This window comes from Myodes glareolus, chromosome 17 (assembly GCF_982192425.1).
Source record: "Myodes glareolus chromosome 17, mMyoGla1.1, whole genome shotgun sequence".
Classification (NCBI taxonomy): domain Eukaryota; kingdom Metazoa; phylum Chordata; class Mammalia; order Rodentia; family Cricetidae; genus Myodes; species Myodes glareolus.
Genome location: NC_142042.1, coordinates 34016672 through 34235547, shown reverse-complemented (window position 1 = coordinate 34235547; position 218876 = coordinate 34016672). Strand labels below are relative to the sequence as shown.

The 218876-nt window shown below is 40.5% G+C and overlaps 1 protein-coding gene and 1 long non-coding RNA gene across 4 annotated transcripts; both read right to left on the bottom strand.

Moving 5' to 3' along the window:
- Positions 1 to 4444: 4444 nt before the first annotated feature.
- LOC125414793 (bifunctional heparan sulfate N-deacetylase/N-sulfotransferase 3) lies at positions 4445 to 161788 on the bottom strand. 3 transcript variants are annotated; one of them, XM_085677752.2, is made up of 14 exons: positions 161679 to 161788; positions 146302 to 147441; positions 110048 to 110135; positions 104346 to 104500; positions 86562 to 86747; positions 74754 to 74882; positions 42509 to 42691; positions 40827 to 40923; positions 37299 to 37422; positions 33096 to 33270; positions 28920 to 29090; positions 26850 to 26959; positions 12007 to 12109; positions 4445 to 9487 (listed from the first exon to the last, which is right to left on the bottom strand). In XM_085677752.2, the coding sequence occupies exons 2-14, from the start codon at positions 147280 to 147282 to the stop codon at positions 9116 to 9118; spliced, it is 2874 nt and encodes a 957-aa protein (XP_085533878.2). In that variant the 5' UTR covers positions 147283 to 147441; positions 161679 to 161788; the 3' UTR covers positions 4445 to 9115. The 3 variants fall into 3 exon arrangements, with proteins under 3 accessions (XP_085533878.2, XP_085533879.2, XP_087753732.1); XM_085677753.2 differs by lacking the exon at positions 161679 to 161788 and adding an exon at positions 161009 to 161148; XM_087897606.1 differs by lacking the exon at positions 161679 to 161788 and adding an exon at positions 161009 to 161148 and having other exon boundaries at positions 9237 to 9492.
- A 31555-nt stretch (positions 161789 to 193343) lies between these two features.
- On the bottom strand, positions 193344 to 212928 carry LOC148119354 (uncharacterized). Its single transcript, XR_015735248.1, has 3 exons — positions 212817 to 212928; positions 202202 to 202247; positions 193344 to 193906 (listed from the first exon to the last, which is right to left on the bottom strand). It is a non-coding gene; the product is annotated as an uncharacterized LOC148119354 (long non-coding RNA).
- Positions 212929 to 218876: the final 5948 nt, after the last annotated feature.

The window sequence follows — 218876 nt, the reverse complement described above, 5'->3', positions numbered from 1 at the left end:
GATCTAAGATGACCCTAGAGACAAAGCTCTGGATATGCTTGCGAGGAACATCTTAGACTCGTTTGACTGAGGACAGAAGGTCCACCATTAACGCAGGTGGCACCATTCCATGGCTGGGATCTCACACTCAACAAGAAGCGAGGGGATGTTGGGGGGAGATCCACCACCAGCATTCAAGGCTATGCTTCCTGACTACGGGCACCATGTGCCCAGCTGCCTCATGGCTCTTGTCACCCTGCTCTCCCCACCTCGAGGGACTGTACCATGGGCCCAAATCAATTCTTTGCTCCTTAAGTTCATTTTGCTACAGCAAAGAAAAAAGTCTTGTCCCTGCGTTCAATGAAGTGACTAAGGGATTGATTGGCATTTGCTAGGCAAAGCTTGTAAGTCAGACTGGAAATCACTGTTACCCACACACTGTGGTGGGGTTCCCTGACTTAATTGAAGCGTTTCCAAGAGTGCAGTCAATGTCTCTCCAAAGACCACCCATGAAGGAACATACGCTGAAGTGTTAAAGAGTGCTTTCTGATTGAGGAAAGGTCCGTCCATTTTAAGGCAAAAAGTAACCGTGACTGCCCAGCAGGAGGAACACAAAAGCTTTCTGTATCAAGGACCATGAACCATTTTTACTGTGCTGCTAATTTGAAAAAGTGCAAGGCTTGGCATTGTGGGTGAGATAGTCCTGGGCAATTTTACTAAGAGCTTGTAGATATTGAATAAAATAATATTTCTTAGATTTCATACTTAAAAAAAAAACACTGGCAGACTAGGAACATTTTAAGGAGATAGGCATGACTGAATCAAGTTGTTTTCTAGAAAAGTGTGGAGCATGGTTTGGATTTGCTCGAGTGCCTCCAGCCTCCAAAAGTATTGCTTCGCTTAAGGGAGAGCTAATGCACCTTGTTTGAAAGGACTTTAACAGCTGTTTTAACTCTTTCTTGGAGTCCCCTGGCTCATACATACGGGGTGACAATTTGGAGGTTTCAAGGTTCATAGTTGCAGATGAAGGGTATGCTCAAGTGGTCCTTGTGGCTGCATACGCTGTTCTCAGGCAAGAATCGCCCTTAGCAAATCTCTCCCTAGTAATGGAACATTCAGTACAGACAAGCTGAGTTTCAGGTGGGCATGGCCCAGTGGCTGTTGGGAAACCAGCCTGGAGGCTTTCTTGATCTCCTCTAATAGGCACAGTTCATAGGAGGCTTTTATCATTAAAACTGACTTTGTAGCTCCAGGGTCAACAAGAACGCTTAAGGGCATGTTCCCCACTGTCTGGTATGAATGGCTCTTACGGGAAAAATAATGGTGGGAGATGAAAGGGTTATGGAGTCCCTGCGCATCCTTGGTCCTCGGCAGAGTCATCATTAACTGGGGCCATCTGGTGTCTTTGTTGTTTGTCAAGCTAGTTTTTTTTTTTTTAAATAAAGGTTTATTTGTTAATTGTATGTATATGTGCCACATCCTGTATGTCTTGGTCCTGGAAATCTGCCTGGGGTGATGAGGGAATGAACACACATACACACACACACACACACACACACACACACACACACACAAACGCGCGCGTGCGCGCACACACACACACACACACACACACACACACACACACACATACACAGTTGTGCCCACTCTGATGGAGCAGCACCAACCATATACTGACCCAGAACCAAGTTTCTTATATATAGCTTGGGAAGGAGTGGTTAGTCTTGGTAGGAGGTCTTTGTTAGATAAGTCTTAGGTTTTAGTCGTCTGGGAAGAGGAAGCTGCCATTGTTACTACTTTTTGCACACACTGGTTTTTCAGTCATAAATGTTTGTACTTAGGCCAGAGGAAGGCTTTTCCATATTCCCCATCTTCAACTGGAGGAAGATTTTGCAAATCCCCATGGATCTGTGCCATTCATTGGTCCCTGTCAATAATACACATTCTCTTAGAGTTTCCTTGGCTCCCCACAAATTTGTGTATGTGTACGTCTGTGTATGTATGTACATGTGAGTGCTGGTGCCCACAGAGGTCAGAGGAGTCAGCTGGAATTACAAGCTCCAACTCCAGTAATAACTGGCCCAAAATGGGTGCTAGGAACCACACGTGGGTCCTTTGCAAGAGCAGCAAGTGCTCTTAACTCTTGAGCTATCTTTCCGGCAGCATCAAGCTGGCTGTTTTCAGAGTTGGGGCCCAATCTTTTCCACACCTCGTTCTCAATACAGACAAGGGCATCCGCCCTGCAGACAGGGTCTGGATTCTGTATTTCCAATCTTGGGTATTTTGGATAAAGATAAAGGGTTGCTCAGTCTTCATTTGAGAAGGATTCATGCCTACAGCCTCAGTTCTCTGTGGTTCTCAATTAATGTCTGGTGAATATTACCCTCAGGACTCTCCTGAAGAAGCAGAAGGCAGTGATGAAGAAGGACCACACTTGGTCAGGACGGCTTATTTATGCTTATCTCTTGTCTCCACCTTACCTGTGCTCCATTTTTTCCTCTACTCAAGCCTAAGGCTCATGTTACTACCCTGAAGATGAACTGAGATGTCACCGGACACCTGTAACAGTCCTGCTTGCCAGTGTGGCCACCTTGAATAACTCTCTACCACTTAATGTTCCCGCAGTCGCTTTAATTGATATATTGGGATGGGTGGCAGAGTTGAGACCATGGGAGGCCATCTTTCACTCTGAAATCCCTAGTAACAGCTAAAACTTGAAAGTAGAATTTAGGGTCAGAATGTTGTTTACCAAGTAAAGAAACGATGACCCTTCCCTGGTCCAACTCTGTAAACCATGCATAAAGTGTAAGAGTGAAGTTGGCTTGCAGTTTTAGTTGTTGATTGAACAGGATATTTGGTCCAGAAATATAGATTAGCAGTCATTTCCTTTACTTAATGCATCCTGTCATAACCAAGAGGCTTAATGTTGAGAGTTTCATGTAAAAACTATCATGAAGTCGATGTGCTTTGAAAATCCCTCTAATTTCTCAATTTAGCCTTCTGTGCTATAAAATGTGGGGAACACATTCTTCCCATCAGTACCAGGGACTTGAAGCCACTGCAAGATTTTATTAGTGAAATCTGCTTTACTTCCTTGAAAGGGGTCGTTAGGTAAATTATGACTGGCCAGCTTGGTTGGGACACAGGATGCTCAGATGGCTGGCTGGCTATTGTTTTTGGGGGTGACTGGAAGGGTGAATGTTGATGACAGCATGAATATCAGTAAGCTGAAAAAGGTCAAGCCATGTGGAGGAAGACTGGATCACCTCCGCCTAGTTACCTAGGCTAGAAATAGATCTGCTCTGGATGCTCTACGGCCAACCAGACTGGACTCTACACCACTTCTGGGCTGCCTCTTAAGGCTTGAATGAATGTATTTTTTCAGAGCTCTTGTGTGCAGTGTATGGGTATATGTAGGTTTGTGTGTGTGTGTGTGTGTGTTTGTGTGTGTGTGTGTGCATGTGCAAGTGCACACACCTGTATTTGTATGTAGGAGTGTAAGTGTGTGGAGGCCAGAAGTAAATACTGGGTGTCTTCCTCAGTAGTTCTCTACATTACTTTTTGAGACAAGATCTCCCACTGAATTTGGAGCGCATCAGTTTTTCTAGACTGGTTGGCCAATGAGCTCCAAGGATCCTTGTGTCTCCGTCTCCTCTAGCACTGGGGTTCCAGATAACATTGCCATCCCTCCCTTTTCTGTGGGTGCCGGAGGTTCAATTCAGGATCTCATGTTTGAATGCCAGGGGCTTCACTGAGTAATTTTCTCACCCTTCCTTCTGTAGCTTTCTATATAAAATTAGAAAAGTAAGTTTATATGTGTAACTATTCTATATATCTCTATGTGGCTCTCTATTAAATATTATGAGTACAGACAACAAAACGAAACAAAACAAACACACATAATTCTCACCTAAAAGAGGGGTAAGAGATAGTTTATCCTCTTACTCCATATCAGCGAACACAGCCTGGGCAAACAGACTGACGTTACTCCAAATTCCATGCTCCATTGTGGTAACAGGACAAGAAAAGTCAGAAATCAAGACACTTTTCAAATTCACCGTTGGTAACATTAAGTAGGTGGTTACAGGAAAGGAGAAATCTCAGCTGTAGGCACTAAATCTTATTCAGTAACTCTTAACCTTTTGTTTGGTGGAAGCCAGGGTTTTGTTAATACATTCCAATTTTTTTTTTATTAGTTAAATCACAGGATGTGAGGTCAGGCCCAGTGGGCAAGGAATTCATATCAGGGGAGCAAGCACAGTTGAAGATAATTGTGTTTAGGCTCGGAATCAGCAGCACTTCAATGTTTTGTGACCAGTGAAGCTTCATTCATTTATCGACCTTGTAGGGATTCAGTGGATGGTGCAGTTTTTTTTTTTTCTGAGAACTCCCTCCCTTCCCATGCTATTTCTCTGGAGAACCCTAAGGTAACAGTAAACAAGATATTTGACAGGAATTTTGCAAGTGAATGCTTCTCCTTATTTATTGGCATTGTCCAGGATTTCTCCTTCTTTAAGAGGTCTAAGTAAGCTGTCGGCGTGTAGCCAATTCCGAATTTAGTAGCTAAGAGATCTTCGTCATTTCTCTTGGCAATCGACAGGGAAACGATAGAGACTCAAAGGTTAAGGTAGTCGTAGGATGAATGGAGAAAAGTGTCAGGAAAGGTTAGCAGTAACTTTCATATACGAGGGAATGAAGGCAGGAATTTGACTCCAACGTTGATGGAGAGCACTGAATATAGAGAGGATTCTCACGTACCAAGATTGGCGAGAACAAACGAAAGGAATCAGTGGCGCTACAAAATGGGGAGAGGCGGCTCTTGGTTGTCAGGTGCGCCACTTCACAAGGTCCTCCGTAGGTGTTTCCCGAGATAGAATTAGTGTTACACTGGATATATTACAGTTCTTCGGAGAAACAGAGATGATATGTAGCACATGCAAACACACATGCACACACACATACGCACACACTATAATATAGTGCATACTATGACTATATACTATATTGGTCACTTTTCTCTTGCTGTGATAAAACCCAAGACCAAAAGCCACTTACAGAAGAAGGAGTTTATTCGGGCTTGCAGAGCCAGAGGGAGAGTCAATGCGGTGGGTGAGGCACGGCGGCCGGCAGCCAGAGCAGGGAGTTGGGAATTCACAGCTCAGAGAACAGGCGGGAAGCAGAGCGCCAACTGGAAACAATCTATGAGCTGTCAAGTCTGGCCCCAGTGATGTGCTTCCTCCAGCAAGTCCTCATCTCCTAAAGGTCTCCTGACCTCCTCAAATGATATCAATGACTGGGGACCAAGTGCTCAGATATATGGAGCCTATGGGAGACATTTCTCATTCAAATCACCACGGTGCACAGTAAAGGATTTACGCGCATGTTTGTATCTGCCACAAAGTCCCTTTATCTGCTGCCTGAACACAGGAGACCGTTGTAACTCATTCTGTTGGTGGAGCCTAAAACCACGGGGAGCATTGGCACAAATCCCAGTCAGATGGAAAATAGGAGATGTTGCCAGGGAGGCAAGAGGAGCTCCCCATGTTTCCTTTTTTTGCATGTCATCCATACTGGGGAGGACAGTCTACTTTCCAAAACTCTCTAACTCACATACTAACCTCTCTCTCCCAGAAAGACCCAGAAATAATAGTTAATCTTGTTTAGCCAACTTCACATAAAATTGACCACACTTTTCCTTTATTGCCAAAGGACAAGTTCACGTTTTGGCGTCACATGACTGAGCAACCCTTGTCTGAAGTGAAAACACTGGACGTCCAAGTCAACACAGAAGTCACTTCCTGAGAATGGTCAGCCACAGAGGCTGTTTCCCCTACAAAAATTCCTGACTGTCGGAGTTAGTTAGCTACAGGGTGTTTTAGAGGTGTGATGCAGTCAGGAAGGATCTGTGAGTTTCTGTTAGTTTAACCCCTAGGAGTTAAAAATATAAAGATTGTTAAGTCACTAAAACTAGAAACAGCAACATTTCAACAACTTATTTAGAAAGATCTCTTAGGGAAGGAGGAATTATAAAAAGTGTCAAAAAAGGAAGAAGATAATTCCCTAGTTAGAATATATTCTAACCAAGTCTTTCAGTACTGTCTCAGTTAGGATTCTCAGAAGACTATAACACACACACACACACACACACACACACACACACACACAAACATATACATATAAATGCACAAACACATACAAATACACACACATACAAATAAACAAACACACACATACAAACACACACACACACAAACACATGTGCATAAAGATGGAGGAAACTATGGTGTTACCATCATTGACAGAATTCAGGTACAGAGTGTAATTTGAAATTAAGGAAACATTGGTATTGCTGGTTGAGTGCCCCTTCATTAATGAGTTGTTTCTTAAGTGCGTGCTTCCAAGCCGCAGGGCTGATATTCTTAAAGCACACTAATGTTGCTATTTTAAACTAGGAATACTCCGATGGGTGGGTTCATTACCAGTTCATTACCAGCTCACTGACTGGTCCTGAAGTGGACGTAACCTGTCATCCTGCCTTAGAAAGAAAAACACGAATCAGCTGTCGTCCAGGTATTAATAATGAAGGGGTGAGGCAGGTTGTAATGTGAGAAAACCTAGTGTCTTGAAGAGAAAGAGATGAAAGCAGAGAACGTTTGTGGGGAATGAGGATCCTGTCTAACTCCTCTCCTCAGTTTATGTTTTCCTTGCAGAGATCATTTTCTAGATATCTGTGAAAGGGACTCGCTCATATCTCTCGAAACGCCACAGAGAGAAGGCCCAGGAGGGTCTTGAAAGAGGCAGCGTTGTTCTATTTGGAGTCAAATAAAATCACAGCAGGCAAAATTGAAACAGAAATTCCTCATTGCCTACTAAGCTCTTCAATTATCTCTCCATTTGAAATCATAATGGTGTGCCTTTGAACCCCGGCAAAACAAGTCCCTGGTCATTATCTAAAATCACCAGGCCCAACACCCTCATTTTCTTATCAGTTTATTGTTATACATATGAGGGATCATGCCACTTTTAGAATTATAGTGAGGGCTTTTTTTTTTATTTAAAAAAAACCCAGAGGAAAAAAAAGTTCCCAATAATTTTCATTCAATGTGAATGACAAGAATATTATAGCTATACACATTGAAATTACCATTTCATTTCTTCCTGAGGAAGCCCCATATCATAAGCAATGAAAAAGGGAATTCTAGTTTCAAACAGCTAGTTTGAAATCATGTTCTCTCTCATTCTTTTCTCACAGATTTCTGTTACTTTTAGGATAGCATAACAGCCAGCTGGAGCTCACAGTGTGAAGTCTGTGTGTGTCCTGTAGAATTTGGAGCTGTCTCTTTGACATGCAGTGTGGTCAAAACCCTTTCAAAGGGTTGCTATTTGGCACTGCATTCAACACGGGCTAGTGAGTGAGCAGGTCTCCGTAACCCCACCCCCTCTTTTTTTTTTTTTATCTGATTCATTATATGTGGTATTTTTGCCATTTATTTTAAAGGCACTGTCTACCTAGACTAAAGGATGCCAGAAGCCAATTTATCTAGAGGTTCAAACGTGGAGACACATGTCAACGTATTTTCTCACTCCATTCATGAGCTGACATGCTGTCGCCAGTGAGACCGTAACAGCTGGAGCTACCGGGTCTCACAACCCCCTTGAGCCAATTTTCTTCAAATGAATGGACGTGGAAGTGAGGGATGATTGTCCTTCTGGCTTTGGCAGGTGATGCTCCTGAAGCTGCAGCTGTCAGAGGGAAGACTGATCTCACAGCCTTTTGCTTTGGCTTCTCCGTCAGGGTTCTTAAAATTTGGCTGTTTGTCCAATTCTTTCTAGTAACTGCTTAAAAACCCCTGTATTCTTTGAGTACATTAGAACATGGGAAAACCTTAAACAGACAAATTGATAACTGGCCTGTGTATGAGGAAATACACACTGAGAGAAAGTTTGCCCCTTCTGTTTTCTAACGGGCAAATGGCTGGACGAGTGCAGCTTTATGCACTAGAATGATAGCCAAATCTTCAGGCCATTGACTTTCTTGTATATCTTTTTTTTTTCCTCAATATATCTCATAAAATACTTTAAATGAGCTTCTGTAGTCACGGAAGGGGAGGTACTACTTAATATTTACATATATGTCAATTACAATACAAAATTAAGTAAATATTAACACAGGAAAGTATGCTCTACTGTACCCTTGTTTTGACTTCTTGGCTCGTCATATGTCTAATGTAAACTGAGTGTGTTTCAGGAGCCAGGCCTATCTTTGCACTTCTGCCCTTTTTTTTTTGTAGATGCTCATACGTTTGACTACGCCCGCTGTTGGGTAGGGGTGTGGAAGGTACGTGGGACGTTCTCAAACACTGGACTTGACTTGGTCTCCACCTTTTAGTAGTACAAGAAATGTCTCAAATAATTTGTATCTTAATTCATTTCTACATAAACCTGTACATAATATAATTTCCTGTGGGGCCACCTGGAGAAGGCAGCTGTTCAATAGTTTATGTCTGAGTACTTTAGTGAAGCGCCTCAAGAAACTGTCTTTAGTTTTCAGTCAGTGAGGTTTGTTCAGTAGCTTCTCTGCACATCTAAAGGTCCGTCTGTTTCAGATTGGACACTTCCTGCAGAACTGAAGGTGACCAGGATAGACCCGCCACTTAACCGCGGGAAAGGATAGCATGGCCATCTCTCTTTCTCTCAGAGGGTTTAGTCAGCACTCTTCCACTGTTATTCACTATTCTGATGTAAAAATGGTTTCTATTTACTGGCTAACAAGTCTGAAATACACAAACCCATAAGCACACTGGACTGTACACAAGCAGTCACCGCCCTGGCTCCAGCGCCATCTTTCGCTTCTGTTTAGTGGAGACAAAGTCCAGACATAACTTTCCAGTCTCTGGGTCTCACACAGTCATGGCCTATGCTGGGAACCTTTTTTTCCCCCACGCTTTTGGCATTTTACACTGCGACATTTATCATTGTAGAAGATATTTCACAGAATCACATAATTTTTCTTTTTTACAGTCAAACAGAGATCCAGAAATGTACAGAAATACAACTTTAGTTGATAGACAAAATAGTAAATATTAGTGTGAAATGGAACAGGTCAGTGCCAGTGTTTTTGTTTTTGTCTTTGAATTTACACTGGTTGCTGTGGGGCTTCCACACGGCTACACAGTGGAAGGCCATCAACTGCGAAGCTTCTTAAAGATCCTTTATATGCCCCCACCCCCACAATCATCCACATGCCAGCACATGGAAGGAGCCTCGCGCGTTTTTCTTGACGAAGAGGTATGTGTTTGACAGCTTTTTGGTAGCTTCTGTGAGCTCTGGAGAGGCGCATGCCGGTCCACGGACAGATTCCTTTTGCTTTTTGCCTCCACCGCTTTCTGCCCGCTACCTCACCTTCTGCAGCTCCTGTCTCAACCATGAGGGCAGAGGCTGCCCCAGCCGGTGCAGCAGCTTGGAGAGCTCCACGTTGTGGTCCCGGTAGTAACTGGACAGAAACGCTCTGCTCTGAGTGCGAAGGGGGAGAAACATATATTTTATTCTACTCAAAATACATTCCATGCCTGTTGGCTCTGCAGAAGTAGGTGCCTCAGGTACCCCAAGTACGGGTCAGGAGTGGCATGCAGCATGTGGACTGTGTTGGTAACACGTGTGATGCTTGACTCTCTGTCTGGAATCTGCACTAGGAGAGGCGGCCACTGCCCTGGTGACGTTTGCCACTCCAAACATGCTTGTTTCCACACCTTTCTGCACAACATCAAATACTTTACTCCTTTAGGCAAACTCAGTGTGTGTTTACAAAATACCCTCGTTGGCGTCTACAGTCAATATTCTGAAAAGCTGAGTTTCTCCTGTTAATCTTGACTAGCATCAAATTTGTAGAGTATCTCAGTTTTGTCTATGTTAGACCAGAGTGAAATAAAACACTAAGATACACTTCAGAGCCTTTTAATAATTACACATGGAAGTAGCTTTGATGTGAAAATTAATATATTTAAGGTTTTTTTTTTTATTGAAACAATGGGGGAAATTACCTTTCAACACGTTTTAGTGCGTTCTGAATGTTTCCACAGTGATCTGATGGTGTATTTTGATAGTCACTCAAACAGAATTAGAGTTCTTACAAAGTAATTGCTTTATGAAAACAATAGATCCCTCTCTCGCTCATGTCTTCTGTATAGACATGAATTGTGACCTGACCAAAGTCCTGTCTATCAGACTGGCACAAAGCATTGTGCCCCAAACCTTTAGAGATAAAAGTTTGTTAAACAAATACAGACTACTGAGAAATTTTGACCACCTCAGGATTGTCAGTTAACATAATGTATTTAATACTGTGAGGAAAATAAAAACCCAATATTTAAATTTCTGAGTTCCAAAAAATTATAGTAATCAAGTTATATTTTTATAGTCAAACTAGATGCTAAATATACTATGAACAAATCTTGGTGTATGCAAAATAAGCGTGAAGGGAAAATACAGGGCCCATGTACAAATATGGGACTGTGAAAATGGCAGCCTTAGTCATTCACCATGCCATTGTCCTAAGCAGAATAAACAAAGTATTGGGTAACAACCTGCATGTGTGCATTCCTCAAAGCCTAGATTATATGTTGGTGTGCTGAACAACTGAGAGAAATCTTGTCTCACTAGCATATCAACAGTTCAAAGTTTAGAGTGCCATATTATCTGTTAACATTATAATCTATGTTCCACAGGATCATTTGACATTGAAAACAGAAAATATTTTTTCAATTTCTGGTTGATATATCCCTCTTTTTGATTTTAGTTGACATTTTTAGTAGGCCAATTCTGTGAAGCTATCATTATGTAGTAAGATATTACCTGTTTTTCAGATTTAGAATCACAAATTCTATTTTTCCATTCTTGCAAGACAGACACCAATTATGTAAATGGAAAAAATCAAAACAACCAACCTTGATGTATTGAAACACAAATATCACTTTAAATTTAATTAAAATGTTATTTTACTGCATTTAATTTATTTTACTCTCTGTGTGTGTGTACATGCCATGGCACACGGAAGGATGCCAGAGGACAATTCTCAGCAGTTGGTTCTCCTTTTTCACTGAATATGTCCTAGGATCATCAGGTCTTCTGATTTGGTGGTGGGAACATTTATTCATTTAGTCCTTTCTTCCACCTAATTCTTTCTTTCTCTCTTTTGGTGTGGGAGAATTGTCTGTATTCTGTCAATCATATTTTAATAAAACGCTGATTGGCCAGGCAGGCAGTATAGGTGGGAAAGCCAGACAGGAAGTAGGGGTGGAGCAAAGAGACTGGGAGTATTCTGGAAGCAGAAGCTCCCTCGCCAGTTCTGCCCAGACCACCGAAGAGGCAGCAGGTAACTTGCCCAGCTGAGAAAGGTACTGAGTCATGTGGCTAACATAGATAAGGATAATGGGGTAACATAAGTTATAAGAGTTAATAAGTAGCCTGACCTAATGGGCCAATCAGCTTTATAACTTATAGAGATCTCTGTGATTGATTTTCTCTGGGACTTGCCGGTTGTGGGGTTCTGGGCGGGACAGAAACCCCAACAAGCTGGCCCCTCATGTTACACTCTTTCTCTCTCTCTCTCTCTCTGTCTTTCTAATTTATAATATTTTAATGCCATTGCCTTTCTTTGGAATACTATATTTCATAATTTTTGTTTCTCAGTTTTGCTTGACAGCTTTTATACATTTATATAATGAAATTTAATATTTTCCAACCCCATTTCCATCCCCATCCTCCTCCTTCTCCCTCCCTCCTCCAGAGGATAACTAGTGCTTGTTAGGGTAGAGATGCCATTTTCTTTGTGGTGTAGCCACCGGAAACCCTTGCTACTCTTGTGCAGGAGATAACCCTGTACCACAAAGAGGACATGGAAGCAGAAAGGGACGCACTTTTAGTTTGTACAAAGCCTGACTTTTGTTCTTAACCCCTTTCCTAAGTAGATAGGTGGCCTTGTTATTATTTATAATTTCTACATTTTATACCTTCAGGGTCTATACTTACATCAGAATCCATTGGTGGGTATTTTCTTCCTTTACTCTTTCCAAGGCACTTTGTTTTTCCTTCTTCCAAGAGCTGACACCAGAAGCCTTTGTGAGAATCGAACCTAAAAGCAGAGGGAATCGCCCAGATTAAAAGCAAGTGGTTTTCAAGCCATTTACAAGCTACCACGGCCAGTGCACAAAAGTTATCAGTTCACACCCAGGGAGACGGCAACGTTTTTCATTTGACCTTTTACATCAAGTCTTCTGGCACACTTCCCAATTTTCAGCCCATCTGTCATATTGGTGAGTTTGCCAGGCTCTTGATAGAGCAGTTTCCACAAGACTTCCTATTCAGAGAAATTTATATGCCAGCAATAGGGTCCACCCTCACCCTCTGAAAAGCAACCAGGCCTTTTGTCCTCTGGAGTGTTAGGATGTGAATTCTTTAACTCCACTACATTTCTGTTTAGTGATCTTTTTAAATTTCGGTATGAGGTTAGTACTAAAGAGAAAATGCCTATAAATTGATTTTTTTTGGCTGTAATTACAGAAACAATGGTAGTAATATGCTAAATTTACATTTCTGCTTGTAACGCTGCTTCGTACATTTCCTTCTCCTTTGGGCCTTTGTTATAGCTCTTTAGGAAGTAATAGCATGGTGTTTTGGTTTGTGAATTCTTACTAAGTATAAGATAGATAATGGGGCAGGGGGCAGGTGCACATGCCTTTAATCCCAGTACTCAGGAGGCAGCACCAGGCCAGCCTGGTCTATAAAGTAAGTTACACACACACACACACACACACACACACACACACACACACGATAGATAACAATGACATGAAGAAAATACTTGTCAAGGTCTAAGTTTCTGCAGACTGTTTTCTCAGTATTCAGCGGAGTTCAAGTCTAGGCCGACTGATTCTACATTCAAGGCCCAACCTTTCTATTTTATATTTATCTGTATCTACCATGATGGGTCTATTTGTTGTAAGCAAAGCAGTGATTTCTATGCTCAGATGTAAATGTGGAAGTAACAGCAATAGTATTTCCTCCACCTTTGCTATTTGGTGGTTTGACCGCCATAGTTTCTTCTTGACTAGGTAGAATTACTTTGGGTTAATTTCCTTTGGTGTTCAGTTTGCACTACTCAAATTTCTACTCTCAAGAGTTTGCTCAAAATCAGCCTGTGGACAATTTTGGAAATGCAAATGAAAGCACGTTTAAATTATAATAAAATTTAAATAAAAACATTTAAATTATGATCTCGAAATACCTAAGAATAAAATGAACAAAACCATGCCACCACTGAAAAATACAAAAACACAGAAGGCCTAACTAAATGGGTGCTGTGCCATTCACAGAGAAGATTAAATACTTGATTGGCTGGCTCCAACATTATATATGATTTGTATGATTCCAATTAGAACTTGACTAGACTCTGCCAATTTTTTTGAAGAAATGGAAAATGACTTTGAAATAAATTTGAAAATATGAAGGATCTAGATAAACTAGAACATTTTAAAAAGTTTGAAACAAAGAGCCACACTGAAGATTTTATACTTTCAGTGCTTCCTGAATTCTGAGTAATCAATGCTGCTCACAGTCACAGTGCTGGACCAATCAATGAAGCAGAATAAAGGATGCACAAACAGAACTCCACCATACCACAGTGCTGGACCAATAGAGCAAAATAAAGGATGCACAAGAGACCTACACATCTAAGATCATTGACTTTCAACACATAGAAAAAAGCTAATTCAATGATGGAACTAAAACAAATCATACTAGAAAAAATGAATATTAACATGGAAAATAAAGAGCACTGACAGTTGCATCACACTGATGGAGAATTTAACATGGAATAAATGACTGACCTAAACCTTTAAGTTAAAACTATAAAAATTCTGGAAGAAAAAAATGTAAAAAAAATTCTTTATAGAAAAGGTCTTATTTATCTCAAACTGGTCTCAATTAGTAAATTCCTGACCCTCCTGCTTTTACCTCTAGAATACATAGTGATTGGCTTATAGGTATGCACCACCTCGCCCTTGGTTAATGCAGGGCTAAGGATCATACCCAGGGCTTTGTGCATGCTAAGTGAGAACTCTACCAACTGACATATATCCCCACCCTACATAAAACATCTTCATGCCCTTAGGTTAGGTAAATATTTTTTAAGATAAATTATAGCATGAAAATTTTGAATGTATTAAAATTTTGTTCTTCTGAAGATTCTTCAGAAAAGAAATAAGAAATTATTTGTAAAATGTGTATCTGAAAAGGAACTTATACTTAGTGTGTGAAAAATGAACGACTGATGGGGGAACTTTAACTATGGATGGGGAGGAAAGGCAATATCATGAGAGAGGAAGGGGTAAATCACATCAATATGTACAAGAAAAATCATAGGGAAATATATTACTTTATATGCTTACTTAAAATACACATAACATATGTGTGTGTGTGTATATGTATATACATTTTTAATAGAGTTATGTCACATGAGGTGAGGATGCTCTCCCAAAACCATGCAGCATCTAACAAATCCCCAGTGCCTCACATAGGAAACATCTTGAGTTGGGGGAATGCAAAAGTTTCTCAACACATAAACAATATGTGTTATTGTCATTGTGCTTAATAAGGTAAGACCCTCTTACTGAAGAAACTGTGCACTGGAAGGAATCAAGCTGGAACTGAACTGGAAGCCTCCTCCCTAAGGACCATCACAACAATGGTGGGCCCAACAATACATCCGTGATGGGGGTACCAATAGCTGTCTAGCTGGACATAAGGCCCACTAAGTGGGAAGGAATTCATGTCTGGTTCTGTAAAACTCGCCATCAGTCCTTGGCTAGCAAGGTCACAGACCCTAGAGAACAATTCACGAATACCATTTACCTAAACGAATGCAATTTCTAAGTATATTCTAAGTAGCCTCCTATCCACATATATGTGGAGTGTTCATCCTTCATCACAGAAACTTCGCTGTGTTTTAGATGGAGACTATTACAGAAAGCACAGAGAATAATGCCCATGGGATGCTCAAGCCTAGAGGCTACATCTGCAGCACAACCCATGTACCCAAAGCTCAGGGAACACAATGGAAGGGGAGAAGAAAGGCAGTAAGACCACCTGGATGCCTGTCGCTTGATAGTGTTGCCTAGACAAGGACAATGAACTCTCAACACTATGGATGCCAGAAGACCTGATGATGACAATGTCGGCTGACACCCTAACACTGACGGGAAATTTCACAGTGTCCTATTCCCAGATGAAGAGCTACAGCTGGTCAATGACTTCTAAGACAAGAAGAATCAGTTTCTGTAGTATGAGGGCTGGCTTGTTGGGGTTTCTGTCCTTCCCAGTACCCCAACAGCCGGCAAGCAACAAAGAAAAATTACACACAGGACTCCATAAGGTTATAAACTGATTGGCCCATTAGGTCAGGCTTCTTGTTAACTCTTATAACATATATTACCCCATTATCCTTATCTATGTTAGCCACATGGGCTCAATACCTTTCTCAGTGTGACAGCTTACATGTTGCCTCTTCGGTGGTCTGCGCAGGAGTGAAGGAATGGCTTCCTGCTTTCCAGGATACTCCTGTTTTCATTGCATCACCTCTACTTCCTGTCTGGTTTTCCCACCTATACTGCCTGCCTGGCCAATCAGCGTTTTATTAAAATATGATTGACAGAATACAGACAATTCCCCCACATCAAGTTTCTTCTCGGGACAAGGTTCCTCGTAGGTTGTAGAATCCCAATGGATGCATGAATGTACAAGAAATGTTAAGTGGACTTGATAGGTGTATGTATATATGGAAGTATAGATATGTATATATGGGCAACAATAATACTTTATGAATAAGACTTTATGAATTTGGGAGATGGGAGAAGTTTGAGGAGGAGGGAGGAGAAGGAGTGTATAGATGCAATGCTTATGTATATAATTCTTAAAAAGTATATATAACTTTAAAAATTGAGGAAAATTTTGAAAATGATACAACCAGGGAATGAGTGTAAAATTTACTAAACTTCATGCATCGTCAGTAAAACACAAATTAACATTAAAAATGAAATAGCACTTATGAATTTAATGATGGAATTTAAAGTCCCAAATAAAGCAATGGTAAAGAGGTGAGGTAAACGGCACCACAGACACATTGCCTGTTTCTTTTACTTGTGACAATTTATTAGCATATGATTTGCTCGAAGGTGTTTACTGAATAAAAGTAAAACAAGTGACCCTGCAAAAATATTTGCATAAATGTTCATAGTGGCTTTCGTCCTAACAGCAAAACAAAAACAAAAATAGAGGAAAAAAATGGAAACAGCACTATGTCCGTGGATGGATGAAAGGAGCACTCTATGACGAAGGGAGACAGACGGCTTACAAGTACAAGAGCACGGAGCGTTCTCAATGCTGAACTCACGGAAGTTGCTGGTCTGACTCTCAGGGGCTGAGCACAAGGGAAATAGCTTGATTGCCCAAGAGCATCAAAAGCATAAAACACACCTCTGGAGGAAGGCACGTCCTGGAGGGAGGGGCTCCCTGGAAGGATGGGTGCCTTGGAGGAATGGGTGCCTTAGAGGGAGAGCTCCCTGTAACTAGACTGTCGTGGATATAATTTAGTCATAGTTGTTAAAATTCACTGAACCCATAACTGTTTTAATTGGGGAGTTTTATTTATGAAAAAAATCATATAGTAATAATACATCTTAAATAATAGTATTACTTAAACTATGTATATGTGAAGTCTATGTGTAGACAAGTAGTTTATAAGTATTGCCCTATGAAAATAATATAAATTAATATTTATGCATATGCCTGTCTTCAGCTATGAATCTCAATGACACGACGGCACCCCACTTCTTACACAAGCCCATTTCTTGCTGCTACTAAAGCAACCCTATGAGATCAGAACCCACGGCATGTCATTATGTTGTATATACTCTTGTTTCAGTCAGGTAGTTCAGAAATGAGTTTTCTATTCAGAGATCAAAGGCAGCATCAACCAGGCAGTCTTATTAACCTGCCTCTGCGTGGACGTCTCCAGAAGTTGTTTGCAGAGCTTCTCTAGAAGTCTGCTCGGCTGCAGTCGTTCTCACTAACATTTTCGGATCAGCACTTTCCACATTTGGGCTGATCTCATTTCAAGCCTTCACGTGATCAAGATTCAGAATCCAAAGCAGCTGCTATTATGTTGCTAATGTACCTTATTACACATATATGATTATGGCACATGGATGTTATGTGAAGAACTTTTCTGGGTTAGGTTACTACATTTGCATTTATTTACTTATTCATTTATTTATCTGTGTCTTTTTGAGACACTGTTTCTCTGTGTAGTCCCAACTGTCCTCCTGGAACTCACTCTGTAGACCAGGCTGGTCTTGAACTCACAAAGATCTGCCTGCCTCTGCCACCTCTGCCCAGCTGGTGTATTACATTTGCACTCAGGAGGCCAACACGAGAAGATGACAAGTTCAAGGCCAGCCTGGGCTATGATGAGAGTACTAGACTGGACTAGGCTACACTCTTGCAAATACAACAGATCAAGATGAACATCATCAACAAACAAACAAACAAACAGCAGCAGCAGCAACAGCAACAAAGAAGTCCTGGGAGAGAAATTAATTTTCCCCAGGCATACTGATGTTAAAATCAATCATCAAAAGCAAAATAAGGGAAGCTATATGGTTCGGCAGGTAAAGGCATGGTCACACAAGCCTGGATACTTGAGTTCAATGTTCAGAATCCATCTAAAGGTGGAGGAGAGAACAGACTTCTCAAGATGCATTCTGACAAGAGAACTCCCCACCCCATGACATGTGCTCTTACACATATATATTGTCACAATCACAAATTAGAAAAAAAAAGGGAAAATAGGTTTTCTTTCAGCTATAGGTTGAAAGAAATTTGGTCAGGTATCTTACAGAAGGCATCATTCAGGACTTTACTGAGGGAAAAATGGTGTGTGTGCGCGTGCGTGTATGTGTGTTGTGTGTGTGTGTGTGTGCACGCGTGCACATGTGTGTATGTGTGTTGGGAGTGTCCATAACTGGCACTTAAGGTAATATGTTGTATACATTCATGTTAGTTGTACAAATGTAGAAGATGAAGCGAGCCATTGTGTCTGTTCTCCACGTGGCCTGAGGAATCATCGGGTTTGATTATTGTTCACAAAGAAAAGATGAAGGGATTGCTGTGGATGAAGGTCCTTGGAAGGCTGAGGACATAATAGTATTTCAGAGCCTAAGTAAAAAGGTTTTACAGAAGACGGAGAAAGCTGTCTCCACATCTGTTTGAATAAAACAGTAATGATCTTTCCCGCAAGAATAATTCCAGACCACGTTCTGGGGGAACATGGAGGAAAAACAACCTTTTTAATGTATGCATTTGTAGCCATTTTAGAGCTGGGTCCCTCCTCCCAGGGCTTTCAGGAAACAAGCCTTTGGATGAAGTGTAATATACTGTTTACTGTCCGATTGTCCCACAGTGGAGTTAAAAATACTCCATCACTGTGTCCCCAGAGTCATGTATACAATAATTATTAATAAACTTGAACTAAAGAGAAAAGTTAGAGAGGATAAAATTGCTTGTGAGCTTGTGAAGTCAATCACCTGGGGATATGGGAATATGATAAAGGAGACGTGGGTCAGGGGAAGAAAGATTCTTCAAGGAGAATGACAGTTCTTAATATTCCGTATTGGTGAAAACACCATTCACCTTGGATAGATGAATGCCAGTGAACATTCAGAGAATACTTAGAAAGTGTGTCTGAAATACCTTCGGACTGCAGTGGCATTTTCAAGAGAAACTAGAGCAGATGGATTCTCAAATTCAAAGTGAAATAATTTATGCTATGAATACAGGACAATAACAAGACACACACACACACACTTCTTAACATCTTCAAGGTATAACTAAAATATAATATTTTCATGTTATATGTACAATCCAATGGCAGCAACATCATAGATTCAGAACATTTCTTTTGCCTCATAAAAACTCGAACCCAAAGCTAGCGTGGTGACACACCACCTTTAATCCCAGCACTCAGGAGGCAGAGGCAGGCGGATCTCTGTAAGTTCGAGGACAGCCTGGTCTACAAGAGCTAGTTCCAGGACAGGCTCCAAAGCTATAGTGAAACCTTGTCTCAAAAAAACCCAACCAAACCAAACTAAAAAAACAAAAAAACCCAAAAACCAACCTCCCCCCAAAACAAAACTAACTCCTTCCCAACAAAACAAACAAACAAAAAAATCCAAAATAAACCATGACTAGACATCCTTGATTTCAATGTATTCTATGCTCTTGAGACAAGGTAGATCTTACTATGTAGTTTAGGATAATCTGGTACACACAATACATACAAGGCTCATACAAGCCCTCCTACCTCAGTTTCCAAGTGCTTAAATTATGGGTATATATTACACACATGAGTCTAACTTCACCATTTACTGATATTTCCATTTTTTCCTACCATGAAAATGCCAAATCAATCCATTTACCAGGTGACAGGCATTTGGATTGTTTCTTGGTGTTATATATAATGAATAATGCTTCTATGAGTGTTTACTTATAAGTTTTTTAATTGACATAGGCTTTTATTTATCTCGAGAGAAGTTCCTTCAAGCAAAGTTAGGCTGTTGGTGAGGTGGTGCTTGATTTTTAAGAAACTACAAAACTACTTGCCAAAGGGGCTATGTACCATGCCAGTATACAAACTTTAGGAATCCCCTTATTGTTGCCCAAATTTGGTATTATCTTTTGGGTCTATACCCATTTGATATAGCCATTCTTTGGCATTGAGTGGTATCTCAATTTGATTTTAGTTTGTATCTTTCTGGCTACAAGTTGATGTGAAAAGTGACATTTAAAAATCTCTTGACCACATTCCAGAGCAGGCAACATTCCCTAGAGTAGCAGAGCAACACAAACCGGAACTAGTGGGGCACAGACCTCAACAGAGTATTCTCAGAACATGAAATAAATGGCCGAGAAACACATGAAGAAATACTCAACATCCTTAGTCATCAGGGAAATCCAAATCAAAACTATTTTGAGATTTTTATCTTACACCAGTCAGAATGGCCAAGATCAATAAAACAAATGACTGCTCATATTTGTGAAGATGTGGAGTAAGGGGACCACTCATCCATTGCTGGTGGGAGTGAAACTTGTACAACCACTATGAAATCAGTGTGGTGGTCCCTCAGGAAGGTGGGAATCAATCTACTTCATGGGCCAGCTATACCATTCTTGGGCATTTACCCAAAGGACTCCCACACCCTACTACAGAGACGTTTGTTTAACTATGTTCATTGCTGCTCTATTCATATTAGTCAGAAATTGGAAACAGCCTTGATGCACATCAATGAAAGAATGGATAAAGAAATTAAACATTTACACAACGGAATATTACTTAGTCATTGAAAATGAAATCATTAAATTTACAGGTAAATGGGTGGTGCTAGGAAAAATCATCCTGAGTGAGGTTACCCAGACCCCAGAAGATAAATATAAAATGTAGATGATAAGTCTTTGTGATGAAGGCTACAATCCGAATAATCACAGAGGTTAGGTATAGAGTAAAGGACTAGGTGTGGGGGGAAGACTCTCCCTACGGAAGGGAAATAGAATAGGTAATTATGGATAGAAAAGGAAGGGGCTGGAATGGGATAATCAAGCAGAAAGGGAAGGAGTGGTAAGGGAAAAAATATGGGGCAGGATAGTTAAGGAGTTGTATAGAAACCCACTACAATAGAAGCTTCTTAAAATATATACATATTTAAATGAGATCTAAATAGAATTACCAAATAATAGGTAAGACAGCCCCTAGACCTCTCTTGCCACCAAATGAAACCTCCAGTGCCAGAAATGTGCTGCATCTAATTGAATTGTTGGTCAAAGGGGCTTTATGGAAAACGCTAAACAACCCCAACAATTGCCAAAGCTATTGGATTCTCTTCAAAACTGATGGTAAGGTGCTATTACTAAAGAAAACACCTACACAACTCACTGAACTCAGAGAAGTTGAGCTGGTGCCTTTACCCCTACTGACTAGTTAGTATTCATGGTCCTGAAGTTACTCTGCATGCCACCAGAGAAGAAAGGTAAGCACCAAACCAGCTATGAACCCTTAGGTTTACAATAGGGACTTACCTGCAAGATACACCGGTGGAGTAGCGGCACAAAAGTTGTGAGGGTAACCAATCACTATCGGATTGGATTCAATGTTTACTTCATGCGATAGAACCCATAACTAACATTGCTTGGGTGGCCAAGAATCTGAGAGCAGATAAATCAAGTATGTAGGGGAAAAACCAAATATTACTGTTCTGCTAAAGGAATGTAGCAATAAAATATTTCCTAATAATATTCTTCTATACTTATATATCAAAGTCTTGGTCAGTTATCACCAGAGAAGCTTCTTTCTGTAGTCGATGAAGACAAACCCAGAGACTCACAATTGGACAAAATGCAGAGACTGAGAGACCTTGGGATACACAGCCCTAAAAGGGATGTCTCCATCAAATCTCTTCCCTCAGGGTTCAGGAAATTTTGATGAAGAGGAAGCAGAGAGACTGTAAGAGCCAATGAAGGTGAAAGACTCCAAGGAAAGAAAACCTTCTAGATACAACAGGACTGATGCTCACACAAACTCCCAGAGACCATGACAACAAACCCAAGTCAGGTGGCGCCCCAGTGTTGAGAGGGGATGTGGACACAAAATCCCCATCTATAACCCAAAGCTACCTCCAAATGATAACTGCACGCAAAGGAAACATTAGTTTTCTCAAATGGAGTCTCACTGGATATACAAATCATACTTGAGGGCAGACCCTATGCCCAGCAGTGGGTAATTAACACAAGAAGGAAGTCAATGGTACTTTTGGAGTTTTTTTTTTTTTTTTTTGGTTTTATATTGTTTTGTCTGGGCATTTAAAAAGAATTTTAACCTGCAGGTCTTTTGCTGTATAGGATGGTTTCTGATTTTGTACCTTTATGGGATTTCTTTGTGTGGGATGTGCGTCTCTATATGTTTCTTGTGCTTTTTTTCCTTTGGCTCTTTAAAAAAAAAATCTGTTCATTTGCTTATTTTGTCCTTTCAGGTTTGTTTAATTGTGTATTAGTATCATAATATTTACTTATTTATTTTTAGACACCTGCTTGTTTTCTAATAAGAAAGAAGAAGAAAGGGTGTGGATTTGGGTGGGTTGGAAGGCAGGGAGGATCTGGGAGGAGTTAGGAGAGGGGAAACCCTAATCAGAACATGTTATGTGAGAAAAGTCTATTTTCAGAAAGTAGAGCTAGGAACTAATAGTACCAATCACATAGTGTTTTTTGTGATATATACAAATGTGTATTTACATACAAGATACCCAGTAAACAACTGTGTGTTTGTCTACTATATAAATATTTATGAGTATGTCATAACCAACTGGAGTGGGCTTTCTGCTTTCTTGCCAGCCCTTAGCATTCTCTAGCTGCTTTCTTATAGACAGCCAGAAAACCAACAGATTGTAGTTCTTATCACAACTATTTTTTTTTCTGGCAGTTTTAACATGGCAGATTTTACTTGGAGTTATCAGCAGTGATGTGGGTGGTACTTCCTGGCCAATGTTAACTTGGCTGCAATTAAAGAGACATTAGAAGGTTTTTTTTCTGAATTATCAAGAGGGTTCAAAATTCCCTTCTGACTCAGCCAAGCCCCAACCAGAAAACACAACAAAACAAAAGAGAAACACAGACTATGTCATTCCCTCGCCTTCATGTTTTCATTGCCCACTATTGACATTTTCCAAGGGCATTAGTATTAAATATTCATACAACACAATCTGGTTTCATTAATCTGAACAAGTATGCCCCGACTGAGAAATGAGCTGCAAGGTGAACGTTTTGAAAGGGAAGAAATCTGCTGACCAGTGATAATTCTGAATGGATGGTGTCTTAGTTAGGGTTTCTGTTGCTGAGAAGAGACATTATGACCACAGCAACTCTTATAAGGAAAATATTTAATTGGGGTGGCTCTCTTACAGTTCAGAGGTTCAGTTATCAAAATGTCGGAGTGCATGGTGGCATGCAGGCAGCTGGGGTGCTGGAGTGGATGAGAGTCCTACATCTTGCAGGCAACAGGAAGTCGTCTGAGAAACTGGGTGGTATCCTGAGTATAAAAAAACCTCAAAACCCGCCCTCAGAGTGACACATTTCTTCCAACAAGATCATATCCCCTCCAACAAAGCCACACCTCCTCATTGTGCTTGAATTCTATGAGATTATGGGGACTAATTATGTTCAAACTACCACAGATATATAGCAAAATTAAAGGTTGATATTTCTGATTCTGGCTTATATGAATTATCATAATCTCTGTCAGGTATTGTTGCTCTTTTTTTCTCTTAAATGACTAGTCAGTTACCTACACTACATAACACAGCTTATGTAGCATTGCTACAGCAAACCCTTCAAAGGTTAGGATTGAGTTTATGTTAAACCAGATCTGTACAACTGTAATCTGATTAGGTAATTCCTATTCATATTGTTTTATTTATACTGTTTATTTCAAATCACAAACTCACAAAGTGAATATGATTAAAAACACATCAGAAACCCACTATGACAGCTAAAGCATCATGTGTTATTTGTTGGTTTTGTATGAAATTTAGAAATCTTGAAGACTTTCCTTAGCAATTGGAGAAAGAAATAATCTCGATTACTGAGGACTTTTTGGCCATTCTTGGAACGTACCTTTGACACTAGAGTTATCTCTACTGAAGATAATCAGCATAGGGCCCTTTTTGAATTTTCCTGCATGCCAAGATTGTAGAGTAAACCGTTTTCACAGACTGCCTCCCATTTCCCTCTTGTACTGTGTGTAAACACTGGATTAATCTGGTTTATAGTTAATACATCAATAGAGGACTTTAACGAAAATGCAATGGTGATAATAACTTCAATCTTTTGGAGATCAAGAGGGTACCTAGAAATGCTAAGTGTTGAAATGGTATAATTGCTTGTGGTACATTTCTTTTTGCTCCTTTTTAGTACCAAAAGAGAAAATCTTCTCTCTCGTTATTAGCACAATAATAATCAGTGCTAAAGTATACACTAGGAGTCTACTGGGAGTTGAGTCAATGCTATTTCTGAGATGGATTTCTCCTCCTAGTTAGGCCATGTTTTCAAAGCCCTGGAAAAACAGCTGTTGGGTCACAGTGACTCTGCTAGGAGGAGGGGATCATTAGGACAGGCTGCAGACAAATAGCTCAGAAGAGCACGGGGAGAGGAAAGAGCATTTCAATACGAGGACAACGAGATGTATTGTCCAAATACCTTACAGCAAGTGCACGGCTGGTTTTTACAAGGTGTGTTAGGCCAGTCAATGACTGACATGAAAATGTGGCAAGAAACAGCCTGGAAGTACATTATCTGTGTCAGCAAGGTGACAGCTCGGGCAGCCCTGATGGACCCTCAACTGCTTTCGCAGATTACACCTGCTACTTTCCCCCCCGCCAGGTAAGAGAATCACATAATGGGCAATTTTAGCTAGCTACATTCCAGGTGCACAGCGACCCGCGGTTCTTTGTACACGGTATGTTTCTTTGATATCCACTCTCCCAAGTTCACTTTGCTTTTTCCAGCAATGGAGATGAATAAAAAGGCTCTGTGCTGAGCAGGATGCAGAGAGGACAAACACGCCTCATGCAGGTCAAGGACCATTCTACGAGAAAAAGAAACGGTGTCTTTAGAGACGCCTTTATTTCTTTTCTCTGAAACAGAATGCTTTTCCAGAGACCCTATAAAAAGATACAAAGATAAGCCAACTTGAAATAGAAAATCGTTTGGAAAAAAAAAGCTTCCTTTTCAGAGAGACACCGAGAGCAGAAGGTGGACTTGAATTTCTAACTGCAAAGTAAAAGCACTCAGCTTTCTTTATGGTTAGGTTGAATGTTAAATACTTAAAGCTGTGTCTATCAGTGTTGGACTAAAACTCCACAAAACTGGCCATCCTGGGAGTATAGAAAACTAGCCCAGCGTGTGAATGGTAACGGCAAAGGAAGAGACTCCCGGGAAGAAAGCTCAAAACTGTGGAGTTACAGGATCCTTTGGCCTCTAAGCCAAAAGTCTCTACATACGGTTGGTACCTGGCGTCGGCAGTGTTTGATGTCTTTCTACCAACTCTTTGCTGCAAGGGAGGCTGAAAGGAAAAAGGAACCCTTTTCTCACTTTCTAAATTGTCATGAAATGAAGTGTATCAGCAGAAGCAAACCCAGATGGCTTAGGGAACCGAGTTTTATCTGGGAGGAGTTGGAGGAGGGGATGACTAAAGAAATTATGATGATGATATTAAATGTGGAGGAAAAGATAAAGGGATGAAGTTGGAAGGGGGAAGCTGGTGTGGGAGGATAGGGAAGGAGTTAGGAGGAGGAGTGCGGAGGCGAATATGGCTCACACATATTACATGGAATTAATAAAATTAATTCTCAAATTAATAAAATGCTGTATTTTAAGAAAATAACAGTAGAAATATTTCACAACGTATTTTTCAGTTTCTTTAAGACTCAATCCATAAATTCTAGAATTAAAGAATAGTGAGAATGTGGTTTGTAGCCAGTTCATCTTGGTACCTCTGCTGAGTTGCTCGGTTGAGACGGAAGCCAGCATCGTCCTCATGACTCACTGCAGAGGGAGGACCAGGGTGATGTAAGAAAGGCCCTGAGGGCATGAACTTCAAGGCATAGACACAGCAGAAGAGCAATCACTTCCTTAACATCATACTGCCTGTCTTTCCTCTCCCTAGTCCCTGTTTCCGGTCAGCTACTTGAGAAAAACAGAAAAACTAGCAATTCCCCAAACCAAAACAAACCAACAAACCAAACCCAAACCATCACTGCTGAAGGAGGATTGACAGGGACAGATTCACAGCAGGTAAAGACAAGCAAGAGAAGGAAGCACGCTTGGGTTCATCACAGTGCCCACCCCCATCCAGTCAGCCATGGAGCATTCCTTGCGATATGACATGGGTTCTGAAAGTCACATAAAGGTCAGTTCATAAACCATGCCAGTCATGTCTTCATGTCCCTAAGAAGTCTCAACATCGCCTGTTAAGTGGGCTCTGCTCTTACCCACTATCTTAGTTAAGGTTACTATTGCTGTGATGAAGCATCACGAACAAAGCAAGGACAGCTTTATTTGGCTTATGGGGGAGAAAAGGGTTTATTTGGTTTATTCTTCCACATCACAGTTCATCATCAAAGGAAGTCAGGACAGGAACTCGAACAGGACAGGAACCTGGAGGCAGGAGCTGATGCAGAGGCCATGGAGGAGTACTGTTCACTGGCTTCCTCATCATGGCTTGCTCAGCCTGCTTTCTTATAGAACCCAGGACCACCAGCCGTGGGATGGCAGTGCCCACAATGGGCTGGACCCTCCCCCACAATAAATACTTAAGAAAGTGCCTTACAGCTGGATCTTATTTAGACATTTTCTCAATTGAGGTTCCCTTCTTTAAGATGACTCTAGCTTGTGTCAGGTTGACATAAAACTAGGCAGGGCACCTATTTATTTCAAGTAGCGTTTTCTTCTTCTTAGGCTCCTGGTTAATTTAATGAGCCGCTGCTATTTGTTTCTCCATGTTCCTTCTAGGAAAAAATCTGCCTAGTTAAGCATTCAGAAGACTTAGGACATTTCTTTGTCACGCTGCCTGAGTTCTTCCTCAATTGGAGAATGTTAACCTAGACGAGAATCAACATCCAAAGAGCCACTAACCAGCCAATCACATCATCATCCAACAGCAGTTCCTTTACAATCAGTCCCTTCCTGACTTCAATAAGCTAATTAGAATATAAACTTACGTTAAAGCTTCAGAGTAGTTATAATGAGGCGAGACTCCTAGAAACTTCTGGACTTCATCCATCACTGCCGCAGGGTCACTTCTTAGCTGCTGCCCGTCGATAATTAGCAGCTGAATTACCGAAGTAGTAATAAGGAGAAAAAAAAGACATGGATGTTGAAAGAACTTGTGGATACTGTATAATGACAAATTCATGTCCTTATTCAGGCACTGTCCTTGGGGATATGCACACATTGTTTGGAGATGCAATCATTTTCATTCTTAACTTGTAAATAAGTCATAGTAATTAGGCATTCTGATACTATCTGAGAAGTCAGGGGAATGACAGGGAAGCCACAACAGTAAGGGAGCGACAGTGTGCTTAGGAAAGTGACTGAGGTCCCAATACAAGGGCTGTATCACTCATGGTCACACCCATGATTACAGTACAGATGAAGCCTTCAATTAAGTCAGAATGCTGGCTCATGCCTCCAATCCCAGCACTCAGAGACCAAGTCAGAGAGGCTGTGAGCTTAAGGCCAGGAGTAGTGTGAGATCCTGCGTCTTAAACAGGAACAACAGTTACCTCCTTGCTCTGGCCCCACCTCTTAAACAGAAAGGTTATAATAAGCTTAAGTCTAAGGAGATAAGGGCCCATCACCTCCCAGTTCCATTCGGGAGCAGCATTTGAGACATACTTAGAACACCCATGAGGAAAGAGGCAAGATTTCCAGAGACCTGAATGTGGGCAGAATGATGCTCAAGAAGCGAATGGGGCCAGTTGTGGTGGCGCATGCCTTGAATCCTAACACTCGGGAGGCAGAGGCAGGCGGATCTCTGTGTTTGAGGTTGGCCTGGTCTACAGTGTGAATGAGTTCCAGGATGGCCAGGGTTACACAGAGAAACCCTGTTTCACAAAACAACAGCAACGAAGAAATGAAGTGGAAGGGTAGGAAGGCTTGGTGTTTAAGAATGAGTAGCACTCCTGTGGAACAGCAGGGGTCAGTTCCCGGAACACCCATAAGGTGCTTCACAGCCCCTTGAAGCTCCAGCTCCATGTGATCTGATGCCATTTTTTGGCCTCTGTGAGAACCCACACACATGTGATACACAGACACATATACATGATAAAAATAATATATATGAAAATAATCTTACAGGGGCCACACCTATAATACTGTCATCTGGAAGACTGAAGCAGGAGGACCTTTGTGGACATGAGGTCAGTCTGTGCTGTAGACCGAGACCCTGCTTCAAGATAACAAGTGGATAGTAACAACCAAACCAAAAGAAACCCGGGGCAAGAATTTGTTTCTCTGGTGAGTGGTGAAAGATAACCCAGTCAGACAAAGTGGCATAGGCCATGATGGAAGCCAGAGACCTTGTCACACGACCTTGTCGAAGCCCCCCTTCCAGCATTTTTTGTTCTCTACACTGGATATTCAAGAGAACTCACCATGGTATGGACAGACTGCTACGTCTAAGTTACTCAGCTTGCATACATACCTAATGAAAATGAGCCGAGGTTTTGGTTTTATTTAACTGTGATGTTTAATTAGCTGTAAGTTGTTACAGTCATCAGAGTGGACACATGGCTTTAGATCCACAGGACTCAGGTCTGATGTCCCTGGGCTGCTTGAGCTATCCAGGGTAGGGACACTGGGTGATCGTGGGAGGTGACGCCAAGTTAAAGAGAAAAAGCAAGGCATGGGAGGAACGGAATCTATGATGACTTCGGCTAGTGTTTCAGAAGAGAAATCGTGGCACTTCGTTAACCAAAACGGTGTCTGTCTGGTTTGGGGATGGTGTCCCCTTTCACTAGGTTTTCTTCATGTCAGAACAGGATCTGGTGAGCGGAAGCTTTTCCAGTTCTGAAGCCAGAGATGGCATGCTAATGCCAAGAAACGAATACGAGTAGGGAGAATTAGCCTGTGATACTCTTAGAACATTAACCCATTTTTTGATTTCTGCCTATTATCTTCTCTACCAGTGTCGTTATTTGCAACTAAAGGATGAACCCTAGCAACGTTTTACCTGTGTCTCAGGTAAACAATGAGATGGCTACATGCCGTAGATCCTGGTTGCTTCATACCTGAAAGGGAGGGAAATAAACAAGCCATCTCTCGATGTGGTTGGCGTACCACCCAGGGACCAAGCATCTCTTCTGCAGAGTTCGAAGTTCCCAGGGTGCATGGGGGCCAGCAGAGATCACTTCATAGAAGCTAAACTTCAGAGCTGTGGGGTCTTCATGGGACCGCTGATGCTGCGGTGAGAAGGTGGATAATTCAATTAACTTGAACTATAGGCATAAATAATTAAAACTCACTCCACAAATTTCAAAGCTTAAGGAAAGAATGCTACCCTACTGGAGAGTTATTTGTTTTGAAATTAATGAAAGATGAAATTGTGCTTGGTTTAAACTTAGGACACTGGTGAGGTCGTACTTTTTGGGAATTTACATAGAATTATTATTGATAGTGTTTCTTGACCAATATTACCAAGTTTTCCCTCAACCTATACATTTTATTCTGGATGCAAACTTTCAAAACCTGTGTTCATGTTCCTTTGCCAGTCCATAATCGAACCAATCATCATGTTCAATAAATATCTCTATTAAGAAAGCACTCTGCTAATCCTACTCTTAAGGTAGGTTTTGATTAGAAAGCCCCTACTGGTTACTTTAAACGCAGGGACTAATACAAACTCTCGGATACATATTATGTGGGATCTACAGATTCTACCACACATTACCTAGCGTCTAAAAGTCAAGGTTATTTTATCTAATGGCAACCTCTGCGGTGAACCAGAATAAGAAAATGTAGAAAGCAGCAATTGAAATATGAAAATGTTTCCTAATGGCTCCATCTCAGGCCTATGGGCTCAGGAGATTCACGGTCTCCTTAAATTGATCAATAAGCACTCAGGCGCAGTGGCCAGTCTGTGGTTGTTCACCACATCCAGTTGAATAGCAAATTTGCTGCGACTGGAATATTGGTTACTGCACTGCAGGCTCCGGCAGCCTCTGTTCATCCACCGTGGAGTGATTTATTTGCAATATTTATGAAGTTTTGTTGGTTCAAGCCTTTTAGCCTTTGCCTGTGTGTGTATTCCCAATTTTCAGGGGCTAAGCGGTTGCCAATTCTCTGCTTTCTTTTTGGGCCACTCAAGCTGCATTGCTTTCTTTTGCCCAGATACTTTTTGGAAAAACTAGGTGGCAGAAAACGAAATTGCCAGCTTGCAAATTTACGTATAATTTGACTTGAGAGATGTCTCTGGATTTGTAATGAGAAATTGATGCGAGGCTGTGGATTTCTGTGATCCTGTCTTTCCAGGATGGCTCCACGCCCTCTTGTGTAGATGACCTCTATTGTTGCCTCTCTAAGGCTATCCCTTCCTGTGACTCTGCCCCCAGTTCCTGTCACTGAACCATCTCACAGTGTGCCCTTCCACGCGTGAGTCAGGAGTAACTGTTTCTGCTGACTAGAAAAGGGTGCAGTGCTTTGCTACACTTTCTTCTCCAATAGCACAGCTGTCAAGAAGTTAGCTACCAGGGCCAGTAGAGATGGCTCAGTGGTCAGGAGAGAGGACTTTTATGAGGGAGGACCCAAGTTCATTTCTCAGTGCCCATGCTGGCCAACTCACAGCCACTTGTAAATCCGGTTCCAAGGCATCCAATACCCTCTTTTGGCCTCTTTGGGCACCTGTACTTACATCATGCACACACACACACACACACACACACACACACACACACACACACACACAGAGTTTAAAATAAATCTTAAAAGTGAAGGAAATTAGGTATCTCAAATCACACCAATGACATGTTGTATAACACCTATTTATGCTGGAGGCTCTGGATTTTGTGGGCCACTTAGATCACAGGGAATTCAACCCACCTGCAGAAGCTCAGATAATAAGTTTTTGTAAACACAACTTCCTACATTTATCTTAACATTACAGCATCCTAGGAAATAGACCTCTGTTTCTGCCTCTGTTTCTGCCCTGCCCTGCTGATGCCCCCTTTACATATAGCGCCATTTGTACTATCAAAATACTCCATTGGAATTTTTACCTCTTTTGCTACTACAAATCCTAAACCAGCAGCCTATAATACACAACCCCAGAGGACCTAGACAACAATGAGGACCCTAAGAGAGACATACATGGATCTAATTTACATGGGAAGTAGAAAAAGACAAGATGTCCTGAGTAAACTGGAGCATGGGGACCATGGGAGAGGGTAGAAGGTGAGGGGAGAGGAAGGAGAGGAAGGGAAGGCAATGGAGAAAAATATGTAACTGAATAAAAACAATAACCCCCCCAATCCTTTCTTACTTTAAAGATTACCCAACGATACTTCTAATGCTCCAACTCTGCTAATAAATTTAACTTAGTTTTAAGCTGGGCTTTATCACTGCACGAGTCTATGCATTATTTCTGTCTTTCTAGTTTTTGTGTTCATTTACACATGCTGTTTCTCCAGTTGTCCAAAAGCAGTGTTAACATCTACTAAGTCAAATCACTTTTAAAACAATAATTTGCGAAGATCATTGCCATTCTTTGACGCCTAGATGAACATATAAACACTAGGAAAGCACTTAAAAATTATCACCTATGCATGATTAGTGCAAGCTTCTCATCCCAGCACTTGCGGGGAAGATGGGAGGAAGAGGAAGAGCTAACTCCTCCTCTGCTACCTAGCAAACTCCAGGCCAGCTGGGCAGCATGAGTCTCTGTCTTAAAAAATGAAACCAAACAAAATTACAGAACCAAGAAAGGTTAACTAAAAATTCATAGAGATTAAAAACATAAAAACCCCTCAATTTTGTCATATGTGTACGTTTAACTTTGTTCACTTTTTATTAGGTGATTAAAATATTGTTGGGCATTATAAAGACTCACCAAGAGTGCATTACATTACTTCAAAGTGACTCTTTGCTAAGTTCTAACAAACATCAGGGACAAAAGGACAATAAGCACCTAGAAGATGGCATGTGGCTGTTTAGAGAGGCTGGGCTCTCAGGGACCGAGGACTCTGAGGATGTTTTGTCACCCCTTTTCCAGTAGGAGTCACTTGAGAGTCTTTGGAGAGGGATCAGCAGTGTCCCTGAACACCGCCATGTTCACTCTCTGCACCCTGAACTGGGGACAGCAGCATCCCTGAACACTGCCATGTTCCGTCCTCTGCACCCTGAGCTGGGGTCAGCAGTGTCCCTGAACACCGCCATGTTCACTCTCTGCACCCTGAGCTGGGGTCAGCAGTGTCACTGAACACCGCCATGTTCCGTCCTCTGCACCCTGAGCTGGGGTCAGCAGTGTCCCTGAACACCGCCATGTTCACTCTCTGCACCCTGAGCTGGGGTCAGCAGTGTCCCTGAACACCGCCATGTTCACTCTCTACACCCTGAGCTGGGGACAGCAGCATCACTGAACAACGCCATGTTCACTCTCTGCACATCCTCTATTGTTGCTTTTGAAACACAATGGTAGAGTTGCCAAAGAGCCCTTACAACCTATAAAACCTGGATAAAAACATCATCTAGCACTTTTAAATTTAGGCACATGTCTGAAAAAAATGATTTTAAACTATGACATTTACTTTAAAATGCATATGTATAAACATGCACAAGTATACACAAAACATAATATTTTGTTATATTTTTTCAACTGCAATTCATTGCACTAATACATTTTATTAAGTAAAGTTATTATATTAAAGAAAATTGAAAAAAAAAATCTGAGAGTCCTTGTTTCTTCTGGAAAACCAAAAGTAAAGCATCAACTTGGCTGCATACATCAGTTAACTAGTAGGTCTTCTTGTCTATTCAAATCCGAGATGTTGGGGCTGGGGAAACAGATAAGCAGGCAAAAGGCCTGCTCTCCAGATGTGAGGATCTGCCTTTTATTTTCAGAACTCATACACAAAGCCAGATGTGATGGTATGTGCTTGGGAGCCACAGACAGGAAGAGTCCTGGCTCTCAATGGCCAGTCTATATGGCCTAACCAATGAGTTTCAGCTCTCATTAAAAGACCCCATCTCAAAAGTAAGGTGCAAAGTGGATAGCTCCTGAGAAATAACATCTGTGGCTGACCTCTGGCATGTATACATGCACAAACGCATGCACACACACACGCACGCACACACACAGCTGCATGGGTAACCACACGCACAGATGCCCCCATTCAAAGATCTGCCCTCCAAACGGAGGTAACAGTTTTCCACTGTGCATGCTCTTCTCTCAGTCGGGCACATCTTTTCCTTACCTGGTACCAGGAGTATGCTCGGTCCGATGGGTCAATGAGTATGGTGATGATCTTGGCTTTGGGGACTAGAGAAGCGACCCTTTTAGGAGCTTCCTCTGAATGGAAGTAATTGGCACTCTTCTCAAACAGAAAGTCACTGGTGACGTTAGACGGGACTGGGAAGAAATCCATGTACCTAGGAAGGAGTATCTTTCTTCAAAACAAGCCTCTCACGTTTATACGCTGCTGACTGAAGACGTTAAAGGCGGCCAACAAGTTCATCTCTCCCCTAAAACACTGACACCCACGCTTTGTAGCTGTCCCTCCAGGTGGCAAAGGAAACACATTCAAAGCACTAGCAATGTTCTCCTACACAATACTTTTTGTTTTGCTTAACTTCAGAAAAAAAAAATGTTATGGGGGAACAAAGATAGAGGAACAAAGCGATCAAACTGTAGCTCCTGGGCAACATGCATGGAAACAAACCAGCACAGAGACCCCGAGCCAAAGAGGGTGTGATAAAGCAGAGGGTGCATTTAGTTAAGACATTCAAAAGAATTCATACAAGACAGTCTTTGTTATCACAGTAAGCACATGTCACTCCACACCACTGAGTCTGGCTAATATGTTTAATCACGAGATATCAGAGCACAGATTATGGCTGCTGTAAATACCGCCCATTTCTCCCCTTTTAAAATATATTACCTTGTCTCTCTTTGGAAGTTAGTACAAAATCTTATCAATATTTCCTGCATATGAGAAGTGAAATGGTCAGGAGTGTGAACTCAGCAACGTCTGCTGGCCCAAGCATAGAGATATAGACATCTGCTTAATGTTCCGTTGGTGCAAGCATGGTCAGCATAATTACACCACCTCAGGGTAGTTCGTATTTCTACAGCAGTAAGGGCTTTTGTTTAAAATGGAATCTCTAGGACCTACATTTTACAATAATGGCCTCGCTCCGCCCTCTCCTCCCTTTAACTTGCAAGTCACCGCGCCTTCAGGATGCGGGTAGCTCAGTAATTACCGAGCAAGAGTCATCATCAACATTCACACGATGGCCTTAGTCTCCAGTGTGGTTCACGTCACCCCAAAGGCCACGTGACTCTTTCTCAGACCAGTGACACTGTCTTTTAACCTGGTTGCGATTCTGCTAGGATTCCAGCTGTTATCCCAAAGCAAAGTGTAACTGAGGTAACAGAAGTCTAGACACCTAGAGCAACAAAATCTTGCTGTGTGTTCCATGAACGACCCTTTCTGTGCCAGCCATTTGGCTCCCTTTCGAAGGAGAAGAGGTATGAAGACATTTGAGGAGCATGCGATCTGCTTTCTCTTGTGGTGTACAATGTATTTATAGAAGTGCCACATTTTGGCTTTCTTTTTTAGATGCTTACGCTGCTACTAAGGGCTGGGATTCTCATGGGTGTCTGACCCTATTTGCTACAAGCTTATCTCAAACCTGCTTCTTCTGAAAAAGCGTCCAAAAATAATGAATAAAATGGACAGAGGGGCTGACATTTGATGGCTTTTAACAATGAAAGACATCCTACTTTCTCATCTGTCTCTTATGCCTGTGACAATTCGGGCTTTGAAAAGCCCTGCAGGTCGTCCTGGCTGTTGGAGCTATGCTGTTGATCTTCCCTAGTCTCAGAGGTTCGCACAGAAACTGGATCCATTTTATATGCCCGCACTGTCTCATTCTCTAGGAGTTCAAAGGAGCAGACCCTTGAGAAACACTTGATTAGTGAACTAGCAAATACAAGACCTTCTGGTCCACATTTCCGGAGTGGGACCTGGAGTTTCTCTAGTAGGATCACTCTTGGAGACTAAATATTCAGGACACCCAAATGATTGGCAAACCAATTACAGTGACTTCATGGTTACATATAAATGCAGGGCCCGCAAGCTTTCAGACTTCTGAAAAGAGTAAGACTTCTGCATCAAAAAAAGAGAACTCAGAAGATGTACTTCTTGTAGCATTGTATATTTATTTGTGATTTACACTAACACTGAATGTCTTCTTAACTTTTTTGTGTCTGCATGTGATGCGTGTATACACACACACACATACGCGCATGTGTGTGTGTGCGTGTCTGTGCTTTTCTCTGCATGCATATGTTGGGTGCTTTCTCTGTTATTCTCCACCTTGATTTTTTTCGAGACAGGCTCCTTCACAGAAACTGTAGCAGGCTATTAAGCTAGACTACTGGCCAGCAAGCTTTTGGGATCTCTTCTCTTTCCATCCCTAGCAAATACTTTTCATATTGAGACATCTTTTCCTTGATCTGATCCTAAGAATTTTCAACTGATTGTACTCAAAGACAGGCTGTAGCTGGTTCCAAATGCTAACAGGGCTCTACGGCTGTCCACACACCCAATCTATCTTGTCACTAACCCTTATACATTAGAAATAATTTAAATAATAAGGCATAAAACTTACATGTATGAGTAAGTCAATATTTCCCTGAGACCTTCTCACTGCAGATTTTGGCAATTTCATCAAAGATGAAATTTTAAAATTTTCATTTGGCCCATTTGTTTATACCTTATTTTATATACTTTGTCTACCTGTCAATTAAGAAGTCCTAGCTTTACCCGGATCTTAGAACAAAAGCAGTTTTGCACTAGATTGATTGTGTATAAGCAAATTGTTAGAATGGTTCCAGAACGCCGAGGCACATAATTTTCAGCCCTGTGGAATCAACCCCCCCAGATCACAGTTGATGAGGTGATACCTCACAGGGAACCCAGGCGCTGTGCCTGGGAACACACCTGATACTGTTGGGAGCAAAGCTGTAATTATAGCTATAAAATGACACTTGCAGTTACCATTATCTATTATTTGCATAAATTGCCTTTTATAATCTGTAATTTGTCAATCAAAAGCATTTGGGGAACTTTTGGAGAGAGCTGTATTTAGATCGATGATGCCTTCTTCATTTATTTACTTATGTTTTGCAGTGTTGGGTATTGACTCCAGGTCCTGCATGTACCAGGCAACACTTACTACCGAGCTACACCCTTGCCCCTAGAGAGTTATATTTAGTTATTTGTGTCATTTTCTTGTAAAATGTTTGAAGAATTTTTAATTTTTATTACAGTTTGACACACATTATTAGCTTATGATCAAAAAGATTTTCTCTGAAATAATTTATGACAAAATTGATTATTCTAAAGTTCCAGTAACACCAAGGGTTTTACTAGTATTTACTCTTAAAGTTTTTTTTTTTTTTGCCCTAATTTTGTGCCAGTGCCAATGTTCCACTAGTCTGTTTGATAGAGTGGTTACAGAGGCTGAAGTAGTTGTTAGTTTATTTAACACTACAAATTAGTTAATATCCAACACAGTGTGGAAGAATGGGCCATGAACTACAGGACAATTAGGAAGCTGCTTCTGTAGATTCTCAAACGATACTCACCTCATTAGTTTTCTACAGATTATTCACAAGGACCTCTTGCAATAGCTGGTCCTTAGGAAACTGAGATCATGTACCAGACCATGCAATCATGACCACAGAGGCTCATGACTACTCTACAGTGAATGTGGGAAGGTTATGTCTATGCTCTGGGAGCATGCACTGCTTCCCATGATGCTCAGCATTTGACATCGGTAGAAAACACTTCAAACACGTCTTAGGATCAACATGCTATTTTGGTTCATCCATTTTTAACATTTTTATAGCTTGTCTATATTTAAGTTACTTCTAATTTTAATCATTTTCTTCAGATACTTAACACGTTTTAATTTTAACTTGAAGACAAAAAATTTTTTATTTATACCTTCAAAATTTAGTTTACAGCTTTCATTATTCATAAAATATACATACATTTCTACTTTTAGCTCCTTTTTTGCCCTTTTCCTTAAAACATTACAGGAAATGACATATTCTGATCACAGCATCACTTCATGAAAGGTGCACTAGGGTAGAGTGACATTCCTGGGATGTACCCTATTTCTGTGAATGCACATCTGCACTCCCCTTCAAAGACAGTTAACGCCAACTGATACATGGGTCTTCTGAGGCAAGCAGCCCTCCCATTAACTGGCAAGTCTTTCTGAGAATAACTTTTGTGCTTCTTTATGCTGGTCAACCAGTTTCTAAGAGGTGTAGCATGAATTTTATCTGTGGTCACAAACTTCTCTGAGGTTTCTAAATATTAGCACCAAGTTTATACTGTGCACGGTACATATACTTTTAGATTTATACTAGTAACCCATCTTACCAATCAATCCCCCTGTGGTAGTTATTTCTATTAAAGAACTGTACCTCCTCAAAGGATTTTGGGCTGGGGGAGTTACTAAGGATGGAAGGATGCATAATCAGGAACAGACACAAGGCAGTGGTACCTGAAATGACAGCAGGGGTTAGAAATCAGTGAGTGCAGAAGACAGTTTCTCACCTTTAGTATTCCAGTCACTAATAAACTGATTATTGTAACCATCCAGGCAGATTCTCTCAGTGGACTTCTCGGCAAACCGACAGACCACCAGCAGCTAATGGGAGGCACGTTCTTACCAATGGAGAAAAAAACTTATGGGTGGGGAGTCCCTGCGCCAACGCTGGGAAAATGGCTTTTAATGTCGGCTAAGTCACTGCTTTGATCTGCAAACTTCGGCTGTTAGCTTTTCTTTGTTGCTGTGTTTTCAAAGGGGAAAAAAAAATCATCTCTTCATCTATTCCACAGATTTTCTCGGATGCTAAATGTCACCCTATATGTTCTGCATGCATGCTGTGGTTGTTTAGCTTGGGGTGTCTGTGGGACTCCTAACTGCAGGAATGGGAGTGTCCCTGACTCCTTGATCTGCTTTTCGGACCCTTTTCTCCCACTGGGTTGCCTCATGCAGTCTTGATATGAGGGTTTGTGCCTAGACTTAGTGCATCTTGCTATGGCATGTTCGGTTGATACCGCTGGGAGGTCTGCTGTTTTCTGAAGGGAAATGGAGGATCAGGAGATCTGGGGGAGAGGAGAGGTAGGCGGGGGACTGGGTGGAGTGGAGGAGAGGAACTTGTGATTGGGATGTAGTATATGAGAGAAAAATAAACAAGAAGAGAAAAAAGGAAAAAGACATTCTATAACTCAAGATTTTTTTAAATTAAAAATGTAAGTGAACTGTATCATTATTTAATATATTTCATTGCTCAAACTGATACTTGTTTGATATAATGTTTGATATAATATAAACATTGATAGAATGTTTTCCCTGAGGTCTGTAAAAGCTAATTAAGAATTTAATCTTTTAACACGTGTACCTACACACAACAAATGCTCAAAAATCATTTGAATTGCTAAAATTTGAAAAGAAGTGGTGTTTTCTTTTGTGCCATTAAAACAAAATTTACATTTATTGGAAACAGAATGGCGCATCAGAGGTACTCACACAGTTTGGGAGTGACGGTGACACTTTTGAAGGTGTAAGGTTAGGGCTGTTTTCACTTACGTCAGGAGGTAAAGTATGTAGCTCAGGTTACTCAAGGAGGAAGGAAGGCAGTTTGGGATCAGTTCGCACAAGATTTAGAGTCACTAGCCACTATGACTGGGTTTGTGAGAGCACCATCTAAGTTATCTCTTGTCTATACATTCAGTACTCCTAGGATACAAAGGTCCCCTGTAGTTTTATCTCGTGTGATCTAACTGGTGTGATCTAATGGAACGTGCTCCATCAGGTCAAAAGACAGCATGAGAAATCTCACTTGTAGAAGTCACCATTCTAATTTTCCAGTAATAATGTCATGCCACCATTTGTACAAAATTGACATTTTCTTATTTCTTAAAGTTTTCTTTAAAATTGCACTTCAATATACAGTATCTTTACAGTATGAAAATAGCTAAAATATCTGTCAACTACAGGACTGTCTGAATAACGAATTAAAAGAGGCACTGTACCAGGGTTATATAACTAAGCTGAACAGTGAGCAGTTTGCCCACAGACAAGCAGACTGTGTGGGGTGAAATGCAGGGACCTGTGCTAGACAAGGCCAGTGGTCTTCAGCACCTCGACTCAGCACCGATCCTCAGACTCTGGCTGTAAGCCGAGTCTGGCTCACACAGGCATCTGTACCCATCTCAGGGTTTCTGACTCAGTAGGTCTAAGGTGTGGCTCAGGAATTTCTCTTCTGTGAAGCCCTGCGTTATCTATGCTGCTGCTCTGGTGACTGTCTTCTTCTTCTTCTTCTTTTTTATTTAAATTAAAGAACAAGGAGAAAAGTGACGCTAAGTGGTATGGGCGTATCCCAGCAGAAAGTCACAGTGAGAGAGGAGAGTCGGGAAAACTCTAGGACCAAGCATTTTATTGCATTTTCAGCATCACTAGCTATGTGAATGCTGGGACTTAACTTCCTAATCTGTCCATTAGGAGAGAAAAGGCTCACTGTCAGGGTCCCATCAAGCTTCTGATGTTATGCTATGTGGAAATAGTCCCCAAACAGAGCCGTGTAACATCTGCCTAATTCAGAATTTAGAATGGGTTAACTTTATTGGATGATGTAAATGACAACTCCCCCCAAAACTTGGAAAATTAATTTCCACAAAACTATCATTTTTCTATAACGATTTCATGCCAAAGGCAAAAGCCATATCTACATAGCAGCATAAACGTCCTTTTAAAACTCAGCAGGGTTTAGGGTACCGTGTGACACTTCTGCTGCCACTTGACATCAGTTAAAGTGTCTGCATCCAGTGTGGTAGGAGAAGCAATAGATCCTGCAGGGCTCTGATGCAAGCTGGCTCTGCCAAGATCCAGACAGAAGTGAGCAGTAATGACGGGGTTATGTGCCGACCGAGCGAGGCCACTGAGGTCATTTCCAATGTTTTCCCAAGCATCCTTAGACTTTGAGTAAATAAGGACAAGGGAACACACAAGAGGAGGGATGCCTGCCATTCTCACGCGCACTCTCTGACTATTTGCAAATGCCATTAAAAACAATGACGTGTCCAAGTCTGCTGATCTCGCACAGAATTCAAAGTCATCCTCAGAGACGGGGACAGGGACTGCCACACAAGGCGGTTTTCCTGGCTGTTTGCTATGAAGACAGAATCCCAGGGCCCCCGAGTCATTTATCACGCAGGATGCAGCTCAGATGTTTGGCATTAAAACTTCCACTGGGCTTCACCGGAATCGCCAGTTTCACAGAAACAAGAAGTTTATGGGGGAACAAACTGCATGCCAGTTTAAGAAGGTGTGCAGTCGATTCCTCCTGGGTTTGAATAAACAGCCTGGTAGCGGAAGGTTTTGTTTATGTCTAGTAATTCTGCTTGTCAAAGAGTTTTTTTTTTTTTTGGATCGTAAAAAAGAAGTTATCTCTGCCAGAATGTAAACTGTATCTGAAAAGTCGTGACCTTCCCCCCCCCCCCCCCAGAAAAGATTTCTTATAAAGATCCAGGTTACTTACATATGTCTCTCCCTTGGCATTTGAGCAAATCCTGTCACTCACTTTCAAAACCAAAATTAGTTTTAATTTTAGAAATGTTAACTACACTTCTGGAGTAAGAGCCTTGGGAAAAAAAAAAAAATAAGACGTGCCAGCACACAGAGTGCTGTCTTTCAGATGACATCCATGTCCCGCCCACCCCCAACCTTAAACAGCCTGACAAAGCCTTCGTATGGTACCCAGCTGAACAAGATGGCGTTGGAGTATGCTGGACTGTATGCTGTCGCTTCAGCACCTTACAGGAGGCTCAAGGTCTTGCTGCAACGAGGACTAATTGACTAGCTGTTTTACTTTCTTTGCTAGTAATATTAAAAGTTCTTACCAGTTTTCTGGGGTCCGATTACCAAGAATTTTGGTAAACGATCGCAGGTTTTTTCTTTAGACCAAATGTCTCTGTGGCGTTTGTCATCACAGGGGTTCTGTATGGGAGAGGAATATAGAGATGTTATGTGAGATGTTATGAGTGTGTGTGTGTGTGTGCACGCGCGCGCACCCATTTTTGAGCTAGAGTCTCCGATCTTCATTTTGAGATACCCAAGGAGGCAACATGATAGGCTAGAGGTCTCTTTCAGAAACTGAAAGCTAGGAGGTGGCCTCGGTGAAGCTCTTGATTTCTTTCAGTTCTTCGGTTGAGAGTGAGAGAGTGGGCCAGGGAGAGGTAGATAGGCAAGTGCCCAGTAGATCATGTTTTCCTGCTCCTGGCACTTCTACAGTTAACCCCTCCCCTTCAATACGTGAGCCTGTTGGGAATACACTATTCTTTCTGTTAGTCTACAGCATTTGGTTCTCAACCTGTGGGTCACAACCCCTTTGGCAAACCTCTATATTACACTTTGTAACAGTAGCAAAATTACAGTTAGGACACAATAACATAAATAATTTTATGGCTGGGGTCACCACACATGAGGAACTGAATTAAAGGTCACAGCATGAGGAAGGCTGAGAACCACAGCCTAAAGGGAGATACACTCTCAAGCATTCACTAAAGCGCGCTACTTAAGGTTCCCTTGGACCTTATTATTATTTTGTTCAAAGTAACTGAATCAGTCAATTCCTTCCAGCTACCTTCAAAATTTGGTAAACACACATCTAAAGATGGAACTTTACTGACTGTGATGCTGAAAGTCCCCAATTTTAGCACAAGTGTAAAATGAAGGTGAACTGTTATATTATACAGGTTACCTTTTGACAGACTGTGTATTTGTATCTAGAACATACTTTCTGCTAAGATACAGTATGCACATTAATGTAGGGGTAAAGACTACAGCATTCTTTAGTACTATCTCATGAATGAGCAGGCAAGGTCACTCTTTCCTTCTGGTCAGCTAACACTATAGATCTGTGAAGTTAAACAGACTTGTTTATAGGAAGCAAAGACAAGAGTGATGGATTTCCTTTAGTTACAGCTCTGTACAACAGTTGGCTTTAAACCACTCCCTCATAAGGTATGTGATTCCAGCTTAAAGATTAGGGTGAACCCACTGGGGAAGCTGGATGTGTTTCAACTAGCTAGCACTTGGTGATTTGTCATGGGTAAGAAGAAAGGATGCTTGTGACACCAACAAAAACGAATACAGCCTATCAGCACCGAGCTTCCTCCAGAGAACTGCTAATGTGGACGGGTATCTACAGACTGTGTGTGTGTGTGTGTGTGTGTGTATGTGTGTGTGTGTAAGGCTGACTAGATGGCCAACTGCTAACACACTACTTGTTTATCATTTTCTGTTTCCAACATATGGCAGTCTGAACATTGACTTCTCATTCATGCTTGAAAACATCGCTGCCTACAGAATCCTCCACTCAATAGTCTATACTTTCAGATGGGGAAAGGTTAGCAATAATATAGGCCTACCATTCAGCAGGAAGCAGTTTCTCAGGCCTCAGTGTTTCCCAAATGCACAGTTGTAACTCAGATACTCTGTGTTCTCACATTTGGATAACATCACACAACAACAAACAGTTTGTGGGAATAACTATTTATATCAATTATTGATTGGATTTTACCTGCCAGAGAGGGTCTTTCTGATCAGGAAAGAGCTCAAAATACTTGTGAGCCAGCTGAGCTGGAGGCAGGGTGTGAAGACGCAGGTTGGTCCAGGTCTGCACAAAGTTGGCTAGATTGACAAATGTATATAATCCCAGTCGATCATTTCCATAGTTTGACAAATGGGTCATGAAAATACTGATCTGAAAAAGGTAAATAAACTTTGGCATAAACATGGACTATTTTAACATTAGAGGGCAGTATGATCATACCAACACTAGATTTAGCTTTTTGAATTAAATGGTCTGTATAAGGATTTTCAATCAAGACCTAAGAAAAAGTCACCTTGATATCCAACATGATACACGGAAACGCAGTCCGCACAACATAAGATGAAGCATCAGTATCTTGTACTTCACAGGGCAGAGTCTCCAGGCTTTCACAAATAAAGTTCTGAACGTGATTATTCAGTTGTGTTCTCGCCCCTCTGCCTGAACAGATCTTAGAACTTTTGAAACACTTGGAGGGAGACTTTTAACTAGTGCCCAGCTTGTCAGCGCAGCCACAGCTCTCTTATGAGTGACACCATTTGTATTATTTTCACTCTTAAAACTGAAACCTTAAAAATTATCCTTCTGGCTCTCTCTCTTTCTTTCAAACAATCTTTTCTCATTTTATATACTATCCCAGTTCCCACTTCCTCCCCTCCTCTCCTCTCACTCCCCACCTTCCTCCCACCCATCCCACCCCCATCCATTCCTCAGATAGGGTGAGGCCTCCCATGGGGAGTCAACAGAGTCTGGCACATCACTTTGAGGCAGGACCAAGGCCCTCCCTGCTATATTTAGACTGAGCAAGGTATAGCAAGAACCTAGAAACAACCTAGATAGCCCTCAATTGAAGAATGGATAAAGAAAATGTGGTTTATTTACACAATGGAGTACTACTCAATGATTTTAAAAGAATGACATCTTGAAATTTGCAGGCAAATGGATGGAACTAGAAAAAACCATCCTGAGTGAGGTAACCCAGACCCAGAAAGACAAACACAATATGTACTCACTCATAAGTGGATATTAGATGTAAAGCAAAGGATAACCAGTGTATGACCCCAGAGAAGCTAGGTAACAAGGAGAACCCCAAGACAGACATACATGGATCCCCCAGGAAGGGGAAATAAGCAATTTTCTCTGAGAAAATTGGGAGCATGGGGTGGGGAGTAGAAAGGGAGTGGAAGGGGAGAAAGGGAGGGGGAAGAAGAACATAAGGAAATCAGATGGCTGAGGTGGGGGAAGGACAGAGAGGGAGAGTAAGGAAAGAAATATTTTAATTGAGAGAGCTATTACGGGGCTAGCAAGAAACCTGGCAACAGAGAAATTCCTAGGAATCCACAAGGATGACCCCAGCTAAGACCCTAAGCAATAGTGGAGAGGGTACCTGAACTGGCCTTACCCTGTGATCAGACTGATGACTACCTTAAATGTCATCATAGAACCTTCGTCTAGCAACTGATGGGAGCAGATGCAGAGATCTACAGCTAAGCACTAGGCCAAGTTCCCAAAGTTCAGTTGGAGAGAGGGAGGAACAATAATATGAGCAAAGGGGTCAAGACCATGATGGAGAAACCCACAGAAACATCTGACCTGAGCTAGTGGGAACTCAGACTGACGGCAGGGGAACTTGCACAGGACCAAACTACGCCCTCTGAATAGGGGTGACAATTGTATGGCTGGGGCAGACTGTGGGGCCAGTGGCAGTGGGACAAGGATTTATTCCTAGTGTATGAACTGGTTTTTGGAGCCTATTCTCTTTGGAGGAATACCCTGGTTACTTTTCTTAAAACAGCATCAGGTCTGTGGCAATTCTCCCTCTTGTTGAGTCAGGTCCCACTACATAGCCCAGACTGGCCCCAAACCAACAGTGTGCCTCAGGGTGTTAACATTAGAGTCATGTACTACTGGCCACCTATTATGATTCTGGTTATCCCTTCTATTATAATTCTGGTTGTCCTTACCCTATGCTTTGTGTGTGTGCACAGAGATTCATGTGTACAACTGGAGGTCAGAAGTCAACCTTATGTATTGTTCCTCAGATGCTGTCTGCCCCCCCCCTTCTTTTTTACTTGACTGGAATTTCCCCAATAGGAAAGTTAGTTAGCTAGTGAGCCTTGGGTCTCTATCTTCCCAACATTTGGAGTACAAGCATGTGCTAGGCTTCTTGTACGTGGATCTGGTTATTAAACTCAGGTCTGCATGTAAATACATGGATTAAAGATGTATATTAAACTGAGGTAGTTACTAGTTATAGTTTTTGCTTTATTTTTACAGAAGAGATAGTTACGAGTCATACCTCCCTGAGCAGTGTCTGCATCTTATAGAAAGTGAGGAACACAAATGCTGGAGTACGATGCTGTGATACTGACGCAAGCCTGTTCGCTATTCAGTCACTGAACAACAGTTTGTATGTGATGGTGCAGGGTATCTACCTGTTTACCTTTGCAACTATGGAAAGCAAAATGGCACAATATTGATAAAGTCAGCCTATCCAAAATAAGTTACAAGTTAGTTGTTGATGTTGCTTTGCTGAAAGTGAAGCACATTTGTAAGAAATGAGGCAATATTTATAAAGTATTTAACTTAGCTCCTGTCTTAGTTAAGGTTTTTTTATTTCTGTGAGAAAACACCATGACAAAAAGGAAGTTAGAGACAAAAGGGTTTCTTTCATCTCTTACAACTCTCAGGTCACACCCCATCGCTGAGAGAAGTCAGGGCAGGAGCTCAAGGCAAGAATGAAGCAGAAGGCCTGAGGGATGCTACTAATTTGTCTGCTTCCCTGGCTTTCTTGGCTTGCTTTCCTATATACCCTGGACCACCTTCCCAGAGGTGGCACCACCCACAGTGAACTTGGCTTTCTTTCCCACATCAATCACTGATCAAGAAAATGTTCCACAAAGCTGCCTACAGGCAATCTGATGGTCACATTTTTCCTCAATGGTTCTTCTCTCTAGCTTGTGTTAAGTCGACAGAACCAGAACAATCAAACCAAACCAAACCAAACCAAGCCACCACCAGGAAGGATATTCCGTAAGAGAAAAGCTCCTTAGTCTGTAAGTACAGCACAGCGCCTAGGGTTTCAGCTCCATTTTTGTGTGCCCCCCTAACATAATATAGAGGACAACACAAGCAAAGCGAGGCATGCCGCCTCTTGACCCTTTGAGATTTTGGACTCCAGCCTGGAATTTGTTTTGTGCTCTTAAAGAAATAGAAGGCAAAACGGGGAGAGGGGGATGCAATTCTTCAGGATATAAAACACTTCAATTTCTTTTAAAAGTATTTTTTAATGAATCATAATTTCCTCTCAGATATTGATATTGTGCATCTTTTGCTAAACAAGCTACCTATCCAAATTTTCTTTACAAAAAATTTGTATTTTAGTTACAAGGCATATGCAACAAGCAATAGGATTGGTGAGAGCAAATAGACAAAGAGAATATATTTGTTCAGAAAGTTAGCTGTTGCCCCTGGCTGCCTTTCAGAGGTGGAAGGTAAGCCCTTATTGCTGAAGATACCACTTTCTTCAGACATAGGACTTGGAGAATCCTAACAGGACCAGACCTGAAAGCCTCCTCCCTGAGGATTAGCTTTCATGGTTCATGTGCCATTCAAGCCTCCCAGGGAGTGAAGCAACCGGTAATCCTACCAAGCTATGGTGCTTATGAGCTTCAAAAACTATTAGTATGACACACTAACCCTAAAAGTGCAATAGAGGCACTCATGTCTTACTGGTAACTAGCAACTCTCTAACTGGACTTAAGGAAAACCCAGTAGGGGAGGAATCATGCCCAACACTGGAAATCATCAAACTGCCTCTGTCTAGTGAGGTAATGGATCTTTGAGGAGAACCGACAACCATCACTTTACTAAAGCAGAATAATCTTTAACTGCATTCTAAATATTTACCCTCATACCTACATGAAATTGTAGCTCTCACCCACCCCATCAAAAAAATTTCTCCTTGCAACACATGGAGATTATTACAGAAAACCACAACTGGCAAAAAAAAAAAAAAAAAAGCAGAGAACAAGTGATCATGTGTGCCCAGTTCCAAATGATACAACAAAAGTCTCAGGGATCATTGTGGAAGAGGGAGTAGAGTTTTGTAGGTACCAGAGGTTGTAGAAACCAGAGGAACAGGCTACCTGTTGTAAGACTATGTCTTCTAGAAATGTCAGGGAAGCTATGCCATGTAATCTCAACAATATGGCTACCTACCTAAGACCTAAACAAGGATGATATGCTAACAAATATGTTAACATGGAAGGAGGGAGTCTCATGGTTTCCACCTCTAGACAGAGAACTATAGTCAAAGGAGAAATGGGAAAGGTGGGTGAAATAGTCTTCTCCAGGCAAGAATCCTCTCAACAGGTTATCCAGTACCAATGGTCAGTCTTGAGATCATATGTAAGACCACCAAACGAAGATTTGCTAAAATATTACAGAACATAAAAACATCTGAAATAAAAATGCAAACCAAACAAAAACAAAATTGTTAGTCTCCTTGAGGATTTATTCTTGTTTCCTCTAACTTGACACCACCCATGTTCTCCTGGCACCCTGCTGTGGCATGTTCCTCTCCAGTAACTTCCTTCCTGGCCACTTCTCTGCTTCCTTTGCCGATAAACAAATCTATATGTCTTTAGCTCCGTCCTACACACTGTTTAAGAAAGTAGGTTCTCATACTTTCTGTCTCTGAGCTCTTTAAAGTTTTCAATTCTCAGGACTTCATCTAGAACAAATAACATGAGTTAACAGTAGAGTGACCCTTGGGTTGTCATTACAGTGATAAAGAAACCCAAAGCACAGCCTGTCGCGTAACAAACAATAGCTATTTATAGTATTATAGTCATTGATGCTCCTGCTAGTTTGAAGAAACATCATTTTTCTATTTTATAGCAGGGCTCCAGCAGCATACCAGCTCAGATCTGCCACCCTTTGTCACTTATTTTTCTGCATCCATCTTCTGATCTTTTCTACTAGGCAAGATTCTACTGCCAGCGACTTGGGACTTCACTCATAGCTTCTTTTTAAAAATAACTCACTTTTATTTTTGTGTGTTGGTGTTTTGCCAGCATGTATGTCTATTTGAGAGTATCAGATCTTGGAGCGATACAGAGTTGTGAACTGCCATGTGGATGCTGAGAATTGAACCTAGGTCCTTTGAAAGAGCGGTCTGTCCCTTAATCACTAAACCATCTCTCCAGCCGCCCCCCCCCCCCCATAGCTTCTTAAACCATCTTTTTCACTGACCTACCAGGGAGACTCGGAAGCAGATCTTCCATTGATTTCCCTCCCATCACAGAGATTTCAGGGAAAACACAATGAGAACTACTAACAACATCTCAGTGTATGGTCCCAATCTCTTCCTCCGCTTCTTCTTAAAGTTATCTAATTAACTGCATTGATCTCTGCTCCTCAGGCCTAGAACAAGCACTTTCACTTGCCGAGGCCTCTCTCTGGCAGCCCAGTCCCTTCTTGTATGTGTATCTGATGCATTCACAGGGACTTGAGTGGGTTTGCAGACCTAGGAGCATACGGAGACCAAAGGAGAAGATTAAGTTTTCTTTATAACTCTCCACTGCATTCCTTTGAGGTAGGATCTCTCTTTGGGAACAAAACCTTGCATTCTTTGGCTAGGCTGTTTCTCTGGGTTTTGTTCTTCACCTACTTGTCTCTAGGTGGGAGTCACCACATTGATTCACTAATTTCAAATGACTCCCACCTACATCCTTTCCCTAAATCTCACATGTGAACATCTAAGTATTTACTTAGAAAGTCTTTCATCATTAATTCATTTTTATCTCAATTAATCTTAGCTTTCACAATCCTCTTAGGCTGAGGGTTGACTTTCAGGACACTGTAGTGGGGAGTCACTCTTCTACATTCTCAGCCCAGACCCAGACCCAGACCCAGGTTGATTGGGTGGTTTACCAGCAGATTCCATATAAACATGTCACATGAAGGGTTGTAAGACAATGTCCCCCTTTGTGAGTTTTCCCAGGACCGAGTTTTCTGATCAAGATCTGGCCCTGATGTGCCCATTGTGGAGGGGCGTGGGAAGACAATTATGACACAATCATCAGTCTTCTTTGGCTGAGTGCAACTGAGAGCCCTTCAGTAATGAGGGAGTTTAGTGCTTGGGCAGGATTCTGACTTTGAGGCATTCAGTCACAATCCCTGATGGTGGCTTTGCTCCTTGGCTAAGCACATACACCAGGTGTCTGAACCTGCAGTGTTCTGCACCCTTAAGACTAGGTCTACCTAATCTGATGTGCTCTATGAGAGTCACAGTACATCTCAGGGTAGAGTGGCCACATGGTCACCACACCGTATGCCACAGTCCTACCGCCACACCCGTTGTACTTCAAGAGTCCATCAAACATCTTCCTATCTCACGTTTTCCCTTATCGTCTTCTGCTTCCCATCCTAGGGAACGCATCCCTGCGTTTGTGCATGTAACTTGCTCTTGGTGTATCCACGCAGGCTTCTTTCCACTTCATTGTACCTTGTGCTCTCTTTCACCAACTACTGCAGGATATTGCCTTTAAGTGTTATAGAGTCCTGTCGCTAAATATGATTCATCGAGATCAATGACTATATTATTGCCTTCACTGACCAATTAAGGAAATACTTAAAAACTGAATTGAATAGGCTGCTAGTGTTTGTAGAATAGAGCTGAGGTTTACTCATTAAATGTAGTCTTTCTCCTTTTAATAGTGCTGGAAGGTGCAAGCTACTATGGATAAAAAGTAATCTCCAATCAGTGATGATTTGACTTTTTCTCCTGCTCACTGAAGTTTCTGGTGACTCTCTACTGGGGTTATGCAGGTAAGAGAGTGTCTAGGACACAGCTGGCATATGAGATGCGAATTTTGAGAACTTGACATATCTTCCATAGTTTGTGCTATCCTGTTTCCCGTTGACAACTTCGCATTCACGTTATTGCTCCAATGGCAGCAAACAGATGTGACTTTGCTTTCAAAGGTTTACATTCACCGAGTTCTAATACTTGCCTTGCGCCATACTCATCATTTAATCATCTCAGAGGAAACTCAGTTGCAGAATGATCTGCAGAAAGGCCTTAACATTTTGAATTTGAGATCTGGCAAGCTTTAAAAGAAAGCTGCGAGGGCGAATCAATTGCTCTCAATTAGGGACAGGTTTCAAAGGTACAGGGATGGGGTCAATTCAATTTAAAGCAATTTAGCTTGGCGTGTTTTGTCTTCTTGGCCATTACTTGCTTAGTTTTTCTGATGCTACAGTCAGAACTACAACTTCAGGGCTTTGGTTAGAAGCTAGTGATTGACGAATGAATGTCTCTGCTAGATATCAGAAGTAATGCTGCTGGAACGCATTGTTAATGCTTCAGCTCGGGAACACATGTTTGCATTTCACGCAGTCATTCCATCCCTGACACCAGCGATTTTCAATTAAGTCTGCATTGTGTCCGTGCCCTGTGCTGTTCCGATGTTGTTTCTCATTATTCTGGAAGACCCTACTTCAGCAGTTTAGGGAACAGACACAGTTGGTCTTGTAGTGCCAGACTTTCAGGAAGAGAATAAAGAACACAGTCACTGCAGAAGATGGCTTCAGAAGCGATTAATTAGAAGAAAACCTTTTTTACGCAGACAGGAGCATACCACAAAGGTGTTGCCTGGTCTTGTAATGCAGACATCTTCGTTCTCCTGCAGGACCCATTTTCCATCTTAGTTTTAAAGCACTGCCCCTCCAGCATAATGAAAATGTAGAGAGGAAATTGAAATACATGTTTGAGAATGTGTCTAATTTAACTTCAAACACTTGGTAGATGAAAAAGAAATGGTAAGAAAACGGACCATGTGAAAATCTGAGTTTGGTTCATATATGAATGACCCGAATTTTGGCAGCTACAAGGACTGAACTCACTGGCAGGGGGCCTCAGTTAGCACGCTAGCTCACAGGGCTGGACCATGCCTGGAAGGGGAAACAACACATCAGACTTGTCCATTCATTTGTGAATGAAAAAGGATTACACTTTCAACAGGTGGGACACCCCCTAAGTTTCTACTTCATTTGTTTACTATTCTTTTTTAACGAGCATACAAATAAGACATTTAACCATGAATGCCGCGGTTGGATCCCATTTCCAGTTTCCTGCGGAACCTCCACACTAGTTCTATAGTGGCTGGTTTGTAGTCCCACTAGGTAGCACCTTTTGCCAGTTACCTTGACGATAGCCCTTTCGACTAGGGCGAGAGACTCACAATGTAGGGTTTTACTAGCATTTCCCTGATATCTAAGGATATTCAACATTTTTTCAAGTATCTATTGACCACTAGAATTTCTACTGTTGAAAGCTGTCTATTCATTGGCCTATTTACTGATGGGATGAGTTTAGAATTTGGCTGTTTAATGTATCGAGTTTTTTAATTTTAGACATTAATTCAAATATACGTTGGCAAAGGTTGTCTTCCATCTGGAAGCTGTTCTTTTACTGTTTCCTTTGCTGTGCTCATGATGTTTCTGATTATTTAAAACTTAACATTTTTATTTAATTAATTAAATTTTACAGCCTGATCACAGCCTCTGCTTCCTCCTCTCCTCCCATCCCTTTCTGAACCTCCCCTTTGCTTCCCCTCCTCAATCCATTTCTCCTCCACTCAGAGAGGGAAGGCCTCCCATGGGCATCAGTAAGGCATGGCATATCAAGCTACCTTAAGACCAAGCACCTCCCCCTATATTCAGGCAAGGCAATGCTGCATGGGTAATAGGTTCCCAAGAGCAGCCATAGCACCAGGGATAGCCTCTGCTCCACTGCCAGAATTTCCACAATAAACTACATAATAGAATAAACTACATAATTGTCACATATATGCAGAAGGCCTAGGTCTGTCCCATGTGGGCTCTTTGGTTGTTGGTTCAGACTTTGAGTTTCCATCAGCCAGGGTAGCTGTTTCTGTGGGTTTTTCTGCACTATTCCTGACCCCCTGGCTCCTACAATCCCCCCCTTCCTCTCCTCAGCAGGAGTCTCCGAGCTCAGTTTAATGTTGGCCCTGGGTCTCTGAATCTGCCTCCATAAGGTTCTCTGCTGACACCTGGGGTAGTAACCAATCAGATCGCAGGGGATGGCCAGTTCAGGCTATGCATCTACTGTGTCTTAGTTGGGGCTATCCTTCTAGACTCTGGGGAGTTTCCCTTGCATCAGGCTTCTCCCTGACCCTATGAAGTTCCCCTTTTCAGTAATCTCTCTCAACACTCTCCCCCATTTCCCCCCATTTGATCCCTCAAGTTCCCATGCCCACCCGCACCCACTCCACTCAGGAGATCTATACTTCCCCTTTCCAGGGAGGTCTATGTGTATCCACTTGGACCCTTCTTATTACTTAAACTTAATATTTTTTAATATATATATATATATATTTTCTTATTTTAAGATAGTTCCTTTAATCCAGTGTTTTATGAGGAGTAATGGGAGTTCCAAGTTAGTTCAGAATTTCATTTCTTCATGTAGAGGGCAAATACTCAAACGACAAGGAAGAAGAGAATGAAGAAAATCCACCTGCTAGACATTGATGAAAGAACCCAAGATGTCCCACCTTTATGAGAAAGAATTGGTGTTTGGTTGCCATACCAACTGCGTGTAAGTGTTTCAACTGAAACATGGTATTTTAATCAATGATATTTGGCATAAAAATTTGCCAGGGCCTAACAAGGCAAGACAATCTTAACTGTACGAGTAAGGCATAGAGCTGTGTAAAGATGTAGAAGAAACAAAAATATATAGAAAAGCTTAAGCTTTAAGAGTCAAAACAGCAATGACCACAAACTGCAAAGTCTTCAGGTAAAACAGGCTGTTATTCATCAGCGCTGGGAAAATGACATTGTAGGTGTGGTGGTTGAAAAAGAATGGCCCCTATAGACTCATATATTTGAATGCTTAGTCATCAGGGGAAACACAAATTGAGAAGGATTAGGAGGTGTGGCCTTGTTGGATGGAGTGTGTCACTAGGGGTGGGTTTTTAGGTTTAAAAAACCCAAGCCAGGCCCAGTGCCTGTCTCACCCTGCTGCCCGCGGATCTGAATGTAAAACTGTCAGTTCCTTCTTCAGCACCATGTCTGCCTGTGTGCCACCATGTGCTAATGAACTAACCCTTTGAAATGGTAAGCAAGCCTCAATTAAAGGCTTTTATTTAATGGGTTGCTGTGGTCATGGTGTCTCTTCATATTGATCATTCAATAGAAGAATGATCAAGACAATAAGGGTCTCTAACTCAGGGCAAGAGTTTAATTCAAAGAAGAATCTAAGCAGGATAGCTATCTATTTAAAAATAATTCGTAGTAGGGAATCTACATTTGACTCATATCTTGCTATTTAAATTCTAAATCGCTTAGAAAAAGTTATTTATAAAGAAGCCATTCTATGGGCGGGACGATTCTGTATTACTTACTTCCAATTTCTTAGGAACTACGTAAACCACCTTGTGAAGAGGAATCAGCGGTTACTGTTCTCATGCTAAGGTCATCAGCCCTTCCACACGGCGCAAGCTGCTGAGAAAAGATCCAAGGGGCTCGATAATGCTATGAAACTGAACGGTATATTTGTCCTGATTAAGGTGCAAAAAAATCTGACTTATAGAAAAATCTCAAAAATGTTTTGCTTTGACATTTATTATTATTATTATTATTATTATTATTATTATTATTATTATTATTATTCACAATCAAGTGACCTTAGACACAATTGAAACTGAAAGCGATATGCAGCTTTCAGTAAAGGGTTTCATTAAATATTGATGACTAGGGAATGCTACCTGTTGAAACAGAAAATTTGCCTTATTAATGGAAGTAGGGAAGGAAATAGGGCAGGGGAAGGCAGGAGTCTTCTGTCCCTTCCAGCTCCTTTCGCAGTCTGACATTTTCTTTGTTTTTCCGTTCACTATTATATCACACGTAGGATTTTGGGTTGGGCACAGACCTTCATATGAGCACCTCAGCTGTAACACTGGATGACAATGCTCCCCAGACACACGATGTCTTCAATTCTCATTCTCTGTGAAGCACAGCAACCTGCTGGCTCCTGCATCATCCTTTATCATGGCACAGTACTGGTCACTATGTGGTTTCCCATGAATCAATTCCGCTTGCAAACCTGCATAACAATTTTCCCTACTCTATGTCATGTATGGCATTCTAGAAACATTTTAAGCTAAAGTAAATATATACAGCTATTTTCCCTCTTTAAGCTATAACCACAAGTACAGACATATAAAAATAGGTACATATAATTCTATATTCTGCCTTTTATTTTAATAGTTTTATGATTTCCTGTATATTCATATATATACACCTTCATGTTTCAATGCAGGTTTTCACTAATTATGACAGCATACACTGTCATATATATTGCTTACTGAACCTATGAATCTCTCTCTTAACATATATCGCTACATGATTACTCATGTAATTACTACATGATTACTGAGCTCATTTATCTTTAATTCTGAAGGATGCCAGGATACGAAATCAAACAGAGCAGGAACCTAGAGACAGGAGCTGATACAGAGGATATGGTGGGGAGCGTTTACTGGCATGTTTCTCATGGTTTGCTCAACCTGCATTCTTATAAAACCCAGGAATACCAGCCTAAGGATGACACCACCCACAATGGGCTGGGCTCTCCCATATCAATCATTAATTAAGAAAATATCTCACGGGCTTGCTTATAGTATCATCTTATAGAGGCAATCTCTCAGTAGAGGCTCCCTTCTCTTTAATGGCATGACATGTCAAATTAGCTCCTGCATCACTAATTCTGACATATACTGCTGGGTATGCCATAGACTGGAATTGTAGAATGAGGTTAGGCCAAAGTTTTAATCTCATATGCTAAAAATTGCTAAAAGTTTTAACCCTCTGGTTCACATGGGAACCCAGTGGCCATACCAGCTGGGAATCAGGGAGGGGACCTTTATTCGCTTTCTTGTTCTCCATTACAATTTTCCAGTCTCATTCTCAGCCATGTAGCAGCCTGCTTGCAGAGGCCTGTCTTTCCATTCTTTCTCTATTCCCGGGGACTCTGCCAAGCCTTGGAGTTGGACTCATCGTCCTTCCTTCCTGTGGACCTACTCAGCCCTCCATCCCCTAATGCATACCCATCGTTTCGTCAGTCTCCAGTACCAAGAAACGCTTTTTACCTAGGAATCAAATTGAGCACCCAGACATAAGTTCACACACCTACTGACAGCTGATTTTTGACAAAGAATCCAGAAATACATACTGAAAAAAATAAACAACAGTATCTTCAACAAATGGTGCTGGACAAACTTATGGCTGCATGCAGAAGAATGCAATTAGATCCATGCCTATCAACTCCAGACAGATCAAGGACCTAAATATAATACTGGTTACACTGAACCCGATAGAAAAAGTGGGGGATGGCCTTGAACTTACTGACACAGGAAAGGAGTCTGTGAATGGGACATCAATTGCACGGCCACTAAAAATAATAATAAGTGTGACCTCATGAAACTGAAAAGCTTCTGTATGGCAAAGAACACTATCATTCAGGAAAAAGTGACAGGCTACAGAACTGAAAAGGATTTTTTACCAACTACACCTCCAATAGTAGGCTAACATCCCAAACTAGACTAGAATAGGAGATCAAAGAGGGAGGAAGGGAGGGGAGAGGTTGGCGAGGGAATATGGAGAGGGATAGTTAGCAAGAGGGCCCCTTGGGGCCTCATTGGAAACTGGCTACAGTAGAAACTTTTTTAAATATATACCGAAATGAAAGAACTCTAAATGGAATCATCAAATAACAAGGGAGACAAAAAACCCACCCAGATTTCTCATACCACTGAGTGAAATCTCCAGTGTCAGGAATGGGCCACATCTAATAGGGACCCCAGGAAAACCCCTAAATAACTCAGGCTATTAGCTGCTCTCCACAAACCGAGGGTAAGGCCTTGATGCTGAAGAAACACACATCTCATTGAACACAGAGGTAGAGCTGGTGTCTAACTAGAACTCTAACTCCTATTGACCAGTGTTCATGGTACTGAGCGGTAGCCTGCATGCTACCAAAGAAAGGTAAATACCAACCCAGATACAGACTCTTTGATTTACATTGGTGGCCTGTCTGCATGATATGTTGGTGCAATATTGGCACAAAGGTTGTGGGAGTAACCAACCACTATCCGAATGGATTTAAAGCCCATTGTGTGGTTTGAATAGGAATACCCCCCCCCCCATAGGTTGACATATTTAAATGCTTGGTCATTAGGAAGTGACACTATTTGACAAGGATTAAAAAGTGTAGCCTTGTTGGAGGAAGTGTGCCACTGGAGGTGGGCTTTTGGGTTTCAAATTCTTAAGCCAGGTCCAGGGTCTCTCTCTCTCTCTTCCTGCTTCCTGTGGATTGGGATGCCAAACTCTAAGCTCCTTCTCCAGCAGGATGTCTACCTGAGTGCTCTGTGTGTGTGTGTGTGTGTGTGTGTGCGCGCACGCGCGCGCGTGCACGCATGCGTGTGTGTTTTCATGTGTATGCTTCTCATGTTTTTTTTTCTTTTCTGCTTATATGTGGCTTTTTGCCTGTTTGTTTTCTAAAAAGAAAGAGAAAGGAGGTGTGGAGTTGGATGAATGGGGAAGACCTGGGAGGAGATAAAGGAGGGAAAACTATGGTCAGAATATACTGAATGAAAAAAATTTATTTCCCCCCAAAAGAAAATGTTTGAACTTTCTTTTCTTTTCTCCCTCCCTCTTTACTTTTCTTCCCTCCTTCCCTCCCTTCCTTCTTTCCTTTTCTTGAGATAGGCTACCTTGGACCAGGCTAGCCTTGAATTCACAGAGATCCTCTTATCTTTGCCTTTATAGTTCTAGGATTAAAGGAATAAACCATGTCCACCTTAGTTTGAACCTTCTCGATGACATTTTGCTAGAGTTAATAAAACATAAAGATGCACATTTGTATTTTCTCAAGGCTGAAAAGAATGCATTTATAGCAAGTCTTTCTTTTCTCCAGAGGACATCTAATTCAGTATAGAATTGCTTGTTCTAATAGATGTCAAGTCCTTTTTCTATGCATGCCAGGCTGAGAGAATACTTTGACTATGCCTCTCCCCATGAGAAGGAAGCGACATGCCACACGTTGCGTGTTAGCCATGCCATATGAACAGGTACAGCTTTCGTTTCAGTTCTGTTAAGGGGGGCAGAGAGTTTTTGTCTCTGGTTTCTGAGGGAAAAGAAAATGGGCACATTTTTTTTTTTAATATCTGAGAGAGCCATTTTAATGCTTCTGAGATTGGAGGGAGGAGTAGATAGTGTCTTTCTAAAGAATTTTTCTAAAGAAAGAAACATCAAGGCATAGCAACTTCTGAAGTACAGAAGGTTGTGAATGAAGAGACTACTGGTGATGGATGACCAAGAATCATGAATATGTAATATTAACACGACTGGAGAGACAGAAACAAGTGACTGAGAACAAGAAGAGGCTCAGTTTACTAAATAAGAAAAATGAATGAAAGGAGAAAGAGAGCAAACCAGAATGGTTTTGCAGTTAGAGGACTTCAGTTGGAAGCATCGCAGAAACAGCTACTGCATGAAATAGGCCAAGAGTCTGCCAGAGGAAGTCTTAGTGATGTCTGTGGTGCTAGAAAACAACCAATGGAAGGAAGGACAAACATCATATTGATGACAAGAGTTTGTAGTCAAGAGAGCAAGTGCTGCTGACGCGGAAACAGGGGCTGTGAACAGACGGTGTGAAGGCCTCACAGACTGACGATTGACAGCATTCTGGCTGTGTGTATCTGTTCATCTCATGAGAGCCACGAGGTACTCACTGGCTTTCAGGATAGAAAGCCAGTTCCCTGTAAAAGACGTTGTAAAACGATGTGTCTCATTGGGGAAGTGGGCCACGAGACATCTCAGAAGTATTCTTAAAAGTGCTACTAACAGCCAGATGTGGAGGCTTTAATCCCAGCACAGGCGGCAGAGACAGCTGTTCTCTGTGAATTCAAGACTGGCTTGGTCTATATATGGAGTTCCAGACCAGTCAGGGCTATACAGTAGAATCATGTCTCAACAAACAAACGACCACCCTCACTAAGTGTTACTGATAATTAAGTGAAGGGCACTTGTGTCTGGGTGACTGACCCTAGGGACATTCTTTACATGCTTAGAAGGTCAGTAAGACATAAGGCATTATGGTGAAACTGCCAACCATTTCATGGATGCTCTTGAGGCTTCTTGAGTTGAAAATGGGGGTGGGAGCATTTAAACGCAAACATTGTATCTCACAGGAAGGTGTAACTTGGAAACATGAATGCTTCAGGACCACACTGGACAGCGCTGCTGAGATCTCTGTACCAGGGTAGCCCACCAGCCAGCCATGTGCAACTTCAGATAGCTACTGCCAATGCTAAACAAAACGGCACATCATTTCCTGCATGGTTCATCAGATCTGATTTCTCTTGTACATATAAGTAGGAATCATTTGCGAAATGACAGAGCAGGGTTTCCTGTGCAGACAGATGCTTTTTATATTTATAAGCCGGAGCTTCTCTCTCTCTCTTTTTTTTCCCTCCTTCTGAATGTTCTGGGAAACTGGAAGCTGATAGGATTTTGCATATCAAGTTTAGTGGAACATATGGCAAAGCGCTCACTCTCAGTGTCTCCAAACTTTGCTGGTAACACTTTCCAGCCTGCGCAGGAAGCGAAGCTGTTCCTCTGACGCATTCCCGTTCCCGGGGAGGACCACAGAACACAGCCTAAAGTTAAACCACAGCAACCATGTTTCTACAAAGAGCAGCCTTCGATGTAAACCACAGTGGCACGGAGAGCTTCAGCTGACGCTTCACTTTCAGTTGTAACGTTGCGAGCAAAATATTCCACAGCATCCCGATAACGGAGTTGCTGTGAAGTCCATGTGCCAGCGTCTAGGTAGGCAGAGAAGCCAAATAGTGCATCTGGGATTGAATTTTCTGCGGGGCAGCGGCTTAGAAATCAGCTTGTAAATCTTGGGCTGGATTTTTAGTTTTGTGAAGGCAAATCAAGAGAAACGCACATCCATTGAGAACCGGAAGGGGGTAGCTAGGGAGGTGCCCTTTGCATAAAATAATTGTGTTATGTTCCTCCCATGCTAGGAGTAGAGGATACTGCCTACAAATGTGCCAACCTAGCATTGCCCAGGGCTGTGTGTTTGGGGCAGAACAGCTCTGAGCTGCCACAGTACTTTGCTTTCTCAGTTCTTCGGGCACTTTTTATGTCTTTTCCTTCTGTCAGCTTTCATTTCCCACTGCTGCTGTTGCTGCGATTTTTCACTCATGTACAAATTCTTTTCTAGAATGTACTCTCCCTTCCAGATGAGTAGACCCACTGAGAAATGTGGATGAACTCTGTTTTTAAAAGAGTGAAGGTCACAAGTGGGGACCAGGGTCATTCTGCTGTCTGAGCCCAGTGAAAGTAGAATGTAGGGAGTTTACTATTTGTTTCCCTTTCATGAAGCAATGAAATCGTTTTAAACTTCAGTTTCTTCATTTGTAAAATATCCACCAAGGTCAGATAAGACCTATAACACACACACGCACGCACACACACACACACACACACATACACACACACACACACACACACAGACTAGTAATCACCAACTTCAGCGAGGACTTGTATGACTGCACAGAGCTCATGTTGGATGAATTAGTACTTAGCTTCTCTATTTCCCCTTTTCAAGGTCTGCTATTCCTTGCTTAGTTCTTTGTTCAGGGCTTCAGCTATTGGAGGGAGGAAGTGAATTAAAGATAGTTAAGCTATCATGACTGTGTTTGCCTCTTCTCTCCCAAACTTTTAGATGGTGTTAATGTTTTGAAGTTTGGAGAAAAGGATTTGTTTCTATTTCCCAAAAAGTGCTGCAATTATTCTGTCTTAAAAATATCTGTGCATGTGTACTAATTAATAATTTGACAGTTCAGATATTTTATAACATGTTGTTACCACAGTGTTCATAAGCATGGTTTTAAATAGACACAGTTTTGAAGCATTTTCTGTCAGTGGGACATTGACCTTGTTTCTATTTTTCTTTTTATCATAATTAACATTATTTTCTGTACTTTGCGCTGTTGCCTTAGAAAGTCATTTAATAGTGAAACCATAGCATGGCAGAGGACAAAGACAGAAAGCAGAGACCTCATGGCAAAGACTATTGGCTGTTCTGCCAGGCTTCTCCATGCTTGTCCTTTCCCTTCATATGAACATCTGAACCCTGAGTTTTCTGTGGTTAAAGACTCTTACCTGGCGTGTGTTCCCACCACTGATGCAATGCACACTATGATGTCCTGGGAATACTTTTTGATTCCTAACATCTAGTAGGCATCCAGCTTCCCATCAGAGAGCAGTCTCAGAAGATGATGATGAGGTCAGTGCCACAGAGGAAACAGCAGCAGGGTTTGTCTTCCCCTTGTTGACCCAGGTCTGCACTGCTCATGGGCCACAGAACTGGCCGTGCATTCTCCAGAAACAGGTTCACTTAACAGAAAGATCACTGGTTTAGAAAGGCACGGTCTGATAAACTAATCTTGAAGATCACGAGGCTCAATCCCAGTCATCCAACTCCTTGGATGCAGTTGGTGCAGTTGGATTAGCGCCTCTCTGCAGAGCACTATCATGTGACCTCTAGAGACACCTGTAGTTCTGCTGAGAACCAAGACCAAACTGTCAGGAGCAAATATCACAGCAGCTTCCAGCTATGCAGCCACCTGTCTTAGTACTTGTCAGGAAAAACCCCAGTGCACACCTTCCTTCACCCACTGAACTTCCTTAACCCACTTCACACCTTTCTTAGTCCACTGCACACCTCTCTCAGGTCAGTGCATACTTCCTCAGTCCAGTTCACACCTTCCTTATCCAGTGCACACCTGCATGCCTTCCTTAGCTCACTGCACACTTTCCTCAGTTCAGTTCACACCTTCCTTATCCAGTGCACACCGTCCTTAACCTAATATTCATGATTAGATTATTATTAAAAATATACCTTCAAGAGTTAAGAAAGATATTTGGCTAAAAACACAGAATCTGGTTGTTGGACTGACCCTCTGTTTACCTGGCTGCCAGTTTCCCCACTCCTGACATTTACATCATGCACACCTTCCTCATCACCGTCCTGTGGAGCTGCAAGTGCTTATAATACAATGATTTCTTTTTTAAAAGCCACTGTTGGGGAGATATTTTGTTATTCAGAAGTAGTAACTAGAAAAAAAAATAACCCAATGTTTTTTTTTTAAAATAAATTCTTGGTTCTAGGAAGTCTTAGATTTGCAAATTACATTAGGTTACAATACCTTTTCTTTAAACTCCAAGACTCCTTTAAAAGATTTATTTTTAAATATTTATGTGTATGTGTATGTATGGGACCTGTGGAGAAGAGCATGTTGGATCTCCTGGAGTTGGAGTTCATGTGGTTATGAAGTGCTTACTGTGTGTTCTGGGAACTGAACCTGGGGCCTCTGGAGGAACAGTGAGCTCTCAGAACAACTGACCCATCTCTCCTACCCCTAGAACGTGTTTCTAAAAATAAGACAGTATATATTTTGTTACAAATTGAGGACATTTGCTTTGTTGAATATATTCATGTTTAAGTTTGTTTTTATTTTTGTGATTAGATTAATATGAAAAATATATTATCAAAAGTAAAGAAAGAGGAAAGATGGTTCAGCAGTTAAGAGCACTGACTACTCTTCCAGAGGACCAGGGTTCAAACCCCAGCACCCACATGGCAGTTTATACCTGTCAGTAACTCCAGTTTCAGGGAACGCAACATCCATGGCAAAATACCAATGCACATAAAATAAAAATACAATAAAATATCTTTAAAAAGAGTAAAGAAATGTATTTTTAGTTGTTTCTTCTTTTAAAAATGTGGTTAAAACAGTTTCTCTGCTTATTACCTTGTCTGACATGGACCTACACCTGTGGAGTTTGTCCAGAACTGCCCTGAGATAAGACCACTTTAGACATTCCATTTGCATACCAAAATATAGTGGCCCCAAGATTGAATATCAATCAACTTTCAAATGACATGATGGCAGGCTGGGATAAGACCAAAAAAGATCTAAACAACCACTTGACAAAAGAGGGAACAGAAAGTCACCAAGAACTACCACCAAAGACCTAATTCTAGATGTCTAGGTCCAATTACAAAAACAATATGAATAAAGAAGATAACATGTCTCTTCCTCAAATTAGCATCCATATTATACTGATTTTTGAGAAAAGCACCTTTGATAATACATAGGAAAATGATTTAAAAATAGCAATTATAAGTATGTTCAATAATCTCAAAGAGGATATGAATGAGAAACACAAAAACACAGTTGAATGAAATAATGAAAGCAGTTCAAGATAAGAAAATGGAATTAATAAAGACAAAGACTCTCTGAAGAAAAGTCCAAACAAAATAAAACTCAAAAAACTTGGGAAATCAAACAAAGAGCAGACAGGAAAGTACAACCAACATAAAATCCTGTGGAAGAGAGAATGGCAGGTTTTGAAGACGAGGGAGAGGAAGTGGATCACTTAGCCAAAGAAAAGAATAAATGTCAAAAGTCCCAAGAGAAGAACATACAGGAAAACTGAGACACTAAAATATACCAAACCTGCAAATAGTAGATATACAAGAATGAGCAGAAACACAGCTCAAAGGCACAGAAAATATTTTCAACAAAATCATAGAAAAAATTTCCCAAATATAAAGAAAGGGATGCTTGCTAAGGTGCAAGAAGCATTCAGAGTACAAAGCAGCCAGAACCGAAAAGAAACTCTCCACAGTACACACAAATCAAATAGGAAATACACAGGACAAAGAAAGGCTGTCAAGAGCAGCAAGAGAGGAAGACCACGCCACATATAGAGGCAGGCCCATCAGACTAATAGCTGATTTCAGTGGAGACTTTGGAAGGCAGAAGTGGTGTGGAAGAATTGTCTATATTCTGTCAATCATGTTTTAAATAAACGCTGATTGGCCAGGCAGGAAGTATAGGTGGGACAACCAGACAGGAAGTAAAGGTGGACAATGAGAGCAAGAGAATGCTGGGAAGGAGGAAGCCCATTCCTCCACAGTCCTGCCCAGATCACCAAAGAAGCAGGATGTGACCTGCCCCACTGAAAAAGGTACCAAGCCACGTGGCTAACATAGATAAGAATAATGGGTTACTATAAGTGATAAGAGCTAATACAAAGCCTGAGCTAATGAGCCAATCAGTTTATATCTAATGTAGACTTTCTGTGTATTTTCTTTGGGGGCTTACCGGCTGTGGGAACTGGGCAGGACATAAACCCCAACAAACAGGCCCTCATGTTACACAGAAGGGCCTGGGCAGAAGTCCTGCAAGTTCTAAATGACCACATATGCCAGCCCAAACTTCCAAACCGAACAAAACTGTCAGCTGTAATTGAAGGAGAAAGAAAAAATTTCCACAATAAGAACAGATTTAAGGAATTTTATGTTCACAAATTTTCCTCTACTAAGGAATATTAGAAGGAGTACTTTGGACTGAAGAGATGATTAAAACATACTAAAGTGGGCACAGTGAGTACATCCCAGAACAGTTAACCACCAAGAAAACAACTTCACTAAACATCATTTATTACTAACCCCCAATTTTAACAGACTAAGGTCTGCCCATAAAAGACAGATTGGATTAGAAGTCAGAATCCATCTTTCTGTATCCAAGAAACACAAGTTACCACCAAGGCACCGTCATAGGATGGAAGACAGTATTTCAGATAAATGGAGTAGAGGCAGGTGTCGCTATTTTAGTATCCGGTAAAGTAGTTTTCAAACCAAAACTAATCAGAAGAGGTAAGGAAGAACATTTCATACTCATCCAAAGAAAAATTCACAGAGAAGATATTATAATTATAAACATTTCTATACCAAACACAAAGATATCCAACTTCATAAAACCAAACATTAGATATAAAAAGCACAGATTGACCCCAATACAGTCCCAGTGAGAAGCTTTATCAGCTATACGTCCAAGAGCCACTAAATTTCTAGAATATACACAGAATAGAAAAATCTGAACAGCAAGAAAACAAAGCAGTTAAAAACTGGAGCATGTATTTAAATAGTTCTCAAAAGATGAAATACAAATGGTTTAGATTTTGCTTTTCAAATTTCTTTGTATTGATTTTTGTTTTGAGACATGATCCCCTTTTAGGAAGCTCTGGTTCTCTTGGAACACATAGACCAGGCTGGCTTTGAATTTACATTGGGATAAGATGAAATCTCAAAGTAGTTTTAAGTTGAATTTCCTTGATAGTTAAATACATCAAACAATTAAAAAACCTAGGTGGTTGTGGTGGCTCAAGTCTTTAATCCCAGCACTTGTGAGACAAAATGCCCAAGATCAAAGATCAAAAATCAAAGATCAAAGAAACAAACCACAGCAGATGCTGGTGCTGGGTGTGCAGACAGGGACCACTTACTTATTCATTGCTGGAGGGAAGGGAAATCAGCAAAACCACTGTGGAAATTGCTGTCGATTTTGAGGTTCCTCAAAAAGCTGAAACCAGATCTACCACACGATCCAGCTCTACCACACACCACTCTTGGATATAGACCTGAAGGACTTTATTTTGCTAGCCCACGTATGCCAGTAAATCTAAAGTGTGTGTCCTGTAAACAACGGTGAAATTTTAGATTTTGTCTTTATGTAGTTACTCTACGTCTTTTGATTGGGAATTTAATTCGTTTGCATTTAATACTACTAACTGCCAATAGGAAGCACTGTCACCATTAGTGCGTATTTTAACCTGTCTTTGTAGCTATGAGACCCTTTGTCTTATCCTGCTGACTTCCTTTGGATTTCTAGTTTTTACTGTGATACAATTTGGTTCATTCTCATTTTGTATCTTATGTAAGTATTTCCCTTGATTCTCAAGGCATTAAAATCTAAGCATCAGCAAGTCCAAGCTGACATTCCCGGCTCAAAACAATTTTACCTTCAACTTCAATAAAATGGACTCTTTGCTTGTTCGTTTCTCCATTGTTACGGCCGAATACATCTTTTTAAGCTGTGTGATTTTAAAAGCATTCTCTAGTTACACATTTTCCACACTCTAACTTCTACATCACGGCCCAGTGATGCGCGTGCTCCTTCCCCAGGGTCACAGTGCTCTCTCGGTGTTCTCACTGGAGGGTGCCCTGCTTTCTTACTGCTGACAAGATCTCAACGGGAAGAACCCCTTTCACACTTTCTGTGAGGCCAATAAAGCTTATTGTGTTTAATTGAGAATATCTTTATTTGTTTTTGATAGTTTGAAATATACTTCATTTTTAAAGGGCAGCTTTGCTGGAGGTGGTATTCTTGCTTGCCAGCTTCTTTTCTCCACTAAGCACTTTGACTTGACATCCCCCCTCCCCAATGCTTCTGCCCTTGAAGGTTTCTGTGGAGAAATACGCTGGGAGCTTTTTAAATGAAGGCTGTCTTTAGGAAGGCTCTCTTTCTTCTGCTACTTTCAAAATCCTTCTTCATTTCTTGACATTTTGATCCTAACGTGTGCTGCTGGGAAACTCCAGTACTTTCTGGGGTTTGTAGTCGCCTTGTGTCTTGGTGTCTATTCTCTTTCCTGAGTCAGGAAGATTTTAGCCATTATTTCTTCAAATGAGTTTTCTCCGCCCGCCCCCTTCCGCTATCCAGTAATGTTTGATGTCTTGCCCTTTGGCTGTCTTTCCTTATTTACCACTTTTTTCTTTCTGCCTGAATACAGTGCTCCGTTTTGATTATGGTAGTGCTTTTTGCAGTTTCAGTGATTTGAAGCAGGAGTGGTTTGTAAATGTTAAGTGGGTAATTTCAGAACCAGACAATCCCGAAGCTTTAAGTTGTAGTCTAAGGAGCACAGTGGCCTCTCCTGCTCCACCCTGGCTGTGTGTCTTCGCCTGGGCACCCATCTATGTAATCTATCCGTCTGTTTCATAAGAACCTGGCAATCCATCATAGCAGACACTGTATGTTAAGAGCTGTGTTCAGCAACCTTTATTTTACACAATAATGAGCCCAGAGAAACAGGTAATGATGCCAGTAATTTTGGTATGTTAATGAGTGGCCACAGACTCTTCATTTAAGCGAAAAGAGAAAGCTCTCAATTAGAAAGGCCAAATATCATGTATTAAAATTGGTGAGAAATACAAGCTTCAGTCTTACATCCATGACATTTTGAGGAAGAAATAATAAACTTATGCTGTTTTTATGGACTTTAAACTTCATAATTTAGAAGTTCTGTGCAGGATAAATTATTAATAAAGAGGGAAAAGGCACTGGGTTTGTATATCATAAATAGGGAAAGCACCACATTTACAGGTAACATGAATCTTCAGTTTCAGGTTTGCGAAGGAGTTTTGGAATGTGTCTCCATGGGAAAGAGGTAATGGGATGCTCCAGTTTCAAACAGCACAAGCCTAGTCCTCCATCTGCTTGATCATCTATAGTGAATTATTCAGTTTAGTTTTTACGTTCTGTAGCTCCAATATTTTATTTGGTTCTTTTTTTTTTTAGTTTTTTGATTCTTTTTAAAAACACTTTTCAACTTTTTGAAACTTTGATACTGTTGAAGGCCCTTTGCTCTTGAGTTTGGTTACTATCTCTAGGATATTGTGCATTTTCTGCAGGTATTATTCTATTGACATTTTTTTAGGGTATGTTTCTGGATATTTCGATTTGACCCTGTTTTCTTGCTTCTTCAAGCACATTATTAATGTGTGTTAAGATTCATATTTTTTCATACAAAAGCTCCCTGTATTTTTGGATATCAGCGGGGTTAGATTCTGAAAGTCCTCTCAAACTGTGGTGTGGCCATTTCTCCCTCTTCAGCTTGTTTGGTTTATGTGTGTGTGTTTGTGGATATGCACGTGTGTGGAGGGCAGAGGTTTGTCACTGGTGTCCTCTCAATTACTCCCCACTTTGGCTGTTTAGAGACAGGCCTCTCACTGAAACTAGAGCTACCAACTGCTAGACAAGTAGGTCAGTGTCATGGTTAGAATTTCCATTGCTGTGATGAAACACCATGACCAAAAGTAAGCTGGGGAGAAAAGGGTTTATTTGGCTTACACTTCCACATCACTGTTCATTACTGAAGGAAGTCAGGTCAGGAACTCAAACAGTACAGGAACCTGGAGGCAGGAGCTGATGCCGACACATGGAGGGGTGCTGCTTACTGGCTTGCTCCTTGTGGTTTGCTTTGCCTGCTTTCTTATAGAACCCAGGACCACCAGCCCAGGGATGGTACCACGCATAATAGGCTGGGCCTTCGCTGAATGATCACTAATTAAGAAAATGCACAACAGACTTGCCTACAGCTGGATCTTATGGAGGCATTGTCTTAATTGAGGATCCCTCCTCTCTGATGACTTTAGTGTGGGTCAGTTGACATAAAGCTAGTCAGCGCAGTGAGATTCAGAGAATCTCCTGTTTCTATTCCTCAAGTGTTGAGGTCATGAGCACATCTCCCTGTATCTAGATTTTTATGTAGTCACTAGGATATGAACTCAAATCCTGATGCTTGCAAAACAGACACTTTGCTGATTGAGCCACCACCCAGGCCAGATTCCTTAAAAAAAAAAAGACAACTGAATTTTAAGTAGCTTTCCAATTGCAAGAAGTTGCTGATTTCAGGGTTTATGACCCCTTGCTCAGTTTAACATCCTTCTGCCACACTGTATGACTGAGTCCATAGCAGACTGAGGGCTATGAGGAATCTTTCTTATTCTCAGTAGGCTCAAGGTTTAGATATGTAAAGTCCAGCTAGTGTTCTAAAACAGGCAATATAGAAAATGTCTTAACCAACTCCAGAAAGCCAAACTGTTGTGTACAAGCTACCTCTTTTCTTCTTCACTCCTTGCTATGATTTTTCCCCCCAGTTAGATTTAGGGAAGACAGAAATCAGAGCAGCAGGTGGCCGGCCTCCCAAAGTCTGATTGTTGAATGCGTATTCCATCTTCTCTTCCCTCTCCAAGGAGAAGCTAGGAGCTTGGGGTTTTCTCCCACTTGTAGACAGAAGATGAAGGCCAAATGGGTTTTGTGGTGTCTCCTGCTGACTTCATGTTACCTGGGGTCCAGCAATTTCTTCACTTGTTCCTGGATTTCTCACAAAGGGAACTGATCTATAAAGTGGGAGCTGATGTCCTCACAGGAGGCAGGAGGGTTCAGCAACTTCTGCTCTAGCCCCTTTCTCCCTCTGCAGCCTTAGGTTGCATCTCATTAGAGGGTGGGTGTTGTCATGTTGCATTGCTGAACTGGTCCTCCATTGCTGATGCTGTCTGATTAGTCTGTTAATAAAAACGGCCAGCTTTACCCAGTATGAGGGGTCACTTTTCTTTCTGTACTTAACATGCAATCTCTGGGATGAAGCTTCGTGACTATAAACACACTATGCCTCAATCACATTTCTTCTGATGATTCTAGCAATTATTAACTCTTATTTAAATCAACTGTCCTTTTTCTTTTTTTTTGTTTTTTTTAAATATTTATTTATTTATTTATTTATTTATTATGTGTACAATATTCTGTCTGTGTGCATGCCTGCAGGCCAGAAGAGGGCACCAGACTCCTTTACAGATGGTTTGAGCCACCACATGGTTGCTGGGAATTGAACTCAGGACCTCTGGAAGAACAGGCAATGCTCTTAACCTCTGAGCCATCTCTCCAGCCCCAACTGTCCTTTTTCATGGTGGTAGTTTTCATATTTTCTATATGTCTGCGATATTACTAATTGATGTTGGAATAAATCAATTCTGGCCATTAAGAGCCTCTTATAGCTGACTTTTATATTAATTTACAAACACTATTTTGTGAGTGCTCACTGCATCTTCATCATCATTACTGATGCAAGATATTCCAGACTGAATTTCTATTTTCCAGGAATCTAACTTGGAGTAAGTCTTTACTCCAGAAAGCTTAGTTACTTTTGGGGAGAAATGACATTGATTTTAACATGTGGGTACTTGCCCTTGTCACCGGATGCCATTGATGTCATGTGACTCTGGTTCCCTGGATGCCATCAATGTCATGTGACTCTGGTTGCCTGGGTACCACTGATGTCAGTTGACTCTGGTACCAAAGTCTGGACCCTTTGTTCCTATTGATCTCCTCATATCAGATGTCAGTACCCCGAGTCTCCTTTCTCTCTCTCTCCTCAGTTCCCCAGGGCACTGCTTTAGTCATTTAGTGTCCCAGACAATACACGGAAACTGTTCTGTAATTCTAGTAAAAGGAGACAACACAAAAATGTTTTACAAATTGAAAATTTCCATTCAGATTCTTATCCTTTTATTTTACTGAATATATGCAGTCCAAACACTGTACTCAGAATCATTTAAACTATTTTCTTATAGTATATGAAAAAAACTAACATTTTAAGTAGGTTACTTACTCATTGCTTCCCCCCCCCACTTTTTCAGTTTTTAAGCCAGAATCAAAGTTGTGTGCACTAAAACACTTCTCCCATCTGCCTCCTTCACCTCAGCTCCTGCAGGTACCTTGGCAGTTCTCTGATGTGCTCTTCCTGTATCTCCCTTCATCTAACTTGATGAACATTTAGGAACTTTCTGTGTACCTTTTAAAGTATATTATGGAAATCAGGATGCACTGAGAACTCTTTCTCTCCTCTTTATCTCTCTTTGTGTGTGCACGTGTACACAGAACTGAACACAATCTCTATTTTTAAGTAGTTTCCGTAGCTGTAACAAAGATGATTTAACTAGTCTCTAACAGATGGATATTCAAGTTGTTTCCACTACATAACTTTGATAGTTACTATATATTTCAGTTAGGAGTAAAAAGTAGATCCTAAAATATGTTTCTGTGAACTATGACCTCTAAAGTCCAAACTGCTGAACCAGAGTATTTGAGTACAGTGTTTTCTGTGTCTGTATCTTTTACCATGTCTCACAGCCACCAGGGCACATATGGGCCAACTTTCCAAGTCTTGTTAACAGAATTGTTTGCCATTCCTATTTTTTTAAAATCTGTAAAGAAATGGTGTTTCAAAATAACTTAATTTTATGTCTTACTATTTTGAGAAGAACTTAGCATCTTTTCATAGATTTGAAGGTTTTCCCGAAGGTCTCCTTACACACTTTGTTGGGAGAGAATGCAAGTTCAATTTGCACACCTTCCTGGAGTTAATGCAAATTCTATGGTTAGGTTTTTAAGACAGATTTTAACTTAAAACAGAACATCCGCTGGCAGGAGAAGATAATGAATTGCTATCCACTGAGAAAATACCATGTGCCAGAAGTTTTTAGGCCGTTTGTGAATTTAAGACATAAGAAAGCACTACCTTTTAAATCAAAGAGCTCACAAACTATGATAAAATAAGGAAAATTAGTTACAGCATCAAGGCAAAGTTGTGTTTAAGCCAACTTTGATAATAGAGGAGATAGTAGAGGAGAAATCTAAACAAAAACGGAGTGTGAGGAAACTCCATAGAAAGGTGATTCATGAGCTGGGACTTCACTAAAGCATCCAGACTTGAAGCTATCATTAGTTATGACGTCACAAAATAGCACCTGTGTTCAGAGTGTTGGATATGTACAGGAGATTAGCTTCTAAAAAGAGTCTAGAAAAGTGGGAAGATACCCAACATGACTGGGGAGAGACCCAATGTGACTTTGGGGAGACACCCAATGTGACTTTGGGAGACACCCAATGTGACTTTGGGAGACACCCAATGTGACTTTGGGAGACACCCAATGTGACTTTGGGAGACACCCAATGTGACTTTGGGGAAGACACCCAATATGACTTTGAGGAAGACATCCAATGTGATTTTTCTCCCCAAGTGAAAGATGTTTCTGTTTGTGCTGAAGGTTATGGGACACTTCCAAGGATTACCTAAGACATAACAACATTCATTTCTTTGATCAACTGAACTTGATTCCCAGAAAGCGAGCTGTGGGTTTTTGGTATTATAGATCATGCCTACCAACCAGCTGCTGATTTATCTAGATATTGCTGCCATCAATTCCAATAACAACTTGTTTTGCAAAGCACAGTAACCCATTTCACCATTCGCTGGTGATGCACAATAACATTTTTGTTCTCCCCAGCATTCCTAATGTGCTCAGGTTAAGCCAAAGAAGGCCACCTCCTGTCTCATGCTCCCTCTTGGAATGCATACCCCATACCGCTGGTGCAAACACAAAGCAAAGTCCAGGACCATGAAGAAATACACCGAGACTCACAGCTGGTTGAGTTGGTGGATGATTGATTTGGAAAAGCTACCTTAAATTCTGCTTCACTGAGAATTCATGACGATTTCCTGTTAACTAATATTTTGTCCTTTCGTTTTAGTGTGTTTAAGTGCGAATATACAGGGAAGTGTATGTTGAACAAATTGTTCAATTGAACAAATATGAGAGACTGATTGTCCAGTGAATTCTCTTTCTTTAACCTATTTGCTGCCATTTTCTTAGATTTCCTTTCTTTTTCTTACTTTTCTTGTTCTCTCTCTCTCTCTCTCTCTCTCTCTCTCTCTCTCTCTCTCTCTCCCTTGTTTTTCTGTGACAGGGTTTCTCTGTGTGGCTGTCCTGGAACTCACACCATAGAACAGGATGGCCTTGAACTCACAGAGCGCCTGTCTCTGCCTCCTTAGTGCTGGGATTAAAGGTGTGTACCATCAGTACCCAGACCTGAATTTTTAAAAGAACAATACCTAACCTAATGGTTTCTGCTGTTCTTAAGTGTGGAAGTTGAAAGAGTAGACTATGCTTCCTTTGGTTTTCTTAATTTCACCATGGCAATAGATTATAGAAAAGCACAATCAGTCAGTAGTGAAAACATTAATGACAGCAAAACCAGAAATTCTTTGGAGGACAGGGAATTTGTGAAATATGAAGTTCAGATTTTACCAGTACATGTATCTTATCAATTTATAAGTAAGGCCAATCAGACTTATTATTCAAAAAGGTACAACATAGTTGTTTGTTCATAGTTCCTACAAAGCCCATGAGGCACCTTCCACCCATCATCACTTGTAACAGACTTTCTCTAAAGCACTGAAAAAAGTCAGTGAAGTGATAGTTACTTTTCCTCAGATCATGACCTGAAATTTTCAACCATTTATACACTTTCCCACTACCAGGTACCCAAGGCACACTACGAACTGCCGGTCATTTCAGCTGTGCGTAGAAACAGCATACTACCTTGGTAGATACCCTGAACTGGCACCAGGAAGGATGAAATCCTCATCAGATTACTAACAGAATGACCTTGAGCAGCTCAGGTCATCTTACTGAAATTCCACTTAAAATCAAGAAGTGGCTTGGCATCTGGGGTAGTTTCTGACAGCACACACATAGTGTGTGTCTTTCCGTATCTGCATCCCGCAGGACCAGTGACTACCATCTTTTTGCCCGTTATCCATTCTTTGTCCCTTTCAACTTGATGTACTCATCCTTTCACCGTGTCCTCTCTCTCTGCAGCACTCTTTCACCATGTCCCCAACACCTTTCTACCAAAAGTCCCCTCCCCGCACTCCTTCTCCATCTCCATTCAGAAAGGAGCAGACCTCCCATGGGCATGAACAAAGCATGGCACATCAAGTTGAGACAGGGCTGAGCTCCTCCCCTTGTGTCAAGGCAGGGCAAGGAAATCCAGCATGGGGAACAGGTTCTTTCTATAACAGAATCTATACAGAACCTGTATTTAAATCCCAGCTATCAGAACACCTGCATTCATCTCATGTCAGAGGTTTCTGACCCGTGTTACTGGAAATCGAAAGACAGCCAAGGTTTTCTCTCCTCTGTCACGCCTGTTCCTCATTGTGCTTTTCGAATTGTGTTACATTCATTTGATTGACACTTCTTTTCAGCCAAGAAGAATACATTGATAGCAGAGTCACAGAAGGCTATTCATTTTAAGGAGTTTCGTCTTTACTGTTTTCTTTTCAAAGCTTAACTCTGAAGTGCACTTAATTGTAGCCACCTCTCACCCAACATTGATTTCTTGCACCTTCAAGAGTTAATGCATGGAGAAAAACTTTAAAAGCTCTTTAATCGCAGCCATGACTGTATTTTCCTTTCCCATCAAGTGTATCTGAACGTACTTAGTTCCATGTTTCCAATACTCATCTACCTTTCCTTAGAAAACAACATCACTTAATATTTTCGGAAAATATCATCTTTAATTAAGGCCTATGTTATGTGATTGTCTAGTGGCCATCTTTCAAGTCCACTGTAATTAAAATGATCATCTTTCTTACAACAAACACACACTATAATCTGATAAGGACTTTTTCCTTCCCATTCTGACCTAATAAAACACTTCACCTGCTAGATTCATACATGCGTCACTGAAGCTGGAGTTTTTGAAGGTTGAACATAGCTTTCTTTGACCATTTAATTTTGGTCTGAGAATTCCTGGGAAGCAAGCCCTATTCCTCACGTTGGTCATCCAGGCAGTCGTCACTAATGATAGCACATGTCCTCACTGCCAGAGTCTAACTGTCAACATCACTGGCATCTGTCTCCACCAGGTAAAGAGAATTCCTATCCTAGATTGTGTCTTGTGAACCAAATGAGTCATCTCGGATCACTGTCTATCTCATGGGACATGTCAAAAGATCCTAGTTAGTTTGAACCAGTTCTTGTTTACCAAAAATCTTTGGGAAGTTTTCCAATCTAGAAAGAAAAGTTTACATGTTTGTCTAAATTGGCACTAAGGTCAACATAATCTTTGCTGTTAGAATTTTTAGGTTGAAATGTATAGATTTTTATTAATGAAAATATTACTTATCAGATAATAGGTAAAAATTGATATAATCCCACTATATATGAGTGACTGATTTTAAAATTTCTTCTGGGTTGAGTGGAGATCATTTGGTTCACAAAGTTCAGACACAATTATACCAGGAGTTTCTCAAATATTACATCACCAATGGGTAGATAATCACACAGACTGGCTCCCAGTGAACTGCTCCACCAGACTCTTGTAGAATACATGTTCAAGGGTCTGAAAACCATTGGTGAAGTCATTTCACAAGTATTTAACCGAGTCTTTGGTTCATAACTACACACTGGTGAACTTCCTTTACCAGCACAATACTGAGCAAAAGAGAGAAAGAATCCATATAGAGTAATTAAAAATAAAGGTAATCTAGAAGAAGGGCAGTATTTTTGGAGCGTAAATCAGAAATGTCTACTTGCGGAGGGTTTAGAAGCATGATAACCTTCCTAAAAGATGGAAGTCACAACGGCTCCTGGATGTGAAGTCACGCAGAGGTTACTAAAGACTGAGTTCCCTTTTCATCCGTCTCATTTTCTAGCTGCTAAAATTTAGACTTGCTTTTGAATAGAGTAGATGAGGAAGAATACTTGCCATTTTATTTATAGAGTCTGTAAGATTAAAGTCCAGCTAAGGCTCTTTCAAATATTATTGCTTATTTCTGTCTAATCCAAATTTTATCCTGATAAGAAAAAAATCGTTGTTTTTGGAGATAATTGCAACTTTCCATCTTGAATTTTTTACAGTCAGGGTCAAATCCAAATACTTGAAAATAGATTTGATCTCTGTTTTTTTTTTTTTTCTGTTCTCGTTCATGGAAGAAAATCACTAAGAGCTTTTCCCTTCTGCAGCTCGTTTTAATAGTTTTCCTTTCAGCACACGATTTTATGACACTCACCTCCAGGAAAATTAATTCACCAGTGGCTCGCTGCATTGCTGATGAACTAGTATAAAGATACGAAGGAGAAAGAGCAGCCCACCATTAGTCGGGGATGCTCCATGACTCAGCAGGGCAGAACTGAGCATGGACGGAGAAAAGAGAGGCAGTCGGTTAACCAACTCCTTTGTACTTACAAAATCTGTGCTTTCTTCTATCAGAGAGGAGAGATGAGAAGACAGCATGGGACAGCGAGGAGAATGGGAGAGAGAGAGAGAGGAAGGGGGCAAATAGGGAAAGAGGGAGTGAGAACAGCAAGAGAAGAGGGGATGGGCCAGAGCACAGAGAGAGAGGAGAGGGGAGAAAGGAGCAAGAGGGAGATGAGGGAAAGAAGGGAGAGAGGGGAAGGAGGAGAGGAGGGAGAGGGTGAGGAGGAGCAAGGGGGATTTTCATCTCCATAGCAGCAAGCTTCGTATTATTTGGTGGGCTACTACCCAATCCCCTATTTCTTCCTCAATGTCATTGTTTATGCACCTTGTCATTTTAAACAGCGTTTGTTTGAAGAACGACTCCATGTACTTACTGGATTGAGAACCACAGTGAAAAAGAGCTCCCCTCCATGAATACTCTTGTCCAGCTCCTGGGGACCTCCTGGGTACTCCTTGTAGAAAATGGTGTGTGTGAAGAGTCCACAGGTTTGCCTTGGAAGAACCTGAAGGAAAGACGGCCACATTAGGAGAAAGCTCCAGTTACCTTTATTGAATCTTAGCTTGTTTCTCCTCATGGGAGAGGGTATGAAGGTGATATTTACTGAACTCTAACTAGGACCTGGAAGAACCCTTCAATGTTGGAGCATAAGGTCATAAACCTTAATAATCACAATGGAAGTTAAATAATTAAAACTGAAATAGACTTTGAATTATTTTAGCCATTTTTAATTTTAGTTCTCAAAATTAATGTTTTTATTACTGAGCCTAATATATTTTAGTATCTTAAGAAATGAAACTAAGTAAGATTTTAAAATACTGGAATTGCATATAACCTTCCATCACACATTTGGAAATGAAGTCAGTTATTAACAAGGTGCTTCTTAGAAAGAGGAATTTTAAATAAAATACACATTTGGAAACAGATCGGTTCTGCTCTAGTGGGAAAATGCTGCAGCCAGGGGCCCCGATTTCCAAGTGCGAAGGCTACCAGATCCCAGAGTGTGTCTGTTTAGTTGCTAGCATTAGAAAGTGTCACAAACAAAATGGCAAACGGTCACTTAGCAGAAGGTCTTTTCACCCTTTGCTTCCAATGTCCGCATCTGTGATGAGGTCTTTTCCCCCAGGTCCAGATTTTCTGATTCCACGAGAGGGCAATTATAAAAGAAGTCATGTAAGCCTTGCCGTTTCCAGCTAAGTCACAGAGTGAGACCCGCAATGGCCTGTGCTTGCCACAGTGGAAGACACAGAAAACCAGTGAGTATATCTGGAAAGTAGAGAGCTTTTAAGCACCATGTAGCCACGCATTCATCTCATTGCCTTAAGGAAGCAAATCGTCCTATTTATTGCCTTAGCTCAAAACATTTAGTTCAGTAACTGCTTTGTAAACATCACCTGCTCAAGACTCACACGTTTTCAGCCTTAGATGTATGCATGACTTCTTTTCCAGTGGTATGAACAACACTGTGAAGGAATTCACGCTAGCTCTTAGCAGAATTCCCAGGAAATATAACTCTCAGCTCAATTAATGAACCCGGTATTTCTGAGCCAATCAAGCCTCTATACACCTCACTCATTTTGTCGAAACATATATAATGAGATACTTTACCTTTGAACAGTTAAAGTATTTCAGTTTAAATCTAGCATTTATTATCTCAGGGTTGTTCATGCCTGGAAACACCATAAACTGTTATATTCCACAAAACTCCAACCACAAAATTCCAACTGTTTTGGATATGTTTACCATCAATAACTGGACATGTAATTTCATGTAAATTAAAGTTAAAATAATCTTGACTCATGAACTTGGCAAATGTTTGTTCTAAATTCTCTGCTAGTTCCTTTAGAACTGAAGGGCATATGCATGTGTGTATATGTGTTCTATTCTGAGAGGGCATGAAATTTATCAGGCATATGATCAAAATAAATTCTATAAGATTCTTAAAAATTAATAAAAATATTAACAACATATCAGGGTAAGGAGAAATATTCAAGCTAAATAAGAAAATGCCTACATGTGATTAAATTTCAGGCTCTTGGCTATGTTTTAAAAATGTATGACATCAAATAAATTATTCTTAGGATTTTGTTTGTCTTACACAGAAAACCACAGCATCCATGCTGGGCTGTCCAGGAAGCTGGCTTGCCCAGGCCATTTGGGTAAGGGGAGACAACTGAGAAGAAACTTGAACATTGTCTTTTTCTTAAATTCTGTGAGTTTGAAAAGAGTAAAGGGGGAGGTCTTTGTGAGTCTTTGGGTCTCAGTGGGCCACCATGGGAGGCTAGGCAGACACACAAGAGGACCAAATCAGAGTCCTGTTCCGTGGTCTTGATTCGAGATGCAGCAATTAGGGTGATAGGCACATTTCTTGAAACAGCTCTTATTGTATAGAAGGAATGAGAAACTTTCCCAAGGTATTTTAATAGGAACTTCCCCCAGAGAAGGGTGGTAAGTAACACTGTGAAGTTCAAACCTGGAAACTGTAATCTTTGTAATTGCTGGCAGTTCCTGGGAAATGATAAAACCTCAGCCAATGCGTTAGTGATATTTTATTTGTATTTTAATAAATAAAGCTTGCCTGAAGATCATCATGCAATGCTGAGCCACTAGAGGCCAGGGAGTGGTGGCACACACCTTTAATTCCAGGTCTTGGGAGACAGAGGCAGATGGAACTCTGTGAGTTCAAGGTCATCCTGGGCTACACAAGACCACGCAGAAACAGATCCAGATGGTGGTGTCTTACACCTTTACTCCCAGTGTCTGGGAGTCACACACCTTTAATGCCAGCCCTAGGGAGGTGGAGACAGAAGGAATATGGCTGGGTGAAGAGAGGGATATACATGGCAAGAGACGAACTCACTGGAGTGTGGAGTCTGAGAATTCGTGGAGACAGGATCTTGCCCATTGGGTCTGAAGATTTGGTAGAGGTAAAAGATCTCTCTAGTGGTTGGCTGCTCTGCTTTTCTGATCTCCAGCGTAATCCCCCTATCTGTCTCTGGGTTCTTACTATTCGTGTTACAAACTCGTCTTAAGGCACACCGATATAATAATGCCTCCAAAGGCTTCACACAGGCATCTCTGTCAATAGTGGAGTAAGCAGTGAAGACCGCTGGCCATTGTGTGTATGGGGTACAATTAACTAGGGAGAGGCCTTACCGCTGGGCCTCCCTTTGTATGCAGTGTGTAGATGGAGTGTGAGTCTTGTTGCCCTATCCAGAGAGTCTCATTTAACAACCAGGGTTCAGAGCTCAGGACTTAGTTTTCTATTCATTCCTTACGTGTGAGAATAATAAGTCCCCAATCAAGATGCTTTGTGTCCCCATGGAACACATGAATTCAGAGGAGAGAAGAAAAGTGTAAGTCTATTTGAGAACCACAGTGCTTCACAGTTACTATGTTAAAATGGAAGTTAGATGGGCTAGGAATAGGTGGAGTGTGGCTGGGAAGTTATTGACAGCAAACAGAGTGTTCCATGCCGGGCAGTGGAAGACAGAAATGCAGGTGTGGCACTGAGCATTTTTCATTCAAAAAGGATGCATTACTATTTGTAATAGCCAGAACCTGGAAACAACCTAGGTGCCCCTCAATAGAAGAATGGTTAAAAAAGGTGTGGAACATATACACATTAGAGTTTTACTCAGCGGTAAAAAACAACGACATCTTGAATTTTGCATGCAAATGGATGGACATAGAAAACGCTTTACTGAGTGAGGTAACCCAGACCCAAAAAGAGGAATATGGTATGGACTCACTCATAAGTGGATTCTAGCCATAGTTAAAGGTCTTTGAGTCTATAATTCGTGATCCTAGAGAAGCTAAATAAGAAGGTGAACCTGAAGAAAATCATATAGTTATCCTCCTGAATATTAGAAGTAGACAAGATTGCCAGGCAAACTTGGGTGCACGGGGGGGGGGTGGGGGGAGTGGAAGTAAGGGGAGATGGTTAGGGAGAGGGGAGAGGGGAGACGGGGAGGACTGGGGATGGCTTGGGGGAATGGGAGGGGGGGAGGGAGGAAGGATGGCTATGGGAGCAGGGAAGTTTATACCTCAACTAAGGGAGCCATTTTAGGGTTTGCAAGATACTTGATTCTGGAAGGGTTCCCAGGCCCAAGGAGAGGTCCCCAGATTGTTCCCTGGGCAGCAGAGGAGAGGGTACCTGAACTGGCCTGGGTCCATAACCATACTGATGAATATTTTGCATGTCACCACAGAACCTTCATATGGCGAAGGATGGAGATAGAGACAGAGACACATATTGGAACACTGGACTTAACTCCCTAGGTCCAAATGAGAAACAGAGGAAGGGAGATCGTGAGCAAGGAAAGCAGAACCAGAGGGAACCTTCATTTGACGATGGATGAAGATAGAGACGGAGACCCCCATTGGAGCACTGGACTGAGCCCCTAAGGTCCAAATGAAGAGCAGAAGGAAGGAGAACATGAAAAAGGAAGTCAGGACCGCGAAGGGTGCGTTCACCCACTGATACAAGGGGACTGATCGAATGAGAGCGCACCAAGGCCAGCTGGACTGGGACTGAACGAGCATGTGATCAAACCGGATTCTCTGAATGTGGCTGACATGGGGTCTGACTGAGAAGCCATTGACAATAATGGTACTGGATCTTGATTCGTTTGCATGGAATGGCTTTTCAGGATCCTGGTTTGTTTGGATGCTCACCTTCCTGGACCTGGAGGGAGGGGGGAGGAACCTGGATTTCCCACAGGGCAGGAAACCCTGACTGCTCTTGGGAATGGGGAGGGAGGAGGAGAGGGAGTTGGGGGAACGGGAGTGGGAGGGTATTGGGAGGAGGGGAGGAAGTGGAAATTCTTTAAATCAATAAATAAGGAAAAAAATAAAAAAAAATTAAAAAAGGATGCATTAAAGAGTGTGGGAGCAGCTGAGATTCACAAGGTTGGGAAGGTCGGAGGAGTCAAAGGCTGGCAGTGCCTACTGGCTAGCTCTGACTAAACGGTGGGCAGAAGGTGAAAATTGGCCAACTGGGAGCTTGTACCACAGACAACATGAAAACCTAGCAGTGAGTCACGATGGTGGCTGCCACAGAGCAAGGGAAAAGATAACTCTAAAGGAATTATTGTGGGAACTAGAGAAGGTTTAGAAGTCCTAGTGGGAAGTTTGAAGTATCTAACTGAATTAGTGCTAGCAAGATCAGTGATGGCTTGGAAGGAAAAACACCTTTAAGTCTTTTGATTTTAATTCATGGGTGATTTCACTTTAGTTAGAAAATATGGGCATGGTTTAAGATCTAGGGATCACACCTCATTCACTAGCTCTTTCCTTGCGTCTCCATCAGGAGGGAGTCTGGCTCTCTGGTTCTCATCTTGTGTGTCTATTTTGACGGCTCCTGGCGATAGCCCATCTTTCTTCCTGTACAACCGATCGCCTGCTGGCACTTTTCATCTGCAAACTCTCATGCAGGAGTCCACGAATTGAGGTCATGTAGAAGCAGAACGACAGGAGCAACTGTGTCAAAGCAGGAAACCTGCCTGAGTTTTGGTTATCTGCAACGCCCACGCATTTGCCACACAGGCAAAATGCAGTTTAGGAGGTACGGGAAATGAAGCCCTTTGGGCAGAAGCAGAAACGGGGCAGAACCGTGATGAATGCAGTCTCCAGACACTGAAGTTTGCTACTGTAGGGATGCCTACAACCTCACAAAGGCAAAAGAGCACCAAATGCTTTTAAGTTATGACCTTGGACAGGCTTTTAAAACTCTTTCTCATCAGAAAGCTGGCTGAATGAGGCATGATAAATTCACCTTGAGCACCAAAGAAGGGCAAGCTGAGAGAAGAATGTGTCCCTGATACCCTCATCTTGCATTTACAGCATTTTTTGTTGTTGTTGTCATTGAGGGATACATTGAGATAGGGGTTGGTCCACATTTAACACCATCATCCGCTTGACTTTCTGCAAGCGTTAGAAAATTGCGTGGAAAGAGATCAGCTGTACCTGCTGTAGATGGCAGATATCTGTTCACACGTATTGGTTTGACCCAGCACTCTGGGGCTTGTCAGCTTCCTGTCTATTTCTTCACAGTGTGGATGTATAAATCAGAGGTCATTCCTACCTACCTTCACTAATACTTTCCTTAAGACCTCTGACTTGGGAAGAAATAGGGTTCAGTGGCTATGAAGTGTTGTGGGAGTATCTTCCGCTGCCTCAGCCAATAGTCGCTGAAGCATGAGCCCACAGTGCAGCGGGGAGCGACTTCCGCTCCGTCAGCCAATAGCCCCTGAAATACCAGCCCACTGGGGCGTGGTATATTTCTCTTTTAAAAAGAGACACAGATCCGATCAGGCTCTCTTGGTTCCGGCGCTTGGTCCCGGCTCCTGCTCCCTGCTACAGTCCTGCTACAGCGACTAGGCTCCCTTCCTGACGGTTTATGGTGTATGTAAGTTTTACCCCCCAAAATAAATAACCCCTTAAAACATAACTGGTGTGGGATTGATTCGCCGATAATTGGCGCCCAGCGTTTGGTTTAAGAACCACTCCACCCCCCCCCCCCCGCCCCCATCTCGGCCTCCCAGGATACACAGGTCCGGAGAGTCTCTACCGGCTTACTTTGCCCTGTTCGGCACGGATTTTTAAATTTTTCCTTGCAACGTGAGTCAAAGAGCAAGCTCCCTTTGAAGTTCCAGCAAGCTGTTTGAAACCCCTGCCATCCGCCATAACTGATTAGGAGTGCTGCAAGCAGCTTGACCCTTAATCCCAGCACAGGGACACGGAGCCCAAAGCACTAGGCCTCTTTAGCAACAGCGCAGTGGCTGTGTCAAGACCCTCTGCATCGGGTTGAACAGAGCAGCAGGGCCTTGTTTATTGCCTTGTTTATTGGCCACTAGAAGCTCTCTGACCTTTTGTGATCTGTGGATTTAACCTCTGGATTTGAGTGTATATATTCTAGAGTTTACTTCCTGAATCAACACCACTACCACGTGGATTCAGGTGCGCCCCACCTCCTACTGGCAGGCAACGGTCATTACAGGTAAGATTTCTCTTTTCGGTTGAAAATAAATACATACATACATACATACAAGTACAATTTCCTTTGATTGAAAATGTCAGAAAATATTACTATCCAAAAGTTCAATGGTTTTTTTAATTGCGCTATGGAGAATATTCTGAAGAATGTCTCAGATATTCCTCTTACTTTGTTATTCCTGGGATCTGTTGCTTTTCTGGTGTTTGGCTATTTTATAAGAAAGATACAGTCCTTACAGACTGAATCTACAATGCTGATGGCAGAGATTAAAACCTTAAGAACAATTCAGACTGATACCAACCTCCTCAAAAAAGAGTTTGGAGATTTCAAGGAAGAAACTAGATCAGAGTTTGGAGATTTCAAGGAGGAGACTAGATCAGAGTTTGGAGTTCTCAAGGAGGAGACTAGATCTTTGTTTGATATGACTCGGTCGACTGACCAAAATATCAAGAAGGTACAGTCTGATATTGCTTCTTTAGAAGGGAGCTTCACTGCTCTGGAGGAGGGGACAACCAAAATGACTCATAACCTCCAGTCCATGACTGTAAGTGCTGAAACATTAGCTGAGAGGATTATAACCATTGAATGTGAAAATCGGACTTTATCAAAAGGGTATGATAGATTAATTGACAGGATTTCCATACAAGAAGGCACAGTACATGCCATGAGGATTATGTCCAAGGAGGAGATCGTATCTCTAACGGACAAGCTCCACGCCTTGGAATTATCAATGAAGGCGATTGTGTTCAAGGAGGAAATAGTGTCTCTGACGGACAAGCTCCATGCCTTAGAATCATTAATGAAGGCTTTGGAGCATAATACTGGACAGGAGATTCAGGACTTACAGAAGGCAATGGTGAGCAGATTTAATAAGATTGAGGAAATCATAGACTCTGATGAACAGGAGCAAAAGGTAGAAAGGCAACCTTCACCTCAAAAAACTCTCAGTCTACATAGAGTTATACCTGCCTTTCCAGTAATAACATCAGAAAAGATAACCGGCTCCAAAAACCCTAAGGTCATTAAAGAACATACATGGGAGCCTATACGTATGAATGATCTGAAAGGATTTAAACAAGCAATTGTGAATTATGGACTACATTCATCCTTTGTTAGGGAGATGTTAAAATCCTGGGCTCTGAGCAACAGGGCCACCCCTCAAGATTGGAACCAGCTCACATCAGCTGTCCTCGAGAAAGGACCTTTATGGCATTTCAAATGCCTATTCAAACAAGAGGCCAGACTTTTACAACAACAAGAATCAGCGAAAGGAACTGAGGTTTCTCTAGATCAAATTCTAGGGGAAGGACCTTACTCTGATCCTCAGGAACAAGCTCTTTATGATGAAAACATTTTATCCATATGTGCTACAGGAGCTCTAAGGGCCTGGGACAGGGTTCAAGACTCAGGTCAGAGAGTAGAATCGTATGTCAGGGTCAAACAGGGTCAGAGAGAACCCTTTAGTGACTTTTTGCAATGACTAACTAAGGCTGTACAAATAGGGATACCTGATCCAGAAGCAAGAAATACAGTAATTGAGTCTTTGGCATATGAGAATGCCAATGTAGAATGCAAAAGGATCCTGGGGCCTTTAAAGCTCAGATCAGCGCCTTTGGATGAATGGGTTTTACATACAATGAATGTTGATACATTTGATTATGGCAATGAAACATGGGTACAAGAAGCAATTTCCAAAGGTAAAAGGAGACATCAAATTACAAAATGCTTTCATTGTGGCAAAATGGGACACATGAAAAGGGACTGCAGACAATGGAATTCCAGGAATAATGCCTCTTCTAGGAATAACAGGAATAGGAGGACTCAGCCTTCAGGTTTATGTAGGAGATGTGGAAAGTGCAGGCATTGGACGAATGAGTGTAGGTCAACAAGAGATAAACAGGGCAACCCGTTGCCATCGGGAAACTCAAACCTGTTTATTTCAAAGACGTGCTGACCTCTCAATGGAGGCCAGGAGATGTGCTACGTTGGGGAAGGGGTTTTGCTCTTGTTTCCACAGGAGAAGAAAAATTGTGGATACCATCAAAATTAATAAAGGTTCGATTTGAAGAGGAGAAACCTCTTGGAAAGGAGAAATGACAGCTCATCCATAATGATGATATTCATACAGTTGGTAAGAAAAACATATAGAATGGGGGCAGGGTTCTGTTCTTATCTCCACAGGAAAACACTGATTTTTGAAAAGTTCAAGAGACCCTGGATATTTGAATACTGACAGATGGGAAATAATGGCCCAATAGGGACTATCAAGAAAACTGAATAGGTTCTGTAAGTAAAATATACTAAATCATATTTCTAAATTTATAGAGCTGGTTTTAGAGTTGGACTCTGGCTCAGTCCCTCTCTAATTCCAAGCCTGTTGTTAAAAGAAAAACCCAGAGTTTCTGGAGTTTCTGTCTCATGTCAAGATATGGGACAGAAAGGAATATGAGTTTAGAAAACATCTTTACTTTTCTTCATATCTATCATACCTTTCATTAAATATATCTATCATGTCTTTCATTGAATATATGTATGTCTGTATATGTCTATATGATTAATATATGCTTATATATTATTATAATAATATAATATATGATATTAATATATGATTAATATATGATTAATATATATGATTAATGTTTAAGTTTTCCACAATGAACAATAAGTTTTTCCTGCAGTGACATTTGAAGTTTCCAGGAAGAAGATGGGGCCCCATAACAACAACTCCACCTGGTTGAGATGACATCATGATACTGATAGCGCTACTACAAGACCTGTTTTGGGTACCAGCTGCACAAGACGATTCCAACGTGGTTAGCTGAAATGATGCACATCTTGTACAACATTCTGGCCAGACCTCCACAAAATACTCAGAGACTATTTGCAATTTTAAAAGACATTGATCTTGAAATTTAACCATCATTTTACTTTCACAGGATCCCCCAGAAAGAACGTCGCCCCCATGACAGCTGGAAGTAATTCTAGAGAACGACATCCCCTCTCCCAGTAAAGTTTGTCCTTGGGTTTAGGGACATCATTTAGGGGTTGGTTATAATTAGTATAGGGTTGAGGGTTGGGGGAGGAATTTTATAAGCACAGAAATCTTTAAAAAAAAAGGGGGATAATTGGATTATGGGATAATAGCTTTGTACTTGTGAGTTATTGTTTTTAGACAAATATATTGGTATTGATTCTTATATATTGATACAAAGTTAAATTATGTTGACTATTTTATGCATGCATGCTTCTACCTCTGTTTAAAACATTTTTATATATTGACATATATATATATATATATATTGTATTGATATATGTATATTTTACCATATTGCATTGTACACTTCTACCTCTGATCAAGTTGCTTATATATTGTTTATGTATTGATATATATATATATTTACCATATTGCAATGTATACTTGCACATTGTTTATATTTGGAGGTCACATTGTCCTCATTTATTGCACAGTTGTTTATTATCTCAGTCTTTAAGTTAAATAGATATTGAGAATTATATAGAACAATAGTCATCTAAATTTGACATTTATAATTAGACTAATCAGGTTCTTTAGATATATAGAGATTATATTCAGTATAGATAGATAATCTCCAACCTCTTCAAAGAGCTGTAGAAAATGGCCTTTAATCTAACTCAGAGTTCTGTGGTAGTGAGACACAAATACTCCTGGCAACACTGACCTATTCCCGAGAGAATGTTGAGCACCAAAGACACTCCACCTGGAGCCTTTCTTCTTGGCAGAACTGGCCTTTGGGTAAAGAAATGCCCATGTCTCAACTACTGACAGAGTTTCAGAATATCCGTAAATGGATAAAACAGGACTGTCATATCCTGCCAAGACAGGGTAAGATAGTTTTGAAAAGTTCCTTGCCTTTGAAAATGGTATGTCAGTTACGTTAGGCCTTAGCCAAAGTTGGTTGCTTCAATGCTGCAAACGTGACTTTGGGTGTTTGCCCAGGTAGCCAGTTGTCTCTGTGATTTGTTACATGTTCTGGAAGTTTGATTGCACTTCCTAATTACTCAGGTAACATTATTTCCCTTCTCAGATCTTTGATGAGATTGAAGATTATATAAACGTAGTTACTTTCCTTTCATGACTTGGCCAAGTTATTTATTATACAAGACTTTAGCTAGTTAGAATAGGATATTTGTACTTATTGTATATAATTGTGTAGGTTTGTACTTACTGTATATAATTTCGTAGTAGGCTTAGAACTCTCTTACTTAAACAAAAGGGGGAGGTGTTGTGGGAGTATCTTCTGCTGCCTCAGCCAATAGTCGCTGAAGCAAGCCAACAGTCGCTGAAGCATGAGCCCACAGTGCAGTGGGAAGCGACTTGCGCTCTGTCAGCCAATAGCCGCTGAAATACCAGCCCACTGGGGCGTGGTATATTTCTCTTTTAAAAAGAGACACAGATCCGGATCAGGCTCTCTTGGTTCTGGCTCTTGGTCCCGGCTCCTGCTCCAGGCTCCTGCTACAGCGACTAGGCTCCCTTCCTGACAGTTTATGGTGTATGTAAGTTTTACCCCCCAAAATAAATAACCCCTTAAAACATAACTGGTGTGGGATTGATTCACCGATAATGAAGGGGCTCACGCTGTCTCAGAGAGCCACATATTCTGGTACCCTAGATGGTTTTGCTACTAGCGCAGGAGACAAAACAAGGTGGAGACACTCTGGAACGATGACTTAGCTAATGTCACCTGCCATGTGTTCTCTGGCACCTGGCAACAAGTCACGACCTCATACTGCAGTGTTGTGGTGGACTTGGCATGGTAAAGAGGTACAATTTGAGCAGTTTATAAAAGCTCAGGATGGTGACTACAGAGAGGTTCCATGACTTTGATCTACTACCTGACTTTCTTAAGAAGTGATAGTCTCAGACGATTTATAACTTTGATATAATGTTTTCTTAGTATTTTTACACCAGTGATTGCTTGCCAGCCAGAGTGACAGGAAAGAAGCTTTTGATTTTATTTTTCAGAGTTATGCTGAACAGGAAGACACAGCTGTCATTTGAACACCTTCCGTAGGGATAACAGCACTCTTCACACAGCCCGCCCTCTCCTGAGCCACACCCTTGACCCTCGGCTCTCCTGTTTTCTCTGTCTGTGCCTTGTGCTGTCATCTGGAAGAACTAGCCAGACCCGACACATGCAGGAAGCTCACCATGATGTTTTTGTGGATGAAGCCCCTCCGATACCTAGCTGGTTTAAGATGAGGATATTCTTCAGTGCTGGTGATTTTAATGTTCCAAACCTTCTTCCAGGCCTCATAAAGCTGAACATGTACAGGGTAGACTCCGGAGTGGTGAGGGGACACCGCGTAGCCCATGTCGGTAGGAATGCCGTGCTCCTAAGACCAAGCAAACTGTCGTTAGAATATGGGAAGAAGGCTGGTCCTTTTGCTCTTCCTCCTCTCTAGAGTCTCACTGCACAGCCCAACCCTGAGCTTACTGTGAACTCACAAAGATCCTCCTGTCTCAGCTTCTCAAGTGCTAGGATTACAGGCATGCACTGGCACGCTCTGGCTTTGAAGATTTGTCTTGATTATAGTTTTATTTTAGGGTTTTGAAATGTACTATAAATGCACATATTTAAATCCATCATTAGTTATCGTTTGGTGGAATTAAAAATGATCTCTATTAAAACCGTTAAAATTCTTAATGTTGGATAGCCATCAGCCAACCTTCTTATTGTGTTGCAGGTGGTAGGGTGGGCAAAATATTGCATTCCACTTTTAACACACTCTTGGACACCTGTTCTTTCCACTGATCAAATTTGAAAACATTAAATAACAAGCACCTTATATTCAGCCTACTCCACTGGCCACAAAGAATGATGAACCTTCCAAGTTTAATGGGTCCAGCCAAAGAATCTTATTGCATCTGCTGTACTTCTTACCAAGTTTGATACATTTCTATTGGGGCTTCAGCATGTACAACAGTAACACAACTAAATCTCAGTAGAAGCATGTAGGTTTGATTGTAAACTATAGAATTATTATTATTATTATTATTATTACTCATCATCATTTAAACAAATGGTACCCAAAGAGATAAAAAGTCTGGGGATTTACATGACTTTTAAATTAAACTTTCATCCATAAAAGGATACCAACTAAAAACAAACACCTTCCAAACTACACATGCACAATGCATACTGAGGAAGTTGACTAATGATGGGTCAAGGTGTTCCTCATCTATTGGTCCTGCCCAGATCCTGCCAAATCCCAGTGAATGTTAGCTTATTTGGGGGAAGATGTGGGCTAACTCAGAATCACTGTAATTGTTCTCAGCTTCAGATGGCCCATGAATCCTCATCTATCGCTCTCGACATAGAGAAGGTTTCCCAGACACAAGGTGTGAAATCAGTCTTTTAGAAGAACACCCAAGGTTTTAATATTGACGGATATTTTTTTGAATGATTTGTTTTGCTTTCTGTTTGTAGTTTTCAATTGCTTGACAACTTTCAAAGACTGCACCGAAATAATCTTTCTTTGAATTAGTCATGGTTTCCTTCACACCATAGAGCAATTTCACAGAGAGAATCATAGTATCAGGCTGTCTAACAGACTGCTTTGAAGAAGTGTGCTACAAATGGATGTGGAAGGCAAAGAGATACAGCCAGCTTTGTTTCTCAACCCAAGAAGTATCAAAAAAAGGAAAGACGCACATGTAGTATCTATCTACATGCAAAAGAGCTGGATGTTAGGCATTGCCACCTCTCAGTAGGGACTCAATATGTCCCTAATTGGTGTGGAATTCCCCCTCTGTATTCTTGATTACCATTAATGAATAAAGAAAACTGTCTTGAGCCCATGATAGGGAAGAATTTAGGTAGGTGGGGAAAACTAAACTGAATGCTGGGAGAAAGAAGGGCAGAATGAGAGAGCAGCCATGGAGTTGCTGCAGGAGACAGATTGCTGATTGGCCATGACCTTGTGGCGATGCACAGATTAATGGAGATGGGTTAAACTAAGATGTAAGAGTTAGCCAATAAGAAGCTAGAGCTAATGGGCCAAGCAGTGATTTTAATAATATGGTTTCTATGTGATTATTTTAGGGCTGAGCAGCCAGGAACTAACAAACGGCTCCTTACAATATCTAATTTCACTTCCTTTTAGGAACTTTACTCACTATTCTAAACGTCTGTGGGTCCTCTCTGGAAAGGATGCTATAGAGCTGAGAGCTACACAGTGCTGCTGAGTGACAGAGATCAGATTGCGGGCCACACAAGAGACAGACTGAAGGATGACTGGGAAGGCCTGACACCTATCCTTTTATCTTTGACCTCTGTAGACATTTCAGTGCCTATGCAAGCATTATCATATAATTGAGGACTTCACTAAAACAGAAATGAAATACTTCCTTGCCTTCCTCCCTAGTTTTAAACAATTCACACTCAGGCAATTTCTTCCACTAAGAATTGTGTAACAACATATAATTTTGTTAGAAAAGGTTGCTGAAGTATCAGTCTCAAATGGCTGAAGAACAGGGGTACAACTCAAAAGGCCAGACAAAAGAAAATGGATTTCCATCAAAAAGATTTTTTTTAAAAAAATAAGAAACAATTACATGTTAAGAACTTCTCAAAGAAATTCATGAAGAAGCAATCCACAACAGTCAGAGCTATATTACAAACTCCTAACATCCAGAGATTCACAAACAATGATGTTGACCAAGGGTCAAGGCGGCTTTTCAGTGCTTGCTAAGTACTCTTATGATTCCAAGAAACTGGATGCTTAACAAAAAGAAGATGTAACATATAAAGAACATTTCCTTCCTTTGAATTCTTGGAGAATGTTGGACCACCATGATGGTATATACAGATTCTTCTTCTTCTTATTCTCTTTTATTATTATTCTCTTTCTTTCTTTCTTGCATTCTTTCTTTTTACAAAGTTAACTCTCAATGTTCACTCTCTTACAATGTTCACTCTCTTTTATCCTGCCAACCTTCCCTGAAATTTATCAAATCCTTTCCTTCTCTGGTATCATCCTAGTCTGAATCTTCTTTTTTTTTCTTTTCCTTTTTCTGAGACAAGGTCTCTCTCTATATCATTGGCTGCCTTGAATCTCACTATGTAGACCATAAACTCATAGATCTGCCTGCCTCTGCCTTCTGGTGCTGGGACTGAAGGCAGGTGCTACTATGCCCAACTTCCGACACTCCCTTCTAGGTAAATTTGTATAATAGACTTGTCTACAAGAAATATTGGTACAACAGTGGCACAAATGTTATGAGATAAATCAACCATTTCGTAATTATATTTAAGGTCCATTCCATAAGGTTGAACCCATTCACAATATTGCTAAAATAGCCATGAATTTGAGACTAGACAAATTATGGACCTGGGGGGAAAACCTACTAGTATTATTCTGTCAAAGAAACTTAGTAGAATAATAGTAGTAGGTCGGTGGTACATGCCTTTAATCCAAGCAGAGACAGGTGGATCTCTGGTCTACAGAGCGAGTTCCAGGACAGACATAGACAACCAAGGCTATACAGAGAAACCCTGTCTTGAAAGACCAAAAAGAAAGAAAGAAAAAACTTAGCAATAAGATGACTCTTAATGACTAGCCTTTGTTTTTCAAGGTGATACAGAATCATTTTGTAATTGTTTCTTTGTGCCTCTTCTACACTAAGCAATGACTCTGTGAAGTCTAATTTCTGTTGTATTCACCACTGCGGGCTCATTGTCTTACTAACTGCACACAAGAGATGCACATCTGTGCACAAGTGCGGATGCGATGCTGACACTAACCACCCTCTTCTCTTTGGAATTTTTTACTTTCTCAATTGTCTCAGCAAAATAGTCAGTTTATTTGAAGTTTAGACATATGGTAACTCACTGAGGAATTTTAATAGCTGCACAAATAATACTTGCAAACAGATTTGAAACTGTAGTTGAGATTATTTTATGAGTCAAAATTTAAATATGTAATTTCAAAATAATAAAGTTTTATGATATAAAATGTGACATTATAAAATTTTTCTTATGTTATCATTCAAGATTTTCCAAACAGATAATACAAAGATAACTTCAAAGGCAAGTCCTTAGGAAATTCCCCTCAAAGACTAAAGAAGAAAAGAAAAAAAAATCAGTATTTAAGTATTCAGACAACACAACCACTTCATTGCCAAAGTACTAACTCCGACAGCACTTACTTATTTAAACTCTTGCTGGTAATTAAGAATAGTGTTTTACTTTTAGCGTTTATCTCAATTTCAATCTTTCTGAACAGAAGAAACTTAACATTTCCCATCCAAGGCTAGATAGGCCACTGCTTTTTCCCCACACCAGATATAAGCAAGTCTGCAGGCCATTGTCATTTCTACACCCACCGTGGCAGTCTACAATCTGTTAGCTATCCTGTCGTCTCCAGAGAAAACAGCCGGAAACTGCAGCGACGCACTTTGGAATCCTTCTAGATGCGTTTCGGCTCTCTCTTTCGGTTAGTATGCCCCATTTTTTCAGAATATAGAAGTTCATGCTTTGGTTAACTACCTCACAACACTGAGATTCAAATTTGCAATTTGCATGAATGTTAGATAAAGTCTCCTATTTACACTTGACATTGTAGTGCTGTTTCTAGGAAAAAAATGGGCTCATTTTCTTTGATTTTTTAAAAATGGTTTCCTTTTAGGACTGTGGCTGTTGGAGATACTATTTCACAGAGTACACAGAGCATATTTGGATAATAAGATTAGAATTAAGGTTTGAGTATATTCTATATATATGGGACATTTAAAAGACAGTTGTTTTCCTAAGGTAAAACTGAAAGCCCAAACACACATCTCAGGTCCATAGCAGCAGGGATGACTGAGGGTAAGTGTATAACGGCAGTGATGTGGTCAGAATGGACCAATGTACATGAAGACTGTTCAAAGGGAACTGAACAAATCACAGTATAAACTAGGGAACTCAGGATCCAGTTGGAGAGTTAGGGTTTGGTCAGTGTTCCAAGGCTCTTAAATACTGGGATCCTTTCTATAATTAATGATGGTATTTTTGATATGGTTTAAAATTAAAATTCTTGGAAGATGATTAACAAAGAACCCTTATTTTTTTCACAACCAAATGTGAAATAAACGAGTTGGACAAACAATCACTAAGTTTCAGATTAAAAACATCATTTCCAAAAGGACACCATAATGCTCGCCCACCATCGGAACACTCTAAAGACTCATGAGGAGGACTGTAAGTTCAAGATCAACCTGTTTTAAAAAGCTTCATTAAATGAAATATTATATTGCTTTCACTTTATCTTTGTGGTTTTATAAATGATTTTTATGTTCAGATGCTGGAAATAAACGCATTATTTTTAATTTATGGCTTAATCTTATACAAGCCAACTTTCCCATTCACATTTTACAGGAGTTATGACACATTTATAAACAGTTGGTCAGCAATTTGTAGGTTTGGCTCCCACACACCTCTGGTTTTTTATATACGCTCTTCAGTCTGTAGTATAAATGGCTGTCTACTCTGGCTATTATGTCCAAACCCTACTGGGATAACAATGCTGTTTAGAATGAATTTGCCTTAAGGATTTTAGAGTCTGCTGGCAGCCAGTGTCTAAACAATTCGCTTGCTCTTCCTCATTCTAGGCTCCTGGGAGGCAATCCCTAAATCCTTGTCGCAATTTTGCAAAGTCCCAACTAGGGACTTGGTTGTTCATGACATGACAAACCTGAGATAACATTTGAGTTTGTGCTTAGGATGGAACCCATCAGGCCAGAAGGACCAACCATGTAATTAGAGGATGGGGCACTGAGGCGGGAAATAGAGTTGACCTCTGGGCAGGAGGGGAGAGTTGGAGAGTGAGTTCGGTCACAAGGACAGTGAGTCAATCCATCATGCTGATATAGCAAAATCTTAATAAAAACTGGGATTTGAGGCTTATTCCCCGGCTGGTAATACTCACACGGACCCAGAAACCTGCATAAGTAAATGTCTTTGTCTTGCAGCCCGGAGAACAAAAACGTGCTACAGTAGTGAAATTGACGAAAATCCTTGGATAAAGGTGTTAACGGCATTAATAATGAGATCTTGTGAGATAGGATGGCATTAGAGTAGCTCATAAAACAGAAGTGTGACCCTACCGTCCTGAAGTGACACCTCTGAGAAACACTGTACAGTCTTTAATTAACTCAGTGATTAGGAAGGACTCCTATTCCCAGAATGCAAATACAAGAGAATGAGATTCTCAGCACCATAGGGACCCTAAGATACACAGCTGGGGATGAGGAGACAGCCAGTGCAGTCAGTCCTGGGCCTCGAGGCCATGTGTTTTTAACCACCCAGTGCCATGGGTGGACTGTTTACCCATACCGTACCCCACACTCTCATCTTACCAATGTTAGGGGCAATGACAGCGACTATTTCTTCTTCTCCAGCCAAGCAAGATGCTCAGAGGCAAGAGGCTGACCCAGTCCCTGTTGTCCTAAAGAAGCCCAGGACGGAAAGGCAGTGTATCCTGATTAAGAAAAGGCCCAAGAACGTTGGCATTGGATGGGCCATCCAGTCCAAGAGCGAGCTCACCAGTCACCATCAACTGCAGTGATAAAGGGCTGCTACCTGCGTTGCCTGTAGTGTTGGCAAGAGCTTCCTGACATTAGCCAGCTTCCTCAGGAACCTGACCAGAGCAGAAAGCAGCTGATTGAGCTTCCCCGCAACCACAGGCCAGAGCTAAGGAGGAGAAGAAGCAGAGGTTGTTGGCCAGCGCTGAGAAGTAGGCTGCTGGCAAAGAGGACGTCTCCACCATACATGCCACGTACATGGCACATGTTAGTGGTGGGAGGGAAGAAAGGGGGAAATGATGTAGCTATATATTTCAACTTAAAAATTAAAAACTATATGAGTGAAAGGAATCCTTCCAGTGTTACTTCTGTGCCCCACCCACTCAGAATTCTTATGTAAGTGCACGCGTGCTTAAAGGACACGAGCATGATCAACAGTATTTAATACAGGTTTAAGTTAGCTATGATCTGCTTCATAGAAAGCTGAACAAATGAAGATATCAACCATAAACGCATTTTGGCAGAGATAACTGATGATTGTTTCCATGTGACTCGCGGATCAGCTCGGGTAAACACGATAGGATTGTAGCCAAGCCCTTAGCCATAACTTTCTCAACAGCACACACTTCCCTTCCAGTCCCAGAACAACTGAATCGCTTTGCTATTTTGATGAGCTTGAATGGCATTTAATAAGACAAATGCCTAAGTAAGTGCCAATAACAAAAGCTAAGCTATGACTTCAGTCCAAGTATCTTTTAGGTGCCACAATGTGTGTATACTATGGTTCAGACTCAATCGTTTGCAATCTCTGAAAGTTATTAGGGTCAGGTGGCTGAGCGGCTCCATCCTCCCTAATAACCAAGTAGTTTATTAGTACATTTTCATTTAAAGAAAGACAGAGAGATATTTTCCCAACTCTCGGAGCTCCTTTCAGAATGCTGGAAGTGTCACATCTGTGTTGAGTGGCTCATAAGCACACATGCCACTAGAGGATGTGCTTTTCTGAGAACACTCAGAAGGCTCATGCGAGCGCTTGTTCTCTGTATATGCCAGGTTGAGGCTTGTTTTAAATTGCTTAGATTTACTCAAGTGAAACACAAGATGGGGGCTTTCAGAAATATAAAAGAAATACGACTGGGGGAAGCTTTACTTTTATATTTAAATAGCTGGAAAGATAGTTGGCTGGGGATGTAGTGAGTGTGTTGTAGGGTTTGGGCTACACTAGTTTTCTCTGAGTGTGAAGCAGTGAGTTTGACTGGGACACTGGAGGTTTTTAAGACACAGTAAAGCTGTAGACAATTCAATGACAGTTGTAGATCCCTAGACTACTTTCAAGTACATTTGATCTTTCTGAAAACACACACGGTTGACTAGCTGGAGATGTTTAAGTCTGCATAACACTAATTTTAATTGTATAACACTAAGTTCAATATTCTGAAAAGGAAGTCAGTGAAGACGTTGGTCTGCCATGGTTATTGCACACCCTCTGGTGTTTATGGTAGTTAAACATACATAAACAGTGATGCTGGCGGTACTTCACGGACACCAGAGATGACACGCCATATAAACAGCTATGCAAGAGAAAAGCATCATAAAAAGCCATACCGGGTTGCGCTCAATTTGCTCCAAAAACATCACGGTCACTAGTGTCAAAGGCGCTGGGGCTCGCTTCTAGACAAACTGTGGCGCTCACATAGGCTCTTAAGTTTGACAAATCAGGATGAAATCCTCTTCTCCAGCCTTCACCAGCTGTGCGATCTTAGTAAAATTATGCAAATTCTCTGATCTTTGTAAATCAGGAATAATCAGCCACACAGGCGGCTGTGGGAATTCATGAAATAAGTATAACATATGATTCACAGTTGGAACCCAGCAATTTCCCTTTCTTCATTTCCTTACGAATCAAGACTGAAATGTACATTTCTGTTACATTTATAGAGAAGAGAATAAAGCATTTTTTTTTTACAAAAAAATCAATATTCCCCAGTCTGAGCATAAATTAAATGAAAAGAATGGGGGGTTTGGGAAATTAGATACGTTACTACAATGATCCAAAAATAGGCATAAAATTTAGAGGCAGTTGGAGAAGAAAACGATTGAAAAGGAAGAGAAATGACACAATGGGGAAATGACATCCTGGAGGGACAGGAATGGTGGCTACGAGACATGGGAAACCTAGAGCTGTGGCTGAGGAGATGGCTCAGTGGGTAAGTCACTCGCTTCAAGTGTGACAGACAGAGTTTGCAGTCCAAAACCCACGTAAATGTGTAGTGGCTGTACCTTCCACTCTCAGAAAACTGTGGTGGGGTGGCTGGGGTAAGGTTGCCAGAACAATCGCTGCTGGCAAAAGACTGGGCATGAGAGATCATACATCAGAGAGTAAGGTGGGGAGGGCTCCAAGAAGATTCCTGATGATGCCATTCTCAGGCCTCCACACAGACACTGCCAGAAGTGCACATGCACCACACACATGTACACACACACACACACACACACACACACACACACACACACACACTTTAAAGAATACCGAAGGTGAGCTGAGCTGCAGAATTGGCCCCTCCTTATTGCACAGCCATTTCCTCTGATTTGAAACATTCCTAAGGAAGTAGACTTACAAGGCCCAGGAAACTACCAAAGTGTACAGCCTCACAAGGTCCCCTTCAGGAAGTGATACAAGCAGTGACAAGTCTGGAGAGAGGGGACTCTTCCACGGGCTGAACTGTATGTCCTGCAGGGAGCTCCAGGGATACACTGTGTCTGAGCTGTCACTCTGCTGGGGTGGGCTTTCCAGTGAGGCTGCTTCTGAGTCACCCGTGATCCTGCAAGTTACTCCAAAACACTCCCGGTTCACTCATACAGATTTGGGTGAGACTGTTCCTGTTTCTTTCCTCTGTCATCACTGCCCTATGTGGGGTGAACAGATGTTTCCCCAAAGAATCACATGACATTTGTCTTCCTGCCGTCCCTTCTGTCTCTGCCCCATTTCTAGCCACATCTCAGTTATCATGTGCTCTCCGGTCTAGGAAGACAGAAGAACGAAAAGACAGAATTTAGGAGCAGCATTTGTGGATCTGGAAGCCGAACTCGTCCCTCTCCACATCCTGCTCAGCCCAGCAGGGAGAATTTATAGACAGATTCATAAAGGCTTTTAGTTTGCCTCATGCCCGCATGACTGTGGGCAGAGGGACTATTCAAACGGTACATGCACTAAATTTATAACTTGCTTTTACAAAACCAGTTTGTCAATGGTATGCACGCTGGCAAGGAAGTCTAGCATTTGTGCTGGAGGAAAAGGGGGAAAGGAACGGAGGGATGCATTTTCTACATTCTCTTATTATAAAGCATGAAAGCTTCCCATAGGCTGAAAGAGTGTAATCTGAAGAGGAAGTTACAAAGTAACCCTTCAGCTCCTGAGGCAATCAAAACCACTTTCCAGAGTTTAAAGAAATAGGCTTCTATTTTTTTTTTTCATACATCTTTGGTTTTGGTTACCTCTCCCTTCTTATCCCTGCTCAGGATCACCTCCCGCCCTACTTCAGCCTTTCCGTCCACAGCCTCGCCTTTGCCTCCTTTCAGGCCGTGTAAGTGTTCTGCTAATCCCTCTCACTTGAGGCCTTTTTATTGCCCTCTCCCAGCTCATTCCTTATCTTCCTGGCCTCTAGAGGCACTCCAAATCCAACAGGCTGTTGGAGAACTCATATCTAGGAGTCAGGTAAAAAGAGAACATACGGTTTTGTCTTTGTGGTCCTGGCTTACATCACCCAGTATGATTTCTTTTTCATTTCCTTATAAATTTACATTTTCTTTACAACTGAATGAAATTTCATTGGGTATTTTTACCACATCCTTGTAAGCCATTCATCAGTTAAAGGATATTAGTCTTCCCCAGCTGTGAACATGTACAGTATAACACCAACTGATTCAGAAAGTTGTGTCCACCAGTACAATAATCAACAAGATTTAGAAGGAGATAAGCAAATGCTTTCTGGTTAGCTTTGGGGCCCTCTCCAAGGAAAGGAACCTGTGTCCATGCCTGTGAACCTGATCAACAGATTGTAACCTTTAGAGGAGAACTCATTACTATTGTTTTGATAAATGGACATATAGTTAAATTCCTTTCTGCTTATGTCCCTAAATTGGTGCTGATCTTGTCCTTCATTGGAAGTGCTCTGCATAGCTGGGAGGGGCTGTTAACACTCAGTCATAACTGATCAAAACCTCAAGAATAAATGAGGGTGGAGTGTCCAATCTAAAATGGACACAGTCTCCTAAGGTTAAGGGAACATCATGGGATGGGGAAATGGAAGAGACGGAAGAGGAGGAGGTGTGAACAAAAAGGTGTCTTCTAGACATGACAGAGACACTGCACGGATGAACTCACTTCAGCTGCGGTTGTCCACAGAAGTCCTGGACAGGATTGTGCCCACTGACATTTCATCATGGATGGGGGAGGTATTCCTGAGGTTCTACCCACATTGAGGGCCTATTGGCAGCTAATGTTTGTTGGGGGAGGGAAGTCTTCTTTTTCAGTGGCTTGGCCACTGGTAAGCTGTCTAGGCGCCAGTAAAATAACCTGAACCTATGTTAATGCAGGCAATGCAAATTAAATTCAACAACAACAACAACAACAACAACACACACAGAGACACACAGACACACACACAGACACACACACACACACACACACACACAGAGAGAGAGAGAGAGAGAGAGAGAGAGAGAGAGAGAGAGAGGTAGTCCAGAATGGGGGAATTCTTGGAATGAATTCGGGATGAGAAAAGAAATGGGAGTAAAACCAGCTGAAATTCACTACACAAATATATAAAATTGTCAAAGAATTAAAAACAAAGCCCTAAACAATAAAGCAACAGCAGCAAATAAAAGTAAATTAAGGTGGTATTTTCACCCGATAAGATAAATGTCATTTAATAACAGCAGGATGATTATTTTCAAATAAGATGTTTTGTGCCGTTGTAGATGAAAAGGTGAGTCTTCTTGCATCAATGAACTACGGAGCTTTAAAGGAAGATCAGCAGTTTGTGTTTTCAAAAATGCAAAGAAGTATATGAAGAGAGAAAAGTAGGTGGCTTGACCAGTGATGTATGTTTTGATCTGTTGTTTGAATTTACCTATTTGTCCGTCCAATAAAGGCTGGATTGTTTCTGCACCCGAAACAGTTCCCACAGCTCTATTTTTACAGTCCTGTTTCCATTGACTTAGTCAGCCTGGCTTCTACTTTGTCTTCTTGATTCTCTCAACAGTACTCCAATTTGTCTGTTCACCCCCAGTCCTTCCCTGCCTGTCTGTCCTCAACACTCCCACACTAATGTTCTATGATTTTGTCATCGCTATGGAGATGCGAGAAGTCTGGAGGCGAAAATGACAATGTCATCTTCCAAGTTCAAAATACATACAATACATAATTCTGAAAACAAGTTGGTGGATTTTTCAATTTAGGAAAGTAGAAGTCAGGGTATTTTTGGATGAGCAAATAGTTGTGAACAGTTGCTGGGAATAGACCGCTGGGGCAGAACTAAAGGATAAGGCACTCAAAACAATCGCATTTCCTCCCAAGAGTGTATCTGGAAAAAAAAAAAACTGGGAGGAAACATTTGGGTAACAGTGGTGAACAGTCAGAACACTTTAGGTTCATGTGTCAGATCTCTGACTTAGCTGTGCATCTGTCTGAGGGAAGAACTCAACCTTCCCAAACCGGCCTTGTCATACAGAAGACAGAGATGGCAGCAGCGGCTCTGAAGGGGAGAGAACATGTTTATGGAGTCGATCCACACTCCAGTTTCACAATAACTGCCCACTATGGACCTCTTCTCTTAACAAGAGTTTTAAAATCGCAAGAGAACAGATGAGAAGACAAAACCCACTAAGTATACAAGTAAGAGGTATACAACTGACGCCAAGGAAGTCATTAAAGCAGAACATTTACTTCCCAGAAACAACAAATTGAAAATGACTTTTATCAGTCAAGAGATCAATTTTCCTGGGTCACCCAAACTGGAGAGGGAGCATTTAAAATGCTTTAGCTAATGATAGAGTGAAATGGTGTGCGTATCTCCCACCTCTACTTTACCAAAGAGAAGCATTTTGTAGGACACTTATGATGAGGAAGATACAAAAGTTGATGAAGAGATAATTTATATGAGTTATCAAGTATCAAAATCACCATATAAAGTGTTGTCAAAGCTTCCTGTCCGAGGCTTGTTAGACATAGGTGAGGCACAATGGTTCATCAAAGTTCAGTGTGATATTTGGCTCTATTACGAAGAATAAAACACTCAAGAAAAAATAATCTTTTCTGCTTTCTAATGTAGGGAGACCACATCAGTGGACCATCTTGCTACATTTAGGATGAAAACAAAAAGTTAGAAATGTCACAGATATTGCACTTGGTGTGAGGAGGGGTTTTTTAACCTCATTGAATGACCCAAGTCTAGTGAGAAGCATATGCAAATGTTTTAATCATGCCTATTTACTTTCTCTATTTGTGATGCTTTGTTGTCTCTTGGTCTTGCTGACCCTGAAGGGACTGTTACAGACTGTTAGCCAGTTCCTTCCAGAGGTGATGAACTCATGCCCGAGAGTACACTTCAGATGTGACATGCTATTCCAGGGGTTGAGCATCCACATCTCCAGGGTTCATGACTCTGGTGATGAGCAAAGGATTCCGCCCTAATCACACAGGGCCAAAGTCCAAGAAATCAATGCCTATACTTTGGAACCCACTGGCCTGCTTTGCCTTGTCTCACCCATAGAAATCACAGAGAACACCCTCCTCCACGTCCTAACCACTCTTTGCAGCCCCACAGGCCCCTGAATAGTGTGACATGCCTCTTCCTCTTAGTTGAGTAACAACCTGTCCTTTCGGCATCACTTGTCTCCTGATGATAAAAACATACATTTTGAAATCATGGTTAATAGACTCTTAGGATCTTAAAGAAGCATCTAATTGTATTTTAACAATGATTTATTGAACACCTACATGCAAACGTCACTCTGTTTCTATGCTTACTCAAATTGCTAGAAAAACACCAATTCTTGTTCCATTCTATAATTTCAGTGGTATTTAAGTTTTAAGATTGACTCATTGTATTCAAGGGACATATTCATTATTCTCAACATAATTACCATCATACATAACATTCTTTTGACTACCCAGAACTGCAGCAAGCTATGAAGTCAGAGATGGATGATGGGGACATTTTCTAGGCCAGGACCCTTGAGGAGCTGAGTAGTGGCAAGGTTTTGTCTTTGGGAAAGGTATGAGGTGAGAGTGGAGTTAAAAAGCATATTCTTGTCATATTTCATATTGTAGGAACTGACATAGGATCCCAGTACTCTGAAGCAGGACATGAGCCCTATCACTTGTCCCTCGGTTTTCTATCTCTATGCTTACATTCATTTCATGAAGTAAATTACATGCTTCAGTCAGTCTATTCTAATTTATGACGAGTGACCTTCATGCACCACGCTGCTTAGATTACTCCAGAGTGTGGCCTATCAGTTCAGATTAGATTCTGCATCCTGATTGGAATTCTCGACTTTTACCAAGACTACTGAGATTATACTTTGCATTAAATATTAATATAAGATGAAGACATGATGTGCCTTTTTAGCTAAAAGCCATACTGAAAGAAAAATGATAGATTCTTCTCCCTTCTCTAGCTGTAAGCAAATGAATTGAAAGATGATCATGTATTTCTTAAACTGGCAAGTTTTTAATATACTTAAAATTGCATTTTGATGCTATAATCTTTATTTCCATATGGGAAAAGTGATATACTCACTAACCTAAAACATATGTCTTGACAATAGACAGTCCAGCTAAGGTGAATGGATGTATTTTGCTGGTCTGAAAAAAGGCTGTTATTTCAAAGAATAATAATAATAATAATAATAATAATAATAATAATAATAATACAATCAAGAGTACAGCCTACAGGAAGATTTTCAGTCCCCAGGAACATTGTTTCACTGCTACTAATTCTAAAAAGATTGTCTATAACAATGTTAATATACCATCTGTTGGGTATGGTGACACATACCTTTAATCCCAGAACTCGAGAGGCAGAGGCAGGTGAATCTCCGAGAACTCTCAGTCTTGCCTACAGAGTGAGTTTAAAAACCAACTCATACACAATGAGACACTATCACAAATTTCACGACAGCAACAAAAACCAACAACCTCCCCAATAACATCCCCAGAATGTGAGTACTATATGACAGAGGGTGGCAGTTGTATGACAAAAGTCTCCACTAATTACGTCATTATGAAAAATTAAACTATTAAACCACTTGCAAAAATTTAGGTTCAGCCTTTGAAATGAGACAACGTATTAGTGATGATTTTTTTGAGGCTCAAATATAATGCTATTTTAGTTTTCAAGTGATTTTTTTTTGGTTTTTAAGACTGTACAATAGACACTTCAAACTGCATGGTAGGCCAATCATTAACATTATAATTGATCGTGAATGGAAGGTTGATAATTTCGAAATAAAATTTCTTTTTAATCTTTAAAACTTTGAATTAAGTCTACATTTGTTCACTAAAAATTTTTCCCCCTGATTCACCTGTAAGGCTGTATTTACTTTGATGGCTGCAGCTACCAAATCTAAGTCTGCCTAAAGGATCTGTCTGATCTTCCATAAGAAGCCACTGAAGTGAACATTAGTGCCTTTGTGAGAGAGACGGGTCCACACCATGCAGAAACCTTACAATTCAGACTGACTTGATAATTAAATGATAACAGCTGTGTCTAGCTGACGGCAAGAGTAGGGCCTGGCGTACTGGATCACAGTCTCAGACTCTTAGTCGGAAGGGCATTTTAAATATCTTTTAACTCAGTCACTCATTTAAACATCGCCTTTCCGCATCTCCATTCTTGGCTGAATACCCTTTGGCTTCCAAGGCAGCCCACTGCTTTTTGCAATTTCCCTATCTATCCTATTGGAAAACATTCGCGTTCGTGTTAAGCTCCTTCAAGCTGAAAGAGAAAAACAGGGTACCACCCATTAGAGATGCAGCGTTCACACAGGTCAAGCATATGTTGATTGCCTCTAATGAGAGGATGGTCCGGATGGCATTCCCTACAGCGTGGCTTGCACTGACTTCAAGCAGCTTTGAGTGGGATAAATAATATCCAGCCACATGGAATGCTGCTTGGTCTCAAGTTGTCTTTTGGACCACGTAGAGAATTGCCTGTATTGGGAACTGTGGGACTCGAGGGAGAAAGTTTCCCTGGGAGTCCTCCTTCAAGTTTTCCAGATGACCATACATACCCATAATTAATTACTAAACAGAAGAGACTAGATTGACACTCGTGAATTGGATGAGGAAGTTTGGGGAACAAGTTATGCAGTATTAGAGGGCTTGGATTTCTTTCTTTAATTCTACCAGTGAGCTTTATAACCCTAGAGTGCATTCTGTGATTCTCACCTATAAAGGGAGACTACATATGTTTTGAATTCAGGGTTGTTACAAAGATCAGAAGAAACAATGAATAGTAGGACTGGAAAATGAAACCTATGCCCCTTTCCTCTTTGGATTTAGCAAGAACGTAACTTTGGAGGCCTAATATCTTAATGGCAGTTGAATGAACTAATATGTACTTACAAACTCTGGACCTCACATTAAGCAATTGCCATATCAATACAAAATTTAAATCATTTAAAGACTTTATTTCCATTTTCCGTAATGTTGAACATTTCAGGAGTCGAGGCAAAAACTGAAATGACAGTTTTAAGATACTAAATATAAAGATGAAAACAGCAGTTGGAGCCCATCGTCTGCTACTTCTTATCACTGCTTCGTGCAGTTCATATACACATGCAATAGATAGTGCGTATATATTATATAATAATATACAATATAGTCTATTTTGTGTTTTGGGGTTATTTCCATGTTTCTTAGTTCAGCCTTTCTCATATATCCTGCTTTGACCACATTAAAAGTTCACTTATTTAGGTTCAATCAAATACTAAAGATAAACTGGCTTTCAGTTTTGTTTTTTAAGATAAATTTTGGGTTTCTTTTCTTAAGATCCTTCACAATTATTGTCTATGGCCTTAAGAGACAGACTTTGGGTTGTCAATGTATAATTAGCAATGATATTCATAAATCTTTGCCTGGATCTAGAGTCAGATGAAGAATGATAAGATTTCAATTTTGAATCATTCTAACAATTGAGGATGAAATTGTAAAAAATGCACAGGTCTGATTTTACCATTTACTTTCAAGTATTTAATTGTCAGCATTGCTGTGTTCGGCAACCTCAGTCTTCTGGATAGAGCATTGGGAGCTTTCAGTTCTATGGCAGTGTGTGACTGTGTTTACTCAGTTTTACATGTTCGGGACCATTCACAGCCTCAGGGAGAAAGGCAACGCTTGTGTCATGAAAGTTTGCAAATACTGTCAAAATCCTGTTCTTCTGTTGGTTTCGAGAAGCCCTACATTTTCCTTCTCGTCAAAACGTCAATATACGAGAATGGTACCCTTGAGATTCTGTTTCGATAACAGGATTAAAGTTAGAGAAATCTGAGTCCCAATGTGCCCTGCAAAGAGTTAGATTTTGCATATCTTTAGGGAAAAAAATACACTCTGCTAATTTTAACTGACTTGTGTGTAAGTTTGAGTAAGCAACCATAATATTGATAGTGAAAATTCCTTGGCTCCTGCAGCTGGTGTAGAATACCATTCCATGAAAAGGGATTTGGGTCCTCTCTGACCAAGGGAGCATTTCCCTTCATATAATACTTATTAGAAATTTTACCACAAATTTCTCTGCCTCCAAATCACAGCACCTTCAGTATAAACCAGCATGCTTTCCTTCTGATGAGCAAAGGCTCCATCCTAACTTATACAGTATCACTTCTTTGACTTGTGTCTACTTTATGGCCTCCCATTCGGTTTGTTATGCCAACCTCATTTCAATCCACCATGACACCTTAGTTTTATTTGCATTTCTGGATATACTGAGTCCCATTTTCACCATAATGTATTCTTGCCCACCTTGATGACAGTTATTCTCTGAACTGGGGGGAGGGGGCTTGTGTTCTTATAATACCACGTGACATGAAGTCACAGAATATTTCATTCTGCTATAGACTTATTTTATTTTTGTCTCTCAGTGCACTGCAGCAGGAAGCTCCTGTATAGGAGATGTGTATTAGGAATGCTGACCATAAATTAAAGCTGTCAAAGCACCAAACCCAGGGATAAGTGCACAGTACAAACTCAAGAGCCATACATGGAAAGGACAGAATACCAAGATTTTAATGGCTACTGTGAGAGCTGCTTAAGGAAAGCCAGCACAACACAACCTTGAGGCGATTTCCCCGCCCCCCCCCCCCCTTTGCTCCTTCCCTTGCCACTGTAAACGAGTTCAGGGCAGTAGTCAGCGTGGGTTACTTACTAAGGCAAATTTTTTGTTGAGAATCATCTGCTCTACTAAAGAGGACTCGTTGTGGAAGAGGTGGGGCTGCATGTGACTCCACATGTGAGGAAACCACCAGAACTCATCCACAGACCCCAGCAGGAGGTCATCCCCTTCATCTTCCTCTTCGGTCCCTGTAGGGGCAGAAGAAATGATTATTCATTTAATTACAAATGCATTTTCATCTTATTTGCCTATCTGTCTGTCTGTTTGTCTATCATTTATCTATCTCTCATCTATCTCTATCATTTATCTATTATATTTATTATATATCATTTATGTAATATCTATCTACTATACATCTATCATCTATATTAGTACTTATCTATCAATCAGTTATCATGTAATTTATTTAGAAGACACAATTATCTCACATGCACACAAGTCATTGAACCTAAAATTTAGTGAAGGAAACTCTGTTAAGGAATAATTAGAGGCTGTGACAAAACTTTTTAAAAACGTAATTTTAAATTATGTACACGTGTATTTCTGTATGTGGGCATCTGTATGCATGCGTGGTGCCAGCAGAGGCCAGAAGAAGTGTCAGAGCGCCTGGAGCTGTGTTACAGCTGGTTGTGAAACACCTGACAGAGGTCAATGTTGCAGAATATTTCATTACACTGTGTGAAGATGTGTCACTGTGATTGGTTAAATAAAGAGCTGAGTGGTCAACAGCTAGGAAGGAAGAGGTTAGGCAGGACTTCTGGGGACAGAGAAGACTCTGAGAAGAAGAAAGGTGGAGACACCAGCAGATTCAGAGCAAGTTGGACATGCTGTACTGAGAAAAGGTAAAAACCACGTGACTGAAAATAGATTAATAGAATCAGATTAATTTAAGGTATAAGAGCTAGTCGGGGGCAAGACTAAGCTTTCATAATTAATAAGTCTCTGTGTCATTATTTGGGAGCTGGTGAGCCTAAAGACAGTCTGACAAGAAAGCTTGCTAGAGGTCGTAGCAATATCTCTCGCTCTCTGAAAGACCAATACACACTCTTAACCGCTGAGCCACCTCTCCAGCTCCAAAACTTTAAAAAAGTTATTAAACATTAGATATGAATATCAAAATATTTTAATTTCATCCTTAAAATTAATATTTAAATATAATGTTTATAATAAGTATAATCACTCACAAAGTTATCAGACTCTTTCATTATCAGAGTCTTTGTACATCTTGTAGTATAGAGAGAATGAATAAAACAGACTAACCAATACTTTACAAATAGTCAGACTGCAGAAGAGGATGTAGATTATTTTGACATGGCTTGTACATTCAGATGCAAGCAAATAGCTTCCTGGTTTGTGATGGCGTTGGCACACAGTGGTATCTGTCTGTGGCACACAGTGGTGTCCGTGGCACACAGTGGTGTCTATGGTAGTCCCTTGCCTCACCTTTCACGGTGGAAACAGAGAAGTCTCTTGAGGTCTCTCAGTTAACATCTCATCTTGGGCTCTACCTCCTCAGCCAGGACACTGTGATGGAGTTAGCTGGAGCCCCCTAGTGTGTGATCCATTTCCTAGGCTGCCTCTTCTGCTCCTCCTTCCTTGTCACACGCAGCATCTGTCTTTCCCTGCATCTGTCTGTCAGCATTGCTTCATTTTCCAACTAGCTTTGCTCAGAGTTTGTTTAAGGGGGAGAGAGCAATGGATCTCAGGGTTCTTTAGAGAGATGCTTCAGCATGTTCGTTACCCCTCTCTGAACATCATGGTAGAACTGCAATGACAACTTTTATACATTGGAAGCATACTGGATTTAGAGAAAATATTTCTACCGTCTGACAGATTTATCTTCATTCATAGGAAATGTAATTTTATGTCTTTCATTTTTCTTAATAGCTTTATTTATCTGTCTCCCTTGAATCCCACTTCGGGTATATTTTAGATCAGAATCAATTTTATTGAGTGAAAGTATCTATTTACTACTTTCAAGATTATGTTAAGACAAATGAAATCAATGTAGCTGCCTGAGCTTGGATTACTCTGGCCTCCTCTGTAGGAAACAGAGGACAGAAATGAGTAGTCAAATCCCTTACGTTATTAAAAATGATGCTTGAGCCCAATAAAGCCACTGTCAAGAGGAGCTTGTAAGTCTACTTACAAGACTTACCCTGCAGCATGTCTGTCTTTGCTTCTATGTTGTGCACTGCCACGGACTGAGACCGCAGCAAAGGTAAGGCAATGGTGAACAGTTTTATGGCGCGGTGCTGGCTCTGCTGTTCTATTCTCACAATGCCCTGTGGCTGGCTAGGGTCACAGGGAACCTGACTTTCTCACATAAGGAGGCTGATCTTTACAGAGGCCAAGCAGCAGGCCCTGAGTTCTAATTTAATTGAGCAACTCTACGTTTAGGGCCCTTAGTTATTCTTCACTGGCTGAATGCAGACTCCAGAAATGGCAGAGTTTCCTAATTAAATACCACAGAGTTTTCCCCATTCAGGGAACTCTGTGAGGCAATCAGAATGCACAGATGTTCTTACTAAAGCTACTTCTCAGGGTTTGCCTGATATGGTCTAGCCTCACTAACCCGTAGGAAACAGAACTCTTTCTGCTGCCTAACTTCCCTAATGAATGACTGTCAATTAACTAATAAGCTCTGTAGGAAAACTGCAGTCTGGTTAACTGAGTTTTATAACATCTAATTTGAGAGGCTGAGACTTAAATTTCACATTTGTTCTCAAGAAGACTCATGCCTCAGATCTTAGAGGCCCTGGCTGTCACCGTGCAGGGTCTTTTATCGTCTACACAGACAAGGAGGTCTCGTCAACTTTGCCTCTGCTTTCCTCCCATGTGGGCAGCTCTTCTGTCGGTTTAGAGAGAACACTCTCACCATGAGCTGTGAGAAGTGCTTTCATTAGAGAGAAAGAAAAAAACCAAATAACAAAACACAACCCTTTCAGAGCTTAGAACGAAGGAGTTGGATGAATGGCACCATTTCTAGCGTCTAGGGTTGAAGGGAGTTGCCAGGAGATGTTTGTGTGTTTCCTGAGTTTGGACTGTCCTGGTTTTCACTCTATAGTTCTTTCTCTCACCACCTTCCATTTGGTTTGAACATGGAATGAATGTCCCATTGGCTCATGTGTTGAAGGCTTGGTCCTCAGCTGCAGGTGCTATTTTGGGAGGGTGGCAAGTACTCAAGGGGCCTAGTTACAGGAGGGAGGTTATTGGAGATGAGTCTCTAAGAGCATACTTTCTCCCTAACCCCTTTTTCTTCTGTTTTGTGATTGTTAGGTGCTGTGGGAATGCGTTCAGCCAAGATCCTTTTGGATCCCAGCTCACTGGGGCGTGGTCTGAGGTACAATAAGCACAGCCAGGAAGTGCGCTCGCCCCTTTTTCCTTTTCACTTGGTTGGTGGTCAGAGTTCCCTTTGCAGCTCCTGGCAGCCGCAAAGCAGAGGAGCGCAGCGGTTTCCTTATCGCGAGCATTCCCCAATAAACATTTGTTATCCTTTATTACGGGCTCTCCTGGACCTCCTTAATTATGTGACACTTATGAGGTTAATGACTATTCTACCGCACACAGCCACCTTGACACTCTGCCCCACCACAAGCCCAGCCATGATGGGCAAAGCAGACGGTGGGTGAAACTTCAGAAAACAAAATTCACACTGTTTTCTATTAAACCCTCCCTCAGGCACTTACTGCAGTAACAGCGTGAATAACACCACTTCTTTCAAAGATATACATTCAGTATGTTTTCTGATTCCTTCCCTGCATCTTGAGTTCCCTCTCCTTACAGATGTCAAAGCAACTAACACGTGATATTAGGGAGGTGGCTACGGACATGGAGTTTCTTCTCAATGTTATGAAAGGCAGCAGCATGAAGTGGGGCTAGCACTGTCAGAACCAGGACCAGAGCTTCTGCACCCTGGAGAGCCTTCTGTAGGGGGCACACCCTCATTTCTAGTTTAAGAAATCTTTAGATATCACAAGACTGTGAATCTGTGATCAATCTGGAACTTATTTTGTATTTTTTCTCAACTTGGGTCAAGCAAGCTAACTTCTTTCCACAGTAAAGTTGTGTAAGCAGCACTAATTATCGGAAAGCCCATGCCCATCAGAGACGAGATTAGCGTGTTTCTAGGAACTGTGTTTCTTTCTCCCTTTTTAACTTGCTGGATCTGCGTGCTTCCATCACACACCTTACAGGAAGTAACTTTGTGATTACTACTAGCGTTTGCTAATGCAACCATTGCAGTTTGCTTCATCTTCCTTAGAACTGCTTTGGCTCTTCTTGGCTACTTGAATTTTCAAGTAAATTTTAGAATCATGTCACCAATACCCACAAAGAAACGCGTCAGAACTGTGTCTGAGACTGAAATATAATTAATTGTGTTAATTATAGATCAATTTAAGAAGGACTGAATTCTTAAATATCTAGTCTTCCAATCCTTGGATATGTTTCAGCTTCTTAAAGTTACATTTGAATACAACGGAATAATTCCAATATTTACTCCTAAAACTTTGTGGATGGAATGGTAAATGAAACTTGGTTTTATTTATCTGACTTTGATGTTGGTGTGCAAAAACATATCTGATTTCGTATATTACACAAGACCCAAAAAAAAGCTATTAGAAAAGATAAAATTGACATTAAAATGAACTACTTTTATTACCCACAAACACACACAGAGAAAAGACAACCCAGACTGTGAGAGGAAAGAACTTACAATGCATGTGACTGAGAAATCGACACAGAATAGAACAAGGATCTACAAATCAGTAACAAGAAAAAACTTAGAAATAAGCATGCCTCAGGAAAGGGCCTCACATAACCAGTAATCATGTGTATAGGTTCACTTTCTATTCGTAAGAGAAATACGTATGAAAACCATCATATGAATTTCTACATTCCCAGAGCACAGCTGAAATTTAAAAGGGAAATAACATGAAATATGAGGCACGGTCCTCAGACAGCTAGAAATTCACACTGGAAAAATTCGTCTGTGAAATAGGTTGGCCTTTCCTCTTCAGGTTTTCATCTATGTGTCATGTGAGCAGCTCCACTCTGGGCTGGGGTCCAACAGAAAAGAACTTACATTCTCTGAGGGACAGGGATGAACGCCTAACAGGATGATCTAAGAAATGCCAAAGGCTAGAAATAACCTTCTACACTGCAGTAGGATGAACAAAGTGTTGGGATGCTCCACGAAACACTACCAAGAAAACGGAGAGAATGATAATCTAAGCACCATATCTGTGTGACTAACACAAGGTATTATGACAACAACAGCAGAGGCTGGATGTGGTGAGTTTTACACTTACGTAAGACACAGGTGTATCTAACGAGGTACTGGAAGCCAGGGAGCAGTTTAGAAGTGTTAGAAGCAGGAGGCTAGAGACTACAAGAAGGGAATAAGATGGGGGTACGATGATACTTTCCTTGCTCTGCTTGAGAGCTAAACCACTGTGTACGGTTTGTGAAAATTCACAAAAGATCATGTTTGCTATTTATGGATTTTCTGTATGTAAATTACAGGTCAACAAAAAGGAGAGACATTAGAAAAATATCATGAGCTTTAGAAACATTAACATTCTCTCTCTCTCTCTCTCTAAAAGACAGGGTTTCTCTCTGTCACCCTAGCTGTTCTGGAACTTCCGCTGTAGATCAGGCCGGCCTTGAACTTAGAGTCCAGCCTGCAGGAAAGTGGGAACAGGAGGGAAGTGAGATTCCAAACAGCGCCTTACCTGTGTGATAGAATTTCCCTGAAAATCCAAGGTTGAATGTGAAGTTTGTGATTTGAGCACGCAAGAGATTCTGAGTGTCAAGCAGGGCCTGAAATGCAGAATGAACAAAAGGTGTTTCAGAGTGACAAGGTACCAAAAGGCTTCATCCACATTCAGAGAATAAAACCACTCTATTTAAAACGAAGGGTGGAGTCTGGATGTTGAGATCACACAGAACATACATGCATACATGTACTAACATATTAGCCCATAAGAAACCAGTAGAACAAATGTTGCCTGTAGAAGACAAGTAAAAGGAAAAGTTTAATCCATATGTATAAAGGAAGTAGAGTATAATATATCTCTTTTTACCCATCAGGGACATAGAGAACCGATTTCAAAAGGACATTCAATTTAAATGAAACTTGGCAAGAACATATGTGGGAAAAAAAACACACTGGCATTTCTCAGCGATATCTTTGTTCTTCAAAACACAAAATTCTTAACTTTTAAGTCTGAGCTTCCCACAGATAATGATTGCTATTCAAAAGAAGATATCAAATCTATTATTTGCCCATTAAAACAGCTATCCATGGTGGTTTATTTTGACTGACAGCTGGCGTGGAAGGGATAATTCTGTGGGATTAATAACACACACCTCTGATTGTGTCTATGAAAGGATATGCTAGTGGGACTAGCTGAGAGAAAGATGGTCTCCTGAGTACGTACAGTGTCACTCAGGAGATTGGGACTAAGTTGGAAGAGACGAGAAAAAAAATGGAGCAAGTCAGCTGGTGTAGGCCGTCTCTCCTTTGTGCTTTTGCCCTTTCTGGCTGTCATAAACTCTGTTCTCATGCATGCACCGTGAAGAACTGGAGCCATAAGCCAAAATCAATAGCCCCTCTATCTAAGCTATGGCAAGCATTTTGTCAGAGGAGAGAGTATGCACAATGCACTTCTCATCAGGAGTGGCCCGGGAAGCATGGTTTGGTTTTATGTGTAAATTCCACTGTCTCTGAATATTTAGTGGACTCTCATTGTTTCTTTTCCTTTACTGTCTGATTCTTATGTAAATCCCAATGACTCCAATTACTCAGTCCCTCCCTCGCTCCCCCACTCTCTCTCCTGCTTGTGTCCTTAGAACTTAGTGTTCATCTCAATCAGACACAAACAGCGCGATTGGTTTTCAAAAAGATCTCGATTAACACTTCACTTTAGGTTAACACTTCACTTTACCCATGAAGAGACTGAGGCAAAGAGATCCTAAATGAAAAGCACAGACATAGCGTGGCTCTCACATTGGCCTTCTATCCAGATGCTTTTTCCTCTAGGACATCCAGGCCCTCAACTAACCGGATGCTCTCAACAGCAGAACTGATGCTCTGAAGCACCTGAGATGCCTTTGTGCAGAGTCTCCGTCTTCATTCGGTAACCACCCGATGGTCGCCTGCCTCATCAGAATGCAACCTATGTTCCTCTGTGCGCAGGCAGAGGACGAAATGCTTTCTTCCCAAAATTAAACTCGTCTAATCAATCACTGATTACTGAAATGTAAGTACGTAATTGTTTCCCTAACATTTCTTTGTTTGCAAGAACCAACTCTCTCGTATGCCTGACTGAATGATACACTATGTGGGTCTACATGACGCTGATGGATGGAGGGTCTGCCAGTGGATTTCTACACTGAGCTATGACGGTACAAACCTTAATTGATGCCAGTGTCCCTGGACACAGAGAGAGCTTGTTCTTATAAGGGCTGGGCGTAGGATGGGCACAGGAAGAAAAACGGGATGGGTGAGTGTGCAGCAGTGAGGAAGGGGATTTCTGACTTCTCCCAGGAGCTGACGAGCTAGACTCTGTTGCAAGGAGGGTGCTGAACGGGTATAAGGTCTGCGCCTTTTCCTTTCAACATCTGGGGAAGTTACGGTGCAGTCTTTGATAGGACAGTCTTGGAGGTCAGCCAGTATTAACTGGAATTCTGGACCTCGCCCTTTTCCACTTTTAGGCATGTTATTAAACTTTCAAAGCCCGAGTCTCATCATTGTTAAAGCCGGGTAATAACACTCACTTCAGAGCTCTATCTGAAGATTAAACGAGACAATTCGTTTATGCTGTTGGTGCAGTGACTGGAACAGAATCCGTGGGCAGCACTGAGCATTGCTGTTCTTCCGTCTCGGGTGCTGCATGCATCACTACAGCTGACACAGTTGTTACCTTTGACTTCTAGAAGAAAAGCTGTGGTACTTGCTTTAGCTTTGTCTTCATTTGTAAAGTTAAGACAGTCTTCTAACGCAGAGTATAATGAGGGTGAATCACACATGCAGGAGTGGTTAGAACAGTTTACTATAAAGCCATTAAAATATCTCTATCTCTATCTATCTATCTATCTATCTATCTATCTATCTATCTATCTATCTATCTATCATCCATCCATCATCTCCTTCCATTTATCTAACATCTATTTTTCTATCTTCTACCTATGTCATCTATCTATCTATCTATCTATCTATCTATCTATCTATCTATCTATCCCTTCTTTATATAACATTTATCTATCACCTGACTACCTCTCATCTACCTATCAATCATGTCTACCTACCTACCTATCTATGTATCTATCTATGTATCTATCTATCTATCCCTTCTTTATATAACATTTATCTATCACCTGACTACCTCTCATCTACCTATCAATCATGTCTGTCTGTCTGTCTATCTATCTATCTATCTATCTATCTATCTATCTATCTATCTATCTATCTATCTATCATCCACCCATCATCTCCTTCCATTTATCTAACATCTATTTTTCTATCTTCTACCTATGTCATCTATCTATCTATCTATCTATCTATCTATCTATCTATCTATCCCTTCTTTATATAACATTTATCTATCATCTGACTACCTCTCATCTACCTATCAATCATGTCTACCTACCTACCTATCTATGTATCTATCTATCTATGTATCTATGTATCTATCTATCTATCTATCTATCTATCTATCTATCTATCTATCTATCTATCATCTTCCATCCATCCACTGCTTAGTTTGTTGTCCTTACTTGATTTATATTGTTCCTCTGCTTCTTTTCTGCCTGTCCTTTTCTTCTTGTCATTGTTTCTCTCCAGCTGAACATTCTAGCTTTTTCTGTGTGGACTTGTCTTATCTCGCTTCTTTTTTCCACTTTACTCCAATTTATCTTTTCTTATTTACTTAGGGGCTACACATTCAAAATCTATTATAAAATTATTTCTTGCATATCCAATTACCCCACTAAAACTGGGAATCCACCATTCATTCTTTCCTTTTGCCCTTTTTGTTGGAACCAGCCCTCAGTGAACTCTGTTTTGTGGCCATAGACTGAAGTTTTAAAATGTATAGTTGTGATCACTGTTCTTTAGGAGAAAACAAACAAACCTCTTATCCCTGGGGTTTAGAAGCTAAATTAAGTTCTTGCATGATAATATCTTTTACAGCTAGAATGTATGAATCCCAATGACTCAACTCCCCCTGAGTTTTGCCAGTTTGAATATTTCACACATTTATAACATATTTTAAAAACAAACACTCAAGCCCTTAGAAGATATATGAACATATGGCCATACTAATTATGTATGGTGAGACAGTACATCCTACTTGTCAAGTCAATCAGACTGAGGAGTGTGGAAAAAAATTAGCAAAGCACACCTGGGGTTGCCAGCAAGGACATTCCAGAGGTGGTTGGATCCTGAGGGCTCTGACTCACTGCTTGGACCAGCTCTTGATGGATTCAAAACATGATGGCATTATTGGGAAAAGATCAAAGGGAGGGGGTAGAGCCTGACTGAGGAAGTAGGACACAGGCCTTATCCTTGGGGATTGTATGGTACCCCAATTCCTCTGCGGATTCCCCTTTCCTACTTGTAGGCCTTTACAATGTGCACTTCTGTTTCCCCATACCCTCTGTGCTCTGAAGATGCTTCTGAAATCAGAAGCCAAAATCAATCCTTCTTCACTTAAGTCCACCCAGATATTTAGTCATAGGGATAAAAACTGAGTAGTCAACACATGGTAAAGAGGAAATTTGTGTCCAGATGGTATTTATGTACTTAGGGTAAACAGCAACACGTCTCGTACTTAAATTGATTTTACAAACCAGATTTTGGGAATGCGCATGAGAAAAAAACATCTTATTTTTATGCATTTTTTCATTGTTTTAAAACATATTTTGTGTAAGAAGTTTAAGTACCTGGGAATGTTTTGAGACAACATCCTTTTCGCTAACCTTGCTATTGCTGGAATGAAATGATTATCTGGAGCAAGGTGCTCGCCACTATGAACAAATATCAGAAATCATTTCCTTGTTTTCAGTCTTCATTTGTGATATGTCTAAAATGATGTGACAGTATAAGTAACTAGCAATAAATGAAATCATTGTTACAACATTAACATGGAAAAATGCACAGAATTTGGGCAAACAGACCCCCTTCGGGGAGTGGAGTCTCTGACACAAAAGGCAAATAGTCACATTATTTCAAACACTAGTGTAGGAGTCTTGGAAGCATGGCTCTTAGTTTCAAGTGCGCTCATTACTGAAAAGTGGTATTTTTATTTTTAGGAATCCCGAAGCATAGCATGTATTTAACAGTATGACATATTTTTGCAATTCCATATATCACTGATTATTTTTAAAACAAGACATTTTAAAGTCATCTATTAAGATAGTATTGATACCACTCTTTATTTCCTCAATAACTAGGTCAATCTGTATACATGCAGATATAAGGGGATATAGGCAAATTAGAGTCATAGAAAGAGCCATTATGCTGTGAAAGAGGAATTATGGTATGCTAAAATCAGAATTAAAAGTACAGGCTTGATTTTTTATTTAATAGTATATTGTGGTTGGACATTATCCTTTCACCCCAAATCATGCCTTCTAATTAAAGTAGAATACTGGTAACATCAATTGGCTGTACTATAATTGATTTGATCATTTCTGCTTATTGTATATTTAAATTTCTTTTGTTTTGGCAAACATAAATCCTGTTTGTTGTGTAAGTCTGTATTTATATAGTAAGAACCCCTCCCAAGAGTCAAGCAATTCTATTTACTTTTGAATAAACAAACAAACTTTGCAGAAAATTTGAAAATGTTTACTAGAGTATTAAAAGGGAACATAATGGCCAAGAAAACTGTAAGACATTTGCATTCAAACATAACTCACAAAAATTTAAAAATCACTTTTTAAAACTGAATCTATACGCTGTTCTTTCTTAGCTTTTCAAGTTCTCATTATGTAAAGTCAAGAACATTTTCAAGATCTGGTTAAAGGCAAGAACAGATCTAATTTAAAGAAATTGAGCTCTGAGGATTGAGTAAAATGGAAGCTTTTATGTGGCTTTGGATTTCACTCAATTTTCCTTAACAGAATGAATACACTAAAGAGGGAAAATGAGAGGCAAAAATTAAAATTAAACATAATTGAAAAACATTTTTGCATGAATTGTTTCGGTATCCAGCAAATATGTGGCATTCTCCAGGAGAACACTGGCTAATTTTCATTTCTTATTTATACCACCTAGACAATATTCTGAGCCGCTCCACCATTTGTGAGTGAATAGACTAGGCTGATAAGCCAATCAAAGATGAAGAAGATATTTAATGCTGAGCATTGTGCTGGTTCATTTGTTAACTTGACAACAACCAGAAATACCTGGGAAGAGGTGGGCTAACTGCAGAGTTGTGGCCTGTGACCATATCTGTGGGCATTTCCTTGGTTACTGAGTGATGTGTGTGGGGCCACCCTAGGCTGGTGGACCTGGGCCGTATAAGAAAGCAGGCTCGGCAACCTAAGGGGAGCAAGCAAATAAGCGGTATTGCTCCATGGCCTCTGCTTTGGTTCCTGCCTCCAGGTTCCTGCCTTGCGCTCCCATGATGATGGACCATGACATAATTGTGTACACTGAATAATCCCTTTCTTCTCAAGCTTGTGCTGGTCAGTGGTTATCACACCAACAGAAACCAAGCTAGGACAAGTGTGCTTTTGAGCAGGAGGGAAAGCATGTATTACCCAAAATGTTAAGTATCTATATTGACTTAATTAAATAAAAGCAATTGGGTAGCTATTTGTAGAGACTATACTGTGTCTCTGTGCCACACACTTCTGAATTGGAGCATCAGAGCCACTTAGTATAATAGTGTAAGCCATTTCAGATGAAATGGGGAAACGGCCTCAAGTCCCTAAAACCCTAAAGCAGAAATGGGGCTGTGGTTCTAGGAGGACCCGGTGCCGCCCCCACCCTTTTTTTAGCCACGCTTGAAAACTTCTTTTTGCCTTGCCACAAAATTTCATCTCTGTTTCCTCTTGACACCCTGTAAAAAACAAAAATCATGTGCCCACAGTTTCCAGCTGTATTCCAAACATCTCTTAGCACTTAACGGGAGGTTCACCAACCAGCTGTGTGACAATCAGCATCACAGGGCTCAGAGTCTGTCTAAACGATGCTATTGAATCTTTCATTCCCCACAGGAATATTCATGTTTGTCATGTTTGTTCTGTATTAGCAGAGTAAAAACATACAGTTTGTGTGGAAGGTAAAGAGTCATATAACAGTATTAAATTGTTACATCTTTTAACTCATCTAGAACACACTTAATGCATATACTTTAAATTACATGCTAAGGGTTACTTTTCTTTAAACCGATTTAGGACTGAAATTGGCAAAAAATGATTTGTAACTAGGAAACAGAAAATTATTAAGTGTTATTGTTCACCGAGTAAGTGTTTTTATACACATTTTATTTAGTGTTTGGCTGATGCACATCAATAAGCAAAATACTGATGTACTTTTAAAAGAAAAATATACAAAGTAGTTCACAAATCTTTACATTACAGTATGTTTAGGAACTATTAGGTACGTTTTATCATTTAACTACTTAGAAAAACAGTTTTATATATCATAAAAATACTATAATACATGGAAATAATGTTATTTATTCTTCATAAGAAGTAAAAATGCTAAGTACCTATAAAAACATGGAAAGGGCCCTCAGCATTCCTTCCCCTTCCATTTGAAAGCAAAATGGGGCTGAGGCTTGCCTATCTACTCCACGAGACAATAGTTACATTTCTTGTAGCTCAAAAAGATGTTAGGAGCCACCATGCAAACATGTTTGTTTAGTGGGATAGGAGTAAATTTTTGACTGATCAGTCATGAAATCAAAAGGCTTGTGCAGTAGCTGTATGTTCATTTATTTGAGTATTTTTTAACCTTTGATAAAAATGTTGATATAACTCAAGTTGAAAACTAAAATTAGAGAACATTTTACTTTCTTTGTTTTTTTTTTTGTTTTTGTTTTTGTTTTTGTTTTTTTGAGAAAGTATGTCCTGGGTCAGTGCTTCTCAGGACTGATTTAAAAGAAATAAAGGAAAAAATAGTTCACAATCACAGTGTGACGCCCTTCAGAAACTGTCAACTACATCTCACACATCTACTACTTACAAAATAATTATATTATCACAATGATTTCAAAAATTTAAAATATTTTCTTTTAAGCAGCAGCAAATCACAAAAATAGTTTCCCAGAAAGTAGACTTCTGGGTTCTAGCCCAGACACTGAGTGGTGCTCCTGAAGCAAGACCTGAGGTGCTTTTGTGTACGTGGCCTCACACCACACTCTAAGCACCAGCCGTGTGTTTGCTGATTTGAAATGCTGATAGTTCAAGGTCGCGCGAGTTCATTTATAGACCTGTTCTTTCCTTCAGCATCTGAAAAGGTGCTGAAGACTATGAGCTTAGTAGGTCCCTGGCGCACAGTAGGCAGGAGGTAGTCAACAGCTCCACGGACAACTTAAGTAGTAGACATTGTGTATTTGCAAATAAGAAGTGTTCTAAAATATAATGTCTGAGGATTAGGTGAACCGAGCAGCAGCTCTAGGAGCTGTCCAGGTACTGAAGTGCTCTGTGCTTAGCTTTTTGTCTCACTTTGAATGGGATATGAGTTACCCAGGTAGCTGGTATCGGAGAGGCGTTTTTGGAGGTTAACATCAGAAGCAGGAGAGTCATGCTGACTGCCTTCTTTGTTTTCAGAGGGTTTTCCCAGATCAGTTGAAGATTTGAACAGAACAAACAGGCGAGAAGGGACTTTTCTCACATGACTGTCTCAAACTGGGACACTGGTCTTTTTTTTTTTTATTTTCTGCCCTAAAAATCAAATTCAGTTTTTCTCCCTCTAAAACTTTTCCCCATAGTTTAAAATATAAAAGTCCACTTCCGCCAGGCTAGGAGAAACAGCTACTCAGAATGCCTGGTCAGGCAAAGCACAAAACCTAGGCTAGGCAGCCCCAGCCTCGGGAGGGCAGGTTTGGGGAGCAGGTGCTTATGGGTCCAGAGGTGGCTGGAGCATCATCATTTCATAATGGAAAATGATCCAGTCTCTGAGGACAATGGCTTGGTGGTTGCTTACAAAGTCAAATAGAATCACTTTATAATTCAGTAGTTTCACCTCTGGGTGGGTACTCCAAAAACTGAAAAGTTTTTAGACAAATGTTTGTACACCAGTTCAGAGTAGCAAGGGTCAAAATCACCAAACCATGAAAATAACTCCAAATGCCCATTGATGGATAAATGGAAAAACAAATTGTGGTAGACATATTCAGTGTGATAGTATTCCCCCATGACATCTGGTGTAGGAGGGTCTTCTTTCTATGTGTTGCTTTCATTGGTCAAATAAAGAAACTGCCTTGGCTTTTTGATAGGGCAGAATTTAGATAGATGGAGAAGACCGAACAGAAGGCTGGGAGAAAGAAAGCAGAGTCAGGCAGATGCCATGGCTCTCCTCTCTGAGACGGACACTGGTTAGATTCATGCTGGTAAGCCACAGTCAAGTGGCAACACGGATTATTAGAAATGGGTTGAATCAAGATGTGAGAGTTAGCCAATAAGAGGCTAGAACTAATGGGCCAAGCAGTGTTTATGTATACAGTGTTTTGCCGACATTTATGCCTGCAGGCCAGAAGAGGGCACCAGATCTCATTACAGATGGTTGTGAGCCACCGTGTGGTTGCTGGGAATTGAACTCAGGACCTCTGGAAGAGCAGCCAGTGCTTTTTACCTCTGAGCCATCTCTCCAGTCCCTCCAAGCAGTGTTTAAATGAATACAGTTTCCGTGTAATTATTTCAGGTAAAGCTAGTTGGGAGCTGGGCAGGACGAAAAGCAGCCTGTTCACCATTTACACCACCACCAATGTACCAATATATGTCATGGCACAGCTATATCTTACATGCAAGCGGAGTGAACACTCTGGCAGGGATGTCAAATATTGTATGAACTTTTCATGTGCAGTATATGAATTCACAGAGATGGAGGCAGGCTGCTTCCCAGGACCTGGGAGTGAGCTGAAGTGAGACAGGAGTGTGGGGTCGATAAGATGGAAGGACAGGGTCTGCTAGGCAGAGATAGTAGTTGTGCCTAGGTATAAATACGCTAACAGCTCCTATTCTACTCTTAACTAGGTGGTTAATTAGATGACAGTGAGTTTCACCTCTGTAAACGAGAGTTTACAATCCTGAGCCCCGATGTCTGTGTGAGTTGATCTGAAATACTAATGGGTGTTTATGTGCCCTTTCCTACAATAGTGAACACCCAGCAGATGCCTTCTGTCTTTCAGGCTGGCATCAAGAGAGTTCTCCACAGTGTGCGTTGGAAGCACTGACAACTGCTTTCCCACCGCTTCCTAAAGACAAGCTTTCCCCATGTACAAGGTTTAGCCAATTTTCCAAGCCTCTGACTACATAATCTTGGTGTGGTTTTCTTTATCTTCTATACTTACATAGAGAAAAAAAACCCTCAGTTTTATTACGGTATAATTGATAAGTAAAAATTATATATATTTACAGTATAAAGTGTCATATTTTGAAACATATATGCATTGCAAAATAGTTAACTCAAGCAGGTGGATAAATCATTACTACTGGATAAGAGCCCTCACTGGGGGCAGTGGGACTCTCAGAAATCTGTAACCTATGAATGGTTCATACAGACACGGGATAAGCCTTTGAAGAATTCCTTTACACAGCTTCACACCGGACTGCAGAACTTGTTTTAGGAGTTTTAAAACGGTTTGTAGTTTCCTTTGATACAAGTTGGGGAAAAAAGAACACAAATGTCTACTTTACCTAACAGCTTTCTTCATCAAGAACCTAAGAAGCCTATGAGATTGGAATGCTAACGCTACTAGGAAGAAAATAAAAAAGTTGAGTTTTGTTATGATCTGAATGTGCCACCAAAGTTTATATACTGAAATGTAATCACCCATGTATTACAGCTGGAGGGGCTTTAGGATGACGGAGTCAAGAGCATGGATGAAGTAGGGTCCCTACACAGAGCTAGATATGGTGCCTGCCTTTCCTGTCCCTTCCACTAGTGAGGGTGTGATATCAGCATCTGCTTCCTAGTATTGTGACAACACAAATCCATCTGGAAAGAGAGGCCTGGGTCTTTATGTACGTGGAAGCCGCCATCTTCCAGCCTCAGACTGACAGAAAGAGTCTCTTGTGTATAAGTTACCAGTGTGGGATGTTTTATGACAGCACCCTAACTCACCGAGGCAGATTTAATTGTTAGGAAAGGTAAATTGTCACTTGGAGTCACTCCCCTTTTCACACTATTCTGGTAGGATTTATGATTTAATTTCTGAGGGCAGAAAAAATTAAATTCTATAAACTGCAGAGAAAGATGCCGAAGAAACTAATGAAAGAATTAGGCAGGGGAAGAGTAAATCATCAAAGAGAAATTACACAGCTATGCAAATTAGGGCGTGGGGAGAAGAGGACACATCTCTCTCTCTCCCTCTCCCTCTGTCTGTTCACTGTGCTTTAGTGAGAGAGAGCTAATGTCGCACCATAGAATTCTCAGTCACGTTGCTAATTCAAGTCACATTGAGTGAATGTCTACTATGTGTCATATCTTTTGTTAGTTGCCGGGATAATCAAATTAAATCTGTCATTCAGTGACAGGATGTTTTGAGGAGAAAATGAGATTTTTAAAAAAGATCTCTTCATGCTTTAACTGAACAAGTATATAAAGTTATCCCAATCATTTAAAGTAAAATTTTGGAAAAATTGTTCACATTGGCAGATGGCATCCTCGAATGAATTAGAGACGTCCTTTTTTCCTCCCTTAGCTTCAGCAGCAGGCCTTCTCATCTCCAGGGAGTCAGGACAAGGACACTCTGGTTTCTAGGCCTTCCCTTCTTCTGTTTGTTCTCTGTCACTGAAACCCTTATATTGTTACGGATGAACATTTTATGTCTTCCTTTACACAGGACAGTACCTGTCTGAAATGAAGAAAACAGCCTTTGAGGCTTTGCATAGGCACTTCTGTCGCTCCAAGGACCAGACATCCTTGTGTCACATTGGTTTCTTCACGAGACTGGCCAGGCCCCAAGGTGATATGATGCTCACTTACTGTTCCTCGCTCTCTGCTTCCACTGCACATAAGAGGCTCCAGAGTAGGAGCCCGACTCTTTCCTCATTTGCGTGTTGTCTGGAGTAATGGAGTAGGTACCCAGAAACATTTGTTAAGTAAATCCACAAATGCTTGTAATTTGTAGTCTGAGCATTTTAGGCCTGACACTGAAGTATAGCCCTGGGTTAAAAAATCAATGAGGCTGCAATGCAGTTTGGGGGTTAAAATCAAAACAGACACAAACCCAAGAGGCTATTCAGAAAGATAATGAACGTGGACCCTGGAAGGAAGTTTTCTGGCCTGATCCCAGCTCCCAGGACTCTGAGTAACTTCTCCCTTTGGCCAAGTATCTTTGCCAAATCTGCTTTTCTGTTGTAGAAAATTAATAAAGGTGAAGTGTGACTGGTTCATTGATTTGTAAGTTTACAATATTGTGGCACTCCAGTCCTGGAGCAACAGAGATAATGGACACACACCAATTACTGTACAGATCACAATGGACACAGCGCTCTCAACGCTGACCACAGCTGGGCATGGCTGTCCGGCAGCAGGCACTGTCCCGAGTGTGCAGGGCACCTGTTACCCCTGAAAGGGAAAGACTGAGGAGTGATTTCCTAAAGATGGCCTCTGTCTTTCCTCACTGGGTATGAATAGCCAGAACCTGACTAGCGAGTGTTTTGCTTGTCTGAGAAAAGATCAGATTAACGACAATCACACAGCAGCGCATCAGAACTGAAGATCTCACCAATGGTTGAACTCAATGTTGTCCATGTTGTCAGGGTTACGTGGAGGAAGCAGAGACGCTGGAAATGGTGTGAGTCTTTTGAAACCTCAGAGTCACCCCTACTGAGACACCTCTTCCAACAAGTCCACACCTCCTTACCCTTCCCAAACAGGTCCCTGAGGACCATGTATTTAAATATCTGAGTTTATGAGAGTCATCCTCATTGGAACCACCACAATGGCTATCACCTCAGCTTCTACCTTGATATCAAAGATCATGTATTCTTCCTACTCAGGATCAACAGTGTGTTCTCTCACTGGAAGACCCTCTTACTTTCTGTGTGAGTATGGGTGCCAGCTTATGTGGGTGCGCCTGCATGCAGACAGAAGTCCACCTTGGACACTCCTCAGGAGTTTTCCACCTTTAAAATGTTTTGTGTTTATTTATTACTATTTCTCTCTCTCTCTCTCTCTCTCTCTCTCTCTCTCTCTCTCTCTGTGTGTGTGTGTGTGTGTGTGTGTATGTGTGTGAAAGAGAGAAAAACGCAATGCACACACACATTCATGTGCACTCTATGTACAATATGTTTGTGTGAGTACAGGCAAGTGTATGTAAGGAAACACATGGAGCTCAGAAGGCAACCTCTGGGAGCTGGTTCTATCCTTTCCTGTGGATTCCAGGGTGTTCAGTTTGCCTAACATGAACTTTTACCTGCTGACCCAACTCACTGGCCCTCCCTCTTTTTGTTGAAATCTGGCTTCTCACTGGGACTTGGGGCTCACTGATGATCTCAGGACCAGCCTCTCCCTGACTCTCTAGGCTCCAAGCACCACCACCCTACCTAGATTCTGCATGATGCTGCTTGAACTCATGTCTCCAGGCTTGCCCAGAGATTTACTGACTGCGTCCCCTCACCAGCCCAGCTTTGCATCCCGAGAGTACCACTCTGTAAAATACTTCATCTTATGCCTCTTTGAGAAGAAGTTAATATATCAAAATAGAAATCCACACCAGACATTATGGGTAGCTGATATGGAAGTTTCATATAAACATAGTGAAGCACACAGCATCAACCTAAACGTTAATCTCTAAAATCACTGAGTGGAATACTGGAGAATACATCCACTTTGCGACCTCCGGCAAGTGTCTCTTCTAAGAAGTCACAGGTTTGATTTATATTTCTGGTTATGATTGGTCAGGTGACTCTAAAACTGGGAAAGATGCCACTGTTTTATGCCACCAAATAGTCGTCTGCTCTCAGTGACCCTGTTCAGATGGAAATTAATGACATTTGGGCATCTCTAGAGAGAGCCTTCCTCAGGTCCCTAACAACAAAATTATTTTTCCTTTATAAAGATAACTTCAAGTAAGACTGAAATTAAAATGTAGTCAACAGTACAGTGGTCCATGTCTCCTAAGTTTTAGATAATTATCTTGGAAACAGTGAAAAGGTGCAGATTTTATTACTCAGGAAGAAGAGCACTGAATATCAACACAATTCACTTCCAAAAGTTAATCTTTCCCGTTCACTTTACCACTTCAATGCTGAGTGCAGAATGATTCAGGGAAAGATAGCATTGGTTAAGAGGCATTCAAAAGCCTTTAGAATGTTCTTTTCACAATGTCTTCCAAATTGCCAATTTTAAGTAGGAGTAAGCCAAGTTTTGGATGTATTTGAATATGCAAAGGTTTGCCTGCAGAAAGCTTCATTCTCAATGTGGCGCGGGTACTCTGGAACCCTTAGGAGGGCTTGGTGGGGATCCTTAGGCTAAGTGGAGAAAACTTGGAAGGGCATTATGGGACCCACGCTTTCCGGCTTTCTTCTTGGTGATGTGGTTTTGTCATTCCACACGTGCCTCTGCAGATGATGCAGCCACAGTGGGGTGTGGTGGGTTGCAGTGGGAGTGGCCCTTGACAGAGCTGATGCCGTGGCTTAAACATCCCACCTCCCCAAACTTGAGGGCTAACTAAAACTCTTTTTCATAAAGCTAGCTTGCCTTAGGTATTTTGTTAGAGTTAGGAAAATGGGCTAATATAGAAAATTGATACAGAGTAGAGCTGTTACAACAGCCATACCTGAAAACGTGGCAGCTCTGTACTAGCTAACAAGTGGAGGTGAGAGGAGATGGCAGGTACAGACCAGAAAACATGTAGCATACTAAACCTGGAGCATTGTGGCTTATCCTGATAAGAATCCAAAAAGTAGGGAATTAGAGAGATGGGCCAGGATGCCTTAGTGATTGCTGAGTGCTCACAGCCAGACCACTGATATAAGTGAAGGTTCCATTGAGGCTAAAGAAGAGGCAGTTCCTGTAACATTCCTTCCAAGGACCTGGCAACATTGTGCCTTTGCCCCAAGGGTTAGTGAGAGATAACCACAGAACCACAGTCTATAATGTATTAGGCGGAGAGGATTCAAAGTAACAAGGCAGTCAGCTGAGGCACATCAACTGCTGGCTGCTCTTGGATTTACAGTCAGCCTCAGAAACAAAAGAAAGCGGAGTATAAGGATGTGGAAAAATTGCAATCTAACTTAGGAAGGGTGTGTGTGTGCCTGCCCTGAAGAAGAAGCTAGAGAGCATCCACATGCTAAATAGATGCACTGGATTGCCAGTCTTTAGGTTACTAAAAAAAAGGCCCAACCCCCTTGGACAACTTGAGCGCTCACTCTCGCCATTAAGTAAAGATTTGTTTCAGGGGTTGAATTCACGGCTCAGAACCACTCAGGATGCCACTGTTTATTTGCCGGAGCACTGTTCTCTTACTGAGGCTGGCTTCAAGTAGGCGCAGGCACGGCTTGTGCAAATGGTGGTCCTGGATGATGTCAATCTGGTGCTGGTTTATATGGAACATAATGTAAGGGCGAAGGACCATGAAAGAATCCCCTTGAGATTTCCAAGAACAGGCTGGGAGGGCAGCAGAAATGAACCTCTGTCTGGAGTCCAGGCAGTGTTTTAATTAATACAGTATCTATGTGGTTATTTCGGGGCTAACTGGCCAGGAACTAACTAGTGACCTCCTTACTACAATGGAACACCGATATTACCTTATTGCTAGTCTTATATCAATTTGACACGTGTTTTTTTTTTCTACCCATTTTTAAGCCACCCCATTTTCATATGTTAGATTAATGAAATTATATCACTGCTCCCTCACTTTCTTGCCTCAAGTCCACCCTAAGTTGCCTTTCCTCCAATCCTCCCCGCAAGCCTACTTTAAAATTGATAGCGTCTTTTTTCTTTGATATATATTGCTGATTGATGTGAGGCGATCCAGTTCAGTGTGGGTAGGGTCTATAAGAAAGAAGGCTGAGCAAACCGGTAAGTAACACCCCTCTGTCTCTGTATCAATGCCTGCCACCAGGTTCCTGTCCTGCTTGAGTTCTTGCCCTAACTTCACTCATATTTTGAGCAGTTGATATGATAAGAAAATTTTCCTGGAACTAGGTGAAAAATAAGAACATTTTTCATCTCTGCTTAGTGTAACTGCAGAATATATCTCCTTAAGGGAAAAGAAATGATTTCTTATTGTTTATCTGATTAAGGCTTTTGTTATAATTACAAGCTTATGTCATATTATATTTTTATATTATATAATATATAGTATAATTATATATATTATATTTTCTGCTTAATTAAATGCCTCTTATAAAAGCCACACCACAAAACAAAAATTAGGTTTGCATTTTTAGACAATGAGAGAGAAGTTTAAAGCGTGCTAAACTAGTAATCATATACTTGAAGATAGTGGAAAAATACATTGATTGAGCCTACTGGTCTTTAGAGGTTGCAGTACAAAAGTAGCTTTGGACCACTAAGTACTTCTAAAATGGAGCATACTGTGTATATCCTTTTATCATGGAGTCCAGGGGTTTGTGCATTTTATGTACATATTCTACTGAGCCCAGGCAAATAAATGGCTCAAACATTTGCATATAACTTTATCATACATAATTAAGGTATGCAACATGAAGTTGGTGTATGACATGTTCCTCCTAATCTCAATAGTCTCTACGAACTGAAACATTTGTTGTAGGAGGGAAGGGATGGCTCACGTGACTCAGGTAACAACGCAGGGCAGGGTGGGGTAAACAAAAGGTTATATATCCCAGGGAACAGGCACAAGATTCTCGGGAGCCCCTCCCCTACAGTCTTGCGAGTGAACAGTTTCTGAGGGTAGAGACTCTGACCAAACCAGAGAGAAAAAGGTGTTTAGAACTCGGAGATATATGAACACCGCATAAGGATTCTGGGTTCTCAGGAGTGGTGACCCATGTTCGGGTGGCTTTCTGGTGAAGCAACTGCTTTTGAGTTACACCTGATCCTTTCAACTGACCCCTCACAATACTGTTAGGAACTGAAAGGACTTCAAAGTTGGCACAAGACACCCAGAGACTAAGTTCTCAGCACAAAGGAGATTTATTTGCCCCAGAGGGACAAAGGGAAGGAAGTAAGAGACAAAATCAGTAAATGGACCACTAGGGAGAAGGAGAAAGGAACAATGGGGAGGGGGAAGGGATATTTGCTCAGAAGGGACACAGGACTGCCTCATCACAGGGAGGAGACAAAAGTTGCCCGCAGGCAAATGGCAGTTTATAAAGGGAAGGGGGAAACTGTGGTGTTAGGATGAAGTGGATAATTTTAAATGGGCACGTTAATTAGGTGGACCAAAGGGGACTTTTAATTGTTGGACTTCAATATTAGGATAGCTGGAGCTTGGTAGTCAGCCTCAAGGGGAGGAAGTGGCCAAACAAGGGAATATACTCGGTGGCTAGCTCTAGGAAAATGACATGAGGGAGTGGGGTAAGGGCAAGGCCTGTCGGAGCCATGTTTGCCATGTTTAGACCTGCTAGTGCCCCTTCAGAAACCCCAATAAAAACTCATTGCTTCCCCAAACTGGACATTGGCACAATCCTTTGATCTCCCGTGGGGTCTCTTTTTGGGGTGAGGAGATGTGGGCATGCTACTGTCTCCCCAGGAAAGTCTGACAAATGACAGAAGCTACGGAACATACATGGGGAATAAAGAAAGTTTGTACAATGAAACAAATTACCACCCTGCATAGCTAGCCTTTGAGAAAATGGGCAAGGGAGACTAAGGCCGAGTTTCAGCCGCAGATTCCGGTACAGAACAGTTTAATTAGCTATAGTCCTATTCTGTGCATTAGCTTTCTGTTCTAATTCCATCTCTGTCACTGTATTAAAATACCTTGACCAAAAACAACATAGGTGGTGTTGGGGAGCCTCCTTCAGCCAATGGCCTTTGAGATGTTGGACCCGGCTGGGAGTGGCCTTGGGTACCAAAAAGCCTGCAGTCTGCTGCTCATTCTCTCTCTCCCCACTCACCACACCTGCATGTTGGATTCCATTCCTGTGCCCCGCTGTGATCTGTGAGTTCCCCTTTAATAAAGAACCTCTTATTATACCCTATTTGGAGCTAGTGTGGGATTTCTTTATTCATGCTCCCCCCCCCCCATCTGATGTGTTCCCCTTTGTAGGGGAGGAAAGGATTTATTTTGGCCCATAAATCCACATTGCATGCACACTGTCATTATAGGAAAGTCACACTGGAGAGAGCATGAGAGAGCTGGTCAAGTCATTTCCACTGTCAAAAGTGGAGCAAGAGGAATGTCCCTACATCCTTTGCTTCCAGCTAGCTCTTTCCCATCTTACACAGTTTATGGTCTCTTGTGTTTTCCACAGTGGGATGGGTTAGATCAATTAGTAATAAAGACAGTCACCTGAAGACATGCATACAGACCAACCCCAGAAAACAAAAACTGCATTGAGACTCTCATCCCAGTGATTCTGAGTTGTGGGAGTTCCCATTCAAAATCAGCCATCAGTCTCTGTGCTTACAACCCGCATGTACGCTACTTTGTATTCTCTGACCTTTTTCTCATACTGTCCTCTAAAGGAAATAAAGTCAAAGGTACAGAGACATGCATGATTTTTAGAAGAACGCTGAGCCATGTTCCTACCGCGATCCTATCATCCCCATCAACAACAAAATCTGGAGCCGGGAGGACTTTCCCTTCCAATCCCACAGGCAGTGCCAAAAGGTGAGAGTAGGCTGAGCAAAAGCCGAAAAGGCAGAGACTGACTCTGTCACTCACCGCTGTGGCCTTCGGCCATGTCTGAATCTGTTCATCTCTAAAGCAGTTATTTGTGAAAAGCTGCTCTCAGGGCTGGAGAATGACTCTGTGGGTAGAGGGCTTGCTGAGTTCAGATCTCCAGCACGCACTGAAGAAGCCTGGTGTTACGACTCTCAGAACCCCACTACTGGGTGATCAGAGACAGAAAAACTGCTAGGGACTCACTGGCTAGCTCAGGATTCTGTGAAGGCTCCTGACTCAAATAAGATGGTGGAGAGCTGCAGAGGCAGACACCTGACACCGAACTCTGGCCACCATGCAAACAGGCACATGTGTCTGCACACCACACACATGTGCACATGCCCACGTGCACACACTCACACAAAAAATTGGTATTGATAATCAGTAAAATAGTATACAGGACACTAGATCAAATAATCAATGTAAAAGTTCACAAACAATTTCCAGAAAATACCATTTCCTTTCTCTCTGTCTTTTCTTGAAAAGGCTTCCCCTAAGGGGCTAGCCAGAGCTCCCAGGGTTTTGTCTGGAAATGGGTCCACTGGAGGTGAGTTAATGAAGGAGGTATTGAGTGCCAGTCATCAAAGTGCCCTCACGGCTCAATTTAATTAAAATTATGATTTTATTTGTAATGGATACAATATATGTCAGGTTCCATGAGGAGTTCTCTACATGGATTATCTAATTTAGTAGACTCAGAATTCCTCAAATAAAATATTATTATTTCATATCCAAGGAGACTGAGGCACACAAAGGCTGACTAAATACACAAAGGGAAACCTGAATTTTCATTTATTTATTTTAATGTGCGTTGGTGTTTTGTCAGCATGTATGTGTGTATGAGGGTGTCAGACCTTGCAGTTATAGTCAGTTGTGAACCGCCATGTGGGTGCTTTGAATTGAACCTGGATTGTCCCTGTCCTCTGGAAGAGCAGCCAGTGCTCTCTACTGAGCAGTCTCTCCAGCCCCTCTGAATTTTCATTAGTTTAGAAGAAGGAGCTGGGGATGTTTTATAAGAGACTTGGGGATTCCATATTTATAGTACTCATTCATGTCAACTGTAAAACCCACACTGAAAACATTCTTCAAAAACCCTGCTACATTCATTTATCTTCTCTCTCTCTCTCTCTCTCTCTCTCTCTCTCTCTCTCTCTCGCTCTGTGTGTTCTGTGTGTGTGTGTGCGTGTGTGTGTGTATGGTGTACATTCACATGTGTGCAAGTGTGGAGATCTGAGGACAACTTGGTCTCTCCTTCCACCACATGGAACCCAGGAATTGAACTCAGGTCATAACGCTTGGCAGCAAGTGTCTTTACCTGCCGTTGAACTATCTTGCTCTTGACAGCACTAAATAGCTAAGCACATCCAAGACGAAAAGCCTCCAGTGTTCCTGAAAGACATCCCCTGTGCTCTTGTGATTCTGCTTGCCTTGGAAGCAGCACGAACCCCTTTCACTTTGTAATGTCCTTTCAAGGATCCTTCAGGCTTATTGCTCGTTGTAAGAGGCTTGAGTTCTCAGAGTTCAGAGGTTCACTTTTTCCCTAAAATGCAGCCCTCTGTGTGGCACTGTATTGCAGCTAAGGGTATTGCTGTTCTCTCTGACCCCTGCCAGGACCTGTGAAACTGTGCTGTACTGACTGCTAGCTTGCAGAGGGATTCTCAGACTTCACACCTTGTCATAGCTGATGAAAGGCAGCTCATTAACAACACTGGACAAGGAAAGAGCCTGTTTATTTAAGGGACCGTCTGAAATAATAGCTCAGGGGTGTCTGTGGGAAAAAGCATCGCCCTCAAGACCAAGTGATGGGAACTCATGTTATGTTCAAGCGAAGAAAACATATTGCTTGAAACCACAAAAAAACCCCAATGGTTTTCTGAAGACGGGTGTCCTGTGCGCAGTGTGTGCAGTGTGGTCTATATGTGTGCCTCTGGCTTGAAAATCAGCACTGATATTAGATTCACAAAACACAGTAAAGTCTTTTGAGTAAAGTCAATGCTAATTTCACATCAGTATCTTCAGAAAGCCAGCTGGTTGGTTTGTAACTTACCAGCCTTTACCTGGAAAACTGAGTAGAGAAAGGAGGGTTAAACTGATGTGAGGTGTACGTCACAGTTAATAAATTGTAACAAGTACCAGTAGGCAGGAACTGGAGCTTACGGATGTAGCAAAGAGGCACTGTCCCCTTTAAAAGCACTTATCAGTTAGTCCCGGGGTGGGGGCAGGAAATGAGGCCAAAACAGCCCGTTTAAATATGTCTAAGACTATTTTAAAGCAGCAAAGTGTCACTATGTAACAAATCCTGACAGGTATCTGTGATATATTGACACTTGAATAAAAGTAAAACCATTTATGTAAAATTCAGCTGTTGATAAGGATACTGCGGTATCCTTTCGTGTCCACGGACCACACTCACAATATCAAAGTCCACACTTGCACTGTGTAGACCACTTTAGTAAGGAGAATTCTGGATGCGTCACATGGCATCACATGATGATGCCTTGGTAAGCAATAGACTTTCTACATGATGGTGCTTTCATATTGCAGAGGAGCTGAAGTGTTCAAAAACTGCCTGGTGAAGTGGCAGCCACTGCACCACTGCAGCAAGGCACAGTCACCTGTGCTTGTGGCGATGCCAGTGTGAACGCACCCATGGGCTGCACTGCATGTAAGTTATGGCACTAAACAATGCTTGATAACAAGACGACGTGACTGTAACCAGCTTGTATGTCCACTACCCTGTCACTTACCATTCTTCTCCAGCGCAGTCCTCCTTCGGATCCTTATTGTAAGAAAGCAGGCCTGTAGCCTCATACATCTCATCTCTCCATCCCATCGAGAAGCCAGGACAAGGGACTGACCTAGGCCATTTGGTGTGCATGACTGTGACCTCCATTATTCACACAATGATGGAACTGCGCAAGTGCACATTTCTCAGGATGTAGGCTCATAATCAACCCACATATTTCTAGATGCAATTGTGGTCTCTGTAACAGGATTAACCGATCAACACAGAAAAACCTTACCATAGGAGAAATAGGGAGACCACCACGTGAGAGTTCTATTTATGCCACAAAGACCTTGTCAAACTTTGTGAGGTGAGAAGTGTTGTCAACTGTTTGAAAGATAAAGCACGCATTCAAATGAGGCGAGCTCATGAGCATGGACCACAACTAATGCAGATATGGGATTGAAGCACAGTTAACCAAGTCTGAGGACCTAGTCCTTGTGCAGCACACAAGCATGGGTTTTAGGGAGGCAAGCTGCTTTATGAGCCTAGATTCGCCCCCACAAAGGATAACATATATTCCCCAATAAAATGAGTTTAATTAATTAAAAAATATTCCCTATGGAAGGTAATCTATAACTCTAGTTGCTAGAATTTATGGTACCACGTAAAAGACAGGACTTCTCTTATTTTTAAGTGACTGTCCCAACAGTCATTTTTATAGAGAGACTATAAAACTGTGATAGGGGAAAAAGCATGACAGTCTTTACCGTGAGCAGCCTAAAGTGGATGGGATAGCGTATCTGTGAAATTCAAAATGGATAGTTGCTGTGACCCAGAACCTCAAAAGAGACATCCATGAAGGAATTCAGGAATAGGATGTTTCCTGAACATAACAAATTTGACTCAGACTCTGCAGCCACTTCTCTGACTACAGATCTGGGCCATGTCTTCAGTGTTGAATGCCTGGTCCTCCCTTCCTTTTCTGCATTCCCTTTTCATACTAGATCTCATCCAACGCCAGGACTTTGGATGATATCCAAATTCTGTTTTTGTTTTTGTTTCTTTGTAGCTTGGGTACCTGTCCTGTAACTAGCTCTTGTAGACCAGGCTAGCCTCGAAATCACAGACATCTACCTGCCTCTGCCTTCTGAGTGCTGGGATTAAAGGTGTGCACCACCACCTGCTGCTATCCAAATTCTAATAAGTTCCCAGTTTATACCTTTACCTGCAACTTCTCTTTGCTTTCAAGACTTGAACATTTTCCTGCCTATGTATCTCTATATGGACATCTATATACAGCACTAACCTACCAAATAGAAGAGAGAACTTCTGGTCTGCTTCCCTCACTTAATAATTAATATTAATAGGTGTCTTAGTTAAGGTTTCTACTGCTGTGAGGGGACACTATGACCATGGAAACTCTTATAAAGGAAAACATTTATTTGTGGTGGTGGCTTATAGTTCAGAGTTTCAATCTATTATCATCATGACAGGGAGCATGGCAGTGTGCAAGCAGACATTGTGCTTCATCTTGATCAGAAGGCAAGAAGAAGTGATCTGTCTCACTGGGCACAGTTTGAGCATATATGATCCCCCCAAAGCCCACCTACACAGTGACACATTTCCTCCAATAAGACCACACCTCTTCCAAAGAAGTCACACCTCCTAATAATACCATTCCCTTTGGGTACCATTTTCTTTGAAACCATCACACTAGGCATTAATTAACTTTTAGTATCAAAAGATATGTATTCTGAACATTTCATGCACATTTAAATATTTGATCTCTAAGGTATATTGCTGAGATAGATGCTTCTCTGATTTTGATTTTACACAAAAAGAAGCTGATGTAAGCGAGCTAAGACATTGGCCAAGATGCGAGAACAAGCGGAGAGATGGAAACTCATCTGCTCCTATGATTTACAGCCACTACAGGATCGGCACACAGAGTACTTGGTTGCCTGGCTCAGTCTTGGGCACTGTCCTTGATTCTATTTTGTTTCTGATGCTCACATGCCACTGTCAGCAAAACTTTAGCTATGTGCTGTCTAAAATGTGGAAGTCAAGAGGAGAATGGTTAAGTGCTCTAAGATTGGGGGCACAACAGAATGATCACAGACTTGGCTAAGAGCAAGAGTCTAGGAAAGCTGTCTTAGAACAAAAATAATTCTGTGAAACATTAGAGTGAAAATGGCAGGGATACACACACAGATAAGTGGCATTATATTATAGATAGATATAATGCCAATTATATAGACAATAGAATGTTTTGGAATTCTACACCTTGTAGGGCAACACTGGGCAGACCAAGCACATCTGAGCATACTTATCTTTAGCGCAATCAGGCAAAGCTCAACACAGAGAGGGGTATGGGAACCCCAATTCTCAAAAGAGGGTTTCTGCTCATTCTCGTTCACTAGATAGCCATTTTGCTCAGGTCTATTAGTGCTGGGCCCTCTTAGTAATATTTAAAGAGTCTCATGGTCTGAACTGAGTCCTCATTAATGAATATCACAGTATCCAGACCTCCATTCTTAGAATAGGGTAGCAACGACTAATTAGTGAAGTCCGTAGGTTTGAAGGTTCATTCATACTCTTACAGCATCTTTGAAATGAAGGTGATGTTGTTCTTTTTGTTGCCACTGTTTCAAGGGTCGGGGTCGGACTCTTGGGGTTTCCTGTCAGTCAACTGACCACACCCCAACTCCTGGAGTTGGCTTTCCCCCTTACATTAGTGAGGTTCTTAAATTTAATTTACAAGAATTTCCATGAAGTTTTCTGAGAATATAAACACAAAAAGATTATAACTGAATTAAGAATATACATTTTTACCTTACAGACTGCGAAATAACAGGAAAATGATTGGAAAGTCGGGGAACTAAATTTTCCCTTTTGAGAAATGAATGAAAATAACTTCTGATATGGTGACCCAAGGGAAGAACCTTCTTTTGTTCAAGGACCTTCATCTTATCCTTGTGAAGAGCTACTTCATATACAGCAATACAAAGATGGATGCACAATGTCAATACCCACACACAGATGAGAAGGGAAGGCTTTATCACTTCCCTCTGCCAAGCCCATGTCAAAAATACACATTCACTTGGGACAGAAAGTACACATTCACCCACTTAGCACTTCCTCAGCTCTGCAGTTTTTAATATTGCTTATATGACTATTTTTATTAAAAATTTCAAGCATTATTTTTGTAGAGGGAGGAGGAAGCCCTGAGTGGGTGTGTATTATTGTCATAGGCTTCTGTAGCTGAGAACAGGGTCCACCTTCACTTTTCTGTGTGTCTGTCTGACATGGACTTTTCTTCATTCCCTCACTGCTCCAGTGAGATCCAAGTCTCTGGAGCCCTGCCAATGATTCAGTAAAGTGCCAACAGACCAGAAACAGGAACAGGGATGCTGAGCTGGAGACAGGAACAGGGATGCTGAGCTGGAGACAGGAACAGGGATGCTAAGAACCGCAGATAGTATTGGCTTTGCCAGAGGCTGTGGGTATATATGGCAGGTGACAGCTAGTATCCAAAGGTCGACCTACCAGATAAACAACTTTCTAATGGGAAGACCCACTTGGCTTCCAGAAACCATGGGGGTCACTGACTGTAAATGACTGGTTGTTTCTGTCTGCAGTTTTTCACAGGTGTCAGATATGGGAATATTTTCCACTGCTTGTATGCCTATCTCATGAAACTATTCCATCTACTGGGCATACAAAAATCTGTGGATGATCAGGAAGATGATTTCTATTAATCTGTATATTCTGATGAATAGAATAGTTTTCATTATTCAGACTGACATAGGAAAGTAATGGTCGTCTCAGTCACACAGACAGCTTATTTTAGACTTCAGAATAAATTTGTAGCAAACTGGTTGCCCTGGAGACAAATATACTGAACAATTTCTGAGGTATTTGTTGCTGATTCAAGGTCAGGCATGAAGCAACGTTAGTAGACAACTTCCTCAGCAATAGACTTTCTGCATGTACTCCAAACCTCAAAGTTCAGTCAACTAACTGCTTATTGTTTAAGTCCTGAATCTCAATGTCACTTTCTGTCTGGGATCCCTGACCACCCAGAGCTCTTTGCTTACTTTACTTACCATGCCCAGCCAGTGATACCTCTCCAGCCTGAGAGAACTGTATGATCAGTTTGGCTCTGTTTCTTACTGTTTACTCAAGAAGTGTTGGGTGACCCTGAAAACGTGATTCGTATTTGTCCAGAGGCTTTGCTGTAGGAGAAGGAGAGCTGGGAGAGAAATGTGCAAGGAGTGTGCATATGCTGAAAGGGAGATGTAGCTGAACTGGCTGAAGGAGAAGGATGAGAGATGGGGAAATATGTAGCTGTATGTAAAGAGATGTAACTGCGCAGAGAGAGTGTCAAGAAAGAGAGATTATTTAAGATGAAATAAAAGAGAAGGTTACCATCAGGAAAGCCTGTGCTTGTTCCTTTCTTCTTCCATCACCATCAGAAAGCATGTGTTTCTTTATTTACCCTCAGATAGGAAAGTTCTAGCCCTCAGATAGAGAAGAAACATTCTTATGGCCTTGCTGCTCTGAAAGGGCATTCTTTCCTGCAACCCTGGGTACAGTCGTGGGAGCCGGACTCATAGGCTGCTGCACAGGGACCCTAGACCCTAGTTTTGAGGCCCTCCCATTGGTTAGATGAGAGAACACTCCTGAGAAAGAGGCAAAAATAAAGCTAAAACAAAAGAAGTGGAATTCTAAGTGTCAGGTGTAAGAAACGTGGGACAAATAGAATCTAGAGATAATAAACAGTTCTATGTTGATATTTTAGGGATGATTTGGGGAAAACTCAGGAGTGAAGGTTGAGGCACTGAAGTTTCATTGATTTTTGAGGCTGTGCTGGGGATACATGCCCATAGTTTTTAGGGGATGCAGTGATGAATTTGGCTACTTGGAATAAAAAACCAAGAAGACTGAGGAAAGACTATGTCGATGAAAGACCCCAGTATGCTCCTATTTTTGCTTTTGCTCAACTGCTTTCAGGTGACCTTTGACAACAAGAAGGGGAGCACAAATGACTGAAGCAGCTTAACCCTCTGGAGCCCAGAACTGGGTATGGAAAGTTTGTGCTGTCTGTGCACCAAGGACAAATATGGTCCAGGGCCACGGCCAAAGGTAAAGTTCTGGTGGCTTTAAAAATGCTTCGGGTATGGCAATTTATTCCATATGGGTAACAGCAGTCAGGGGAGAAGGCTGCTGGGCCAAAGCTTTCCCATCCAGTGGCTTGGTGACATCCTTCCAAACCCGTTTATATTAACGTGTCTCTCTCGTTAGAGGGTGGCGCTCTAACCACCTGGAGTCCCAAGTACATAGGTCAGCAATTAGGGGTGGTTTACAGCCTTGCAATTTAAATAAGACAATTGTGAATTAGTTGGCATCTACCTTCTTGTGCTTGGACTTATGATAGCAAGGATGTGGCCTAATTATATGAACATATTCTAGAAAACCCAAAGCCCTATGATCAGCTTGGTTCCTCCTGCTAATATTGCAAAGGTGATCTTTAACTAGCTTCAAAGCTTCAAGTCCTTTGTAACTCGGTGAAGTTTTTATTGGAGACAGCAGCTGTCAGGACCCTCTATTTCTCTCAAGCAAAACTGCCCTGTCCAACTCTATAGGCAGTTTTCCAGGTGTCTGCAGTGAGTACCCAAATACTGCCATCCAGTCTAAGTATGTTCAAAACAAACAAAAATAAAACCCTTCCATCATTAGGTTGAAATAAACCACAAAGCTATTAATTCTATCTGGTTTCTTGCTACTGCATACTTTCTTACAGATGAACTTAAATATTTTTACAAAGCATTATTTTAACATACAGAGAAACTTGAGAAACTACAGAGGAAGTAGAGATGACTTGAGTCTTCATATTTTGTGATACTACAAAATGTAGGCTAAGACAGTGTTTGCCTACATGTTTTCTTTCTAGATTGAAATCAAATGTTAACTGATTTATCCTTAACTTGAACAAGTTAACATTTTTAAGTGTGGAATTGGCACATTTGCCACTCTCCCATCCTGTGTGTATGTATGGGTGTATGTGTGTGTGTGTATGTAATCATGTGTGCCTTCAAGCATGTGTCCACCTGTATATGCACAAGTATATGCACGTGTGTGTACATGCATGGAGGACAGAGGACCTCGGCTGTTGTTCTGCATGGGTGGTCATGGGTAGTATAAGGAAGCAGGTCGAGAAAGGCAGTAAGCAGAATTCCTCCATGGTCTCTGCTTTCAGGTAATTTGGAAGCCAACTACACCCTTCCCTCTCCAAGTTGCTTTTGGTCAGTGTTTCATCACAGCCAAAGGAAGCAAACTGGGATGGCTGTGATTTAAACTGATCTGTTAATTAGCCTCATAATATATACACTTCAAGACTCATGACACTGGCAGTGGCCAATGTGCTGATAAACAGCACTGTCAGAGTGGTGCCCACATCTCTGCATTGCTAAACTTCTAAAACTCAGTTCACCTGTTACCCATGGTGGCCTCCAGAGAGTTAATATGCCCATTAATTGGTGTTTCCCCCAATTACTTGATATTATTTCTAGATTTACGTAGCTAGATTAATTATTAGGTCATAATGCCATTAATGCTTCTTTTCTACCTTAAATAGCCCGATGGGCATGCATACCATGGTCCCAGGGTATGTATCTCATACAGCAAAAGAAATTTGTGTAGATGTGAGTGATTAAGTTGAGTGATTAAGTGAGTGATTGGCATGGGGGATTATTACAGGATATATAATATTCACTTATTTACATATGTGTGTGTCCTATGGACAACTTCCCAATAACCTAGTCCTAGATGAGTTAATGAGACTTTATGAATTTCAGTTCTTTATATATGCTGATGTTACTTATGACAGTCTATATTGTTTCTATGATAGTAAATAATGATGAAAGTATACCACACACCACAAAATGATTGTGTATGTGTGTGTGTGCTGGATTTTTTTTTTGTCATCTGAGAAGAGGAAACTTCATTTGAGAAAATCCCCCCATCAAATTAGCACATAGGTAAATTTACAGGGCATTTTCTTGATTAATGGGTCATGTAGGAGGGTCACAATGGGATTCTGCCACTCCTAGGCAGGAGATCATGATTTGAACAAGAAAGTAGTCCTAGCAAGCAACGAGAATCAGCAAGACAATAAGCAGTATTTCCAGAATTTCTTCATGGCCTCTGCTTCAGTTCCTGCCTCTCTATTCCTGCCTTGAGTTCCTACCCTAAATTCCTGCAGTAAGGCTGTAAACAGAAACAAACCCTTTCCAACCAGGTTGTTTTCAGCCTTGGTATTTATTGCAGCAATATATACTTGATTAAAGTAATACTCAATATGGGTGACTTAATTTGGAAGTACCTAAGTACCTACATCATTTATGGATCTGGTAGTATACATCACAAACACATACATCTTATTATCCAGAATCATATAATAGAAGAAACAAACACTCTTAATCCCAAGAAGCACATAATCCATTACCTGCATATAGTAAAGTTTTCTGCTTGAACTTTTGACATTACTTTATCAAAAGACATTCTTTTTTATCTTCTGAAGAGCCACCACAGCACTCAGATGGAGTCAATGTGCATTAAAATCTTATTTATTACTATTGTGTGTGCATGTGTACGGGTACATGGAGAAGTCTGAGCACAGCTTCTGGAGTTAGTTGCCTCCTTCTACCATAGGATGCAAGGCTGTCAGCTTTCTGCGCAAGTGTCTATACTCACTGAGCAATCTCTCAGGTCCAGGGTATACACCTGACTTTATAAATAAAACTGTTAATCTACAAACCCTAACAGAGTCTTCCCCGTGTAACCTACCACTAGCCTAATAGGAAAACCCTGCCTCAATAAACTTTAGTCTCATCTATGGTGGACCTTCTCATCATTCTCGAGCAGGATTCAGGACATCAAGGCTTTAAAAATTAACATACACTACTTCTCCCAGAATAAATGGGTAATTAAACAAAAAATCTTACTGCTAGGTCTAGATTACCTCTTTGGGGGTTATTGGTCAAGGCTGCCCCAATGACACCAAAACAATATATTCTATTGTTTCCCATCACAGCTGGAAGTTAAGGCTATATAGCTGGGAACTGAACACTTTGATGACAACACATAGAAAAATTAATCTTGAACTGACCAGTGACGTTTCTCTTTGCTGGTTAGCTTCCATAACATTAGAAAGTGTTAGTCAGGCTACTGCAGGAAAAAACACATTATTAACAGTCTTAACCGGCAATGCAACCTACATGTTATAGTGACATGCCAGGCAAGGTAGCACCACAGTGGCAAGACTGTTTATGGGGGTAACCAACTGATTCCATGATTTGATTTGTGGCCTGAGTCACAGGAATAAATTAATCCTCTGTACTATAAACTTGGGCCACGTGACTAGGGAAGCTGCTGGCCCTAGAGGAGAATCTATTGATGTGTTTTTGATGGTCACATTATTAAGGTGCCTTCTAAAAATTTATGTTTATATTCATAGATCTTGACTGCTCCCAGCCTTGGACAGAGAAACTTCTTCTTTTGCAGTGGATAGTGGATAGATTAATTCAGAGATCAATTGCTGTACATTACTGTTGTTAAGCTCGAGAGTAAGTCACTTTGAAGGCTCAGCCATAGATGGGACATCTATCAACCCCTGTTCACCTCTCCAGACATCGTGGAAAGGACGTCAGAGCTAGAAGACGGGGAAAGGAGGGGTGTTGTGCAATGCAGTCCCGTAGACATGACATGGCTGTTGTGCACATAACTCACAGCAGCTGTGCCACCTGCACAAGGTCAAGCCAGGTAAAAATCCAGGCACAGAGTTGGGAGGGGCATCCAAGCTTTGCTCTACTCTGAGGAGTTCTTGGTAACATGCATTTTGGGGGAGGGAGAATCACTTGTCTCTGAGAGTGTGGCCACTGTTAGGTTGCCCATGATCCAGGGGATGACCCCACACATGTACACGTATGAACAGCTCAAATCGGACTTGGTGGCTTTAAAACGAAATATTTTTTAAAAGGAGGGCATGCAGTTAGAAGGATGATGTGATGGGGCAGCCTTGACGTAGAGGGAAAGGGGAGTGGGGGTGGTTATGATCAAGATGCACTGTTTACATGTATAAGAGTTTTTCAAAGAATAAAAGAGAAATCTTAAAAAGTATAAGCAGCCACTAAATACTCTTTATACATTATTGATCATTGGGTGGCAGGATTTTTCTCTCTTTAAATCATTTAAAATGCATTCTTGTGGAATGTCCTTGCATAGCCAATGGCTCTTTAATATTAATCACAATAAGAATTCTTCCTTAAAATGCAGCAACCAATTTAACAAAATAAACCCAGAACATATGAATTACAAATACATGGCTATTTTTCTATGTTAAATAATCTCTTATTTTCCCATGTTATATTAGACTTCTTTAATATAACGTGCACAACAGCCATGTCATGTCTAGAGGACAGTATTGCACAGCTTCCCTTCCCCTCCCCATCTTCTAGCTCCCATGTTCTTTCCACTCTGTCTGGAGAGCTGAACATGGCTGAGCACTCAAAGTGACTGACTCTCAGAGCTTACAACATTAATGTACAGTAACAGATCTCTGAACTAATCACTATCCACTGCAAAAGAAAGTTTCTTTGACCAAGGCTGGAAGCAGCTAAAATCTATGGATTTCTTAATTTTTTTTTTGTATTTTGTCTTGTTTTGTTTTTTGTTTTTCAAGACAGCATTTCTCTGTAGCTTTGCAGCCTATCCTGGAACTTGCTCTTGTAGATCAAGCTGGCCTCAAACTCACAGAGATCTGACTGCTTCTGCCTCCTGAGTGCTAGAATTAAAGGCATGTGCCACCACCACCTGGCTTGGAGTTTTTAAATGTTATTCCCTTAAAATAACTACATATTTACTAGAACACTATGGAAATCCGAACATGACAATAAAATGGAAAGTGATTTGTTTTCATATGTACTATGGTCTCATATCATACTTAGAAGTAAATATTCCACCAAAGTAGGATGGCAAAGAAGAGGTTTCAAGAGTTTGTAATAATAGTTACAAGTTGCCTAACTTGGTATCAGTTATAAAATAACTGGGAGGGAGGGGAATTTGGCAAACTTTCCTTCCACAAATGTTAGGTGGCTAGCAGGGGATCCCTGTTTCTCCATTAGAAGAAGGATTTTTATATACAAAGATGCATGTTACACAGACATTTCAACACAGAAGAACAGTCGCTAAAGAAGTAGGGTAAATGTGCACAGTCATTCTGTAACATGGGGGGAAGAGTTCATTAAAGAGTTTCTAAAAGATGCACCTTAAGAAAGGAAGCATGTTTTTTTTTTTTTCTGGATGTTTGAAACAGAGTTATATTAGCTTAATTCTTCTCTATCATATCTGCTGGTTTCTGAAGGAGTTGCCAAAATGTCACCTGCACACCAAGTAGGCCATGATTCAAATATGCTCCTAGGTGGTAGGGATATTTTGGTGAGCAAAACAGAGGAGGAGATATCACTCTCTTGAGGATTGCATTGGAGAAAAGTGGCACATCACACAGGCAAACAGGAAGAGGATGTGTGATCAGGAAGACACAGGGACAGTGTGAGAAACTGTAGGAATTCTAGCTGTTCTGGAGGTCACTAAGGTCGTCTGAGTAGAGAAGGAGCAAGATCTAAACCATGTTGGCTGCTCCACTAAAATGGGAGACGATGACCCAATGGGTGAAGACACTAGTTGCCATGCTTGGTGGCCTTATCTCAGTGGCCTAGCCCCACATGGTGGAAGGTGAGAACTGACACATGCATACACACAACACACGCAGGCATGTGCGTACAGATGCACATGCACACACAGACACGCAGTACTTCAAAAATGCAAATTAAAAGTTAAAATGAGTGAACGCACCCCTGGAAGGAGGGGAGAGGAACTTGAACTTCCCACAGGGAAGTCCTGCTCTTAGGACTGGAGAGGGAGGAGGAGAGGGAGTGGGGGGAGCGGAAGGGTATTGGGAGGAGGGGAGGAAGTGGAAATTTTTATAAATAAATAAATAAATGAAGAAAAAAAGTTAAAATGGGATAAGGGTAGAAGCATACAGTCTTATATGAAAAGGAGAATGGTTAACAATAAAGACAGCACACTAGACTCCTTGCTAATCCAACCAAGTTTTGGCAGCAATGAAGCAACAATGTCCAACAATTAAACAATACCATATTGACATCTAGAGCAAAAGCAACTCAGTAGCCAATGGAAGTACACAAAGGAAGTTGAGAGCAAGATAAGATGAGATGGGATAAGAAGCTAGTACAGGGATACACATTGTGTAAACAAATATAAAGGCAAATAACATCACTAAAATTAAAAAATGAGTCACAGAATGATAAAAATACAGCATTAAAATGTAATTTAAGACATATACACTTGATGTTTTCAAAATACACAATGGAATAGCTGTCAGAAGATCAATGAAATATGTATAACCCCTCATTAGTGCTGGAGAATTAAACAGACATTCTCTGTCAACATAACCCTTTCCACTCTCTCCTGAAGGAATCAGAGCAGTACAAAAATAGATCTACAATCCACAGCAAGCGGGACTGGGAGATCACTCAGTAGGTAAAGTGCTAGTCTAACTATCATGGCTGGCTCCCGGTTCAGTGAAAGACCATGTCTCAAAAGATAAGGTGGAAAATGGAAGACATTTAGAATTGATTTCTGGCCTCTAAATTTGCATGTACAGGCCTACACACACACACACACACACACACACACACACACACACACACACACTCTGAAGGAACAAACGAATGAACAAACAAACAAACAAAAGCACAGTAAAGTTGAGTTAATAGTTATGTATCAAGTGGAGACTGTACGTTCATTAAAATACTTAAATGCAGTTGTAAGATAATTTTAGCAAATTTAAAGTATTAGCATCAGATACCTGCTTCTAAACTACCACTAAAATGGATGTCAGCAACTAAAAGAAACAACAGAGATGATGGGCTTCCAGGAAGCTGAAATTTTCTTCATGACCCCAAATGGCCCTAGCTACCATCCTCTTCCTCAGTCTTGTTTGTCTTCTGTACAATGACTCACCAATGACAAACCATCAACTTTTATTCTTGATTACAGTCTTTCATCTCCATTTAGCCAATTACTACATTGTTTAGTATCTCCTGAATAATTTTAAAATTACTCTTGCTTCTCCACTCTCATTCCCATTCCCTCATTTCAGGAAATTCCCATCTCTTGTTTGAATTAATACCATGGCATCATTATAGTTTTGACTTCAAGCTTTTTCTGTATATCAACTAGTTTCTGAGAAATAGTGTTGTACTCTCGTACAACAGGTTTTCACACAAGATCACACTGATTCTTTCCCCTTCCCATATTGCAAGCAATCTATTTATTTGTCCTGACTAGTTTCTTGTCAACTTGTTAGAAGTTAGAGATATCTGAGAAGAGAAACTCTCAGTTTGGAAAATGCTTCCATAACACTGGCCTGTAGGCAAATCTGTAGTACATTTTCTCAATCAATGATGTTGGAGACCTGAGATCATTAGTGGTAGTGGCCCTCTTGGGTAGCTGGTGGTCCTGGGTTCTAGAAGAAAGCCATAAGGAACAAGCCAGTAAGCAGCACTCCTCCATGGCCTCTGCATCAGTTTGTTTCCAGGCTCCTGCTGAGACTTCTTTGGATGACTGACTAGAAGCTATAAGATGAAATAAGTCCTTTCCTTCCGAAATTTCTTTTGGTAACGGTGTTTCCTCATAGCAATAAGAACTCAGAGTTTGTCACCACTGATCCTCTCCCATTCTGCTTCATGAACTTCATCATCGTATTTGTGTCTGGTACTTCACGATATGAACACACCAAGTGTGAACAGGTAAGTCTCCAGAGTGCTTAACTTTGTACACATAAAGCCTAAAAGAAACTATGTGCTGAATTATGATGGTTAATACTGCTTTTCAACTTGAAAGCATCCTGAACCACCTACAAGACAAACCTCTGGGCCCGTCCATGAGTGAGTTTCTAGATTGGGTTTGTGGAGGTCAGAGGACTCACTCTAGATGTGAATGGCACCATTCTATAAATTGAGATCAAGACTGAATCGCAAGGACGAAGCCATCCGAGCTCCAACACTCATCTTTCCCTACTTCCTCACTGTGCTACAAAAGTAGCTTTCGCGCTCCCTCACTCTCCTGACAGACACTGCGCCATGATGGTCTGGACTCTCACTATTGGGCAAAATCATCCTTTCTTTCCTTACTTAAAGTGCTTCTGTTGGAAATTTTGACACAGTGATGAGGACAGTAGCTAATACAAGAATGACTAAATTTAGGTTTATGTCCTCTAGTTTCAACGCATTAATGTTTTGAAACATATGGAATCTAGAAGCAGTTTAAAAATGCAATCGTCCAAAACATGTTTTAAAAAGAAACATATAGGGAGTTTCAAGATCAACCCATAAAGTACACAGGAAACATTTTGTTATGTGCTCAATAAGCCTTTAATTTCTGTGTCCCTACAGCATGAGTTAGCCTATAAAGCACAAAAGGTGTGGTCTGCCTGGGTAGCCTAGGATGACCTCTAACTTGTGATCCTCTTGCTTCATTCTCTGGAGTTTTGGGGTCATAGTCACACACCACTCTGCCTGAGAAAAAGGCACTTTGTGTAGATATTAGATAATGCAGAGGGCTGCACTGGAACACAGAAGTTTACCAGACACATTTTAAAATGCCTTAATAGTGTAGTTTTGACAGCTTAAAAAACTTACACACACACACACACACACACACACACACACACACACACATACATATATATGTATATATATATTACATTTTATCTCAGTAATTGGAAATGGAAAAGTAGACGAATTAAAAGTTGTTTTTAGCCTATAAATACTTAACAACAAATTCTTAATCTACCAGCTTGGTTTTAATTTAGCTACGCTTTCACAAAAGAAAGTTGTAAATCTTTAATGCAAATTTAAACATAACTTAATAAATATTATTAATTAATTGGAAAGCCCAGCTATAATATGGAAGTGTTTTCTTCCTCAGTTTCCACACTCTGTAACAGTGAAAAGCATCCTCTCTGGCACTGGTACTTTATTTAAATGGTGCGACGAACCTTAACACTATTTGTTAGAAACTTAGTCGCTTTAAGAAAAGGTGCAATTGTCTAGATAGATCTAGATGATCTTTTTTATACAAAATGCTATGCACTTCTTCTGTGCTTGTGTTTGTGAATGTGCACATATGTTGAGGTCCTAGAACGACTTAAGGACCTGGATCTCTCCTGCCACCAGGAAGGTACAGGGGTCACACTCAACTTGTTTGCATTTAAATACTGAGCTACCGCCTCAAAATAATATTGTTGATAACTGCTTCAGTCACAGATATTCAATCAGAAGGATAATGTTATAAAGAATAAAAATTATATACCCAAAGTGTCTCCTTTCTGTGAGGAATCAACATCAAAAAGAAATACAGATGGAGTCCCATTATTAAATGGAAAAGTAACATAAATGTACATAATTTCAACTTTGTCTTTCTTATTGTTACCTAACTAATTGTTTATATTACACAATTGATTCTACTATAATGAAATACTCGTGTGTGTGTGTGTGTGTGTGTGTGTGTGTGTGTGTAATGGAAGCAGTTTCATACAGTGAGGAGTGTATGTTGCTGACACACAGCACAGTGACATCAGGTGAATGCCAGAAGCAGTCCTGAGAGAAGAAGCTAAGCCCTTACGATTCCACATGAACAAACCCGCTGCTGCAGTCAGGTCAGTTTTCCATGGTTTGTAAACGAACCTCATACTGATAGATATTTCATAAATTTCTGAATTTACTCCCTATTGAGACTCGTAGTTTCCAAAAACTCTCATGTACCTTGTTTTGTATTTTAACAGATGTCTTTGTTCTCTAAGTGGAGAGATTCTAGAAAGCAACTAAGAAAAAAAAAGATTTCTATTTTGCAGCCATAAGTATGCACAGAAAATCATTTCTGGATCTCGCCACACTCAATATTTTAGTATGATCGTCATTTTTCCCGATTTAGATATAAGTATAGTAGGAATTTAGGCAATCTAAGATGAGAGTAACCAGTTACACTGGTTTCTCCCAAATTCTCTGGATCAATCAGAAGTCCCAGCTCCTAGAAATCTCATCCTATATAAGACATCATATCTCAGGGATGATGTCAACCGAGAAACTCTAAGATATCAGGGCCTTACCTTTACGTCATTGGTGTTCATCCTCGTTCCCTCCTTCCCCACAAATATGTCGTCAATGTCCACCAGGATGTACCTGTCCAAGGACACAGCCAACCGCTTCCCAGACAAGAAGGAGATGGCGTCTATGAAGATGAGTTTGTGCAGCCAAAAGTTTAAGTTGTTGCCAAAGAGAACTCGCTGGATCCCATCATGGAGCCCCAGGTCATGGATGATCGTGGCATACAAAGCACCTTTAGAGATGGGACGAGAAAGGTTTTCGGGAGTCTTAACTTTGGCAAATATGACTGGCTGGTAAGTGGAGTGGTTGATCTGAAAAACTGTCCAGTCAGTCCCGGGTAAAGAACCTCTGTCAAGCTTGGATGATTTGGTCACACGGAGCAAGGGGGAGTGAGGATTAATACAGCAATCTTTCACTGCCAGGTTTCCACTTATGGAAAAGGGGAAGCCTCTGAACTGGAAGCTCTGTAGGCTTTTTTCACTGGTTTTGTGGAACCCAATGATACCCACACCATACTCGACACAGTACTTATCTAAGAGGCTTCTATTCCAAGAGTCCATGTTTATATACTTTAGAATGTTCTCGTATATAATGAGAACGTATTTGCCTTTCACATTGTCTGTAAGGGCAGGAAGGTCCCCTTTTCCAGGAGCGATTTCAGTGTGATAGTGGAATCGAATGGATTCTAGCATCATAATGATGTCCTGGCCAAGGGATGAGTACTGACTCTCCACAAACACCAGGACTGTGGGGTCGGTCCTTGAAGCGTCAGAAAGCATTGTCCTCTTCACTTCCATCAGCCTGGATGGTATGTGCTGGAGGTCACCACAGTCCACTTCTGAGGCTCTCCCCGAGAGTTCGCTTTCCTGTTTCGAGCCACTGTACAGGTAGTATGCAGAAACGATAATGCTGACCATACAAAAAGTGGCCAGCAGAATCAGTGTTCGTTGAAAGTGTCTGTGAAGTTTCATGATAAAACTCATGTTGGGTGGACTCCTTTGACTATTCCAACAGAAGCACCGTCAGAGAGAAACATAGGAGGAAGGACGGAGTTTCGGCCACGCTCCTAGTCTCAGCCAATGGTTTATGTCACCATTGCAGCGCATCCGGATTGCACCATCAGGAATCACGGGAAATAAGGTCTGAAAAACAGAGCAAAAATAAGACAGAGTATAAAACATTCCGTCTTCGGTATCAAAATGAAGTGAGTCTTTTTACCATGTTGAGTACCTTACACGGTGGTTTACAAGCACATTGGTTGGTATGTTACATTAGAAAATCTTGCTTTCTTTTTACAGTTGTGGATGAGGACTGGTAAGGGACAGAATGAGGAATTTCACTCAATACTGGGTCACTATTCCTAACAGAAAACAAGTGATTGGCTGGCACTTTTTCACTAAGTGTTTTGATTCACTAAGCTTTGCATCAAATTCTCTCAGTAACCAACAGGTAAGGACACACAGAGGTTCTCAAGTACAGGTAGTAGCTCCTGGCACACAGACACAAGGCTTGCAGTGAACACTAGAACTCTGAATGTTGAATTACATGTACTAAAAGGTTTGCAACATGTGACCATAGATCATTAAGTGCCAAAATGACAACAGTGACCTTTTTCTTTTCCAGAAATTTCTTAATGTAATGTACATACATGTCTAATTCGTTTGAAAAATTATCCTCTAATAGCTGCTTTCATTGGAAAAATCCTTTCTACAAACAAAAGTGGTCTGGCAACCCAACTGGCTATTTTAGATTACACAGCTTTAAAACATTGTAACAATCATATTGAAAAATGAGTGTGAGGATCGCCAAGTTTCTTGGGCTCCTTCAGGTCTAGAGTGAGGCGGCCAGCATCAGGCATGCGCACTACAGCAGCTCTGCCCGGATGCTCCAGTGTGATCTGCTTCTACTTTTGGAACTCAGTAATTACATCAAGAGTATCATAAAGACATAGTAATAATGTCACCAAAACAGTCGAGATGCCGTGAAATACTTCGTGTTCCAATAGTTTCAAGTCTCAGTAACCTCTGAAAATTCATTTACTTTGAAAAATAAGCAGAGAAGCATGTTTTTAGAGCACGTGTGTGGGAGGGTCTTATGGTCCTGTCCCTCCATGAGGAATACAAAAAGTTTAAAGAAAAGTCATTGTCCTCATGGTTTTCTCGGGACAGGCAGTGGTGGGAAACCCTGCATTTGATGGTAATGATGCATTTAGGGCTGCTCCTCTGCTTCTTAATCGCAATATTTCTACCATTTACTTTTTGAATACAACGATAAAGTCAGAATAAATAGTCACTAAGAACCACAAGCTTAAAATTCAGGAAATAAGTAGTGAATCATAATTTGAATAATATATATATCTTTATGAATAACACATTTTGGGATATAAGTACAAGATATTCATGATATTTATTCTATAAATCACATATTGCAATTCATTGCTTAAATACTTGGTGTATCTCTGTCACTCATTCAAATATCTATGGGAAGCTTATTTTTCATTACTTAAAATATACATGTTCAAAATATTAAATATCTTTTAAAACTTCTGAATTATAAGGCAAATACAGTGACTAGAATGCCAACATCTGGTTGTGGACCAGAGGCTGAAATGAGATGAGAGAGGAAAGAAGCCATGCTAAGTGGGACACAGTCTGTGAAATGCACAGGGGAGATGACTTGGGTCAAAGCTGCAAGAATGGTAATTTGAATAGACATTTAAGACTGAGAAAATGTAGACGTCGGAGTAAGCACAATATTGGGAAAAGGCCATGAATGAAAAGCAGAAAAAATAAGATAAAAGTATTGAGAAGTTAATTATGACTACACACTGCTAATGCATATTATAGGCAGTGATAAATCCCTAAGGGCAATGACAGGCCCTGTTTTCACTAGATTTAGTAGAAATAAAATGCCAAAGTCATTTCTTTTCCATCAAAGTCCTCAAATTTCCTTCAGTTACCAAAATTATTTTATTTATATTCCCAAGTGCAGGAGTTACTTTAACATGAATAAGCAAACATTTTCCCACTTTCTGTAAACTATTATTATTTTTTAAAGACAGGATCCCATTATTTAGCCAGGTTTGTCTGGAATTCTAGAACTCTGAATTCCCCTCTCTCAGCCTCTCCAGTGCTGGAATTATAGGCTGTAGCGATATTTCATTTGTGTTTTAATAAATAAAGCTTGCCTGGCTATCAGAGAGTAAAGCAGTCACCCTGGTCAGACTTACAGACCAGGTATTGGTGACACACACCTTTAATCCCAGCAGCCACACTACTCTGCTATAGAAACAGAACGGTAGTGATGCACGTCTTTAATCCCAGCACTAGAGAGGAATATAAAATAGGAGGAGACAGCTCTCAGTCTCATTCTGAGATTCCTGGAGGCAGGATCGCCATTTCAGACTGAGGCAGAGGAAAGAACCAGTGGCTAGATGCTTTGCTTTTCTGACCTTCAGGTGAAACCCCAATATCTGTCTCTGGGTTTTTATTAATCGTGCAATAATAGGCATTAACTACCACGCCTGGATTCTATGGAAATCTTTTCCAACAAATGCCTTATTCGCCCATGGCCAACTTTACTCTCATTGTGGGCTCACAAACAGCCACTTCCTGTCCCATGCTTTTTCTTCTAGTTGTAAAAAAAAAAACCTCAGGATGGTCTGAACTGATAGTGTTCCCTTCTTTCCGGGCATGGTGCTGTAAGGACAGGCAGAGGCAAGGCTATCACCCTCTGAGTCTGTCATGAACGAGGCATCCCAAGACAGGTAAATATGGAAAACTAACTTCGCCCACACAATTTTCTTGTCAAATTTTCTGACCTTTCAAAGTGGCAAAGACCCAGTAGAAAACACATGGTCATGAAAAAGTCTTTCCCTTTTACTTGCTACCATAACAATTACGATTTTGTTTTAAATCATCCTTCCTGTTGGGGTGGTAGCTCTAAGAAGAGAGAATGAAGTCCTCATTTATCCATCATTGCAGCCCCGTACCCAGCACAGAATAAACTCACTGACTGTTGGAGAAATTTATTGAATTCAGTGGTTCATTATGCCTGTCGGTTTATTAGATACTTCTACTTCATGCTAATGTCATAACATATCTTTTAAGGTTACCCATAATTATTAATGATTACAGTTGCTAAAAATTGCTGGATTTCAAGTTTCATGTCTGCTATATTGAATGTGAAGTAAATGCAATCATAACACCTTGGCATGTGATAAACCCAACACAATAATCCATGGTAGATATAAATCTTCACACACACACCCACACCACCACCACCACCACCACCGCCGCCGCCACCACCACCACCACCACCATCAAAAACCCACCAAGAAATTGCTCTGCAATCAGCCATGAGGTAATTACCTAAAAACTCGTTTGAGATTAATGCTGCAGTCAACGCTGAAGAAAGCACAGAACTGAAATTAGGGACAATTCTTGCATCTATAAAGATGGCTTCTCTGTGAGACAACAGCAAACACCATGTCACCCACGGTAAGCTATGATTTATGATAGAAGACAGCCAACTCTATCACACATGGTAAATTGTGTTTAGAAGTAAGACATTTTTGTACATTCTAGGAGAGAGAAACAGAGACAGAGATAGAGAGAGAGAGAGAGAGATTAAGAAAACATGGGAAAGTCAACGACAGTTCCCTAAGCCACAGCACCTAAGGAACACCTAACACAGTGCTGATGGTGTGGATGTGAGGTTGGGAGGGAATGTCAGGAAAAAAATCCCTGTCCAGCAGAAGAACCCGAATGATTACAATGAGTTTATCCAAGAACGAGAATAAACTAATTATATGACACTATGTACTGCGATAAGACTGGGAATAGTACTTGGTTTAAAAGTACAGCAGACAAATGCATGTCTTTCAACTCAGAAATAACACTAGACTATCAGAAAAGAAAGCCAACGGAAACAGTGTGCGTGAGCAGAGAGTATGAAATGGGGAGAGGATAGACTGTCTGCGCTACACAGTACAGAGAGAAGACGCTAGAGGTAAGGGCAGCTGCTCTGGTGCCATGGGAAGTGATACGAGTCCACACTATCGGGGAGAATGCAAACGAAGAAACTCTTGGAAAAAAAGCAGACATCATGGCTGGAGTAGAGATGCACTTGAGGATTAAAAGCTCAAGGTGTCCGGTCTGTATGGGAAGCACCAAGCTTCGGGAGGAAATGAACCTGAGCAGGTGCCGTTCACTTCAGTCGCAGGCAGGCAGAGAGTAGCTGCTATGTGACAGCATGTACAAGACCCGTGTGCTCTATAAAGGAGTTGGCTGAAGACAGGGAGATTCAAGCAAACCTTTGAAAGCTCAACAAGCTACACAAACACAGTTCCTCAGGAAAACCCCAGCTCTAGCCCTTTTTCCTTTTAGGTCAGATCACCCTCACATGAATCTTCATTGTGAGCTGTGCTAATATATTGTTAGCGTTAACTATTTGCTCAACGTGTCTGCTCCTTGTTAGGCTGACATTCCCACGGGCAAAGGGTACCTTGTTATCTTTCAGAGAAAACGTTTTAAAAACCAAGATCAACAGGAAAATACTTTACACAGTGATGCTGCATTTTTTAACTGCTCTCACAAATACATAAAACATTACAGGTATTTCTTCTTCAGGGGTTCTGTGCTAACTAAAGGGGAAAGTCCACTGACCGGCATGCCAGGGTCTCTACCAGCACTGCAGAATTTATGGCAGTGGGGCATTATGCTCCTTAGTCATCTTAGAATGGGCAAAGGAGGCTGAACGGCATTGAAAAGGTATGATAACTTTGGGAAATGAACTATGTGGGCAGGAGTGTCAATAAACACAGGCACAGGAAGGTTGGCCCAGCTTCACACGACCACTTCCAGAGGATCTCTTGTAGACCATGCTGAAGGAAGTGCCAGCCGGGAAGGTGGAACCATAGCCCTAAAGGTATTAAGAACAGTTGGCCTCTGCAGACCCTGTCCTGACTCTAGAGACTGCGCAACAGGCCCAAGATGCCACAGCTAGTACATGATGAGCTAACAGCCTGCACCAAAGACACTGCAGCAACATCACCCTCCCTCCCTTGCTAGGGACATACAGAAAATGCACACTGAGGGGGCACTTTTTAATTTTTGTAATGTCCTCACGTGAAAGCAGTGGTACTGTGGTTGCTACATCCTCCGGTTTGCTTTTAATGTTTCATATTAACTTTTAATATTAACTTACAACATAACAAGTTGTCACATGCCATTTTCATACATATTTCATTTTGCTCGATTCCCCTGCTCCGGTCTTCCATCATCGACCCATTCCTCTGTCTTGCTGTTCCTTTTGTTCCCAGCATGTCTCCTTACTGCTGTTCTATTGTCTTCCCTCACAACCCCTTCTCTCCAGTGCTGTGGTCCAGCTCTACTTTCCGACCATTACCCGTTGTACCCACACTTACACACAACACATGCTAGGAGTTCGGGGTGAGGATCTACATGTGGGAGAAAGCACATACCATTTGTCGTTTGAGCCTTCGTTGTATAGAATATACTGTTTTCCTGTTCTAGTCAGTATGTTGAAATATTCATGTTTCCTTAACAGCTGACCAGAATCTCATTGTGTATATGTACCACACACCTAGACTGAACTGTGAACAGAGAAGCAATGAGCATGAATGGCTCAGGACTCAGCTGTACCTCTCCCGGGCACTTTATACCCTATGGCTTTGAATGATAATGGCATTAAATAAGACTTACTAATTTTTTTGTCATAACCCATTTTCATTCAAAAAACTTTTATGTAACTCTATGCATATGGGTATATAAACTATAATTTTATATGACTATGCATATGCGTATATATAATGTAATTCTATTATTTACTGATAACAAATCATAAAGTAATTAAAAAACTTCTGGCGTATATGTAAATATATACATACATACATATAATTTTACCACTTATTAAACATTAAAGCAAATTTGCATACTAACAAGATAATGTGCTTATTTATTTTTATACAAAGAATTAAGCATTGCTGAACATTTGATGCTTCACAGCATATTCAGCTATTTAGAGTGGATTAATACTTTGATTTTATGATCATCAATGCCAGTAACACTGCTTTGCATAAATACATAGCAACAAAATGGCAAAGGCATGTTTAGAGTCATTTCAGAAATTGTTCAAAATTACGTTCTATTCTTCAGCCAACGTTAATTTAGCAACTTTTTTTCATGAAGCTCAAGTCAGCGACTCAAGCAACAATTTTTTAAAAAAAAAATTCTAAAATAATAAAATCCAAAGAAATACTAACTTGAGAGTTGCATGCTGAGGAATAACGGCAGGAAAATATTTAGTCTGTTTTCTATGAGTAAACACTGTATTTTAGAGTGGAAAACTTTGTATGTATTCTCTCAAACCTGAGCTGACACATCCCCAGCAGGCTTCCTCGCTGTGCACACAGGCCGGCACTGCCTGTTGCTTGTTCTGAACCAAATCTGGTCTGAAACTGTTATACAACCTGGGCTAGCACCACCAGATACACCTTAGCTTCATCACATGTTTGACTGTGGGCTAACCTGTGCTCACTGAACATTCAGTTTGACTGTGAGCTAACCTGTGCTCATCGAACATTCAGAAACCTCATACCATTACTGAAATTTTCACAACCCCACATTCTGCTACCTCAATCCCATAGAGCATCAGTACCTACAGTTAAAGAAGTTGGGGTAAAAACCATTACTTCTCTCAGAATAGCATCTGATATGCAGAGAATGAATGAACAAGATAAACTATTTTAATTACTAGAAAGATGGTTACAGAAATGAACCGTGAGAGAAATATCTGGCAATGGAAGGTCACTGAGCACCCATAAAGGGTGGTTACACTCATTTCACCTTGACTGGAGTTGTGGCATGCACAGTTAACAACCCTTGGGGAGCCACACAGGCTTCCAAGGAAAGGAAGCTCAACAAGAAGCTTTCAAATACCACATCCATGGGCTTCTTTCTATCCCCTTTCCATGTTTTTTTATTTTTTTATTACCCGTTCACTCTTCAATAAATTCCAAATGCTTATTTGAATCCCAGACATCCACAGTCTCAGGCCCAATTCTTTAAAGCAGCCAGAAACTTGATAAAATATCAATGCCAAGCTGTATCAACGGTGTAGTCAGTTAGCTCCAATGGGATCATTTGAAAGCAAACTCGACATATTCAAAATCGAATTTGTGATCTTCTGCCTATGTTATATGATGATGTTTTTCCTGGGGAGATAGGAACAATTGTTTACTCTTGCCCCAGATAGGAAACTGATGATAAAGTACAGACACCACCCGTCTTTGCTAGGATTTCCATTGCTGCAGTGGAACACCACGACCAGAGCAAGTTGGGGAGGAAAGGGTTTATTCGCCTTACACTCCCACATTGCTGTTCATCACTGAAGGAAGTCAGGACAGGAACTCAAACAGGGCAGGATCTGAAGCAAAGGCTATACAAGGAGCTGCTTACTGACTTGCTTCTCATGATTTGCTCAGCCTGATTTCTTACAGAACCCAGGAGCACCAGCCCACACAGGGCACCAGCCACCATGGGATGGTCCCTCCCCCATTGATCACATGTTGAGAAAATGCCTTACAGCTGGACCTCATGGAGGTACTTCCTCAACTGAGGTTCCTGCCTTTCTGTTGAGTATAGCTTGGGTCAAATTGACATACAAAACTAACCAGTGTACCAACAAAGTCCAACTTGGTGAACCAACGGGTTTTTATTGGGGGTTACTTATAGGAATACGGGTGAGGGGTTACTTACAGGAACAGAAATGACACAAAGGCAGTTGCATCACCTAAGCCCACCCTAACATGGCAGATCAGCGAGGCTGGCAACCTGGAGCACACTGGACAACCTGCAGGTAGCTCAGCAGGTTGGAGAAGGTCCACTCCAGGTGACTCAGCTTTATCTAAGCCTCTTCTAGGTAGTACAGCTCGTCTTTGCTTCTTCGAGGCAGATTTCCTGGTCTCTGCTTCTTCCAAGCGGCTGGGCTTGTTTGAGAGACTTCTTTGAAGCTTATCTTCTCCGAGAGTGACTCTTGGTAATCTTTGGGGCTTAAATACTCGAAAGAAAGAGGGTCCTAGTGAATCTGGTAGATTTCGGAGACTTCCTGAAGCAATTTGGTGTTGTTTGCTTCCTGTCTTAAGAAGCCTTTCTCCCTTTAGAACACACTGCCCTTTCACTTCCCTGTAAACACCCCCACTTAAGAAGTTTCCCTCTAACTCGAAAGTTGCTCCACCGCAGCCTGAACCCTCTTCATCTCCACACAGAATCCAAAGGTCGCCTTCCATTTCATTCCAGCATATGTAAATGAAATCACACCTTTCCAATTCCACTTCCCAAAACTCGGTGCACCCCCTCTCCTCCAGGAGACATGAAGCCAGCATTGCAAAGAATCCAGCACAGATGTCACCAATCCCTACTACCTTTCTTCAGTGTAGCATCGAGGTGGAACCCAAATTGGTTTTTGAGAGCTAGAATTTCATCAGCAGCTGCCAAAAAACTTGCTGACTAAGATTCAAATTCCTACACATGATCACAAGGCCCTGTGTGGCTAGCTCCCTATATTGCCTGATTAGATGGTGTGGCCCACTGCAGTAAAGTGGATTTTCTCTTACTCTCCCAAAGAGACCATGATCTTGTCTTAGGGTCTTTTCACATGGTATTGACTGTGTCTGGAAGTTTTTTTTTTTTCTCCATTTCATCTGCTGTATCTTAATTCTAAGTGTGAACATCCCCGCCCATAGAGGTCTCTATTAATCGATGCCTCCTTGCTGAAACATCTTCCCATTGCCCTGCACCTTTTCTGTGGCACATGGCACAGTTTCTAGTCTTGTGATGTTCTGTGGAGTGCTCTCCATAAGACGGAGAAGCCTCTGTGAGTACTTGCATGGTCCACTTTGTTCTCCATGACTACAGAAACAGTTCTTAATAGAAGAACATCCCATTGAATACTTGTTCAATGGGTTAAAAGGGGCTTTTACTCAATTTTATAAATAGCAGCTCATTCACAAACTGGGGCAATACTCAAGTCAAACCATCAATCACACTGGCCTCAAACAGTCAGGTCAATAATATAAACACTGAGAGCAGCAATGACCACCTTGACCAGAGCCATAAATCAGGACTACGGAATGGACCTCTCACTTGGATTCTATTTTTCACATTTTGACATTTTGCAGAATTCAGTGTGGCTAGGGGTTCTCTGAGTGCATCTTTCTTAAAAAGAAAAAGACTTCACAAAGAAAACAGGAGGCATTTTCTAATGATGTTTCATTAAGAAAAAGTGAAAGTGTAATTGTTTCTGGGATCACAAGCCATTCCAAACATGCAGGGAGGAACTGAATATATACAAACAATTTGTAAGGCCCTACAGTATCTGCAAAAAGAACAAGTGTACCAAGGTAACATCTCCTCTCTTCCGCTGATATCTACCACCATACTAAAGCAAAAATCAATAATAGAACTGTGTGGAAATTGGCAGAATATAAAATGTAAAATAAATAGCCATCTGGAAAATGAGTATTAATAACTAAGGAGTCACATGTTCTAACACAGTTGAAAGACACTGGAGTCTAAACAATATTCCTCCTTCTCAAATTCATTATGTATGTGTTGAAAAATGCATTTGGAGCCTTCAAATACTTTTTTACAGACTATGTGAAGAGTAATTTAGCAGTATTAAAAATTGACAAAGAACATGCTTTTCTCTGGGAAAGGATGTGTGAAATTGTGTCATGTTAATTGAACCCTGCTGTGGTAGGCAAATAAGAAATTGATTTCCGCGGAGCACTATCAAGAACACACTCTGTCTCTGGAACAGCGACTTTCAAAAATGGATGGGAGGAAAGCTGCAGTTGGGGTCATTAGGTTTGTATAGTAAATTAAGAAGAAAACGACTACTGTAATGTCCCCCATCTTCTTTGTATTTAGAATCCACGAAGGGAAGATCATAGTTAGTTCATTTCCTTCAGTGTTGTGCCATCTAGCAAGGCAGAGAAGAAAACTATTCCATTACTGTGTGCTGCCTGCTCTGCCTGCCTGTAAGGCTGAAGTGGAAGAACATCTGCCTATTATTTCTTAGGTTGAGCTAGAATATGCACCTAATGGCAGGGATGATTGAGCATGAAGAGTATAATCTGTTCATAACATTCTGAGAACCAGGGAGTTACTAGCTTCTTTCCTAAGAGATACGGTTTGGCTGTATCATACCGTTGACTGGATGATTGTGGGCTGTTTTAGGTAGATTACATAAGCCAGGAAAGGAGTGATGGTCAATCTGTAGAGAGGAAGTGGGTCCACTGTGGGAATCGAAGACTAGAGAAGGCGATAGGGAATCCTGACCAGGGTGTGGGTGCTGGTCCCACGACTCTAGCCTAGAAAGTCATTCACAAGGAAGTCAGATTAAATTCTCCTCTTTCTCTGTGGTCACCAAGCAGTTAGAGTAGCAACTAAACTTGACTGTTTCTATTTCATTAAGGAACGTGCTACATTTAATTGTACCGGGGACCGCTTCATGTCTGGTACAGAATCCATGCTCAGCAAATACCTTCTGAATGAGAGTTTATAAATACCATATTTCCTATGCTAGGGTATAGAGGTACAGAATGGCTCTAGAAGAACCTGGATTGTTTACATTATATCAAGAGGCATGGCAAACACACATATCTGATGGCAGAGATGTTGATAGAATATAGCAGTCATTACTGCATATATTATATGTGTGTGTGTGTATATATATATATATATATATATATATATATATTCAGATGCAGGCGCATCTGAAGCTAGATTCAAAATCGAATTCCAGCTCCACTGCTGACTAGGAGTGTAACCTTACTTAGTTAATCTCTTAGTGCTTCAACAGGAGTGGGAATAGTATCTAGCAGAAAGGAGACTCATGAAGAAAGACTACACATATTAAAATTTTATATGTGAAGTGTTTTAACAGTGACTGTAGAACGTAAGTGGATGTAACTGTTATTTTAATTGCTGATAGTTCTAGAATATAACTCTCCAACAATTTGAGATCTGTGTTACTCTCTGATAGCGTTTCATAGGAAGAAGTTCTACAGTTCTAGACAGAACGTCAGGGAAGAGGTTCTGACCTCATTGCAAGGGTGACAAAACCAATCCCAGAGCCAGAGAGGGCTTTTTGCAGACTTTGTCATGGCAGAGCCAGGACCAGAATCCAGTCGACTGTGACTTTTACAAGCAGTGTAATTAAAGAAAAGGATTAAAGCTTGGCCTATATGTAAAATGGATGTCATAACTGAGACAATTACGGGCTTCAGTTAAAGTCTATGATACTGGGTGTTTATAAACTCTGGTTTAGCAACAGGTACTTAACAGCAATCCGGTGTGAAATGTTGTGAAATTGTGTGTTATGGGCATTAATTGTAATAGCGCTGAAACAGTTTTTCTAGCTATATAACTTGCATGAAACTGATCAAAATATCTAGACTAATATCAAAGTATAAGCAAGAGCTGGAGAGATAGCTCAGTGGTTAAGAGCACTTGCTGCTCTTGCAGAGAGTCCAGGTTCAGTTCCCAGCACCCACATGGTGGCTCACAACCATCTGTAATTCCAATTCTAGATGATCTGATGCCCTCTTCTGACCTTCACAGGCACAACGTATGCACATGGTACAAATACATACATGTAGGTAAAGTACCCATACACATAAAATAAAAATAAAATTTAAAAAAGTATTCACTAAGATAGTCAGGTGCTTTGCTTGTAGACATTTTACTAAATGGCAAGAGTTATAGCTTAATTCTTTTCTACAACTATAAGGGGACCTTAAATCATGCAATTTTTTTTGAGTATGGTTCAGATTAACGATCTTTAGAGCACAGCCGATATTATGGTGACCCAGTAGCACCCTTCATTTACACCAGCCTTCAGAGGTCCTGTTTGTCTGTGGCCTGCTCCTCTGCAATGACCACATCCTGGGGAAAGGAAGTACCATCGCTGTCTAAGTTGCTACGCAGCTTTAAATAGCGCAGTTATCCTTAATTCTTTTTCTTTGTTTTCATAGACAGTGCAGAGAAATCATAAACATGTGTATTCAAGTAGTTTCCTTAGGAAAGAACTTCAGCAAATACACTCTTCAGTTTAGAAGTGGACCATAATCACCAAAGATTAGGTGAAACCTCAGCCATGCTAAAGAAAACCGTATAATTAGGCATCTTGAATCAACATAAAACAATTATGATCTCTTTGTGGTTTTAAAGTTTTTAAATAAAGACAGTCCCTGCACAGTTCAATTGTAAATCCTAATAGCTTCTTTACCAAGGGACGAGACTCAAAGGAAGGAAGGTTTCTCAGCAAATCTTCCAATTACAACAAAAAAGAAATCTATGTGCTGGAACTTTTAGAAATAGGATTTTGAGAAAAATGTATTCCAGGAGAGGTTTATATTCGACCTGAACCAAACCAAACTGTTACAAAATTCTCTACTAAGAGGCAGAAACCTTACTTCATCTCAGACATGTTAGTGATCTGAGAAAGACTGTAGGGTAAATTACCACCCCCAACTCAAGTGACCAGTTTGCAATCAGCATTTGCTTCCAGGAAGAGCTAAGCCTCTGCCTCACCATCAATAGCCCAGAGGGGACAAAGACAGCATTACAGAGTACAGGCACAGAGCTAAGTACAGAAGGCAGGAGGAAGCCTCTATTGATACAAGTCATGGGTATCCTTAGGAGTATCTTAAAAAATCAGCTCTTTTATATTTATACTTATATTTGAAACCTCCTCAGATACTGACAAGGAATATGGCTGAAAAAAAGGGAAAAGAAATCTTTCAGCTGAATATTAGACTCTCCTCCCATTATTCTACCCTCACGAGCAGCACCGTCCCATGGTGGATCACATGATATTTTCTAAGGACAAACAGAAAAATAATGGAACTGAGCTCGGCTCCATCTCCACCTCCCTATTTTAACTTGTGCCTTAACCCAACATTAGGGACTCATCTGTTTACCCTGTTTTCTTGAATGCTCTCTCAAACTACAGATGCTATTATATCCTAATGTGTTTATAAAAACATAGGTATTAAATGAGTTTCAAGCCTAAACTGTGCTCATATATTGGAAAAATTGAAGTGATTGGATTAAGCTTCTGAGAAGGCACTTTGATTTTCCTCTGTTCCCTCCCCCAAAGGGGCTATATTAAATGGAAAAAATATATCTGTTTTCTTTTAATTGAATGCTTCTTTATTCAATAGGTTAATTATTTACTTCAAGTTATACTTAATGTGTCTATCATCTTTAAAATGTTATTAAACTACATCAAATATGAAGCTTGGTTAAACATTGTGACTGCATGGTAAGCTGGTGGTTAGAGTTTAAATGTTCAATTTACTTTAATGTTATTTCCAAAATTCAGAACAGCCGAAAGACATGCAGTTGATTAACCATGCGACTTCTGCATAATGAATTTGTTAGTATACACCTTAACAAACTCAGAGAGTCACCTCCTTAATTCCTTAATCTAAAGTAAGTGAAACTTCAAAATGATCTTTAGATGATGAAATACTTTACTGGTGAATGTATCTTAGTTTAACACGATTAGGCATTCATTCAGAGCAGAGAGTCTTAATGGGATGAAAACCAAGTTACCTCTTATTGAAAGCTCCGCTAAGAGAACTGTCAATACAAAGTATAAATAAGCAGATCCACTTACCTGAAGTTAAAGTTCAGAGAGTTTGGAAATGCAGGGGAAAGTTTCAATCGACAGACAAAAAAATCCAAAGAGAAGGGTGTGCAACCTTCGGCTGGGCTTTCTGCCTTTGCAAGTGGCAGTAAGGCCAGTCTGGCCAGTCCTCTCATGTTATGTAACATCTTATTAATATTAGCCATCAGACTGCTACCAAGCTGGTGAGGCACTAGAGGGCAAGAGTGACACATGCAAGACCCATCTCCAAGGGACCAGCGCTGGGACCACTTCAGGGAAGACAGATGCTAACTAAGCTGATAAATACCAGATGTCTGAAAGCAGCAGCGAAACTTGCCCTTGTCCCTCAAAGACTATTTTAAATGCCAATTTCTGACTAGCTCCTGTTAACAGGTTAAAAAATACGCGAAAGCAAAGAACCACGCCATGCACAAACTTTCAGGATTAAATTTACAGCCCACAGTGACTCAGGGGGTTTGTCTTTGCATTGTTTAAATCAACGTATTTTAAACAGGAAAGGGGGGTGCGGAATATAAATTCAATGAGTGTAGATTTCGAGACCCTTCGTTTCCAGTCGCTAGAAACTTGCGATGGTCTCGCTGCCATTTCTAGAGTTCGCATTTCAAGTGGCCAGGGTTGGGTTCCTAGGTGAGGACCTGCCCGCCATCCTAGAGATTACCTCGGGCTGCTGAGCGTCGGCATCCTGCCTCCCGGTCCTCCTCGTCGCCGCGCTACCGCTGAGCGGCCACCGCTGCGGCGGCCTCCCTCAGCACCCGCTTGCCCGCTGAGTGGGATGGGCGCGTGGGGCGGGCGGGGCTTGTAGGGCGAGTGGTCCAGGAGCTCAGGGCTGGGCGGGGCTGGGCGGGCGGGGCGGGGCTTGTAGGGCGAGAGGTCCACGCACTCAGGGAGGGGTCGGGCGGGGCTGGGCGGGGCTGGGCGGGGCTGGGCGGGGCTTGTAGGGCGAGTGGTCCAGGCGCTCAGGGCGGTGAGGGGTAGCATGGCCCAGGCAGGCAAGCGTTTTGGGACCAGTCCTCACCCCACGACGCAGTGGAGTTTCCGGGGTTCTTGCAGCTTGAGCACGCCCGCCAGAGCGGGAGGGGGTAAGAGCCAGGACCCAGTCAGGGAGGGACTCAGGAAGGGGCAGAGCTGCACCACAGGTGCCGGTGCCCGCAAGGGATAGCACATCCTGCAGGCTTTCCTCCTGCTAAGGAAAGGGTCCCTAAGGCCGGGTCCCCCACCCCGGAAGACCAGTGCAAAGCCAAAGACAGATTAAAGACATTTTAAATTCAAGTGTGAGGGTGGGAGAAAGTCGGAAAGCAAGGTGTCTCCAAATACACTATGGGTCACGCCAAGACAGTTTGAGCCAGGGGTAATCCATCAATGGTAACTTGTAAAGGACATTTCTGTGGACATAATAAATACTTAGAGGATCAGTCACCACCTCACAGGGTGCCATGTCCGACTTTCTTTAAGTGACACAGGTCAATCCTCAGACTTGTTGGGGCTATTGAACCCCTACTCAGGTCTGGCCAAAGGTAGCACCATGTTTTCTTGAGAGTTAGAACTTAGTCATTCAGAGACAGAAGATTCCATTTGTAGATGGATTAGGGCCCTGCGCATGCAAGTATTGTATTGTGTTCTGATGAGTAAAGGGCTGTTGAAGCTTCTCTGCCCTCTAGAGACTGAAGACAGCGCTACTGCTTCAGTAGGGATGCAATCAGAGGTGTTGGGGACCAGTTAAACCAACACACAGGCTGGTGCCCTCTGAACCCCAGTAAAACTGAGACACATCCCGCCTTCAGGTGTCGTCATACATGAATTCATACATTGACTTTTGGCTTAAGACAGCCCCGGTTAGATTATATTTTCTGACAAGTAGAAGTGCAAGGGACCCAAATGATAGAGAAATCAAATGTTTTGTATTGTTAAGTGATTTCAGGAAGACATTTGGATGCCTACAGCAATGCCTTCAGCAGATCACCATGCCTTGAGTTAGTTTTTTTTTTTTTTTTTTTTTTTGTATTCTTATTAAGTGCTGCGGATCAAACCCAAACTCTCTGAGATACTAAGGAAGCACTATGTCATCGAGCCACATGCCCAGTCTGGTTTTCTTTCTTCTTTTTAAGTCAGAAAAAAAATGCATCTCTTTCGTACTAGGTGCGTAGAAGAACATAGAGAAGTGAGGGAAACAATCTCTCTGCTAGAGCTACAGAAGGATTAGGCGAGTAAAATTCTTTGGCTAGACGACACAGAATGACTATGCTAATTTTATTTTACTTTTTTTGTTGTTGTTGGAGTCTCTCTTGAGAGTCTTGTGTCCTCCAAGAATGGTAAGAAACCTTGCCTTCATTTTTATATGCTCCTGAGAGCCTGCCCTTCCTCCACAGCATCTACGCAGCCATCCAAAACTTCCCGTTGGGAGAGGGCTCAAAAATATAGAGGTTTGCCACCAAGTCAGAGAACCTGGGTTCAGTCTGAGCAGTCTCACATGGTGGGTGGAGAGAACCAACTTCTACAAGTTGTCCTCTGACCTTCACACCCGGGCACACAACTCCCTTCCTTTATTGATGAGTCAGAGGAGATGGAGAATGCCAAGTTCTGTCTAGACACAACAGGGATGGCACACATAGGAGCTCATAGAGACCGAGGCAGCATGCCCAGATGTTCACCAGATGGGGTCCTAGAGCTGATAGAGACGTGGACACAAGTCCCCATCCCTCACCCAGAAGCCATCTCCAATTGCTAACCACTTGCAAATAAAAACTTAGTTTTCTTCAAGGGAATTTCATTGGGGAAACAAATTATTCTTATGAATAGCCCCATGTTCAGTAGTAGATGGCCAAACAGAAAAACAGCTCAATGGCACCTCTGTCTCTTGATATTAGTATTTTTTTTCTTACAGTTCCTTTGCATATAAATTATAGCTTCTGGTTTTCTGTCTTTATAATGTCTGTGTGTGGTCTCCGCGGCTATGTGTGTTTCTTGTACATTTTCTTGTTTGGTTGTTTGTCCTGTTCTGATTTTCTTTCTTCTGTTTTATCTTATTATTTCTTAGATGCCCATTGGTTTTCTAAAGAGTGACAGAAAGGATGGGGATCCATATGGGAGGAGAGGTGGGGAGGAACTGCGAGGAGTAGGCGGGGGACCAGTATCAGAATATAGTGTATGAAAAGAAAATCTATTTTCAATTAAAAAATAAATAAATAAATGTAGACAAGTATTGAACACCAACTGAGTGGCTCTGGGAATACAGTGATACTGAAAGGGGAGAATGGTAGATACATTTTTCTGCCTTTCTGTTGATTGTAATTTATTGTTATGGGGTAGGCAGTTTAAGAGTTCAGTGAATGGACAAGACTCCAAAATCCACACACTTTTGAATGTTTCTCCATGTGTGGTAATGTTTGGAAAAGGTGTTCACTTTTTAAAAAATATTTATTTATTTATTTATTTATTTATTTATTATGTATACAACATTCTGTGTGTATGCCTGCAGGCCAGAAGAAGGCACCAGACCCCATTACAGATGGTTGTGAGCCATCATGTGGTTGCTGGGAATTGAACTCAGGACCTTTGGAAGAACAGGCAATGCTCTTAACCTCTGAGCCATCTCTCCAGCCCAAGGTGTTAACTTTTCATCTTTTTCTTTCTTCTCTGCACCAAGGGTACAAAACCACAGAGAACCTCTTTTCTATGTAAGACTGTCTTTTTTTTTTTTTTTAAATTTCTTGGGGTAGGTGGAACAGAATCATGTTAAACTTAGTGGTTGCTTTGGGGCATCTGGCTGCTTTTACCCAGTGCTGCTGCTCCGGCCATCCAGTCGTAAAGGCAGGTGGCTGACAGATATGCTGTCTTCTCCCAAGCTATGCCCAAATCTCATAGCCCTATTACAGAAGGGCTTGATGGGAGCTTGATTCATTACCTGTGCTTCTTTCCATCCCTGAGCATTGCCTGGGAGAGGGATAAAGAGGGAGCATACAGAACTGACAACCTTGCTCACTTTAACGTTCCTTTTCTGTTTTCTTTACCTTATGTAGGGCCAATAGGCTAGGGAATGATTTCTCTCTAGCAGATGGATTCTCCAGTGTTGTATGCTGTTCACTAGAGGCAACAAAGAGCCTGGGTCCACCTGAATTGGGGCTGCACACTGGGGAAGCACCTCAAATTTACTCATCTCCAAATTAGCTTCTTCAGTATATTGAATGTGATAAATGAGTTACATTAGCATTGACCTCTGGGGTACAGCACAGTTTTCAAAACCACCTTTGTTCTTACCTATTTTTACCATTTATGTAAATATTGAGGACTTCAAAAGTAGAAGAGGCTTAGACTTCTGTCAAGAACTCCAAGAAGTCCTAGTTTGGATTCTATGAACCCTTTTGTTTATGAGAGACCCTTCTTACTACATCAACAACAACAAAAATAAAACAAAAAACAAAATGATAATCTGCCTATAAGTGAAAAACCTACAGAAGTGATTAAAAAGAGAACAAAAAAAGAACAAAAGAATGCACTTTGTATATTGAAAAAATTAATCCTGTACTTAGCCACTCTGACAGACAGCATCTGATAGTAAATCATGGTGATATAGAGATTTAATAACATGCCTTATATAAATTAAATTAAAATTATAACCTTTGATTTTGCTCCTCATCTAAATGTTTCTAGGTGGAGAGTACTGAAAAAATTTTGAGAAACTTCTTTCAACTTGCAGAGTTCTCTTTCATTTTTCAGTGTCTAAATTAAATCCACATATATTTTAACCTTATGACATGGTTAAAAGATGATACATCATAGAGGACATATTATTTTATCTGAAGCAGCTAATAAATGTGTGTATTACAGTTTCTTTTAAATTCTTCATCTAAGACTTGTAGAAGTAACTCTGCTGATCTGCTTAAGACAATGGAATGGAGACTTAAGAGAATGCGTTCTGTCTAGAAACTTTCAACTCAGCCCAAGGAAGGGGAGCCCTGCCTTTCTTACTTTTTCAAAGGATGTTCATTTTAAAATGGACCAAACCAAACATTTCAGCAAAATAATAGATGAGGAGGGGTATGAGTGATGTTAAGGAGATACAAAGCTACAGGCAGATAAGCTGCCTCCGCCTTTCAGCTCCTTATGGAGAGCACCCTTGATAGATGAACAAGGTGGAGTAGATGGCCCAAAGGCCTTTTTAAAAATATAAATTTTAATTAAGATATAATTACATCACTTGTCCCTTTTCCTCTTCCTAACTCCTCCCATATACTCTCTGCTCCTGAAATTGATGGTCTTGTTGTTTTCTTTGATTACTGTTATTGCATAGATCTATTTGCACCAATCTGCTAAGTCCATTTATGTTGTTTATGTATATATGACTTCAGAGCTGATGACTTTGTATTGGGTAACCAATTAGGGGACTCATCCCTGTGTGACGCTAATTCTCCCTCTCTCAGCCTCAGCAACACCTGAAAAGCGCTGATAGTGTCGGTAGACGTGCCAGTGTGTGAGTGGGGACTCCTAAAGGGTACGACCCCAGACAGAGCTGCATGTAACCATAGGTCTTGCTTTAAGAAACAAGTTTGTGGCTCAATGGGAGGTTTGGGGGTGTGGCTTCAGCCCTGGTGGGCATCATTGTTGGCTGGGGATTTGCCACTCCCTGTGCTCTACTCCTACTGCTGTATGTTCAGATCAGGGAGGGGCCCCAGGATCCGTATTTCAACAAGTGCTCAACGACAGCTATCCAGAATTCAAGAAAAGCTGGCTTAAGAAGTCTCAAGAAAACAGAATGCATATTTTATATATCTTCAAAAGAAAACGCTTATGTCTATGAAAGAGATTTCGTTTGCAAAGTTTTAGGCTTTTTTTCCTTAATCTCAGTAAATATACAACAAACTCTGTACTTTTCACTGGTTCCTATATGATGAGTTAGGTGAAGCCTTGCTTTAAAGTAGTAAGTCTAGAAACTGGCAAATAGGAGCTCTGTCCTCACCTCAGAAGGATTCCTGCAACACCCGCTCTTTCTGTGTTCTCTGTGCCTTGTGCATTAAAGCCCATTTAATTCACAATAAAGAAAAAGGAAAACTGCTTAGTTTTATGCGTCATAATTTACCATGTCCTTGAAGGACACCACCTTATCTTTATTCTGTTTGAATTTTTAAGAAACATTTTATCCTTAGCCTCACAAACCCCATCTCCACATTATTTTGTTTAATTCCATTTCAATTTGTAAATGTGTTGTCCTCAGAAATAGCTTTTCCCATGTGAGACTAATTTACAATTTTATGTCCGATCATAAGCTGTGTCATCAATTGCAAGCTTTGGTTGATGACAATTTGGCAGTAAAAACATTCCTATATATAGGCAGACCTAGCATAAACCTTTCAAATAACATTTGCTGCATCTTTAATGGGAAAATACCAGCAATCATCAGATTGTAGACCTTATTGTGTGAGTCTTCAAAGCTATCTGTTAATATTCAGGCAGGACCAAGCATCATTAAGGTGTTTCTTTCATGTAGCTTGCCACATTAAAACATCGTTTTATAGCTTGGCCTCGTGCCACGCAGTACAGGGAGATACACGGTGGGAATAAAATGGATGATTTCTTTCTCACTTTGTCTGAAAACAGGCTTTGTAGAAGTCCCAGAATGCATTCACTAAATCTTAACTGTGGTGTTTTCCATCGTATATGATCACTGGATTTCAAGAGACAGAAGAAAATAATAAATATTCAAGTAGTTGTGTGAGTTAATTCTGAGGTTGTGTTTTCACAACAGTGATTGGAAGTTGTCAGCATGCAGAGAAGTAGAGGCAACGAATTGAGTTTCCTTGCACATTATGAACTAAAACCCAGTAGTCTTAGGCTTAAGAGTTTTGAACTGAATCCATCACCAAATATGCCTTAGAGGTCTGTGAGTATGACAATTGAAACTTTAATTGTTTCCCTTTTTATCTTAGTTTCCTATAGCTGTGATAAAACAATCTGAAAAAAGCAAAACAAAAGAAAAAAACCAACGTGAAGGAGAAACAGTTTATTTTGGCTCACAGTTCAAGATACAGTCCACTGTTGGTCACTTTATATCCACATTGAAGGAGCAGAGCTAACCATCACACCCACTTCCATGAACAGGTGCCCTTGCTGGCACACACTGGTTTTAAGTGTCTCTCTCCATCTTCTGAATTTTGAAAGCAAAGGTAGCAGATGCTCTTACCCATCATTCTTGCCACTCACCCATGAACCAAAAGTGTAAATCTGGGCACAGTTAAATTATTGGAACTGTTGTTCATTAAAATTAATAGGTATTAATTTTAATGTGGGTTGCTGTGGGACAATGGTTTGTACCCTATCACTTGTATTTTAATAAAATGTTGATTGGCCAGTATCCAGGCAGGAAGTATGGGTGGGGCAACCAGGCAGGAAGTAGAGGCAGGGCTACCAGAACAGAAGAATTCTGGGAAGAGGAAAGGGTCAGTCTGCAGCTGTCACCTAGACACAGAGGAAGAAAGATGAGAATGCCTCACTGATAAAGGTACCAAGTCATGTGGTTAACATAGACAAAAATTGTGGGTCTATATAAGAGTTAATAAGAAGCCTGAGACAACCAGTTTATGATTAATGTAGACCTCTGTGTGTTTCTTTGGGACTGAATGGCTGCAGGATCAGGCAGGACAGAAACATCAGTCAACAGTGGATGGATATCTATGCTCAGCTTATTTTCCTTCTGTGGATTATCCCCATGGAAAGAGAAGAAACTATCAATTGGACAAATAAATTTGATCACTAAAATTGTTTTTTCTTCAGTCCATTAGCTAAAATACAATTAATGTTTGAAAGATTTTGTAGTTTGTACTCAGATCTATGTCTGTTAGACTCCAGACATAGGGGTGGCCAGGAAAGCACTTTTCATAAGTCTGAGCTTTGTACACGTTATCTGTCAAGACAGCAGCAAAGCAGATTTATTCTAATTGTGTAGAAGTAAAGAATGAACTTTAGGTAATCTAAGCACACTGTTGGACACATTCAACGAGGATTAGGGGAACTGGGGAAAGAGAGAAAATGAGGAAAAGCAGAAATTATATTTTATACAGGCTAATTTTACCAAATTGACATGATTTTCCAATGAATTTGTTACTTTCATGATATTAGTAAATATGTGTGATGGCACCATACCATGATGTCTGTGCTGTGCTGCAGAAATCCCACACAATGACCTAGGAAGGGATGCGAAAGCCTTCAACCCCCTGGTTCTGTATTGTTTTGGTTCACCTATTTTTGTTTAAGTTAATGACAACATGAATTGTAATGGCAGTTTCAATCTTAAGTACCGCATGGCAGAATGACCAAGTGAAGGAAAGACTGAAAACTGATGTGGAGAAGGAGAAAGGCCGACTTCAGTCAATCAATCAATCTAGTTGAATTTCTTTCTTTTTTATTCAGCAGGAAACACACATGCACCCATGCACACATAAACACACCACAGAACCCACAGAGCATTCAGGGTAATAGAGATGGGAGTAATGGGAACAGTAGAATTAACTTATTTAGGAAGGTGATGTGGGAGTCCCCTCTGTGTGCTGTGATTACCATTAATGAATAAAGAAGCTGCTTTGGACCTATAGTTGGGCAAAACTTACCTAGGCGGGGAAAACTAAACTGAATGTTGGGAGGAAGAAGGCTGAGTCAGGGAGAAGCCATGTAGCCCCACCAGAGACAGATGCCAGAACTTTACCTGGTAAGCCACAGTCTTGTGACAATACACAGATTACAAGAAATGGGTTAAATTAAGATGTAAGAGTTATCCAAAAAGAAATTAGTGCTAATGGCCCAGCAGTGATTTAATTAATACAGTTTCTGTATGGTTATTTTGGGTCTGAGCTGCCGGGTGACCAGGAAATAAACAAGCTACCTCTTCCAATAGAAGGGTATCTGTTTTGCAACTCATTGTCCCGTTTTTTCCCCCTAGAGTATTGGATGAATGATGTAAACAACCATTTTCTTTACTGAAAAACTTCTCACACATGCTCTCGTATTAAAAGTCTTTAGTCCTAACAGTGTTCATTAGTAAATCCTTCCTCTGGCTTCCTTGCTTTTCCTTGTTTCTTCTCAATCATTCCTTCAACTGAAGGGCATAGGATACTCAGCAGAGATGTGAGAGTCAGCAACAATCTCCTCCTATCTCACCTCCCCACATTTCTGGGAAATGATTAGCAAACTTGCACTTTTCTTCAGTGAAGTCAACTTCTTGGCCATGCAACACAGTGGAGTCTTGGCAGAAGCAGTGTCTCTTGTCAGTTATTTAATTTTGAACTAGTCACTAGTCATGGAGTCTCTGCCAGAGACAGACATGCTGAAACTTTACTGGTAGGACACAACTTCATGGTGATGTACAGATTAATGGAGATGGGTTGAATTAAGATGTAAGAGTTAGCAAATAAGAAGCTAGAGCTAATGGGCCAAGCAGTGATTTAAATAATATGGTTTCTATGTGATTATTTTGATTCTGGGCAGCTGGAATGAACAAGCAGTCTCCCTCCAACAAATTTTAGCACCAACGTGGTTGACTATGTCCACATAAAACCTTAGAGGACTTGGGAAGGAATTCTAGACACTAAAAAACAAAGTTTAGCTATTTTTGTTTTCCCGAGTGGGCTTTAATTGCTGTCATCATGCAATTAAATCATGCTCCTTTAAGAGGGGTTTTCCTGATTCAGCTGTAGAAGAAAAAAAGTCACATCATTTTGAAATGCTGACTTTCTGGGCCTGGCTGACAATGCAAACTCTGACACGGTCTGGCTATGGAACATTTAAATTGGGTTTGTGAATGGACTGCTAAAACTTGCTTAATGGCAACATAGGCTGGCTGTGTGCCTAAAACTGGGTTGTGAGCATGGTTATCAGAGGCAGCAAACAGCTCCATCATGCTGGGCTGGGTGGGGGAAGCAGGCAGTGCCATATTTTCCCTAGCAATGGCACCGCTTAAATTTATAAGAAGGGCTTAGCATTTTAAGAAGCACTTCTCGTCAGAAAATAATTACAGACATACAATAAAAACAAATTCAGATGAAAAAGACCTTTAAAAGAGACAAAGTATATTTTAAAATGTATATAGTCTTGGGAGAGAGAAGATAAAAGGAAGTAATAGAGTAATAAAATATAAGCCACATAAAGATGGAGAATACACAGAGTGTCTGGATTATGTATATTATTGTGTTTTTTTTTGAATTTTTTGACTGTGAAGGAACTAAGTAACCAACATATATACTTTAAAGGTATCTTGACGTCAAAAAATGGATTTAAGGATATGCTGCGTTGGAAAAGAGGTTCTTATTTGTTTCCACAGAAGACAGAACCTGTGGAATACTTCCAGATTAATGTGGTTTGATACACCAAGACTGCCCAGAAAGCAGCTGTGAACACCCCCTCTAAAGTTACTTCACCCAACTGCTGACTGAGATGAATCTAGCACACAGGATATACCACGAAAGACCTGATTAATAGCACCCCCAATCAGCAGGAAGTATTCTAGAGAACTGAGTCCAGACTGTCATTTGGGAGGGGGTAAGCATTATACCTAAGAGTTTTTAAATTTGATAACTTCTCATAGTCATACAGGGAATTAAATCACACAGGAAATTTTATTATTAGAAAGTTGTGATTAAAATACAGCTGAGATTAAAAATACAACTGTGTGTCGATCTCCGTGAGTTCAAGGCCAACCTGATCTACAGAGTTAGCTCCATGGAGCTAGGGCTGTTACACAGAGAAACTCCATCTTGAAAAACAGAACAACAAAAAAAGCAACTGTGGTTTCTGACTGTAAAATTTTACCCAAGGTGTTTTTATATGGTGTAGTGCTGCTGTTGAAGAACCCCTAAAAGAGCTGAACTTTGACTGGATGTCAAAACACTCGTCTCCAGCCCAGCTTTGAGTATGAAGAGCGTAGACATGAGCTCTGTGATTGTCTTGGAGACATTTCAAAGAGAGACTCCTCTTCCTCCCATCCTGTTGGCTATTGGACTACAGAAAGCTGACTATTTATGTACCTCCTCTTAGTTATCAGACCATGGAGTGATGCGGCCCAAGGAATTGGGGTTTCCCCAGACTCTCATGACAGGAAAAAGTGAAAGACTGGAGTTGGTGCAAGCCAGAGAAGAAACTTGTCTCCCAGGAAGAGATGTCACACAGTTCTAACTAATTTGTGAGACCGTGTTGCAGGGAAGCTACAGCAAGCACCAAAACTTGACCTAGACTGTTGAGTGGTAAAAGTCTCTCACCTCTGCTTGAACTTAAACATCAAGCCATGATCCTACCAATGAACTTGAGGAATGGGGGTGTGCACTGGGCCTCCTTGCTTCTCTTCCTGATGTGTGCATCTCTTCTTCCTGCATTTCCTAGGATAGTTCTTTTAGTTGGCCTGTTGAGGATGGGTACCTGAGGCTTGATTGCTGTGGCTGTTAGGACCCAGGCTCTGACCCCATTGACTCCAGTAACATCAGCATACGTAGTGTGGGCTCCAGAACTCGAGGAGCCGAGGGAGGAATTGCACAATTGCTTCATTTTCAGCTGAAGAAGTGCTGTGACAACTTGGGGGTCTGCTTTTTCTTTTACAAATATTTTCAAAAAATGTTATTATTTAAAAGATTGTAACTGTAGGCTCTCCTGGGATTGAATATATGCATGTATTCAGTAATTAATGACATATACGTAATAAGTAATGCCCAAATTGCTATCATTGACTATTTTGTCTGCTTATCCTTTCTTTATGCTTAGGGTCTAAGATTCTTCTTTTTTAGTTTTTCTTAAAATATGTAACTGGTTGTTGTAAAATGTGGCCATCCTACCTGGTGGCTGAGTAACATGAGACTATTCCTCCTTACTCTGTTTGGTACCTCTTACTCAGTGTCCCTATTCATCCTTGTGAATAACTGTTTCTAGCATCACACATCACAGCAGTCACTAGTGTCTCACTGGGGCTTTTTTAACTTATGCATATGAATGTGACCCTTTAGTGGTTTTTTTTTCTGTGTCTGGTCCAGTTTTGTTCACATAATTCTTTCCATATCTATTTTATCTATTTTTCTACAAATGACTATTTTTATAACATGTATTGTGAATGTATATCACATTTTATTAATTGATTGATTCATCTGCTGTTTGATTATCTATCATAGCTATTATGAGTATCGGTACATAGACCAAGGTGTGTAGTGACCTGTTTAGTACACTGATTCCTTTTTCTATGGATGTGTGCTCTGAGTGGGATAGCTGGACCATAATGTAGCTCTATTTTAGTTCTTAAAGTAGCCTCTCCATCGCTACTGTACTAATTGACTTGCTCATCAAGCATGTGCCTTTCTTTCCTCAGCATCTTCCCCGGTATCTGTCAGTCTTGCTCTTTGGACACAGCTTCACAGACTTCATATGTGGTTGCTTGCATACGCCCACTGGTGAAGCAGGCTCAAGTTACTGAAGAATGAAGCTTCAACTGTGCTTTATCATTCCCTGCAATAAACTGCTTATTTTTGTGAAAATGAGTTGTATCATTCTTCATGTCATGCTAATAGTTAAGTTATAAAAATATTTAAATTTAAAATCTCTCTTAATTACTCTGTGTAGCTGAATTTTTCCTTCTCATTATGAAAAAAAAATTGATTGGCAATGCCTTATGTTTTGCACAGTTTTATATCCAGTGACTTCTGAATGATCAAGGCAGGGTAGGCAGAGGCTACACCTACTAGGTGGGGAAGAAAGCTGCTTTGCATTGGGAGATGGATTTTTCCTCTTTATAGAAAACTACTTCATGCATGGCTCCAGATTTTATTTTGATGCAGTTTTTTATTTTAAGTCTCAGTAGAAAGTAAAGTATTTTAATGTTTTTCTGTTTTCAGGATCACTTCCAACTGCAGAGAAGCCTCGCCCATCTTACCAGAATGCCTCTTATGCTAGTAAATCAAATGCTGTGCTGTGAGTGCTCCCAGGTGTGTTCAAGGTACTGGTGTCCTTGTAAATCTCACCACTAGTCAGAGACTGTTCTTGTGCGTGCCCTCAACTATGCATTAAGTTGGAGCCACAAATCACATTCATTCCTTCCTACCGTCAGAACACAACAACGTGGAAGAGGCCGGGTGACTTCTGTGTAGTTAAGCAATCGAGTGCTCGAAGAAAGGACTCCGTTTAGGTTTTACTCATTTCTGAAAGTCACAGCCAAAATTTAGTGGGCATGTTGGAATCTCAATGTGGTCAACTTAGGTCTAAGGGTTAGTAACACTGTGTGTGAATTTTACTAAATGTATCCTTAAAATTTAAAGATCTTGCACGGAAACATACACAACATGAAATAGCATCAAACCTGGAGGCCGATGCCCAGTACTATTTGCATATACCAGTGCTTCTCAGAGTCCAGATCCAAATCAGGGAGAATAGTTGCTGAAATGAAGATCCTTCAAAATTTGCTAAAAACAACTTACTCAGCCTCCGATGGGGAGTGTTAGGTAGCTGCATTTTGCCAATGGCTGTATATGATTCCAGTGCCCTGTGCTGCAGAAGGTCCTCAATTTCCCTTCTTCCCAAATTTCCCTCATCTTTCATAAGAAAATATGCAATATTTAAGGGTTTGAAGTATCCCTTCCTTCTCCAGCTCTTTGAATTCCAATGGTTCTCACGTACTGTAATTTTGGACACAGTCTCTTTTCTTAAATTATCAAGTCTATAAATAAAAGCTATAATTAGTAAACAGAGTTAGAAATTGACTTATAAACATTTTAGCCATCTTTTCTCTACTTTTTCTTTTAAATTTAAAATTTCCAAAGAATTTAGTGCTGTGTGACTTTCTTTGCTTCTGGTTTCAAACACGAAAGCACTCCTTCCCATAAACAATATACTAGTGTTGCATTAGGCCCTTAAAGGATGGAGATATAATGGAGGCCAGGGAGCTGTCTGTGATGAAGGGCCATTGTGACAACAGATCATGTAACCACTCACAGTTGGGCTTTATTTCGGTAGGAATCTGGTACCAAAAAATCCACTGAAAATTAAATTAGAATGACTGAAGCTCCTTGAATCAGAATGAAGAGAATAATAAAATGAAATTACTGTGTGAGGCACAAAACTTAGAGATGAAGACATATCTTCACCCCTCTGTAAGCACCAGATGCTCCACAAGGGCAGCAGGTTTCCATCAAATTCCTGGGGGAAGCACTGTGGCTTGATCTTTATGTAATGCATTATTATTTCTTATTAACATCTTTTCTCTCCTCCCGGAGGTTGCTTGACTGAACTGTAGCTGGGGAGAGGATGTGAATTCTGGGACACAATGATAAAGCGACTACAGCAAGAACAAGGCCTTTATCACAGAGGAAAGAAGAGAGTGTAGACTCTCATCAGCAGTTCTTGCATGCTTATGCTAGACCTGACACCCTGAGTTCTGCTGCCATGCCCAAAATGCATGCCCACATGCCCAAAGCAGCACTAATGAGATCAAAGTTTTTCATCAAACATGATATTACCAGGAGAATATAAAAGTGGGAGGTTCAGCCTGAGGCTTTCACACAACAGCAGGACAGAAATGTGTTGTCAGTTTGGTCTTGGTGACAGTGTCACCAGCCACTGTGAAAAGCAGTGGCTGAAGCCTTTCCTTCCACCAGCATGGTGCTTGTTCAGTCTGGACAGATCTTGGGTTAGAGTCGAGATTTTAGCTTTTGCTCTCAGTTTTCAGTGTAGAAGCACATGACATTTCAAGTACGTTATAAAGTCCTTACGAATTATTAAACGTGGCCCACACTTTTTAGGATCATGCTTATTGCTACTAAATATTGATTTAGTCACTAAAGAAAACAACAAACCAGAACTTCAGAGTTGTCATTGTGTTAAATGAAAACTCATCTTAAGTGGATCAACACATAATTGTGATGGCCAACACTGCAAAACAGTTAGTAATTTTTCTGATGACATATTTATTATACAAACAACACTATTCACAACATGTTCTACAGTGTTTAGAACACTGTAGTTTTAGAAATAGTTAAAAATTTAACTATTTTTATAATAAAATAAAATATGCATATATAATAAAATGCATATCCAAACTATGTCCTGATAAGAACACAGTAGAATAAACAAATAACACAAGAGAATTGGTGAGGTAGGAGTGGACCGTAAACCATAATGTCAGATATATTAGTAATTTCTAAAAATAATGAATGGATAATATACTGAATGCAGATTCTGTCTCTGGAAAGAGAGTACAAGACTTTCTCCTATAGACACAGAGATCAAATAAATTTATCTCTACTTTTAAGTCACTCACTGGAAGTGTAACATTGTGGACATCCCAACTAGAACACAAAGCATATGAGTTTTGTAGTATACTGAGTATTGCTTTGTGTTGCTGTGGTAATGCTTTGAACGTAAGATTTCTAGTTGTCTTAGCTCTGCTGTTTCTAATTTTAGCAGCTACGTAGAACTTGATTCTAATCATAGATTAGGACAAATGAATTCTAGAATGCTATCAAGGGACTGTAACCTCTCCTTGTCTGAGTGCTCTAGTATTTCTTCTCATCAACTCAACCATGCCCAAGGCTCTTGTACAAAGCCACATATGGTACAAACAGATTAAACACAAAATGATTTATGAGTCTCTCTCTCTCTCTCTCTCCCTCCCTCCCTCCCTTCCTTCATCCCCCTTTGTGTGTGCGTGCGCGCACATGTATTATACCTTACTAGGTGAAAAAATAATGCCTGACTAAGCCAGAACACATTCATATTCTTAAAATCCATTATTGGTAGATTTCCAGGGTTCGATTAGAAGACCATTCAAAGTGTGTTTAATACTTCACCACCGTTTCCCCACAGTCTTACTATGTCTTCCTAGTGACTGGTGGTTATTGCTTCCCTCTAGGGAATCTTAGTTGTCTCTATTCCGGGCATAGCCCAGTGTCAGCATGCTTTGGATTGTTTTTTATATTTTTTGTTGATATGTGAAAACTGCTGAGGGATTTGTAGTGACACATGATATTTTCAAGAATTTTCTCTGTGTGTTTGAACTTCCCCTGATTATTTTCCTTTTGCCCATGTATTATTTTATGAGGTCACTAATGAACTTTCTATCAGAGCACTGTAGCCTCAAGGCAAAAATAACTCTCACCTCAAAGGGGATAGTAATTATTTATTCTGGAGCTAACTATAGATAGACATGGCTCAGGAGTAAAGTTTCAGGTTACTTCTAGTTCCGTGTTTCCATGTGGTAACCACTTTATGTAATAAGATAGCCAAAGAAATCATAAACCAGCATGCTTTCATGTATGCTGATGGAGACACAAGGTAGATGGGTTTCAAATGATCAGAGAAATCTCACTATATGCATCAGAAGCACTGTGATGCCTTTCTTAGCCTTTTGGTGGGTCAAAATTAGAGGCCTGTCTGTATATTCTAAAGAATGTATTAGTAGTCACAGAATGTTAAATAACATAAGAGATGAAAAGAAATGGCTATTTAGGACCACAAAAAGCCAAGGATAATTTGCAATCATCCCTGGCCCTGCAACATCAACATCTCCACAGTCACTGGAGTTCAAAGCAGCATGCTGCCAAGCAAGTATGTCTTCTTTCCAGGAATTTTCATCCACAGTGGTTAAAGCACTTTAGGATAAAGATGGGCTTTTAGGGATCAATAATTATGGTGAATAAAGTAATGCATTAATATAGAAAAGCTTCATTTATCATTAACTTCACAGATGTCCACTGTCTTGTGGTTTAATGGGCACTCTAGCTCCAATTTGTCCCTCTGTAGAGCATCATCATTCATAGTCTGATTTCTTTTTTAATCAGAAAGTGCAAGACAAAGAATTAAGTTCCTAAGGAATGAGAGGAAGCTTCTGTGATCTCACCCTTCAGCCTCCGGGAAATATTTTGCATAAAATCTGCTCTCTGATGCTTTTTAAAGTTTGGGGTTGTGAAGGTCCTTTGATTTTTTTTCTCTTTTGATTTGGAGATGTACTGAAAGGTCAAATGAGAAGGACAGCTCAGTAATTTGGAAGCTGAAAGGCTTGTTTGTTCCAAAACTTAAGTCATATACATGTGCTAGAAGAATGCATAATTGTTCACATTTGTATAACAAGAAACCAGATAAAATTGCAACCTGCTTAAGGTAGAAATATTTAATCTCAGAGCAACTTTAAAAACACTTTTAATTTGATACCATACTTAAACGGTCAAAAAAATAAATGAAGGAAGAAGAGATTGTCTTCTTTTTGCAGATCAGGGAGTTGGAATTATTTTACAGTAGTTGTTGATCCGAGATAGAAAGAGAGAGAGAAAGAGAGAGAGAGAGAGAGAGAGAGAGAGAGAGAGAGAGAGAGAGAGGAGTTATAAACTTAGCTTTTTTTCAGGAAAGGTAAAAAATAACTGCTTTCTTAGAAAAATCATCAACCATGACCAAGTAGGCTTCATTCTAGAGTTGCAGGGATGGGTTCAACATATGAAAATCTGTCAATGTAATCCACTGTATAAGCAAACTGGAAAAAATACATGATCACCTCACTAGATGTTGATAAAGCCTTCAACAAAATACAACATCCCTTCATGATAAAGGTCTTGAAGACGGCAAGGATACAACGAACATATCTAAACATAATAAAGGCAATATACAGCAAGCCTGGAGCCAACATCAAACTAAATGGAGAGAAACTCAAAGTAATCCCACTGTAATTAGGAAGAAGACAAGGTTGTCTACTCTCCATATCTAGTCAATATAGTACTTGATTTCTAGGTACCACAATAAGATAACAAAAGGAGATCAAGGGGATAAAATCCAGAAAAGAAGAAATCAAATTCTCACTTTTCATTGATGATATTATAGTTTACATAAGTGACCCCAAAAATTCTATCAAGGAACTTCTACAACTCATAAACACCTTCAGTAATGTATCAGGATACAAGATTAACTCAAGAAAATCAGTAACCCTCCTTTACACAAGTGATAAATGGGCTGGGAAAAAAATCAGAGCAACATTACCCTTCACAAAAAATCACAAATAGTATAAAATATCTTGGAGTAACTCTAACCAAACAAGTGGAAGACTTGTATGACAAGAGCTTTAAGTTGCTGAAAAGAGAAATTGAAGAAGACACCAGAAAATGGAAAGATTGCCCATGCTTTTGGGTAGGTAGAAATAACATGGTAAAAACTTCAATCTTAACAAAAGTAATCTACAGATTCAATGCAATTCCCATCAAAATTCCAGAAAAAAATCTTCATAAACCTTGGAAGAAAAATATTCAACTTTATATGGAAAAGCAAAAAACCAGTATAGGCAAAACAATCCTTTATAAAAAAGGAACTTCTGGAGGCATCACAATCCCTGACTTCAAACTCTACTACAGAGTTACAATACTGAAAACAGCCTGGTATTGGCCTAAGAACAAACAGGAACACCAATGGAGCCAAATTGAAGACCTGGATATCAACCCACCTACTTATGAACACCTGGTTTTTGACAAATAAGCAAAAAATATAAATTGGAAAGAAGAAAGCATTTGCAACAAATGGTGCTGGCATAACTGGATATCACCATGCAGAAGAATGAAAGTATATCCATATCACAATGCACAAAACTCAAGTCCCAATGGGTCAAAGACCTCAACATAAAACCAACCACACTTAACCTCATAAAAGAGAAAGTGGAAGAACACTTGAATACATTGACACAGGAGATCACTTCCTAAATATAACCACAGTAGCAGAGACACCGAGAGAAACAATGAATAAATAGGACTTCCTGAAACTGTGAATCTTCTGTAAAGCAAATTATATGGTCAACAAGACAAAATGGCAGCCTACAGAATGGGAAAAGATCTTTACTAACCCCACATCAGACAGAGGGTTGTCTCCAAAATATACAAAGAACTCAAGAAACTTGAAATCAAAAGAAAAAATAATCCAATGAAAAATGGGGTACAAACCTAAACAGAGAACTCTCAACAGAGAAATCTCAAATGGCTAAAAGACACTTAAGGAAATGCTCAGCATCCTTATCCACCAGAGAAATGAAATCAAAACAACTCTGAGATCCCATTTTACACCTGTAAGAATGGCCAAGATGAAAAACACCGATGACAGTTTATGCTGGAGAGGATGTGGGGTAAAGGGAACACTGTTCCATTGCTGATGGGAATGCAAACTGGTACTGACTGTTTGGAAATCAGTATGGCGATTTCTCAGAAAATCAGGAAACAACCTATGTCAAGACCTAACAATACCATTTTTGTATATATACCCAAAGGGTGTTCAATCATACCACAAAGACATATGCTCAACTATGTTCACAGCAGCATTATTTGTCATAGGCATAACCCGGAAATAACCTTAGTGTCCCCCAATGGAAGAATGGATAAAGAAGATGTGGTACATTTACACAGTGGTGTACTACATAGTGGGAAAAAATAATGACATCTTGAAATTGGGCAAATGAATGGATCTAGAAAACATTATACTGAGTGAGGTAACCCAGACCCGGATAGACAAATAAAATATGTACTCACTCATAAGTGGATTTTATACAGAAAACAAAGAAAAAATTGCCCACAATTCACAATCCCAGCTTCTGTTAGACAACAATCTAATCTACATGGGAAATAGAAAACCACAAGATCTCCTGAGTAAATTTGGAGCATAGTTATCATGGGAGAGGGTAGAAGGGAAGTGGGGAGGAAGGGAGGAGAGCGGAGAAAAATAAATAGCTCAATGAAAACAATATAAAAGAATACACTTAAAAAAACTGCTTTCTTTACATAATTAGAATTATATTCTAAAATGAATGAACAATATAAAATCAAATTAAAATTTTCACCTTAAATGTTCTTTCAATATTTCTGGTATTTTGGCAATAAGTTACTGGAAAATAGACCTTATTAGCCTTTAATACTTCCTCGCATATAATCCTACATATATATGAGACAAAGAAATGAAATGAATACTTACATATACACATATGGATGTACATGTTTACAAAGATGTCTGATAGTCACAAAAATCTAAGTGGGTTGATCAGGCTCGCTGTCATAAAATGATGTAATGCACAGAACTCCCTCTTCACATATGTTTTGGTTCATAGATTGGATTCTTTCTGCCTTTGGATTCTCTGCTCAGAGAGAAGCTTCATCAAATGGTGTGGTATTTTTAAGATATTTGGTGCATATTTAAAACTCACTTTCCCAGCAGGGTCTGCCAGCTGATGCTCTGCACCACACTGGATTTTTTTCCATACATCCTACTACACAGTTGCCAAATCTTCAGAAACTTGATGGGTAAAATGTGGAATTTCAATGTTTTAACTTGCATGCCTTTGATTAAAACTAAAGTTAGAATTTATCATTGAGCAGAAGTTTTCCTCTCTGATGTCTTAACTCTGGGCTTTTGAGAATTTCTTAACAGTCCACATGAGAACTTTGTATATGATAATTGTTAACTATGGTTCTGTGTGATTTCACTTTTTTCTTTTTTCTACTGCTTTTTTTTGGTCTATAGAGCCCTTTTTTTTTACCATTTCTTAATGATAAGACACAAATCTCATTTTTATGGATTAAATTAAATGATTCTGTAAGTTTTTTTTCCTATGGCTAGTTTTTACCTAGTTCTAGAATTTTGCTATTTCCCATTATATCTTAAATTTCTTTTTCTTTTCTTTCCATGTACCCCTTTTGCCCAATGTGCACTGCTTCTCTATTTTGTAGGAAATATGCATTTATGTAGTTCATTATTTCTTATTATAATATTTTCAACCTCTAGCTATAACATTAACATTATAACTAGCTATAACAATAACATTAACTTGGGAACTTGACATGAAAAATGCACTTTTGGAAAAATATGACGCAATGGACGTGACATCTCTGGAGACCAAACTATGCAGTGCAGAGCCATCATAGATTCCATTGAACCTGACAGTTATATGTGGCGGTATTTGAAAAACACAGCAAAACAAAACACATAATATCTGTTCAAACAAATGAAAGAGACAACTTTCACAAATTCCATACTTGGTACAGAATTTGCCTTCTTTCTAGTGTTACAAGGACCCTTCATTACCAATCTACTTTAAAACTTAAAATATAAATCATGAAAAGAAATTTTCAATAACTAATATTAACACTATCAATTTTTTCATCTCTTAAACTTAATTTTATGAAATCTACTTTAACTGTGTAATATTTATTTTCTCCTCTGTTTAATGAAAACAACAAGGAAAAATAATCTGGGGACATCTAGTCCTTAGTGTGGCATCCCTTTGGTGGGTATATATGTCTCTCTTGAATTAATGCTAGCAAAAATAAGGTGAATAGTTGGTGCTCAAATTAAAGAGATATTTTACAGCTGCAATGAACCTGATAAAGAAACATATTACACCAGAACCCCATGATGGAAAAGGCAGGAAGTACAGGCTCTGCTAGGACATGTGAAAATGCTTTGGGTCTATCAGACTGCTCTAAGAATAGCTTGTATTTAAGTTCAATTCTAAAGCATCATTGAGGTGTCCTGTGTTGTTATTACTCCTTGGGACCCACATAAAACTAGTACCAATAATAATGATTAATCTATGAATAAATATTGCCATTGTCTTATTTTCTGATCCAAGTATATAGAACTATTTCAGAACTACGGAAAAGTGCTGTGCAGTAAATCACTATTTAACTATGTATTTGGAGTATCAGAACACCCTATTACAGAACTGTCTTGAGTTGATTTTAACCACGAGTGATTTTGTAGGCTGTGTTGGATACAGCTGTGACTGGAGGGTGCCCAACCTCTACCTCTTTCTCTTTCTGTCTTGGGGTTATTGTGCTGCTAGGATACATAACGAAGTAGCTTGTTTCTACATTTCACTTAGGAAAAGAAAATTATTGTTAAAGTGTGCAATCTGGCATACTATGTATTATTATAAAAATTTGACCTTTCTATTATCTTAGGGAAGGCAACTTTACAGACCAGTGCAGCACCAATATTGAAATTAAACTTTTAAATTAGCACCAATATTGAAAATAAATCAACTTTATGCTTGCAAGTTCTCAATAAGACTGGCTCTCGAAAGGTGAATCCAACATAGTTCTTAGGTAAGAGTTTACTATTACATGTCATAATTCAGGGAGAATTTCGCTTTCCTCCTTTAGGCACTTACCCTAAGGAAATACTTAAGAAAGGTACATGAAAGAGCTCCTTACAGAAACAATTATAATGAAAAAATAAGAATATATTTAATACATGGGACTAGTTTAGTGAATCAAGATATAACGAATCCACATGCTATTATTTGGTTATGACACGAAATATCTGACAGTGCTTCAAGCTGAAGTATAAAGGCAGGTTAAATAGCAAAGAGTGAAAAACGCAATTTTGTGTATAATGTTATCGCTAGTAAAAGTCTAAGACATGTCATAATTACTAGTTTTAGACATGTGAATTGCAGCTTTTCAAGAAGCAAATGTTTTTAAATGCTTTAAATGTGTGCATTGTATTAATCCATGGATTTAGGGAAGCAGTCACATAGAAAGTTCCATCCTCTTGACTTCAGCTTGGGCTGCATCCATTTCCTACTTCACATATGGATCCCAGTGTTAGCTCAGACATATGTCTCTGGGTTTGGTTTCAGGACCTGCTGTGAAAATATGCATCACTGAGATTCGTGTGAGCTTTCCTATCTAATGAAATGTGCTCTCCCCACTCATCTACTATCTTTTCAAACAGACCTGCACTGGCTGCAGTAGCTGATAGAATCAGGCAGGTGTTGCTGTGCTTTCTAACTTGCCATTTGTCCGCATACTTCCAACTGTTGCGATATGATTTTTTTTTTGAAATACAGTTTTGCATTTTGCTGTGTATCTTTTCCTCCTTTGTTCAGATTATCAGCTTTCTGTTGCTGGGACACGTACCTGAAATCATTAATTTAGGACTAAATTTTTTTTTTCTGATCTTTAGCTTGAACCCCAGTCTCTGTCTCTGTTTCTGTTATTCTTGCTCATTATTTTGCCTCCTAACTTTTGAGACTCCCATCCCCAGCCATTCGGCCCATGGTAACCATGGGGCCGAGGAAAAGGACGAATGAAGCTGTTCAGTTTACGGCTGGTACAGAAATGAAGGAGGAAGTGTCCTTAGGTTCCTTCAGAGACATCCCCCATGACCAAAGAACTCTGCTAGGTCCTGCTTTTAACGGTTTTCATCATTCCCAACGACACCAAGATAGTGACTAAAACTTTGACCACCTGGACTTTTAGGAAACCTACAAGGTCCCAGTCCCAGATCAGGTGTTTTTATTTTTATTTTTTTTTTTGACTCAAAGATAAATCGCTTCAGTTTTTACTCTTTGCCCCTTATTTTCACGCGGCACACTTACTTGGGTATTTCTGCATCTCTTATTACTTGAATCGGATTTAAGCCCCACTCTCCCCTCAATACGACTACACTTTAAGTCCCATAATAAGTAAATTACCTCTTGAAAGCTCCTGGTTTCAAATAAAATCACCTTGGGATGTTTTGGTTGGGCATGGATTTTAGGGAATTTTATTCAACTGTCTATAAAAAATAATATCAAGGTTAAGGCCAGAAGAAGAACAGCAAATGAACACTGGGGACCACATGGTTGAGAAAATGTGAAACGAGAATCTTTTGTGGCAGTGCCACGAACCAAAATGCTCCTTACAACTTTTCACAAAGACTGCAATCACTTCCCTCATGATACTGTGTAGCCTTGGGCACCTTCCATGGAAATAAGTTTATTTCCCGATCTTTGTACTCCCTATTATGGGAAGCATGCTGCCATTCACACATATGTGTTACTCATCCTTTCAAAGCCAGAACAGATTCCATTGCTCCAGAAAAGAAAAAAGGCTTAACCTTCTTCAAAGCAGCTATATTCTGACCCTGTGATACCACCATTTCTTTTTTTTTTAACTTTAATTTTTTTTTTATTAAATTATAAAAGTTTCCATTTCAGCCCCTCCTCCCAACAATCAGGACTGTGATACCACCATTTCATGCCTTGCTTGTTTACTGCCTTTTTACCTTCTCTGTTTTAGCTCTTGGTGACTGTCACTTTGCTTAGTGATGTGTGTTCAGCAGATGAAGAATATAACTCAATTTATTGCATTTATTTACTATTCTCCTGCTTCCCTCTATTTTAAAAAATACATTGGTATGCTTTTTACTGCTGGAAATAAAAGAATTTATGCTTTTATAAAACATTATGCAGCTTGCACATATATTCTTTATGATTGCAATGAACCCATTCCAAGAAATCAGCAAGTGAACCCCCGACTCCATCTTCCTTGGCCTCCAGGAACAGAGCTCCGCTTCCTTTTGCATTGGGCAGCAGAGAGAGCCAGCTTTGGCAGGTCCCAGTGTCACAGTTTAGCCTTTATCAGAAGTGCATGGCAGAGAACTTGGTGGAAGTGTGAAATTAATTCAATTTGATATACAAACAAGTCTTCTGGGCCTCAGACAGCATTCTTGTGAGAAATCTCAGCTCTCCCTAGTTTCCCACCCTTGGCACGTAAATTTCCTATCACACTGAAACCAGAAATGATGCAATCGTAGAATATTTCAGCTGCTTTCAAAGCAAACTCAGTTAGTACCCCACACCTAGGGTGGGGCGCATGCTCACTTAGTTGTTTGGCTAGGAAGAGTGGCAGATTCAACACAAAGTTGAAAAGCCAAAAAGCAGTGAAATTCTGTTTCAGTTCCAGAGTGTTTTATGCACAGAACTGATCTGAACAGCCCCAGGAAATCCTTAAGCCATATTCTATGCTCAGGGTGTCAGATTGCAGATCTCGGGTTGTACTTGTCTTGATACAGATACCTCTTGTAAAACTCTGAAAGGCAGGATGACGTTTATTCTCACATTAAATAGCTCATTGCTTTGATTTAGCTACACTTACTCAAATGAGTTTTTAAAAAGCATTTAATCTATAGAGAAAAGGAATATTTTAAATTTCTACTCCAGACAGATTGTGCATTATTTCCCACAAAATGAAGTGCCTTTTCCTCCTCCTAATGCTAAGTAAGAAGTCATTTACGCTTTAAATGAAAAGAGAGACTCTAATTGTGCCGCATAGTGATGCTTGCGCGGGGACCTCTGTTATTGGGCATTCACTCACTGCGGTGGAACCCTCTGGTTTGCGTCTTTAGGATGAGCAGCACTTCCATTTTGAACTGTAGGTCCACATAAAATATGCTACAGTTTGTATTGAGTTTTGTCTTTTTACATAAGTCAACAGATCAAAATATTCACAATCTATGTCTCCTCAAACTAGATTTATGACACAGCTGACTCTGACATATTCTAAAATAAATCATGGATTATGTGTTGGACACCGGGGCCTCTCTGGCTAAGTATTTCCCAGTCGGGAACATTTGTCTTGTACCTGTAAGCCTCTATGCTTTACTCGGGCTTCAGTAAGAGTTTTCTGTCTTAAACACATTATTATATCTTTTTTAAAAAAATTTAATTTTATTTTGAGTTTTCAAGACAGGGTTTCTCTGTAGTTTTGGAGGTTGTCCTGGAACTAGCTCTTGTAGACCAGTTTGGCCTCGAACTCACAGAGATCCACCTGCCTCTGCCTCCTGAGTGCTGGGATTAAAGGTGTGCACCATCACCTTCCCACTCACCTTATTACATCTTAACGAATTTCTTGGTGTGCAGTGTCTCCTCTCGGCTCTCTATTTTTTTTTTTTTTTTATAAATCTGAAAAACAAGATGTAGTTTTCTTCACCCTTTTGTTTTACTATACTATCCAAGTGATATTTATTGCGGAGTGTTTAATCTATCTGTTCTCTTAGGGGGTTGTCATTTGGCTACTGAGCTCTGCTTGTGTCTGTGTTCCGGGCTCCCTGGTGTTTTGCTTTCCTGAGCTCAGCATACTGCCCTTCCTGATGCCCCTGTTTCTTCTCCAGACTGCAGTTTTTCTTGTAATGACTGTTTTAGATTAATTTTATTTTGTGGCCCTCCGTGACTCAGAACCTCAGCTAAACTCACAGAAAGTAAGAAAAAAGAGGACTGTAAGGCTACTAGAGAGAAGACAAGTGGTACAAGTAGGACCTCTTCCCACGATCCCGAGTGCTGTGGTTGTTCGCTGGGGCTCCACATTGCAGTACCAGTGATCTCACTAATGTGGGCGTCGCAGGAATGGAAGTCTTGCCCAGCCTGCCCTGAAAGATCATTTGTTTGCTTAGAGACTGCGATTTCTGTTCAGCTACCCAACTTGGAGCTCTGGAACCATTTGTTCAGGGTTCAATAGTTGCCATAGACAGATATTCACTATTGCATATACAATTGCTCCTCAGGTGCAAAGGTCAGAGGTTTTCCTGTAAATACCTTGCTGTCCAACCCTTTCTCTCATTCTCTAACATTGAATATGGCCCACAATCTTTATACCTTTAAAACAACATGACGAAAAGCATGGGGTCATTGTTAACCACAATATGAAAGTCTGTACCCCTGGATTAGTCCAACTCGGAAGCAACCCAGCATCACAAGGTGCAGCATGCGGAAGCTGTCTTCGTCCTCTTGGACAGTTACGTAAGGCTGACTTCTTGGTTTGGCTACCATTGCCCATCTGGCTGGAATATGACAAACGAGGTCTGACTGCTGTTTCCTCAGAGGAGGTTTGGTACCCCAGGTTCATGCTTCGGCCATCTGCTATGAACTACTGTATTATATGGTAGCTAGTGAGATGGAAGGATTGAACAAACTCTTCATATACTGTGATCACACGTCCGGGATTGTAATGTAGTGAGATGGAATACAAAGGCCTTGCTTATGGGATGTGGTGATGGGAGGATGGGTGGAGTCATAGAGAGAATTTGGCCCTAGTGGAGGAACACAAGGTTTCCTTGTGAAGTCATCACACGGTGATTGCCATAAGGGAGCAGTTCATTTCAAAGGATCACTTTCATAACTCTACATGTGACTTAGTATAAATGCAACTAAATAGATCAGGGTCTCAAGTGTGAGGGCTCGCCCCGGCACATGTTTAATGACTTTTCTTTATGAGGAAGTAGTCTCTATAGTCTCTATACATGAAATACTGAGAGGAATCCCAAAGAAAAGACAGATTGGCTGAATTTCATTGAGAAATTGAATGAAGTAAAAACAATCTTGAATTAGTGACCACATTTCAAAAACTTGTACATTTCACATAAAATCCCTGATATATGCGGTCTGTTGAAACATCCTGTACATTGTAACAACCTGTGGGTCAGAGTCCTGGGCAGCTGGAGCTCCCTTCCAGGGCACAATATATGCTCTTTACCCATACTGAGCCCTGAAGTCATGGACACTCTGTGCTGCTTCCCAAACCATCTTTTCATGTCATCTTCCTCTGTTAGGGATGCTATGGTCCTGTGATTCCCCTCGGAATCAACCTCTTTTAGTGATGTTGTCCGTCTCTGCTCTCAGAACTGCTCTTCACACCTCCTCTTGTATAACATAGTTAGGACAGAAAAAGGCAAAATCTGCAATAAGACAATCCTTACATCTTCACCTGTCTTTCCGTTCTTAGGTGTAGTTTGAAGTCTTTTAGCAATAGCATCAAAGAGAAGGTAAAGCGTGTGTGGAGAAGCAGCCAGAACTCTGTGTGAGGTCCTTGGGGACTCGTAAACAACTTGGCCACATGATGGACATCTATGTAGCACCCAGATTACGACTCGAGAATTGAAGATTTGATGCCCCTTCTTTGGAATGCCCTGCAGTGATGAAGAATTCAGGTATTAATACCCTCCAGCCTGCGTTGAGGCCAGCTTTCTCAGATGCACATTGCATTTCTAGAACAACCTGTCTTCACTGGAGCGTCTTCTGGAGATTATCCCTGTAATTGAGGGCATCTTGAAAGCTTGCTTCAACTTTGCAGAATTCGACAGTGGAGGGTCCACTGAAATTGCTCCATGTTTATGTCTTGCACAGTTCTGATATTTTTTTCTCTTCTGCTTCTCCATGGGCTTTAAGCCTAATAGCATCTGATACTCGTTATATCTCACACAATACACTTCATGTTATCATCTCATTCCTGCAGAGACTGACATGTGACAACCTTGAAGAAAGTGGAGATCAAAGACGAATGCCAGGTACAGCTGCAGAGTGACTCACATGAGCATGTCACGCACAACAGTCTCAACACTTGGAAGCTGTGGAGAGCATGGAAGGTGACCGGATAAGATGAGTCCACTAGCAAGAAATTTGAAATGTTTGTCCAAACACCAGTTAACCTTCTCATGGATGTCATTAACCAGAGCCCTGAGATCTATGTGTTAAATTTGTGTCTTGGTTTATTCAGGGGCAAGTGCAGACACCGTGTAGAAGACTACAATAGATCCTGTCTTGCCCAGAGAACTTTTTTCTCTAGTCTGACTATAATTCCTCAAGGGTGGTTCCATACCCCTTACCTCACAGCCAGATGCTTATGACCAGGCCTGTATTCCTTGCTACAAGGAGGCTGTCTTCTCTCATGCGGCATCTTCCCAATAAGTTTATCTATTTTGTAAAATGAGTTTTTGGTTTAGGTTCACTGCTCCAAACTGGGCACAGAAGGGACACAATTCAGATTAAGTGCTCATTACAGGTTTGGACAAGGGATCTGGAGCTCCAGAGGACATGCCATATGGGGAACAGAATTGGGATCTTCGGGTGATTTGTCAAGGGTATGGTCTTGGAGCTTGTAAACACATTTTCTCTACATTCTTGTTCATTGATTTTACCTCAAGCTAGAATTAGCTATTATACTTTCCTGATACTTCTTATGCGCATGTCTGTATATTCATGTTTTATAATTAAAAGAGTTTTGGAAGCAATTACTAGCATTCATCTTTGCTGAGATTCCTGGTAAAAAGCAGCACATTACTGTGCTATTTGAATTTGTATTTCTTTAGTTGCTGATAAAATGAAACATTATTTTCCACATATTTATTGACATTTCCCCTCTTATTGAGAGTTTACCAATATTCAATGTGCTGGACACTACAGACAAGTTAACTAGTTAACAAACATGATACCATGGGGCTTTTGTTTTCTCTATACTTTTGAACACAAAGGTTTAAATCATCTGAAGATGTTTTCAAGTTAATATGAGAGAGGTTCTGTCTTTCTCCCAGCTCTGAGGATTCTAGTCTCCTGATCACATAGAGATCATCTCAGAAGCGGAAAATCAGTGTGTATGGATGGCATGTGATAGTTAATAAACAGAAGATGAGGGCAGTGTAAAATGCTCAGACAGTATACAGAGAAGGAAGCAAAAGAGAGTGTGGGTCAGAGGTACAGTGAGGGGAACTTCTGACCAGTTCTCTCCGGTCGACCGTGTGTTTCTTCTGTGGATGTGTTTTGTTAACTGAAGTCAGTTACTTTCTTTTCCTGCTATGATATGAAGTGGTAAAACAGAAATTATTATTATTATTATTATTGCCAACTAAAAATCTCTGCTCATTTTCTTGTTTCCCAAATGCCTTGCATAAAGTTCTTTTAGGTATCAACTTCACCACTTTTCTTCTTTTAACATTTAAAGAAGCTAAATCCACAGTGAACTTGGAATTCTTTCAAGACTCTGGGGACGATTGACAGTGGCGTATTGCCTAGTGTCTGGAGTCCTTACACTGTCTGATTCCTTTCCTTCTTTATCCATGTACCCAGAGATGGAGAAATCTGTACCATTTAACATACAGCTTTGTTACTGAAGTAATGTGAGATTTGAATGTTCAGGTGGGCTTTTGATATGAAGATCTCACTCTATGTTATGGGTGGGATAAGCTCATTAGATGGAAAAATATTTTTCTAGTTATGATGACAGTGAAGATAGATTTAAGTGGCCTTTAAAATATTACTTTCCTAAATGCATAGAAGATGTTTGTCAAACTGCTATTACTCATACTCAGAATATAGTTAGTAAGGAGAGAACAAATCATTTGCATATTAGAAAGATTATAAATCAGTGGGTGGCATATTCTGATCATGTAATGTGTATTTATTTATGGCGTTCCAGCATTCATTCCCATTCCTAGTCACCACCTTGGCTTTTCTTTGGATGACTTGACTCTTTCTTATTCTGTGTGTCCTTTCAAACATTCTACTGAGGTCTATAGGAAAAACAGCACATCACTTTCCACCAAATAACGTCACTTTCTATATAGCAGAACAAGTTTCAAGGCAAAATAATCTTTGAACTGGTGATTTTCTCTCATACTTCTATTTATAATATTCTTTTAAAAATCATCACTGACCATACATTGTCTTGACTGTACGGCTCACAAATGAAACTATCCATAGTTTGGGAAAGCTTCATTGTTAGGTCCCAAAGAGACCCAGGACAAACGGCTAAGGGAGATGCCTATTAACACATCAAGTGGACACTGGCCACCAGTCTCCCTCACCCTACTCCCTATTCAAAGCCTCTCTAGCCCCAGAGTCCTGCTTCCTTTTCTCCAGCTTCTGATTCCTATATAGCTCAGTCATTTTGGTTATATGCTCTCTTGGTTCTGGGCTCTTTTGGAGCAATTGACCTCGTGGTTCTTCCTCTCTCCTGGTCCCCTCTCTTCTTCTCTTTTCTCATCCTCTCTTGCTCTCCCTCACTATACTGTCATGGCCTGGTTTATTCTGATAGCCATGTTCAGTTAGGATTCTGCTAGATGCCTCTTGCTGTTCAATCCCTTATATCTACAATAAAGACCTTCTCCTGAAACATGCCCAGGAGTGGTCATATCTCATTTTCATTCTTTCACCTCATTTAATATGCTTTGAATATGGTTGAACTGAACTTGAAAATTTTCCTACAGAGACCTACTTGGAGGTGCTAGGTGACCCAGTCAAAGCCAGGAAGATGGAGGAAAAGTCGTGGTGAAACATGAAAATATGAGTTTTATAAAACACAAAGATATTTTCCTACTATTAAAGTAGAGGACATCAGGATAGTCATGATGGGAAGTTGAGGGTTAGGTTTCGTGTTAGCAGAGCATAGTGAATCTTAGATAGAACCAAAGCTGGGGTGTTATGATTGGAGTACCAATGTCAAGTCATTCTCTCCTCCAGAAGTCTATACGGGTCAGTTATGTAAGGCAGTAGTTCCCTACATTGTGAAGAAATCTCAGGACGAAAATGTTGAATGCTACTTTATAATTTTATCCTCTACTTTCCATTTCATTATAGAAAGGATATGATTTTCAAGGATCTAAGTTAGGACTGGGAATTATTCACAGGAAGTTGGATAAATGATACATTTGAGCTCATTGCTTGCTTCAGTGAAGTCTGGATGAAAATTCAGCCCTCCAACACTGGCAGCTTCTGTGGAGTATGCGTTCGCAATGACTCACTCCTGAGAAGCAAGAGCTTTGCTGGCAAGATGGGGTCATGCCTGCTTGGAATGAAGGTGATAGTGCATGCACCATCCATCATGGACCATTCAGGGGGACTCTGTCAGTGCTTCTGAAGCGTAGGCGAAGTAACCGAGGAAACACAGATGCAATCCTTCAACCTGAAGAAAGATAATGGCTAGTGGTATGGAGGAATACATACCACAGCCACAGTACAGCTTTTTTTAAACAAGTGTGCTGGTCTATGTCGAAGGCATGGCCTGAAATTGTTACTGCACCTTTAAAGTTGAGGGCACTAAGAAGTTAGACAAAAGATGCCTTGCTTTGCATGGGCAGGTGAAAGAACTAAATCTAAATGTACCTTGTTCTCTAAGTTCCACAGCCCATGAAAATATGGAAGCCGAACAAATGACTACAGGCGAAGTGTGGATGAGTGCTCTCCTTCAGGCAGGACATAGCCATAGGAACCTTGAAATCATAGCAGTTGTGACTACTAATGTGAGACCCTTAACAGCTTAGGCTCATTGACACACCTTTGTTGAAGGTGAGAAGGGCACATGAGGGTTAACAATTATTGGGGGGGATGTTTCTCAGTGATGTAGTTTCTCATAAGATGCTCATATTTTTATAAATAAGACTCCTACTTATACTCCTTTTGAAGCCCAAATAAGCTCATTGATCCACCTCACTAAATTTGTTTTTATAGTGCTGGTACTTTATGTATGCTAGGCTAAAGCTACACTACACAAGTCCAGCAAGCTACACTTGAAAGGAGTTAATTCTTTTTTCTCTTGTTGCCTTCCCTATTTGGATGAATGGGAATAGACTCCCCAGGCAAAGGTCATACTTGTAGAGATGATTATTTTTACTCTGTACATCAGAGGGGACCTTGTAGAAATTAGACATGACAGATAGAGGTTTGACTGCTACCAAGTCAGAAATGAGCTAAACTTAAGCATTTAAGATGTGCGATGAAAGGTCACATTGAGAATGAATACTGTGAGGCATCGTTTCCAGAACTAATTCATACCATTCACTTAAGTTTGGATTTTAATAACCTCTTCAGTTGTATCACTTCAAGAACAGTGCAGTCACTTCAGAACTCCTACAGGGGAAGTCAGAGAAGACACTGAAACTAGACTGATGGTAAAAGTTCTGTTTTGCTTCGTCCTCTTTTTGAGATGTTTGCAGGCTCTTTAGATGACTGTAATAGTTACTTTGCTCATTGATGTGCCAAAATTACCTTCGAGAATTACCTTCAGGAAGGAGCGTCGTTTTTGGCTCCTGATTTAAGATGGGAAATGGTCCATCCTGGCAGAAAGTATGGTAGTGGGAGAACCAGCTGGTCACATTTTGTCAGCAGTCATGACGGAAGCAGAGAGACAGTTGATATGGGCGTTCACCTTGCATTCTCTTGCTTTCCTTTTTAGTTACTCTGAGAAGCAGATCTATAGGATGACGTAACTCAGCTTCAGGGTGGATTTTCCCTCCTCAATTAAATTTTTATGGAAGTGCTTTCACAGACATGTCTAATGGGTGATTCTTCGTCCAACTGAGTTGACAGTGAAGACTGACCCTCACAGTTGTCATCTGAAAAATGGACTTAATGTCAATGCCTGATTTTTTAAAAAATAATTTCCTTGTTGTTATAATTATAGTTAGATTGAAAATTAAAGCAAATATATTGAAAATATAAAAGAGTAGATACATATATGAAACTCATATATTTATGTATATATACATACACACATATAAATATATAAATATATATATATATATATATATATATATATATATATTTGTTTGAAGAAACCAAGCACTGGCAGTGTATAAAGAAAGAAATGCTGAAGGACTGAGTACTAGACACAGTATTAAGAAGCATGATAACCCTGAGCATCCACTAGGTTATGGTAATAGATCAGTACTTCCTGAGTTTACGGTAAGGCTTCCTCACTCAAAGGATGACAAGATGAGCTACAAAGTTACTCAAATACTATGATATTATAACATGTTCATATTAAATTGTTTTACTTAAAAAATTAAACCTGGAAACAAATACTTTTTAAAAATTTTTTGGGCATGTGTATGTTTGTTACTGTGTGAGTATATGTTAATTTGCATGTGTATATGTCTGTGGAGGCTACATGGGTCAGATCCTATAGAACTAGAATCAGAGGTAGTTGTGAGCCACTCAACATTGGCTCTGGAAACCAAACTTGTATCATTTTTGAAAGTAGTAGCTTCTCTGAATCTCTGAGCCATCCCTCTAGCCCCAGACCTAAGGTTTTGGAAGCCACACAGTCTAACATGAACACTGTGTTGGTTTAAAAGATATTGGCCTCCTAGGCCCAAATATTTGACTACTTGCCTCCCCCACCCCTTGGTGGAACTGTTGGGGAAGGATTAGGAGGTGTGGCTTTGTTGGAGGAGTTGAATTACCAGGGGTGAGCTTTGAGGTTTAAAAAGTCAATTCTGCTTCCCAGTTAGCTCTCTCTGTTTTGTACTTGTGGTTCAGATGGAAGCTCTCAGATACTGCTCTTGTACCATGCCTGCTTGCCTGCTGCCAAGCTTCCCATCCTGATGGTCATGGACTCTAATTCTTTGGAACTGCAAGTCCCAAGTTAAATGTTTTCTTTAGAAATTGTCTTGTTCATGGTGTCTCATCATAGCAATCAAAAAGTATCTAAGACATATATGCTATGCTATTTCCGTATACAGGGGACTGGAGTCAGTTTCTTAGTGTAGACATTTTACTACAAATCTAATACTTAATTTTCTATCATTAAAATGTACTCAATGCACAGTCTCATCATGTTTTTCAGCCCTAGGGCACAGAACACAGAAATGACCTTAGTGGTCACTAATCCAGTCTCATCTTTTTCAGACAAATGCCCTACCATATGTGCAGCGAAGGCAATGGAGTTGTCAAAAGGTAGTATTAAACATTTTGAGAAAGTGAGAAGAGAATTGCTGTTTATGTCATTGTGTTCCCAAACTGATATATTTTTCTCATCGATTCTTGTTATTCTCAAGAAAATCTATTTCCTAACTACAGCAGCTGTGAGTGTTTAGTCACTCAAGCCTAAGTGCAAACTCTATTCTACTGTCAGAGACGAAACACGCAAGGAAAAACACAGGATGAGCTGGCTTCTGGGTGGACTAGAGGGGGCAACCAGCTGTAGTGCCAGAGAGGAAATTCCAATAAAAAGCTGCTAATTTTGAAACACTTTTAGTCTCAGAATAATATCTTAGGCATAATTACAGAACCACTTTAATATTTTTCTTCCATGATGAATGTATGTGTGTGTGAGACTGTTGAGGTATATGTCAATTTTCTTTCATGATGCATGTACATGTGTGTGGTTGGTGAGGTACATGCCATGATTTGAGTGTGATGATCAAAGAACAACTTTGTAGAATCAATTCTGCTTTCCAAAATCTTTAGATGAGTTCTAGGGATTAAACTCAGCAGCTCCTCATCTGAGTCAAAGAATCATACACACTCACACACACACACCATTCGTGCACAAATACACACAACACAGACACACATGATCACATACATAGACACATCACACACTCATGTGCATAAACATACACGTTACATAACATACACATAAACATACTCACATGCATTTATGTTGTAAAATATAGTGATTTTTTTCTACGAAAATCCTCAATAGTGCAAATTGAAGAGTGCAAAGAAAGCAATCCCTGTGTCATCCTGCACAAATAAGAATCTGTCTGTCTCTTACTTAGGTAGGGATCTGGAGGTTTCATCTTTGGGATAATTGAACCAAGAGTCTTCGGGTGAGAGACAGAGAGCAAATATAAAATGTCAAGCTGTCGTTATCTTACTGCAAAGAGACTCTTCCATGAAAACCCGCATTCTGAATGGTGAGACCATCTACCTCTCTTTTAGGTTTGCATTTACGCTCCTTGGTACAACACTGCTGAGCAAGTAAAGTTTACTCAGTGTATTCTGTAATACCAGCACTTGGGAGGAAGAGGCAGGGGGATCTCTGTGAGTTTGAGGCCAGCCCTGGTCTACAGAATGAGTGCCAGGACAGGTACCAAAACTACATAGAGAAACCCTGTCTCGAAAAACCAAAACCGGAAAAAAAAAAGGCTTTGTACAACTTCTGTGGTAAGTTACCAACCCTTGGGGGGGAAACCTCAACAAATTCTCTGGATTCCACTAAAAGAAAATGCGCTCATTCATGTGGAATTTCTAAAATGTCCACTACCCTCAAACAATGAAAAAATGAAAGCAATTGTGAAACATTTGAGATAGCCTACATAATGAAATAAAAAGCTTAGCGTAAAGAGATAGGGAGTGGAATTAAAGGAAATTAGAAACAACTCAAAGGTTGGAAGAAACTTTTAAAAAAGATAATACTCTGTGGCACATGGCAAGTAGCTAGAGAATCCTTAAGTATTAAAAAAAATATATATATATGATAACATATATTAAAATGGTAGAGTTAGAAAAGTCTCCAGAAAAAAATCCTAAAACAAGTGTGTTATATATTCAGGAAAATAAACTTAGAGAATAAACACTGAGATATTCAATACAAAAATTATTATTATTTTTTTGAAAGTAATTTTATTAAATTATAAAAGTTTCCATTTACGCCCCTCTTCCCAACACCCTCCCACTCCCCCCCTCCCTCTCCTCCTCCCTCTTTGTCCCTAAGGGCAGTCAGGGTTTCCTGCCCTGTGGGAAGTTCAAGTTACTCCCCCCCTCCAGGTCCAGGAAGGTGAGTATCCAAACAGACTGGATCCCAAAAATCCAGTATATGCAGAGGAAACTAGTCCCAGTGTCATTGTCAATGGCTTCTCAGAAAGACTCCAGGCCAGCCGCATTCAGAGAATCCGGCCACATTCAGAGAATCTGGTTGGATCACATGCTCGTTCAGTCGCAGTCCAACTGGCCTTGGTAAACTCTCATTAGATCCGTTCCCTTGTATCAGTGGGTGATAGCATCCCTTGCAGTCCTTCGTCATTTTCTTCGTCCTTCTGCTCCTCATTTGGATCTTGGGGGGCTCAGTCCGGTGCTCCAATATGGGTCTCCGTCTGTATCGCCATCCAACGCCAATTGAAGGATCTATGGTGATAAGCAAAATATTCATCAGTATGGTTATGGGCCAAGGCCGGTTCAGGCACCCTCTCCTCTGTCCAGAGAACAATCTGGGGATCTCTCCTTGGACCTGGGATCCCATATATAATCAAGTTTCCTGTAAACCCTAAAATGACTCCCTTAGTTGAAATATATTCTTCCCTGATCCCATATTCATCCTTCCTCCCTTTCCCCCATCCCGGTCAACCGAGCTTTCTCAATTCCTCCCCTACTCCCTTCTCTCTAACCCTCTCCCCTTCCAACAACCCTCCCACCCCCCATGCACCCAAGGTTACCTGGGACTCTTGACTATTTCCTACCTCCTGGCGGATAGCTAAATAATCTTCATCAGGTTCGTCTTCTTATTTAGCTTCTCTAGGATCACGAATAATAGGCTCAAAGACCTTTAATTATGGTTAGAATCCACTTATGAGTGAATACATGCCGTGTTCCTCTTTTTGGGTCTGGCTTACCTCACTCAGTAAAGCGTTTTCTATGTCCATCCATTTGCATGCAAAATTCAAGATGTCATTATTTTTTACCGCTGAGTAAAACTCTAATGTGTATATGTTCCACACCTTTTTTAACCATTCTTCTATTGAGGGGCACCTAGGATGTTTCCAGGTTCTGGCTATTACAAATAGTGCTGCTATGAACATAGTTGAACAAACGCTTTTGTAGTATGTTCGGGAATCTCTAGGGTATATTCCCAAGAGAGGAATTGCTGGGTCCTGAGGGAGGTTGACTCCCAGTTTCCTGAGAAACCGCCACACTGATTTCCACAGTGGCTCCACAAGTTTGCATTCCCACCAACAATGGATGAGTGTTCCCCTCATTCCACATCCTCTCCAGCATAGGCTATCATTGGTGTTTTTGAGTTTAGCTATTCTGACAGGTGTAAGATGGTATCTCAAAGTGGTTTTGATTTGCATTTCCCTGATCGCTAAGGAGGTTGAGCATGACCTTAAGTGTCTTCTGGCCATTCGAAGTTCATCTGTTGTGAATTCTCTGTTCAGATCAGTACCCCATTTTTTAATTGGGTTAATTAGAGTTTTAGTGTCTAGTTTCTTGAGTTCTTTGTATATTCTGGAGATCAGACCTTTGTCTGATGAGGGGTTGGTGAAGATCTTCTCCCAGTCAGAAGGCAGCCTTTTTGTCTTACTGACAGTGTCCTTTGCTTTACAGAAGCTTCTCAGTTTCAGCAGGTCCCATTTATTCATTGTTTCTCTTATTGTCTGTGCTACTGGGGTCCTACTTAGGAAGTGGCCTCCTGTGCCTATATCTTGTAGACTACTTCCCACTTTCTCTTCTATCAGGTTCAAAGTGGACAGATTGATGTTGATGTCTTTAATCCATTTGGACCTGAGTTTTGTGCATGGTGATAGATATGAATCTATTTTCATTCTTCTACAGGTTGACATCCAGTTATGCCAGCACCATTTGTTAAAGACGCTTTCCTTCTTCCATTGTATACCTTTAGCTCCCTTGTCAAAAATTAGGTGTTCATAGGTTTGAGGGTTAGTATCTGGGTCTTCTATTCAATTCCATAGGTCGACTTCTCTGTTCTTATGCCAATACCAGGCTGTTTTCAGTACTGTAGCTCTGTAATAGAGTTTGAAGTCAGGGATAGTAATGCCTCCTCCAGAAGCTCCTTTATTGTATAAGATTGTTTTGGCTATCCTGGGTTTTTTGTTTTTCCATATAAACTTGATTATTGTTCTCTCAAGGTCTGTGAAGAAGTTTGATGGGATATTGATGGGGATTGCATTGAATCTATAGATTGCTTTTGGTAGAATTGCCATTTTTACTATGTTGATTCTCCCAATCCAAGAGCAGGGGAGGTCTTTCCATTTTCTGGTATCCTCCTCAATTTCTCTTTTCAAAGGTTTAAAGTTCTTGTCAAATAGGTCTTTCACCTCCTTGGTTAGAGTAACCCCAAGATATTTTATGCTATTTGTGGCTATCGTGAAAGGTGATGTTTCTCTGATTTCCCTCTCCGTTTCTTTATCCTTTGTGTATAGGAGTGCCTCTGATTTTTTGGAGTTGATCTTGTATCCTGCCACGGTACTAAAGGTGTTTATCAGCTGTAGGAGTTCTTTGGTAGAGTTTTTGAGGTCGCTTATGTACACTATCATATCGTCAGCAAATAACGAAAGTTTAACTTCATCCTTTCCAATTCGAATCCCCTTGATCCCCTTATGTTGTCTTATTGCTATTGCTAGAACTTCAAGCACTATATTGAAGAGGTATGGAGAGAGTGGACAGCCTTGTCGTGTTCCTGATTTTAGTGGAAAGGCTTTGAGTTTCTCTCCATTCAATTTGATGTTAGCTGTCGGCTTGCTGTATATTGCTTTTATTATATTTAGGTATGATCCTTGTATCCCCAGTCTCTCCAACACCTTTATCATAAATGGGTGTTGAATTTTGTCAAACGCTTTTTCAGCACCCAATGAAATGATCATATGGTTTTTTTCTTTCAGGTTATTTATATGATGTATTACATTGATAGATTTGCGTATGTTGAACCATCCCTGCATCTCTGGGATGAAGCCTACTTGATCATAATGGATAATTTTTCTAATGTGTTCTTGGATTCGGTTTGCCAGTATTTTATTGAGAATTTTCGCATCGATGTTCATGAGTGAGATTGGCCTGTAATTCTCTTTCTTGGTTGTGTCTTTCAATACAAAAATTATTAATAAAAATTGAAGAGGAGGCAGAGTCTATGAAGTGATTCAGGAATTCAAAAATATTTTCAGATTCAAAGGTTTTCCTGCCCATTCTATGGTATCTCATCTTAAAATTGCATAGATTTATCCAGACCATTAGTTAAGCTAGTAAAAGTGTACAGAATGCCCACAAAATCCAGGTCTTCCAGTAGAGTAGGAGCCCAATTAATGCATGTCTGTCCTTGCATCCAGTAAGCTAGAGAGATGGAAATGATCAATCCCACTCAAAGGTGCAAACCATCCTTGGGATGGCCATGTGGAATGAGACAGTACAGTGTGCTAGAATGGCTGTCTTAGAGTCCTGATCAAAGAGATCAGGAACATTTTGTCTAAGAGGTAATGTTTCACCTTTGACATGAAGGAGATTAGACCAGATGCAACTAAAGACAGCCAGGATGAGTGTTCCCACAGAGGGAGCCGAATGAGGGAGTGACACACTCATAGAGGTCCAGTGTGAACAAAACAGGGAGGACAAGGGCAGGCTAGTTGAGTACAGAAGTTTTAGAGATCTTACAATTTGTCTTTTTCCCAATGGATACTTAGATAGAAGTCATTAAAAGGCTTAAGTTGTGACTGGCAGTGAATAAAATCTATGTTATTGTGATTATCACTGACCACAATGGGGAATGCTGCTAACTCTAATAGAAGGTTCACAAGGCTGTCTAGTAAAGACTATGGGTAATAAGTGTGAGGAGACAAGCTGAAGGAAAGGGGGAGTATTTAAGCATACCTAGTATTTTATTAAAAGTATGAATATTTATATGTTTTAAGTGGGTTATAAAGGTTATTCTGACTTACAAAAGTAAAGAGTAGGAAAAATAAATTAAGAACATCAGGAATGTGAAAGAAAACGTACCTAAATAGGCGTAGCCAGTATCTCAATAGTTTAGCAGTAAAGGTTAGGTACAACTCTGTTGAGTAAGTGGTAAAATCTACATACAAGGTAATTTTTAAGGGAAGTGAAAAAGACCATTTTCTTCCATGGTTTATGACCTCTGGAGCTCTAACGTAGACTGGTGGCTGCTGGGAAGTACAGTAGGAGGATGTGAGAACAGTAGCAACTTTTAATCACATCTTGAAATGGACCAATCAGTTCTTTTGTGGTTTTTAAGAATAACCTCAATCATCATTTCAGGGTCCTTTCTTATTTTCTGTCCCAGTGAATGACACCTTGAACCTCCCCTGGGGACTCAAAGGACAAAAAATAAAAAAAACCCTGTTATCCACAGAACTTCTGCATTAAAAGCTTTTAAGGAAGTGTTATATATACATACATACATATATATATATACATATATATATGTATATATATGTTTAAATTTTTCTATAATTTCAGCAAGACTATAAAGGAAATGTATATGTGAATGATGCGACACCAACACATGTATGTGTACATAATGCAATGCCAATAGTGGATGTTTTTCTAATTGCATATTTTCATTTAGATTCATTATCACTGTATGATTATATTGAAATATTTAATTCCAAAGATTTTTCTAACAATTGAATCACATCTTTCAACATTCTTAGGTAGATTGAAATTTACTTATTCATTATGCTACTTATTGGTCCTCATATTTATGTCTCTAATTTAAATTGTGCTCTGTAATTAGGAAGGTAGCCTATATGCTTAAAAGAAAACAGTACAGATATAAATCTGAATTTCAGAGAAATTTCTATGCCTTTGATCTTTTCCTTCCTTGTTTTTTTTTTTTTCATCTCCTCTTTCTCCCCTCCTCTTGTTCCTCCTCCTCCTCTTCTTCTTGGAAAATTTTATTAAGTTTAAGAGAATAACACTATGGCCATAGGACATAAAGTTAAGTTGTAAATCCTAGGTACTGCTCAGAGGAGAAGGAAAAGAAAAAACACCGGTGAGTTAAGCAGTCCTATAGGCTTGGTTTTAGGCAGCCACATGGCAGGGAAGGGAGCTATAAAGAGAGTCAAGCTGAAATTGTTAGGGGAAGTGTGCTTGAAAAGACAGAAAAAGAAGTAGAAAAGAAAAAAAATTACTCTAATGAAAAAATTGGGCCAACTTACAAAGCAGGTTGGGCACACTGAAGCACTGCACTGGCAGGCCGGAATTCTGTGAAGGAAAAGTACATTATCTCATTAGGGAGCTACTCATCCTGTCTGCCTCTTTAGCATGGATTAAGATGAACAGGTCTTCCCGTGGGTGGTTCTGCCTTTATGAGAGGTAACCCTTGGCTTAGTCACAATGTGTCTAAATGGAATCTCTTAATGGAGAACTCTCTTAATGGCATGTCTCCACCTAGAGAAATATTTTGTTCTCTAAAACATTCCCCCTTCTGAAGAGGTAACCTGAAAATTACGGGTTGGGGCTGTTCTGAAGCTGGATAATAGGTAGAACCCACCTTTACCATGGAAAAAAATGTAGAGATCCCATCCAAAATGGCTCATCAGAAGGAATCAATGCTGGCGCTGGAGTTCTAATACCTAACCTCACATGTTTTCTTCAATTATGGCTGTACATTCAAAAGGAGAGGAGAAATGATAGCTCCCTTCAACCACTGCCTGCCAGAGAACTAAGGATATTCTTGGACCTGTTATGTTTGGGATCTTTGTATTGAGCTGCCTCTTCAGGTTTTATCTTTCATTTTTCAATATTACTCCTTGCAGTGGCTTTATCCAAAAGACCCCAAAAATGCACCAGTGATTTAATTTGTATGATTTCCAAATGAGAGGAGGAAAGGAAGTCTTTGACTAATGCCTGAAAAGGGATATGTGTGAGAAGTAACGGGAAAAATTATTAGAATTATGGGTTCCAGACAGGGTCCCAGGAAAAGTGAGAACAGGGTACTTTGAAAATTTCCTAACCAAAGTCCATTAGAATCTTTTGTCTTTCAATGAACTTACAAAAGCATCCTTCTATTGGGTTCCTTTTATTTTTTTCTTTGCTCTCCAAAGCTGGACTAAGGAGCACTCTGAGAACTGTAGAATTAGCTAGAATCACAGTGAGAGAACCTATTCCAATAGCTTCCAGAGAGGGAAAGATGGAAAAACCTTAGCCATCTTTCGGTTCTTTGGTTGAAACAGTAGTGGGTCTTTCTGCCCTGGCTGTAGGTAAGTCCTGCTGTGTTAAAACTGAGTCAAGGTCATGATGTCCTATACCTGGGAAGACTTTTTCTCATTGTCTTAGTTATGTTATACTGTTGTGCTGAGGCACCTTGACCAAGGTAACTTATAAAGTAAAATATTTAATTGGGAGCAGGTAGGTATAGCGTTGGAGCAACATGAGGTCTGGTACGGGCTTTTGAAACCTCAAAACCCAGCCCCAATGATACATCTCCTCTAACTAGGCCATACCTCCCAATCCTTTGTAAGCAATTCACCAACAGGGAACAAAACCTTCAAATATATGAGCCTATGGGGGGCATTCTCCTTCAAACCACACATTCATCAAGAACAAAATTATTAGTGAAAAATAGTTGTCTAACCAGCATCTCATCTGGATGTGATCTCACAATGTCTGGGGAATACGATCCCTTGAACGATTTGAAATGTACCATCATTTTAGTCTTTGTTTATACTTTGCTGTTAAGTGTTTAAGACTATGCAGTAGGCGAGATGAACCACTTTCTTTTTGTTGTCGTTGCTAGTAGAGGCTCTGGTCCTCACTTTGGCTTAGGAAATCTCTGGTCCTTTTAACCTTTTTTCTTTTCTTTGTAACCAGAGGTTCCATCTTTGTGAGGCTACATGAGAAGACTTGCTTGCTGTGTCTTTGTTTTAGAAGCACTGAGAGCGTGTTCCTCCATTTGTGCTGGCCCTTCCTTTTCATAGTCTAGCCAGTGGGAGGTCCATGACCTCCCTAAAAATGACAAGGGACTCACCAGGCCTTATAATATTTTGAAAAGTATCCCACATTTTTCTGGCTTCCAAGTAAGGCTGTTGAACACCCAGAAGGATACTTATACCACTCTGCTATTTTTGACCATTGTCAAGTAGTCAAATAAAGCTTGAGCAAATCCAAATACTTTCAAACAAATTCTGATTGGCCATACATGTCTACTCTTTTACCATAGTATTTTTAACTATTGCCAAGATAGGATCAATGACTTTGGAGAACTCCATGGATTTAAGTAGAAGTTTGATATCGATGTTTTGGACTTTGACCTTGGGAAACTCAAAATCCTAATGATCATCTGCAAGTCTCATCGTTCACATATCTTACAGAGCTTGCCTTTATAAGTTACTCGGCTTGCCAACTTTTTATCTGTGTTCCGCAATAGCATCCAGCGATCTCAGTTTAAAGACATGGATTCTAATTTATTAAAAATGTGCTTATTTTCGCACCATTTTAACATTTCTGTTTTTCTACGTAGAGTTTCCCTTTGAATGTGTTTCATTTTTTAATACCATAAACCATAGTAGATTAACAAACTGACCATTTGTTGTGAGTACTTGGTGGTAGTGGGGAAATAAACAGTGTCTTCCTTATCTTCATTTGGCCTTAGGCCCCAATTAAAAACAACAACAACAACAAAACCCAAAAAACAAAAAAAACCCCCAAAACCCATGAGTTTACTTTGGGTAAGCAATGGATTTCTCAGGTTGACTAACAGAGTGTGGGTGGGGGCTTACACACAGGTGCACTGGTGACCCAAAAGCTGCCTCACAGGAAATTCCTTACCCAGATTAGAGGATGCCTTTTTCTCAGCATAGGTGATGCCCCCTAAACTTTGTCTCTCTCAGCCTGTGTGCTTTACCTGCTCACTAAAACCAAGAGGCAAGGCCATATGCAGTCAGGGCAGAATTGCACAAAACTGGCTGTGGAGAGTGGCTGAGTGTTCAGTGATTTTACCTATCCCTCCCTTCTACAAAGGAACACCAAGAGTCAACAAACCCAGCTCTGATGATCTCATGCAAGCAGATATACCTGTCTTACGAAGATGGCAGTTGATTGGCTAAGAGAACAGTCCAGCACAACATCTTATTAACAGAATATGGAATCTAAACTATGTATTATGGAAAATGTAGTAAGATTACCTGCATACATGCTGCTGATCATTGTGTGAGGCTCTAGAAATTCTCAGGAAGATCTTATATAAAGCATAGAACATTTTAAAAATTGTGTGTGTGTGTGCATGTATGTGTATTTGTGATACAGTCTAGAGACTAATTAACTGTGCTATACTTTTGATTTTTGAATGAGTAAAAATTGTAGAAAGAGAGAAACATCAGAGAAATAAAGCATCATGAAATTAGTGCTTAGACTATCAACACAGGAACTGCTTTAAAACTGTGATGCCAGGGTTACTATTTAAGAGATTGCCAGTAGCCGTTTTTTATGATGCAAAGAAGTAAATTCCAAGTAAAGCATGAAAAATAACGCTATTTTGCTTTCTGCAACTTTAAGGTCTTTTGGACGGCAAGGACTGGAGCAGTGGCCATTATAGAAAGTTATATTTCTCAGAAGTTGCAGGTACTACGGTTGTGAAAATGAATGCTACAGGGTGCTTAATGTGTTATTAAAAAATCAATGGGAGCAAACTGTGAGAAAATGTCATGGTTGTGTACTAATGACCATCTATATTTAAAATCCTGCAGCTCACTGTTGCTGTAAATGGTAGCCTGCAGGAACACACAAAGCCAGGGATCAAATGAAGGGGAAGGAACTTAAATGTCTACAGTATGTCCTGGCTATTAATTTGATACCTGAACTAGAAAAAAATATTATAATATATTCTATGTCTTAAAAAATAACCGTATTTGGATCAAACAAAATTTACATAAATGATTTTTCTGAGTATTACTTTTATTTTGGCTTGGAAAAGGAAATTTAGGTGTCACGGGAGAAGTCCTGCATGAGAGTAGTGGAGAAAAGATACCTCAGGACTTCCTTGTAACCTTTTATTCACCTTTTAAAAACATCTTAATTGTGTTTCCTGTCAGCTCACATCACCTTGCCCTTGTCTCCCCTCTAGTTCCCAGCTCCACAGTTTTGTCTGTGTGTTGTGCCCTAGCCTCCTGCTTGCTTTCCTTGAATCTGTGTTTCCCCATGACCCTGAAATGAGCACTTTCTCCATGGCTTTCCCAATGTGGCATTTCTCTGCAACTATTTGATGCAGCTCTGCATTCTTAGTACATGCCCTCAAATGATAAATGATCCAGTCCCCGAAAGCCTAGTGTATCCTTCACAGCATTTATCACAGTTTGTCATACATTCATTTGTACAAGTTTTTTCTTTCCTCTTTTTCCATTTTCCATTTGTTATAATGTCATTAGATTTGTTTCCATAATATGTATAAATCTCACAATACATCCTTATTCACTGTTGCTGGGATTGCAAACTGGCACAACCGTTATGGAAATGAGTGTGGAGAATTCTCAGAAAAGACTAAAAACAGATCTATCACATTATCCAGCAACACCACCGCTCAGCATTTACCCAAAGACAGCCCACTCCATAGATACCTTCTCAGCCATGTTCTCTGCTGCTCTGGATACAGCAGCTATGAAATGGAAACAACCTAATTGTCTTTCAACTGATGAGTGAATAATAAAAACACAGCACATATAAACAATTAAATTCGATTCAGTTCAAAGAAAAATGAAATTTGTAGGCAAGTGGATAGAAAACCTTATACTGTATCTGGTAACCCAAGCCCAGAAGGAAAGATGCCACATATTGTCTTCCATTTGTGGATACTAGCTTTGTCAGTGTATAACCTGGAGTCACTGCACAAACCAGGAAAGTAAAAAGGGAACATGGGTGATATGAAGGCATAGAAGGAACTCTAGACAGGAGCATAAGAGGACCCATGGTATATGAAAGGGTAAATCTAAAAACTGTAGGGGGATTAACTTGGGAGTTGGGAGGGAGACCAATACAGTGGGTCAGGCACAGAGATGAAAATCACCGAGAGTGTTGAAAACTCATAGGGAAATATATTTCATGTTTACTTAAAGACACACACTCACAATGAAACAATACCACTTGGGTGATGATGGTACCCCGAAGGTCTGTAAACCATCCAACAAAAGCCCCAGTTCTTGGCATGGAAAGTCTTCCATTGAGTTGTTGGTTAGGGGAGTTGAAGATACCTCTCAAAGAACAAAGACTATTGTAATTTCCTGTAAATGGAAGTTTCTGTCTTGCCTAGTCCTGCAGCCATTCTGTCCCAAAGAATTACACAGAAACTATATTAATTATAACACTTTTTGGCTGATAGCTCAACATATTTTCAGCTAGCTCTTACATCTTAAATTAGCAATTTCTATTATTTTATATTTTACCATGAGGCTCGTGTTTTACCTGTAAGGTTCTGGCATCTTTTTCTTTTGGCAGCTACATGGCATCTGTCTGAGTCTGCCTTCTTTCTCCCTGCATTAAGTTTAGTTTTCCCACCTACCTATATTCTACCCTGCCATAGGCCAAAGTAGCTTTTTAAAATTAACCAATGGCAATGAAGCATATTCACAACATATAGAGGGAAACCCCACATCAATTTCCACTGGTTTCCTCCTGGAATTTGATAGTAAGACCTCATTGCTGAAGACGCTCCACACTTCTGGTCCCATGACTTGGGGGAATAGAGACAGAACTGGCTTGGAAACCTCCTTCCTGAGGGCTAAGTTTTATAGTATTGGGTGGTGCTATGTACATTTTCAAGGGAGGAAAGTGATCAGAAGTCCTACAAAGCAGTAAAACTTACAAACTACCACACTGATCAGCATGGATCTGTATCTCCAAAGGTACTCTAGTGGTTCTTACATTTGGGAGTAACCAATAGTTGTCTAATTGGACTTAAGTTCCACTCGGTAAGAAGTAAATTCATGTCAGATATGATAAACTTAGCTCACCATCCATGGCTGATGAAGTTTTGGAACCTAGAGAAAAAATGTCCAAATTGCTGCTTTCCTAAATCCATATTACTTCTAACTGTATTCTAATCCTTATCCTTATATCTGCAGATAAATGTAGTTCTCACCCCTTGTCAATGATGCTTCTTTCAGCAGTAGATGGAGACCAATACAGAAGTCTCCTTATCAAAATGCAGAGAACTACTGACCATAGGCTGCCTAACCTTAACTAAAACATCTACAACAAATCTCTCCACTTATTTTTGACAATTATTATTATTTTTTACTTTTTATTTATTTATTTTAATTTGTTTTTATTTTTAAATTTATTCATTTATTCAAAATTTCCACCTCCTCCTCCTCTCCTCCCATTTCCCTCCTTCTCCCCCCATTCCCTTTTCCCCTCCCTCTCCAGTCCTAAGAGAAGTCAGGGTTCCCTGCCCTGTGGAAAGTCCAAGGCCCTACCCACTCCGTACAGGTCTAGGAAGGTGTGCATCCAAACAGACTGTGGTAACAGCAGCCCCGAGTTACATATCACTGCCCCCATTTGAGATGTTTATCTGCAAAGAAAACATAATAAATTCCCTCTGCTCCTGGAGTTGGGGAAGGAATTTTGAGTGCATGATGACTGTTACCCAGTGTCATGATCATTGGTTTCTCAGTCAGCTTTCATTGTCAGTCACATTCAGAGAGTCCAGTTTGGTCACATGCTCATTGACAATTATTTTTAAAGAGGCTTCAATATAAAAAAAAATCCTCATAACTTAAAATCACTTACTTTTTGTTGTTTCTGTGGGTCTATAATTCAACAAATAAATAAAAACTTCAATCTAGTAAAATGATTGTAACCTATTGAACTTTAATAGTTCTTTTCATTAATTTTTTTTCTGAGTCAAGGTCTTTTGTATTCTCTGATGATCTCACTATATATCTGATGATGGTCTTGAATTCTCAATCCTCTCAGTCCCAACTTCCAAGCACTGAGATCATAGGGCTGTATCACCATCCTCTGATTTTTAAGATTTGTTACAGTGAAGATCCTCTGATAACTCATCTTACCCTCTAATGTCTGTACAGCTTTTGTTTTGCTTTAAATCTTGCAAACCATTTTTGTGGTGCAATGGTTTCTGCTTAGACAGCTTTTGTTTTGATGCTCCACTGTGATTAGTTTTGCATCAATCTGTTCTGTACTTTTATATATTACAGTGTGTCCTTGTCATTTGGCCATCTTCAGTATTTTCTTTTTTTCTTTGTCCTTCAGGACAATAGTGGTGATGTGCCTATTTGCAAGTCCATATGACACTCATATTTCTTCATAGTTCTTAGAACTATGACTTGCCGTCATTTAGTGATGTTTGAAAAAAAATTCAGCTGCTATTTCTTTAAATATCTGTTCTGCTGTTTTCTCCTTCCAGAACTTATTAGACAATTTGTTATTGTCTTACCACTCTGGAATTCTGTGCTCTGTTTTTCACTTCATTTTTCTTTGTTTTGATAAATTCTACTGACCTACCTTCAGTGTTATTATTTTCTCAGCTTCTGCTGGCTTGATAGGTACACCCAGAGGATTCTACATCTTCATGTGTTTATTTCTTGTATTTCCATTTGACCCATCACTTCCACCTTTTGTTCAATTTCCCAGTGGATCTTATGTGTCATATTTATGGTGGAAACCTTGAGAGTAATAAGTATTGTTATTTAGAAGATTTAATTTAATAGATCTAACATTTTGAATATCTGTAGATCCCATCCAATTAAATATCATATCTCGGTTTTTCATGGTTTTGACATTTATAAATAGTACTGCTAGTTAAGCTGTTGAGATGCTGTTTCCTCTAGTTATTAGCTTTGAGGATTGAGAAATTCTCATCAGTAGTTCTTCTAAGATTTGTTTTTGTTTTTGCTATGTCTAGATTCAGTGATGCAAAGCCTTTGCTTTCCTCATGACACAGACTGTAGATTATTTTTTTAGTGTTCATTTGAAGTGCTGCGTGGATTTCTCCAGGTTTATGGCTGTTGTTCGACTTTTTTTGCAATGGGCATTCTCTCTCCATTTACTTTCTTCTAACTCTAGACCAGTTCCCTGTTAAGTTTCTAGCTTGGATGGAGATTATACTTGTCATTTTCCAGCATGTCCTACATAATTAAAATGGGATGTGGGCTTGGTTTTTATTTCAGTCTCCTTGTGTCTTGAAAGTCAAATATTTCTTCTATTATGTGTATGTGCTTGTGGTGTGTGTTCGTGTGTGTGTGCGTGTGTGTGTGTGTGTGAATGTGTGTGTTTATTATTTTTGTTGTATTGGGCATATCTTGGATAAGAGATAAAATCTCATCAGTCTTTCATAGTCAGTGGGGGACACTTTTCCATAAATTGAATGGTTGTATTGGTTGTTCAAATTTCATCTTTGGAAAATCATTTAATTAGGTAATTTGTCAATTTTTAATTAGACCCTGCACTCTTTGCTATTGAGATGTGAGCTTCTTCTATGTTTCTTCTTCATATGGACAGATATATGGTTTGTAACTGCTTCTCTATTCTACAGAGAGTCCTATTGTTCCTTTTGTTTTCCAGAAACAGATACAAAACACTCTCAACAAAATAATAGCAAATGAAGTTTCAAGAATGTTAAAAGAATCATCCTTCATGACTAAATGAAGTAAAGCATCAAAATATAGGTATGATTTGAATATGTATCATGAAAGGTAGTATATCGTAATAGAATGCATAACAAGAAATATCATATGATCATTTCAATAGGTGTAAATAGAGTATTCGACAAAATCAACATTCTGTTACATGAAAATGTCAACCAATTAGATATATAAGGAACATACCTCTACAAAATAAAAATAATTCATGATAATCCTGTTTCACATTATTCTCAGTGGTGAAAGTTGAGTGTTTTTCCTCTAAGATTAGAAGCACTGCATTGATATATGGTTGCTTTGATGTAGTTCTATTTTTATTTTTAATTATGTGTAAGACTCTATGTTTGTGTATGTGCACATCAGTACAGGTGCCCATGAAGGCTTGAATGGGCTTTTAGAGCCTCTGGAGCTAGAATTATAGGCAGCTGTGACCTGCACCATGTGGGCACTGGGAACTTACGTATCATCTGCAAAAGGAATTGGTGTTCTTAATGGTTGTACCATCTTTTCAGCTTCTAAAGTTTTGATATAGTTTTGCTTTCTGGTGGTTCATGGATTAAATACCCAGTCACCAGAGTGCTGGTACTGCATGGTGCTATGGTACCTTTAAGAAGTAGGGATTCATGGGAAGTCTTTGGGGCTCTACAACAGAAGGGGATGCTGGTCTCCTCTGGTGAGTTCTCACAACTGCCAAGTGTGCTTGTGTTTCCTGAATGACCACTTTCTCCCTCTAGTACGCTTACCACTGTGTGATACAGTCAGAAGGGTCTTGCCAGAAATGAATCAGTATAGTCATTATAAGTGTGAAGTTTTAAAACATACAAACAGTAAAATTCTTTTTTTATAAACTTAGCTACCACAGGTATTTTGAAGTGAAAAGAATAATAATACAGATCTCCATTTTTAGTCCTTCTTTTCAACATATTATTGGAAAGTCTAGCCAGAGAAAAGTGAATAAATAAAAGAAATTATAAAAGTAGTCAAACCCGTCTGGTGGTAGTGGCACACAATCTAATCCCAGCACTCGGGAGGCAGAGACAGAAGGATGTCTATGAGTTAAAAGCCAGTCTGGTCTACAGGGTGGGTTCTGAGACAGCAAAGGAAACCCTGTCTTAAAAAACAAAACAAAACAAACAAACAAAAATCATCCACACCAGCAAGGAAGAAACAACAATAACAAAATTGCTTCTGCTTAGAGGTGGTATGGTCTTATTAGTAGAAATTTCTAAAAAAAAAAAATGCCACCGAAGATTTACTAAAACTAATAAGTGAGTTTGTGGTCCAAAATTGATCTACAAAAATCAATATTATTTCTGTATTTTAATACCAAACTATATGGAAAAATTCAGATATCCTTATTGATGGTAACATTAAAAAATGACATTAATTGTAAAGATAGTCCTCCCAGGTATCCAGAACAGATCTGTTTACTGTCAGTATGATAAACAGTAAATGGCCTTGAAAAATTGGCTGTTTTATAGAGTAATGAATTAAATAGGAGGAATTGTAGACATGCTTAATGAATCCAAAGTGAATGAAGCACAAAGATAATCTGGGTTATGCCAATAAATATGTGTGTTAACAATATAAACTGCTGGTCTCCGTTCCATGCTAGAAATAAGAATAGCTCCATGTCCGCCATGTTGACTTGGAAAATGTTAACAGATGCTGTTTGATGGTCACCGCTGATTCTGACTCTTCCACTCATTAGGGAAGGATTTTATTTTTTTTCTTTACTTTCTTATCTTAGGTCTGTGAAAATATGGAGCTCTTAGTCCAGTTTCTTGAAGTCTTCCTCTGCATTTTCCTCTGCCTGTTTCCTAATCCTTCTTCAAGCTTGCGTGCCTTGTTTTTGCTATGACACTTGTATTAGGAGGTGGCATCTTAGGTCACGATAGAGGGGCCCTATGATAAAGTTCACCTTAGCTCCTGGATTATATCTTGTCTGTCTTGGTCCTTTGCTAAGTAAGTCTGTTTTCTTGAATCTGTAATAATTCACATTGAGTATAGTAGCATTACTAGGTCCAGGAGTCTGGTTAACTACTGTTTGCTAATCTTCAAATCTGAGAATGGTGTTTGGATCCGTGGTCATGTATCTAGTGTCAGATTATAGCTGTTACATTTGCAGATAGCAAAGATGGGAATCAGAGAGAAGGCATTTATTTTCTGATAAGGACAATACCTGCCATCTGGACGTGGGACTTCTATTTATAAGTCATTGATTGAGATATGGGTACAAGACCATATTAACTGTAATGTCAGTGTAGCAGCATCACGTTCATCCAAAATATATTCCCACTGAAGAAAAAACAAGGGAAACTGAATATTAAGAAACAGCTGGAATTTCCTTCTGTTAGTAGGAATAAACTTGATTTGAGTTTAAAAAAAACACAATAATTTATCTATTTGAATATCAACTTCATAAATTGTTTTTTTTCTTACCTTTTCTGTGCAACACAACCTCAACTTAGAAATAGCACAAATCATTTTCAGTGCTATTAAAATCTTGTTTTTTTTTTTTTAAATCTGACATTTGGACACACACACAGACACACAGACACACGCTCATGTTCTTGCATAACAACAATTAAAGATAAAGAGAACACAAATTTAAAAGGCAGCATGAAGGTCTACATGGGAGGGGGCAGAGGGAGGGAAGGGAAAGGAGGAAATGATGCAATAATTACAATATCAAAGAAATAAGACAATTTTACAAAATGGAATCGGTATTACTACTGACAATATATAAAAGGACAAATTAGGGAGGAGTTCAAACCCACCTAGACCAGGAGCAATGAACTCCTGTCTCACAGTTGAACTGTGAAAGCCTGTTGACTCTCCAGTAGGTCTGTATCTGTACTTTCCAACGTTCTGTTTGTTTGTTAGGTATTCTGAAGTTTGATGTTCCAGGATTTCCAAGAGATTTTTGCTCCTCAGAAGGATATTTACCTTTATAATGAGCCCTCCATTATTCCACGTAATTACGCCAGTAGGCCTTACAGTTACACATCATTCTATCCTCTGAGATTCTCTTCTGTGACATCAAGCACCTTTTCCTAGTTCTGAGTTCTTCTCTTTTTTCCTGTTGCTCCCCACATGGCTGCTCCCTCACAGTACAGTTCTCCACAGAACTGTCTGACAGAACTCCTTTTACCACAGCTCAGGCATGGCAAACATTTTTAGCCGTGCATCTCCACAAGGATTCACAATTTATGTTTATGTGTTAAAGCAAAATCTCACCGAGAGCTGTTAAATATTTAAACCACCCTCCCACCTTTCCAATCCCCACCCTTAACATTTTTTTTTGTTGTTGTTGTAAAGCATGCTGTCCTAAATAGAACATGTTCTCCATACTTCATAATCTCTGGAGGGGACTGGTTTCCTCTAGCCCCTCTCTCAACTCTGTATGTCTGTCTCTTTCTCTAGCAGATAAGTTTATATAACTTTGGATCTACAGCTGCTGTGAGAATTATAAATAAAATCTTGGGTATTGCTGGGTGACTCACTGTTTTAAAGGATATGCATGGTAACAATCTGTATCAAGGGATTTACATATTCATTCCGCAAACCTTTCTGATGACACTGTTAGCAAATCAATGGCCTTCAAAAATACTTTAATAGTTTAACCATTTTTTTTCCTGCTATTAACTCCACACTGGGTGGAGTTGCTTGGTTTGAACATCAATAAAATATGCAAACATGTACCACAATGCTTGCTCTACAAACCACACACTATCGTACAGTTAGCAAGTCAGGCAAGGGGCTGGGCATTGAAACACACACACACACACACACACACACACACACAAACAGACACACATACATAGACATGGGTGCCAAGAATACCCCCAAAATGCCCCTTTACTGTGTCCCAGGGCAGCTTTATATAGGATTTCCTTGACTAATGACCACACCCTAACTCTCAGCTGAAAGCCCCCCAGAAGCCACTTCCCTGCCATTAGGAACTCCTGAGGGTCTCATGCTCAGAGCAGCTGCAAAACAATTTGTTTGCTCAGAGCAGCTGCAAAACAATTTGTTTGCTCAGAGCAGCTGCAAGCACAGGTAAACAAGTTCTTTACTCTGGCAGACACAAGAAATTCAGGGTCTGGGGATCCATAGTCCCCAACACAAGCACTCCCCTTTACAATACCTTTGCTGTAAATCTTTCCTATTTGGTCCTTGAGATACCTTCTTGGAATTTTGGATCTTGGGAGTACACTTTAAAAGTTCTGCCACAATGAGCCAGGCATGGTGGTGCATGCCTTTGATCCCAGCACTCAGGAGGCAGAGGCAGGAGGACCTTTGTGAGTTCGAAGCCAGCCTGGTCTACAGAGCTAGTTCCAGAACGACCATGCTACGTAGAGAAACCCTGTCTCAAAAAAATCAAGACACAAACAAACAACAAGTCCTGCCCCTAGGGACTATGTTGAGGTCCGTGGCACATGTTGATGCTGGAGACTATATGGATGTCTATGGTCTGTGCTGTTGCCAGACACCATAGAGAGGTCTTGCCAGACACCATAGAGAGGTCTGTGATCTCAGCTCTTGCTGATTATAAAGAACAAGGAAACTACAATTGCCACAATATTGATGACTTCAGACTCACAGTTCAGAAAGAGTCATATGAGGCCTCTGTGACAATCCCTACTCCAGCCCAGCCTCCCCCAAAAGTAACAGCCTGGAAAGAAAGCCACTGAAGGAAAATCTCAAAAATGGTGGTAATGATGCTGAAGTCTATGTTTCCACAACTGATGGCTTCTGTTGGGTTGAAGGTGCGGAAGGACTCAGTTTCTTTAAGGGACTGGCAATCAGGAGTTTGACGACGCTCCAGTGAGTATATGGGCAACACAAATTGTACATTTTTTCCTTTTTTTGGTTTGAGGAAGTCACGAAGGTGAGGGGTCAGATGTGAGAGGACTAGGGAGTGAGTGCGCTGGGGGTTCATGATACTAAATTCCCAAATAAGCAATATAAATACTAAGGAAAAAATAAATCATTTTGTTAAACATAGAGAACCACAAACTAATGCCAAGTGATAAAGGTGAGTAATTTAGAGACTCCAGAATAAAATATCTCTGAATCTTCGTGTGTATTGCTGTGTCTTGTCACACAAAGCCATCATTCACAATTCTCACAGCCTGTGTCACTCTGCCTTGTGTATGTCATGTCACACAGAGGAGAAAGTCAGTCTTCCAGGTTAAACAGGCCCTAAATAGAAAGGACAAAACCACACCACCTTTTTTGTCCTCCGAGGTTAAACAGTGATTCTCAACCTTTCTATGCTTTGACCCTTTAATACAGTCCCTATGTTGTTGTTAGTCCCTACCATAAAATTACTTCATTCCTACTTCACAACTGTAATTTTGCTACTGATACAAATCATAATGTAGATACTTGTGCTTTTTGATGGCCTTAGGTAACCCCTCTGGAAGGGTCATTCGACTCCTAAAGGGGTCATGACCTACAGATTAGTAACTGCAGGGTTGGAGGCAGCCTGCCTAAGGTCATGTCTCACAGATATTTTTTTTTTACCAACACAATTTACTTTAAAACATACCTTAGCTTTCCAAGACACCCCCTCTTTCAACCCAAACCACTTGGCAAATAGGTTCCTTCAACCTAACAGGAATACGGAGAGACCTTTCCCTATATCCTGGAACTGCAAAGCTTCCATGTGGCCCTTTTGCTTTGTCTGCGATGCTGCACTGGGCTGGGGCTCGATTTCAGACCCCTGCTGTACTATCTGTATTGCCCAGCTCACTCAGGACCCTTCTGTCAAATCTCCTCTCCTCCCTCTTACTGAAACCTGAAGGAATCACAAGGGCTTTCAAAAGCTTGTGGGGTGAGTGAATGAGTTTTTAAGGTCGACATATGTCTTTCTAAGTATATATTCTTCCTTAGGATGAATCCATGTTCATATACATATATGTGTATGTATGTATGTGTGTGTACATAAACACACACACAGAGAAGAGGAGAAGCAGAGCATGTTATTCTAATGGATATCATATAAACTTAGATTCTAATTTGTTTGTGCCCCAAGTCTCCTGCCACATTTTGGCTTTTTAACCTTGATCTTGAAGAGAGGGCTTCTACACTGTTTTACAAAGCATAGAGGGGGACATTGCAGATGTTTTTCCTGGGTTTCGTTGGGCACTGCCAGCCGCTCGAAGCTATCTGGATCCCCAAAGGGAAGCTGCGGAGACTGAGAAGGTGCCGCATCTGCAGAGCCTGTCACCTCTGCCTGCTCTTTCTTCCCTTTCTAACAGTTTGAAGTCAACAGCTTAGAACACAATGGCTGTTAGAACTGGGTTTACACTTCAGTAAAAGGGAACATTTGTCAGATGATAAAGTTTTATAGTTTCTGTTCACGGAGTGCTTGGCAAAGGAGTAATTAAAATCTACAGCACATTCTTTTTCCTCTATTTTATTTTAACCCAAGGCCATCTAAAAGCCCAACTTAAGTCAGCCACCTATGGAGGCATATGTATATGTATATGCATATGTATATATATACACACACATACATATAAGTGTGTTTGTATATTGTTCTAATCAAATTTACCTCTTATTCTTTCCTTCCTGTCCATATCTTCCTACAATCCCCACACCACCTTTCCCTTCCATATTTATGAGTTTTCTCTCTCTCAGGAGTCTGGGGAAGGATAACACTAAGGACCTTTGAAAAATGTCATAGGAAATATAGAAGTCCTAAAGTATAAACATATGCGTGTATAAAAGGGGATTAAATGAGGTTATTCTATAATGGGTGGAATGCCTCCCTAAGACACTGTAGCCTATTAAATCAAAAGCCCAGTGTCAGATATTAATTACCTATTTTTGAATTGTGGTCAGTCATAGACATGTCTATAAAGATGTAAGCTATTGTTGTTCCTCTTTGCTACCCTTTAGAACTTGGTGGTCAGTTTCATTTATGTTGTTGTAGAATTAACCTTCAGATTAATGGTTAATGAAAAATGTTAGATGCAAAGTAGTATTAAAATAAGAAAATTTGTACACTATATAAAAATACTCACATATTTATACCAAAATATGAATGAACCTGGGATAAAACACCAGAAACTCCTGGGATTTGTTGCATATGGATTATGAAAGCGAAGAAGGGAAGGTAGTGTGGGGAGGAGGAAGAAGCAGCTTTCTTCTTTTCTCTGTAGCTTTTTGAGTCCTGGAATGAACGAGACCTATGTAAACTGCTAATGAACACTTACCAATATTTAATGCTTTGTAATCTATAATACCATTATTATGCAATTAAAGAATTACATTAGCACTGAAAGACGCTGCTATATCTATATTGCAGGTATAAAGGGAAAGCTAAGGACGTTTAAGCACATAAGCATGTGTAAATAAGAACCATGAGTTTATTCCAGAGTCGCTGTTTGAGGCCATGGAGTACGACCAGCCGGTGAAGACACACGCTGCTCAAGCGTGGGTACCTATGTGATTCTAGAACTCACATGATAAAGGGAGAGAGCAGATTCCATAAGGTTGGTCTTAGACCTGTGTACATATATCAGGATGTATGCACCCTCTCCCATGCACATGTCATGCACTCACACATACACGCACACTAAATAATAACAATAAATAAATAATATAAATTTAAAAATTGTTCATTGGGAATAGGAATAACTTTCCTTCATGTATTGGTTTAACCTTAAACTAGAAGTGGTCTGATAGTAATTACTATCAATATTAAAATTTCTTGGAACAGTGTTCCTAGAAAATGGCATCTGTTCAGATTTTTGGTGATAGTGAAGAATAATAGCCCCATTTAATACCTGGAAATACTCACAGACCTGGACTTTTGCTTACTTGAGTTAGGGAATGTTACCTTGGTCTATTGCTACTTTTTTGAGCAGAACAAGCTATTGATTCCTAAATGGTGGTTGGGAAACACTGAGTTTTGGAATTGGTGCTTGCAAGATGGGCTGACATCACCTATAGAAGCATGGTTACTTAGGTAACATTGCACTTGATAGATTGGCTATTAGAGACTTGTTTATTGAAGTGAACCTATTCCTAAGTGACTGATGTCCAAAGTAAAGCACTGTTACTGAGTTGCTGGGTCGCACAAATGTGTCCATTGGAAAATTCTGTCACTGTCTGATTCAACTGATGGAGAACCCATTCAATAGCTATTTGTCACAGATGACAACATGATCACAATTTTCTTAGAAACAGGGGTACTTACATAACTACCCCCTTATTATATATATTT

Excerpts from the sequence above, each read along its gene's own strand:
- LOC125414793 (XM_085677752.2), bottom strand. The coding sequence starts at position 147,282 with ATGAGTTTTATCATGAAACTTCACAGACACTTTCAACGAACACTGATT. Across the intron at positions 86,748-104,345 it reads TCAACAAAAAATTTGCCTTA|GAGCACGGCATTCCTACCGA; the intron begins GTAAGTAACCCA and ends GCTTGGTCTTAG. Across the intron at positions 9,488-12,006 it reads ACCCACCAATGGATTCTGAT|AGCGTTTCTGTCCAGTTACT; the intron begins GTAAGTATAGAC and ends CACTCAGAGCAG.